The sequence below is a fragment of the Orcinus orca genome, chromosome 16 (genome assembly GCF_937001465.1).
Source record: "Orcinus orca chromosome 16, mOrcOrc1.1, whole genome shotgun sequence".
NCBI classification, from domain to species: Eukaryota; Metazoa; Chordata; class Mammalia; order Artiodactyla; family Delphinidae; genus Orcinus; species Orcinus orca.
In genome coordinates, this window is record NC_064574.1 from 24,401,597 (window position 1) to 24,606,760 (window position 205,164).

Genomic DNA, 205,164 nt, shown 5'->3' on the forward strand with positions numbered 1-205,164 from the left:
GCATAAATTATCAATGCACTTTCATTCACCTGCCTCTCTTCTCCACTCAGTGGGTCTAAAGTTTTAGTTGGGATTTTAAAAAAAGCAAAACTGGAGAACTTCTTAAAGTGCAGACTCTCGGATTCCCCCACTAGAGAGTCTGTAAACCAGGCGTGGAGCCCGGGACTCTGCATTCAAGCAAATACCTTGGGTGATTCCCGATGCGTTGGGAACATATTTTGAGAAACACTGTATAAGATTGTGTATCTCTAGCACCCAGCACAAGGCTTAGTACAAAATAGGAGCTAAGTAAGTGCTGAGTGAATAGATGGATGTATGAATGGATAGCAGGAGTGAACCAGGCAATTCACAGCCAAAGGAAACCTGAGAAAAGAACACTTTGATAAGAGTATCTTTGTATTTTTCTCCTATAAGAACAAAACAAGTTCTTAATAGTTACTGAGAAAAAGAGAAAGTAAGTGAGGGGTGGGGGGAGGACAGTGATTCTTAAAGGCAAACTATGCTGAGAGGGAAGAAGAAACATCCCAGACATTGGACAGACAAAAGGATGCAAAGACTCAGTTGTGTGGGAGTCTACACCAGGGAAATATTCTCCCAACAGGTTGTGTGCAAGAATGTTCACTACAGTATTTGGAATGTTACACCAACCTCAGGGCATTTGCAACCTCAGGGAGATGGCATACTTCGCCATCTCCTAAACCAGTTTACCCCAAACTCTTGGATTACCTGACAACTTCCCCTCCTTCACGTCTCAACTTAAATGGTACTTCCTCAGCTAGGTCTTCCCTGATCATGTTATGTAAAGTAATACCCTATCATTTTCTATTGCAGTACTCTTTTCATAGTACTTTTTTTTTTTTTTTTGCGGTACGCAGGCCTCTCACTGTTGTGGCCTCTCCCGTTGCAGAGCACAGGCTCCGGACGCGCAGGCTCAGAGGCCATGGCTCACAGGCCCATCTGCTCCGCGGCATGTGGGATCTTCCCGGACCGGGGCACGAACCTGTGTCTCCTGCATCGGCAGGCGGACTCTCAACCACTGCGCCACCAGGGAAGCCCTCATAGTACTTTTTACTTATTTTGGTTTACCTATTATCTTTCTCCCCCTTGAAAATTTAAGCTTCATGAGAATAGGAGGCTATCTCTGACTTATTCTTAGCATTTAACACAGAGCCTGACACTGGGTAGGTGCTAAATAAGCATCCATGAAATGAATGAATGGAGCCAGCCTCAGTGTTACAAAGGTTAATGACATAAAATCTATCAACAAACTACATAATACACTTTAAGACCATGAAGAATAAGCAAAGAGGATTAAAACAAACAGTAATCTTTGATTTTTGTAAAAGGGAATTCATTCATTCATTCCCTTATTGATTTACTCATTCATCCAACAAACATTTATGGAATATTTGTTATGTGCTAGTATTGGATAATAATACAATGTATTAACAGCAAGTTGGAAATTGTATTAAAACATAATAAAGTAGTACAACTGGGTATTTTGTCTGGGCCAGAGAAGAAAGTGGAGTTAGCTGATGTGTGAGAGTGGGTAGCATTCCCCCCTAGAGATTCTGTAGGCTTTGAGAGTACATCAGCCTTCAGACATCCTATGAAGTGCCAGGAATGTTTGGGACAAAAAAAAAAAAAGGTGTTCATGTACAGCACTTGAATTGCTTGGGACCCAAGAGCCCTGTAGGGAAAGACTTAATCCAGCCACAGTTAGAGTCTGGCCATGTTCAAACCTGTCTGATGAACTAGAGTGGGGAGAAGGCCTCAAAGGAGGCTGGATTGGAGGGAGAGACAACGAATCAGTTGAAAGAAAACCAACCCTAGTCCCCTCCAAGTGAACTGGAGCTCTTTCTTTATGCCCTAAATTCCATCTCTGGGAACATGCTTTTTATCTCAACCCTTTTTCAGGACTGTAAAGTGGATCCCGCACCCCAGGCTTGCTCATTATTTATGGATATTCCCCTTGCCCCATACCAAGAGGCTGCCTGGACTGACTGACTTTCTTTCTTTTTAAACTTACATATGTGAAATTTCAAAGTGATGGGCTAAAAACCCATATATATATCTCTCTCTCTATATTTTTTTCTAATAGCTTAAAATCTGTTTTAACGTTCTTAAATCCTTTATGGTGTCAAGAGAATGGAGGATAGAAAATTTGTGTGGAGATATTTCTGGCTGTGAGTCCCCACCCTTCTCAGGGAAGATGTAACTGCTTGAGCCAAGTGATCGGAAGAGGGGCGTTCCAGGAGGGTTGGAGGTACCACATCCAACCCCATTGCAGTTGGGGAGCATAATGACCGGATCTACCTCCTGCCCAGGAAATCTATCAACAAGAGACAAGCCTGCTAACTGATTTGGTGGCAGACCCAGGAGAGTGCTGCTGTGTTGGGGTTGTCCTGCTCTCCCAGAATTTGTCAGGGAATGTTTTCTGTAGGCTGGATGGGGACTAAGTAAAAGAAGGAGAGCTGCATAGGCCTATCCTGTGTCCTGTTTGGTAGGGCCTCCTAGAGGGGTAAAGGGCCTCCAGAAGTGAGAAGACAAATGACCATTGGCAATAGAGATGCCTTTGCTAAGAGGAGTGCAGGAGAGGGCTCCAGCAGGGAATCCCTGAAGAGCCCATAAAAGCCCTCCATGATGTTTTGTTGATGGACAGAAACAGCTAAAAGCATCTGCCAAACCCAGAAAACACAAAGCCAGCTACGACACGAATTCAGAGAAGACTTTTCCGACCCCTTTCTCCATCTTCCTCTCCATGTCAGCACTCCGAGTGACCAAGGTGAGCTGAGGATGACGGGAAAAATTGAGGAAAAAAAAATAACCCTCAATCATTCCCCTCTTTCTCACTGCAAGCTAACTGCCAGAAGCAGAGCTCGAGGCACCAAAAGAATATAGCATCTTGTAATAGATTGTGAACCACTCGCTGCTTTCCATCAGAGTCCATTTATTTATCATTAAACAAATATTGATTAAGAACCTACTATGTGTCAAATCCTGTGCTAGACACTGGGAGAGACCCAAAGAACAATAACACATGGACCCTGCCTAGAGCCTCAGTCCACAGACTTAAGTAGAGGCAGGTGAGTAATGTATATTTCACACATTTACAGGGTGGTAAATTCTGTAAAGAGGGAGTGGCTGGCTTCATAGAGGTGGTGACAATATAACCTAATTACGAAGGATTAATCTGCTGAGCAGACAAAGGCAGGAAGGGCATTCCAAGCAGTGTTCATGGAACAGTGATGTGCAAAAGCATGGATGTTTGGGGATTGCCGGGGATTTCCTCTGGGCGTTCCTCTGGCTGATTCTGCCACTTGGTTGTATCGTATGAGTCTCCTTGGATTTATAATTAGATAATAACACAATCCCCTCCATCAGCTGGGTATTCCCCCCTGTGGCGCTGACCCTGTCTCAGTGGGCAGGTCTCTTTCCAGTCCTTGCCCCTTCCCACTGACCAAGTCAAGCTCTAAATACCCACTCACCCAAGCTTGACATTTCTTTGAAGTGGGTGCCATTTGCTCACCACCATTCAGGGCTTGGGCAGTAAAAAGATGTATAGGGACAGCTCCCATAGGACTGGGTCCTCTCTTTCCTCAAAAAATGAGCCCTTAGACTTCCCTGGTGGTCCAGTGGTTAAGACTCCAGGCTTCCACTACAGGGGGCACAGGTTTGGTCCCTGGTGGGGGAACTGAGATCCTGCATACCATGAGGTGTGGCCAAAAAAAATTAAAAAAAAAGATGAGCCCTTAATTATATTCTAACCTGAGACTCTATCTGCTGCCTCAGGTGACACAGAAACTAAACTCTAAGAATCTGGACAGGAACCAGGTGGAGAAACATGGCAGGAAGAACGTCGGGCTTGGAGGCAGACACACTCACCTGAGTTTGAACTCCTGGCTCTGCCTTGTGTTTTGAGCAACCCGCCTCGCCTCCCCTCTCTGAGCCTCAAATTCCTCCGCTGCAAATGGGGATAATAATACTTACCTCTTAGAGTTTTTACGTGCAAAGTGGGAGATAAAGTAGATGAATGGAGGGAGGAGTGGAAGGAGTCCAGCAAGAATCTGAGGTTTCTGAGCTCAAGAATGACAATAAGGTTTCCAGGTCCCTAACTATTAACAGCGGTTACCTCTAGGCGGAGAGATTGGGGAGTGGCTTCTTTTAATTTAACACCCTTTGGTATTGTTTCACTTCTATTTTTTTTTACAATGAAAATTATTTAAGTTTGTAATTTAAATATATTCAGTATAGAAATCATACTTCAATAAAAAGGTTTTTTTCAAAGCTTATATTGCATAGAAAGTCATCCAGGAGACGGATAGAAATGGTTGTTTCTGAGAAGGTCTGGAAAACTGGGGGTCTGGAGTGGGAGGGGGACTTCCTGTGTATTCTCTTGTACTGTCTGAACTTTTTTTCATCATGAATTTGTATTACCTTTCTTTCTAATACACATTACTTTTTAAATTTTTAAAAAACATTTTTTAAATATTAAGAAGTTTTAAAATAAAAATACTTTAAGTAAAGAATAAAAGTGAAAATGTGTGGTTGCTTTGTTTGTGCACCACACCTGCAACGGGCAAAAACACACATACACCCACATGCAGTTTCCAGATTATAGTATCTGCAGGGAGTGGGATGGACCGACCTCACTGGAGCGCCCACATGCTCTGACAAGGTGCAGTTCCCGAGGAGCTCAGCTGGGGGAACCATTGAGAGCTTGGTGGAGAATATCCCAGAAGAGTGGCAGCTCCTGGGACGTTTAAAACAACACAAACCGGAATGATGATGGGGATGTGGGGGAGGATTAGGCAGCTCTGCTCCTGCTGGGGTGCTCTGGGCTCCCTGTATGGGGATGGCCCATGCCCCACAGATTATAAAAAGCACAGATGGAGGTCCAGGGGCTGCAGGCCCTCCTCCCAGGCAATCCCTTTCATATAAGGTGATGCCAGGAAAGATCAATCCTTCCTTGCTGTGGGGAAGAGCACTGGATTCAGAGTCATGAGTTTGGGTTGAGTCCTACCGTGATCATTTCTGGTTGCGTGGCCTAGTGTCAATCACTTAACTCCTCTGAGACTCAATTTCCTCATTTGTGAACAAGGACAATATTAACAATTGACTTTTTTTTTAACCATAATTTATGGAGTACCTACTATATGATAGTTACTGAAAGAAAGGTGCTCTACATATGTAAATACATTTAGTTCTTATAAGCAGTCTGTGAAGCAGATATTTTTATTCTAATTTTACAGGTAAAGAAACAGGTTCAGAGAAATGATTTTTTTTAAAGATATCAATAATAGGTAACATTTATGTAGCGCTTACTTTGCATAAGACACTGTTTTAAGAACTTACAACAAAAATTTGTAACAACCTTGAGGCAGGTATATTATTATTAACCTCACTTTGTATATGAGGAAACTGAGGCACAGAAAGTTGAAGTAATTGTCCTGAGATTACACAGCTGGTAAATTAGGGAGCCAGGACTTAAAGGCAGGTAGTCCAGCTCTTAGTCATTATGTTAGACAAATCTCCTGCTTAAAATTCTCACTGCACTAAACATAAAATCCAACTTCCTTTCTCTGGTTTCCAAGGCCATTCTCAATGTGGTCCTGGCATGATCTGACCTCATCTATCACCTCCCCCATGCTCACTCTGTTTCAATCACACCAGCTTCTCCCGGTTCCTCAGATATGCCAAGCACATTCATGCCACAGGGCCTTTGCATTTGCTGTTCCCTCCACCAGGAATGATCTTCTCCCAGACCTTTGTACAGTTCATTCCCTCACTACATCTAGATCTCTGCTCAAACATCACCCCCTCAAAGAGACATTCCTATCTAAAATAGACATCCCTTTGACCCTGCTTAATTTTTCTTCACACACTTAGAATTCTCTGAAATTATACATTTGTTTGCTTGTTTGTCTGTCTTTTTCACCAGAATGTGAGCACAGACTTGGTAGTCCACTGTTAGATACAGTGCTTAGGCCCAGGATGTAACACACGGTAGACACCCAGTGTATAGTTGACGGATAATTAAGTACATAAATGAATGAATACCCAAGGTCACCCAATTGGTTAGTGGCAGAGCCAGGACACAAACCAAGTTGTTTGATCCTGGAACCCATACTCTTAGCCAGCTCTCACCCATGCTGAACTGACTCCGAGGATTAGGAGATTCAGATAGCATAAAGAATGTGAAGCCACTTTGAAAATTGCTAAGTGCTTAAAAAATGATGTTGCTGCTGCTGCTGCTGCTGCTGATTCAGTTAATTGCTCATCTGTGAAATGGGTGTAAAAAATACTCTGGCCTGCCAACTTTAAGAGGATGTTTTGTGGAGTGCCTGTGAGATGGATAGGGAAACATGTAAAAAAGTTAAAGGCTCTGCACGGTAGAAAGGACTGTAAAGGTTGTTTCCATGCCAGTGGCTTCCCAAGACTCCCATCTTCTACCTCGAGTTTGACATTAATATTGCTGACAGGAGAGGGGGAGGTAGGGGGACATGGGGGGGGGGGCGGTGGGCAAGGGACTCTCCGTCCCAGTAATTAAACATGTTGGGACTGAAGTGCTGCCAGCGGCAGCATCTGGTTGCAATTACCAGAGGGGACCGAAGTGATTAGTCACCTTTATAGTGAGAGCCAGGCCAGTCCCCTGGGCTCCTCCCTGGAGAGGGCCTTCTAAGCAGGCCCAGAGTCCCCTTCCCCGACTCCCACCCCATTTCTGGAGTTCCCTGGTCCTCAAATAATAGCCCTGCTCAGAGACTCCTCCATGTTCCCAAAGTCCCAGCCCATTGGATGAGACCTTGACTAAAAGCCAAGAATACCATAATTGCCCCCTACCACCCTTTCACTTTTCGTGTTTCTAGAAGCTAGGTTAGGATTCTTTGGTATAAAATGTGTCACAGAGGGAATTAGGCTTAAAAAGTAATTTAGCCTTTCTGAACTTCAGTTTCTTCATCTGCAAAATCAGGGTACTGAGAGTATCTTCATCATAGGGTTCTTGTGAAGATAAATAAGATAAAAATGCAGTGCGATACAAAGGCCAGAGTCTAGTTTACTCCAGTATATGCTCAATAAATAGCAGCTATTATTATTTGCTGGGTACCAGGCTAATCACTTATTTTTTTAATGAATTTATTTATTTTATTTATTTATTTTTGGCTGCATTGGGTCTTCGTTGCTGTGTGCAGGCTTTCTCTAGTTGCAGCAAGAGGGGGCTACTCTTCGCTGCGGTGCGCGGGCTTCTCATTGTGATGGCTTCTCTTGTTGCAGAGCACAGGCTCTAGGTGCGCAGGCTTCAGTAGTGGTAGAATGCGGGCTCAGTAGTTGCAGCATGCAGGCTCAGTAGTTGCGGCACACGGGCTTAGTTGTTCTGTGGCACGTGGGATCTTCCCGGACCACAACTCGAACCCATGTCCCCTGCATTGGTAGGCGGATTCTTAACCATTGTGCCACCAGGGAAGCCCAGGCTAATCACTTTTTATAATTTATTTAATTGAATCCCCACAAACACCCTGTGAGGTAGGTACTGTCATGATTCCTGTTCAGAGTTACAAAAAGGTTTAGAGGCTTCCAAAGATAATATAATATACTAAACCATATAGCAGAACTAGAATTCAAAACCAAGCCTGTTTGTCTCCAAGAGCCCTTACTCTTTATAAAACCATGTTCAAGGGCATCTTGATTGTTTGATTTATTTTTGTTCATTTGTTTGTTTGTTTATTTTGGCCACGTGGCTTGTGGGATTTTAGTTCCCCTGACCAGGGATTGAACCCGGGCCCCTGGCAGTGAGAGCGTGGAGTCTTAACCACTGGACCGCCAGAGAATTCCCGATGTTTTTGATTTATTCATCCCTTCATTTATTCACTCACTCAGGCTTACAAAATACCTAATTCGTGGCAAGACAAGAATCCCTTCCTTTCAGGAACTCAGAGTCCAGCAGGGAAGGCACGATATGTCTGTAAGTAACTATACCTTAAAGTAGAAAATGATGGCTTTTGTATATGAGGGCCGGTTAGAGATTCATTCATCCATACGACACACTGAGAACCTGCTATGTGCTGGGCCCTGTGCCCAGCCCTGGGAATAATTGAAAGATAAATATGGTGCCGTCTAGTCATAATCTCATGGGGGAGACAGGTATGTAAATAAATTATTACTGCTATAAGGAATTACGTTATGATTTTTTAAATATGAAAAAAGTACACAGAGTAGAAGAAATGAACTGTGTCGGAGACAGGGGGGCAGAGGCAGAACTGGATAATCTTGGAGCTGCCAAAATGGAAAGGGGCACAGAAAATGTGTGATGGCAAATCAGGAGTGTGTATTTTCTGGTGAATGAGGGAAGGCTTCATGGAGGAGAGGGCACATGAGTTGGCACTTTTCAATGGGCAGGTTTTAGAGAGAGGGAGGATTGGAACAGAGAGATCCGGGAGGCTTAGAAGCCAGTTATAAGGGAATTATATTAGGACAGGCCGTGAGGAGGACTGAGACAGTGAGGCAGTGGGGATGGAGAGGATGAAGGAGCCCCAGAGATGACTGCTTAAGTGGACAAGTCAAAAGGGAAGCCAAGTGTTGTGAATCTGGGCAACCGGAGGGATAGTTAGGAATTCAGTTCTTCCTTAAAGCTCCCCCTGAACAGTGTCTGGTAGTGTATTGATCCTTTGAGATGGGAAGGTGGAGCTCTCCTGGGGTTTCTGACCTAGGGGCACCAGATGAAGCTTGAAATGGCCAAGTTATGCAGCTGTGCTCTGAAGATCAGCAAGAATCTGGACGTATCACCATGAAAAGGCTGGTCGAGCACCTGGACAACCGGGCTGTGAGTTTCGTCTTCTTTCATTCATCAAATGCTTACTGAGCTTCTACTCTGTGCCAGGTTGTGCTGGGAAACCAATCTGGTGACCTTAGAGTAGGAACGGATCTCTATCAGGCAGGCTCAAAGAATCTCGGATTAAGAAGGAAGCCTACCTGACTGCTTCTGCTGCTGCTATACCTCTCACAGTGTGACAAGTGTTGTAGCAAAACGTTCAAGAAGGGGTAATTGGCTCTGTGTGGGGATCTGGGAAGGCTTCCTGGAGGAGGTGAAACTTTTTTTTTTTGACTGCTTTGGGACTTCGTTGCTGCATGTGGGCTTTCTCAAGTTGCGGCGAGCGGGGCTACTCTCCGTTGCGGTGCGCGGGCTTCTCCTTGCGGTGGCTTCTCTTGTTGCAGAGCACGGGCTCTAGGCGTGTGGGCTTCAGTAGTTGTGGCTCGCGGGCTCTAGAGCGCAGTCTCAGTAGCTGTGGCGCACAGGCTTAGTTACTCCGCGGCATGTGGGATCTTCCCGGACCAGGGCTCTAACCCCTGCCCCCTGGATTGGCAGGCGGATTCTTAACCAGGGAAGGAGGAGGTAAATTTTCAGCTGAAGCTCTCAGGATGAGGAGGACTACCTCCCATTGTGGGAGTGAAAGGAGGGTATTCCAGGTAAAGGGAACAGTTTTCCCCCACGAGTCCAGCTGGAATTGAGACTTCTTCCAGAACTACCAGAAAAGCACTGTGTGGGAAATCATTTTTCCAGCCTCCTGAAGGGGCCGCTGCTGCCCCAGGCAGGGGCTGCCACCTCTGGACTCAGCCAGTCCCTCCCAACAAAACTGAGTTTGTCTTTGCTGGGGTGGCAGTGAGGTACACTCTGGATCTGCCTCCATCTAAGGAGTAGGCTCAGGGTGGCAGCGCCCCCAAAGCCTGAAGTAACAATCTGAGCTCAGTCAACGGCATCTGGGGGGAGGGGTGTAGTGGGTACTGATACTTTTCTGTCTCTGGGTCACCACAAGTTTAATAAAGTAAAAGAAACTGTGGGTAAATGCTGCCATCTGTACTGCCCACCCCCCAACAACAAATCAGGTCCCAGACTAGACGCAAAGGTTGCTTTAAAAACACCCCAAGGACTTAACTGAAAACCCACACTCCTCATGTTTCTGGGGCTTAAGATCCTTGAGTTCACTCCTCAGCATCTCTCCTCAGGAAGGTGGGGTGGGCTGCCCCGTGACGTGGAGGTAAAGACCCGAGAGTTTGCTCCGTGGGACTGAGAGGCCCCCCCCAAGCCTAGAAGCCCCCCTCGGGGCTGTGTGCCAAGAGTCCCCGTGAGCCATGGCCTCAGAGGGCAGCGGTGATTTTTTTCACATAAATATATCGCACTTAAATGAGTTTAGACAGCATGACATCAGAGAGTAATTAAATTGGTTTGGGTTGGAATTCCGTTTCCAATTCCTGAGTTCAGGTTTGTAAAAGATTTTTCTGAGCACCTGCAGGCATGTGTGTGTGTGTGTGTGTGTGTGTGTGTGTGTGTGTGTGTAAGTATTTTCACTGGAAAGGATTCAAAACTTAAAAAAAAAAAAAAAAGAACTGGAGCACACAGGCAGCATTACGCCATTCTTCCTTCTTGGAAAAATCCCTCAGCCTTATACAAGCCTCCTTCAAGCCCTCAGTCAGTTGTGCAGGAGAAAGGGGGCGGTCGGCTTTCTCCTTTCAAGAACGAGTTATTTTCAGCTGCTGACTGGAGACGGTGCACGTCTGGATACGAGAGCATTTCCACTATGGGACTGGATACAGACACACACCCGGCAGACTTCAAGAGCCTCAGACTGAGGAGAAAGCCTTTCCTTCTGCTGCTACTGCTGCTGCCGCTGCTTTTGAGGGTCCACTCTTTTCATGGTTTTTCCTGCCAAACCAGAGGCACCTCCGCTGCTGCCACTGTTCTCTTTGGTGTCATTCAGCGGCTGTCCAGAGGATGAGACTCCCCAAAGTCCTCACTTTCTTGCTTTGGCACCTGGCTTGGCTGGACCTGGAATTCATCTGCACTGTGTTGGGTGCCCCTGACTTGGGCCAGAGACCCCAGGGGGCCAGGCCAGGATTGGCCAAAGCAGAAGCCAAGGAGAGGCCCCCTCTGGCCCAGAACATCTTCAGGCCGGGGGGTCACAGCTACGGTGGGGGGGCCACCAATGCCAGGGCAAAGGGGGGCACTGGGCAGACAGGAGCCCTGACACAGCCCAAGAAGGATGAACCCAAAAACCTGCCCCCCAGATCGGGTGGCCCTGAACCCAAGCCAGGACACCCTCCCCAGACAAGGCAGGCTGCAACGCGGACTGTGACCCCAAAAGGACAGCTTCTTGGGGGTAAGGCACCACCAAAGACAGGATCTGTCCCCAGCCCCTTCCTGCTGAAGAAGGCCAGGGAGCCTGGGTCCCCTCGAGAGCCCAAGGAGCCATTCCGCCCGCCCCCAATCACGCCCCACGAATACATGCTCTCGCTGTACAGGAGGCTGTCCGAGGCTGACAGAAAGGGAGGCAACAGCAGCGTGAAGTTGGAGGCTGGCCTGGCCAACACCATCACCAGCTTTATTGACAAAGGGCAAGGTGAGGGGGCGGGGGGGGGGCAGGGGCACGGCTCAGAGGGAGGGGCATCTGCATGCATGGAGGGGGCTCTTAGAGCCCCGCCACTGCACTGGTGGGAGACGGTGTGTGCATCTGGCCTGGGTGGTATCTGGGACTTACCTCACACACTCCAGGTCCCAGGCTGTTGGCATGTCAGAGCTGGAGGGCACCTGGGGATCACCAAGCGCCATTCCTGCAAGGTGCAGAGGGGGTTACTGAAGCCTGGGAAGGAGATAAGACCTGCCTGTTGGTGGCAGAGTTGGGGACCAGCCTCTAAGACTCTTGATTACCAGGCCATGCTCTGTGCTTATGTGAATTGGCCAGACTTTCCAGGCTGCAGAGGGTTGTAGGTTTTCTCAGATGGCAGAGAGAGAAATTAATCTCAGATACCCATGGTTCTCCCACTTTGCCTTTGGCCTGGGGGGCAGAGGGGACAAGATAGGTGACGACAGTAAATGAGGCATAGTGGAGTTCTGGAACAACCTCTAGATATACGAGGTGGGGCAGGGTGGACAACAGACCTAGGGTCTAACTCACCGTGTGACCTTGGGAAAGCCCCTTCTCCCTTTGGGGTCTCAGTTTCCCCATCAGTACAACCCTATGGAGGTTGGATTGGGTGATTTCTGAGAGCCCTTCAAATATGAAAACTTTTTGTCCTGTCCTAAACACACATCATTTTTATCATGAACCCAGGAGACGATGTGCTCCCTTCACTTCTCCCTCTGCCCACCCCACATCACTGTCTTGGCTTTTCCTCTCAACTTGCTGTGTGATCTCAGCAAGTCCCTTCCCCTCTTAGGGCCTCAGTTTCTCCATAAGTGTGAAGAGGGAGGTGGACCTGATTGCTAGAGTTGCTGGCAGCTCATACGTTCTGGTTCTGGGAGTCTTGGGACTTTGGCTGGCAGGGTGGGGGAAGGGTCAGAGAGAGGAAGAGGCTCCTCATTAGAGCTGGCCAGTGGGGGAATGACAGAGGTGGGGGGAGGCACAGAGGCAGCAGGTCTGGCTGAGGTTGGGGGAGGTGGCCTGGCTGCCTGCCCAGCCAGAGCAAGCTGTGACCCCTTGGGGAAATCATAAAATAAGTCCCTGTGCCCCCCAGCTCTAAGGGAGCTTGGAGGGGGGAGATGGGGAGTTTAAAGGCCTAATCAGCTTCTAGAGCAATATTATGAATGTTTCCCAATGGCAAATTGGTATTTAGGAAGGAAGGCATGCTGATTCGGACATACTACTGAGCTTCTTATACACACACACAGCCTTATATTTATACGTACATGCTGAATCACACACACATGTACACACGTGCACACACACCTTACATATATACAAGGAATCTTCTTACATATATATAGAAACATATACATACATACCCTTCAAATATTCACACAAGCACAATCATACATGCATATAACATGTCACTCACATATGCATTACTTTTCATACTCACATGTGAACTGAACCATACATACACACACACACCAACTGTCATTCACACACACACACACACATTCACATACCCAGCAGGGTAAGAAACATACACAACAAAATCATTATACTGGGAAGCCAGGAAAATTGGCTTATAGACAGGTTTTTTTGTTAACTTGCTGTGTGACTTTAGGCAAGTCACTCCCCCTCTCTGTCCCTCATCCGTAAAACAAGAACACTAAGATCTTCTTTAAGGCAGGGTATAGTAGAAGCAGCTCAGGATCCGGTGTAAAAAGTTCTAGGCTGGAGTTCCAGCTCTGCTTTTTCCCAGACGGGTGACCATGAGCAAGTCACTAACTTCTCTGAGCCTCAGGTTCCTCCCCTGGAAAAACAGGGGTCATTATAATGCCCATTCCACCTATCTTACCAAAGAGAAATCATATTGGATAACAGATGGGAGAGGGGCAGGGAGAAGGCAGTTCTAAGGCTCATGGACCTCTGCTATGCATCTCATTGACACAAACACCCAGAATCACTCCAATCAGCTACAGCCACATCTACAGATCAACAATCCTACTTGGTTGACTGTATAGGAAGCTCCCTTATTTTGAAAAAGGCTCCCAGTGGTTTGGGTCTTGCCCTCTGTCAGAGTGGGGAAGAGGTTAAAGAACGTTCTCTCGAGGGGAGAAGAGCTGTGGTCCTCCCCTGAGGCCTTAAGGTGACCAGCTCCCTTGGTGAGGTTGTAGGGAATGACTTATGGGTGTTCTCTCTAGATGACCGAGGTCCTGCGATCAGGAAGCAGAGGTACATGTTTGACATTAGCGCCCTGGAGAAGGATGGGCTACTAGGGGCCGAGCTGCGGATCTTGCGGAAGAAGCCCTCGGACACAGCTAAGCCAGTGGCCCCCGGCAGTGGGCGAGCTGCCCAGCTGAAGCTGTCCAGCTGCCCCAGCGGCCGACAGCCGGCGGCCTTGCTGGATGTGCGTTCCATGCCAGGCCTGGATGGATCTGGCTGGGAGGTGTTCGACATCTGGAAGCTCTTCCGAAACTTTAAGAACTCGGCCCAGCTGTGCCTGGAGCTGGAGGCCTGGGAACGGGGCCGGGCTGTGGACCTCCGTGGCCTGGGCTTTGACCGGGCTGCCCGGCAGGTCCATGAGAAGGCCCTGTTCCTGGTGTTTGGCCGCACCAAGAAACGGGACCTGTTCTTTAATGAGATTAAGGCCCGCTCTGGCCAAGATGATAAGACCGTCTACGAGTACCTGTTCAGCCAGCGGCGAAAGCGGCGGGCCCCACTGGCCACACGTCAGGGCAAGCGGCCCAGCAAGAACCCCAAGGCCCGTTGCAGTCGGAAGGCGCTGCATGTCAACTTCAAGGACATGGGCTGGGACGACTGGATTATCGCGCCCCTGGAGTACGAGGCCTTCCACTGCGAGGGGCTATGCGAGTTTCCCCTGCGCTCCCACCTGGAGCCCACGAACCATGCAGTCATCCAGACCCTGATGAACTCCATGGACCCTGAGTCCACGCCACCCACCTGCTGTGTGCCCACGCGGCTGAGTCCCATCAGCATCCTCTTCATTGACTCCGCCAACAACGTGGTCTATAAGCAGTATGAGGACATGGTCGTGGAGTCTTGTGGCTGCAGGTAGCAGCACTGGCCTCTGTCTTCCTGGGTGATACATCCCAGGATGCTGGTCACAAGAGCCCCTCCACGCACTCCTGGAATCACAGAGGGGTCGGGAAGCTACAGCCAGGAGCACCTACACAGCCTGCGTGAAAGGGGATTTCAACAGCCTTGTTCACTCTCAGAGTGGGAACTGGGCTGAAGGTCTCTTTCTATCCACAAGTCCCCCTGTCTGAGGAGCTCTGCCCTTCTGCTGCTCTGACTGGCGGGGACAGGCCCAGGGAGACAGACTCTGAATGGGACTGAGACCCAGGAGGCCTTGTCTTCCAATGAAACTCAGCCCACCACCTCTCCTTACCGGGACCTTCTCGATCTCTGGACTCTCCAGGGAGGGCTCGCCTTGGGAGAGGCACAGGTGCCACCTCCTCCTTGAATTACCATTGTGCTTGATGACTTTCTGCCCCTGGGGCAGATGGATGCTGGTTGGGCAGGGGTGGGAAAGAGGGGGAGCGGGTTTGGGCATGGGTGTGAGGCTCTTAGACTGTTAGATTAAAATGTACATTGATTAGATAAAAAACAAAACCATGCCTAAAACTGTGGCAGATTTCTTATTTACCCCAGGGGACCCAGTGACCCTTCAAAGAATGACTGTCCCAGAGAGGGGAGGCGGGCTGCCCAGAGCAGAATGGGACAGAGAGCACAGGCTGAGCAGGGCCAGTGCTACCTCTAACCCCATTCCTGGTTTTCTTCCAGAGCTCCATCTATTCCACTGAGGCATAGCAACAGAGTTAGGTTTCCTTTTTGACATTCCTTAGTCAAGTTTGTTGCCTCCAAAATGGATCCCTTAAATGGGAGGGAAACTGGGGATTTCATTTCCTCTAAAGTCATCCCCACTTCATTCACCAGTGTCTGCTCTGTCCCCTCTCATCCCCACATCATACTCACAGAATCAACTGGTCACCATTTAAAGGGCCCTCCACCTCTCACTGGGGAACGTGGGCTGCCACGATCTCCTCTTCCCCTATGGGGGCATCTCTTTTCTATCACTGACCACTGTTCCTCACGTAATCTTACCTGTGATCTTATCTTACCTGCTACCCTCCAGTTCGGCACACATTCCACGCCTTCACCCCAGCTCTAGAAACAACTGGAGCTCCTCCCCTTTATATTATACCGTATATAATTACATAATTATACATTAGTAACCTCCCCACTGACCTTACTGACCTTAGACGGACCAATGCCAGACACATTCCTGCTTGGGGCTTGGCCCAGACTAAATGCCCACTTCCCTTTTCCACTAGAACCTATGGGGAAGAGCGAGGCATGAGCTCTTGGGAGGGGAATACAGCCTTCTGGTAGGGAAATTTGGGCACCTGAGTCCTTGTTCCAAGGGCTCAGGACCAGGTTCTGCCTGGCTGAAGAAAGGGAGGACCAGCAGAAGAAAGCCTAGGCCTCAGCTTCCCACCCAGGGGGCCTCAAAATTTCCCCCATCTCTCTCCAGCTGGGTCTTCGATTCCCAGGGCTCCTAGCCAAAGCTGTTTCAACAGTAAGAATTCTTGCCCAGCTCTGGGCAGATCCTGTGTTTCTTCCCTCTAGGCCTGAAACCTGGGTTGTCAGGACCTGAAGCAAAAGCCCAGGGTGGGGGGCAGCATACCTTCGAGCTACCTCCCTGGCTTGGAGGCCATTCCCTGTCCCTGAGGGGCCAGCCTGAGCCTGGAGCCTAGCCCTCGCTGGCCGAGTTTCGTTGTGTTTGGCTGGGGGCAGGCCCACAAGCTCTGGAAGTAAACAAAGGAGCTGCACGGCAGACAGAGTTCTGGTGTATGTGAGAGGAGAGTGAGCCTGGAAGGGAGGTGCCCGGGGAGGCCAAGCAGTGGACTGTGGACACAGGGAGAGCAGTGTAGAAGCAGGGTGGCTGGAGACCCAAGGGCAGAGAGGCAGGGGACCAAGGGGTCACAGGTGGGGCAGGCTCCTACATGCACTGATTTCCTGGGCTGTACGTCCCTGGTTTCTTGGAAAGTCTGACAGATTGGAGCTCTCCCTGCCTTATCCCTATCAGAGAGCTTCAAGGACTCTCAGCCACGGTGCTCTTCCTGCTGAGGCCCAGGCATTGAATTGAATGTTGTGGCTCCAGCTTGATACCCTAGGAGCTTCCTCTCCCTCCTCCACCTGTCCTAGAACACTTTTTCGCAAGAGAACCACTCAGACTCTCTACCTGACCCCCTTTCCCACCCAGACTATGGGGAACCAATCAGATTGTTGTGGGTGGGAACAGCCCTTCCATCCTAACCATCTGATCTGTTCAACTGCCTCCTTGGAAAATTATCCCCACCAGGCACCCACCTCCAGTCCCAATCATAACAGGCTGCATACTTGTACAGGGCATTCTCACACCAAAAGGTTCAAGGCTTATATCGTTCTTTAGAGTTCACAAACACTGTCTCAGCTGTGGTCTCACAGCTCTGCTGGCCACAAAAGGCAGCCCAGTTTCAAATTTCAAGATTTGTCACTTAGAGTTAGAGGCCTTGGGCAAGTCGTCTAATTCCATGAACCTTGATTTCCTCATTTGTGAAAATAAAAGGGGGGGTGGAAGGGTAAACGATGTACCTATTTCATAAGGCTAACTGTGAGGATACGAAAAACACTCAGCACAGTAGCTGGCACAGAGGTGGCACTCAACAAATATTAGTTGTTATCATTATTGTGCCTCAAACAGTCTTGTGAAGCAGGCAGGGCAAGGAATGTTACCCTCTGCTCCCCTATTTTTACAGATGAGAAGTTAACAATCCAGAGAGGTAACTGCAGGTCTCCTGCAGGTCTCTGTATTCTTTGTACCATTCTTGCCACTTTTCTGGATCCCCAATTCCACTGACCCCAGTCTTGGCAAGTAGTAGAATTATCTTCCTGGGGCTTGGCGCCCTGGTCTTAAAGTATCTCCTTGGGGACACAGAATATTGTTAGTTCTCAGGGAGAAATAGCTAAGCATATAGTTTAGGGCAGGGAAAATGGGAGGTCCATAGCAGAGGAAAGAAGTGAGGCCCCCAAAGCTCTGATGCCATCTCTTGACCTCTTCCACATCCCCGTGTCCCAGGGCCACAAGCTGGAGAATCAGCTGTTCTAGGGCTTGGAACACACAACCTTGGGAAGCCTCTGGCTTCACAATTAGTTCTTTTGATCTGAATATAATGTGAGGAAGCAGAGTTAAGCAGAATAGTCATATATGCTTAGGAGTCAAGCAGATCTGGGTTCCAGTTCTAGTTCCACGACTTTCCAGCTGAGTGACTTCGAGCAAGTTACTTAACCTCTCTAGTTTCTCTAACTGTAAAAGAGGGATAATAATATCAAATTTAATGGACCTGGGATGCAGGAAAGGGGATATTCATTCATTCCATCCATCTTTGATCCATCTATTCATTTATTAACCAGTAAATATTTATTGAGGGTCTTCTATGGCTCAATACTGTTCTGAATGTTGGGGTAATAATAAAAACTACAATGTTTATTGAGGGCTTATTATGTGCCAGGTACTGTGCTTAGCACTTTACATGAAGTCTCTTATCTTGCAATGATCATGCCTTCAAGTTCCATGCATGAATGAAAGAGAAAATAAAGATCCCAAAGGGGGCTTCCCTGGTGGCGCAGTGGTTGAGAGTCCACCTGCCAATGCAGGGGACACGGGTTCGTGCCCCAGTCCGGGAAGATCCCACATGCCGCGGAGTGGCTGGGTCTGTGAGCCATGGCCACTGAGCCTGCGCGTCCAGAGCCTGTGCTGTGCAGCGGGAGAGGCCACAGCAGTGAGAGGCCTGCGTACTGCAAAAAAAAAAAAAAAAAAAAGATCCCAAAGGATACTAAGATGGTAAGGTAATAGACTGAATCAAAGGAAATGAAATAAAACAGGGGGGAAAGTCATCAGAATGCATGAAACCAACCATACAAGTACAAGATATGAAGTGTGATTTCACAACTTCAGATGGGAAAGAGATAGTGTTGTAGGTAACTGTGAACTTAGTAGAATCAACTGAATATAATGTGGGTGCCTAAGTGCAAATACAAGTGTGGGCTTTATTAATAGACATGTACTGTACAAACCCAAAGAGACTGTGGTTCTGCTCTCTTAGCAGGACTTGGGGAGTGTTGAGATGGAGAGAATAAGGGAGAAGCAGAGTCAAGGGTGAATCCTGTGGCTTTTTTGCTTGAGCAACCGGGCGGATGGTGTGCCATTCAACAACAATGAAAAGAGAAAACACAGAAGGAGGACAGATTTTTAGAGGAAGATGATGAGGTCAGTTTTGGACACGTCAAGTCTGAAGAACTCTTACAAGATTAGCTTTAACTAAGAAAAATGGCAATTCTTCCATTGAAATGATATAAAGAAGAAAGGATACATGCATGCTATACAAGTAGGTTTGTTTGGTGGTGGGAAGTTGAGTTTCCTTCTGATGGCTTCTAATTTATTTTTTCTCTGTGAAGCAGGAGGTGAGGCTATCTGTTCAGAGACAGTAAGAAGGGGTCAGAGTCAAGGAACGTGGAACAGGTTCCTGTTATGGGTTGAATTGTGTCCCTCAAAAGGAATATGTTAAAGTCCAACACCCCTGCCCCTAACCTATGAATATAACCTTATCTGGAAAAAGGATCTTCACAGATGTAATCAAGTTAAGATAAGGTCATCAGGGTGGACCCTAATCCAGTATGAGTGGAGTCCTTATAAGATGAGAAGAGACACAGAGACAGGTACAAAAGAAGTCCATGTGCTGACAGAGGCAGAGACTGGAGTTAAAAAAATCAAGAAACAGCAAGGATTCCTGGCAATGACCAGAAGCTAGGAAGAGACAAGGAAAGATCCTCCTCCCCTAGAGCCTTCAGATAGAGCGTGATCCTTGTCAACACCTTGATTTTGATCAGAATTTTTTTTTTTTTTTTTTTTTGTGGTACGCGGGCCTCTCACTGCTGTGGCCTCTCCCGTTGCGGAGCACAGGCTCCGGACGCGCAGGCTCAACGGCCATGGCTCATGGGCCCAGCCGCTCCGTGGCATGTGGGATCTTCCCGGACCGGGGCACAAACCTGTGTCCCCTGCATCGGTAGGCGGACTCTCAACCACTGTGCCACCAGGGAAGCCCAACACCTTGATTTTGGACTTCTTACCTCCAGAACTGTGAGACAATACATTTCCATTGTTTTATGCCACCTGGCTTGTTTTTTTTGTTGTTGTTGTTATGGAAGTCCTAGGAATCTAATACAGTTATAAATGGTAGTTTTGGAAAAGGGGGGCAGAGTTGAGCGTAATAAAGGTTGGTATCCATATTTGATGGTACCAATATGTTCCTTGCATGATTTTCTCCAATAGTACTCAATAACCTAGATGCAGGCATGGTGTCTCTCTAGGTGGGGGGGCAGGGACAGAAAGACATTTGAGCAAGGGAGTTATATTGCAAGAGATATGCAATTACAGTGACAGACTGTATGATCTGAGTTAGATAGAAGGAGAGAGATGAGAGGGTTGACAGACTACTGTGTAAAGAGAAGAGATAAAAAGCCTGGAGGTCTCAATGAGGTAGAAATGACAAGTGTCCTAGGAATGAATGGACACTTAAAGAGTAGGATGGTGAGGGAATTCCCTGGCTGTCCAGTGGTTAGGGCTCCATGCTTCCACTGCAGGGGGCACAGGTTTGATCTCTGGTCGGGGAAATAAGATCCTGCAAGCCGCATGGTGTGGCCAAAAAAAAAAAAAAAAGGACGGTGAGAACCCAGAATGGCATAAATTAAAATTTTCATAATTAAAACAATTCTGGTGATGAGGTTCAGGAATTGGCCATGGGAATGGGTGGCTGGACACTTCACAGAAATGGAATCATACTCATAGTGTATGTAGCCTTTTGCGATTGACTTCTTTCACTTAGCATAATGTTTTAAAGGGTCAGCCATATTGGAGTGTATCAGTAGTTCATTCCTTGTTATTGCTGAGAAATATTCTATTTTCTGGATATATCACATTTTATTTATCCATTTCATCAGTTGAAGGATATTTAGGTTGTTTTTGGCTATTATGAATAATGTTGTGATGAACAACCATATACAATTTTTTGTGTGGGCATATGTTTTAATTTCTCTTAAATATATACCTAGGAATGGAATCACTGGGCCATATGGTAACTTTATGTTTATCATTTTTAGGAACAACCAGACTGTTTTCCAAACATCACATACATCAATGTATGAGGGATCCAGTTTTTCCACATCCTTGTCAGCACTTTGTATTACATGTCTGCTTGATTATAGCCATCTAGTGGGCATGTGAAGTGGTATCTCATTGTGTGTATGTGTGTGTGTGTGTGTGTGTGTGTTTCCCTAATGACTAATAATGTTGATCATCTTTTCATTAGCTTCTTGACCATTTGTATATCTTCTTTGAGAGACGTCTATTCAAATCTTTTGCCCATTTTTTTTTTTTTTTTGCAGTACGCGGGCCTCTCACTGTTGTGGCCTCTCCCGCTGCGGAGCAACAGGCTCCGGATGCGCAGGCTCAGCGGCCATGGCTCACGGGCACAGCCGCTTCACCGCATGTGGGATCTTCCGGGCACGAAGATCCGGACCGGGGCACGAACCCGTGTCCCCTGCATCGGCAGGTGGACTCTCAACCACTGCGCCACCAGGGGAGCCCTCCTTTGCCCATTTTTGACTGGGTGTTTTTTTTTTAATTACTGAGTTGTAGACTTCTTTGGATATTCTGCATACAAGTCCCTTATCAGATATGTGATTTACAAATATTTTCTCCCATTCTATACCTTTTCGCTTTCTTGATGGTATCTTTTGCAACATAAAAGTTTAAATTTTTATGTAGTCCAATTTATCTATTTTTTTCTTTTGTTATTTGTACTTTTGATGTTTTATCTAAGAAGGCTTTGCCTAAAACAAGGTCACAAAGATTTACTCTTATGTTTTCTTCTAAGAGCTTTATAGTTTAGCTCTTATATTTGGACCTGTGATCCATTTTGAGTTAATTGTCAATATGGTGTGAAATAGGAGTCCAACTTCATTCTTTTGCATTGTCTTTTAAAATTTTTGTGAATATGTATTATACCTCCACAGCTGTAATATGCCTGAGGGCAAGGACCAAGTTCTACTTCTTTGTATTTTCCATAAAACCAATGAGTAAACTTTTTTTTTTCAGAATAAGGTTTTGAGAGTGATATGGATATTTTTCTTTCAATTTTATTTTATTTTATTATTATTATTTTTTCAGCCGCACTGCGCTGCTTGGAAGATCTTAGTTCACTGACCAGGGATCAAACCCGGGCCCCTGGCAGTGGAAGCTCAGAGTCCTAACCATTGGACTATCAGGGAATTCCCTTTTCTTTCAATTTTAAAGGTAATTATATAGATGCAGTACAAACTCCAAACAACGCAAAAGGATATATAGTGAAAAAAATATGTCTCCTTTCCAGACCTAACCTCCTAGTCTCCCAGCCCTCTTCTTCAGAATCAACCATCATAACCACTATTACCAGTTTCTTGTGTTTCCTTCCAGTGATTTTCTACAGCTACACTAGCACATACTTAGAATAGGATCCAAAGTCTTTACCATGGCCAACAAGCTCCCCCATGATCTGGCCTCTAGGGCCAGGTTGTCAACCTCATCTCTTACCATACTCTTCCTTATTCATTTGGCTCTAGGCCGTGATAACCTCCTTTCTCTTCCTTGGAAACACCAAGCATTCTCTCATGTTGGGACCTTTGCACTTGTGTTCTCTCTGCCCAGCATGCTCTTTTCCAAGATATTTACATGGGTCACTCTCTCATTTCATTCACATTTCTTTTTTTTTTTTTTTTGGCTGCACCACACGGCTTGCAGGATCTTAGTTCCCCAACCAGGGATTGAACCCAGACCCCTGGCAGTGAAAGCACCGAGTCCTAACCACTGGACTGCCAGGGAATGCCCTTGAAACTTTTTCTTGACAATATCATCACCATCTTTGCACTGATGACATCTATTCCATGGCCTGGAAAAACAATCCTTTATTGACTCCAACCATCAGCTCTCTCCTCTGCTAATCCCAAGTTAGCTAATGATTTTGAAGAAAAATCACACAGAAATAGATGGATGCCATTAAAATTTTTGCTCTTGGAGGCTTCCCTGGTGGCGCAGTGGTTGCGAGTCCGCCTGCCGATGCAGGGGACACGGGTTCGTGCCCCGGTCTGGGAGGATCCCACATGCCGTGGAGCGGCTGGGCCCGTGAGCCATGGCTGCTGAGCCTGGGCGTCCGGAGCCTGTGCTCCACAACGGGAGAGGCCACAACAGTGAGAGGCCCGCATACCGCAAAAAAAAAAAAAAAAAAAAAAAAAAAAAAAAAATTTTTGCTCTTAAGTGTATAAGAATATTCATGGAAACATTGGTCATAAGAACAACAACAAAAAGAAACAAACTATATGCCATATATATCATATGATAGAACAGCTGTTAAAAGGAAATGAACTGGATCTACGTAGAGCAACATATATAGAATTTTAAAAAGAAACTAGTAAAAAGAAGGAAGCAGCAAAATAAAACAAAACTATGCTGTCAATTAAGTTAAAAATAAAAGGAAAAAAACGAAAACCCACACCAACCAGAAAGACATATTTCTAAGGGAACATGTATATGTATATGAAAGCATTAAGAAAGATCTGAAAGGAAATTCAATTTTAGAGAGGGTGGAAGGTTGGGATTCAAGGTGATGGTAAAAAGGGACTTTAGCTTTATCTGTAACATGCTAATTTTTAGAAAATACAGTGTAATCATAAATCACTTTTTAATTTAAAATTAATTAATAAATTAAAATTTATAAAGTGGAGAGTTACCAGCTTCAACTAGATTCTCCATATTTCACTGGCCCCTTTTTCTTTCATTCTCTGTTAAACTTTAAACTTTCTCCTTCTTCTAAACTATAATCTCATACCATCTGCCTTCCTCTGAGTAGAAAAACTTTCCTGCCAAGTTAACAGAGAAAATAGAAGCCATCAGAAAGGAAATTAAATATCAGTCTTTTCTCTTGTCCCCATCTTAGTTCATCATCTCTTGTGTGAATTATTTACTTGGTCTTAAATTTGCACAGTTTTTGTATCACATTTGCTTCTTGAATCTGATTAACAAGAACATTGCTCTTATCCCCCCCTTTTTTTTATAGATAGGTAGTTTTTTTTAAAATAAATTTATTTATTTATTTATTTTTGGCTGCATTGGGTCTTCATTGCTGCCCCGCGGGCTTTCTCCTGTTGCAGCGAGCGGGGTCTACTCTTCATTGTGATGCGCGGGCTTCTTGTTGCGGTGGCTTGTCTTGTTGCGGAGCACGGGCTCTAGGCGCACGGGCTTCAGTAGTTGCGGCACGCAGGCTCAGTAGTTGTGGCTTGCGGGCTCTAGAGCACAGGCTCAGTAGCTGTAGGAAGGGAAGTGCCCCCCCCTTTTAAAATAAATTAATTTATTTATTTATATTTGGCTGCATTGGGTCTTTGTTGCTGTGCACGGGCTTTCTCTAGTTGGCGGCGAGCGGGGACTACTCTTCGTTGTGGTGCGCGGGTTTCTCATTGCAGTGGCTTCTCTTGTTGCAGAGCATGGTCTCTAGGCGTGCAGGCTTCAGTAGTTGTGGTTCACAGGCTCTAGAGCGCAGGCTCAGTAGTTGTGGCGCACGGGCTTAGTTGCTCCGCGGCATGTGGGATCTTCCCGGACCAGGGATCGAACCCCTGTCCCCTGCATTGGCAGGCGGATTCTTAACCACTGCGCCACCAGGGAAGCCGGGAAACCCCCCTTTTTAATATGTGATGCAACTTGTCCTAACTTATGTGTGGGAGCGCTACACCACTGTTTCCAATACCAAACACATAAGCTGTCCACTTGAGTGCAAAGCATCTAAAGGGTAGTTTCTAAAGCGTAGTTTCCTTCCCATGTTGTTATTATTATTATTTTTAATTTGGTTGCGCTGGGTCTTAGTTGATGCAGGCGGGCTCCTTAGTTGTGGCATGTGAACTCTTAGTTGCGGCATGCATGTGGGATCTAGTTCCCTGACCAGGGATCGAACCTGGGCCCCCTGCATTGGGAGGGCAGGGTCCTATCCACTGTGCCACCAGGGAAGTCCCCGCATGTTATTCTCTAATTTAGCTCTTTGTTGTTCCCTTCATAGCACTTACCACAATTTTTAACTATTTTATTTTTTTCATCGGCTTACTAGACTTTTGTGACACAGCACCTCCAGCCTCTACCCCCCCACCCCCAGGTCTATGAGCTCCAGGAAGCCAGTATACACACCTGTCTTGTGTCCAGCACATAGTGACCATTCAGTGGGTCTATGTTGACTGAATGAAAGAGAAGGGAGTCCTTCAGCACCCTGCCCTTCTGCTCCCAGTCACCCCAGGAGCACTGACACCTTCTCTCCTCTACTGTTCTTGGGATACAATGAATGCAAGAGGTGTTCTAGCCAAGGCCATTCTCTCCCAACCTCCTGTGGAAACTCTTTGCGTCCTTGATTCTTTCTTCTGTATCTTCATCTTTGTAATAATTTCCTATCAGTACTCAAAGATGCTCCCAATCACAACCAACCAACCAGAAGCCCCTAAAGTTCCTTCTTCGGGTCTCAGGTCAGCAGGTGACCACCCTCTTCCCCTGAATTTCAGGACTCAGCCATGCCCTTTGTTCTTCCTCCTACTCTTTCTCAGGCTCGTTTTAGAGAATCTTTTTTTTTTTTCTTTCAGTAATTGGCTGGGTTGGGTCTTCATTGCTGCGCGCGGACTTTCTCTAGTTGCGGCGAGCAGGGTCTGCTCTTCATTGCGGTGCATGGGCTTTGCATTGCAGTGGATTCTCTTGTTGCGGAGCACGGGCTCTAGGAGCGTGGGCTCAGTAGTTACGGCTTGCAGGCTCAGTAGTTGTGGCGCACGGGCTTAGTTGCTCCGTGGCATGTGGGATCTTCCAGGACCAGGACTCGAAATTGCGTCCCCTGCATTCGCAGGCGGGTTCCTAACCACTGCACCACCAGGGAAGTCCCTTAGGGAGTTCTGAAGTGCTAGGATTCTCCCAGGATTCTGTTCTTTTCAACCATCGGTGAAAAGGGGGGAATCCTTGTGGGGACAGAGTCTGGGAAAGAGGGACTCCGACAAGGTGGTGCTGAAGACTGAGGCTGGGTGAGGTGGGTTAATGAAAGAGCTATGAAAAGCCCGAGGCAGAGGTCAAAGAGGACAGGTGTTGTGATGACTTGAGCCTCTGTGACGTGTCTGGCGGAGACTAGGGAGAGCGGGAGGCGCGCGCCCTTCCCGACCTTCCGGCCGCGCCCCAGGCCCTGCCTCCTCGCGCACAGCAGTGAAAGCGCGCGCTCGTGTGCGCAGCGACCTCTGTGCGCCTGCGCCGCCGTTGCCGGGCATCCGCCGGCGAAAAGACGACCTAGGGGAGGGGTGGTGGCAGCGGGGACTCCGGAAGCCCACCTTTCACCCGGAAATGGTTGTCGAGAAACATGGCGTTGCTGGTGCGAGTCCTTGTGAGTGAAGGAGTAATTTTGTGGTGTCGCCCACCGGGCCTTCGGGTTGGAGTCGGAGAGGGAGGGGCGGGAGCAACTGGACGGAAGTGCAGGAGCGGAGCCTGTGCGGTAGCGAGGCTGCGCGGCCGCATCTCTTCGGGGAAACTGAGGCAGTTTCCCACCTCCCCCGATCCTCGGTTTGGCCGTGGCTTCCCCCTCTTTGGAGAAGGCGTGAGACTGACGTCAGATATAAATTTGACTAAGCTTGCTTTTCCTTGGTCACCACCTGTGACTCCTTCCCCTCAGGGAGAGAGGCAGCGCGTGGGGCACTGATTGTAGTTTCGGGAGACCCGGGTTCTAGTTCCTGTTCTGTCACTAACGCTCAGGGTGACTTTGGGCAAGTCACTTTTGGGCTTCAGAGTTCCCATGGTCAAAGCGAGGACGTAAATCTGCAAGTGTTTGGGATTCTGAGGTTCTTTGGGTTTGTTTCAGAGATCAGTAGATCAATTATTAACTCTATAGTTAAGTGGAATACTCTTATATGCTATTAGAGTGAAAGCTGCACGAGAACTGGGGTCATATCTGTCGTTTTCACCCTGCCTAGCACAGTGTCTGGCACATCATAGGTGTTCAGTAAAGATTTGTTGAAGGAATGAAATAAGTGATGAAGAACTACTAGACTAATTAACACCCATATGGGAAGCTGCTGCACCTCTTGTGATTCAGTCCTGAACTTCTAGCCGACTCTGACTTATAGAAATTAAAGAGAACAAGAGTTAGGAGGATACAGAGCTTGGGTCCTAATCATGGAGGGATAGTAGAATTTATAATTTTATCAAGTCTTTAAAAAAACTGGGTCAAGGAGATTGTTTTTCATAGCAGACACTGTGTATTCCTGCCTCTAGCTTTCTTTTGAGTTCTGATATTAGAAATATTTGTGTCTAATCTTTTTATATGTGGCATACACGGCTTGTGATTTTCCTTCTTGTATTCCTTGTCAGCCTAGCAAAGTGCAGTGCCCTCTGTTGTTGCGTAGTAAAAGTTTTTTTGAAGAGTAGCTCCTGTAACCTACAGAAAGTAACTTGGTGAAGTAATTGTTGATGCCAGGGCAGGAACTGATTCAGATCTGACGACTGCTGAGGAAATGGCAACTAGGATGTCCTAAGTGGTTTTTTTTGGCCATGGTGCTCGGCTTGTGAGATCTTAGTTCCCTGACCAGGAATCGAACCCAGGCCCCTGGCAGTGGAAGCGCAGAATCCTAACCACTGGACCACCAGGGAATTCCCTACTAAGTGTTTTGTTTTTTAAAAAAATATTTATTTATTATTATTATTATTTTTTTGGCTGTGTTGGGGTCTTAGTTGCGGTGCGCAGGCTTCTCTCTAGTTGTGGCTCGCATACTCAGTAGCTGCGGTGCATGGGCTTAGTTGCCCTGCTGCGTGTGGGATCTTAGTTCCTTGACCAGGAATTGAACCTGTGTCCCCTGCATTGGAAGGTGAATTCTTAACCACTGGACCACCAGGGAAGTCCCCCTCCTAGATGTATTTTTTTTTAATTAATTAATTAATTTTTGGCTGCGTTGGGTCTTTGTTGCTGCGTGCGGGCTTTCTCTAGTTGTGAGCAGGGGCTACTCTTCGTTGTGATACACAGGCTTGTCACTACAGTGGCTTCTCTTGTTGCTGAGCACAGGCTCTAGGCGCTCGCGCTTCAGTAGTTGTGGCATGTGGGCTCAGTAGTTGTGGCTCATGGGCTCTAGAGCACAGGCTCTGTAGTTGTGGTGCACAGGCTTAGTTGCTCTGCGGCCTGTGGGATCTTCCCAGACCAGGGATCGAACCCATGGCAGATTCTTAACCACTGTGCTACCAGGGAAGTCCCATCCTAGGTGTTTTTAAGATAGATACTTTGGGGGGGAAAGATGAGAATTTTATTGGGCTGTAGATCTGAAATGAATACCTTGACTTGTCTTGGAAGTTAGTGACTTCCTCAGCTGAGCATGCTGCTGAGCATGTGGATGGTTACAGGATCTTTTCTTCTTGGTTGGTAGCATCCAGTGAAACCACCTTTCTAACTGCCTTCTATTAGTTGAATCTTTTTCTACCCCCCATTTATCCCTTTCTATTCATCTTTTTAGGTGGAAAGCAAGATTAGGTAAGGAAAGTCACTTTCACTTTATACGGTATACTGTAATTCTTTGAAGTCTTCTTATCATATGTTGTAATGTGTGACAAAGCAACAGAAACTCCCTTAGGACTAGAGAGTTACAGTAAACATGAAAGTAGCAGATATTTATTGATCACCTATGCTGAAGAGGCATTAGGGTTAGGCACTGTGAGGAATTCACAAATACAGGAAAATGCACCTGTCTAGGTGTCGGAAGAGCCTTGTTTGAAAGCTTGGCCCCATTACTTACTATGGGTATAGCCTTGAGCAAATCACCTAACTTCTCTGAGCCTCAGATTTTCTTAAGGGTAAGTTTGATAGGGTTGATCAGAGAATCAGTTGATACAAATGACATTTTAAATGCTTGTTTTCCCTTCCTTTTAATTCAGTGACTATTTTGAGTGTTCACTGCATTCTAGCAACTCTCCAAGGGACTGAGGATGAAAAACATAGAACTTATTCTCATGTTTATAATCTAATAGCAGAGACAGAAAACTACTGATAACAGTTCTTGAAATGCTGTGATAGAAGTCTTAACTAGGTGCTGTGGTAGCAGAGTAGAAAGGCACCTAACCCAGCCTGAGGACAAGCATTTAGATGCTTAAACTAAATGAGGGAGCATTAGATGGGGAATAGGGGAAAGGAAATAGAGGAGAAGCATTAGCTTATGCTACTATGCTAGACAACAAAGGCGCTCTAAGTAAATCTCTCTGGCTGGACTCGGGGGCACTTGTGGGGAAATGGCAGTAGAGGAGACATTGCCTTGCATGTCATAGTTAGGGGTTGGAGATTTATCTTGAGGCAGAGGGCAGCCACTGAAGTATTTTAAACGAAGGGAAGATTTATTTTTAAAGGGTTTTTTGATGCATTTACTCTTGTTTTTTTTCTTATTTAAATTTTTAAGATTGAGGAATAATTGACGTACAGTAAATCACACTTATTTAGTTGTATAATTTGATAAGTTTTGACACAGGTATACACCCGAAAAGTCATAATCATAATAAAAATAACGAACATATCCGTCACTCCCCAAAATTTCTTTGCGCCCTTTTGCAATCCTTATATTGCTCTCCCTGCTTCCAGCCACCATTGATCAGGGGAACACTTTGTTCCTTCTCTCATTTTTAAATTGAAATTAAAAATTTTTAATTTGAAAGTATAAAAAAGTAAAAAAAAAAGTCCAATCCACATAGTAAACAAAAAACATAGATTTTTGTTTTAATAGATCCCTGTAACAAGGGTGGATGTAACAGATGGGTCAGTCAGAGAGGGCTGAGATTAGAGTCCCCAAGGCCAGTCAGAAACTAAAGTAATCCTGGAAGAAGTGATGAAGCCTGTACTAAGTGGGAGATGGACAGTGTGGTTAAAGAAGAAGGGATGGTTGCAAGAGGTATTGAGGAAATTGTCTACAGAGCTTGATGAGAGATTAGATGTTAAGGATGAGGAAGAGGCAAGAGTCTAACAGCTTGTCCCAGGTCAGCCTAGGATGACTGAGTTAATAGCAGTGTTCTTCACTGAGAAAATCTAGCTGGAGTTTTTGGGGGTTTTCTGTTTGTTGGTGTTTTTTTGTTGTTGTTGGTTTTTGTTTTTGCAGCTGGATATTTGGTGTTCAGGAGAGGGAGCTGAAATGTAAGTTGTAGTTGAAACAAAAATGTTGAGATTTCTCGAGCAATAATATTGATAGGGAACATTTATAGGGCGTTTACCATGTGGTAAGCACTCTTTAATACTTTATATGTGTGAACTTGCTAAATCCTTATGACAGCCCTTTGAAAAGGTAGGCACTATTATTCCCCCATTTTGCAGACAAGAAAATTGAACCACCGAGAAGTAGTATTCCTGAAATATTCTCATTAATCTCCCCTTACTTTTTCCTCTTTCTGTCTTTTTGACCAGTTTTTACCCTTCTCCAAGGATGGGTTTGGGAAGGAGGAGTAAACTGAAACACTGCTATTGCTGAGTAGATCTAGCAGAGGAACTGGACATTTGAGCAGTGCGCTGGGGCTTTTTTATGGTTTTATGAGCTGTTTTGACATTGGTAATAATTTTTACTTTTCTTTGATAGTAGTATAAATTGCAGAAAGCCACACTGGATTTAAAAAAAATTGTAGTAGAATACGCATAACATAATTTACCATTTCAACCAATTTTAAGTGTACAGTTCAGTGGTATTAAGTACATTCACATTGTTGTGCTGCCATCACCACCATCATCCAAAGAACTCTTTTCATCTTCGAAAATTGAAACTCTGTACCTATTAAAAGATAAATCCCTATGCCCCACTCTACCCAGCCCTGGGCAACCACCATTCTTTCTGTCTTTATGATTTTGACTACTCTAGGTACCTCATATAAGTGGAATCATACAGTGTTTGTTCTTTTGTGTCTGGCTTATTTCACTTAACATAATGTCCTGAAAGTTCATCCATGTTGTAGCATGACAGAATTTCCTTTTTTTAAGGCTGAATAATATTCTGTTGTATGCATATACTACATTTCATTTATCCGTTAATCTGTTGATGGGCACTTTGGTTGCTTCCACCTTTTGGCTATTGCCAAATAGTGCTGCCATGAACATGGGTGTACAAATATTTGTTCTAGTCCCTGTTGTTACATCTTTTGGGTATGTGCTCAGAAGTAGAATTGTTGGATCATATTGTAATTCTATGTTTAATTTTTTGAGCAATCACCATTCTGTTTTCCATAGCAGCTGCACCATTTTACATTTCTACCAGCCAAGCACAAGGGTTTCAATTTCTCCACATCTTCTCCAACACTTATTTTCTTTCTTTCTTTTTTTTGTTTTTATAGTGGCCATCCGAATGGGTGTGAGAGGATAATCTCATTGTAGTTTTTTTTTTTCAGATTTTTTTTGATTTGGACTATTTTTAAAGTCTTTTTAAAAATTTAATTAATTTATTTATTTTTGGCTGCACTGGGTCTACTTTGCTGCGCACAGACTTTTCTCTAGTTGCAGTGAGCAGGGGCTACTCTTTGTTGCGGTGTGCGGGCTTCTCATTGTGGTGGTTTCTCTTGTTGCAGAGCATGGGCTCTAGACATGTGGGCTTCAGTAGTTGTGGCATGTGGGCTCAGTAGTTGTGGCACATGGGCTTAGTTGCTCTGTGGCATGTGGGATGTGGGAGCTTCCCAGACCAGGGATCGAACCCATGTCCCCTGCATTGGCAGGCGGATTCTCAACCACTGCGCCCCCAGGGAAGTCCCATCTGCAAGTATTTTTTCACATATTTTTTCTGTTCCTTATTTCTCTCTTCTCTGTCTGAGACTTCCATTATACATATGTTGGTATGTTTGATGGTGTAGGTACGTTTGCTGGTAGGTCTCTGAGACTCCATTAAATTTTCTTCATTTTTTTTTTTTCTTTTCGTTGGGCTGGATAATCTCAATTGATCTATCTTCAAGGTCACTGATTCTTTCTTTTGCTCAAATCTGCTGTTAAACTTCTCTAGTGAAATGTTAATTTTATTTATTGTTCTTTTCTTTTTAAAAAATTTTTTTAAAAAAATATTTATTTATTTATTTGCTTGCACCAGGTCTTAGTTGTGGCAGATGGGCTCCTTAGTTGCAGCTCGCAGGCTCCTTAGTTGTGGCTTGCCTGCTCCTTAGTTGCGGCCTGCGGGCTCCTCATTTGTGGCATGTGTACTCTTACTTGCAGCATGCATGTGGGATCTAGTTCTCTGACCAAGGATCAAACCCAGGCGCCCTGCATTGGGAGTGCAGAGTCCTATCCACTGCACCACCAGAGAAGTCCCTTATTGTTCTTTTCAACTCCAGAATTTTTGTTTGGCTTTTTGTAAAATTTCTTTCTTTATTGATATTGTTTATTTGGTGAGATATCATTCTCATACTTTGCTTTTGTTCTTTAGTCATGGTTTCCTTTAGATCTTAAAATTTTTAAATAGCTGGTTCAAAGTCTTTGTCTGGTTTGTCTAATGTCTGGGCTTCCTCAGGGACAGTTTCTACTGATTTTTAAATTTTCCCTTGTATTGACCATGCTTTTCTTGTTGTTTTACATGTTTCACAAGTTTTTGTTGAAAACTAAACATTTTAAATAATATAATGTGGCACCTCTGGAAATCAGGACTTTGTTTTCCCAGAGTTTGTTGTTATTTTTCTGTTTAGTGACTTTTATGAATTAATTCTGTAAAGTCTGTATTCTTTGTCATGTGGTCTCTGCCCAGTTAGCTTAGTGGTCAAGTAATGATTGGATGGAGATTTCCTTAAATGCCTGGAACCAATGAGTCTCTTAGTATTTGTTGAGGGGCTCTGTGTGCATTTTGGAGCATGCCTTCATCCTTCTGCCAGTCATTTGACAGTTCTGCCTTAACCTTCACTTCCTGCTTGCGAAGCACCTCAAGGTCAACCAGAGATGAGAGCTTAGAGCAGTCTCGGGTCTTTCCTGTTCTGGGCATGTGCACAAACCTGTGCATCTGCTTGGCCTTCAAATTCCCGGGAATATGTCAGAGCTTTTCAAGGTCCCTATGCATATCTCATTCCTCTGATTTTCCTTTTAAACTTTTTGATTAGCCTATTGTTTTCCCCAAGTATTATCCACTGCCTCAGGCAGCCACAAAGTTAAACAATTGCCTCTATTTGTTTTCCACTAATGCTCCTGGGGAAAATGGTTATCATACTGGAGGAGTTTCAAGACGGATGGAGTCTTCCAAGGAACTGCTAGACAGATCAAATAATTCCAGACCTTTGTGAATAAGGTTTGAGGAGCTTCAACCCCATTCAGGAGTCAACTTTTCTCCAGAGAAGACTAGTTCCTTTCAGTGAATACTACTATTTAGAAACCAAGTTTGGATGCTACATGTTGTCATTGCAACTGAGGTGTCATTGCTTCCAGGCCCTATCAGTACAGGAGTAGGAAGTATATGTATGTGTATACATATACATAAACACACATATGTTGATTTCTTTACCTCTGTATATTAAAAACTTACACCAGTTACTCTAAATCCATCCCAATAGCACAGGGTTTATTCTGTCCTTTTGCCTTTTCATATTTGTTAACTCCTTTCTCTGATAGAAACCTGATCCCTCATCCTTAATATATTTACTGATTTGCTCAAATCCTTCCTGTATTTGTGAATTCACATACTTGCTAAAATTTATTTGTAACCCGAATCAATACTTGTGGTGCTTTTGCAGTCATTTGTGGACATGTGCAGGGGGTGAAAAATTTGAACTGCAACATGCATATTCCTGGCTGAGGTGATACTCTGACTTCTTGTTTTAGCTATTATGCTGTAAACAAGTATCCTTCTCATGGTCAATTTAGTGTCATGTTTTTTGCATTTTTGTGCTTTTGTTGGTGATTTCCCTGTTTAAAATCGCCCCCAGGTGTAGTGCTGAAGTGCTGTCTAGTGCTGCTAAGTGCAAAAAGGCTGTGATGTTTCTTGTGGAGAAGATTTGTGTGTTATAGATGAGTTTTGTTCAGGAGAGAGTTAGTGCTGTTGGCTCTGAGTTCAGTGTTAATGAATCAACAACATATTAAATAAGGTGTCTTTAAACAGAAACACACAAAACAAGTTCATGTATTGTTTGGTTGATGAAAATGTTGTGACCAGAGGCTTGCAGGAACCTAACCCTGTATTTTTCCCCTAGGAGCAATGGTTCAGTGTTTGCTAACTTAGTGTTTGTGGTCACTTTGTAAAACATAACTGTGGGGAGTAGGAGAATTGACTACCTGTAAAGCCTTTTCCAGCTCATGGGTGAGCAAAGGAAAATACTATGTATCTTAAAAACCACATGAAGAAAGAGTCTGGTCAGTGGACTAATTAAAGTGTAGTCACAAAAAGAGCTGATCTGTGAGAATATTTTCAAATACGATGTAAAATCACCTGCAAATCACAATATGCACAGGAAATACAAACATAAAACGTATCTTTAAAATTTTGGTTGAAGTGTTGATGAGGCAAAAGGATAATAAAACCAGTTCCCGCTGAGTAATGGTGTTTATACTATCCTAAGTTAAAGCAATGTGTTTTGTTTTTTGTTTTTTTTTTGCCGTACGCGGGCCTCTCACTGTGTGGCCTCTCCCATTGCAGAGCACAGGCTCCCGATGCGCAGGCTCAGCGGCCATGGCTCACGGGCCCAGCCGCTCCGCGGCATGTGGGATCTTCCCAGACCGGGGCATGAACCCATGTCCCCTGCATCGGCAGTCAGATTCTCAACCATTGCGCCACCAGGGAAGCCCTAAAGCAATGATTTTAACCACTGGAATTTTTTTCTGAACTTGGGAGAACTGAGGTTTGCTAATTGTTATAGACCTAATGTATTAGTATCTATAAGAGGATGATAAGTACTTCCACAGATTTACTGATACATATTTATAAATGAAGTATTGGGAGAGGTGGAAAGGAAAAAGGACTTAGTAGAATCAGTAGAACCAGAACCTGGAGTCTAGGTTGAAGCAAATGAGCTCATGCTTTGGGTATGAGAGAAGAAGAGAGTCCCAGAGGAACTCCAAGGGGATTAGCTTGTGTGGAGAGGAGCAGTAATTCTCAAACCAGAGAGTATGAGTCAGGTTTTGGAACTGCTGAGTGGAGAATGCAAGGCAGAGTATGTAAGTATATTGATGGGTTGGAGTCCAGTTGGTAAAGATCAGGTGTTTAAGTTTGACTACAGAGACACTTGGAGGCACTGCAAGCTTTTGAGAAAGGGAATTCCAGGTTCAAAGCAATATTTTAAGAAAATGGTTCTTGCTGCTGTGACAGTTTGCTGGGGAAAGAGGAGTTTACTTAACATAATTCAGTGACAGTTGTTAATAGCAATAGTGAAGCCTTTGTGTGTGTGTTTTACTGTTATTGAAGTGCTTTTACAGGTGGTCCTTGGGACGCTCCTGTGAGGTAGCTTTTATTATTCCCACTTTTAAGTAAGGGAAAATGGAGGTCCAGAGTTTTGAGTAACTAGTTCAGGGTCACACAGCTATTTAATGGTAGGCTTGTGATTCAGATACCCTTTCTGCTACACCTCAGTTTCAATTAAGGATTTCGACAAAGAATTGTTGTTGTAGGATTGGAGAAGGAAAGAAAACAGCAGCTGATTAGTACTTTCTTCTAATAAGATGTGATTTAAAGTATTGGCATGAAACCAAGTAGAGTCAAATGTTACAGAGAAAATTTTTATTGACATTGGAAAAAATATGATGAAATTCTTCAGAAAATCTTCCAAAAGTTTGCATTGTTCCTACTTGTAATTTCCTCTTACCTTACCCCCACCCCCCACCCCCACTCCGCTTTGGGCCTGAATCTGCTGAAGTTTCATCTTAGCACGTATTTACATTTTTAGGAAAGGAACATCTGACATGGAATGATCTGGTAAATGTGTCAGCTGTTAGTAAACAAGAAGCCAGTAATTGTATCTCATTTGAAAACAATCCCAACAGGTCAAACCTCAGCTGAAATAAAATCCTATTTTTAAGCTTTACTTTTAATTTGAAACATAAGTTGCTGTGAGTAGCCTATTAGAAACAGTTACACAACTTTAGAAAGCATCTCTAGGTTTAAAATTCTAATACCTTTCTCCCCCTTACCCCTGGCCCTTCCTGCCTAGTCATGAGGAAATGGAGATTCAGATTCAACTTAATATTTATTGAGTTGGACATACTGCAAAGGACATTTTTTTCCTTAAAATCCTGAGAGGTAGGGATTTTTATTTATTTTATGGAAGAGGCAACAAAGGCTCATAGCTCACTGACAGGGGAGCCAAGAGTCAAATCAGTGCTTTCTGATTCCAAGTACAGGACTCTTCCCATAGTATTATGCTGTATTTTAATTGGTTCAAGACTAGGTCATAGAGTGGTAGAGCTAGAAGGGACTTTGGGGATATTTCCTCTACCCTTTCATCCCATAAATGAGCATGGATCCAGGAGCTGGGCTTTCTGGATTCAAATCTTAACCCTGCTATTTATTAACCATGTGACCTTGGGAAGTTACTTATCCATACTTCCATTTCTTTATCCATATACGTGGAATAATAGCAATATACCTAAGTCATTGGGTGGTGATTATGAGGTTTAAATGAGTTCATATATGTAAAGTACCTGAAAAATACCTGGCACATAGTAAGTGTTTATAAGTATTACTAATATTTGTTAAGAGGAAACTGAGTATCATAAAGGTGTAATTACTTCTAAAGATTATATTAAAGTAGCTGAGTTTAAACTAGGATCCGGATCTTTGACTCCTACTATTGTAGTTGATGGTTGGCAAAGTGTTTTCAGATAGTTTGGTATATCCAGTCCTCATTATGGCTCTATAAAGTCTACAGGCCAAGTGAAAGAAACCCTTCGATCTCCCAAAGTTGGTTTCTAGGACAGAGATTTCCAGTGCTGTGTACGTGGATGCCATTTATACAGTGGGTTGTATTTCAGCTTCATAAAGTAAAGCAGGCTTCTCATTTAGCAAGGTAGAGCTTCTCCTTTCTCCAGCCTAACCTTTCACTTTAGTCCAGAGACCTTTTTGAGGTCAATTAATGCCAGAGGGAAAAATTGGACCTCAGTCATAGCTCTAACAGCCACTTAATCTCCCTTTGTCTTGGAAATCAAATTGCCCAAGTGTGTTTTCCCACCCTAAAAATTTCAGCCCATGGGGCTTCCCTGGTGGCACAGTGGTTGAGAGTCTGCCTGCCGATTCAGGGAACACGGGTTCGTGCCCCGCTCCGGGAAGATCCCACATGCCGCGGAGTGGCTGGGCCCGTGAGCCATGGCCGCTGAGCCTGCGCGTCCGGAGCCTGTGCTCCGCAATGGGAGAGGCCACAACAGTGAGAGGCCCGCATACCGCAAAAAAATAAAAAATAAAAATTTCAGCCTTAGTTTCTTCATCCTTTTGGGGTTAATGGTAATCCTGGCACTGTTCACTGTAAAGGGATTTTATGAAGAGCTTATAAATCAGTGTTTATGAAAAGGAATTGCAAACTCTGATTTAAATGATAAGCTAACTGTAAAATGCCTGAAGTAGGTTTATTTTGTTACTTTCCTGAGAGGGAGCTCATGTCCTCCAGTTTGGGTCAGCTATTACCAGAATTCGTCTAGTCCGTGGTAGGCAGGGGTACATTTTATCCTTGGAGAGGTGAGCATGGGGAGGCTTGGTCCTAGTCCTGTTTTGGAAATTCTCCTTTCATGTGCCCTGTTCTGGCAGAATTTCTAGACTTAGGTATGCTCTTTGCCTTCTACACATGGAGTCTGATATAGATTCCTGACAAACTATTTTTTTCTTTCTCTAGAGGAACCGGATTAGCATCTCCCAGTGGGTTCCAGTATGCAGCCGATTGCTACTTGTGTCTCATACACAGGGACAGTGGGGCAGGGCTCTGTCTGGTACTTCCCAGGTAAGATTTGTTATTCCTTTGCTTGGTATGAAAAAACCTTAGTGTTTATGTGCAAATGTCATGTATTTATAGATTAACCAACCAAATTGTGTGATGGAAAAACCTCATGAGACCACTTCTGGGTCTCTGTGGTGCCAGCTCAGGACTGATTCCTACTGTATGGTGTCTAGGGCGTTGCTTCTAAATACCCCAGCAGTGGAACTTAGCCTAGGATACCATGCTACAGTCTGATGATTTTTACTGTTGGGAGTGTTTCCAGATATTCATCTCAGAGTTAACTTTTCTTCAGTTTTCTTTTTGTAGCCACTTTATGCCGCTTTTATTTGGGGTAAGAAATGTTTCTTCATTTTTTTCCTTTTTATGAACATAAAAATCCAAGGAACAATTATTTCAGGCCTTAGTTTACCACTGATCACATGATTCTTTATAAAGTAGTTTACTTTGGACCCTCCTTGAGAGTTTTTTCTCCTGATTTTTGTTGATTGTACAAATAATTTAGTAATAAAGGAAATAAAAATCACCCATGACTTCAAACCTGAAAACATCTGCTGGTTCTTTTCCAGTCCTTAAGTATGTATGTGTGTACTAATTTTTTCCCTCGGTACCTTAACAAATATCCACAGAATTTTATGTTCTGGTGCTTTTTCACTTATTAGAGCAGACATTATTCATGTTGTTAGATAGATTTCATAATTAATTTTTTAAATGGCTACATGTTATTTATTTAACCTTTGTTTATATTAAAATTATCTACAGATTTTTTGTAGACTTTAATGTGGTTACCATTTTATTGTTATATAGTATTTCTCATTTTTAATTATTTATTAAAGATGAACTTCTAGGAGGGTGTACCCTAGGTCAAAGGGTATAAGCAGTTTTCCTCTCCAAAAAGTTGTTTTAATTTATACTGCCACCAGCAAGTTTATATAACTAGTTTTTCATCATTACCTCCCCTAAATTGGGTGTTTTAAAAAAATTTAAACTAATTGGGTAGAAAATGTTACCTTGTTTTGCTTTGCATTTCTTTATCAGGGTTAAACATTTTTCTGTTTATCAGTTATATTCTGGTTTGTAAAAATTACATATTTACATCATTTCTCTGTTTATCTACTGGGAATTTATTTTCATTACCAATTTATGTAAATTCCTTTTATAGCCATTCACTTTCTTTTTCATATTTAATGCAATGAAAAATTATTTTTGATGTATATAATTATATATTATATAATTTAAATAAATAAATAAAATATATTAAAATACTTAAAATATAGAGTAATTCCCTCCAGCTAGTGTATAAGCCTTGCCCTTCTGAGGACATGTCTTATTTTTACCTGTATTTCCTGGGCTTCTCACTAAGTCTGGCACAGAGAAGGCACTAAATGTATGTTGAATGAATGAAGAATATGCTTGTGCAAAAGAGGCATCTACTTTGGGTAGTCATGTAGCTGTTTCTTTTCACAGTTGGGCTAGGTTCTATTTTTATTTCTGTGCACTGGAAAATTTTAGTAGAATTTATCCTATAGTTCTAAATCATTTGTAAATAATGTGTGCAGAGATGGTGGAAGGAGGAACTCATTATATCAGTCTCTGAGTTGTGCCTCATTCTTTGAATCAATAAACATTTATTGGGTACCTAATATATACCAGATACTATATTAGGCTCTGGGATGGCATTATAGAGAAACATCCATGTAAATAACTTAAAATTGTTTATCTCATGCTGACAAGATTATAAATAAACTGGACATTTTGTCATATTGACGTTACCTCACTGGTACATCTTCCCATCTTTGAGTTCTCCTGGTTGGAAAACTCTGCTTCAGAATGACATCCTTAGGTACATATCTGAAAGGGAGGCAGATTTGGCTTAGAATGAGGAAGAACTTTGTGTTAACTAGAATTGTGGTGTAATGGGATGTGTTGGCTGTATTTTAACAAAGTAAATTTACTTTTACTGGAAGTATTCAAGCAATGATTGGAAGGCTATGTTAGGGGCTTGACATAAAAGTATCCTCCATTGGATGAGTGGTAGTATCAGATGATCTCTAAGGTAATGTCCAATGCTATAATCCTATTATCATTTTCAAAAGGCTAGGGACATTGGACTCTAATCTGTCTTTTCTAAGTAACCTCTTGAAGTTCTGTCATACTTTGATGAGTCTACTTAAAAAGTTTTTTTTAGGGCTTCCCTGGTGGCTCAGTGGTTGAGAGTCCGCCTGCCGATGCAGGGGACACACCTTCGTGCCCCGGTCTAGGAAGATCCCACGTGCGGCGGAGCAGCTGGGCCCGTGAGCCATGGCCGCTGAGCCTGCGCATCTGGAGCCTGTGCTCTGCAATGGGAGAGGCCACAACAGTGAGAGGCCCACATACCGCAAAAAAAAAAAAAAAGTTTTTTTTAATTTTTGAAATAATTTAAACTTCCAGAAAAGTTATAAAAATGGTAGTGTTCCCTTATACCCTTCATCTAGCTTCCTCTAATGTTAGCATCTTATAGCAATTATTGAAACCAGGAAGTGAACATTGATGTGATACTATTAACTAATCTATACACCTTATTCCCATTTTACTTTTTTTCCCCATTAATGTCCTTTTTTTGGTCTCTCAATTGGGGTTCATCTAATATTTTCTTAAAATTAGATTGAGGCTATGCGTTTTTGGCAAAAGTGATATTGTTTCCTTCTCAGTGGGTCACATCAGGGGATACATGATGCCAGTTATTACTGGTGATGTTAACTTTGATGACTTGGTTATTAAATTGGTGTCCGTCAGCTTCCTCTACTATAAAGTACTATTTTCCCCTTTGTAATTAGTAGGTGTCTTGTGAGAAGATACTTTGAGATTATGCAAATATCCTGTTTCTCATCATACTTTCTTTTTTTGAAGTTTTTAAAATAATTTTTATTGAAATATAGTTGATTTACAATGTTGTGGGGTTTTTTTGGGTTTTTTTGGCTGCCTTGGGTCTTTGTGGTGCACGGGCTTCTCATTTTGGTGGCTTCTCTCGTTGTGGCTCGCAGGCTCTAGAGCCCAGGCTCAGTAGTTGCGGCTCACAGGCTTAGTTGCTCCGCAGCATGTGGGATCTTCCCGGACCAGGGGTCGAACCCGTGTCCCCTGCATTGGCAGGCGGATTCTTAACCACTGTGCCACTAGGGAAGCCCCAGGAGGTGGAGTTTTGATAAAAACTTTTATTTCAACTATTTTGTTCCTTTTTTTGCATAAATATAAAAATGTTCCAAAATTTCCAAGATCTTAGAAGATAGTGACTGAAAGGATCAATCAGTGATGTTCATTTTAAAGGATTAAGAAAAGGCCCCAAAACTACAAAAGATGAAGCAGCCTAAGCTGAATAATTTATTACAACAACTTGTAAATGTTTGTGTAAAATGTCTTATAAGGGTTTATTGTTGGGTCTGTGGGCACCCAGGGGTGAGGGGTGGGAGCAGGATTTCTTTCTTTTTTAAGGCTGTATAATATTCCATTGTATCTATCTATCTATCTATATCTATATCTGTATATCTATGCCACAGTTTCTTTATCCATTCTTCTGTCAGTGGGCATTTGGGTTACTGCCATATCTTGGCTATTGTGAATAATGCTGCAGTGAACATAAGTGTGCAAGCATCTCTCCAAGATCCTGCTTTGAATTTTTTTGGATATATACCCAGAAGTGGGATTGTGGTATCATGTGGTAATTCTATTTATGGTTCTTGACTGCGACAGTCATTACTATGGTGTTTGCTTGATGGTCATTTTTGAATTCCATCATTTCCTACTACATTTCTTGATTGGAATTCTACTGTAAGGAAGAGCTGTCACTTTCTCTCCATTTATTTATTTATTCGATTGTTTTGTTTGTATCAGTATGAGCTAATGGATATTTATTCTGTGAGTTATAATACATTATTCTCATTATTTTGTTGATCAAATTGTTCCACGTTTGGCTGTTGAGAACTCCTTCAAGTTCCTTTCTATGTGCCTTCATTTTTTGAACACTTCCTTGTTTCTTGGCACCACAAGATGTTTCAGGTTCATGTTGTATTTTCTTTGCTCTAGCCCTAGAGTTAACAGTTTCCCCCCGGGAGCCCTGGTTCCTTTTATTGGAGAATGATATTTGGAATATTCAGAAATTAAGATCTGGGTGCTAAGTGTACATGAGCCAGTGTTGTTGAACTCTACGCAGGTTTTTGAAATCAGTTAGATATAGGGCAAAGAAGATAGCTCTGAATACATGTTTTACCCCTTAATGAACTTTACTTCTTTGAGCCTTAGTGTTCTTATTTCTAAAATGGGAAAAAATAGTATCAACTTTTCGAGGTTGTTGTGAGATAACATAAGTAAAACAGCAAGTGTACAGGTGCTGGGCATATGGGAGATCTTCAGTAACTTGTAACTGCTATTTTTGTTGCTATTTATGTTCATGCTACTTGGGTAAATGTTCTCCTCACCTTGTAAATTGAAACTTAAAAAAAAATTTTTTTTTTAATCCTAAAACTACCTTAAGCAAGTTGCACCCTCTCCCTGTGTCTTAGTTTCCTCATCTGTGAAAGGAAAAGGTTGGACTTAGAAGATCTCTGAGATTCCTTCCAGAAGATCTCTGAGATTCCTTCCAGCTCAAGTGTTGTTATTCTAAGTTACTCCTTAGTTCTTCAGTTGCTTTTTCTCCAAGCTAAACAGCTTCAATTTATTTTAACCTTTCCACTAGGACCTTTTATTCATCTCTTTGATCATTCCTGTGGTTCTTTTCTGGACCTTCTCCAGATTGTCCTTCTATTTGGAAAAAAAAAAAACTCCACCTAGTTTTTATTGAGTGCCTACTCCATGCCCAGAATGGTGTTGAGCAATGGGACAGAAAATAAAAGAAGTATAAGATAGACTGTCTCCTGGTGGAGCTTATAGCTTTGCTGAAAGGACAAGATACATATAGTGTTGAAGAATTGCTTGAGTCCTGCCCTCCTTTTTCCTTTCCTTTCCTTTCTTTTTTCCTTTCCCTTTTTCTTTCTTTCTTTTTTCTTTCCCTTTCTTTCTTTCTTCCTTCCTTCCTTTCTTTTCTTTGTCTTTTTCTTTCTTTCTTTCTTTTCTTTTCTTTTCTTTCCTTCCTTCCTTCCTTCTTTCCTTCCTTCCTTCCTTCCTTCTCTCTCTCTCTCTCTCTCTCTCTCTCTCTCTCTCTTTCTGTCTCTTTCCCTCTCTCTCTCTCCCCCTCTCTCCCTCCCTCTATCAGGGAGGTCTTTTCATTTTTAGAACCTTTTAGGAAGCAAAAAATAAAAGCAAAATCTTAATATGTCTTTTTTCTTAAAAAAATAAATTTATTTATTTATTTTCGGCTGTGTTGGGTCTTCATTGCTGCGCACGGGCTTTTCTCTAGTTGTGGCGAGCGGGGGCTACTCTTTGTTGCGGCACGCAGGCTTCTCATTGCAGTGGCTTCTCGTTGCGGAGCATGGGCTCTAGGAGCACAGGCTTCAGTAGTTATGGCATGTGGGCTCAGTGGTTGTGGCTTGTGGACTCTAGAGTGCAGGCTCACTAGTTGTGGCACATGGGCTTAGTTGCTCCGTGGCATTCAGGATCTTCCCGGACCAGGGCTTGAACCCATGTCACCTGCATTGGCAGGCGGATTCTTAACCACTGCACCACCAGGGAAGCCCAAGGGAACCTTCTTGTACTGTTGGTGGGAATGTAAATTGATACAGCCACTATGGAGAACAGTATGGAGGTTCCTTAAAAAACTAAAAATAGAACTACTGTATGACCCAGCAATCCCACTACTGGGCATATACCCAGAGAAAACCATAATTCAAAAAGACACATGTACCCCAATGTTCATTGCAGCACTATTTACAATAGCCAAGATATGGAAGCAACCTAAATGTCCATCAACAGAGGAATGCATAAAGAAGATGTGGTATATATATACAACGGCATATTAGCCATAAAAAGGAACAAATTTGGGTCATTTGTAGAGACGTGGGTGAACCTAGAGACTGTCATACAGAGTGAAGTAAGAAAGAGAAAAGCAAACATCATATATTAACGCATATATGTGGAATCTAGAAAAATGGTGTAGATGATCTTATTTGCAAAACAAATAGAGACACAGATGTAGAGAACAAACGTATGGACACCAAGGGGGAAGGGGGGTGGGGTGAATTGGGAGATTGGGACTGACATATATACACTATTGATACTATGTATAAAATAGATAACTAATGAGAACCTACTGTGTAGCTCAGGGAACTCTACTTAGTGCTCTGTGGTGACCTAAATGGGAAGGAAATCCCAAAATGAGGGGATATATGTACATGTATAGCTGATTCACTTTGCCATATAGTAGAAACTTGGTGTCCATACGTTTGTTCTCTACGTCTGTCTCTATTTCTGTTTTGCAGATAAGATCATCTATACCAGTTTTCTAGATTCCACATATATGCATTAATATATGATATTTGTTTTTCTCTTTATGACCTGCTTCACTCTATATGACATTTATTTATTGATGGATATTTAGATTGCTTCCAGTTGGGCTTTTATTGATAGTGCTTTTATGAACATTCTTGTACATGTTTTTTTGTGAATATATGTACACATTTCTGTTGGGATATACACTTAGGAATGAAATTGTTGAATCTTACAGAATGTATACATTCAGCTTCATAGATACTGCCAAATAATTTTCCAAAGTGACTGTACCATTTTACACTACCATCGGCAGAGTATGAGAGTTCTAGTTGCTCTGTATCCTTTCTAGCACTTTGTGTGTGTGTGTGTGTGTGTGTGTGTGTGTGTGTGTGTGTGTGTTTGGTGGGTGGTCTTTAAACATTTTTAAATGTGATATTCAGTTCTCTTTCTTGTGTAGTGAGTTTTCTTTCTCTTCTCCACAACATTATGAGCTCCATAGGATAGTAATTGTTTTATCTTAAAAACTGGCACAAGGGCTGGCATATTGTGGGTATTTAATAAAGGTTTGATAAATGAAACATGTATGCATGGCATGTGTGTGGATAAGAACAAGAAGGATATAATAAGAAATAACCATACAGGTGGTTGGGTTTGTTCATTCAACAAATGTTTGAGGGTTTCCTGTGTATAATACACTGTACTTGATTCTGGTACTACACCTAGTTCCTACCTTCATGGATATTTTTGGTGGTGGTGATAGAAAATAAGAGTGTGTAATAAATATATAATTGTACATTGTAATGAGTACTATGAGTAAAGTGAACAGGGTACTGCTATGATAGAGAATAATGGGATGATAAGAAACTATTTTAGATAAAGTGGTCAGAAAAGGCTTCTTTGAAAAAGTGACATTTGAGTATTTTGGGGTATTTTTTCTCTTTCACAGAAAGTTACTTGATATCTTTTTGGTTTAAACAGAGGAAAAATTAATGTTTTTAAAGGTCAAGGGAATCTTTTCGGGGGGCAAGGGCAAGAATGGGTAATACAAAAAGTAAGGAGCTATAGGGGAAGAAAAAGATCATGACATACACCTTGCCCCAAAGCACAGCTTGTTGAAACTGCTGTTAGTTGTGTTCTTTGAGCCTGTTTAAGTGCTTCATGTTCTAGTGGACCATTACACTGATATATGTGATGTAATGGGAGGTGTTCTGTGTTTAGTCTCTGTGTTACAAAGCCTGCTTGATACCTGTGAATTAAAGCATAAGTGTTCTTGGGACTGACCAGAAGAATCCTGACTAATCTTTTAATATCCTTGTTTGGAAAGAAAAGTAAATAGTAACTCTCCACATTTAGAAATTCTATTTTTTTCCTTCATTAGGATTAAAGAAAAAATCATTTTCATTTCATGTGTCCCATCTCTTGGAATAAGCCAGAATTGAACCCTCCTGCTGCTCCTTTCCCACCCCTTTATATTGTAAAGGAAATAAAACATTACTGAGAGTTTGGAAACTAGATTCTTAAACACTTCTGTAATTCTACCAGCATAGCAAAATAACTCTTTCATTTCTGTGTGTTCCTTTTTAGACTTGCCCCTATGCATTCATGTGTTTACCTATAATTTTATACATATTATAAGTGTTTTCATGTTGCTAAAAATAATAATCTCTAATGTAAACTGTGGACTTTAGGTGATAATGTGTCAGTGTAGGTTCATCCATTGTAACAAATGTACCACTCTGTTGGGGGATGTTGATAGTGGAGGATGTTGTGGCTGTGTGGGAGGGGGTATATGGGAGCAGTCTGTACTTTCTGCTCATTTTTGGTGTGAACCTAAAACTGCTTTTAAAAATAAAGCCTATTAAAAATCTGATTATCTGATTTCCCATTGGGTGACTGTACCTTAATTTAATTAACCACCTCCTTTCTTATTGGACTTATTCCCCAGTTTTCACTCTTGTGAACAATGCTACAATGAGGATCTCTTGCATATTGTTTTTTTCCTTAGGAATTTATTTTCAAAACTATGTTTACTCGTCTTGATTATAATAATACCAACCTGGTAGGATTGTGGTGAGGATTACATAAGGTAATATATGTAAGGCAAATACACAGTGCCTGGCATATAATTTTAACTAATGTCTATTATATTGCCAAAGTGCTTTCAAATGCAGTGTGAACATTGGAGGAAGACAGTTCTGATCTGAACGACAATGATGTTGATAATGATGGTGATGATGAAGACTTTTACTGTTTATTGAGTACCTATTTTGTGAAAGGTACTTTACGTTCTTTTACTTATTCAGATATTCAGCAGATGTTTATTGAGCATGTAGTAGGCAACATTAGGAATTGAGTTAAACAAGGCTAGAAAGATTCTGTATTTTTTACTTTGAAACAACTCTGATCACACTAACCCTCTAAGTGAATGCTCAGTGTTGCTTACCTCTGTTTTTTTTTTTTTTTTTTTAAATCCCCCAGTGGCCCCAGATGAGCCAGGCCCTAGCATGTGGTGGATCAGTAGTAGACATTCAGCTAAGTAGGAAGTATCATACCACAAATAAGGTGAGACTTACAAGTTCTTTCTATGTCTATAGCGTGCTTTCACACAAGTGTTCTTACTTGAAATTCAGCAAAATTGTTAGCTGGATGAGGCAAGAAATTTTATCAGATGTAGAAGGTGAGGCTCAGGGAAGTAAAGTGACTTGCCCGAGGTCACAAGGATGGGAAGAGACAGACCAACTGAATATTGGAACCTAAGGTGTCTGATCCCGTGTCCTATATTTCTTCCATTGTACTCTCTTGCTTAGAAAACACTTTAGAGAAAAAGTGTCGTAGATTTTTTTATATGTTAAAAATAAAGTAATATTTAACTGATGGAGAATTTCTTATTGGATGTATAGCCTGCCTTCATTTAGAGAGGATTAGCATTAGAATAGGTTTTCCTTTGAATTTATTTGCAAACTACAAAACTATATCTCCTATAGTCATTAATCAAAAATAAAAGAGTTTAAAAACATTTATTCAGTGCATGCTTTGATTGATTATGACTTTGAATGACTTTTGACTGCTTTCAGACAGTATTTTTCTTTCCTTTTCCCATAATGTCAATAAACATAGAACATGTTTCTCAGAATTGTTCTTTGGGAGGTTGGGGTCAAGATTTCTTTTTTAAAGTACTCTTTTCCATAGAACTTTTATTCTGATACCCCAAATCTATCATTTCCTAGACATGGGTTCATAGACATATGGTCAGTGAGGTGGGTATGTCTGCTCTGGAATTTAGAGGACACCTATTAGGGTTCCAGATGTGTTTGTACTGAGTGATAAGGTACCCAGAAAAATGAGAATGAAAAATTCTAGGTTAAAAAAAAAAAAAAATCTAAGCAATAAAAAATGCCCTTAGACCCTAGTGAGAAATAAAAGCATTCTTTTAAAAAAACTTTTTTGCAACTAATTTTGGTTTCCTTCTTTTTGAATAAATAGCTTTCTTCTACCAAGGATTCCCCACAGCCTGTTGAGGAGAAGGTTGGTGCCTTCACAAAGATAATAGAAGCCATGGGATTCACAGGACCTTTGAAATACAGTAAATGGGTAAAGTCTTTTAAGTTGTTTTCATTTTTCTTCTTGAGCTTTGTGCTTTCTGCTCTTCACAGAAGAATTTTTTAAAGCTTCTGCTTTGCTTTTTGTGAAATACTTATATTATTTTGAGAGCTTCAAAATATGTTGTTGTCCCCTTGCCCCCCGTTCCAGGTCAGGTCTATACAGCATGTGGGGCTGAAATAGTCCCTCTACTCCCTTAACCTGATTCCTTAGAAGTATCTCAGTAGCAGGCAATCCAATAACACTGGTCTTTCCAGGTCTTTGCTACATGTTATGCCATATAGATGAGTTCTCAGAAGTTAGATGGGCCAAATGTTTTGATGGGCACTGCTCTTAAGGAAACACTCTCTGTGATTCATAAGTGATTTTCCCTAGGTCATTGTAATGACTTCCTTTAAAATTTTCCTAATAAGCATTTTTAAAATTAATCAATTCTATGATTTATTGTAATTCATATTTTATTATGAGGGCTGTTTGCTAACTGTGTCATTCCTAATCAGGTCTTGGCCTAGCATGTTATCTGTTTTATGGTACTTGCTATAAATGAATGAATGTCCTCTCTACATCAGGTGCTACTGCCCCTGGACTTTTATAGCAATGCCTCTAACCAATTAAAATAATAAAACACAAGTCATTGGGTTTTTCTCAGCCCAGTTATCTCCTAGTACTACTGTTTCTTTCTACAGTTATGGCAAAAGTACCTTTTAATACTTTTCAAGGTTGCTAGAATGTTGGATAAGCCTAATCAGTCATAAGTTATATATTAAAGCAAACCAACAAAAAGCAGTAGGGAAGACTTTTCTAGAAAACATTATAACTTTGCCCAAAATGACTAAATTATTCCAGTTACACCATTTTAACAAGTTGGAGTTAAATTAGAATTTCAATTTTATTGTGAACTTTACTTTTAGTTTCTTCTTATAATATCTGGCTCTCTTCCTAACAATTCTCACTGTAGCAAATATAGGCTTCTCTCTATAATCTCCGTTTTACATAAATTGAACAGTGATTCCACAAGCATTTTGTTTGTAAGGGGCTTTGAAAAGTATAGAAGATAGCACACACATAACTAGGTTATAATGATGTCCTTGAGACCCTAAGGTTATGAAGTGTCTTCTTAATCATTAATGAAATATTAGTTATGCTCATTAAAGTTATCTTTTTTTACATCATAATTCTTGACAAATGATAATCACTGGTATATTTGGTAATATTATTAACCAGGATCTTTTCCTTTATTAAAAAAATATTTGCGATAGTACATTTGGATTGAAAAACTTAAAATGTGTGTTTTGTTTGAAAGGAAGAAATTAAAAGGTAAATGAGAGCAGAAAGAAAGAAAGAAAAGAGAAAAAGTTTACTGTTTTATTCATTTCTTGATGGTTGAGTTCCACTTGGTTGCTTCCATATGCTTTGTCTCGTCCGTATTTTTATGATTCCAGGGGCAAAGTTGGCTACCATTTGGAGGATTACTAACTCATCAGGAAAATTTCTTCACTGTTTAAGTTAGTCTCTGATTTTTCTTGGTTCCCTTGTGACCTCAACTAAGTCCCTAATATTTGCATTTAAAAACTCTTTTGTGATGTGGCAGTGTCTACTTCCTGTAACCTTCATTTTTTAAATTTGTAACATCAAAACATCAAAGTATGACATTCTAGTATATTTTGGGTGGGAAGATGTAGGTATAATTTTCCATATTGAAAGATTGAGAGCCCTTTTCAGCAAATGTTGACTCAGAAATCTGTGGCAGACACGTGTATTGGGTTGCACTGGCAAGAATCTTTGAATTTTGTGTTTTCTCATGTCTTTCATTAGGGAGTAAAATGTCTGCTTGTCTCTGCATCAGCAGTATCAGCCAGCTTTCCTCCATCTTTTTATGTAATGTTTTCATGTGTAGTTCCATTTTTCTTCTAGATCCATATTTAGGAATTTAAATGTGGCTTTCCCTTACCTATTTGATTATCCTGAAATAACCATTCTTTTTCATTATCTTTATGGAGCAATATCAGATAAGATAAGGATAACATTTAACAGATTGAGCCACATGTCATTGAATAGGCGGTTTTCAGATTAGCATTAAGCCAAAAAGTTATTCCTGTTCTGAAGGACACTGACAAACTGGAATGCATTCAGAAGTGGGCAGTGAGCCTTGTGAAGGCTTCAGAAACTGTTGAATGCAGAGTGGTTGAAGGAAATAGGGATACTTTGCCTGGAAAAGAGAAGACATAATGGTTCTTCTCAGGTGTTTGAGGGGCAAATGTAAAAAAAATGGAGACTTAATCTGAGGTATTCCAGTGTGCAGATAATGTTTACTGAATGTTACATGAAGCAGATTTATGTTCAATATAACAAAACTTTAGCAAGAGTTGTCCTCCAGTGGGATAGGTAGCCTCACAAGGTCATTGGACTTGTTTGAACAGGGGCCCAGATAGTTGACCATGAATCAAGAATGCTGTAGAAGGAATTCCAGTACAGAATAGAAAGTTCAAATGACTTCAAAGCCCCTTCCAACTCCCACACAGTTGTTTTAGTGTAAGCCTTTTACTAGATTCGTTTTTTTATCTTGTGGGATGGTACAAAATGCATCAGTTAGTGGGAGAGCTGATTTTCATTTCCTAAACCTGTCTTAGGTGCTTGTGTTTTAGTCAAGTAGACTGATGAAGTCTTCCAAAGTTAGAATGAAGTCATCTGAGGACCAGAACAATTTGTATTGACTGGATGGAAATTTAGTCCACCTACTTCTTTAACTTATATTAATGCATGAATCTTGAAGAGGTTCTTTCCCTGAGTTGTTATTTCCAGTCCCTGTGTGATGGTCTTAAGGGACTTGCTTTAGAGATTTGTCCAGGAAAATGGCTCACCCAAGTATAAAGGTTTGGCCTCGCTGCAGGAAAAGTGAGGAACTCTAAAATGCTCCTGATTGCTGCAGTATGAGCACTGTATACATACACTGACCAATCTGGTGAAGTCTTCATTATTTGTAATGAATGCTTGCTTCATGAACATGTTGTGGGGAAAAACCTCTTTCTCATGGAACGATTTGGGCCTTGGCGGCAAGTGTGCTTTTCCTTAGGCAGAGTGATTAATTATGAACCAGAATCAGAAGGAAACTGCCGAGTTAAAAAAAAAAATCAAGACACAGGCCATTAGGAATTTTACTTAAAATTATAAATGTATTGATAGTTGAACTAGGCCTTAAGTTCCATGAAAAGAGTTTTTAACTGCTTTGTTTACTGCTGTATTCCTAGTGTCCAAATCGGTTTTAGGCACTGAGTTCGGTGCTCAATAAATTACTTGTTGACTGGAACAAAAGCTTATAGATGTCCTAAACTCTCTGTTTCAAGGATAGGAATAGGCCTGTCAAGGCCAAAGCATTAGGATAACGATATCATTAGGATATCATTAGTTTGGTGATGGTACAAACCAGTGCTTCCCCAAATGTGTTCTATGTCACATACTTCCAAGAACCTCAGGTGTTAAAAAGTTAAACATGCTTCTTTTGTAGACTGCTGATACGGTGAATTACACTTATTGATTTGTGAATGTTGAATCAACTTGGCATTCCTGGGATAAATCCCAGTTGATCATGATATGATCTCCTTTTAAAATATTGATGTTAGTATTTTGTTAAGGAGTTTTGGATCTATGCTTATGAAGTCTATGGTTTTGTAGTTTTGTTTTCTTCTGATGACTGGTTTTGACACCAGGGTAATGTTGGCTCATAGAATGAGCTGGGAAGTGTTCTTTCCTCTTTTTTTCTGGAAGAGTTTGTGTAGATTTGGTATCATTTCTTTAGATATTCAATAGAATTCTCTAGTGATGCCATCAAGCCTGGAGTTTTCTTTGGGGAAAGGTTTTTAGCCACAAATCCAATTTTTAAAATAGAGATAGGACTATTCATGTTATTTATTTATTCTAGTGAGCTTTGGTAGTTTGTATCTTTCAATGAATTTGTCCATTTCATCTGAGTAGTCACATTTATTGGCCTAAAGTTGTTCAAAATATTCCCTTATTATCCTATTAATATCTTTAGGATATGTAGTGATGTTCCTCTCCTCTCTGATTCCTGATGTTGGTAATTTGTATCTTCTCTGTTTTTCCTTTTTTTCCCCCCTAGATCAGTTCTACTAAATTTTTGTCAATTTTATTGATATTTTCAGAGAACCAGCTCTGGCCTCTCTTGATTTTCTGTGTTATTTTTCTGTCTTCAATTTCACTGATTTCTGCTCTTATCTTTATATATCATTCTTTCTGCTTGCTTTTAGGTTTAATTTGCTCTTTCTTTTTAGTGTCTCACCATTTGTTTAAATGTGGACTTCCAATGCTGATTTACTGCTCATATAAGTATATCTGATTTCCATTTGTTATATGTTCTGTTCTGTTTTCCCCCATATGAACTTTAGACTAAAATCATTGAAAACTTAACATTAGCAAATGAAAAAATCTTAATTGCAATCAAAGACATAATACTTTAATTTATTATAGGTATTTCTGCCCATCAGAAACTGAAATATAAATATTATGTAGTATTGGATATAGTATATCCTTGGTGACTTTGAACCTTAATAACCAAACAGCTCTGCTAAAATTCTAGGTTGGTTTTTCTTCAGTTGCTATGCCATTCTCTTTGCATATACATATTTTTTTAGTCTGTGTATATTTGAGTAATTTTCTCTGTCATTTTAAGGAAAAATAAGCTTCTACGAGCCTTTTGTTGATGGACTAATTTAATTGTATCCTGAAGGAAATATTTTGAAAGCCCTTAGAAATTCTTCTTCTTTTAGCACTGAGTTGGTCTTCAGACCTACAGTCAACCCTTACAAGAATTTATTTTTCATTTTTAGGTTTTTGTGAAGGCATAATGTACATACAGTAAAATATACAAATCTTAAGTATACAGCTCAGTGAATAAATTAAAACCACCACCCAGATCAAGATTCTAAGAGAATTCTTAGTGCTTTGGGGAATAGTAAAAGGTTGATCCTTTTACTATATTTTACATTCATTAGAAACTCTTATTTATAAACATAGTATTCTGTTAATCAGCAAACTATAAAACTAGGGAAAACATAAAAAAAAGTGACCCCCTCCCTTCAGGGAAAAAAAAGACAGAATAGTTAATAGGGCTTCTGAGGAAAGATCAAAGGATGGAGGGTTTTGTTTGTTTGATTTTGGTAAGGAGAATGGGTAATTTTTTTAATATAAAGGGTTTCAGATTATAAAGAATTAATGTGGATGGTTCTGAATGGTGGTTTAGAGGCTGAAACGTGGTGAAATGGGTTTGAATTAAAGGAGAGAGTTCGTCTAAATATTGGAAAAACCTTTTTGACATTTTGATGCCAAAATCGTAAAATTGTGTGAAGTCTGTGAATGGCTAGAGACAGGTTTGGACCCATCCTTCTAGTTGAAAAGCATATAAGATTCTGTGACCTACATCTAATGGCAGTAGAACATTCACTTGGTCATGTCTTGAGTTTGGTTTTATTTTCTTTGTCTAGAAGATTAAGATTGCGGCCCTGCGCATGTATACTAGCTGTGTGGAGAAAACTGACTTCGAGGAATTCTTTCGAAGTAAGTTACTTTTTTTTTTTTTTTTTTTTTGGTAAGTTACTATTTTTGATAGTTGTGAAAAGGAAAATAAATCTACTTTTCATTTCTATGATTGTGTCTTGGTAGGATCGGGTTTCTTTTTAAGTTACCAGTAAAACAGTTTTTCCTGAACAAAATGTATAATAAAAGCTGCTTATTTTTCTCTTTTAATAGAATAAACAAAGGCCAAAAGAACCCTATAAATAAGACGTTTTAACAAGTTTGAAAAAAGACCTAAAAATTTGTCAAGTACTTTGACATCATCATTCCCCCTTGTCCACACATGCATCTTTTTACGTAAGAGTGTACTCAGAGTAAACACATCCTGTTTTACGTTCTGGGTGTTTTACTCAGTATTTTTGACATGAACTTCTGCCCAATCATTCCTCTTTTATTTCTAGTTTATAATTGTTTTAGTTAACCCTGGAATATGCCTCATGATTTTTCTTCTTTCTGTAGAAGGACTGTTGAGTCAAAAGGCACATATAATTTTATTTTTATCCCATTGATAAATTGCTTTCCAAAAGTGTTTTACTGGTTTATATCATCATCACTAGCAGTTGATTATATCAATACAGTATTCATTTTGTTAATGTAAACTGTTGTAGTTATAAACATGTCATTTAAAGCAGATACTTATAAAGTCATTGGGAAAGGTTAAGCTGTTTCCAGTTCCACAGATTTTGGAAGGAAATGCGTTCTGTTCACATCTGTGGTAACAGTCATTATCCTCAAAGCAACAAACACTTAACTAAATATACTTGATATTTTTCATGGACAGCCAATAATTATATATAATTATGTTAACAACAATGAAGAAAGAGATGAAGTTTTGATTATTTAATAACTATTTTGTTTTTTTAAATTAAATGCAAGTTGTGTCATTTTTACTATTTCAGCAGATTGGTACAATATTTCATTGGAAACTTAAAATACTGTGCTGAGTTGTAATCCTAATTTAGTATCCACCTTCCATTTCTTATTTACTCATAGTCAGGAAGGAAAACTTTCCTCCTTTTTTAATCTCTAACAATTTCTTACTTTAGGAGAAATTAGTGTGAAAGGAGAAAATAATCTTTCTCTACCTGATGAAGAGACTATTAATATTAGAAGCTGGATTTTTCTCAAGTGGTTTCTTGAATCCATGTACTCAAGTATTTTTCATCAGATCTTTTTAAAACCTCATCCTACACATCTATTTAATATTAAATAACTCATAAACTTTTTATAATTATTTTGAAAGGATGTTTACTAGCTATCTTTGTTTAGCTAATCCTCATTATTGAAGATTCTTGAATAATGAGACTATTATTACATATTTAAATTAATATATCATGCTTCAATTTATAATCTGTTGTAAACTACTTATAAAAATAAAAGTTTATTAAAATTATTAACTATTATATTTTAATAATTCACACTTACATGGTATGCTTTTACTTTTGTCTCATTTAGGAATTACAAAACATGTGAGACCGGAAGGGCTTGTATTCTTATTTTCATTTTTCTTTTGTTTTCATAAACAATTGAAATTTATAAAAAGGCTAAGTGATTTGCCCAAGGTTGCTTAGTCAAGCCTTGATCCTGTGTCATCTGGCTTAAAATCCAGGAATTTTTCTACTATAACATATTGCCTGTGAATGAAAATAACTGCAAAATAGAAATTGTAATCCATTTTAATATTTTTGTGTTTTATAATTTTTTGTATTTTACAGTTTTTTTTTTTTACTTTTTAAAATTTTTATTTATTATTATTTTTGGCTGCGTTGGGTCTTCGTTGCTGCACACGGGCTTTCTCTAGCTGCGGCGAGTGGGGGCTACTCTTCGTTGCGGCACGCAGGCTTCTCATTGTGGTGGCTTCTCTTGTTGTGGAGCACGGGCTCTAGGCGCGCGGGCTTCAGTAGTTGTGGCACGCAGGCTCAGTAGTTGTGGCACGCGAGCTCTAGAGCGCAGGCTCAGTAGTTACGGTGCACGGGCTTAGTTGCTCCGTGGCGTGTGGGATCTTCCTGGACCAGGGCTCGAACCTGTGTCCCCTGCATTGGCAGGCAGATTCTTAACCACTGCGCCACCAGGGAAGCCCTATTTTATAGTTTTTAAATGAGACCTACCTCTGTGAGATGTTCTGTTAGTATTGTGAGCTGATGTTTATGTATATTAGAGTGTGTACATCTCAGTGAGCTTTGTCCTAGTCTTGCCCTTTGAAGTAGTTATCTGATGTCACATTTTTCAGTGACACCACTCTTACTTCAGGTTTTCTAAGACTCACTTTGAGAATTACCTTTTAGACCTATATCATGTTCCTTTGTATTATGCTCCATTGTGGTCCATCTTTGTCATTTGTGGTTAGATTAAATTTCAGAATCAAACCAAAGTGGTTCCAAACTGTGGCCAGTGAATAAAAAAGGGAGCAAGTGTGAAAAGTACCATTTAGAGGCAGATAAAGAATATCTATAAAATAATGAGACTGACTTTCTTGCACCTTGGATTCTAAAGAGTAGGCCAGACAGGTTTGGGGTAAAAGAAGAGAATGTGTATAGATATATTGCTTTCTAAGATTACATCTTTAAAGTGGCTATTACTCCCTTGGATTTTTTGGTCTTTTAGGGCTTGACTTTTAGAGTCCTGAGAATTCAGTAGCTTTTTAAAAGGAGAGAGAGTCCCAGGTAGCTGGTCAGTGTCATTCTCACTCTTCCAACAAAAGTGAGACCAGTTATATTTCATGAAGATTGAGTTTCTTTACTCAGTAAACAATATGCCTATCAGCCTCTTGGACAGGCCCTCACAAAATGCCAAAGTTATAGATACTCTGTCATCTCAGAGCCAAAGTGTTCAGACGTCTTGATCCAGAGACCTAGATATTGGGGATTCTGACTGGTGAGATAGCTTAAGAGCCAACTCTTGTTTCCAGGATGTTCTGATGATGTCATTGTGGCATAAATGAGTGTACCCTCTGTGAGCACACAGTGTTTGCTAACTGGTCTTTTGGAGGTCATTTCTGTTATAAAGAGCACTTAGGGGCAGAGGCGTCCAGCCAATCAGTAAAGCTTGTGTTTAATACCACACTGTTGTCTGCAGACTGCTTTGTTTTTAGCCCTTAAGAGTTCATACTTTGGAGAGGAACTCCTTAGTGAATAAATTTTGAGTTAATAAAATTGAGGTTCTACCTTTCTTTCTGCTACTAATACTCAGCTATCAAATATATCAATTTTGTGTAAGTATATGATAAATATATTTTTTAAAACTTGAAGAAAAAAAAGATTGAGGTTCATCATTTTATTGATGCAGTCTTAAATAGTGAGTTTTTTCAAAGATAATTTAAACCCTAGTGTTTAAACAATTCACTAAAAATCAATAGTGAATATTTATTGAGTACCTATTAAATACTAACTACTTTGTTAAATGTTCTACAGGCCTTATCTCATTTAATCCTCACAAGAATCCTGTAAGGTAGGTTCTCTTGTTTTCCCATTTTTACAGAGAAGAAAACTGAGGCACTGAGAGGTAAAGTAACTTTACCCAGAGTCATATACCAAGTAAGAGGTAGAGTTAAGGTTTTTTGTTTGTTTTTTTTGTTTTTGCGGTACGCAGGCCTCTCACTGTTGTGGCCTCTCCTGTTGCGGAGCACAGGCTCCGGATGCGCAGGCTCAGCGGCCATGGCTCACGGGCCCAGCCGCTCCGCGGCATGTGGGATTTTCCCAGACCGGGGCACGAACCCGTGTCCCCTGCATCAGCAGGCGGATTCCCAACCACTGCGCCACCAGGGAAGCCCTAGAGTTAAGGTTTTGAATCAGGATATCTGACCCTGGTGTCTGCGTTAAACAAACAACTATGTTAATACTGCTGCCCCATAATAGTAATGAATTATTTAATTTTATCCAACTTGATGTTGAGGAGGAAAGTACCTAGCCTCAGAAAATAGTGCACTGAGTGTGTACTGGAGCAAGAGTGTGATCATGGCAAGACCCTATAGCAGGTTTTAACTTTGAAGTGTTTAAAGACATTTCATGAAGCTAAAGAGTTTGCTGTGTTGTTGAGCTGCTCACAGTCAAACTTTCAGCGGTCTTGTTTTTTAGGGCTTTACCCTGTGGGTTTCTGTTCTGACCCCAGTGGGTACAGGGAGTCAATCATATGCCAGCTCTTTTCCCATCCTCAGCCCTGAGCTGACCCCCAGAGGGAAAATTGTGACCCAAGTCCAGTTGCTGGCCTGTCTGTCTGTCTATGCTTTCCAGCCGAAGAACTGATTCCCTCTTTGAGAAAATTGGAAAGGCTCCTGGAGGCTGCTGGGAAGCTTTGATGTAGAGGTAGCAACTGAACAGATTGTCCTTTAGAAGCAGCCAAATTTCATTTTCCAGATTGAAAGACAGACTTCCAAGAAAACTTTTCTTTTTAATGTTTTGTTCTAGCATCCAAAAAAGACCCAACTTTAGATCCGGGCTTGAGAGTTTCTCATGGCTATTCTTGTTCTAGGTGGAGGGTGGTTGGCCCACTCTCAGATGGCATGTGTCTTAATAGCTGAATGGCTAGCCAGGCTAGCCTTCACCTCCCTCCTGCTGGGCTCCAAGAGGAAGTCCACTTGACAGCTGCTGGGCACCTCCCAGTAAGCTCACCAGCGTATTTTGGTGTCAGTTTGTGACAGACCTGGACTGAAATCCCAGCCCAGCCACTAGCTTGTTAATATTGTGGCTGCCTGCAAGTTACTTAGACTTTTCGAGCCCTGTTTCTTTATCTCTAGAATGAGGCTTATAATGCCTTCCTTCAGGGTTAAAGTGAGGATTAAGTGAGATAATATATTGACATGACTAACGGTGGACCTGACAGGAAGTATGGACCCTTAGTGAATGTTAGTTTCTGATACTAGTATTAGAGAGGCAGTTAGCGATTAAGCCAACAGTGTATGGAATCAAGCAGATCTGAATTTGATTCCAGATGTCTCATTTCATAGCTGTGTGACCTTGGGCAATTGTCATGATCTCTCTAAGTCAGTTTTCTCACCTGTCAAATGCGGATAATATCAATACCCACCTCTTAGGAATGTTAGGAGGAGTCATTGAACTAATGCTTGTAAGGTACCTATTATTTCTGACACATAGTAAGCACACAGTGAATTACAGCTCTTTATTATTATTGGCATTGTTAGTGTACCTCACAGGGGTCCTGCTCTGTGTTTTCTATCTTAGTGGCCCCTATTTGTTATCATTTAGTACATTGTATACTTCGTTTGCTGAAAGGCAGAAGATACTACTTCCTTCTTGAGTCATTACTCCAAAGGACAGATTCTACTCTAAGGGCCCAAGTTTCCCACTGATTCTCTTATTTATTGATATAAATTGATTTGTTTTTATTTATTTTTGGGTGCGTTGGGTTTTCATTGCTGCACGCGGGCTTTTTCTAGTTGCGGCGAGCGGGGGCTACTCTTCATTGTGGTGCGCGGGCTTCTCATTGTGGTGGCTTCTCTTGTTGTGGAGCACGGGCTCTAGGCTCGCAGGCTTCAGTAGTTGCGGCACGCAGGCTCAGTAGTTGTGGCTCGCGGGCTCTAGAGTGCAGGCTCAGTAGTTGTGGTGCACGGGCTTAGTTGCTCCGTGGCATGTGGGATCTTCCCGGACCAGGGCTCGAACCCATGTCCCCTGCATTGGCAGGCAGGTTCCTAACCACTGCACCACCAGGGAAGCCCTCTCTTTTTTCTTTATCCTCTTGCTCCAGCTTTTCTCCCTGCCGTGTAATAAGGAGGGCATATTCTGTGGGGGACCCCTCATCCAGCCAGAGGCATTTCTTAGAGATCTGAGAATTGAGACGCTTGGATGTCTAAGCCCTGAGCTGATTTTTGGTTTCTTAAACCAAGGAGAAACCCTACCAGGTTTGTCATTCCTGGGGGTGATGAACAACCTTTCATTAGATATTATCTGCTTTCTTATTCAACTGTAGCTCCCTAGAGTCCTGCTTCTTTCTTCTGATCATTTATTTTGATTGAATCATTTAGCATACCCACTGGGTCACCTTAGAGAAAGAAAACAGGAAAGGGAGATGGACAAGAAGAACTTAGATTTCTCAGCAGGGCTCAAGTGAAAAAAAGCCTCTAGTTAAGTGGGGTAGGTAAGGTGGTGTCTGCCTAGCTTTCCAGAAGAATTGGAGACCAGGAGGGGAAAATAACATTGAATCAGAGTTGGAAGGAATTATAAAGATTGTTCAGGCCACATTATACAAAGTGAGAAAACTGAGGCTCAGAGAAGAGAAGTGACTTTCCCAAGTCCACACAGCAAGGTGGTAACAGGGCTGTAACTAGAAGCCTGTTTGTCTGACTGCATTCAGTGCTTTATCAACCCATGGGCTTGCCTTGTGGTTCCATTGGCCTCCTCTATGATAGCATAATCAGAGAGCACTGTGATTACCATATATTTTAGTTGAACAAATTCCTACCGATATTTCAAATATAGTCCATATGCCTCTTCTAAACCTTCACATATTTATACTTTATTGTTATTTTCTAGGGTGTCAGATGCCTGATACATTCAATTCATGGTTTCTTATAACTCTACTTCATGTCTGGTAAGTGAGCAATTTAAGTGAAGTCACCAAATGTATTTTTTTTTTTTTTAAAACACTGCTGACTTGTTAAGGTATAGCCTTCAGCAGGGCTGATTATATGAAATCGCAGTTGTTCAGGCATTAAAAGCTGTTCCCTTCATTTTAATAACTGGTGTCTTGTAGCACATTTTTTTATTAAAGGTCAAAGCATAGTCCCAGAAAGAAACTAATATTTGTAGGATTTTCTCAAAGAACACCTAACCCAGTGAACAATGCTATCAGTATCTGTAAGAGACCCTATGAGCTTGGGTGGAAAGTTCTTTCCCTTCGCTGTTTTAGGAAAGTTCACATTTACGTAAAAGTGGTTTGAATTGTGAGCATCCGTGGTCATTTTCATTGCTGGTCATCAGAAACCTATAACAAATTATAGCACTGACATTTACGCCTGTACCTCTAAAATGTGCATACAGGTTAGATTCATGCCAGTTTTGTTGCATGTAAAAATATTTAACACCTTAAACAGTATATTTTTTCTTCAGCTGCAAATTAAGTAGCCAAAAAAATCAATTTTTCATCTAATGTTACACAGTATTAAAGGTCAGAAGGATATAGGAGAGACGTCGAAGTGGGGGCTGGGGACTATTTATTGAACTGCCAGATCTTGGGAAAGTAAATTCTGGAGAACTAAGTTTACTACTTTGACCGTAGTATCTGAGGAACGTGGGGAATGGTTGCCCTGTCAAAAGGACCCTTGTTTGAGACTGCCTTCAGCTGAGCTTTGCATCACAGGACTGACTACTATATAAAGACTTCTTGGTTTTGATCACCTCTGAAATATTTCTTCTGAACTCACATAGTCAGTGAGATTGGCTAAGGGGCCTAAGGTGGCAGTTCATGTTGTTTTTTCCTAAGCCGGTAGTTTGTTGAGTGTACACTGTGTCCTGGGCAGTTAGTAAGCTATGTCAGGAGGCTCACAGTCTAGTGAGGGAGATAAGACATATATAATAGTCAGTTATAAATTGGACTGGCTAAGTTCTATAATAAATCTGAGTAAGTAGTGCCTGTAGGATCACAGAGGAAGCTGCAACTATCAAAACCCTTGAAATGTGCCATGTCTTTTAGTCAGGCCGCTAAGAAGGCCAACCACCTTCTGTCTGAATGGTGAAGGTTGGGAAAAGGTTCAGGGAGGGCAGCTGGATGTACTGAGAGGAAAACTACTTTTTCAAGAGGAGAGGATTGCAGAGGTGGCCCTGTGGAATTACTCACTGGAAAGGTGGGAGGGATGAGAGGAGGCTAGGCTGTTCCCAGAGGAGCTCAAAGATAATATTCAGAGTCAGAATGAAAGACTCTTTATTGCCCAATAGCCAGAGGTATCAGAGTGTTAGAGGGAGTGGATGGCAAAATAAAAAATATAATCCTTGTGACCACATCCCAACGTCAATACCTGACTACTAGCAGCTGGGAGAACCTTGAAACTACTTGTAGTTCTTTCCAGTTAGCCACCATTTCCAAATGTGCCTGCTGAGCCTTCCTTGCTGAGGTTGGTTTAATTTCTCAGAGGAGTGGGGAGTACCACCACCAGTTAAGTAGGGGGAGGGAGGCCTGTCTATGCTTGGTGTCCCCTCCATCCTTCCTCCTTGGTTCTCATGATCTGCGGGCTTCATGGGATGAATCAGCAAACTCTTATTGTGTTAAGGACTGGGGGGCACTGGAGAGTAGGATATGACATGGTGTGCACCTTCAAGAAAATTAGTCGAGTGGAAAACAGGCACAGTACAATTGCCTGTAATGGATGACAATGAAAAAAGTGCTGTGCCCAAGGCATAAGCAGATACTATGGAAGGATAAGGAGGTGTGACTAAATCCAAATTTGGCGGATGAGGGAGTATGTATTGGATAAACAGTTGCTCTGTGGTAGAGGTGACATTTGAGATGTACCATGAAGGGTGAGTAGAATTTCTGTCAGAGAAAAGGGCATTTGAGTTGAGGGAATTATTAGGAGCAAAACATAGAACATGTACAAGAACATGGAGTATTTGAGGGCAGCCAAGTTGTCTGAAGCACTCAGGGCTGGTTTGTGGAGAAATGTAGTGGAAAGGGTCACCAGGAAGTTACTTTAGTGTCTAATTGTGCTATGATCCTCCAAGAAGAATTGGGGAAACTCTCTTCCAGGGGATAGGATTCTTAGAGGGAATAAGGGATCCACCCCGAGTCTGCAGAAAAGCTATGCTCTTCTAAGTCCTGTTTTCTTAGCCCGAAGCTCCAGGAGGGTAACTGAGGGATCACCAAATCCAGTATTACAGGGCTCAGTGGACTTGCTAGGGATGTGCAGGGTTGAAATACCTCCTGTGGGTGGTAGTGTGAGGGAGAGGTGGGGAGGCTTAGAAAGCAGTCATAAAAATAGAATCCGCCCCCCCCACCAGAATCCGCCCCCCCCCACCATGAAAAAAAAAACACCCCATAAAACTAGAATACCCTGGCAGTGGACTTTACAGAAAGCTTGCTTAGGTTCCCAAGGGTGATGACTCCCTGTTGGCTCTCAGAATAGAGACAGGATTTCTCATATCCTGTTAGTTCCCTGGAAGAGGTGTTGATGTTTCCCTTATCCTGTCTGCTTTCTCTGGTTCCCAAGTTTTTATGTGTATTGGGATTTAGGACTGGGACCCCTCCAGTTCCTAGAAGGCCCTTATCAGTTGTGTATTCTTGTGAGCTTGCAGCTTCGGTGACTATGTGTCCTTTGTCTTTGCTGAACAAGATTAGTATTCACCATGGCTACTGAAAAAATGCTGAGAGAGGTTGCTGTGAGGGGTTTCCAGCATTCCCATGTGGACTTGATAAAAGCCAGCCTCCTCCTTTGTTCCCTGTCTGGGACAGTGGCATTGTGATCCATTCAGGTACCCACACCAGAAACCTGTGAAGCCTCCTTGACTTTTCCCTCACTCCCTTCATCTGGTCAGGCACCAGTTTCACCATCTGAAACTTTTTTGACCATGACCCATAGTAACAAATGCATTTTACCTTGCAATCCAGAACACACACATGCATCTGACACAAAAGTTTTATAAAACTTATCCTTACAATGTCAGATGATCTCTGATATTTTCTACTCCATTTGAATTCATTTAAAACAGAAATTCAAGATGTCACCCACTAAATTGATTTCACTGGGTTACAAGTAACAGTACCTGAAAACTGGTGTTTGGCCTCCAACTTCCCTCTTCCTGTGCCATTGGTCTTCTCAATACAAATTGGATTAGTATACACACACACACACTCTCTCCTTAATATTCTCCATTGTTCTCAGGATAAAGTATGTTTCCTAGCATGGCATTCATATCCCACCAAATATGCTACCTTTACCACTCTCGTCTGGTGCCGTTCTAGGTACCACTACCACCATCACTCCCTCCCCTGCAAGAAAAAGTTAAACTATGTAATAGCAATTTCAGGTCTTCTGCACAAAGCTTTCTTCTGCCTAGAAAGTCCTTCTCCTTCCTCTCCACCTGACAAACACCTATTTTTTGTTCAATATCCAACTCAGATATCTCTGCTTTGAAGCCTTCCCTTCCCTCTGAAGGCAGAGTTAGTTCCTCTTCTGAGTTCCTTTAATATTTTGAATACCTTTCTTACAGCACTCGTCACATAACATTTTTATATTTTATCATATATGTATCAGTCTTCCTTGTGGATGGTGAATTTATTGAGGCCAAGAATTATATTTATTTTCCTTTTGGAGAGATATGAAAATGAGGTATTTCTTCAGCTCAATAAATGTTGATTAAATAATTTATGGCCTCAGATCTGACTTGGCTCCTATGGCAATTGGAAGGTTCGGGGCCACTGCCTGTTAGTGGCAAAAGCTCTGCACCTACTTAAGTTTCCCTGGGGGGTGAGGTATATGTAGGTAGAATTTATGTTGGTGTTCTAAGTATTAATAGATTTGCAGAGACCCCCATTTTAAAATTTGTCATGGAACACTAGTACGTTATAGATACAGAAATTAATTTTAGAAAATGGAATAGAACAAATAAAATTAGAATATGCCTATGATGGAGGTAGAGTGGAGAGGAAAATGCAGTTTGTATTTTTTAAATTTATTTTAAAGTCAGGTATATCATAAATATAATAACTACTGGGCCCCTTACAGTACTATTTTAAAAATTATTTACTTATATTATCTCACACGTTCTTATAACTGCTTTATTCCTGTTTACATGAGAGATCAAAGACTGAGAGCCATCAGAGAGCTTGGCCGCAGAGCTAGTTAGTGCATGGTAGAGAGGAAATTCCAGTATGGGTCTGGCTAACTTCGAGTTGCTTTAAGTTGCTTTCCTCATTGGTAACTAAAACTACTGACGTATCTAATTAAATAATTATTTATTAATATGAATAATATTTAATATTACTAATACTATTTATTACTTAGTTAAGTACCTGCTTATTCTTAAACATAAATCCATAAAATTACAGCATTTGTTTTCTAATTGAACCTACGGTATGCAGCAGATTTGTTCCCTGCCCTCATAGGGCTGAGGGTGTGGGAGAAAAACCTGGAAGAAATCATTAATAAAATACAACTGGGATGGGTGCTGTGAGAGTAAGTGACAGGGCTCTGTGGGGGAAGAGGGATACATAACTTAGTTGAGGGGGTGTGGCTCACTCAGGGAGGGCTTCACTGAAGAGGTGACATTTAAACTGACCCCTGAATAATGAGTAGAAGTTAGCAAGTCAAAGAGTGGATGAAAAAGCATTGCAGGCAGTGGGACCTCATGGTTTTCCATCTTTTTACCAGCAGAGCCCTTTTTACAGATGAGCTTTTATGCTCAGCCACAGTGTATGAATAGATAAAAGGATTGCTAATTGGGTTGAAGAAGTGGGAATGACCTCACTTCAGGTCTTCCCAACACGCCCACTGGTAAGGGACCCTTACGTAGCTCCCTGGAAACTCAGAGCACAGTTTAAAAACCGCAGATCTAGTCCAGTTCCCTCATTTTACAAATGGGGAGATGACCTTGGCAATTTTAAAGGATTTTTCACAGGTCTCTTTATCAGTAATGGAGGATCCGAGACCCAAATCCAAAACTGACTCTGCGAACTGCTCCTTCTGCAACACTTTGCTTCCTGTGTGCTTGTCCCCTTTCGGTGGTTGTGGGATGGGAGTCTGTGGCCCTGAATTTGAACTGCATACTACCGACCAGCAACTATATGAAACTGTGTTTCTTAGCACTCACTGTCTGTGTCCTGGGAGAGGCAACAAGTAAACCTGAAAATAGTACAGGGTGCCAAGGGCCGTTTGATAAGCAGACATACAGATCTTATGGAGCACAGGGAAGGCAGGCAGCCTGGGGATAGTCAAAGAAAGCAGTTGCATTGGCCCTCTGGGGTCTAGAACTAGGGGACATGGGGTCTTGAGGAGTTATTAGGAGAGGAAGAATTAATTGTAAACTACTTTTTAAGGTGTCCCAAGTGAGAAAGAAAGATGAGAGGATGATTACTAGAGGAAGAAACAGGATGGAGTAGGGAAGCATTTTGTTATTTGTTTTTTGTTTTAAGATGGGGAAACACTAGAACATTTTTATAAGCCTAAGGGAAGAAGCCTCTGGGAACGAAGAGAAAGAAGTAAAGTGTGGAGACGGAAGGGGTTGGAAAACAGACTGGGTCCAGTCTCAGTCCAGCCAGAGAACTGCCCTGGCAGACACTCCTGGCCTTTTCAAGAGGGCTCTTTAACACCACCACAGCAGTTCTGATGTAGCTGTAGGGCTTTCGAGCTCATGCTGGATTCCAGCAGCTCCAGACCTGCTGTATATGGTGAGCCCGGGCCATGTGCACATCCTCTCTCTGCCTCCCCCAGCCAGAGTCACTCTCTTTAAACCACACACACACACGTAGCTTTTTTCCCAAACCAAAGGCCTATGCAGCATCATTTTACCAACATTGCACAACCTAAGAGCACTGGTACCTGCTCCCCAGGAGCTTGTTCGTTATATTGGATCTGACAGGCAGGCCACAGGCCAGGTGTAGCTCTTGGAGGAGGCCCTCTGTCAGGTGAGATGGCTTAGGGAAGTGCCTTGCCCCACTTGTCTGTTGGCCCACAGACTGTCCTGTGGCCCCCATGCTCCCCACATAAAGGGTAGGCTTGGTGGGGAGGGAGTTTAGGAAACCAGGTGGAGATAGCCATGCACACAGCCCCAGGAAAGGGTCAGCGTGCCAGCTCACAAATAAATAAACTCATTCATTAGCACACTGCTGAGACTTGAGTGTGGCCATGTCAGCTCTGCTTTCTTGGCCCCAGCCGGTGGCGGAGTAAGGGAAACAAGCTACGTGAGTGTCCCTTTGGGATTCCTTCATAGCAGCCAGAGTGACAAACCTGCCCAAGCGCCCACTAGTCTTCACTGAATTCAAAATCAGATCCTCTCTGAGCGGCTTATAAACTACCATGAGGGAGAAACAAGGCCAAAACACAACTGGCATTGTCAGAAGGCCCAAGCAGAGCAAGTGAGACAGGATGCTGAGAGCTGCCAGGACATGGCAGGAGGTCAGAGTCAGGAATAACAAGAATTCTTCCTTCCCAGATTTAGGCAGAGAGGAGGAAAGCGTGGCTAGGAAACTCTCCTTCCTTTGAACTCTGCAGGCAGTGTTGTTGTCTTCCTCCGAGTCTGACCTAGCAGGAAGAGGCCCTTGGAGCTGTGCTGTCACAGGATGGGGGAGCAGTCAATACTGACACTGCCCTGGGAGGCACTGTGGCTTGAGGGAGAGAGGGGGAGCCCAGGCTTCACTCCAGCTCCACTCTCCTTCACTGAGCAACCTTTAGGTACTTAACGTCCTCAGAGTGTCAGTTTTCTTTCCTGTGAAATGGGGACAGTTATACTTAGATGGTGATTTACGTTGAAAGAGATGGTGAATGAAAATGCATCTTACAGTGACAAGTCTCATATTAGAGGACTTAATAGACGGTAATAATCATTATTACTATTTGCCATAAGGCAAAATTGAAATCTTAGCCCTTTATATTTTGAGACTCCTAGTGAATGAGTCTTTCTTCCCTTTCCCCCTGTATTTTAGATATTAGAGAACCATCAGACTAGGGTTTGAACACTCCTTTTTTTCTTTACTTTGCTAACTGGGTTATTTGCTTTCCTTATATGTAAAAGAGATCAGTATTATTTATGAGGCACTGGAATCACTGAGAGACAAGGATAGTACTGTGAAGCTCAAAACCTCAATAATAAATTGTGGGTTAAGAACATCATCAGACTCGGGAGGGGCAACTGGAATTGCTCCTAAACAGAGGGTAGTTGATGTATAGATTAAGTCTATACTCGGAGTAGGTACTAAGTAGATACTTGTTAATGAATGATTAAATTAATTATTTATTACAAGAATTTAAAAATTACTAGATTGTCTCTTTCTAAAAAGACTAAAAACTAGACTTTATTTTTTAGAGCAGTTTTAGGTTTGAGTGGAATATTGTCTCTTTTTAAAGTTTCTTTTGCATTCTTAAGGGCAATTTTTTTTTTTTTTTTTTTTTTTACGCGGACCTCTCACTGTTGTGGCCTCTCCCGTTGCGGAGCACAGGCTCCAGACGCGCAGGCTCAGCGGCCATGGCTCACGGGCCCAGCCACTCTGCGGCACGTGGGATCCTCCCGGACCGGGGCACGAACCCGTGTCCCCTGCATCGGCAGGCGGACTCTCAACCACTGCGCCACCAGGGAAGCCCAAGGGCAATTTTTATTATGTTTTAGCATTGAAGTCTCCCCTCTTCCCCTTCCTCTTCCCCCCCGGAACAGCTCTGAAATTATGAAGTTTAATCAGTAGCAAAATGTAATTTGACCCCTCAACATTTAATTTAAGCATTTATTATGAGGAATGCATCCGTGATGTAAATTGAAGTAAAGCTGTCCTGATCTTTTATTTAAACCTAGTATTCTCAATTGTGGAATAGTTTACTTAATGGCTCAAATATTATTGTATGGTCAGAGCCTGTGACACGTGTTGGCTTTGTTTTGTAGGGGGTACCAGGACCATCAAATCTTTTTTGTTTACCATTTTGAACTTGTTTTACTCATTTTCTTTTCACCTTCCAACATACTTTAACCTATTCTGGATCATTCAGGAGGTCCTGATAACTCTTTTTCTAAAAAAAAAAAAAAAAAATTTTATTTATTTTTTTGGCTGTGCTGGGTCTTAGTTCCTGCATGCCGGATCTAGTTCCCTGACCAGGGATCGAACCCGGGCCCCATGCATTCGGAGCACAGAGTCTTAACCACTGGACCACCAGGGAAGTCCCGGTTCTGATAACTCTCAACTGTATTTTGCCAGGCTGCCTTCTTTGAGTTGTACTCGCTATAGCCTCCATGTTGAACTGCTGTTGTGTTTATTTTAAATACATTTTTAGGTTCTTTCCTTTTAGTCTGCCAGCAGTTACTTTTTGCTGTTGTAGGTGTGTTTGCCTCAGGTTAGCCAGTCTTTTCCCTTCTGGTATTTTATTTCTAATATGATGTTAGTTTTGAAACTTAAATTATTGCCCTTGTGAGGATTAAATGAAAAAGCAAATGGATTCTGGAAGGTTCGTTCTAGTCATTAAAAGAGGCAGAAAAACAGTCTAACTCTGGGATCAGATTATCAGGGTTCAGATCCCAGCTTTGACACTTAACAAGTTTTGTAACTCTGGGCACGTTACTTCTGTAAGACTCAGTTTCCTCAACTGTAAGGTGGGGACAGGAAGAATACCAACCTCTGATAGTTGTTGTAAGGATTAAATGAAATAATGTATCTGAATCACTTAGCACAGTGCCTGGCACATAGTTGTGTTAGCTGTTAATTACAGCACTTGTCCATTTTTGCTATTAAAGGGTTTTTTTTCCTATTTCTTAGTCTTATTAGAATAGGAAAAAATTGCCAGATAAGCTGAATTCAGCCTGGATCAGATGTTACCCTAACAACTGCTAAATAAATTACTACAACTCTATTATCCTAAAAAGGGTTTCACTGGGGTGACTGTAGTATCTGTGGATGAAGCACAGAGTTGGAGTTGAGATTTCTTCACCACCATCCTTCTGTAACAGATTGTTTTTTCAACGTAAGAAAAGTGTGTGTAGAATGCTACCATTGTGGAAAATGGGGAGAAAAGGGAAGCTACTATTTATGTAAAGAGAGTACATATACACTAAGTTGGTATATATATAGATTACATGTGGAAGGTTTCCTAAGAAGCTGCTAACTGTGGTTGCCTTAGGGAGAGGAACCTGGTGATTGGGAGATGTGGGTAGGAAGGGGACTTAACGTTTTTTTTAACATGTGCATGTATTATCTATTCAAAACATTTACTAAACAAAGAAAGGAGTAGACTGAACTTGTAGGCTTCAAGGTTAGGTACCCTAAGAATTGACCTTCAGCTTGATCTGGACATTCCAGGCAGCTGACTGTCTAAGATGTGGGCCCCAGCCTTCAGCTGTGCTTTTTCCTTGAAGAGGACAAACACAAAAGTTCTTCACAACAAGATGACTTTTCTGTCCTTGACTACCTAGAGAATTTGATTCACAAATTCAGGACAAAAATAAGTTGAGCCTTTAGTTAGCTGAGTTTGGTGATGGTGGATGAACGGGCAGCCCTGTGGATCAGAATCTTATTTTCCCAGTAGAACTCATGGTTATCTTCACTACACTTCCTGTTAATGAGAAGACTGATTGTTTTGATTTTATAACTTTAACTGTGTGAGATGAAATTTACTGTAGAACTTTATATTTGATAGTGTTTTCAAATTGTCATCAATTGTCTACAGAACTAATTAGGTACGGTGTTTTAGGAATAATTAGAATTTGCCCTTCTTTCATTTATCAGCCTTGAATCTATATTTTTTAAACTCTTAGTATCAGCAAAATTAGGTGCAGGTTGCAGCAAACTTTGCTGTTGCATTTCTCTCAAAAGGTAGATGCACACTTAATTTAAATTTCTGGATCAGACAATTGTAAATACCATAGTTCTACTGAAGTAAATATTCACCAAATTTGTCATTTTTCAGCCTTGGAAAGAAAGGGTTTCCAGCTGGGAAGAAAGAAAGGGTTAACTTCTGAGAGACTTATCTGTTCTTAAAGCCAAGGTCTTATTACACCCCTAATCTTATTACACCCCTTCTTCCTGAAAAACATTCAGTGGCTCTCCTTTGTCTGCTGAGTGAAGTCCAGACTTTTCAGCATGACATTTAAAAGCCCTTCATGACCTTTCTGGCATATTTTTCTGTTTCCTATACTTCCCTTCCACAAAATCTAGGTATTGTCCCTGTCCATGTGCTGAGCTTTCCATGGCCCTGTCTTTGCTCATAATGTTCCATCTTCTGGAAATTCTCTTTACCTTTATCTGTCCACCTGCAGCTCACCTTTCCAAGCCCCAGGTACAATGTTTCATTTTCCGTGAAGCTTTCCCTGATCCCACTCAGCCAAGAGTAATCCTCTCAAACTCCATTGCACTTTGTGTTCCTCTTGGGACACTTACTGCATTCTCTCTTAGGGCTCTTGTCTCCCCTAAGGAGACTAACTGCTCCTTGGAAGCTGGGCTCTTGTTAACCATCACTCTAATCTCCACACAGTAGGAAGTAAATTTATGTCCATTGAGTGAATTAAGTGTCAGTCAGCATCTTGAAAGTATCTTCAATTTGCTTTACCTTTTCAACCCAGATAACCATTTGACTGTAAGGGCTATAAAACAAACTGCTCTGAAACAAAAAACACTTCACTCCATGTTGATATAGTTAGTAAGTTTATGGTCTGAGAAAATCTGTGCCTTTTAAACCTCAGAGGGCAGGTGTATTAACAAACTAGAGAATTTTTATATAAATGAAGAATTCCATTACCTCACTATTGCTGTTGATGAATTGGCCTCTGACGACACTTAAGCATCAAAACACACAGCGTCTTTTCAGGTGGAGAGGCTAACTTTGGTTAACTTTAAGAAAAATGTTATGAAAAAGGACTGTTGAACTTTCCCCAGTTTGTTTCTGCCTTGGAATATGCTCTATATCATATAAAGTGGCCAAGTCTTTTTCCATGACCTGTTTTTATTGTCACAAAGTGTTATTTCTTAGGCACTAACCGGGTTCAGAGGTTACAAATTTAGAATCACAGCATCAGCAAATCCCGAGGTTGGAAGGGACTTTAGAGATCGCGTAGTCAGCCTTCCATCAGATAGATAGCCAAGTTGCAAATTCTCTGCTTTTTGAGGTCATCCATTACATTATTCAAATCTTCAGAAACTCCCCTATTAGAAAGTTTTTACTTTCAGCATTCAATGTTGAGTAGTTTTTCTCCCTCTGTGACCCACCCATTCGTTCTGATTCTACCTTTTGGATAAACAGTCTAATCACTTTTCTGCAATATTTAAGGCAACTGTCCTGTTTTTCTCCAGGTTAAATATCTTCTGATCTTACAACTCTTCCTCTTGTCTCTTAAAATATAATGTTCAAAACTGTCGACAGTATTCCAAGTAGAGTCTGACGTGTGCTGAATAGAACAAAAATCTCGCTTTGTACATGAAGATACTATATTTGCATTACTGTTTCTAAAATCACATTAATTTGGGGGGCAACCATATCATCTTCTTGACTCCCCTTCAGTGTATACTGTCAACGTAGCCAGTAAGGCTTTTTCACACATAGGTGGGCATGACTCACCAATCCTGTACCTCTACAGCTGTTCTTTTAGACCCAAGTGCAGGGTCTAGATTTATCCCTGTTAGATTTAGCCCATTGAAACAGTCTGTTGAAGTATTTTTGGTTCATGGTTGGGTCATCCAACATATTTGTCTTCCTGCCCAGCTTCTTGCAATCTACATATTTGATAAGTATGTTTTCTTTTCTCCATCTTAGTCATTAACAGAGATGTTGAGGCAGGCCAGGCTGGAATCATTCCATTGGACCTTACTATTGCTAGGATATTTAAATGGGCAGGATTAATTGTGTATAGAGATAGAATTGTCGGTTTAGACTAAATACTCCATAATTACAGTAGGAGTTGTCGTTTAGGTGAGTAGTCCTATTGTAGCTGCTTAATAACTATTTAACAAGAGATAATAGAAATACGTGTGGTCATAAGAATGAGATTAGGAGCTATCTTGGAAAGTTGGTGACCCTGTTTATATTCTTATATTCTTATGTAAGGTCTTAAGCAGAGAGCATTCTGGACTGATTAGAGGCAATGTGGTTTAGGGGAAAGAGCCCTAAACTTGGCCCTGAGATGTTTTATTCATTTATTTATTCAGAAAATATATATTGAGTGCATACTATACTTAAGCCCTAGATATACAATGATTTAAAAAAACCCCAAAAAACCCAGACTTGATGTCTGCCTTCAATGGAACTTACATTCTAATGGGGGAAACAATTTGATAATTATACAGATGAAATCATAATACTTTCTGTCATCTATATTCTGGACGGGTACTATCCAACAGAAATATAATGCAAGTCACATATTTAAAAGTTGCTAGTAGCTCCATTTAAAAAAGTGAAAAGAAAAAAAATGAAACTAATTTTAATAATAGGTTTTCTTTAACTCAATATACCTGATAATATTTCAACATGTAAGCAGTGTAAAAAATTTGAGATATTTATATTCTTTTTTCATGAACTAGATCTTTGACATCTTAAACTTATACCACATCTCAGTTTGAACTAGCCATATTTAAGATGTTCAGTAGCCACATGTAGCTAGTGGCATCCATATGGGAGAGCTCAGTACTATACCCACCTTTATAGACTGCTCTGTGGTGTTGGGCACATCATTTTCCTTCTTTAGAACTCCTGTTTTCATCAGTAAAATGAAGGATTCAGACTTATCTTTAAACAACTAAAAGTGGTCCCTTTCATGTATGAGGGAGCCTTCTGAGGTGCTCTAAATAATCTATGTCTTGATGTGAGTGGTACTTACATGGGTGTATATTATATGTAAAAATTCATCAAGCTGTACACTTAAGATTTATGTACTTTTCAGTATCTATGTTATAGCTCAATAAAAGATTTTTTTAATCACTTCTAGTTTTTTGATTCTGTGCCCTTTGATAAAATGACTTAGATGAGCTGACCTTCCATGGAAATGAGTGATGTGAAAAATGCAAACAGCCAGTGACTCTTTTTGTCTTCTTCCCATCCAGGATGTGTCTAGTCCGAATGAAGCAGGAAGGCCGGAGTGGGAAATACATGTGTCGTATCATAGTTCATTTTATGTGGGAGGATGTTGAGCAGCGTGGCAGAATCATGGGGGTAAGTGAGTGCTATCAGATTCTGGTCCTGGAAAACTCCAATGAGGGGTTGCCTGACTGGAGTTGAAGTTTTATCTGTTCTAGAATGGCCTGATGTCAAGTGGTAATTCACCTAGAGTCACTTCTGCCTCTATGAAGACTGGCATGCTACTGACGCTTTATTTATGTATTTGCCCACATTACCATGGTTTGTCAGTGTGAGTACATCCTATGTACGGAGATGGGATTATTAAGTCCAAATCATGGTGATAGGAGGGATGGATTTGGTGAACAGATAAAATCAAATAATAATAATCCAGTTTTAGGACACTTTGCCTTTGATACCAGTTCAGTGTGTCAGTTCACAATTAGTTTGGATGGAAAGATCCTGGCATGGGGCCTGCACTGTGCTCAAGAACTTAAAAACAAGCTTCTTGATCACTGACAACCTAGAATACTTTGGCAAGGTATCTACTGAAAAGGTACATTAGTATATTTAATAACCTGAGAAAGGAGAATATGTAGTATGTATATAACAGAATATGATGACAATAGAAAACCAAAACCAAAACATTAGGATACAATTGGTTATATAAATAGTAATCTCTTCCTTTGTGTATATTGTGTATTTTGTGTATCTAGACCGTGTTTTAGTAGATTGTAGTTCCTTGTTTTTTTCCCATATCATTGCCTCCTAGCTTGGGAGCGTCTAAAGCCAAACCATCAGACAGGGTCACAAAATGGGTTAATTTGGTTTCTTTCATTACAGCACAAAGTTCTGTGGTTTTGCGTGTATATATTTTATCATATATGATATCATCCTCTATGCACTTAAATGCAACTTTTTTTTTTACTCAACAATATATCTTAGAGACCTTTCCATGCTGCATGGGAATTAAGTGGGAGATCTCCCATGTCTTACTTTTATCTACTATAATTATTTTCACACACTTCCTATGTTATTGTCTGATGGTATCATGTGCTCACTCTATGTGTGAAATTATAGTCTTTGAGACTAAGTCATGGAAATGATGGTTGCCTACTGAGAATCTGGATTGAGGGTATTTTCAGATTCTCATGACTTTGGAGGAAATGCGTGTATAGAAAGCACAGTAGACATGGGTTCATCTTTTTATTTATTTTTTTAAATTGCTTAGTAATTTATTTATTATTATTATATTTTTTTACATCTTTATTGGAGTATAATTGCTTTACAATGGTGTGTTAGTTTCTGCTTTATAACAAAGTGAATCAGTTATACATATGTTCCCATATCTCTTCCCTCTTGCGTCTCCCTCCCTCCCACCCTCCCTATCCCACCCCTCCAGGCGGTCACAAAGCACCGAGCTGATCTCCCTGTGCTATGGGGCTGCTTCCCACTAGCTATCTACCTTACGTTTGGTAGTGTATATATGTCCATGCCTCTCTCTCGCTTTGTCACAGCTTACCCTTCCCCCTCCCCATATCCTCAAGTCCATTCTCTAGTAGGTCTGTGTCTTTATTCCTGTCTTACCCCTAGGTTCTTCATGACATTTTTTTTCTTAAATTCCTTATATATGTGTTAGCATACGGTATTTATCTTTCTCTTTCTGACTTCACTCTGTATGACAGACTCTAGGTCTATCCACCTCATTACAAATAGCTCAATTTCGTTTCGGGTTCATCTTTAGATAGCTTCACTGACATTTACATGCCTTTCTCTGGGACAGCAGACCATTAGCATTTCTGTTCATTCTAAGAAGATGATAGCATATTTCAAAGTTTTAGCTGCTGTCATCATCATCTTCGTCATCATAATCATTATAATCATCTGTTTTGGAGTCAGTGTGTGTTTGTAATTACACTCTTTGCTTCCTTCTTCATTTTTCTCACTGTCATACCTTACTGCTGTTTAGCTGCCCAGAGTGGGATCAGCAGTCTTTAAGGTCTTCAACCAGCTGAGTGTTCCACATGCCCTCAAGTACTTACTGCTCAACTCTGTGGCAGCTCACAGTGGATATACAGTAGTGCTGGCAGTCTCAAATCATCCCATTTAATGATGACCAGTGATACCCCCTGGCCAGCCAAAGCCTCGGCTTACTGCCATGCAGTTACACAGTAGTTCTTCTATGAGTTAGTCTGTTTTCTTATCACTGTTGATTAAACTCTGCTGGAAGTGGGACCACTAGAGCCATGTGGACCACAGCTGTCCCCAACTGAATAGCTTAATGAGTCATAGGTTGCCAATTCCTGGACCACAGGAACCTTTTACTCTACCCCACCTCCACCCCCAAATGGATTTCCTTTGGGACCTACATATATATATCTCCATCACAAGGTTCAGCAATTTGAACCTTCTCCCATGTTACTTTATAATGTCCCTTCTGCTTGACTGTATGCTATATAAAGGCGCGAAACCTGTCTTATCCAGTTTTTTGTTTACACGGTAAACATTGGATAAATAAATACTTGTTGAATGAATGAATAAATTGAACTTCAGCCTCTGATATTCTGTTTTAAAGCCAAGTTATTTGTCAGATAGATCATACTCGGTTTATTAGTCTCTGGTCCAGGTGTACGTCAATGCAGTCCTGCAGAAATTAGCCTTTCTTTTTTTTTTTCTCCCATTTTATCCAACCATTTTTTTCTATCTCAATTGTTCTACATATGATGCTGTCCTATAGAGAAGTGTGTTAGACCACCATTTCTCAAACTTTAATGAGCCTACAGTTCACCTGGGGATCTTGTTAAAATACAAATTCTGATTCAGTAGGTTTTCGGTGAGGCCAGAGAGTCTACATTTCTAAAAAGCTTTGGGTGATGCCAGTTCCACTGGTGGGGCTGGGTGGGGGAGGGGCAACCACACGTTGAATAGCAGGGTTTCAGATGATCCATAATGCTCCCCAAGTATAGACTCTTAAATTTGTCTTCATGAACAGAAATGCCAAGCTCAAGTTTAGTTACAAAGACTATAAATAAAAGATGATTTAAAAATAATAGAGGGACTTCCCTGGTGGCGCAGTGGTTAAGAATCTGCCTGCCGACTTCCGGGAAGATGGTGGAAGAGTAAGACGCGGAGATCACCTTCCTCCCCACAGATACACCAGAAATACATCTACGCGTGGAACAACTCCTACGGAGCACCTACTGAACGCTGGCAGAAGACCTCAGACCTCCCAAAAGGCAAGGAACCCCCCACGTACCTGGTTAGGGCAAAAGAAAAAACTAAACAGAGACAAAAGGATAGGGACGGGTCCTGCACCAGCGGGAGAGAGCTGTGAAGGAGGAAAAGTGTCCACACACTAGGAAGCCCCTTCGCGGGTGGAGACTTCGGGAGGCGGAGTGGGGGAGCTTGGGAGCCGCGGAGGAGAGCACAGCAACAGGGGTGCGGAGGGCAAAGCGGACAGATTCCAGCGCAGAGGATCGGGCCGACCGGAACTCACCAGCCGAGAGGCTTTTCTGCTCGCCCGCCGGGGCGGGCGGGACTGGGAGCTGAGGCTCCGGCTTTTGTTGGAGCGCCGGGAGAGGACTGAGGTTGGCGGCGTGAACACAGCCTGCAGGGCGTTAGTGCACCGCGGCTAGCCGGGAGAGAGTCCGGGGAAAAGTCTGGACCTGCCGAAGAGGCAAGAGACTTTTACGTCCCTCTTTGTTTCCTGGTGCACGAGGAGAGGGGATTAAGAACGCTGCTTGAGAGAGCTCCAGGGACGGGCGCGAGCCGCGGCTAAAAGTGCGGAGCCCAGAGACAGACATGAGACGCTAAGGCCGCTGCTGCCGCCACCAGGAGGCCTGTGTGCGAACACAGGTCACTAGCCACACGCCCTTCCGGGGAGCCTGTGCAGCCCGCCACTGCCAGGGTCCCGGGATCCAGGGACAACTCGCCCGGGAGATCGCACGGCGCGCCTCAGGCTGCAACGTCACGCCGGCCTCTGCCGCTGCAGGCCCGCCCCACACTCCGTGACCCTCCCTACCCCCCCGGCCTGAGTGAGCCAGAGCCTCCGAATCAGCGGCTCATTTAACCCCGTCCTGTCTGAGCAAAGAACAGACGCCCTCCGGCGACCTACACGCACAGGCGGGGCCAAATCCAAAGCTGAGCCCCTGGGAGCTGTGAGAACAAAGAAGAGAAAGGGAAATCTCTCCCAGCAGCCTCAGAAGCAGCGGATTAAAGCTCCACAATCAACTTGATATACCCTGCATCTGTGGAATACCTGAATAGTCAACGAATCATCCCAAATTAAGGAGCCCTGTGGATGAAAGGCTCTTGGTGCTGCAGCCAGGAGTCAGTGCTGTGCCTCTGAGGTGGGAGAGCCAACTTCAGGACACTGGTCCACAAGAGGCCTCCCAGCTGCACATAATATCAAACAGCAAAAATCTCCGAGAGATCTCCATCTCAACGCCAGCACCCAGCTTCACTCAACGACCAGCAAGCTACAGTGCTGGACATCCTATGCCAAACAACTAGCAAGACAGGAACACAACCCCACCCATTAGCAGAGAGGCTGCCCAAAATCATAATAAGTCTACAGACACCCCAAAACACACCACCAGACGTGGACCTGCCCACCAGAAAGACAAGATCCAGCCTCATCCACCAGAACACAGGCACTAGTACCCTCCACCAGGAAGCCGACACAACCCACTGAACCAACCTTAGCCACTGGGGACAGACACAAAAAACAACAGGAACTACGAACCTTCAGCCTGCAAAAAAGGAGACCACAAACACAGTAAGATAAGCAAAATGAAAAGACAGTAAAACACACAGCAGATGAAGGTGCAAGATAAAAACCCACCAGACCTAACAAATGAAGAGGAAATAGGCAGTCTACTGGAAAAAGAATTCAGAATAATGATAGTAAGGTTGATCCGAAATCTTGGAGATAGAATGGACAATAGAATGGACAAAATGCAAGAATCAGTTAACAAGGACCTAGAAGAACTAAAGATGAAACAAGCAACGATGAACAACACAATAAATGAAATTAAAAGTACTCTAGATGGGATCAATAGCAGAATAACTGAGGCAGAAGAACGGATAAGTGACCTGGAAGATAAAATAGTGGAAATAACTACTGCAGAGCAGAATAAAGAAAAAAGAATGAAAAGAACTGAGGACAGTCTCAGAGACCTCTGGGACAACATTAAACGCACCAACATTCGAATTATAGGGGTTCCAGAAGAAGAAGAGAAAAAGAAAGGGACTGAGAAAATATTTGAAGAGATTATAGTTGAAAACTTCCCTAATATGGGAAAGGAAATAGTTAATCAAGTCCAGGAAGCACAGAGAGTCCCATACAGGATAAATCCAAGGAGAAATACGCCAAGACACATATTAATCAAACTGTCAAAAATTAAATACAAAGAAAACATATTAAAAGCAGCAAGGGAAAAACAACAAATAACACACAAGGGAATCCCCATAAGGTTAACAGCTGATCTTTTAGCAGAAACTCTGCAAGCCAGAAGGGAGTGGCAGGACATATTGAAAGTGTTGAAGGAGAAAAACCTGCAACCAAGATTACTCTACCCAGCAAGGATCTCATTCAGATTTGATGGAGAAATTAAAACCTTTACAGACAATCAAAAGCTGAGAGAGTTCAGCACCACCAAACCAGCTCTACAACAACTGCTAAAGGAACTTCTCTAGGCAAGAAACACAAAAGAAGGAAAAGACCTACAATAACAAACCCCAAACAATTAAGAAAATGGGAATGGGAACACACATATCGAAAATTACCTTAAATGTAAATGGACTAAATGCTCCCACCAAAAGACACAGATTGGCTGAATGGATACAAAAACAAGACCCATATATTTGCTGTCTACAAGAGACCCACTTCAGACCTAGAGACACATACAGACTGAAAGTAAGGGGATGGAAAAAGGTATTTCATGCAAATGGAAACCAAAAGAAAGCTGGAGTAGCAATTCTCATATAAGTTATATATATATATATATATATATATATATATATATGTAGTTTGCTTGAGTGCAGTGTTTTTTGTTTTCTGTACTGAATTCATTAGCATGGGTCGGTATAAAATTTAGCATAGGTCAATATGTAATTTGTAAACTAATAAGGTCTTAAAAGTGAGGAATTAAGTCTTTTAAATTTAATTATTTATTGTAAAGAGCAGAATAGCATACATAAACAGGTGCCTAAGGAAAACTTGTATTCTAATATGGAACTCTCATGAACACCTTTTTTTTTTCTTCTAACGGTATGATAGTAGGCCATTTGATTATTTTTATGGCTTTAACTTTACAACAATGAAATATTCGTAAATTTTAAAAAGTATTTTTCTTTATTTGATGCGGGTGGGATACTGGAGAAATGAAAGGTCAAACATCTATTGAGGAATCCATACTTGTCTATATATTGTGTACTTTTATTTCAAGAACTGATTTAAAATTCCTAAAAGGATGCTATAATAAGTTATTATGCCATTTTACAGACTGAATTAAGTGAATTTCAGGGAGGTATGAAACTTGCCTAAGGCTATCCAACTACCAAGCGGTAGAAGTGAGAATTAAATCCAGGTATACCTATAAAAAAAAATAAAAAAAATAAAAAAAAAAAAAGAAGGCGAGGGCAGCACCAGGGTATGGGGTTGTTAGTTTTATAGGGGTGAGTAATTTCATACGCTGATGAGTGGGAGGAGTATTCCAGCTATTTTGGGGAAGGGGTGGGGATTTCTAGGAATTGAGCCACCGCCCACTTTTTGACCTTTATGGTCATCCTTGGAACTGTCGTGGCACCTGTGGGTGTGTCGCTTAGCTTGCTGATGTGTTACAATGAGTGTATACTGAGGCTCAAGGTCTAGTGGAAGTAGACTCGTCCGCCATCTTGGACCTATTTTGTTCTAATCAGTTTATGTTGTGTCCTCGGGCTATGTAATTCTTTTAAAGGTTGTGCCCTGCCCCCTTTCCTCCTGTTTCATATTGAATATATAATATTTACCAGAGTATGTTTTAATAATTAATACATGATATATTGTATAATTAATTTATATATCATATATATAATGATATCTATAGGTATTTGTTCTAATAAGTCATTAAAAATAAATGAATATTCTTTTTCTTTCATAAAAAAAAAAGAAAGATGAGGCAAGAATAAGAGTAAATCCTCAGGAAAAAAAAAAAAGCTATAATAAAGTTTACTGAATTAGAAAAGGAAAAAAAAAAAAAAAAAAAAAGAGTCATGTACCAAAATGTTCATTGCAGCTGTATTTACAATAGCCAGGACATGGAAGCAACCGAAGTGTCCATCAACAGATGAATGGATAAAGAAGATGTGGCACATATATACAATGGAATATTACTCAGCCATAAAAAGGAACGAAACTGAGTTATTTGTAGTAAGGTGGATGGACCTAGAGACTGTCATACAGAGTGAAGTAAGTCAGAAAGAGAAAAACAAATACCGTATGCTAACACATATATATGGAATCTACAAAAAAAAATGGTCATGAAGAACCTAGGGGCAAGACGGGAATAAAGATGCAGACCTACTGGAGAGTGGACTTGAGGACACAGGGAGGGGGAAGGGTAAGCTGCGACAAAGTGAGAGAGTGGCATGGACATATATACACTACCAAACGTAAAATCGATAGCTAATGGGAAGCAGCCGCATAGCACAGGGAGATCAGCTCGGTGCTTTGTGACCACCTAGAGGGGTGGGATAGGGAGGGTGGGAGGGAGGGAGATGCAAGAGGGTAGAGGTATGGGGACCAATGTATATGTATAACTGATTCACTTTGTTATAAAGCAGAAGGTAACACACCATTGTAAAGCAATTATACTCCAATAAAGATGTTAAAAAAAAAAGAATCTGCCTGCCAATGCAGGGGACACGGGTTTGATCCCTGATCTGGGAAGATCCCACATGCCGTGGAGCAACTAAGCTGGTGCACCACAACTTCTGAGCCCGCGCTCCTAGAGCCCGTGCTCTGCGAGCAACAAGAGAAGCCACCACAGTGAGAAGCCCACGCACCGCAACAAAGAGTAGCCTCCGCTCACCGCAACTAGAGAAACCCCGCACGCAGCAATGAAGACCCAACCCAGCCAATAAATAAATAAATAAATTTATAAAAAATAATAGAGATTTCAAAGAGTTGGGGAATTAATATTATTACGTTTCTGTTATAACTGATTTGCTCCTCCCTTTCCAACCTCATGCTATAAACAGACACCCTTTTTACAGGCAAGAAAATTATACATTAGCCACTTCTCAGTTGTTAGCGTGACTGTGTGTGTGTAGAGGGGACCTCAGTCTTTGGCGTTTGTACAACCTAAAGAAATGAGAAGGTTAGGCTGGAGAAGAATGGCATGTGGCTGGAGAAAAGTAGCAGCCAGAGGGAGCCAGTCTGGCCTGGTTCTGACCCTGGCTGGCAAGTCTTTTCTCTTCTCCATGCTTCAGTTTCTTGGTTAAAAAAAAAAAACTTGGGGGGGTGGGTGACTACATGATTTCCAAGTTTCTTTTCAGCTTTGAAAACCTATGATGTGAAGGTGGTAATTTGCAAATCTATTTCTGTGTTACTTGGCATCTTTAAGAAAACTCATATAAAAAGTAGAATTTATAAGACTGATCAATGTAGTGGTGATTTTTCTTATGCCAAAGAATTCTTAGAGGCCATTACTTTACTTGAGTAGATTTGTGTGGGGAAGATTGAGAATGCGAATTAATGACACATTAGAAATTTGGATCAAGAAATCCTTTGAAATTAGAGTTCCAGTCTCATTTGGTGAGAAAATTTTCACTTTCCAAAAATTTGCTTTTTACCAGCTTTTTAGGAGCCCAACTATTGTGAAAAATATGGCAGCGTCATATATCATCAGTGAACCTGGTTATAAAAAGTAAGTGTTAAATTTGAGGTTACAAAAATCACATCAATAATTTAGAGTGTTCTGACTTTAAAAAAAAACATTATTTGGGATTTAAACATATAAATTAGCTGTGGAAATAAAGTTCATTATATCACCTCATCTGGTCTTGTTTTATTTCATTAACTGGTTCTTAAAAACCTTTGTGAGCTGAGTTGCAGCTGAAGAGGTTGGAGACCATTTTTCCTTGGGCCCTTGCCTCACTCCTGAGTGTTGGTAAGAGTAGAGAACTAAGACTTGACACAGCTGTAAAAACAGACAGCGCCTTTGGCCTCAGCACTTTCTCCTGGTGCAGGCAGATTTCAGATGTAAATTTCACTTTCTACCTCTCCTACTAATGAAGTAAGTTTTCTTTTGCTGGGTTTGCAGCCAGGTGTGTCCAGTCTTGTGGCTAACTGGAGCGCTTTACTTAATTTTTCCATTTGTGACATTTCAACCAAACTTAAAAAACAAACATAAAAATTAGCTCAAGGCAGTGGCTCAAAGTGTTAATGGTAACTTTAGGCTGGCTAAACGACTTCCTTTCAGTTCTGCCCTGCCAGACATCTCCACCTTGTGGCTTACAATAAGCAGGTTTAAGCTTTCCAAACTGTGGAGACAAGGTAGGAGTGGGTGGGGATGGGCTTTAGTTAAGAAATTGCAAGTTTATCTCTGTCAGTGGTCCCTGGCATGACAGTTGGCTTCAGCAGGATGTCAGGTGACTTCTTGCTCGCTGCTTTTCTGAATAAGGATGAACCTCCGGTCAGCTCATGGTCTCCTGCTCTCTCTGTAGCAGAGCTGCTTGATGGAATGGTGCAGAGGGCCTGGAAAGAGGTGGAGGAGCTGTGGGCTGAATTGGACTCCTTTGTAAAATTCTACTTTGCTTTTCAAAACTAGCATTTTGCTTTGTAAAGTCCTCTGATCATACTCCAGACTACCTTTCCAAACTCATTTCCCCAACTCTTCTTGAACCTTAAATATGAGAAACTTCTACACATGTGTCTGGTACATAGGAAGCACTCGGTGAACATCACATTCCATCTTTGCCTCACATACTTTTATTTATTTATTTATTATTTTGCGGTACGTGGGCCTCTTACCGCGTGGCCTCTCCCGTTGCAGAGCACAGGTTCCAGACACGCAGGCTCAGCGGCCATGGCCCACGGGTCCAACCGCTCCGCGGCATGTGGGATCTTCCTGGACTGGGGCATGAACCCGCATCCCCTGCATTGGCAGGTGGACTCTCAACCACTGCGCCACCAGGGAAGCCCGCCTCACGTACTTTTCACTGCAGCCAAGCTGAATGTTTTGCTCTTCCTGTCTTGTGTCTTTTCTCATGTGGTGCATATACCTAGATTGCCCTAACATGCCAGCCGCAATTCCTTCATGTCCCTCCACTTCAAATTGGAAGCCAATCCCGGTTTCCCCTAGCTGTTAGTACCTTAATAATTTATCTTTACCCTTCTTCTGGCTTTTACTGTTTCTCTTTTGCATCAGTGTCGTTCATGTATTGACTGCCTTCTGGGTGGATTCCTGGGGGGCGAGATCACATGCATCCCTCTTTGTATTCTCCAAAGTGCCAGTCATTGCTCCTTGGCAGAACGTATGCCTGGTAAATATCTGATGAAAGGAGATGGTTCTGGAAGCCCACTATAAGTGTTGGGAAAAGTAGGGTGAGGAGGTATCCTTTTTATTCTGAGGATATTTGTTTGCTCATTAGTCTTAAATATTGGAAGAAAAAGAAATGAGAAGTTGTCTCCACTCTCAATTTTTCTTTTTCTTTGTCCATGATTTCTCATCTTCTAGTGGGATTATTTGATTAAAAAGAAACAATTTGTAAATAAGGTACATTATATTTCTAAACCAGAAAAGCCTTAAATCTATAAAAGGTAGTAGAAATAAGAATTACATGTACTTTAGATTTCTGGAAATTTCCTTCCAGACCTCTAATTCCATTCCCATCTCTTCCTTCCCCCCACAAAAATCTTCAATCAAACTCCTTTGTTTTACCATGAGGTAAAAATTTTGCTATACTTTGCATCTCTAGGTCAGAATTAAAACTCACTGCCAAAGGTATTGTTTTAAAAGGCAAGGACCACTTTAAAGATATAGTTTTTGTGGCCAGTAATATGAATGGTGGAGTGTAAATACAGAGCAATCCCATGGGCTCGAAGCTTGTAAAGTAAGAATACATGTTTGTTTTCCAATAGCAATCGTTCTTTTGAACATTTTTAAAATGTCCTAAGATGTTGGAGTGGATACTTATTTATTAGGGGAGAGAAGACTAAATTCTTAGAAGGTAGAGCAATTCCATTTTGGAATTGGCCCATGAATTTGAGCCAGCTGAAGATGTACCTCTAATAGATGCGTTCCTTTCTGTACGCAAGTTTCTTATCCTCAGGCCTTAAGAGGTAGCAAGAGTGCATAGAGTGTATGCTTTAGGTGGTTTTCTAACTGACTGGATGCCTGGGTGCATACAAACAGAATGCCAGTCTGATGGCTCAGGTCATTTGACCTTCTGAGTGGCGTACTGGATTCACTCCACTTCAGGGAGTGTCCCTAAAAGAGAAGTTATAAACGTTTCTGTATTTGAAATTAAATAAAGCGTGAAACTGCTGTCTATGCACATGGTCATTTATCTCTCTCATGGCCATTTTTATGTTCAGCTGTAGATTGTGAGTTTCCTGAGGTCTAATTCTTACTTGTTTGTCTTTGTATTCCTGTGGTGCCTCAGTGGAGCTTTGTGTTTAGTAGGCATTCAGTAAATGTTTCTTGACTGAATAAATAAGTGAATTTCATCCACTTTTTTATCTTCAGTTTGCCTCCTGGAATTTCTGTAGGAGAAACAGTGACCTAAATCCATTTTACAAAGCCCTGGCTGACTCAGTGCATGTGTAGTCCTGCCTTCCCCTAATACCTTCTTAAGTACCCCTCATGCTAAGTACTCCCAGTTCAGCTCATCACTGCAGAACTGTTTACCTCTCCAATGCATCACATTTCTTTTGCCTCCAATCTCTCTGGGTGCCCGGTTGCATTTGGTATCTTTTGTACCATAGTCAGAATACTGCTTAGAGCTGTGTGCATCGGGCACAGCTAAAGCCATTTTCCACACCTCTCTTTCAGGGGTCACTAGTGCTACTCCTAAATAAATCTCACTCAGGAGATGGGATAAAGAGCTCCATGAACCTGTTCTTCCTGTGTTTTCCTGTCTCACATCTAAGGTCATCACCACCAGTCCAGCCCCCCAAGCTAGAATTCTTAGAATGTCCTCAACTCCTGCCTCATCCTCTGCATCGAGTTGTCTTGTCACTTTTCTGCCCAAAATATCTCAGGATTTTATCCTCTCCTCTGTTCCATTGCTTCATGTCAGTTCCTCATCATCTGTCCTTTATTGGACATGGCCTCCTAACTAGTTCCTGGACTTTCCCCCTCTAGTGAACCTGCCACCATTTAAGCTGCCAGAGGTATTCTTTTTAAATCCCACATCTGATCATATCCCTTCTGTCTAGAAATCTCTGAGGGACAAAATTCAAACTTTTTAGCAATGGCATAAAGAACCCTTCACAGTTATATCGGAGAACCTTCTTGGTTGTAATACAACAACCTTTTGCTGTATTAATCTTACACCTTAAAAAAAATAATAAGTTTGAAGCTTTACAAAGTGAAAAATTGGGGGAGAGGCCTTCACATTCTGGCCCCAACCCACCTTTCTAGTATAATTTCCAGCAAACTTCTCCTACATGCAAATGTTCATACTTGAGCGTGTGCACACACACACTCTAACACATGTTCCACTCATGCCTCGTTTTCACTGGTGCTATAATATTCCATGTTCCTTTATGCTTCTGAGCCTTCGTGCATGCAGTTCCCTCTGTCTGAAGTGGTCTTAACCCTGTCTCCTCTGCTCATGGCACTGTAAGACACAACTGGATAGTACCTCTTCCAAGGAGCTTTTCCCAGCACCCCCCAGTAATATTAGTATATTTGGACACTCCCTTGTCTGTATTCCTCCAGCACTTCGCACAAACTTCTGAGATAGGACTTACCATGCTGTACTGTAATTACGGGTTTGTGTAGGTCATGCCCATTAGATGGGATAAGGATCCTAGGATCCCTAGTGCTTAACACAGAGTGCCTAATGTAGTCACCCCTCAGATACTTGTTGGGTGTATGTATATTCTTCTATTATTAATGTCTGGCCAGCACTATCTCCCAAATACTGAATTAATGATCTCTTATGGCACCTGGATTCAATTTCTCTGACCCATCCCCCCACCCCCCCAAAAAAAGTTCATTTTTCTCTCTGTGACCTGCCTCATGGATTCCCTGGCTCTCTCATCATTTATACTTTTAATCCACTTTATAGGATAGATGAACCTTAGAACATTAGACTGGGAGCCTCAGAGATTCTCTGGGTCTGAAGGTGCTGAGGTGTGTGTATTTTGAAAAACTTCCCCAGAAGATTTCTGATGCCCATCTCAGGTTAAGGACTATAGATTTGTTCCCACCCTCTCACTTCTGTGGTGAGGAAATGGAGTCCCAGAGAAGTTAATTGATTTGCCCAAGGTCGTGCAGCTAGAAAACAGCAAAATGAGGACCAAAAACTAGGGTATGCTGATTCCCAGTCCAGTGTCTGCTTTACTGTACGATGATACGTCTGGGGGTGAGGGGGAAGTGGAAATCAACTTCATGGCAGGTTCCTTCTCCCCTGTCTTGTTACCAAAGACTTCCAAAGACCAAGAGGACAGCTTTTCTTGAATCCAGAGCTGTTCCATTTCTTCAGTGCAGTCCCAAGCCTGAGTCCCCTTTATTCAGAATTTCTAACCCAATACGGCAGAGGTTTCCTACTCAACAGGACAGATAGAGATTAAGGGGGGAAAAAAAGACAGATGAGAATGCTAACAATGTTCTGAATTTGTTTCTTTTTCCAGCATTTAGAGCCTGAATATCTCCACATCGTCTGAATTCGCCTTAGTTGATTTTACAATTATTTTTCAGAGACTCCTTGGTCGTGTTTTTTTAGGAGTAGAGGAACACCGAGACTGAACACTGTGCTTGGAGAGGCTGGGCTGGGAGACTAACAAAGGTGGTATTATACTGTGCAAAGCCAATAAATGTATTCAGGAGACACCTAGATGTGTTTCTAGAGGAGGGCATTAGGGGGAGGGGTCTGGTGAAAAGGAAGAAGGGTGGGATTAAGATAAATTAAAATGGGGCCAGCACGTTGGATAAGGGGACAGCCTCTTCCTGTTCCCACCATTGCTTAAGATTTTTCATTCTGCTTCGTTCAAAAATTAAAAGCAGTCTTTACCATATAACCTCATACCCTCCTGTCCCCCACGGGGAAAAGAACTTAGTTTAAAGGCTATTTCAGCCTGATACAGCTGTGTTTATTACTGGAGTGCTACATCTATGGGATGTTCCTGGAGAATCTCAGACTTAAAACTGGAAAAGAACCTTGAAATAATCTAATCCAGAGATTCTCAAAGTGGTCCCCACACCAGCAGCTTCAACATCACTTAGGAACTTGCTGAATGAGAAACTCTGGAGGTGAGGCCCAGCAATCTGTATTTTAGCAAAGCCTCCAGTTTGAGGGCCACTGCTCTAGTCTGATCCTGTCATTTAAGTGATGGAGAAACTGGCTCTGGGAGAGCTGAGTAAGCTTATGTTAGAAACCAACCAAAGAACGGAACTCAGGTTTCCTGATGGCCAGCTCTTACTGCTCCCCTTGCTAAGAGGAGCAGGGTCTGGGATGGACTAGTGACATGTGAAAGTTGAGAATTTCAGCATAATACAGAAACAGAGGTCAGCAATAGTAATAGCTAACAATTATTGAGCACTTTCTCTTTGCTGTGCACTTTATAAGCACCATTTCAGTTTTATGTTTTACAGCAATCTTACCCATGAAATCCTATCCTCATTTTACAGATGGAGAAACTAAGGATCAGAGAAGTTAGTATATTAGTTTCCTATAGCTGCTGTAACAACTTAGCACAAACTTGGTGACTTAAAACAATAGAACTTTATTCTCGTACTTCTGGAGGCTAGAAATCATTTTCTCTAGGCTGAAATCAAGATGTTAACAGGGCCGAGCTCTAGGGAAGAACCTGTTCTTTGCCCCTTTCTCGCTTTAGGTGGCTGCTGGCATTCCTTGGCTTGTGGCCACATCACTCCAATCTCTGCCTCTGTGGGCACATTGCATTCTCCTCTTCTATCTGGGTCTAAGCACCCTCTTCCACCCTCTTATAAGGGTGCATGTGATTACAATTAGGGCCCACCTGGAAATCCAGGATAATCTTCCCATCTGAAGATCCTTAACCTAATCACAGCTGTAAAGTCCTTTTTTGCTATATAAGGTAACATTCACAGGTTCCAGGAATTAGGATGTAGATATCTTTTGGGAGACCATTATTTAGCCTACCAGTTAGGTAACTGAACAGACTTACACAGTAAATATGAGAGCCTGGATTGGAACCCAAACTTGCCAGATTCTAGAGCCCATGCTCTTAATCACTACTGTGTACTGCCTGAAAAGTTCGTTGCTAAAAACTGTGGTTCTAGCATTAGCATTAAGATTTTAAAAGTGTTTACTTCTTCCCCAAACTTGCATTATATTACTGTCATATAACTCAGAACCTGTGAGTGCTTAAGCATCTCTGGTCCTGACTCCTTCAGTTAAATTACTAGAAGGAAGAGATTGTATTTTTTTTCCATTAAAAAAAATGGTGATGTAATTCATATACCATAAAATTCAGCATTTTTAATGTGCTTTTCTAGTAAATGCACAATGTTATGCAACCATTTCCACTATCTAATTCTGGGACATTTTCATCACCTCAGAAAGAAGGCCCATGGTCGTTAGCAGTCATTGCCCATTCCCCTTTCCCCCAGCCCTTGGTAACCACTACTCTACTTTCTGTCTCTGTGGATTTACCTATTCTGGGCATTCCATATAAATGGAATCATATAATATGTGGTCTTTCGTGTCTGGTTTCTTTTACTTAGCATAATGTTTTCAAGGTTCATCCATGTTGTAGCATGTTTCAGTACTTCATACTTTTTATGGATAATCTATTGTATGGATATACCCCATATTATTATCCATTCATCAGTTGATTGACATTTGGGCTGTTTCCATTTTTGGTTTTTTTGAATAATGCTGCTGTGAACATTCATGTACAGGTTTTTATCTGAACATATGTTTTCAGTTCTCTTGGGTATATACCTAAGAGTGGAATTGCTGGGTCATATGGTATGCTATGTTTAGCTTTTTAAGCAACTCAGATATTGTAATTTATATAAAGTTATTTGAATTCCTACTGTGACATCCATTGTTCATTTGTTTATAATGAAATAACATTCTCATAATTTGTAGTCTTAATCATATTTCTCATCTTATTGCCAAATAAATATTTATACCTGCAATTTTTGACAGTAAAGAGAAAGGATGGTGTGGTATAATGGAAGGAGTTCTGGCCAGCCTGGCCACTCTCTGGGTGAGCTTGAGTAAGTCAAATCACCTCACCTCTCTGGGGAGGAGAGCTTGATGATTTCTAAATTCTCTTCCAGACTTAACATTTGCAACTCTGTGAAAGTCTGAAAAGCTAGCCTTGTGTTAAATCCCAGAGCTTGTGTTCTATTTTTTTAGCAGTTAATCATTCTCTGTCTGATTTCTGTTCCCAGACACAAACAAGGTTTTACCCATCTATCCAACCATTTTATTGTGGTCTGCTAGTTTCCAGGTACTCTGCTACAGATACAAAGATGACAAAGATATTGTCCCTGACTCCCCAGTCTAGTAGGAGAAGACAAACATATAAACAGGTAATTATAATATTAAGAGATTATGATATTTAAAAATTGCTCTGCCCAGAGGAGAAAAGCTTGGGGTAGATGACATTTGGTTTGTATCTTTTCGGATGAGTGTTTGCTAGACAGGAACATTCTGGGCAGAGGAATGGCGTGGGTAAAGGCAGTGTTCTGTGAGAGAACAAGAGCATGTTTGCCTTTGTTTGGTGGCTTTTTTCCTCTTTCTCCTGCAGTGGTGAAAACACTGTCCAGACTAGCTCCATTTTGAGATCCTTCTGTGTGTCCAGTATTCACAGGCTCATCGACTCAAAAGTCTGCAAAATAACACATTTTGTCAAAGTCCTGGCCACCTATAGGTCTTCTTCCCTGTTTTTTAAGGGCACTTCAGACTCAGTTTCTGAGTCAGGAGATTTCACTGAATGGCTAAGGAGCCATGATCAAGATTTGGGTTTTCTCCATAGTAGCAGCTTAGTTCGGGCTCTTGAAAATGCCCTTTTGTCCCCCTAAGGGTTTTAGTTACATAAAAATACTAGGAACGTGAAATTCTACAATATGATCAGCACAGCACAAACTAAATTTCTAACCTTTGACTAGAAACATATATGGAAGGCTTTGTGTTTTAAACTGCCCCCTTCCCAGCCTCCTAGGCTTCATGAGAGGTCATTGTACAGCTCTTTCCATGGTCCCTGTTCTCTTCCTTTTTACTGGAGGGCAAAACTAGGGCAGAGAAATAATTTTTATTCACTTCTGAAAGGTTACAGTAATAAAGAAACTCTTGTTAACATCAGAGAACGTTGCAGCCAAGAGTTTTCACAGTCTGGCATTGTTTATTTTACATGTAATTTGGAACCTTCTGCACTCTTAAAATATTGGCACAAAAATGTTTTAACTGTTGAAGTGCTTCATTGCATGCAGTGGTAGTGTGGTGTGAGAGAGGCAGCAGGGCTCTGGAGAGCGGCTTGCCCTGTTCCTTGGAAAGAGAAATGGGGTAAGTGTATGTGTATGTGTGCAGGTACACATTCGCTTGTGTATATATGAGTCTCTCTGCACTGAGAATTAAGAACTTTCTCTGCCCTGATGAACTTCTATGCTTCCCTTGATTTAACAATGAGAATGATGTAACAATCCTGCTTTCCTATTGCCATGGCTGCCAGAAAGTATAGAGCTTCCCTTATTTGGGTATTTTGATATAATTATTCATTATCCCCTTTCTCTCACACACACTTTGTTAACACTTTTCTTTTACTTTTATCCATCAAAGGATTTTTGTTGTTGTTAGGTCGAAATTAAGATTTGAAAACAATTGCAGAAGGATCACACGTGTTAAATGGGAAGACTGCTAGGCTGGCGACTGGGCTTCCTTAGTTCCAGGCCCAACTTTCCTTCCAGAGTTTGGAGGACCTGCTCCTTCCGCCATCTCTTTCTTGTCCTGGAGCCTTAATATAGAGCTATATATTAACCTGACCCTTGCTAAGACCCAGGGATTCCCCAGGGCTGACTATGCACTCTAACCTGTCTGGTCTGGGGACAGTAGCCTGGTGCCGCATAAGCTCTTCTTCCTCCAAATCTGACACTTTGTTCCTTAGCCTCCAAAATGGAACCTTAGCAAACGAGGCAGAGGTTACCCCCACCAGGTGAGCTCTGCAGAGCTATCTCCAGGCCAGGCCCTTCTCTAGGGACCTCCAGCAGGGGGCTCCTTCCCCTGCAGGAGTTCCACTCCAGCTCTGAGAAAAGGATGCTCTGCTGGTATGTATACCATGACCACCATGCCCTGCTCGCACAGGCTGTAGACTTTCTGTCACAGCCAGCCAGGGGATCCCACACCCTCTGGCCTGGATCCACTTTCAGTGCCCACCAACAGAAGATGAAGTGCTCAGGACCTTGCAGTCTTTCTTTGCTCAGAGAGATCTCTGTTCCCTTTTGGAAGACCCTTGCCTTTGGCTTCTTGATCCACGAGAGCAGTCCCTGTGGTGGAGGATCCGGATGAGTACATGCATATGCAATTTGGGGCTGAGGAGACAGGCCTTTCCCCAACAACCTAGTGAGAGCCCATGTGTCCTGCTCTTCACCTCTAAGGTATGGGTACTTTGTGCTAAACTCCCCAAAGACCGTTTTCCCAAGCAGTTACCTCCCATCACATGGGCTTTGGAGCCAGAGAGACCTGGGTGCTAATCCCTGCTTTGCCATAGTGCGGCCTTGAGACTCTGGGCAAGTCTCTTTACCTCGCATTTCTTTCTCTATAAGCCACACATAGTCTGACTTAAACAATATGATGGTAGTGAAGACTTAGCACAGTACTTGGCACATTTTAGTGCCACTTGGTAAAATAAGGCACTGTATTTGGACCTTTTCTACAGCACCTAGCATAGGCTGCCTTATTTCAAAAGGATTTGTGTACACATCCGTCATGCCCCACTGGATTCTGCCTCGCTGGAGGATGGAGATCATATCTTTCGTCTTTGTATCACCCGTTTGCCTGGCATGGGTCATGTGCATAGCAGGCCCTCAGTGGATGTTAGCTGAACCTGTTAGGATGACTTGGACAGATAGGGCAGGCATGAATGTTTTAGTTTCTCCATCTGAACCTGGGGAAATAGTAACCCCTTATTTTGGAGCCTTTGAGGACAATTTAAAACGATATGTGTGAAGTGTTTGGAGTCCTTTGAAAGGAAGGTACTGGGGAAATCAATGGTGTTTTTGCTGTTCTTAGGAAAGTCTTTGTGGTTCCCAGCGAATAAATTACTTGTAGTGAGTTTTCTAACACCTCCTACTCTGCTCTGTTCACTGAGGCTTTTAAATAAATAAATAAATAAAATAACTGCTGTAATGCTTCTTTGCTCTGACTTATAAAGAGATATAATTTTGGTTTTGGACTTTTGACCCCTTTCTGTTCCCAGGAGAGAAATTTCTATCAGAATAATAAAAGGTGTAAACTGTGTGTGTTGCCCCTTTTCTGGGCCTCGGGTAGTTCAGCTGCTGGGGTTAAGAATCAACGGGCTTGTGGTTTGTACCTGGTTATGGGGCAAGTAGGAGACGAATCCCATTAAGCACTCCATGGCATTCTCAGTGTCTCCCACACTACTTCTTTTCATCCCTGTCCTATGCCCTTTTGCTAAAATTCTTCAAATTTCACATGAACTCTATTTTCTTTGGTATTTTGAGCATACTTGTTTATGGCTATACCTCTTCTCTTTCAAAGACAGAAGATGTTTATCATCTGCTGTGCTTTAGGTCCCCAGCTGAGTTGCCTGGCAAAGAGGATCCTCCCTCTAGAGGAAACAGGATGGGAAAGTTGAAAAACCACTCACTAGTCTTAGAGCTGGAAGATCAGGGAATTAAAACTTGGTCCTACCATTAATCAGCAGGTTCAGATGAAGAACCTGGACCAGGTTATTCCTAAGGGCCCCTTCCAGCTCAGACAAAAATCTGTGAGATAAGAATTTTCCAACCCTGGGGAGAATTTACAAGAGTGAACAGTAGTTTGCCACACTTCCCACTTGTTCTCCAAGCCTCTCTTGCCTTGTAGCCCTGGATGACTATCCCTGTCCCTAATATCCTTAGCTCAAAGGCCCATGAGAGACTAGAGTGATTTGGGGACAGATGTGGGTTCAAACATGCTAGAGTAGTCTGGTTTGAAGCAGTGGGTAGATGTGGATGTCAGAAGAATCCCACTTGGTGATGACCCCCAGGGACTGTGTATAGGAAGTCCAGACTGCTCTGGCTGGTAGCGGGAAGCCCCAGTCAGGGCTAGCCCTAGCTGATCAGATTTGCAAAGCAGTCAGTGTTTATATTTTGTGCTGCTTCAGTGGCTGGCAATCCCTTAGAAGCTTGACAGACACAAGGATGATCCTAATTCAGCCTTTTCCAATTGAGGACACTAAATCCTGGCAAGGAAAGTGGCTTGTTCAGTGTCACATATTAGTAGCAGGGCAGAGATTAAAACTCACTGCTGGTTCATTTTGTTGCTCTTTTCATTACATCATCCTATCACCTTTGCCATCATCCTGCCACCTTTGCCATTCCCTAGAGCTACCATATACACCTTCCATTTTGTCTTCCTGTCTTAAAGACCTCTTTTGGTCCTTTTAAGGTCAGTGTTCCTGTGTCTAGTGCAGTGCTTCGTACATAATAGGCCTTTATCAGATGTTAGTGAATGAGTGAGTGAACTCAGAGTCTTTTCCTGACTCCTTAGAATCAGCTCCCTATTGCTGCCTTTCCTGATAAACTGACGCTAAATTGTTGATGGATGTTAATAGGTTAATGTTTTAATGGTCCCTGATAACACTTGCATTTGAATGGGGGGCTTCTTGTAACTAGTGTCTTTGGAAGGAGGAGTGATTGCAGTAGCACTGGGGAGCCTCTTGGGGTCAGGGAGGATTGATGATGCCCCCCACTCCATGTCCTACCACAGAGTAGGCAGCTGTCTGCTCTTTTCCCCTGTGGGTTTAACCTGGCACTGGGCACTACCAGAGGGCGATGGTTCTCCTAAGATCAGGATACCTATGTGAAAAAAAGTTCTGGAAGCCAAGATGTCAGACCCAGGATACATTAGAGCTATACATTGATTGCAGCTGCCCTGGATGTGCTGTGAGTATTTCTGGATCCATTGGTGAGACAGCTGCAACACTCCTTTTCCCGATCATTTCCCTAAATGCTGGCTGAATGATGCTGTGGGGTTGGTTAGAGCTGAAAGGGCCTAGCTGGAAGGCAAGCACTTCTTTTTCCATGTCGATTGCCATCTATTTAGCTGATCTTTTCTGAGTGTCAGCCATATGTGCCGTAAACATGACACCTCTGATGCTCAAAGGAGCGGGAAGAGCTACAAGGAGCCCTTCATTAAAACAACCACTATCAGGACTTCAGTTGTCTTACACTCAGAACAGGTCCTGACCTCTCACCTGAACTCACTGTAGGCTACTTCACTGGTCCCCCTGCCTCTTGACTCTTCATCTCAGTTCCATCCTGCAAATCATTTAACAGCCTGGCTCATCTTCCTGAACACTACTCATGTCAAATACTCATCACACAGAAACCCACAGCGGCTGCCCGGTGCTGGCTAGGTGTGTGCCATCCCCCTTAACCTGTCCTCGAGGCTCCTTGTGGTTCACCATCATTTTCTTTTCTGCCTGCCCCACTTTTCTTCCAGTCTCTGCCTGTCCATAGTCTACTGTCTCCTCTTGAAATCTTCCCTAACTCATCCAGATTTACATTTGTGTGTTATTCTACCAGTGTGATTATAAATTTCTCAAGTGCAAGAATCATGGGGCGTCCTTGAGTTAACCTCCTTAGGGCCCAGCACAAAGCAAGGCACATTGTAAGTACACAGGAAATGCTTCTTGATTTGATTTAAGAAGTAATTTTGTTGCATTGCAAGGGACTCCAAGGGGAATGAAGCCCTTGAAGTAAATGAAGTAAAGATAATCCTTTCAAAAATTGACACAGGTATTGAGACATCTGTGCTGGATAAAGTGTATTCTGAATAATATTTTTTCTTGATTAATTTTCGTCAACTATTGCCTTGACCCTTTCTCATCTGGCATGGTGGTGCAGAGCATATAGAGGCATGGGGCTTCCCATTTTCCCTTCCTGCAGTCCCCAGATGCCCTGTACCATCATGAAGTGTTCACTCAGTGCCTGCCATGTGCTGGGGACACAGATGGGACCATGTGGCTGTGTCCTTCAGGAATTTGTAGTAAAGCTTCCATCAAACATCCCTGGTTCTGTTCTTGAGTCATTTCCCTACCTTCACGTCGGTGCTTGCCAACTGTTAGCAGCAGTAGGCTCCCACCCTATCCCCACATCTGTACACCAGACACAGGCCCTTCCAATCTTAGGGACCTTGAATGATAGGGTTAGGGTAATAACACTAAATTACTATCTAGCATCCTATATATTTTATTTTGCTTATTGTGACCCTTCCTCCCTCCCTAGAATGTAAGCTCTAGGAGTTCAGGAATTACCTCTCGTTTATTGCTGTAGCCTCAACTCCCAGAGCAGTGCTTGGTGCATGGTTAGCACGCATATACATTTGTTGAATGATGACGGCATTACTGAATTCTTTTTTCCTCGAAGTCCAGCAGCATTATTAATTTGTATGGCGCTATTAAGAATTGTTTTCACTCATGTATTTATTCAAGGAACATTTTGATCTCTCACCACGTGCTAATCCCTAAATGCTGCTGGTAGAGCGTATGCCATAGAGAAATGATCTTACAGGGTTTACAATCTAGTCTTTGCCAAGAAGAGAAATGAGGTTGAATCTTTAATAGATTAAGTTCCAAACTAAATAGATGAACAAGTAAGATAGAGTTCACCTGGTTTTTGTTTCATTTTGTTTTGTTTTAGGTGCAGACTTCCTAGAGAAGCTGGCCCAGAGCAGGGTTGAGAGTGGTGGCAGGATGGCACAGGGAACTAGGCAGCCCCCAGGTGCTGAAGGGAGGGACGGAGACTGCCAGGCCCTCGTCTCAGGTGAAGGAGTGGGTCTGGTTTCTCACTTCCCTTCCAAGGCAGTGTCACGGTGTTTGAGAGCACGTGGGCACTGAAGCCAGACTGTTTGGGCTCAGGTCCCACCCCAGCTGTGTGACCCTGGGCAAAGTCTTAATCTCTGTGCCTCAGCTTTCTGTCTGTAAAATAGGGATAGCTATGTTACCTACCTCACCTTACAGCTTTGTGGAGAATAAATGACCTATCATGTGTGAGACTCTCTGAATAGTACCTGGGACCGAGATAGGTGTTTGCTGTATAAACTTTACTACTTATTGTTAAGCGTTTTTATCTCATGTGATAATGTAAAAAGAAAAAAGAAAGGCAGGGGTTTCCCTGGTGGCGCAGTGGTTGAGAGTCCGCCTGCCAATGCAGGGGACACGGGTTCGAGCCCTGGTCTGGGAGGATCCCACATGCCGCGGAGCAACTGGGCCTGTGAGCCACAACTACTGAGCCTGCGCATCTGGAGCTTGTGCTCCACAACAAGAGAGGGCACGATAGTGAGAGGCCCGCACACCGCGATGAAGAGCGGCCCCCGCTTGCCACAACTGGAGAGGGCCCTCGCACAGAAACAAAGACCCAACACAGCCAAAAATAAAAATAATTAATTAATTTTCTTTTTAAAAAAAGGCAATTTTGCATAGTTTGAATGGAAAAACTGAGACTCAGAGATTTGTCTTCTAGAGTCACAAGGTGGGGAAATGGAGCTGCTTGGGCCCAGAATTTGCTTAGATTTCAGAGTATTTCTTAGGCTGGAGTGGGACTTGAATACAGATCACTAGAGAGAGCATCTCTTTAACAGATAGAGCATTCCAGCAGCAGTTTTCTTTTTCCTTTATAAAATGCTTACCCTTTGGGCTTCACTGGTGGTGCAGTGGTTAAGAATCCACCTTCCAATACAAGGGACATGGGTTCGAGCCCTGATCCGGGAAGAACCCACATGCCACACAGCAACTAAGCCTGTGTGCCACAACTACTGAGCCTGCACTCTAGAGCCCACGAGACACAACTACTGAATCCTGTGTGCCTAGAGCCCGTACTCTGCAACAAGAGAAGCCACCACAGTGAGAAGCCCACGCACTGCAATGAAGAGTAGCCCCCGCTCGCTGCAACCAGAGAAAGCCCGTGTGCAGCAGTGAAGACCCAACACAGCCAAAAATAAATAAATAAATTTATGTTTTTTGAAAAATGCTTACCCTTTTAAGAACATTGTACAGAAAAAAGAGGACAAAAAAGGATTACCCTATAGAGTAATAGTATAGGGGTCACTCTCAGAGCTCAAGGGCAAGTGTCCATTCCGTTTTTCAGGGGGTATTCGGACGTTACTCCTTGGCTTCCTCATGACTTGAGCAGGAGTGATCATATCACTCCTACCCAGAATCCAGGCTCAGCCATTCCCAGGATACTGCTGCAAGATTCTATAAGCTATCAGCTGAATGGCAGTTCTGTTTGAGTCGTAAAAGAATGTTGGACTGCGAGTCAGAATACCTTGTTTCTGTAAACATCTAGAACATTTATGAGCTGAGTGATAATTAGGCAATTCATCTGACCTTTCTGAGCCTTTGTTTCCTCATCTCTACAGCAGGGAACAGCTTCTTTCTCAGATTACCACAGGGTCAGTATTTTGGAAATTGTATGGTGCTGAACAGTAAGCAGTAAGGAAACAGCAGTAAAAGACAAGCATTCTGTGATCCATACAGAACAATGGAAATAGCCACTTTATTGTTCGGAGCTATAGGTTTTTGTCTGACCTCCTCTGCCCAGCTGGGGTCACCAGTTAACATGTGTGATTCAGTTAATTAGGGTTTTCCATCTCTTTTGCTCCCTATTACTGCAGAGAAGGAGAATTCAGGTCTGTTTGATAAAAGGGCTTCCAATCTCAAGATCGGGAAGGGGCTAGATTTTGGATCGTCTGAGAAAATGTTGCTGTCCAGGTAACATGATGTCTGTCTTAAAATCGCTGAGTGGGAAAGGACTCTGGCTGGGGCCTGTGAGCTCAGTGTTGCCTCTAGATCCTCTAGGTTGTTTAGATCCTCAGCACCCAGGAAAAATGACAGTGCCCAGGCTCCATTCACAAAGGACTCTCAAACTTGTTAATTATCCATTTTCAGCTGTTTGGTTATATGTCTGTGCATCTGAGATAGCCAGCATTGATGGGGAGCAAGCATCCTCTAGTTCTCCACTGTCTGCAGTCTGCCTAAATTTAATAGAAAATCATTAAAAAAGCAAAGTTGTGCCTGCAGCTTTTCTGCACTTATAAATACAGTCATGAGGTCCAGGGTGCAATTGGGAGCCTGCAAGTGTCTCTGGAAACCTAGGTGTGTCAGCATCTTCTTGCTGACAGAAATCAGACCTCATGGCTGCAGGTAGAATGCAGAGGACCCAGAGGAATGACAGCCACTGACACGTGGTGAACAAATTACTAGGAAAGGGGCTCAGGCTCCTAGGCCCTGGTGTGCTATACTGCTGCTCTGCTGGAGACGCCTGCGGGCTCAAGCTAAATACACATCTTGCTCATATTACATCTTGTCCAAGTAAGATTTTCCATTACCACAACATAGGAGACGTTGAGGGCACCGTGACTGCTAAAACCCTACAAGACTGGTTGTCTACACTTAGCGCTGCCAGGGTCAGAAAGTCATCAGCCTATGATTGCGTATAACTGTTGGCATTCTTTTTTTCAGCTTTCTTTCAGGCATTCAGTGAAGTCTGATTAGGTGTGAGTCATGGCCTCACCTTCTGCTCCACATTCACTTCATAATCAAATCCTGTTGATCTTGCTGGACTTTTTCCTCTTTATTCCTTTCGCCACTTACATTAATTCAGTTTCTTACCAACTCTCACCTGAGCCATTGCAGCAGCCTCCTCTGGGATTCCTGCCTCCAATCCTTCCCCCAGCTTTGTGGTTTGTACTTGCTGGGTTACTTTTCTTTTTTTTCCCTTATTTATTTATTTGCTGCGCTGGGTCTTCATTGCTGCGTGCGGGCTTTCTCTAGTTGTGGCAAGCAGGGACTACTCTTCGTTGTGCTGTGCAGGCTTCTCATTGCGGTGGCTTCTCTTGTTGCGGAACATGGGCTCTAGGCGCGCGGGCTTCAGTAGTTGCAGCACGAGGGCTCAGTAGTTGCAGTGCATGGGCTCTAGAGCACGCGGGCTTCAGTAGTTGCAGTGCGTGGACTCAGTAGTTGCGGCTCACAGGCTCCAGAGCACAGGCTCAGTAGTTGTGGCGCACGGGCTTAGTTGCTCCGCGGCATGTGGGATACTCCCGGACCAGGAATCGAACCTGTGTCCCCTGCATTGGCAGGCAGATTCTTAACCACTGGACCACCAGGGAAGTCCCGGGTTACTTTTCAAAAACAAATCTATCCAATAGCACAGGGAACTATATTCAATATCTTGTAATAATATATAATGGAAAAGAATCTGAAAAAGAATATATATATTGTTAATTATCCATATATATATATATTCAGTAATATATATATTACTGAATCACTTTTGCTGTACACCTGAAACTAACACAGCTTCGTAAATCAACTATACTTCAGTGAAATAACAGTAACAACAAATCTATCCGTGTAGCTTCCCTGTGCTAAGAGCTCTTCTTTGTCTTTCCTTCATGTGGCATTCAGGGCCATTTACAGTCAAACGTAAACTGCCTTTCCAGCTCTACCTTCTGCTTCGTCCCATCATGAGCTCTTCGTTACAGATTTTCCTCTGAGGATGCTGTAGTTGTTCCCCTCTCTGTGGCTTTACACATACTATTTTTTCTGTCTAAAAGGTACAAATCCCCGTCATCCTTTAATAGCCAGTATAATAAATGTTACCTCATCTCTGAAACCTTTGAGCCCCCAGACTCACCACTGCCATTTTTTACATACAGTATGTTGTTACAATCATTTGTATGTCATTTCATATGAGATTACAAACTTCTTGAGAACAGGTTCTGTGTTTTATTCATCTTTTATGCCCAGCATGTACCATGATGCCTAGAATATGGTAGGCACTCAATATATACTTATCAAATGCATGCAAGGCAATGTAGAATTCTGCACCCAGACAGCTTTATGGTCTAGCAAGGAACGTAAATTACTTCATGACACTACTGCTCAAAATCGAGAAGTATCATGAGAGGCTTTAATATATACATACATATGGTTAAGTCGCAGACTGAAATACTTGTGTGGGAAGAACCATTTGTAATTGAAATTATCTTTTATTGTGGTGAAATATATATAACATAATATTTATCAATTTAGCCATTGTAAGTATACAATTCAGTGGCATTAGATACAGTCACAATGTTGTGTAACCGTCACCACTGTCTATCATAGGATTTTTTTTTTTTTTGGCCACACCCCGTGGCATTTGGGATCTTAGTTCCCCAACCAGGGATCGAACCTGCACCCCCTGCATTGGAAGTGTGGAGTTTTAACCACTGGACCGCCAGGGAAGTCCCACCACTGTCTATCGCCCAGATTTCTTCATCATTCCCAGTAAAAACTTTATACCCATTAAATAACTCCCCCATTTCCACTCCCCCCAGACCCTGGTAACCTCTATTCTACTTTATGTCTCTATGAATTTGCCTATCTTAGGTACCTACTATAGGAGGAATCATACAATATTTGTCCTTCTGTGTCTGACTTATTTCATTAGGCATAATGTTTTCAAGGCTCATCCATGTTGTAACATGTATCAAAATTTCATTCCTGGGGCTTCCCTGGTGGCGCAGTGGTAGAGAGTCCGCCTGCCGATGCAGGGGACACGTGTTCTTGCCCCGGTCCGGGAAGATCCCACATGCCACGGAGCGGCTAGGCCCGTGAGCCATGGCCGCTGAGCCTGCGCGTCCAGAGCCTGTGCTCCACAACGGGAGAGGCCACAACAGTGAGAGGCCCGCATACCACACACACACACAAAAATTCATTCCTTTTTATGGCTGAATAATATTCCATTGTATGTATATACCACATTTTGTTTATCCATTCATCTGTTGGTAAACACTTTGTTTCCATCTTTTGGCTAGTGTAAATAATGCTGATAGGAACATTCAAATGTCTGTTCCAGTCTCAGCTTTCAATTCTTTTGGATATATACTTAGGAGTGGAATTACTGGGTCATAAGGTAGTTCTATGTTTAACCTTTTGAGAAATCACCAAACTGTTTTCCCTAGTGGCTGTACCATTTTCCATTCCCACCAGCAGTGCATGAAGGTTCCAGTTTTTCTACATTCTCATCAGTGCTTGTTATTTTTCTTTTCTTTTCTTTTTTTTGCGATACACGGGCCTCTCACTGTTGTGGGCTCTCCCGTTGCGGAGCACAGGCTCCGGACACGCAGGCTCAGCGTCCATGGCCCACGGGCCCAGTCGCTCCACGGCATGTGGGATCTTCCCAGACCGGGGCATGAACCCGTGTCCCCTGCATCAGCAGGCAGACTCTCAACCACTGCACCATCAGGGAAGACCTCTTTTTTCTTTTTAAAATTTTAGCCATCCTAGTGGATGTGAATGGAATTATCCTTTGCTTATGCTTCAGATAATTGTCTTGCTAATTGGGTTCTAATTTGCTTATTGACCATTGGTGACCATTAATAAGTTAGACTGTTTTCACTTTCCAAATCTTGTATTTAACGACAGAAAACCAAATCCTGATCAAAACTTTCATGCATTGGCACTTGTTTGCAGGGCATAAGTCCTTTCTTAAACTTGGAAATATAAGCAGAAAAGCACTTCTTAGTTTCCTAATTATTCTTCCATAGTACTTGTTATAGAGCAGGCAGGGATCAAAGGTCTGTTAATGTTTGATCTGTTCACATCAGAGAGTTAAGTGGCTATTACCTTGTTAGAGTGACTAATGAGAGAGGAAAAGTCAATTGCCCACTTTGTGTTTTCTTACCCTGGCAATCATGAAGTTCCTTCTCTCTTCAGTCATAAAGTCTCCTTTTTACTTGAAACTGCTTGTGTATGTATTTTGGGTTCTTGTTTGTTTGTTTTTTAATTTTTTTTTTTTTTTTTTGGGCTGCACCATGCGGCTTGTGGGATCTTAGTTCCCTGACCAGGGATTGAACCTGGGCCCTCCGCAGTGAGAGCATAGAGTCCTAACCTCTGGACCACCAGGGAATTCCCATGTGTATGTATTTTGCCTCCAAATCTAGAACTCTATTAGATGGTAGTAGTGGAACTAGAAGTGGTCTTGAAACTTTTTTCAGTGGAAGAGATTGCTTTGAGAGAGGTGTGGAGTTTCAGAGGCCATGTGAAAACATACTGAAAGGACAGGAGTTGAACCTCTTCTGGCTAGAGCAGAGTTGTGTTTGAAAACCATGAAAACAGTAGCAGCATGTATACAAAGTTGCTCAACCCCTTACCAAATTCTTGTATTCAGGGAGCTTTCTTAAAATTTGTAAAAAGTACGTGGGCATCAATACAAGAGGTAATTATGACAGGGAATATTATATCGATTCATTCTACAGACATGTGCTGAGCAGTGTGCCATCTTTGCCCTCAAGGAGCTCACGCTGTAATACAGTGAGGGGGGGAACCTGTAAACAGATTATTAAAATAATACAGTGCATCTTCCTGGTGGAAATATTAAAAACCATGTGAAGGAGAAAGCAGTAAGCTTTGGGAGCTTGAAAGACTTCACAGAAAACGGAGTGATTCCTTTTCTATAAAATGACAGTAACACCCCCTTTTTAGGATTATTGTGAAAATTAAAGAGATAACACATATAAAGTTTTTAATATAGTTTCTGGCACATGGTAGGCATTCAACAAATGTTAATTGTTAGCTAATGTTATTATTATGGAGAGGTTTTATTGAGTTGATGAATGACAGTATATCCATTGATTGCAAGCAACAGAGACTGCAGCTAATTTAAGCAAACAAAGGAGTTCATTGGGGGCTAGCTAAAGCTCACAGAATGGAAAGGAGAGTTTAACAGCAGGCCTCAGGAAGGAAAGATACAAGGAAGCTCAGGGATCCTAGTGTTAGTAATAGGAATTTAGTAATCTCTTTGGGATGATCCAATTTTAGCTGTCTTTTATCTTTGGATGTTTCTAGTCAGGAACAAGTCTCATTAGATTAGCTTGGACTCTGGGCCCCTCTCTGTGATGAAGGGACATGGTTCTAGGATCAGCAGCCTACTAACTCATATGGAGTTGGAGAGGAGTAGGAAGGCTCTATAAGGAGGGGATGCTGAGAGAGTGAGTGATTTTCACCTTAGACAGTATCAGAATACTTGCAAGATCTACTGATCCATTGAGGCTGATGATGTAAGCAAACAGGCCAACCCATGGAACGGCCTCTGGGTGTTTCTGTTGGCCATAGAGTCGACTGTCCTGGCTTGTGACCAGTGCCAACCCAATGTGATCATTCCAGTCTGACATTCTTCATTGAAATTCTTCTGGTTTCTTCATGTTTATTAAGTACTGTAGCTAAAACAAAGACTCTTGACTATTACAATAATAGAGGAAGGAAAACTTTCTGAGCTTTGTATATTGCATTTCTTTTGATGTATTCAATTATGATTACCTTTTCACATTTCTCATTTATCAGCTCATGATCAGGGATTTGCTCTAGGTCTTAATTATGACCACATAGTCAGACCCTTCCTTCATCCTGTTACTTATTTATTTATTTTGGCCTAGACATGCTACTGTGCTTCTGACCTTGTTGAATCTCATCTCAGTTTCTAGGATGATTTTTCAACACTTCAGGGTCATTTCCATTTTACTTTTGTTTTCCATCATACTGAAATTAGCAATTTTTGCTTATGTGATTCTCCATTTCTGATACGACTTATCAGAAGCAGAAAGGTGTGACAGTGTAGAGAAGACACTAGATTTAGGTACCAGCGGAGATAAAAATTCCAACACTGCTAGCACACAAGCAGGGTGTGACTTTGGGGCAAATAACTTAGCATTTTCGAGCTTCTGTTTCCTTGTTTATAGAATTGGGACAACAGCGCATGAGACTTGTCCTGTGGGATACAATCAAAAACTTCGGAAATCAGAGTAGATTAGAGCTATCTCCCTCTTAGGTGTATGTCTTGGCATGGAAGAAAATGAACTTGGCATGATAGTTTGATTTTCTCAGGACCTTAATGTACCTCATCAGCTTCTTTTCAAGGTGATTACAGGCTTACTGATATGTTTGAATGCCTTATTAAGAGGGTAAATGACTGTAATTTCCAAGGACAGCCATCTCTTGTTTTGCTATTTTCCAAGCCTGAGGAAAAGGCTCCTGTGCTTTGTAACCATTTAGAAATTAAGGTTGAGAAAGTAACAACCATGTACCTTGTTTTTCAGGACCTTATCAAGCTATGCAGATCTTGAATATTCAGATCCCAAGCAATAAAACTGGGACTTTCAAAACACATAAATAAATAAATAACTAATAAGGAAGAGTATTTTTAAAGGCATTTCAATGTAGCAAGCCTCTCTGGTGCATTAAAAGTTTGAAGTGATTTATTAAAATGAGATGTAAGGATTATCTCATGCCTTGTTTAGGTTGGCTTTTCATCACAGCTGGAACATGCTATACTCATATGTTCACATCATTTTCTAAAAAAAGGAAAAGAAATTGTCCATCTTTTCATATTTTATTATTTTTCCTTTTCTTTCTTCTTGGTACTAACACAGTTTTCTCTGGACCTACCAAATGCACACACATGCACACACAGAGTTTTATTTCTTGTATTTTGTGATCATTGCTGAGAGAGCCTCAGTAGATCTTTTAGTCATAATGCGAGTGAGTTACATGCACACGTGTATTTGGTCTCTCCATGTGCCCTTCTCTCTTTCTGTCTACTTCCACCCGTTTCTGTGTATTTCATATAATATTGCACAGTGAGCTCATTTCTAACATTAAACTTAAATAGACTGGCTGGGGCTTCCCTGGTGGCGCAGTGGTTGAGAGTTCGCCTGCCGATGCAGGGGACACGGGTTCATGCCCCAGTCCAGGAAGATCCCACATGCCGCGGAGCGGCTAGGCCCGTGAGCCATGGCCGCTGAGCCTGCGCGTCCGGAGCCTGTGGTCCGCAACGGGAGAGGCCACAACAGTGACAGGCCCGCGTACCGCAAAAAAAAAAAAATAGACTGGCTGATGTTCAGTGCACACTAGTTTATTGCCATGCAGTGACTGTGTAGCCCATGGTGTTGACATTGCAGAGTGTTGCTGATGTCATTACTAACCCCTAGAAAGACAACTAAAACCTGACCTGCCATCTTTTGTGCTGCATTGTAGCCTTATGGTGAATTTGATACATTCCTTATGCTTCAGTCAGCAACTCTAGGCACGCTTTATCATTCACTCATTGCAACAAATCCTTATTAGCCCTGTTAGCAGCTTTGCCTCAGTAGCCTTAAAGTTTATTCTTATCTTCATTCTCATCAGTTCTTGTGTTACCCATACCAACCTTCTTCCATTCTCCCCTCCTACACCATAATTATACTTTTTTCCCTCCAGTTTACCCAGGAGTGGGGCTTAGCTTATGCTAGAAATGTATGACGTATTAGTAATTGGCCACTGATCACCCATCTCGTAGCCCATCTCTAGCGACCATTGTGATCAGGAGTATCTGCATTGTGTTTACCCAAGACCGTAGTAGCATTCGCCCAGCCTCTACAGGTAACCTGAGGTATAGGGCATATGAAAGGGCAGCCACATTATTTATGGTGTTTGTTCCAACATAGATAAGCAATGGAATTGAACTGCTCTGTATTCTAATCTTGACCCACTATTTCCTAGCTGTATAACCTTAACCTTCCCAAACACCACTTTCCTCTTCTCTAAAGTGGGGACAGTAATAGCACCTATCTCAGAGAGTCACTGGGAAGGATTAAGTGAGCTCATATGTATAAAGCTCTTAGCATAGTTCTTGGCACATGGTAAACAGTGAATTATGGGAACTGTTTCTGAGACACTTTTGTAGACTGGGGAGAGAGGAGGCTTTTCAGAAGATATAATTTGTAAGTTATGTCTTAGAGGTTAAGAAGGAGTTAGCATCCCAGTGGATAAAGAAGGGAGAGGGATTCCTGGCAGCAGTGTGCTTGAGAGCTATAAGAGCGCATGACATGTTTGTGGAAATTGCACATAGTTTACTCTGACTGAGGGTGAGATAAAAGTGGGGAGGTGGGAGGAGGTGAGGCAGGAAAGATGACCAAGAACAGATCACGAAAAACCTCACGGAGCTCACAGAGGAGTTTAAACTTGATCCTCCGTCAGACCCTCCGTCCACATAATCTGGTTCCTCTGTTAAGCAGTCACGTAAATGTTTTTAAGAGCAGCAACAGGGAAAAGGGGAAAGAGGGCAGCGGATTGGCCTCAAATGAACTGGCATCTCTTTAAAGCAAATATTCCTCCTTGAGAATACTACATTAGTTAAACATGTGCCTTGCAAGATTCATTATTGCTTTACTTGTGTTCCCCGTTGGTTGTCTCATTCATTAATCTGCTGATTAGTAACCCTGAACTCTTGTGTGCCCCACTCCCTGACCATTTTTGCATTCCCTTTTCAATATACTGTGCTGGTCCCCCTGGGATGTAAACTCCAGGACCTGTCCCTGGCCTGCTCATGTTTGTTTCCTTTGCCCCTGGTGCCTGCTTCTGCTATAACATCTGTAGTATGTGTTAAGTAATCCTTAAGGTAACATTTTTATTATGTCATAAAAAGTGCATGGCAAATATATTATAACTTGTGGACTTTGTTTAAAAATGAATGGATAATTTATTGAGTGTGCCACATGAGCCTTGCTCCCCTCCCCATTTCGGCCGAGACTTGCTGCTCGTTTAGCCTCGCCTCCTATTGAGTGCTCCCACCCTGTGACATGCTAGGAAAGCAGACCCATGGTTGGCTAGAAATGACATCATAGTTTATGTACTCAATAAAAATTTAATTAAGTCATTACAGGAATTGCAGTCATCATTTAACCCTCTGATTTCTTCTGTTTAGTTTATTATTAAACATTCAGTAATACCAGTCACTAAATCCTGATGGCTTATAAATATCTGCATGAATTTTAATAGCTTAAATAAATGGGAAAATATGAGTAACTGATATACAAGGAAACTTTTCCTTGTGGTGGTGCTATATGTATGGGTTTTGTTTTGTTTTGAATAGATTTTTTAAATTAATTAATTTATGGCTGCGTTGGGTCTTTGTTGCTGTGCATGGGCTTTCTCTAGTTGGCGGTGAGTGGGGGCTACTCTTCGTTGCGGTGCGAGGGCTTCTCATTGTGATGGCTTCTCTTGTTGCGGAGCACAGGCTCTAGGTACGCAGGCTTTGGTAGTTGTGGCACACGGGCTCGGTAGTTGTGGCACACGGGCTCAGTAGTTATGGCTTGCGGGCTCTAGAGCACAGGCTCAGTAGTTGTGGCACATGGGCTTAGTTGCTGTGCGGCATGTGGGATCTTCCTGGACCAGGGCTCAAACCCGTGTCCCCTGCGTTGGCAGGCAGACCCTTAACCACTGCGCCACCAGGGAAGCCCCTTATATATGGTTTTTTAATAAAAAGAAAAGCATTATGGAAAGGATAAGAATTTAATAAGAGAACAACCCAATGCTAACCGGGGAGAGTTTCTCATCCGGTTTGTCCATCTATGTATTCATGGGCAGGGTGCTCCATATGGAATTATCTGGCAGTGAGGACACAGAACCTGCGCACCAGCAAACAAAAGCTTAAGTGAGGGAATAAGATCCCAACAGAGGTTCACCAGAGGGAATATCCAGCTCCCCTTGGCTGCTGGGCTGGCTAGAAGGGCCCTTCAGGGCGAGTCCAGTAGTTCAGGAAGCTGCTTTCACTTACCCTCACCTGTTGCCCACAGATCATGTGTCTGCACTGATGGAGCTTCCACCCTCTTCCAGGAAGGGCCCTTTTCATGATCTAATCCAGCCTGGGTGATGATATCTGAAAACCATTTCTAGCTGTGGCAGCTTGCCATCTCTTAGCTAGAGGTGAGGGGGAGAGGTAGCTTATAGGTCAGTGGAGTTAGAATATAGGACCAGGAGGCAGAGGATCCTTGCTAATAAGGAATTCTACTCCTGCTCTCCATTCTTTCTGGGCAGTAGCCAGCCAGAATGCAGGTGCATCCCAAGAGGAGAAAGTATGTTTGTATGTAAACGAGCTTTGTTGGAAAGCTGGAATTGAAATTTGCAGATTAATGTGTTGGTGATCTCTGGAAATGCCCTGCAGATGGTGAAATAGGGAAAGCGTTCGTCCAGAAACCAGGTTCTTGTGACCTGCAGAACAAGTCCCTTCCCGTTTTGGGTCTCAGTTTACCATTTCCTCAAAGGGATGAGCTAGGTGATATCTGAGGGCCTTTCCAGCTCTAAAGCTTACTGGCTTGATGCAACACATAAGCCAGCTCTGCTGAGCAGGTTCAGTGAACGCTTACCTCTGAGAGATGCTGCCTTTGTGCTTGACTTCTCTGACATTGTCCTTTTGTGGCTCTGGTTCTTCTTGCACAGTTAGGGGAACGACTAGTATGGGAGTAGGGAGAGCCTCAAGATGGGCATCAACAGATCTGGGTTGTAGCCCCATCCTCTCATTACAGAAGGAATTAAGTCTGGCTCTGGCTTGTTCCTTGATTCTTCTTTTACCTTAGCCCATTCTGAAAGATGGTGCAGTAAGAAGTTTGGCAGTTCTGAAATTTCAGAAACATGGAAGGTACTCAGCAGTAAAAAAGAGGAAACAAACAAAAGGATATTGTTGGATAGAACACACTATGTGTGGTACTCAGGCCTTGTGAGGATTCAGTTATCAGCATGCCAGTCTTAAACCCTGCTCTGGCCAGGCCCTGGCCTAGGTGTCAGGCGTGCTGAGATTCATCAGACAGAGTTTCTTAGAGGACCTTTGAGCAGCTCACAAACTAGTGGGAGAGGCAGGTACAAAAACAACTCTAAAGTGTGTTGTGCCCCCAGGAGAAGTGTAGACAGAAAGCTCTGCGAACACAGAGGATGGATGGCTATTTTGGCCTAGGGTGAAGGTGGGGTGGGAAAGGTCATGGATTTCATAAACAGCTGCATCCAATCTCACATTTTCCAGTCTTGAGCTTCACAGTTCTCTTTCCCTTTTTGAAAATTGTCCATGACTATAAAGTATTGGAGCTGGTTTTAGTTTTATATAAACAAACCAGAAGGTATTACTCATAATTCCTTGCATTTGCAGAGCACTTTGCAGCTTACCAAGGCTTTCAGTGTACATTGTGGAGTGAATGAATGAATGAGTGAATGAAGTACATGCTAATTCATTTGCTCTACAAACCAGCTCTCTGTATAGGGCATTTAAAAGACGAGGACAGGGCTTTCCTAGTGGCGCAGTGGTTGAGGGTCCGCCTGCCGATGCAGGGGACACGGGTTCGTGCCCCCGGTCCGGGAAGATCCCACATGCCGTGGAGCGGCTGGGCCCATGAGCCATGGCCGCTGAGCCTGCGCGGCCGGAGCCTGTGGTCCGCAACAGGAGAGGCCACAACAGTGACAGGCCCGCGTACCACAAAAAAAAAAAAAAAAAAAAAAAGACAAGGACATAGACTCAGAGTGGTTACTTGACTTGCCCAAGATCACGTCCTATGTATACAGCAGAATTATGACTTGAACCCAGTTTTCTGACTAAATCCAGATCCTTTCACTACTCCTTTCTGCCCTCCTTCAGAGACCAGTTATGAACCACAGGATGAAATCATTCAGTATTTGATTTATTATCCAAAGTAAAATTATCTTCCTGCAGGCAGGAACCTGATGGAATGTCAGGCACATGGACTTTGAATTCAGACTGACCTGGAGGATTTATCACTAATTTTCTGTGGGATCTAGAGCAAGTCACTTCACCTGTTTGAGTCTCAGTTTTCTGTGTCTTTAAAAGCATGACTATAGCATATCTGCCTCTCTGAGCCCCGGTGACAGAGGAGATGATGTCCATAATTTCCCATTTCCAGTGTTCCTGTGCATTCCCCCTCCCTGGCACTCCCCATTTTCTTTCCTGCCCCTGCACTTTGTACAGCTTATTCCCTGTGTCTAGAATGTCCTCTTTCCTCCCCGCAACCCTCTCTTGTCAGATTCCTCCTCCTCTGAGGTCTACTTAAACATTACCTCCTAGAGAATTCTTCCCAGCCCCACCAAGTGGAGACCATTATACTAAAATGTATTTATCACTCACCACCTTTGGGATAGAATTTGAGGCAGTACGTTGCAGTGTGATTATTTTCTACATGTCTGTGTTTACTAGACTGTGTGCTCCTCCAGTCAAGAAACGTTTCTTTTAATTTGTGTTCATAGTATCTAGCACAAAGCCCGACGCGTAGTTGGGGCTCAGTTCATAAAACTGAGTTACTGCTTTGTATAATTTGGGACCAGCATCTAAAAGAAGCTGTCAAATTGGGGAGAATCCTGACAGATCAGGGAAATGAGGATGGACTGGCAGTTTGACCTGTTAGGGGCCCTCTTTCTCTGTTCTGCTAAGTTAAGAGCCAAAAATCATACTTTTTGGGTTTTTCCTTTCTTTCATACTTTTGTTTTTGCCATTTTGTTTCTGTAGGTTAATTCCTATATCCTGAAGAAGAACATGATGCTTATGACAAATAATTTCTATGTGGCAATCTTGGGATATGATGAGGTAAGCTTATTTACCAAGCCTTAGGCAGAACAGTGGCCTCCCCCAACAAAGGCATTTGATGAGAGCCTCTGAGAGAAGCTTCAGGGGCCACCATCACTGCCTGCCATTATGGCTTAGTATTTTACTGTTTCCTCACCTTCACTGACTCAGCAACTAGAATGAGTGTGCCCAGCAGTTTGCCTAGCACTTGAGAAAGAAAGCACTAGGTAATATGGTCAGATCATTCAACTAGTTGGCATTTATTGAGTGCCTGTGGAGTGCTGGATGGCGGGACAAAGGCAAATCAGTCACAGTCTCAGCCCCAGATGCGTTCAGAGAGAGGAAGACATGCACACATCAACATCATGGTCAAATCACACACTTCTTTTTTGGTTTAATTATAAAAGCAATACATACTCATTTAAAAAATACATAAAACTGTGCATAAATGGTTGAAATAAAAAATAAAGGGGCCCTTTCCTCTCCTGCCCAATTCTCTGTCCCAGAGGAAAACTTTCTTAATAGTTTATTGGGTGTCCTTACAAGTGTTACCTGTGCGCACACGAGCACCTATGTATTTATTTTCTTCATGCAAATGTAAGTTACACTGCATATACTACTATTCTGCAACTTGCTTTTTTCACTGAGCAGTACATCTTGGGTATCCTTCTGCATGAGAACATTTAGATCTATCTCATTTTTTATTGTAAAATTTACATAACATAAAATTTACCATTTTTAAGTGTACATTTTAGTGGCATTAAGTACATTCACATTGTTGAGCAGCCATCACCACCATCCATCTCCAGGACTTTTCCTGATCTTCCCAAATTGAAACTCTGTACCCGTTAAATACTATTCTCCTATTCTCTCCCCTGCACCAGCCCCTAGGAACCACTCTTATGCTTTCTGTCTCTATGGTTTTGACTACTCTAAGTACCTCATGTAAATGGAGTCGTACAGTTTTTGTTCTTTTCTGATCGGCTTATTTCACTTAGCATAATGTCTTCAAGATTCATCCATGTTGTAGCATCTCTCTCATCTTTTTCTCCTCAACTGTTATAGAAATTTCAGACACATGGAAAAGGCAAAAGAATGGTGTAATGAACCTGTATGCATACCACCAGGATTCATCATACCTCATCTTTTTAACAAACCATGTGCTTTTCTATTCATTTTGTGGTTACCTTCAGATTTAATGCAAGCATCACCCCTTCTGGGACACAGGCCCAAGAACTTCCCCCCCAGGCCCAAGGCCTTCTGCCCTTCCTGGGCTCCACAGCACTTGCTGCATTAGCATTAACTGTCACCCCACTGGGTGAGGATTTCTCCTGTGTAGTTACAGACAGTGTCTACTCTGTATTTCTGTTGCCTGGCATGGGGCTTGGCACATGGCAGGTGAAGAGTGAAGAAGGGAAGAAATGCATAAAGGATGAAAGTAAGAAACTAGAGTTCAGGCTGGAGGAAATGTTATCAGCCTGTAGATAATAATTAAAGCCAGGACATGAGCTTACAAAAAAATTAAGTTAAATGATTTGCTTAGGGTCATAGGACTAGTTAAAATTGAGGTTTCCCAATTCCCAGTCTACTAAATATCCTCAGTTATAAGAGAGCAATTAAGACTGCATACTGCATACATCATTAATTCAATATGAGCTTTGTGGGGTGGGAATTGAGAAACACTGCTTAAATCTATGCATCAGTTGTTAAATTAGATACATTCTGATTTCAGAAACCTTACAGTATATAAAAGAATGAGGCTTAGAATTGAAGAAATATAATTTTCTTTCTCTTAACATTTGTTTGTGGTCTTTATTGCAGATGGCTCAGTTGTTTCCTTTTACCCACATTAATAAAGATGTTCTGTCCCCCCATGCCAAATCCATCTTGGAGAGCCATCTTAGAAACATGCTTGAGTGCAAGAGTCACCTGGGGTGCTTTTAAAATCTAATTATTGAGAACTGCACTAAATATTCCAATTCAGGGCTTCCCTGGTGGCGCAGTGGTTGAGAGTCCGCCTGCCGATGCAGGGGACACGGGTTCGTGCCCCGGTCCGGGAAGATCCCACATGCCGTGGAGCGGCTAGGCCCGTGAGCCGTGGCCGCTGGGCCTGCGCGTCCGGAGCCTGTGCTCCGCAACGGGAGAGGCCACAACAGTGAGAGGCCCGCGTACCGCAAAAAAAAAAAAAAAAAAAAAAAAAAAAAAAATATATATATATATATATATATATATTCCAGTTCAGTGGGAGTGGGGCCTGGTGTTTCAACAAGCACGCCAGGTGACTTTTCAGAGTGGGAAAGTTTGGGAAATAGACTAATTACCTGGGACACTTTAGAAATACCATTATTTGGGCCCTGTCCCTCAGAAGTTCTGGATTTAACTGTAGGTGGGCATCTATAGTTTTAGAAGTTCCCCAGGTAATTTAAAGGCATAATTCTGGAACAGCTTTTCTTATATTTTAGTGCGCATGCCGATCATCTGGAGTCCTAGGTAAAATTCAGATTCTGACCCAGCAGGTCTGAGGTGAGGCCTGCGATTCTGCGTGGCCCACGAGCTGTAGGGCACGTGCAGCCATTCTGCAGCCCACACTGGGAGTCACAACGTTCTAGAGCTGTGCTTTCCAGTACTAGCCACATGTGGCTGTTTTGATTTAAATTCATTAAAATTGAAAATGCAGTTCTTCAGTCACACGGGTTACGTTTCAGGTGCTCAGTACTTGTTTGGGGCTAGTAGTGGCTACTGTGTTGGGCAGTGCAGCTGTAGCTTGTTTCCATCATCACAGGAAGTTCGATTGGACAAGTGCTGCTCTACAGCACCCTGTTCCTAGAATCTTGCTTGGATTGTGCCCCAACGCTGAACACTTCTGGAACCTTCCTGTTTTCTACTACATTAGGTCCAAATTCCTCCATGGAACTTGCAGGCCTTCTGTGAACTGTCCCCATTTGTGACATGTCCTGTCCACCTTTATCTCCCATGGCCCTCCAGTGTGTAGCCTTCTTTCTGAGTGAGACCATTTGCCTCACTGCTCCACAGATATGCCGTGTCTGATTGAGGCTGTCCTGGACAACCAGGTGTGGGGGGCAGTAGCTGAGGCTGTCAGCTTTGAACCTGAGGATTTCAGGGTCTCACACTTGGTAGGCATTCTCTCTGTAAATGTTCAGTGAACTAATATTATTCTCTCTTGCTTAGAATGTCCTGTAGCTCTCCACATAGTCTCCATTCTTAAGGCCCCCTTCTCCACAGAGCTTTCCCTGACCTCTCTAGGTCTGTGTTTTTTCACCCTGAATTTCAATATCCATCCATCCATTTAACAGGTATTTATTAAGTGCCTACCATGTGTGATGCACTGGGGATATGCTGGTAAATAAAACAAACATGGTCTGATTCTTTCCTACCAGAGCTTATCTCTTAATGGAGAGACAGGCGGTAAATAAGTAAACAAGCAAATAAATATCTAATTACAAATAGAGCACAGTGATAGAGAATAATGGGGTGGGTGTACCTAGTGTGGACTGGGAAGGTCTCTGAGGAGTTTTCATAGACGCTAAGACTGAAGATTGAGGAACCAACCATGTCTTGACTATTCCTCAGAGTCTCCTGTACAGATTAGCATTTGTTCATTCTCCAGGATTTAATTCTGTGCTGCTGTTTGATGTGCTCTAGCTTTGTCCCTTCAACTAGATGGCAAGCTGCTTGTGAGCTGTGACCGTATCACTGTGACTCTGTGTTCTTACCATCGTGCTAAGCACGTAGTGGTGTCAGTTCAGCCCTCACTGAGTGAGGCGCCACCACTTTAAACTCTTAACTATAACCAGGGTCCTCCGGGGCCAGGACAGTCCCTTTGGCTGCCTCTTAGTTACTGTAGATCTAGGTGTCTCAATTTCCTGAAGGATGCTTTTTTTGTATCGTGAGGGAAAACAAGTAGGCATCCCAGTAGATTGTGGGAAAATTGCTATGCAAACTAATTTTTGCCTCCTAGGCACCCCTTTTTCTTTCCCACTTCCTCTCTCAGACCAGTTTGTTTTCACTGACTTACTAGAAGTGTGGTGGAAAGAAGGCAGAAGTTGGGTTCGTTGATTTATTCAGCCATTTGTGTTGCACTCCCACTCTGTGCCAGGTACCGCATCCTGACTAGAGCCAGTCAGCATCATCCCTTGACCTCACCAGTGCATTCTGGTTCCAAATCTACCACCAATTAGCTAGAGAAGCTCTAAGCCTCAGTGTACTTACCTTTCCAACGAGGGTAATAGCATCTGTTCTTCCTGGCATACCTCGCCATCAGAGCCAGGTGTGTGAAGGAGCCCTGACAGTCTGGAACAGTCAGGTTGCTATCATTGTTAATCTGAGTTCTGAGTCATCCTTTTCCTTCTGACTGATTATGGACTTGGCCCTTCCCAGCCATCTCACCCATCGCCAAGGCTGCCTGTTTGCGGCAGGCCGTGGCTCCCAGGGCTTTTGCTGTCCTGTGCTCTGGGCTCATTTTCTAAGTCCTTATAACACTCACTCCCACTCGTGTTCCCTCTCGTGTAGCGTATGTGAGTCGCTGCCAGCAGCACTGCGGCATGTGCCCAGGGCACTTCAGACACAGGCAGGCTGTTGTGTTAGCAAATAGCTTGGAGAACAGTGATGTGCCTGAGCTTGTCCTTGGCTCCTGTCCCCATCTGCCAGAAGAAGCTGGTTTTCCCGACTCAGCCATTGTGCCAGGACAGTCTCTTGGAATTGTAGGGGTGTTTAGCAGGGGGCATTTGGGACAGGTGGATGGTTTTTCCACCAAACTGTCAGTACCCCATACTGGACATGGCCCTTCCTGGCAGCAGGCCTAAAGCCAGACCTCATGTATTGCAGTGCCTCGGGGGCCAGACCACAGCATGACATCGAATAAGTGATCCTGGCTCTTTGTGTAATGATTTATCACTTACAGAGCCTTTCATGGCCATTGTCTCTTCTCACAACTCTGTGGGATAGGTTTTAGTTTGCTTGTTTAGGTTGTGAGAAACTGAGGCTCAGGAAGGGCTAGTGGCTTTCCAAAGGCCACATAGCTATCAAGTGACCGAGCTGCCATTTGAACTCAGGTGGTCCGATCCCCAGATCTCACTGTTGTTTCAACTGTATTCACAGCTGCATGCCAAAACAAGCTCCTAATCTTTGTACCTAGCATAGTGCACTTAGCAAAACACCTGTGTGTTATCTCTTATCATTCAAAGGTGCTGTAAGTAGGGCAGGCATTTTAGTCTCTGTTTAATAGATGAGAAGGTCAAGACTCAGCTTTATTAAATTGCCCACCGTCTCTGAGCTTGGTTCTGGCAGGGCCAGGACTTGATCCCGTCTTCTAACTGACTTCCAAGCCCCAGTCAGCACTTTGTCTGGTTCCGTACGCTACCTTGGCACCTGGACAGAGCAACTTCTCAGGGCCTTTCCCTTTAGTCACCCTTGCCCAGGAAGCAAGACCCTCCTCTCTCCCTCCTCAGAGCTCCAAGTTAGAAAATGGCCCTAGTCCAGGATGAAGGTCTCTGTGATATTTGGGCTTCCCAACAGAGCTCTCTCTCCTCTGTGCCAGGACAGCCGACGTTAGGCACACACAGGCTCTGAGCATTCCCCTGGGGCCTGTGGCTATCCTGCCAAGCAGCCTGTTCCTCTGCTTAGGGAGAGGCTGGGCCAGCCATAGCCAGCCCAGAGCTGGGTGACAGTGAGGCCAAGGTACCTGGCTCTCATTGCTAAAGAGCTAGCTGCCTTGCAGATGTGTGTCCTTGGACCAGGGGAGAAGGTGCAACCTACACTCACCTCTGTTCTTGGGAAGAAATATATACTCACAGTACTCCACACCCATTCCTTGTGGACGGCAGTGGAACCACTGCTGCTCCCATCTCTCTTCTCTGCCTCTCAGGTGTTGCCTGGGCCTAGGCAGGCTGTAGAGGGAGTTGTGGCCTAGGAGGGTCCATCAGACATGTGCCCCATCTTTGTGTCAACCTTATTAGCCAGTCACTTGGCCCCCCTGGGTCCCATGTTCTTCCCCTGTATAAAATGAAGGGGTCAGACCAGATGCTCTCTGAAGACCCCTTCCAAGCTCTACCAAGTAGCTGCCCCATTCCTCTCTCATGGTATCTGTAAGGTCCCTCTGAGCTGATTTTGTGTTGCTAGCGTGTTCACAGTATCCCCAGCTTTTGTATCCTGGCTCTGCCGTATGCCCCAGAAGAACAGTTGTGCTGTGTATTCTAGGGGGTCCTTTCAGATGATCGTGGGCTGGCTGCTGCCCTCTGGAGAACCTTCTTTAACCAGAAATGTGAAGACCCTCGACAACTTGAATTGTTGGTGGAGTATGTGAGGAAACAGGTGAGCAGTCCTTCCCCTCCCCTCCAGAGCCTCCTGGACAACAGGTCCTTCCTGAGGTCTGTGGATGTTGGACTTTCAGAGGATCATGAGAGGTTGAGTTCCCAGAGTCCAGTCTGAGGGAATTCTGACCAGATCATGTCAGCAGTGGGCACCGATCAAGAACACCTTCTGTGGATCCAGCCATGAGCCAGGTCAGGGGTCAGGGAGTAGGAATAGAAGAATAAAGGGCACCGAGAAGTCTGCTGCTTTTATAAACCTGTTGCCTCTCATTCACTGCACGTTCGACTGTCTGCTGTGTGCACAGTGCCGTACTGATCCTGGGCACACACAGTCCTCCTGTAAGATAGCAGCATGGGGTGCAGTAAAGCTCCCCTTAGGTACCCACTCTGAGCCCCAGGATTCATGTTTCCAGCTCCTGGCTTCCAACAGGATTGGGCTCCAGGCAGCATTCCACAACATCCTGTAAGCCTCTTCCCACTGGGTGCTATCTGTCATCAAGCAGAGTTCCCCTGCTTCATTCCTCACCCCTCTGGCTGCCCAGGGCTCCCTGACACGAAAGCTTCTAAGAGAAAGCTCCAGGGTGAGGACTGCTTAACTACATAGTTTTCCTCGAGCCCAGGAAGAATTCACTCCTGTGCTCTCTGCCCCCGGATCCTGTACTGATGGGAAATCCATACATTATAGATGAGGGAGAGCTGAGTGGCAGGGAAGAGGCACATGTAGGCTTTCCCAGGGTCTCCCAGTGAGTCAGGCTGTGCAGCTGGTCTAGAGCCCCCAGCTGGGTGATTCATGCAGCCACTAGAGGCCTCAGCTGCTCCAGACCGCTCATCAGCTCAGGCTGTCCCATGAGTCACACCTTTGCTTCACGGGCCTGGCCCCTGGAGCCAAAGGGGCCTCACCTCACAGTTATTCTCTTATTCACCTGTGTCACGGCCTTCAAGCCTCCAACGGCCAGGAGAGGGAAGACCAGGCTCTGGCTCCAAGGAGAAGACAGGGCCAGCAGGCCCAGCTGGTTGATTACTGGAAAACTACATACTAAGGCTCTTCAGAGGGTAGAGAACCCCAGAAGCCAGGACTGCTGTTTGACCGTTCTTCAAATCTGCCAGATCCGGGAAGAAGGCACTGTGGCCAGAGGACCCCACCCACAGAGAATTCTGAGACTCACACTGTTGACTCGACTCGCCCTCAGACAGGAGTAGCAACTGGCAGAGCAAATGCTGTGTTTTCTGAGAGACCAGCCCAACTTTTCCATCTGCCGCGGTGGGCTTGTGCCAGGGGCCACAACAAGGGCACAGCTGGGACCTCTCTGAAGGCCCTGAAGGAAGGGGCTGCCACACCAATAAGAAGGCCCAGATTGCCCCAGTGAGAGGCAGGCACTAGGAAAACAGTGATGGAGCTCTTAGGGAAGCAGCGAGCTCTGATGGGGACCCAGTTCTGTCAGCAAACCTTTTGAGCACCTATTCTACCAGCCTCTCTGTTGAGAAAGCAGAAATTAGTAAGACCCAGTCCTGCCCTCAAGGATCCAGCTCATGATTTGGCAAGGAAGCCAGTCAGGCACAAGGCTAACCCTGGAGTAAGTCAGTCTGCAATGTATACAGGCAGGAGCAGAGTCTATGAAAGGCTAAAGAAAGGAGGGACTAAGTCTGAGCGAGTGGATCGGGGAAGGCCAGGAGGCTAGTCCTGGGCCATGATGCCAGTTGGTCTGGTAGATGGCCTGAGGCCCAGTCAGAGATCATGCTGAGATTTTCAACCCAGGAGATGGGCATAGTGGTGGCATTAAGGACAGAAATGGAGTAATTGGAAAGAGGAGTGGCTTTTAGATGAGATAACAGGTCAGTTGACCTCCTTGCACTGGAGACATGTGGAAATCCAGACCTGAGGTGTGTGTAAGAGACTGGGGGTGAGTGTGAGGGTCTGCAGCCTAAAAACAAAGCAGCGGAAGTGAAGGAATTCTTGGAAGAGGGAGTCGATGCAAGGCCTAAGATGAGGACTTTGGACTCCTGCCACCTCTCCTTTCCCCCCAGTTGCCTTCTTACCCTCAAATGGAGCCTCATCTTTCTGAATCCAGTGCTGACTCCTGCTCTGATCCAGCTCTCACCCTAGAGTTTGCCTGTGCACTTGAAAGCATTTGTCCTTATTCATCTCCTTACCAGCAGGAGCCTGGGAATCCTCCCAGAGGTGGCCTTTATCGCCTAAGACTTGCCACTTGTTAGAGCACCTGCCTCTTGCAAAACTGCCCGACCACACCTCCCTGCGCTGCTCCTGTTCTCCATCACAGGTGTCCCCTCTCCGCATTGTTCAGGGGGATAAACTCCCTCAGTCATCCTAGAGGGGTGAAGCTGGGGCCCACTAACCATGGGGTCAGGGCCCACTAGAGGACAGTAGAAGCCTACACATTTTTTTTTTAAGTTCCAGTGACTAGCAGTGTCCTTCATCCTGTGAGGTACACGTTACTATTATGGGCCCCTTTCTCAGACAAGGGAACTTAAATCTCAGAGAAGGGAATTGGCTCACCTTGGGTAACATCGCTACCCTGAATGGGCAATCAGACACACAGTTCTGGTCCACAAAGTCAGGGCTTGTGTGTCAGACATTTGTCCATTCAGAGGCACAATGGGGAATTCCCTAAAGCCTGAGAAAGCTTCCTTAGTGACTTGTTTCTTCGAACCCCCTTAAATGAAATAATCCGGGAGATCAGAGACCACTACCCGTGCCCCCCCGCCCCCACCCGCCTCAGGCTTGGGAGCTGGGATGGTCAGTAGCCCCTCGTGCCCCCGCCCCGTTCTCTCCTTTGGGAGGCTGGTTCCTTGTGCCATCTCACGTCCATCCTGCCCTTGTCCCTTTCCTGTTTCCTGTTCTTCTGATTGCAGATACAGTACCTGGACTCCATGAACGGTGAGGATCTGCTTCTGACAGGGGAGGTGAGCTGGCGCCCTCTAGTGGAGAAGAATCCTCAGAGCATCCTGAAGCCCCATTCCCCAACTTACAACGACGAGGGTCTTTGATGGGCTGGTCCCTCCAAACAGCTGGCCAACTAGCTCTGAGGAACTGCCAGAAGAGAGGTGGCTGTTTGGCCCAGGAAGTGGCCTGAACTGACCTTTGAAAAGCATCTGTCAAATACCTGGCCCCATTTGTGTTGATTTTCCTCTTAGTACGCCCAGGAGTCTGATTGGGTGGGGTACGGTGCTGGGAGAACCCTTAGCCCTTCTAAGGTGTCCTCTCCCTCAAGAGAAGCCCTGAGAAAGAGCTCCCCTGCCCACACTCCCCAGGTCCCCTCTAGGAAACATGCGATTGACAGCTTTTCCCAAAGGCCACAGAAGGGAATGGGGGTAGGTTAGAAAGGGGACACCCCCTCCCCCCCCAAGGGCCCACTGTGGCCTAGGAGCAGTTTGTAATGCTTCTGAGTCGAGACGGGTAACCACGCTCTGTCCTCCGGCGTTGAGCTGTGGGGTTGAGTTGGCCATTAAAAGAAACAGAGACTTCTCTCTGCCATGGCTCTTTATTCCTGGGTCTTTTAGAAACTTACCTGGGATGGTGGATGCCACGAGCTGAGGAGCACTGCCCAGCTCAGTTAGAGACAGGGAGGCGGAGAGGCTCAGGGGGGTCTCTGCTGCTGCTTCTGCTTCCAGCTCATGGAGATGTCACTGTTCTGGCCAAGGTACAGCCTTCCAGGCCACGACCTTGGGGACCCAGGAGGCCTCTATGGCCAGGGGGCTTGTCACATCCTGAGTCATTTGGAAAGAGGCCTCAAGAGGAAGGTCCCTTTGTCACACACACTCCCATTGAACTGGGTGAGGAACATGCTGCCTTTTCCTCTCTTGGCTCCCCCTTATACGAGGTACTGGGGAGAAGGGGAGAAGAGGAGAACACACTCTTCCTGGCTTCGTTGCTCCGCCCGAGGACCCAGCCCCGTGCCCAGCCTTCCACCCCCTTCCCAACTCGAGGAGCATGTGCTGCAGAGCCACCTTGGTCTGGGCACTTGAGGACCAGTCCCCTCCTCCCTCTGAGTGTGGGTCATCTCTGGGGGAATTTTCTTTAAATTGAAGAAAGGGGGCGGAGAACCATATTGCCCCTCCCCCCATCAAACTTCCTTCATTTAACTTGCTATAAAATGAGTCATATAAAGAAACTCTATAAGGGTGAGGTATATCTCACTTCTGTGAAAACATTACAAATCAAACCACCTTCTCTGAGTTTATTTAAGATGCTTTTGTTGCACAAGGAGCTCTAGAGTGAAGCCTCCTGTGTGTGTGAGATAATAACACCTTGTAACTCATTACAGCTGGGCACTATTTACATAAACCAGAGCTGGGCCAGGCAGGAATTTGCTGATTAATTTATTTTTAATGGAGTGAAGTATACCATGCACCAAAATAAACTTTACAGTGTGTACCTAACTGCTCCTGGAATGGATGGAAAAATTAATGGAACAGATTTGGCTCTCAACTCTACACATTAATTTATATATAAAAGTTATTTGAGCCTTAACCCATTTGCTGCCCAGGGCAGCTCCCCAGCCACAGATCCCAGCCTGCAGCACCAGTTCAGCTACCGGGCTTGCTTTAGAATCATGGCATCTCAGATTGGAAGGACCGTTAGCGGTCATTTAGTCCAGCCCTGGTCCAGAACTTGACGCCGTTTCTCAACATCCCAGTTGCCTATGTTCATACGGGCCCTATATGAATACCTCCAGCAGCAGACAGCCCCCACCTGCAGAGCCAAGTCCTGTCTCCATAAGAAGAGTAATCACCAAACACTGCAACTTATGACACGCAGCCATGTTTCAAAGAGCCAGTCGATCTGTCATGTCTGTGATGTCCCGAAGCCCTCACTTCCTGCCCGTAGGCATCTTTCACTGACTACACCCGCCCCCCCAAAATAAAATCCAGGCTCCTTGGAAGCTGCAAGGCTTTTCTTAGTTTGATCCTTGTTTGTCTTTTTGAGTCTCTAACCCATTTCTTTTCTGAGCAACTGAACCACTTGGGGTTACCTGAGGAGACTACCCTGTATGTTTTCTCTGCCTGGAATCCTGTCCGCTCTTCTGACTAAAGAAATTACACACGTCCCCTAATACCACCCTCTCCTGTTCACCCCAGGCAGTGTTCTCCAGAGGAACTATTTTTTACATACCCACTCTCCATCCTGCACTGTGAGCACCTTCAGAGTGGGCATTGGTGTTTGGATCAGTCGCCTTTGTTTCTCCAGCGTCCAGCAGCATGGCTGGACCTTAGTAGGCATCAGTGTAAGCTTTGATCAATGAAAGAAGGAATGAATGACTAAATCACCAATCATTATCTATACAAGCCCAACAAAAAGCCCCTTTCTGGACCATTCTCTCAGTCTGTACTACAGTTCAGCTTATTTTAATAATTCAGTACGAAGTACCTCCTTTGGCCTTCGAATAGGAAGGAAAGCCAGATGTTCTTGCTCTAGCTAAACGTTTTTCTATTGCAAATTGTTATTATACAGAACAAGTGAAAGACATGTTTTCTTTGCTCTCAGGGAGATTGCTCTCTAGGAATAATTTTGTACTTTATTTGTACTCTGTATATGTCCAGAAAGGATCACAGCAAATTAAGAGACACAGGTGTAAAAACTGCAAAACAATTGAAACACAGTTTAAGAGATAAGGGCTTCCCTGGTGGCGCAGTGGTTGAGAGTCTGCCTGCTGATGCAGGGGACGCGGGTTCACGCCCCAGTCCGGGAGGATCCCACATGCCGCGGAGTAGCTGGGCCCGTGAGCCATGGCTGCTGAGCCTGCGCGTCGGGAGCCTGTGCTCCGCAACGGGAGAGGCCACAACAGTGAGAGGCCCGCGTACCGCAAAAAAAAAAAAAAAAAAGGAGATAAGATGCAAGTATTGGTAGGTTAGAAAACCTAGCCCGCTAATAACCAACTTTCACGTGACTTTTTCAGCAATTTATAAAGTGTGATCTCAGGTGTGCATTGTCTCGCAGCAGTTTTGTAAAACAGGTATTGTTCTTCTGATTCTTATCCCCTTTACACAAGAGACGAGACGGGACTACAGCTCAGAGAGGCCTGGAAGATGAACCAGGGTAAGAAGGGGCCTAGAGTGCCCAGCCCTCATCTTCATCCCTGGAGCCCTTGCTCTCTCCCCACCCCACACTGCTTCCCACAGGTCAGTGAGGAAATCTGCAACTGAGTATAAAACCTTGCTCTGAGCTCCCTGGAAGCCAAAGGCAGAAATGAGACAGGCTGAAGGTTATGTACTTCCCATTGTCACATGAAAGGAATTATACTTATTCATCAGAAGAAACAAATGTTTTCCTTATAGGGTCTTAAAATGAGAAACACTGAACAATGTTGTGAACAGTACCCCTAAGATTTCAGATTTGCCTAAAATTTTAAAAATTGCAAGTATTGCTTTCTTACATCAAGCTGAGATTAAAGCCCAGGCTACACTTCAGCCAGTGTTTTTTGTGTTTCTGTTCTGCGCCAGATGCTGCTTGGCGTTTTCAGTTAGTATCTCATTTAATCCTCAGTGACAGTTCTGTGAGGTAAGTGTTATTAATAAGTTCTTGTTACTGCTGAGGGGGACTGAAGCTCAGGGAAGCCCAGATTTACCTTGCATGCGGACTCAGGCGGTTCTGACACCCAAGTCCAATGCTTTTAGTTCTAGAAAAGGAGTACTAGATGGGGAAAGGGTCAGTTGTGCTACATTAAAAAGTAAAAGGAGGGGCTTCCCTGGTGGCACAATGGTTGAGAGTCCGCCTGCCGATGCAGGGGACACGGGTTCGTGCCCCGGTCCGGGAAGATCCCACATGCCACGGAGCGGCTGGGCCCGTGAGCCGTGGCCGCTGAGCCTGCGCGTCCGGAGCCTGTGCTCTGCAACGGGAGAGGCCACAACAGTGAGAGGCCCGCGTACCACACACACACAAAAAAAGTAAAAGGAAAACTAAAGCAGTATTCCAGCCATGTGGGCTTCTGTGGGTGCATACACATACTAACAGGAAAAGTCAGAACAAGGGAGTTCAGGTTCAAGGTTCAGAAAAGCCTTCGAGGAGTTGGAACATAAAGGATGGGCAAGGTTTAGGTAGGTGGAAAGAAAAATAGGAAGTGAGGATCCGCGGCACGGAGCAGGAAACTTCAGACTCGAGTGGAGCAGCTGAGTCGGTTGCCAGGGAAGAAAAGGTTGCCGAGATCCAGATGGGGCCACGGCTCAGGGAAGCCTGGGTAACGCTGCATGTGGCAGGGACTGTGACCTGATGGGAGTGCAGGTGCACAGCGGCGTGCAGGGTGGATGGGTGCAGTCAGGAAGGATTCTAGCCATCTAGGCTTGAAGGCCTGGGAGCGATTGTAGAAATTCAGAGGAAGTTCAAACCCCAGAGGCATTGCAGGGGATAAAATCGTCAGGACTGGATGCCTCACTGAACCTGAAGCCTGAAGAAAGCTGTTCAGGGCTCTCCTGGAAGCAGGGAGATGGTGATGTCTAGCAGAAGACAGGAGCGTGAAAAGAAGAATCTTCTTTGCATTGTGGTTTTTTTCGGGTGCTAATTACATTATCCTATGAGATGGGGCAGGGATTATTGCCCCCATGATGCACTAGGGAAGCAGGTCCACTGAGGAGAAACCACTTACCGGTGCAAGAAACCACTTACATAGCGAAGCTGACCAGTCTCATGTCTTCAAGCCCCACCCCACCTCTTTGGTGCATGTTGGTTGTGTCTATGGGGAGCTGGTCTGACGGAAGATGAATCAGGGAGGGCAAGGGTATAGGGCAGGCCTGGACCTTGGGGGATGATGATGACCTCGGGGCCAAGGACTTTGGCCCTGTCTTGGGTATAGAAGGGACACCTGAAGTCATGAAACTGGATGAGTTCCCAGAGACGAAATGTGGAGGGTAGAAAAGGGAGTGGGGTGGGCGTGGGAGAAAGCATCCACCGGGGGAGGGTGGGGACGGGGTAGGAAGAGATTAGGAACCAGCGTAGGAGGCAGAATCAAAAAGTCAGGCGTGGGCGGTGGGTGGAGCCTTCCAGGAGGAGGAGGCTCTTAAGGCTGTGTGCTGCAGAGCATAGGACCGGGGTAAGTGGGTGGAGCTTAAGGGCTTTAGATTCTTCCAAGAACAAGAGGTTTTGTTTTTTTTTTTTTTTTTGCGGTACGTGGGCCTCTCACTGTTGTGCCTCTCCCGTTGCGGAGCACAGGCTCCGGACGCGCAGGCTCAGCCGCCATGGCTCACGGGCCCAGCCGCTCCGCGGCAAGTGGGATCCTCCCGGACCGGTCCACGAACCCGTGTACCCTGCATCGGCCGGCGGACTCTCAACCACTGCGCCACCAGGGAAGCCCCAAGAACAAGACTTTTGAGAGCAGGTTATGGCAACAGTTGTGGTATCTTGGGAGGTGCCTAGATGAGAAGAAACGGAGAAGAATCGGGCAGGAGATAGGAGAGCAGGTGTTTTCAGCACAGGAAAGAACTGAAGATGTGCATGGGGGTGCGGAGGAGTCTGATTAAGTGTAAAACAATGAGTGGAGTAGGAAGCGTCTCTCAATCGTGAGGAATTAGGGTTAGATCCCTCTGGAAGTGGAAGCCTGGTCTGGAGAACAAGGGCCTGGCTTTGGAGGGGAGGAGGGAAGCCTTTCCTGAGACCAGAGATTGGAGGACAGGTTGGGGGCAAGTGATTTCTGAGGTGAGGGCCCAGAGGGAAGGGAGCTCACACTGGTCTCCATGCCCGGGGAACCTAGAGTTTATCAGCGCTTGGGGTGAGGTGGGGAAGGAAGGGGAGTGGGCAGTTTGTGGGCCAAGAACCCGACAGTCCCAAAGTGAACTCTTCCCTTGGGAGCAGCCCTTTACTTGCTACCCTGGTTCTGCCCCCTTCAGCCTTCTCCCACTGCATCCCACTGTGCCCTGACCACTGACACCATGGACTTGGCCTTAGGGAGGATAGGCCAGACCTCAGGCCCCTGACCATGATCTTCTACCCCCCACTCCGCCCTGGTGATAACCACCCCTCACAAGTTTTCTGTGGCTTCCAGGGGACTTCCCTCAAGCCACGCTGCTGAGCCCAAGGGCCCAGACCCTGCCCAGGTCAAGGGCCTCCATCCCTCTGATGAGGCGAGAAAAGGTCCTGGAGATCCTGGCCGGGGATTTCCGGGAAGGGAATCTTCAAGCACTGACCCGTAACGTCAAAAAGTGATAGAACACAATGTGAGCACTAGAAGGGACTTGGAGACCTCCAGCCTCTTGCTCTACAGATGGGAGGCCGAAGCCTTGAGAGGCTCACTCAAGTCTTCACAGTCGGGAACCAGAATCACTGGCCTGTGCTGGCTTGCTTCTCCCCTCTTTTTCTCTCTCCCCGTGGCCAGAAACAGTTCCTTCACCTCCCAGTCACCATCTGAGAAAGAGCCTACAACAGGGCTGTACTCTAATTGGGGGTGGAGGGTGGAACATGGTTCCTCTAAGCTTCCAGAATGACTCATGAGCTCTAAACCCCAAGCAACTGGTTTATACCTCAGCTTATTCTGTGGCTTATAATTATTTCTGAGTCTGCCTTCCCCACTAAACTGAGTTCCTCCAGGGCACAGACTAAGTCTTACTCATCTTTGGGACCACAGTGCTGGCCTACAGTAAGCATTAGATATATGTTGGGTGGACTGAATGTGCAGAGGGAGAGGGGATGGGGAGGGAGACGTGGCTGGATCAATAATGTTGGGGGCTTAAGAGATCAATGGCTAATATGTCTTCTTCCCCTCCCAAGTCCAGAATGAACTGAAAAATAAGAGACAGACACATGGACATCAAAATGGGGGCTTTACCAGTATTTGTGATAAAGCGGATTGGAGAATGTAGCCAAGCCATTCCCTTCCTCTGGGGAGGATGAAGCCTGTGAGGATTTAGGGAGTGGTCCTCTCACCCTTCCCCTCCAGGAGAGTGGAGTGGGAATTCTCTCCCCTTATGGAAACATGGGGAGTGGGGACAGGTCTCCCACTGTGGGATGGAATACGGTGGACGGATGGGTAGAGGGGGTGGAGGGAAGGAGGTGGGGGAAAGGGTGAGACCCCATCATTACCGTGTAGACCCAGACACAGTCACCGTTCCAAAGCAGAATGCCAAAATCCTTATTCCTTGTGATCGTACTTGCCCAGTGCTCGTCTGTGTATGCAGAGTGGAGAGAGGACCTTGACTCCTGTGAGCTGGGATGAGAGGCCAAGTCTCAGAGCCACACTCCACTGACATGGCCCAGGGCCATGTTCCCCTTCAGGGCTGGCCTTTGGTCTGGAAGAGGCCGGAGACGGACCCGAAGGAGCTTCCGTGGTGCTGCTTCGTTTGCTGTCAGGCCTTCACCGAGCCCCCGCCCCTTCATGGCTGGAGAAGCTCTAAATTCAGCATGTACTGAGCTCCTCGTCCTCTCAGTCAGGCACTTGACACAGAGTAGTCCACTCGTTCCTCACAACCACCTGGTGAAGGAGATGGTGTTGGTCCCATTTTACAGATTACGCCACCGTGACTCAGGGTTGTGATTGTTTGGCTCACCCATTAAGTTCCAGAGCCAGTGTGGCCTCCTGAAGGCCTGTGTGGCGCTCAAGAACAGCCAACCACACCATCTGGGCTGTTTCTGGGACTCCTGCTTTGGGCCACCCTGCCCCCGGGGGCCTGCTTCCTAAGTTATCCTAAAATACCGCTCGACGGTCTTGCCAACCTCTGGGCCTCAGCAAGGCCCTCTTCAGGGTGTGGCTCCAGATGGCCTTTCCGGCAGCCCTTTCCCTGCACTGCTGCTTGCAACACCTTCAGGAGGCAGGCCCCCGCCCCTCTAGTCCTCCAGCCTGGAACGCCCAGCCCTCCACCCTGCACGTCTCAAAATCTGTCTCATCCTTTAATACCCAGCTCGAGCCAGTCTCTGGGAATCCTCACGACTTGTGCCTGTGTCAGGCTCTTAGGTCACTTTGCCTTCATTCAAGGGATTTAGGCACACTCTGGCGCCCCTACTAGCCCTGGCTGCTCCTCCCAGGAATCCTGTCTCCCCTGACCCAGAGGTGCCACAGTAAAGGTGTGTGGCAGTGTTGGCATCAGAGCAGCCTGCAACTGAAGGGCTGCAGCCCAGCCTCTGCTCCCACCAGCCCCACACGTCATTCACCTGCCCAGGTGCCACTCAGCTTCTAAGAAAGAACAGACAAGGCTAAATGGCCCCTAGGATAGCAGAATGATGCCAGGCAGGCGCCTGACACACCCCCTGGACAGGAAAATAATTTTCTTCCTCTTAATAACAGTTATTAAGGGGGCTGTGCCCGACCCACTGCATCCAGGGTCTGGGCTTAGCTATCTGTATGGCTCTCGTTACCCTGGGTCCCCACCCCTAGACTCAGCCCCAAGGCTAGGATATACTTGTCTGCCCTCCCATTGCCCTTTACCCACTCAGCCCATAGGACGGGTGGACAGTCCTGCAGCCCTGGGGGATTTCATTTGATTTATACGCTTTTATTATCAGGGTATCCGGGATCCCTTGGAGCCCTTTTCAACTCAGTCTTCCCATCCTTGCCCCTCTCAGCTGAGCTCCCTTGTACAGACACTTAGTACCACAGTCCAATGTTAGGGTCAAAGACCACCCCTGCCGCGCAGACATTCATGCACACAGATATGCACCCAGACACATACACGAGAACATACACAGATGCACATGCAGGTAAATATACACTGATGTGCAGCTAGATACTTGAAGACAGCCAAGCAGACACACAAACGTCACAAATAGACAGTATGTAATGTACACACGTGCCCAGGTATATAGTAATGCATAGGTATAGTGTACAGGCATACCTCATTTTATTGTACTTCACTATACAGTGCTTTGCAGATACTGCATTTTTTTTTTTTTTTTTTTTTTTTACCAACTGAAGGTTTGTAGCAACCCTGAGTTCTCAGATGATGGCTAGCATTTTTTAGCAATAAAGTATTTTTTCATTATGGTATGTACATTGTTTTTTTAGACATAGTTCTATTGCACACTTAATAGACTATAGTATAGTGTAAACGTAACTTCTGTATGCACTGGGAAACCAAAAAAATTGTGTGATTCACTTTACTGAGATATCAATATTTGCTTTATTGCGGTGGTCTGGAACTGAACCCGTAATATCTCTGAGGTGTTCCTGTCTATGCTGAGTTGAGCCACGTGAAATTGTCAATATTCAGTGTTTTTTTTACTTAAAAAAATGGAATCTAATACAAATGTGGGCATGGACGGAAATATTAAAAAATACAGAGCCAACTTTGTACACCCATGTTCAGGCAGTATTATTCACAATAGCCAAAAGGTGGAAACAATCCAGGTGACTATCAGTGAGTGAATGGATAAACAATGTGGTATGTACACACAATGGAATATTATTCAGCCTTAAAAAGGAGGGAAATCCTGTCACATGCTTCAACATGAGTGAACCTGTATGCTAGGTGAAATATGCCAGTCACAAAAAAGACAAAGACTGTATGATTCCACTTACATGAGGTACCCAGAGTAGTCAAATTCACACCCAGAAAGTACAGTGGTGGCTATCAGGGGGTGAGGAGGGTACTTAGCCTTTCATAGGTACAGAGTTTCAGTTGGGAAAGATGAAAAAGTTCTGGGGATGGATGGTGGTGACGGTTGCACAGCAATATGAGTGTACTTAATACCACTGAACTGCACAGTTAAAAATGGTTAAGATGGTAAACTTTATGTTAATTAAAAATAATTTTTTAAAAGATCCAAAAATATGTACTGTCAGGTAGACATATACACACTGAGGGATAAACACAGGAACTCAGCAACACAGAAACATGACTCCTCCCCTCCCAGGAGTGCTTCTCTGACCCAGATATGGCTCTGTTCTCCCCCTAAACAAATCCAGAGATAAGGCCCTGACACCTCGGCTACCCCCGTGGCTTGTTACCCTCCCACAGACTGGCTCCACTTACTCCTCCCCCTGCCCCTCACGCAGCCTCCCCACGCCCAGGGAAGGGCCTCCTTAGAGTACCCGGGGCTCTGATCTCTGCCCCTGCCCCTCCTTGGCCCCTCTAGGATCCTCAGAGACAAAGCCCCATTCGTCTTTAGTCCCAGGGCCCAGCTTGACGCAGGGAGCCCCTAAATCCCCTCGCCAGCACCAGCCCCGCTGTGCATGCATTGGGCCCCAAGTGAAGCTTTGTGGGCATAGAGGAACCTGTGTCTGATCTGGACATGATCACAGATCAGTTAAAGCAAGTGCAGCCAGTACTAAACAGGGTCGTTGAGACATGGCATTAGGTCTTCTGCTGTCCCGGCCACCCTCATGGGACCTCGTCCCTCCACAGAAAGGTGGGGCTGGCACCCTTGTGACCACTTCTGCCCGGCCTGCCTTCCCAGCTAGCTGCCATCTGCTGAGCCCCCTTCTCCAGCGCAAAGCCTCACCCTGCTCCTGAGGACTCCGGGACTAAGGCCCTTGATGGGGGCAGAGAACGGAAACTGGCCTGCTGTTTGCCTCCGGACCATGCAGTGTGTCCCCCGATCCTCTCAACCAACTTTCTCACTAACCATTTAATACTCAGCCCCCGAGGAGGGGAGAAAGGCTGGGGTCTGGCGCCACCAGGTCAAGAGCTTCCCCAGAGCTGAGGGTGGTGGAAACGCAGACATCCGGAACAGAATTTTTCAGGGGTGGGACAGCATTTTTCACTGGGACTCCGGAAGGGCAGGGTTTGGAGGAAACTTGCTGGGAGCCTGGTGGGGATGCAGCAGGTGACGCTGCGGTGGCGGAGGGAGTGTGTGCTGAGTAAGGACCTTCCCTTTCCCCAGGCGGCGGGCGGGCGAGTCCCAACAGCAGGCGGACATGTGAGGCTGACCCAACAGGTTCCCGAGGCGGCCGGGGGCAACGGGGTGGAGCGTGGCTCTGACAAAGGGCAGGCGGGTGGGAGGCAGTTTCTGCTGGTATCTTCCTCCTGCTGCGGCCAGCCCGGGGTGCAGGCCATGGAGCCTGCTGGAGGGTGAGGGTAGCCGGTGGGCAGGCGTGTTCGGAGGCGCTGGGAGCTCAGGGCATGGCGGGGCCCCTGCGGTGCCGGGTGGAGGAGCTGAAGCAGCAGCGGTGGCGGGAGAGCTCATCGCGGGTGCTCCAGCACAGCGAGGCAGCCCGGCTGGCGGCCGATGCCCTCCTGGAGCGGGGAGAGGCTGCCTACCTGCGGGTCCTCTCCGAGGAGCGGGAGCTGCCCTTCCTGAGCCCTCTGGATGTGGACTACATGACCAGCCATGCGCGCGGGGGCTCTGAGCTAGGCGAGGCCGTGGGGCCAGGGGCTGCCGGGCCTGACCCCCTCAGCCTGCTCTCCGAAGTCACCTCCGGCACTTACTTCCCCCTGGCCTCCGACATAGACCCCCCGGACCTGGACTTGGGCTGGCCCGAGGTGCCACGGGCCACGGGCTTCAGGCCCACGCAGGCTGTGATCCACTTCCAGCGGAACAAAGCCAAGAGCATCAAGGACCTTCTGCATTTCCTCTTCAGCCAGGCCCGCACGGTAAGGGCCTCGTCTCTTCAGACATTCATTTCACAGATGTGGAAACTGAGGCCCAGGGAGGGGAAGTGTGGCCACACAGCAGCTTGGGGGCAGCACTGGGATGAGAACCTCTGCCCCCTATCACATCACAAGCTCCTAGAGTGTGGGCGTGTTTTATTTACCTTGGTAACCTCTTGGCACTCGAGGACATTATGAACACGCTTAGAACAGGGGATGGGTCTCAGGGACTCCACAAACACCCTGAAAACGCGTGCAAAGTGGTGTTCATTGCAGAGGGGGATCCTCTCTCTTTTGGGGGAGAGGGCCTATGGCCTTCATCAGATTCTCGAAAAGGTCTGTGATCCCCAAACTAAGAACCCCAACCTTGGTGAGCATCTGAGCCACCCCCTTGAGTTACAGAGGAGGAAACTGAGGCCAGAAAGGGACTGGGACTTACTCAGGAGTTCCAGTCAGTTGGTGAAATGGAACCCGGGGCTCAGGGAGAGGGAAAGGGCTCTAGACTCAGGCCCCGGGCCCCAGGCACAGCCCTGCCTCCTGACAAATGGTCCCAACCGCACCTCACTTTGTGCACTGTATCTCCACTGGCCTGAAGCAGGGGAAGGGGCACTGGTGCCTGGGCCTCAGCATGGCCTTGAGGGCTGGGCTTTTAGCTCTGCACCCAAAGGAAAGAGGAGCGGAAGCTGCTGGGCTCAAGGATGGGGAGCAGGGCTCAGGAGAAAGGGAAGCGGCAGAGCAGGTGGGGTGTTGGTACCTGGGAAGCCTTCAGCTACAGACTAGCACAGCCTCACTCCTGGAGGCCTGGCCTCTGACTCAGGAGGCAGGGAGATGGATCAGATGACCCTAGGCAGAGTTTGGGGTGGCTTAGACTCAGTGCTCTTGCTAGGGGAGCAGCCCTGAGGGTACCTGCTGCAGATGTTAGGAGCCAGGATGCTGGCATCCTGCTGGTACCTCCAGAGCCTCCCTGGCAAGTCTACCTATGTCCCAGGCAGGGGAGGGCCAGTCCCGACTGGCACAGGGAATGGGGTTATTAGTGAGATGGCTGCTGTCATCACCCCTGCCCTTTGATCTTTCTTGCTTGTCCTGTTCCCCTCACCTGTGGCCAGGCCTGTGCCATGGACTAGGGCATCCCTCAATGCTTTGGTTTCTCATCCTCCCGTCTAGACCCTCCACCTCTGGGTCAGGAGCCAAGCTTCCACTCTGGGCTGTCACTGACTCTCAGAGTGATCTTGGGAAGTGCTTCCTCCCCCTGTGGCCCAATGGCTTTGTTTGTTAAGGAGGCAGCAGGAGAGGAACATTTACTGAGCTTCTGTTGTGTGTTGAGTATTTTCACATTAAATTCCCCATAACTCTTGAGAGGTAGCTATCACTATCTCCATTTAGCAGATGAGGAAGTTGAGGCTCCCAGGGGTGAAGGAATTCGTCTAAGGTCATAGCACTAGGAAGTAGCAGAGTGCAGGTTCGAACCCAGCTCTGTCTGGCTCCAGAGCTGGAGTGCTTTGCTCCGCACCTCCTGCCTCTCAGCCTGGACTGGGAGAGGAGGTTCTCTTGGCAGATATTGCAAGCCCCGCCTCTCCACCGAGCAGAAAACTTGGTCCCAGTTGTAAGAGGTCACAGCAGATCTCTGCAGCTTCTCAGGGAAACAGGTGGGTCTAGCAAAGGGCACTGAAGACCCCAGTAACTGGCCTGCAGCTCTGATCCGTGAGAAGGGAGCCTCAGACAGCCAGCCAGAGCTACAGCTTGAGCTAGTGGGGGGAGTGTGAGGTGCTAGCCTGGGAAGTGGGGTCTGGGTTTTGCTTCTGACTCTTTCCCCCTCTGGGCCTCAGTCTTCCCATCTGTAGAGTAGACCTTTAGACTGGTACAGCTGATCCACAGACCTCTTTGAGAATCAGATGACAGATAAACAAACCGTCCTTAGAAAAATGCACACAAAAACTTTCAAACAGCCTTCTGGGCTTCAAGACAGTGAAACCCCCCAGCTTCCAAGTCAGGAACCCCCAGGCTGGGTCACCACTAAAAGCCCTCCCAGTTCAGGTGTTCTCATGGGCTCTGGCCTCCTGCTTTTCAGTCCAGTGCTGTCTCCGGGGATCTAGCCTCTATCCCTGGCCTCGGCAGTGCCCCGGGCAGGGCTGAGCTCCCCCCCCCCAACCCCCACCAGGTGGTGGCTGTGGTAATGGACATCTTCACCGACATGGAGCTTCTGTGTGACCTCATGGAGGCCTCGGGCTGGCGTGGTGTCCCCGTCTACCTGCTTCTGGCCGAGGAACACCTGAGGCACTTCCTGGAGATGTGCTACAAGATGGACCTCAATGGAGGGCACCTACGGGTCAGCAAGGGACGGGGGCAGGGACTGGGGTGTGGAGTCAGGGAGGGCAGGAGAGTCAGTCGGGTGGTTCGTGAGCATGGGGGGTCAATGGGAGTGGGAGGCCGGGCTCTCCTATAGCTATTTTGGGTCAGAGACCCCAGGGGATTTAGACATGGCTTGAGCCCTGTCCTCTAAAGGTGATTCCCAACCTCCCTCCCTCCTTGGCCCAGAACATGCGTGTGCGGAGCATGTGTGGGAACACATACTGCAGCAAGGCAGGCCGCCGCTTCACGGGGCAGGCCCTGGAGAAGTTCGCCATCATTGACGGTGAGCAGGTGGTGGCAGGCAGCTACAGGTGAGCAAGTGGATGGCGGGGAGGGTGCCTGGGGCTGAGCCACCGGCTTGCGAGGGTGCCTGGGACCTGGCAGCTTTGAACTTTCCTTTCTTCATCCATCGCTTCCACCATGAACTGAGCAGCCGCCATGTGGCAGGCATGGTGCAGGGCCCAGGGGCCAGTGTGGGGAGCAAGACAGCCCTGGGCTGGGCCCTGGAGGAGCTCACTCTGTGGAAGGACTACTTTAATGCCCTTGGCATAGAAAATAACTCTTGCACCTCGGAATTGGAGGGACTTCAGGGAACCTGGCCCTTGGTCCATTTTACAGATGGGGAAGTTGAGGCTGAGATGTGAAACCACATGCCGAAGTCCACTAAGCTGAGCCAGGGCTAGAACAGACTCTGGAGTCAGAGCTCTGCCCCTCACTTGGGCCCTAGGGGTGCTGGTGGTTTTATCTTGCTCCCCTGTTTGTGACTCCTGCCTGGCCCCAAGGTCCTGCACTTTGCCTCCTGACCCTGACCCTCTGCCCCCAGCTTCACCTGGCTTTGCAGCCAGGCCCACACGAGCATGGTGCTGCAGCTGAGGGGCCGCATCGTGGAAGACTTTGACCGGGAGTTCCGCTGTCTTTATGCCGAGTCCCGGCCCGTGGAGGGCTTCTGCGGAGGTGAAGATCCCCTGTCTCCCAGGGTGCCGTGCCCTCCCCCAGTGGCCCGGTCCTTCGGGCCCAGCATCCCCAGCACCACGTCCTTGTCGTGCTCCAGCACCAGCCTCAGCAGCATCAAGTGCTCACCTCGCATGGGTCACTCCTCCTACCCAGCTCAGCCAAGAGGCGGCGGCTGCAGTGACATGGCTATGGGGTCCTCCTCCCCGGGCCCTGCCCGCTGTGAGGCCGATGGCCAGCCCTCCCTGCAGTGCCAGCTCTCAGACCCTAACCACGGCCCCCTGTTTGGGCCCTACAGGGCCAACCTGAGCAAGCTGGGGGCGTCCCCCTGGTCCCAGTCCTCCCCTGCCCTCAACCCCAATAGCACCAGCCCTGTGACCCTGGGAGGGGGGTCACCTCTGCTTGCTCACCCTCGCCCCCTCCTCTCCTTTCCCCGGGGCGTCTCAGCTCTGTCCCGGCTCCCAGAGAATGGGGTCACAGGAAGCCAGGAGCCTAGCCCCCCACGAGGCCGCTGGGTACCCGGCACAGCCCTGGAGGCAGTGGAGGAGAATAAGGTGTCTCTGAGTCAGAGCCATGGCCAGCTGGATCTCCTCGTCCCCTTCCCCAGGGCACGAGAAGCAGGGGGCCCTGATTCTGGGGTGACCCCCATCTCAGGCTCCCTTTGGCCTAGTGAGCAGGCCCCAGAGGACAGGAGGTTGGCCTCAAATCAGAGATACAACCAGCTGGATCTCCTGCCCCAGGCCCAGGATGCCAGGGGTCCCCCTGAGTCAGGTTCCCCCAGGCCTGGCAATCGGACCCCAGAGGACAAGAGGCTGTCCCCAAACCACAGCCATGGCCAACTGGACCTCCAGGTACAGTCCCCCAAGGCTGGGGGCTCCAGAGTGCCCCCTGAAGCCAACTCCTTGGCCAGGCCTGGCAAGCAGGGTAAAGAAGAACAACGGCAGACCCTGGGACACAGCCAGCTGGACCTCATCATGAAGTTTGGCCCATTCCGGGGTGAGGGGCCTGGGTCTAATGATCTCCCCAGACCGAGCCCTGGAAGAAAGCCTGGAGTGGACTCTGGGGATGAGAAGCGGCTGACTCTGGGCCACAGCCAGCTGGACCTCATCACCAAGTATCATCAGTTACAGGGCACCAGGCAGGGACCTGAGCCTGGCCTCCCCAGGGGCCCCACAGGTGGCCAGCGCAATGGCAGTAGCAGTGGCCTGTCTGGGGATGAGAAATGGCTGACCCTGGGCCACAGCAAACTGGACCTCATTATTCAGTACAACAAGTCCAAGTCCAAGCTGCTCCAAAGCCGCTTTCAGTTGTAGTCCTGCTCCCAGAAAGGACATGTCCGTCCTCCATCCACTGTGACTCTAGATTGGCTCAGGTCCCAGACTCTGGGGTGGGAGCTCGAGCAGGGGCCTTATAGGGAGGAGAGGGAGTCTAGAGGCCCAGGTTAGACACTCCTTGGGCTTGGGATTCTTGCTCACACACGTACATGCACACATGTGGGGAAATGGAACCCACGGTTACTGGGCACCTGCCGTTTGTCACTGTGCTGAGCCCTTCTCACCAGTTACTTCTCATCCTTCATCCTCACAATACCCTACGAGATAGAGCTCTAGTAGGTGTACAGTTCTAGGATCATAGATATTATCTTCCCTATAATATAAATTTAGAAGCTGGGACCCAGCGAGTTTGATGACTTGCTTGGAATCAGGTCCGAGTAAGTGACAGGGGCTCAAATCTGTGTCTCTGACTCTTAATTTCTTAAGATCGTGTTTTTGCACAGACAGGACACAAAATATCAACAGTTCCCATGTCCCCATGCACACAAAATCCACATAATAACAGAGATGCTCCAAATGCCTGCACAATATACACTGCACACTGACAGGTTTCACACCCACAAACTACACCCACAGATGCAGTCCATGTGATAAACCAAAACACTCAGGATTCTAGTTATAGGTACTCAATAAATGTCATTTGGGTAAATGAATGGTTACATTCGGTGCACACCGTAGACCCCTTAGGATCCACAGACCATAAATATGCACACAACCACACACACACACACACACACACACACACACACACACACACAGAGGCATGCATGCACCAACCAGTATCTTTTTGTACCTAAGCTGTGTACCCAGTCCTGTGCTGGACACGCCATAGGGTTGAGAAATGAATCAGACTCAGTCCCTGGGAGACAAGGATTCAATGCATAAACGACTGGTGTATCTAATTAAAGGCTAACCAGTGACAGAAGGTGGTAGAGAATGAAGGCCAGCAAATGGTGGTGATGATGGAGTGGTGAGAAAAGTTTCTTAGAGGAGGCAGCCTTTGAGCCAAGCCTTGAAGGGTGGGAAGGACTTGGATAGATGGAGGCGAGGGTTAGAGGAATTCCTGGTAGAGGGAACCAGCTGAAGAGAGACCATGGAGAGGACTGAATGAGTGGGTCTGAGATGAATCTGGGAGGATGGAGAGGACGTGGATACACACACACACACATACCAGCCTCATTTTGCTGAGTGTCCCTAGAAGTATAGGCTCTGTCAGATGTAGGTCCTTTTCCTGAGCTTGCGACCTGCCTGGGACAGTATACGTGATACAAATCAATAAAAGCAGACATGCTATGACCCAGCAGCAGCCTGGTGTATCCTGGAGAAGGCAGAGTTATGAAACTGCAGGTTGGGGATAGGGGAAGGGCACCATTCAGGCAAACTATGGAGAGGTCCTTGAAGGAGAGTGGACGGCTGCAGGAGGGCTGGGGGGTGGGGAGGAAAGGGGCTCCAAGCTTCCCTCTGTCCTCGCTGAGAGTGACATTCTGCGAGACCCTGGGGCTTTTGTACAAAATGGGGGCCAAGTTCATCCGTCCACCAGAGCAGGTCTCTTGACTGCCACCATCTGCGGGCGGGGCGGGGTCGGGGGTGGGGGAGGGAGGCAGAAAGTGGTTGCCCATCAGCCCCTACACCCTTGCCCACTCTGGACCCTCCCTGACACCCGGCTTCGTCCATCCTCTCCTCTCCAATACCTTCTTCAGCATGGTTTCCTTTCATCCTCTGGCCGCGCCTCCTTCTCCAGCCTCTGTCGTGGTCTTACTTCTCCGTGATGGACACCTTCTCCGTGGGTGACTTCATCCACCCCAGGCTTCAGCTCCACATCTCAGCCCTTCAGTCTCCCCTGGGCTCCAGATCCGGCCTGGGCATCTGTCCGACACCTCACTCTGTCCCTCACCTCTCCCACACCTGCTCTTCCTCCTCGGGCTTTACTTCAAGGTATAACTCCGTCTGGGACTTCCCTGACGGTCCAGTGGTTAAGACTTCCCGCTTCCAATGCAGGAGGCGCGGGTTCGATGCCTGGTGGGGGAACTAAGATATAACTCCATCATCAACCCATCTTCTGCGAAACATCCCTGGCTCCTCCATTCTGATGCCTCACATCCAACCAGCACAGGTCTGGGTCGATATTATCTCCTACAAAGCTCCTGACTGAATGAATAAATGAATGAATGCGAGCCTGCTGGAGGCGGGGCCAGGCGGGGTAGAGACAGGACCACTTGCAGCCATAGAGTGCTCCCAGAGGCTGGCGCTAGAGTGGTCGCGTGGCAGCGTGCGCCGCGTTCTCTCGGAAGTCTCCCAGGGAGGAGGCGGAAACGGAAACCTACCGAGGGCCGAGGAGGCCTCTTGCGCGTGCGGAGGTTTCGTTTACGTGGTGAGCGGTTGTGGCGAGACACCGGCAGGGTTAGCTCCGGACGCCCTGGGTCGTGAGGGTTGGCGGCCGAAGGATTCGGGGCTGTCGTGTTTGGAGGGGCTAGGTGGGCGGGCCCCGAGGGCTGGGGGCCGAGAGGGGCGGGGTCGCGGCGGGGCCTGAGGCGCGGAGGCCGCGGGACCCGGACCCGGACCCAGGGTCGAAGCCGCAGCACCCTGTCCCGGGAGAGGATCCGCTGGCCCTGAGCTCCCTGTCCCGCAGCCCCTAGGCCTCATGGCGGTCCGAGCGTCGTTCGAGAACAACTGTGAGATCGGCTGCTTTGCTAAACTTACCAACACCTACTGCCTGGTGGCCATCGGAGGGTCGGAGAACTTCTACAGGTGCGGCGGGAGCCCGGGGCCCGTGGGCAGTGTGTGGGTGGGTGGCTGGGAGGAGTACTTGGGAGTCTGGGGCTCGGGCAGAGGGAGGGTTCAGGCCCCCCAGCCCCGTGACCACCGAGTCCTTGTCCCTACAGTGTGTTCGAGGGTGAGCTTGCTGATACCATCCCTGTGGTGCACGCCTCCATCGCCGGCTGCCGCATCATCGGGCGCATGTGTGTGGGTAAGCACGCTGGAAGTCGCCGAGGGAGGAAATGGAGCCTCCCAGCGCCTTTAATTATACCCCTAGAAGGGACCCCGGGTGACCCAGCGATTCCTGGGCTTTCATCCATTATTTCCAGGGACTACAGAATCTCTCAGGCCTGTGCTGGACCCTAAGTGTCAACAGATCAGGGACAACCTCTGGCAAAGGCTTCTGGATCATTGTAATCACAAATAACATTAAGGGCTTTCACTTTTACCCTTGTTTCAGTCCTTGTTCACGAAGACCCTGGGAGGTCGGAATTATTGGCCTAATTTGACTGATGAGGAAGCTGAGACTCAAAGAACCCAAGTGACTCGCCCAGTTCCACACCTGGTGTGAGGGAAGATTGGATTGTCATCTCTCCCCGGCCACTGACTCTGGGCAAATTGCTTCCACTTTCGGAGCGTCTGTTTCTGCCTCTAAAAAATGACAAGCTGGGCTTCCCTGGTGGCGCAGTGGTTGAGAGTCCGCCTGCCGATGCAGGGGACACGGGTTCGTACCCCGGCCCGGGAAGATCCCACATGCCGCGGAGCGGCTGGGCCCGTGAGCCATGGCCGCTGAGCCTGTGCGTCCAGAGCCTGTGCTCCGCAACGGGAGAGGCCACAACAGTGAGAGGCCTGTGTACCACCAAAAAAAAAAAAAAATAATAATAATGACAAGCTAAGATTCTGGGGTGTACTGTTCAGTTACCCATTTTAATCTTCAGTTCCCTTTACCATGTGCCCCTATAGCCCTCAGCACGGTTGACTCTGGCCATTTGTCTTTTCTTTGAGCTGGATCTGTCTGCCTTTACTGCCTCCCCTTCTTTCTAGTTTTGCTCAAATAGGAGTTTGTTCCTTTATTTTTATTCATAAGCCTGATGATTTTGGACTCTTGAGTATTTTCTTATTCAGGCCAAACATTCTTATCCCTAACCATGACCTTTGGACTTGAAGCTAGTTCTTAGGTAACAAGGGAGATCTTAACCTGATCTTTGGTGGGTTTTTTTTTTATGATGGGAGAAACTTATAGTTGAGAAGTTCAGAGTTGTGATCTTGCAGAGTTAGGCAGAGGTTTAGTCGTTGTCACAAGATAATTGTGGTTCATTCATGTTGCCGTGTACTGTGTTTTGTGTAGGTATACCACGGTGTATTCATTCATTCTCTTGATAGTGGGTATTTGGGTAGTTTTCAGTTTGGTCTGTTATGAGTATTGCTGCTATGTTTCTTAGTGAACAAATGTATGTATTTCTATTGGATATATAATACCTAGGAGAGGAATGGCTGGGTATTCAATGTAGTAGATGATGCCACATAATTATCTGAAGTGGTTGCCCAGTTTATACTCCTATTGGTTGCTCCATATATCTTTGCCAACACTTGGTATTGACATTCTTTTAAAAAATTTAGCCATTCTGGTAGGTGTGGAGTGTTACTTCAGTTTCTTAAAATACAACTAATGCCCAAGAGCGCTTCCTGTTAGTCCTGGTTCCTCCTGGCTGATGATGGCGAATTGGGCAGGATGTGTTGGGACAAACTCCTAGGTCATCTCTGGGCTGCCCAGTGGGACTCCTGGTCCCCCGGGTGTTGTATGGATCAGTGGTTTGGAGGACTGGGGTCTGGGTCTAAAGCTTTGCTGGGGAAGCTAATTGGGCTGGATTGTATCCCCAGCCCCCAGGGCTCAGCAGGCATCTTGTGTATTCATGGTCCATCCTTGTCCCACCTTCCCTAATTTGGGTCTCCCCAGGGAACAGGCATGGTCTCCTGGTGCCCAGCAACACCACCGACCAGGAGCTGCAACACATTCGCAACTGCCTCCCAGACTCAGTGCAGATCCGGCGGGTGGAGGAGCGGCTCTCGGCCCTGGGCAATGTCACCACCTGCAATGACTACGTGGCCTTAGTCCACCCAGACCTGGACAGGGTGAGGCGGCCCAGGAGTCACAGGATATTAGCCGAGTCAGCGGTTAGCCACCATTCTTGCCCATCAGACAGGAATTAGGGGTATCTCTTGTGGTTTCTCTTTATACCTGGGCTCCTGCAGTTCAGACATTGGTTGGAATAGTGAAGAGAGGCCTTCCATGGTGTGATCAGTGTCAGAAAGAAGCTAGGGAGTGTATTAGTCCTTCAGAATCAGGGAGATTGACCCATCTGGTCTTGAAGCCAGGGCTAGGAGAGAAGATTGACAGGTGAACTCTTGCCTGTGGGTTAGAGGAAAGGAGGGTAATGTGGAGACCAGCCTCTGGCTTTTCAGGGCATGCATGGATATTAGGGGCTCCATAGCTGGTCTAGACTCTGCTCCAAGCTGTATTCCCTCCTTTTTCTGGGTGAAGCTTCCATATGCAGCTACATAGCAGAGGAGTGAGCTTAGGGAGTCGTGCCCTGGGTGGGTCTGGTGTGGAGGCCCTGGGTTCTTTGATCTGCTTGTTCTGGGCGCTGAGCACAGTACCTTTGGCTGACAGGAAACAGAAGAAATCCTGGCTGATGTGCTAAAGGTGGAAGTCTTCAGACAGACAATAGCTGACCAGGTGCTGGTAGGAAGCTACTGTGTCTTCAGCAATCAGGGAGGGCTGGTGCATCCCAAGACTTCAATTGAAGACCAGGATGAGCTGTCCTCTCTCCTTCAGGTCCCCCTTGTGGTAAGCAGTCTATTCTCTGAGCTCTGTCTCCTGCTGGAGCAGATCCCTTTGCCCAGTATTCGGGAATCTAGATTATTACCTGTCACAGTTTGGGTTTGGGCTGAGGGTCAGGGAGAAGGGTTTGGGGAGAGTCCTCATGACTTTGGCTGTTGGTGCCATGATCCACACTGAGCCGTCCCTTGGCAGGCGGGCACTGTGAACCGAGGCAGCGAGGTGGTCGCCGCTGGGATGGTAGTGAACGACTGGTGTGCCTTCTGTGGCCTGGACACGACCAGCACAGAGCTGTCAGTGGTGGAGAGTGTTTTCAAGCTGAATGAAGCCCAGCCTAGCACCATTGCTACCAGCATGCGGGATTCCCTCATTGACAGGTATCTGGGCCTCTCTTCTTTGGAGGGGAGGGGAGGGGAGGGGAGGGGAGGGAGATGCCACCTGTAATGGGAGCCACGCTGTATTCATACTGGTAGGTTCTCCTTGCGTGTGAGGCCACATCTGCACACTGCTGAGCAAGCACAGTACAGTCCACAAGCCTTTCCTGAGTATCTGCCCACTGCCGTCTTTGAAGACGCTGGCTCAGTATATCCCTTCTGTAGTCTGTCTTTTATTTTATCACTGACCACATTCTTTTGCAGTTTGTATTTGCCTGTGTGTCAGTGTCCCCAGCCAGTAGCCTGAGACAGGAAAGAGCTTTTTAATTGAAGGAAGGAGGGAAGGCTGCTTTTAGGAACTGAGGAGACCCAGGTGCCTAAGGGACTCGGGGGTATGGGGAATGCATCAGAATCACCATCATCTGAACTTTGTGGGTTTAAAACAAGAGTGGGTTCTTGGGCCCTAACCCTGGAAGGTTCTGGGGTGTTAGGCTCTAGAATCTCTTCCTTTGGAAGAGCAGCAGGTGCTGGATATTTAGTGCCTCCCCCCCACCCCCCCATTTAGGATCCTTCTCAAGGCACACCATACCCAGCTAGCACAGGAGTCTTTATGAGGATAGAAACCCCAAAGTAGAGCAGGTGTCCAGTAGCAGACTCCCTACTTAGCAGGGGCAGAATTTCCCTTCATTTTCCCTCCTTCATTCATTCAATTGCTTGATGTTCATTGAACCCTATGGACAAGACCCCATGTGGGATAGTCCGGCAGCTTAGTGCTACATCCTGCCTCTGAGAGGGACTTAGATTGTAGCAGGGGAGAGAAGATGTAGTGGCCATAGATAAGTTAGCTACCTTCAAAGAAGAAGTAAAAGGTGCCTTCTGTGGTTTTGGAAGCTCCTGTGATATACTTTCTGGAATCCAGGAAGGTTTTGGGGAGCACAGATCATTTAGTCTGGGCTTCAGGGAAATGAGTAGGTAATTGAAAATGCGAAGATAGGGTGGGGAAGCACTTCAGACAGAACCAGGGATGGGGAAGTGTGGAAGGTGTGAAGGGGAAAGGTTTTATTCCCAGTGTTGAGGACTCTGAATGCCCATGTCAAGAAGTTTTAACTGTAGGTGTTTTGACCTTTGGTTTATGTTCGGATACTTGTTAACGTAGTTTCTTGCCTTCACCCCTCAGATACTGATTCGCTCAGTTTGGCGTGGGACCCAACCATGTGTGGTGGTTTTAATAATCTTTCCTAGGTGATTCTGATGAGGGCAGTTTGGAGACCACACTGACAAACTCTGCTGTCAGCACTGGAGAGCAGTTGAAAGGGTCTGAATAGGAAAGTGGTACCAGTGGTTTTGTTATTTGTTCAACAACTTTTTTTGGAGCACCTACTATGTGCCAGACAGTAGTGATGGGGTGATGAATAGAATATACCCTTCCTCCCCTTTTGGAACATTGAACCTCATAAAGAAAACAGTACTTCCACAATTAACCATTTAATTAAAGAACAAAACACAAAAAACTTCTTAGCAACCTAAGAACAGAAAGAAATTTCTGTAACCTGATAATTGTTACCTACTAAACTACAGCAAATGTTGTATTTAATGGTGAAACTTCATAAACTGCCAGGTAGAGCTGCCTGCAGTCAGCAGCCCTGGTCAGCATTGCAGTTAAGATAAAGACATGGGTGTTGGAAAAGAAGAGACAAAACTCATTAGCCTCCTTTGGTTTTGAACCTGTTTGAGTTTGAGGTGCCCATGAGACCTCACAAGGAAGGTGTCAGGTCGGGGATTAGAAATATGTACCTCAACTTCCCCAAAGTTCTTTCATTTCTTCTACTTAAGATTTTATGAGGAAAAGCCAATCCTAGGAAAACTAAGATAGAATCCAACTTTTTTAGTACTTTAAAGAGAAATAAAAACTTCAGATAACAAAAGAAAAACAAAGAAGAAATATGTACTTAAGGGAATTTCCCTGGTGGTCCGGTGGTTAGGACTTGGTGCTTTCACTGCCAAGGGCCTGTGTTCAGTCCCTGTTTGGGGAGCTAAGATCCCACAAGCCGTGAGGGGCAGCCGTAAAAAAGAAATACATACTTCATGTTTATAATCGTGCACATGATTATCACCTCCAGGAAGAATGTTCTGGCCGCAGCCCTGCCACTAGAGGATTTGGGGCCTGGACGTGTCCCTTACCCTCTCTGAGCCACCTTGTTCCCTTGTCTAATGTCTGTTGGGCTTGACCTGTGAGGCTCTGATTTATGATCAACAACGATTTGAATAAGTTATTGAGTTCACCCACCCGAGTGGAGGAGTTACTTTTAGTTTTTAAGCACTGAGAGTGCTAGACTGGATTTGTGACTTGTGGGAGCAGTGGAATCTGGAGGGGCCTCTGTGTGTGGCTCTTCGGGGCTGAGCTGGAACAGAGGTCCTGGGGTAAGGGTGGAGGCAAGCACTTTGAGAGTGGAGGGTGAGCTGTGCTCTGTTGAAGCACCTACTGACAATGCTCCTTCTCTCTCTAGCCTCACCTGAGTCGCCTTCCATACTCTTCATGGGCTCCTGGCTCTGGACTTTGGCTCCGTCTCCACGCCCCACCCAGTCTGTCCTGGATGCTGGCAGGGCCGTGGCAGAGAGCTCACCTGGACTCAGTGGCTGGACGCCCAGCCCTTCACCTGTGCCCATCTCCTGAATCTATAGTTACTGCAAAAACCTGCCACAGGTCCTATGGCTTCTGGCTGAGAGCTCTGTTGTCTGTGCCAACCCATTAAAGGGCAGCTTCTTCCGGCCATTCTGAATGTGTTATTTGGGGACCTCAGCCTGCACTCAGCCCCCCACCATTGTTCCAGGGGGAGGTGGGGTAGGATGCACACACACCCCTTAGTTCTACAGTCTCCCACTCCTCTCCCCCCATCACCAGATGGGCGGTTTCATCCCAGGACAAGAGGAAGCAGCACTCTCCACTGTACTTCTCCCATTTTCCACACAACTTCAGCCTCATACTTTTGGCTTCAAAGATGAGTCTGTTTCAACTCTCTCCTAGGCCAGTGTGAGGATCCTGAAGGGCTCTGGGGCACCTGGCTACAGGGCAGTCTTGTCCTCTTTCACCCAGGGTGGATGGAGGTTTGCTGGCCTGGCTGCTAGGTGGCCAGGACCGCCTCAGACCAATCTCGGTAGGCCCTTTCCTTTAGGGCCTTGGGTGGGTGCGGAGCCGGGCTGGAGAGGGAGGGTAGCTGGGGCGGCTCCAAGCGTCTCCGAGTTGCTCGCGGGGCGGAGCCCCGGGGCTTCGGGCGGGTGTGGCCGGTTGCTGGTGGGTGGGTCGGGTTTGCTGGGCCCCGCCCCTGTGCCCTGAAACCTTCCTCGCTGGCGGTTAGAGGGCGGGGTTCGTGCGCCGTGGCGTCACAACGCCAGTCCTTGCTGACGGTGCTGCGCAGGCGAGCCGGAAGCGGAGGCCGGCTCTGGGATTCTCCTGACCGGCGGCTCGGGCGGTGCGAGGTGAGGGTCGGGCCCTGACGGGGCGGGGGTGGCGTGCGGCCCGTCCCGTACCTGACGGGCCTCTCGTCCTGCAGAACATGGGAGCTCAGCTGAGCGGTGGCCAGGGCGCCGCGCAGCCGGTGCAGCCCGCGCAGCCGGTGCAGCCCGCGCAGCCGGTTCAGCCCGCGCAGCCCCAGCCGCAGCCCCAACCTCAGACCCACCCCCAACCCCAGCCCGCGGCGCCTGAGGGCCCTGTGCGGCCCTGGCCAGAGCCCGGACCCTGGGGGCCGCTGGACGACGTGCGCTTCCTTATCGTCTGCACCTCCTGGTACTGACTCGTCGCTCTCCGCCCTTACCGCCCGCCGCCTCCCGTCATCCTGTACGCCTCTCCTGCTCGGGTCCTTGTCGTCTCTCCCCACCTTCCGCCACCCTGGAGACGCGCGGAGAGTCGGGGAGCTCGCTGGGGACTGGAAGGAAGCCTCCTCCGCAGCCTCGCCTTGGGACACCGTCTTGCCTCTGGCCCCTCCCGCTACCCCAGATTCGTTGGCTTCTCAGCCTGCACCCAGCCCAGCTCAGACCTTCGTGTTCATCCCCACCCCACAGTTTCTCCAGCCGTCTGGGTGCTGGGGCAGCCTTTCCTGTCACTGGCTTCCAGAACCAGGCCAGGGCTCTTGGTAAGACGACCCCAAGGCTGCTGACCTAATCTCACCTCATTTTTCCCTGTTGCCAAGAACTGGGCTCTTGCTTTTGTCCTTGGTCATGGCACCATGTGCCTTGACTTGAGAAAAGACCTTGCCACAGTGAACCTGCTCATACCTCTCCTGGGAGGGGTTGCTCTGCCATCCTGGGTGCCACCCTGGCATTATCTGGCTGTTTTCCTGAGACGCCAGTAACAGAGGGCCTCCAGGGCCAGCCTTTTGGAGAGAGGGGGCATCTGATTTTTGGGCCGGCAGATGAGATGCATGGGGCACCTCCCAGACACCGCAAAGCACCCTGTCTCCCAGAAGCTTCTTAAGGCCACCCAGAACCTGATCCTTGTTCCCACATCCCAGGGAAATGACACACTCTGTATTTTTGTTTTATTTAGAAATGATTTAAAAAACATTATACAAAGGCTGATCAGTTTAAAATGTGACTGACACTGAAATGCTGTGATGTTCCCCAGACTGAGGGGAAGCTGGGCTCTGGGGCCTCCAGTGCTTTGCCCCTCTGTCTGCCCTGTCCTGGGATGATGGACAAACGGATGACCACAAGGCAGGAGAATCCATGATTGGAAGGCTCCAGGCTGAGCCCTCTCTGGGCCTGGCCCTGCATCCCTCACATCTGCAGCCTGGGCTGCCTGCCTCCATCTCCTGCTCTTTCTCAGCTGACCTCGGTAGTACCAGGAGCCAGTGGGGAGCCTGGGGGGCCTAGAGCTTTCAAGAAGTGAGAGCACCAACCTGAGGAGTGGAGAGGGACCCGGAAGGGGAGAAGGGAGGCCAAGAAAAGATGGATAAAAGAGACACTTTTGATCTCATCTTGGACCCTAGAGGGGTCTAGCAGGCCCACTGGGTGGCCTGGGCAAGTAACAGCCTCTCTGTGCTTCATTTGCGGGCACAGTGAGAGTTACCCTTGGCCTCCCAGGGACTGCATGAGTTACATGTGAGCGGACAGGGATGAGCTAATAAAGTGCTTTGCAAAGTATAAAACACTGTACAAACCTATGAATCACTAATATCTCTGCAGTTGTTCCCCACCCGCCCCAGGGAGCCCGCCCTTGGCCAAAATGAGAAAAAACAGGATGATGACAGGGAACACAGTGGACCCATATAGGTGTCTCTGGGATGAGAGATTTTGCTCAAGACAGCTCCCAGAGTCCCTGTCTGCTACAGGTTAAGCAGACTCAAAGCCCAGAGGCCACGGGGTGGGGGCAAGGCCCATGCAGGCTCAGAGGCCCTGCCAGCACCCTGGAGACTGACACCTCTGCTTGGATTTGGCAGGGAGCCAGTGGACATAGTTGAACCCATTGGTTTTGCCTCCGGCTCTGTAGTGACAAGCAGGGCTGCCTCTTACTGGGTTGGAGTGAGGCAAGCTGAGCCCTAGGAATTCCTGCCAGAGACAGTGAGGGGCGGGCCCCTAGGCTTGGGGTTGTTACCAGTTGTGGCTGCCCTTTTCCGAAGAGCAATGCAGGGTGATGGGCCCAGAGAGCTGGGTTAGCAGGGGCCAAGCTCATGGTATAAACACTGCTTCTGGGCTGAGAGATTGAAGTGGTCTCAGGGTAGCTAGGGGTGTGGGCTCTGAGCACTTCAGAAGGCTGCCCTGGGCCCCTTAACCCAAGGCCGTGAGAATGTTGGCCCAGAGCTATTTCCGTCTCACCTCACTAGTCAGGCTGAGTCCTCAGGCCACAAGCGACAGGCTGGAGCAGGGCCAGGGACTTGGGGGATGGGGAGAGGAACGGGAGAGTGGAGGACAGCTACAAACTCAGATCAGCCTCCGAGATGGGGTCAGCTCCTGCTCCAGCCCTTTAGCCTCATTAGCGGGGCCCAGCTCCTGGCGTGTCTGGGCACTAGAGTGGCCTTAACAGCACCTTGGTCCTTATCGCTGGGGGGAGGGCTGGCCTCATCACCAAGACAGTCACCTCTAATTCACCTAAAGCCTCAAGCAGCCTTTGCAGAATGGGACTTTAAACAATAGTGACAGGACATTGAAATATTCACGACATGACAGCTGGGTCCTTGTCAGACCCAGCTGGGCCACAGCCCTGCCTGCAGCATGTGACCCTAAATCCTGGGTCTCAGGAGACCCTGACGTGTGGAGCAGGTTTCCTGAGGGATCTGCTGTTGCCAGCAGAGGAAACCCAGGCTTGTTGCCCACTGTGTCGGCAGCAGGGGTCCTGTAGCCTTGGAGGACGGTGGGGTAGGGGTGGGGGGACATCTGACCAGCAGGTGTTGGCAATGGGGGACCAGGACTGGTGGCATCTCCCAGATGGGGCTGAGACCGCTAGCGCTGGCTTCCCACAGAAGGTGCTGGGTCCAGCCAGGTACAGATGGCGCTGTGGTGCCTCGTGGACGCCACAGGGCGCAGTGACCACGGGCCTCCTCCTGGCATGGTCCCTGCCTCCTGATGGGGCCTGGCCTGTTCCCTTGAGTAGGGAGCAGTTTACCCAGGACAGAAGGCTGGCAGCTGGGTGCCAGACACCCACCCTGGGGCACAGCTGCCATCACTCCCTGCCCCATGCTCAGCCTAGGCCAATGCACCACCACTTCGGCTACATGACCCCTGGCCTAGGGCCATGCTGGCCCCGGTGGGCAGTGGCCAGAGCTGCCCCTCAGACCCTGGTGAGGAAGGGCCTGGCTGGCCAGACCGAGTGGACAGAGAGGGCTCTGGGCTGCTCACACCCACTCCTGGACTGGCCGCTTATAGTAGGTGACAGGCTGAGGGCCTGCCTTGTTCTTGAACTGGAAGATGGTGTAGACCAGCACCAGGATGCAGAGGGACAGGATGCAGGGGATGACCACGGCCACTGCATTCACAGAGCCTGGCACGTCGTTGATGGTCACCATGATGTCCACATCGTCCTGGGGCAGCCGCCGCTCCTTGCGCCTCTCCACCTCCTTCTGGTTGCAGCCCATCCAGTCACGCAGGATGTTGCGCGGGTAGCCTGGCTCCACGCTTAGTTTCTGGTTGTCGAATTTCCAGTAGTCCCGGCCCTTGTAGAAGTAGGTGTAATCTGCAGAAACACGGCCCATCATCACCATCCCAGACACTTCCCTGCACCTGTTCTGCACCAGCGTGAGGGCCCAGGGTGCTGTGGCAGCGTGGAGGAGGGGCGCCTCTCGCACCTGGGAGGAGCCCAAGAGGAGCTCTGAAAGGCGGGTGGGCACGTGACGTGGTGGGGGCGTGTTGGAACTCCTGGAGGTAGGCATGCGGTGCCTTGCACACCCTGCAAGTGGTGTGGCTGGTCGTGGAGGATGACCTGCCCAGCTGCAGAGAGGCACCTGGGACCTGGAGCAGCCCACCCTGTCATCTCAAAGGTGCTGGGAAGCCACTGAGGGGCTGGAAGTAGCATTGGTAAGCTCATTTTGTGCTTCCCAGACAGGACTCTTCTCAGCCCTGGGTCTCAGCTCTGCCATCCTGTGCCCATAGCCTCGCCCTTCCCCCATGTGAGTCAGATCAAGCCCCCAACTTAAGGCTTGGATGGCACTGTCTCCGTAGCTCTAGGGCTGAGCCAGCTCCTGCCTGAGCCAAGGGAGGCAGGGAGAAAGATTTCTCCCGTTGACGGAGGGCACCACCTCTTCGCAGTTATCATGGACTTTTTTTGGCTTGGCACACGTGACTGTGCAACACAGATTGCAGGGTCGCTGGGACCCTGCTGGGGGAGGGGCTGGAAGGAAAAGAGGCAGCAGGGCTTGGCAACCACCACAAGGCTTCCTGCAGCAGCCTTATCGCCCCGCCAGTCCACAGACACAGAGCAACTCACACTCTCCTATTGGCCGGCTCCCCACCTTGGCTGGGATTTTCATTGGCTGAAGTTCTTGATGTCACCTGTCTCTGAGGCTCCCCAGAAAGTGAGACCATGTGTGTAAAGCATCAGGTACACAGGAGAGCCACCAAATAGCAGCTCTGCCCCTGTGGCTGCTGGCTTTCTTACCGGTGACGTCTCCTTGGAGAGCCCTTCCTGACGACCCTCTCTCACATGGCCCTCTCCCTAGATGCTCTCTGGCAAATGCTTTCCCTTATTGCATTTGTTCCCACTTTGTTTTTTGCCTCTAGACTGGGAGCCAGGGATGCAAGGCAAGTCTTGTTCTAAGCTCCATCCCCAGCCCTCCCACACAACCTGGCTCTCAGCAATTATTGTGGAGTAAATGAATGACACCTGACATTCCATAAAAACTAAAACACCCCAACAAGATGATAATGATGATAACAGCTAAAACTTAGTAAGCAGTGGAGGTGGGATATGAAACCAGCCAGGCTGGCTCCAGGGTCTGTGCTTTTGACCAGATGAGCAGAGATGGATTCAACAAATAGCCATGGATAGCCACTCTGCACCTGGCAAGTCCCAGCCCCTCTTCTTGAGAAGCTTCTAGTCCGGAGCAGGGAGAGGCTGTGAGTCAGCCTGGCCTCCAGGAGGAGCTTAGGAAATGTTTCATAATTAGAAAATGCTTCTCTTTTATCTTTAAGCCCTGTGAAAAAGCACCTTTGAACCACCACATCCATCATTTCAGATCTGCTACCTTGAGGGACTCCTAGAGTACACCTGAGGACCACTGTTTGAAAAATGCTATCTGAGGGAATGAAGTCAGTCTATGAAAACATCTCTCAATTGCGAATGATCCCTACAGATGAGAAATTGTGACTTGGCCGCTGGTAAGAGAGGATTAATTTACTGTGTAGACATGGGTCGATATGAGGCACTTGTCTTTACCACCAGGCGGTGTTTCTCAAACCTGGATACCTTGAGAGTATGCCCGTGGGCCCCGGTGAGACCCACGTAAAATCAGACTCCCCCTCACAAAACCCGGCCGGTTTCTTACGTACATCCTTCCTTGCTGATGAAGGCCCCTTGGGGAGCCTGGGGGATGCCCTTCCACACGGTGATGGGCTTGGGATAGCCAGGGTCCGTGGCCCGCCGCTCCTCGCTGTAGCGCCAGTACCGCTCGCCTTTGAAAAAGTAGGTCTTGCCCACAGGTTCCCAGCGCAGAGCTGTGTCAATGCCTTCTCGGGGCAGACAGCTGCCCAGCTCCCCCAGGCTGTGGGGGTACCCAGGCTCCACCGTCACCTCCTTAAACACCCAGTACTTGTCACCTGTGGCCAAGAGGAACCCAGGATTAGCCTTCCTCGGTCATTCACGCTGGAGGTTGTGGATAGAGCCACTTGCCCATCATCCACTGGGACCAAAGTCACTCATAGAGCCAGTGTCAGGGGGAGACGGCCCTGGTCCTGCTTGATCCCTGTGGCGGAGGAGGCTGAGGCCTCTTGGCTCAGGCAGAGCTTAGGGGGCAAGAAGCCAGAATCCAGTCTCAGATCCTGGGCAACTCGCCCCACGCTGCCCAGGCTCCGTGCCCCACCCTCTTTTCCTTTCGTGTGACTTGCTCCTTTTTCCTTTCCGGGTGACCTCAGCCTCTCACGGCTTCACACACACACTAGTACTCCCCCAGCCTTCTACCAGTGACACCCAACTCTGAGGCTGCCGCTCTCCCAGTGGACCTGGGCACCAGGCCCAGGACCCTGATTGCCCACCGTCCTCTGGGCATTTCCAGGTCGGCTTCCGGAGTTCCTCCTCTCCACCCCAGGGGCTCCCTCCCTCACCACCTGTCTGCCTCCCAGTGTCCCCAAGAAGGTGGCATCACCCCCTCTTTCCTTCTCCTCTCAGCACTTAGCCTCTCACAAGGCCTTGTCAGCCTCCTAGCCTCACTGCTCCTCCCTGGTACAGGCCTTACAGACATCGCTCTCCTCAACTCCAGCAGCCGTCTCAGAAACGGCCTCCTGCCTCTGCCTGGATTGCCGCCTGCCCTCTGGCTCTCTGCTGCTCAGAAACAAACAGTGAACTTCCAGCATTGCCCTGATGGGTTAAGACCACAGTCCGGCTGGGCAGCCAGGGCTCCTCAGGACTCTCCCCTAAACTACCTTTCCAGGCCACTTCTCACAGCTCTCCGGTGGGGCTCCAGGGCTGTCTGGTGGGTCTTCTAAAGCCCTTTGAACTACTCCTTTGCCCATGCTGTTCCTTCCCCTTGGAATGCTTTTCTCACTCCTCACTATCTGAATCTTACTCTTCTGAGGCCTGGCCCAAGTCAAGATAATCGAAGTAAAACAACCTAGCACAGGGTGGGCCTGCCATACAGCTAGTTCCCCTCCACCCCCGGCCTCTGCAGCCTGCGCGGCCTCCCCCTCCAGGCTCTCACAGAACTCACAGGGCGGCCTTCCACGGAGCACTGGATGGTCTTCAGTTGTCTGCACCTCCCTCTACTTTGTGGGGGTGAGGCTTGTCACCCCACCAACTTCGGCACATACAGACCCTCAGCAGTCACTCCCTGACTTAATTTCTCTGCCTGCAGGGATCTGTCCTGTCAGATGGCAGTGTTTCTGTTAGGGCTAGAAGGACCCTTGCAGCTCATCTGCCTCCCACCCTGCCTCTTCCAGTTTACAGGTGGAAAAACGGGGTCCCGAGAAGGGCAGGAAAGCGTGCCAGGTCCTTCTGCACAGGCCACGTTACCTTTGAAGAAGACAAATCTTCCATCAGCCCTTTCATAGGCTGCGTCTATGCGGGCGGGCAGGCCTTTCCAGAACTGCTCGATCTGCATGGGGTAGCCCTCCTGTACCCGGTTATTGCGCAGGCGCCAGAACCAGCGATCCTGGGGGTTAAGGCAAGGAAAGAAAGAGGCATAGCCTTTGAACCCAGTGATCTCGGCCCTGGGGCTCAGGCCCCAACAACCCAACACGTTCCCCTGGGCCCAGCCTTGCAACCCTCCCTGATGTCTGCTTCTATCTTTCAAAGCCCAATGAGGAAGATAAAATGCCCATCAACTCTCTTCACATAAGGGTCCTGATGGCTCTTGCTGCCCAAGGGGCCATGAGACAGAGCTAGCAGACAGGCCTGGTGGGCAGAGGAGGCGTCGTGGGGGGGCGGGGGGGAGCTGGAAGGGATGATGCAGGGTCCGGGATGACCACATGAGGGCAGCAGAGAGTCACCGACGTCAGCAGGGCCCCTCCCCAGGCTGGTGGGAAGCAGGGGTTGGTCACTGAGCCCGGGCAGAGCGCCCTCCTCACGGCTGGCTCCAGCCAGCAGGGTAAGGTCTGTGGGAAGCAAGCCGTGGAAATTCCCCCAAGCCCCGGGTGTGAATTCAGTTTCCTCCTCTTACAGTTGCGTGACCTGGGGCTCAGTACTTGAAGAGCCTCACCTGCAAAGGGGGGTAATAGTGGGGGTCAGATGAGAGATTATAGGTGAAGTGCCTAGAACAGTACAGGGCACATAGTCAACGTTAAGTAAATGGCAGCTCAATAGGCCAAGAATGTGAAAAAAGCCCCCCTCCTCAAATTGGTGCCTGGTCCCACTGCAGCCCTGGTTGGTAGGCAGTCTGGGCGAGGCCTGTAACCTCCTAGGACCTCGGTTTTCTTACGTGTGAATGGGAATGATAAAACCCAGACTTGCTTAGGAACCGTTCAGTTGGAGGATCCAAGGGTGCAGAAGAATGAACATGATACATAAAAATGGTACAGGGGCTTCCCTGGTGGCACAGTGGTTAAGAATCCGCCTGCCAATGCAGGGAACACGGGTTCAAGCCCTGGTCCGGGAAGATCCCACAGGCCGCGGAGCAACTAAGCCTGTGCACCACAACTACTGAGCCTACGCTCTAGAGCCCACGAGCCACAACTACTGAGCCCGCATGCCACAACTAGTGAAGCCCACATGCCTAGAGCCCGTGCTCTGCAACAAGAGAAGCCACCACAATGAGAAGCCCGCGCATCACAACGAAGAGTAGCCCCCGCTCACCGCAACTAGAGAAAGCTCGCGCGCAGCAACGAAGACCCAACGCAGCCAAAAAAAAAAAGGTACAAAAGCTAGAAAAGTTTTTTTTTTTTAGGTGTTTTACGAAGCACTTTCACATCCAGTTTTTTAAACCTTATTTTGACTTTCACAACTCCTGTTAAGTAGATCTGAGATACACAGAGTCTTAGGGAAGGCCAAGTGACTCTCCTTGAGCCACGCAGTGAGAGCAGGACTGGGGCTGACCCCTGTCGCCTGATTCTTGGTCAGAGCTCAAAGCTTGCTGGCGAGAATTCCACAAGGTGAGTGGGGCAGCTCTCCACAACCAGCCAGTGTGACAGAGACACGCTGTCAGCGGAGGGCCTCTTGTGCTGGTGGCCGGGAGTGTGGTCAGCAGGCAGTTTTCAACTGTCAACCTCGCTGGGGATGGCCTAGCTCCAGAGAGCTCCCTCAAGGTCATGCCCCCCCTCACCCATTGACTGAATAGTTTCAGCCATTTGGGGCCCAACACGGGACAACTCTGACGGGCCATTCTAGCTCCGGAACTCGCTGTGGGCGTGGCCGGGTCTGCAGTGGGTCTAGTTGCTGCTTATCTTCTCCTGCCCCATCGTGCTTCCCTCCCCTCCTTCCCACAGATGTGGATCCCAGAGGTGCTCCCTGGTCAAAATCTTGCATCCCAAATACTGTCCCAGAGCCTGCTTCCCTGAGAACCCAACTGCAACACACTGAGCAGGCTGCCACCCTGCAACCCATGGCTAGAGGGACAGGAACAGACCAGGGGACAAGATGTAGCCTGGCCAGCTTCCTGTCAGGCGGTCCTCTGAACCAGCCCTGGCGGAATCTGGAGACAGATGCAGCCACTGCTCTGCCAGCCCCTACTCCAAGCCAACGTCTTCACAGCCATGACTCCTTTGATCTGCACGCACCCTTCATTAGAGAAATGACCCTCCCAGCCCTCAGATGGAGAAACTGAGGTCCAGACAAGGGAGGTGACTTGCTCAGAGTCACAGAGTGGAGGCCGGTCTCCAGCACTTTTCCCCCACTGTTAACCCTCAGGAAGGGGCAGGGTCACCGCTTCCCACCTCCCTCTTGGAAACAAGTCCATTCACCCAGCAGCACCAGGAAGAGACCTCATGGCCTGGCTGCTGGGCTAGCTCCCCTCCAGGCCCCACAGCAGGCCTAATCCCAGAGCAGCAGCTCTCTCCCGCCCCAGGTGGGGGAAGGAGTGGAAGGGGAGCCCCGAGGTCCTACCTTGAACACAAACATCTCGCCCCGGAAGAGGGCCACCGTGTTGAAGTTGCCGTCACAGATGTTAGGTTTGGCGCCTGGTGTGGCTGGCCGGTCCCCCAGGGGTGGCCGAGGGGGCCTGGGCTGGCGCTCATGCTTCCTCTCAGACGGTGAGTGGATCCTGCGGACGGGGAGTGTGGGGAGGGGCCTTGTGGGCTCCAGGGGCTCTGCGGGGGGTCCTGGAGAGAGGGGCTGCATCTTAGAGAAGGGCCAGGCGTGCCCTGCCCCCCGCTGCCATTGCCTCATCCTCACCCGGGCAGCTCTGAGACAAGCCTGTCACACTCCAGCCTCCTGTCCCCCCCTCCCATTGTTTACTCCCCCAGTCTTTGAGAAAATCCATGAAAAGAGCCATTAAATGGGAACTCCCATCTTTCCACCCCCAAATCTGGTATCTTCTCTTTCTTCTCTCCTGTTATGAGAGAGGACATGTCCCTTCTTAGGCTCAGTGTCCCCTACGCTCTCTGTCTGCTCCCCCCATTCTTTATCCTGCTCCAGCATGGCCTCTGCCTCGTCACCCATTGAAACTGCTGTCAAGATCACCAATGACCTCCATGTTGCCAAATTCAACATTACTTGACCCAAACTTTGACGTCCATATGAATCATTCAGGGATCTTGATAAAATGCAGATTGTGACTCAGAGGGTCTGGGGTGGGGCCTTAGATTCTGTGTTTCTTCAAGCTCTCAGGTGATGCCAGAGTTACTGGTCTGAGGCCCACACTTTGAGTAGCAAGATCATACAAACACTTTCCTTGAAACACTCTTCTCTCTTTTCCAGAACCCTGCACTCTCTTGGTTTTCCTCCTACCTCGTGTACTGTTCCTTCTCAGCCTGCTTTGCTGGCGGCCTTTCCTCATCCACCCGGCTCTAAAGGTCGGCATGACCCTGGGTCCTCTCCTCTCCCCTCCCGTCCCCTTCTCTGTCTGTCTGTCTGTCTCTGTCTCTCTCTCTGTCTTTCTCTCTCTATTTTGGTCCTAGGTCAGTGCGTCTCAACTTGGGTTGCATATTAGGATCACCTGGGGAACTTTTAAAACCCCCTACCCCGATGTTCAGAAGTCACCCCAGACCAATTAAAACCAAATTTCTGGGGGTGAAGGCTGGGTATCAGTATTTTTTTTTTTTTTTTTTTTTTTGTGGTACGCGGGCCTCTCACTGTTGTGGCCTCTCCCGTTGCGGAGCACAGGCTCCGGACGCGCAGGCTCAGCGGCCATGGCTCACGGGCCCAGCCGCTCTGCGGCATGTGGGATCCTCCCGGACCGGGGCACGAACCTGTGTCCCCTGCATCGGCAGGTGGACTCTCAACCACTGCGCCACCAGGGAAGCCCCAGTATTTTTTAAAATTGAAATCCCAAGGTGATTCCAATGCACTGCCAAGTTGAGAATCACTACCCGAAGGGATCTCTTCCAGGTTCATGGCTTTAAAGACCTCCGTTCAAGCCGTCCCACAGAACGTTCTATGATGATATACATGTCCTATGTATCTGCACTGTCCAATACAGGAGTCTCTAGCCACGTGTGGCTATTGAGCACTTGAAATGAGCGACTAGTTATTAGTGCGGCAGAAGAACTGAAGTTTTAATTTTATTTAATTCTAATTAATATAAATTTAAATAGCCACATGTGGCTAGTGGCTACCGTATTGAACACCAGAGATCTCAGATCAATATTCCAGCCCACATCTCTGAGCTACAGAGGTCAATCTATTGCTCCACAGTTACAAAAGCCAGAAACCTCACCCCTGTGTCTAATCTATCAGCAAATAGCGTCCATTTTATTTTCAAAAGACCTCCTAGTCCCCACTACCTGTCCAGTCCTCTGCTGCCTCACCTGTGGAGATCCTGCCCATCCTCCAGGCTTTGGGTGGGGCGACCTCCTCTGTGAGGTCCTCAGGGCCTCCAAGAAGAGCCCTCCTCCCGTACTGCACAGCCTGGGGGCTGTAGGGGCCGTGCCATGTGGACATGCGTTTGCCGTAATAAACTGGTCTTCCCATCTCCACCGACTTGACGAGAACAAGAACTTCCCACACCAGTGTGAACAGAGAATGGGGTGGCATGGTAGCAGGCCCCTCAAATCTTATCAAGATATCAGCCTAGTTTGTCTTTTTCTTGTTTAAGAAAAAAGCTCTGGTAATAATACTTATCCTATTGTATCACCATTACTTGGGCAGATGGGTGACTCTCTTGGCTAGAGGTGGGACCCCTTGAGAGGAAACCACAGGAGGTGAGAGGGAGGTGTGTGGAGGGGGGAGGCGGGTAGAGTAGGGGGAGTGGGAGGCTCTCTGTTCACTTTTGTCCCTCCCAGTTGCAGCTCAGACCCTCCCCTGGGTTTCCCAAGTGTGCAGGGAAGGAGGGGGGTGGGGGAGGAGCCTTGCAGACAGCAGTCAGAGGCCCAGGTCCCCAGCCGCCCCCCAACCCTCCGCCCCGACAGGCAGGCAATCATGGCCCAGCCCAAGGAAGGAACGGTGGCCCCTCCCCCCTGCCACACACCGTAGATCTTCTGGATGCCCTGGAGATCATCCTGAGGCAGCTTGAAGTTGTGTGTCTCCATGTACTGGTAGAAGGGTGCCATGATGGCGCTGGGGTCGTTGGAGTGCTCCAGTCCCAGCGCGTGGCCCAGCTCATGCACGGCCACCAGGAAGAGGTCGTTCCCTGTGGAGGGGGAGATGGGGAGGTGCCCAGGGCACCCGCTCAGGTGTCAGTCAGTCCATCCATTACTTCAGCAAACACCTAGCATAAGCTTTGTGCCAGGCCCTGTCCCGGACACTGGGACATACACACCCCTACCTTCTAGAACTCTCCGTATAGTGGTGGATAGGGACAGAGAAACAAAATAAGTGAAATTAGTGTTCCAGGTGCTTCTACAGCTGTCTATAAGGGTCGAGTGAGGATTCCGAGGAAGGAGGAGTCATTTACGCTTGAAGGAAGATGTTCAGGGAAAGCTTCATGAAGGTGAAGCTTAAGGTGAGTCTAGAAAGATAAGAAGTTGGTCAGCAGAAAGGATTCAGTGGGAAGGAGAGGGAGAGGGGCGGAGGTGGCATTGCTGGCTGAGAGAATGCTATGAACAACGTCCAGGGACAAGCAGTTTCATTCCACTTGGCTCCGGAACAAAGCAGGGGGGGAGGGCCAGAGGGAGATGAGGTCAGCCAGGCTGGCACGCAGGGCTTGTGATGCCATGCAAAGGAATTTGGATTGGCTTCTTGGCCAGTGGGGGGTTTAAGCAGGTTGGTGTCGGGGACGGGGGTGCTGGTGGTGACATGATGAAATCACTCTGGCTGCAGTTGGAGGAAGGATTAGGGGGTGATGAGACCAGAGGCAGGGGGATCAGTGGGGTTGGTCTGGAAGCCAGTATGAGGGTCCCAGTGAGAGATGAAAAGAGCCTGAGCTAAGGCAGAGGGGGTGTGACGGGCAGAGGGGAGTCCTGGGGGCGGCAGGCTGGTGGTCATCTTCAGAGACCCGGGGGCAGGCGGAGCCCTGGTCGTGCAGCAGTTCTCGGTCCTGAAAGGACTGAGCTATGGCCAAGATCAACGCAGGGATTCAAATGCGAGTGAAAACGAAAGGTCCAGGTACTGAAAGTGGGACACGGGATCCCGAGGGTGAAGCTGAGGCAGCAACACAGCAGAGTGGTCGTGAGCCTGGGCCCCTGAATAGGACAGGTCTCGTTCATTTCCAGCTCTACCCCAGTGAGCTTTGTGAATTCGGTCAGAAGGTCTACCCTCTGAGCCCCAATTTCCTTATTTGTACAATGCGGAGGTCGTACCTACTTCAGAGGGTTGTGTGAGGACCGGATAGGATAAGATGTGTGAAGGGCATGATGCTGCATGGCACCTGTTGTCACCATGCATAAGACAGGAGCTTGGTCCCTGGAACAAGCCTGTTGACCAGAAAGGAAGCACGAGGCACTTGGGGTCCCAGCAACCAGATCCTCTTAAAGCCAACTCCCCTGAGCTTCTGGGTCAGGCCTGGGACAGGGCAAGGCCTGACTTCGAGGGGATTAGGCAGCCCTGGCTCTGGGGAAGAAATGCAAGGGGCAGGGAGTTGAGCAGGCCGTCGAATCAACAGTCCTGACTCATATTACGTCCAGTTATAGACTCCTGCTTGCCTTGACCTGTGGCATTTGAATGTCCCTTGAGCCCTGCCTCTGTTGCCCAGCGCTAATGCATGTCACAGTCCAGTCCTGCCGCCTTGAAGTGCAGGGGAGGCTGCCAAGAGCCCAGGAGGTGGTCAGGGTCCTAGTGCTCACTCTGGCCCCAGTGGCACTGGCCAAGCTGCCGTACCCCAGCCCGGCTGAGGGCCCCACGAGGGTCAGATGAGCCTGGGGATTGTGTCTGGCCTTCCTGGCTAAGGTCTTGGGAAGAGAGAATAGCCCTATGGGGCAGACTCACACACATGCATGCCGGCCGCTCCGCGGACACCACCAGTACCTCCAGCGAAGGGTGGATGGGCAAGATCAGGGGAAGTTTGGCCAAGAGCCTGGGGCTGGCCTTCTGCTGGGGCAGGGCAGGCTGGCATGAGGAGGCCAGGCCTCCCCCAGTTCCTTCCTCAGGTCCTGGCCCCTCTGGCAGCGGGGAAGGGTGAGCTCATCTCTGAGCTCCATCCCAAACAAAGTGGCTGCTCGCGCCAATGGAAGGCAGCCCTGCTTCCTGGGGTCCGGTCCTGGCTCTGCTCCTGGCCCTTTCTGTGACCCGGGACAAGCTGTTTGGACCTCTGTCTCCTGACTAGGCTCTTCCTCAGGGAGCATCCGCAGGGATTTCAGCTGAGAACCAGGGAGCAGGGCTCTGCGCGCCTGGCTAGACTCTAAACCTTTGTCCTCAGCCTGTGTCTGTTACTCTGTAAGCCTCTGTGCTGGGTCTCTGCAGAGAACAGGAGTAAGCCCTTGAAGGAAAGGGGTCTGTGGGTTTGTTCCAGGGGCCAAAAGGCAGAGGAGAGCTGGGGAGCTGGCATCCTACTGCACAGAAACCCAAGAGACCTGTTAAGTGGGGGCTGCTCTGGGGAGATGGAAGGAGAGTGTGGAGGGGCAGGAGAACTCCAGAAATAGCAGAGGGATGGAGAAGACCCACATGCTTAATGGGCAGGAGGCTGGTAAGGGCTTCACCACCCAAGAGGATGAAAGGCAGAGAAGCAGAGTGGTCAGAAGTGTAGTCCCTGGGGGTCTGACTGCCGTGACTCCCGGTTCTGCCATGTCCTAGCAGTGTGACATTTTAAATCTCTTCCTCTGTAAAATAAAAGGATTAATGGTACCTTCGTCATAAGAATGGGGTGAAGATTAATGAGGCAAGGTACAGAAAGCACTCACACCACCTCCAGGCACAGAGCTATCATGGTTAATTAGCAAGTTCACGTTAAGCTATGTATGAAGGACCAGCATCCTCAACAGGGAGAGTTCCCTTGAGCTGGGAGCTCAAGTCCTTGGGCTTCCTAGCAAGCACCCAACAGTCTACTTGGCTACTCCAGTGTATCTTGTCTCTGCTTCATTTCCTTCTCTTGGGACCTCCATCTTTGGTGAGTCCCATCTCATTGACTCCTGAAACCCTCCCAAAGGTTACAACATTTCCTTTTGCCTCTATTCTTTTGCCAATGCTGTCCCCTCTACCTGGAATAACCTTACTCCTTCAAAGTTCAGCTGAATGCCACATCCTCCAGGGAGCCTTCCTTGATTTCCCTAACCAGCAATGACTGCTTCCTCCTATACACTTTCCCAGCAGTGTATCTGTATCATCTTTATGGCTCTGACCACTTTCCACCCTACATCATAGCCAGGAGCACACACTGTCTTCTGCTCCAGGACTATGAGCTCCTTGAGGGAAAGCTCTGTGCTGGACAAGCCAGGATGGAACAGTGCCAAATGTTCAGTATTTTTTCCAGGTGTTGTCTTTGGACCATCTGCAGCAGAACCAACTGGGGTGATTGTTAAAAATTCAGAGTCCTGGGTTTGACACAAGTAATATCTTCTTTGGATGAGAGTCAGGACTTTGCTCTGGAAAACCAAGCATGAACTATCCAGACGCAGTTCATAACCCCAGCAATAGATTGCTAGGAACTGGGACGCAGCCATTGCCCTAGGATGGTTTTTGGAAGGACAGCAAAGGAACCAAGATTGATTGAGCACCTGTACATTATCTCGTTTAATTTCCACATAAACTCAGCGAGGGCGTGATGCAGCCTCCCGGGAATTTTTGTTTGTTGGCTTTCTTCTCTGTTCTTCTGCCGCTTACTGTGTGAACGTCTCAACCACTCAGAACTTTCCTTTCCTCACCACCCTGCCCAGTCTAGCTCCCAGGGTGGGGAGGAACCACTGTAGTAACTGTGGAAGGACTGTCCCCTGTGAAGGGCTGGTCCCCATGACGCTTCCCATCTTGTCACCTTCCCCAGGGCTGGGCTCCCTCCCCAGCAGAGCTTAGTGAATTCTGCTGACTTCACTGCTTGACCCATTGGAAATGGATGAGGACACAGGGTGCCTGGGAGACTCCCCGAAATCAGCTTAAAGGTGTGGTGGGCCAGATCGCCCTTCGCACAGACTCCAAAGAAGTGGAGAATCAGAATCCCCTTTACATTCTAGTGGTTCTCCAGGAGAGCCTTTTCAACACACAGGTGGAGGGGATTCTGATTCAGCAGTTTGCGGTTAGGGCTTAGGCAACCTTTTTAAAATAAAGTCCCCCGAGGGAATTTTATAGTGTTGGGTCAGGCTGACACACCTGAAGCAACTGCTCAAACTTCACGTCGTTAAGAGGGGGACGGCCTGTGTCACACGTGCTTCCTAACGTGATGCAACAGGGGGGACCAGCACCACCTGGGAAGCATCCTCGCCAAAAAAGTCAATCCAGTCAGGCCTGTAGATCTACTCAGGCTACATGCAGAAGAGAGACATGGTAAAAGTGAACCTAAGTCAGACAGAGAAAGACAAATATCATATGATATTGCTTATATGTGGAATCTAAAAAAAAGGGTACAAATGAACTTATCTACAAAACAGACATAGTTATAGATGTAGAAAATAAACTTATGGTTACCATGCGGTAAGAAAGGGCGAGGGATAAATTGGAAGATTGGGATCGACATATACACACTGCTATATATAAAATAGATAACTAATTTCTTCAACAGATATAGGGAGAGAAGAGAAGCAAGGTGACTGCTGTAAATGAAAAGGGCCTTAAGAGATGAATGATGTGTGGATGCTCTTTGGATCCTGTTGCAAGCAAACAACCGTTAAAGGCATTTTTGAGGTAATTTGGGAAAATGAACACTGGGTATTGGATTTTAAGAAATTATTGCTAATTTTGTCGGGTTGGTCATGATTTTGTGGTTGTGTTAAAGATAATCTGTTAGAGGTATGTAATAGAGTATTTAGAGGTGAGACCTGAGATTTTCCTTAAAATACATCACCAAAAAACAAAGGGGGTCGGGGAGGGTAGATGAAACAGCACTGACGTAATGTTGATAACTGCTGAAGCAGGGTGATGGGTGCCTGGGGGCGTTCACATTCTCATTCTCCCTACTTGGTAAGTTTAAAATTTTCTGTAATGGAAATTTAGAATAGAGAAGAAAGCTAATAAACAAAAAATTCCCAGGAGGCTGCGCTCACGCCCTCGCTGAGTTTATGTGGAAATTAAACGAGATAACATATAGGTGCTCAATCAATCTTGGTTCCTTTCCTCTCCTTCCAAAGGCCGTCCTATGGCAATGGCTGCCTTCCGGTTCCTAGCAGTCTATTGCTGGGGTTATGAGCTGCAACTGGATAGTTCTGCTTGGTTTTCCAGAGCAAAGTCCTGACTCTTTTTTTTCTTTTTCTTTTTTCTAAAGTCCTGACTCTTGTCCAAAGAAGACATTAGCTATCTTGGAATTTCTATCTGAATTCTTGGTCATTCGTCGGGATGGGGTGGGACAGATGAGAGGGTGCTGGGATGGAGCCCATCCACAGGTCCCAGCTCCTTCCCACACACACCACCAGAAGTTCTCAGGATTTTGAGACTGGTCCAAGGTCTCCACCAGCAAGGAGCAGTTGTGGGAAGTGCACACCCAGGGCTGGGAAAGGCAGGGTAGAGGAGGAATGTCCTTAATAATTCATATATCTCTATCAGGGCTATGACTGTTATCAGCTAACAGTGCCTGGCACATAACAGTGGCTCAAAAATGTTAGTTCTCCTCTCGTCACACTTTATCAGTTAGCACAGACAACCATTGGTTGACACTGATCCAAGAATAAGAACAAGATAAAGAATAGGTGTTCAGAAAACCAGGAAACACATCCAGGACATAAGGGAGAGGATTCCTGGGCTGAGGAAATGGAGCTAGATAGGAAAGAAGCCCAAAGAAGAGGGTGGGGGACAAAGAGAAATGGAGCAGTTTCATAACTTTGCCTAGGCTGAGCCTTCGCCACATCACCTCCTGAACCACCCTTTGACAGACAGGACAAGAGTCGTGATCCCTGATCCATGCAATGATATGAAATGCTTTTAAGGAGGCAGTCCCCACCTACAGACAGCAGACACAGCCTCAGAGGAAATGGGCCTTTAAAGGCTGCTCTCAGCCTGAAGCATCTCCAAGGAAAAAGAAGGCCTAGTGTTTCCCCAACTTGCCTAAGCTTAAGAATTGGAATTTCCAGGGGAAGGGCCTGGGAATCCATGTTTATAACAAGAACCTGGTTGATTCTTATGATCAGGCAAGTCAGGGAAACTCTGGGGATTAAGACAGTGTTTCTCAAGGTAATGGACACCTGCCTCAGAAGCACTTGGGGAATTTATGAGACCATGTGCAGATTCCCAGGCCTGAACCCAGAACCAGAGAATCAGAATAGCAAGAGGTTAGGGGCCTGGAGCCTGGAATCTGAATTCTTAAAAAAGGTTTCTAGGTGATTCTGATGTGCCCTGCAGTTGGAGAGCCATGGAAACAGCATGGTAGCAAAGAATATGGGCTCTGGAATCATCATGTCTGGGTTTGAAAACGTATTTCCCCATTCACCAACTGTGGGACATTAGTAGGTTACTTACTGTTTCTCTACACCTCAGTTTACCTATCTGTAAAATGGGGATGATAATAACATATACATATTATACAGTATGTGGAAAACACTTGACATGGGCCTTAGAATATTAACATACTAATTCTAATCTATTATAATCTAAAATAGAATTGAATCGAATCCTCTGTCCCTCTTTCCTCCAGAGTCCTACTGCATTTTCTTGGTACTTCTGCTGTGTCCTTCAGTACAGTCTGCCTTGCGACAGGGTGACTTATGTATACATCTGTCTCCCCGACTCGACTCTGGACTTCCAAAGGGCAGAGACTGTGTCTTTTTTAAATGTTCAAACACGTGCATCATGTTCCATTAGAGTCGGAAGGGACTTTAGAAGTCACCTAATCCAGCCCCTCATCTGACAGATGAGGAGACTGAGGGTGAATGATGCGCCCCTCATCACATGGCCAGTGGTTGAACCACAGTCTGAGCCCTGGCACTGCTGCCTACCAGCTATGCCATCTGAGCCTCAAACTCTTCATCTTAAAAAAGGGCATAATGATGTGCAGTTGCCTACTTACTAAGCAGTTGCCTTGCAAGTAAGTACTGATGAAGAGCTCTTGCAACCTGAGGAGTATTGTTACGATTACTGCAGACAGGATGCTAGAGTAATTACGGGGCCTATTATTCACTTGTGAGGTTGACATAAGGGAGAGAGTCTGTCATGTTTTCCCACAGCATGGCCTTTGAAGCCCTCATCAGTCAGGCCAGAGCCTACCACTTTCAGCTTTAAGCCTTTTAACCTTTTCCTCCAGCCTCTGATCCATTACTTTACCGTCTTATTCATGGCCTAGACTTTCCTCCTAACTCAGTCCAATTAGACCATTTACTAAGTGATCTGACCCATCTCCCTGGCCCTGGCACTGATGGATCAACTGTTGAATATTATCAGAGACCACAGTTCCCACCCTCTTAGGGTCTTAGTTCTTGGACAAGAAGCTCTAGAAACCAGGAAACTCAACTGTGGTATCCTCCAAGCTCTTCCTCAGGGCTTCTTTCCCTGACAGCCAAGTAACCCCCTGTCCCCTCATGACCTTACCATCGTGGTTGGCATTTCCTAACGTCCATGGCTCGTCTGAATCAAAGTGAGTGTCTCCACCAATCCCTGGGCCAGGGAAGTAGGCATGAGCCAGGAATCCCCCTTCGCCATCAAACGGGGAGCTGTCTCCATGGAAGCCAGAAGCAAAGAAGATCATGATGTCGGCCTCCTTCCGGTCACTTTTGATTTCATGGTAGGGCACCTCTTCAAAGGTCAGCGGGGTCACCTTCTGCCACACATCGAAAGCCTGGCGAATAGCTTTCCGCGTGTCTAACTCACCCACCTTTGGGGTGTAGTTGTGAATGCTGGTGAGAGAGGGGAGGATTGATAGGGAGGAACAGACCAAGAATCAGAGACCAGCAGAGCTAAAAGGAACACCAGAGGCCATGTGGGCCTAGAATTCTGCTGAGGTACTTCAGGGGTTGATGAAGAGGTTGCGTGGGCAGGGCTCTGGGTCCCCACCCCTGCCTTTTTACTTAGTGTTTTTATATTTGATCTCTGAAAAAGCTTGTGTTGAATTTGTAGAAAAAAGATTAAGTTGTGCATGGCATTTCCTAAATTTTAAGTTTTTCTCCCAATACATAAAAATGTACATTTATAAAATTTATAAAAACACTTAAACAGGGACTTTCCTGGTGGTGCAGTGGTTAAGACTCCATGCTTCCAATGCAGGGTGCCCGGGTTTGATCCTTGGTCAGGGAACTAGATCTCACGTGTCGCAACTAAGAGTTCACATGCCACAACTAAGGAGTCTGCCTGCCGCAATTAAGGAGCCCGTGAGCTGCAGCTAAGACCCAGCACAACCAAATAAATAAATTAAATAAATAAATATTTTTTAAAAACCCACTTAAACAGTGGAGAGTTTAAGTCAAATATCCTGTAAAAAAATCTTTGGCACCAACTACTACTGTTTGTGTACATAGAAGCTGGCATAGGGTGGCGTGTGATTAAATCAGTTACAGGTTTAACTATGTAAGGTTACTGTATCCATATTGCATGGTTCTCCACGATGGCGCAGCACTACTTCTGGCTGCTCTGCCCCAAGAACACCTGGGGCAAAGACTGTTCACCCATTCTACAGGCAAGGAAACTGAAGCCCAGAGAGGTTGCGTGGTAGAAGTTCAGGTTAGAATTGGGTTAGAAGCCACTTCTAACTCTACGCTTGAGGAGACTCTAAGTCTATGCAGTTACTAACCCAGATTCTTCTTAAGTTTCCTCCTCTTGTCAGATTTCTGAAAACATCCTGTTCTGGTCTCTACAGCTTGTGAGCAGGAGAGTCCTTAGCTCAACCCAAAGGATCTTTGTCTCAGATCATACTCCTGAACCCAGGGATCCACCTGAGATGGAATCAGAGACTTGAGAGGTGCCAAACAGGGCCCAGCTGAGCCTGCCCTATGCCTGGCCCCGACCCCACCCCCTCTGAATCCTGATGTCTGCGTCTGCTGTGATGGGTTCCTTCATCCCTGCCCTTGGTCACTGGGCTGACTTGGAGGCTGATCCTGCTTTGCCCAGACAGTCAAGGGATGACAACTGTTGCAGTTCAGTTCCCAGCTCTTTATGCTCCTTAAGAAACAACTGGAACTCTGTGCTGGGAATCTCGGCTGAAGTCCATCAATCAGGCTAAGTGGGGAAGGGATCCAGGTCAGAGGGAGTGGGGTTTGGCAAGCAGCGGTAGGGAGGATGGCTTCAGCCATGGTTCTTTATCCCGGGTGAAAGTTACCGAACATACCCCACTTCCCGTAACTAAAAACTCTAGGAATCTGAACAGAGCATAACTCATGAGCCCCTAAAGGACCAAAGAAACCTGAAGCTGGAGACATAGCATCCTCTGGACACGACAAGGAGAACAAAGTCATGGGGTCTCAGAGCCTGGCCCTGATCACAGACCCACCTACAGTGTGAGCCTCAGAAACTCAGGCCGGGAAAAATCAGAGTGAGGGTGGAGCAAAGCCAAGGAGAAGGAGAGGGAGTTGAGGCACCTGTAGGTGATGTGCTTCTGCCGCCACTTCTGTCCTGTCAGGGCATAGCGCTTGTTTCTCCGCCTGCGGCTCAAGTGCGGGTGATCAGGGACGCCACATCGGGGTTTCTTCATCCACCTGGGCAGAGAGAGGACACACACACACACACACCCCCCAACACTGTGGTCCCTGGACACTCTAGGAAGGCACTGCAGCTCCCCGGTCCCAGGCTGAATGGCGACATGCACACTCAACCCAGACTCTGGGCCCGGGCTCTGATGGGGTCCCCGAAAGGAACACGATCGACTGCTCGATTCATCACTTCATTCACTCCTAACTGCTGCATGAGAGACTGGGAGTCAGAAGACACGGGCTTGCTAGTTCCAGCTCCGTCACTAATCATAGGAGCCCGGGCAAGCGACTGAGTCAATGTGAGCCTCAGTTTCCTCATCGGCAACGTGAGAATTCTAGTACTCGCTGGTCTTAGCTTGTGGGGAGCCTCCAAGGAGGGAATGCACGCGGAAATGCTCTGTAAATGAAATTAGATCACATCACTCCCTGCTTTAAAACCTCCCAATGATCTCCCCAATCACCTAGAATAAAACTCAAACTCCTCACATTGGCCCACAGCCCCTGCGTGATCCGCGATCTAACCCCCACCTACGCGTGATGACACCGGCACCCCCTGCTTCCCCACAGGCACTCTGCTCCAGCTCCAGTGGCCTCCCTGCTGTGCCTTGAACATGCTAAGATCATTCAGCTCAGGGTTTTGCATTTGCTGTGTCCTCCGCTTGCCATGCCCTTCTTCTTCACATGGTTTGTTCCCTTACTTCATGAAGGTCTCTGCTCAAATGTCACCCTTTCCAAGAGGACTTCCCCGCCACCCTCTCTACAATAATTTCCCCCTCCCCCTCCCACCTCTATCTGTTTATCCCGCTTAATTTTTCTTGATATCCTTTATCATTGCCTGAAATTACATCATATCTTAGCTTTTTGTTTATTCTTTGTCTCTCTTACCAGGTTCTAACTCCATAAGGACAGGAACCTTGCCTGTATCCCCAGTGCCAGCACAGTGCCTGACTCAGAAGGTGTTCAAGAATGATTTGTTGAATGAATGAATGAGAACTTTCCCATGGTAGAAAGGAATAGCTTGGAAGACAGTAAAGTCTCTTTCACTCCAGGTGTTCAAAAAGTGGCTGAACAGGACTTCCCTGGTGGCGCACTGGTTAAGGGTCCGCCTGCCAACGCAGGGGACACGGGTTCGAGCCCTAGTCTGGGAAGATCCCACATGCCGCGGAGCAACTGAGCCCATGTGACACAACTACTGAAGCCCGTGCTCCTCAACAAGAGAAACCACCACAATGAGAAGCCCGCGCACCACAATAAAGAGCAGCCTCTGCTCACCGCAACTAGAGAAGGCCCGCGTGCAGCAACAAAGACCCAACACAGCCAAAAATATAAATAAATAAATAAAAAAGTGGCTGAACAACTGTAGGACTTGGAGTGTAATTATCCGCAGCACTTAACTACACTGTATTGTGATTTGAAACCTATTAGTCTGTTGTCTCTAGTAAATAGTAAATTCTTTGAGGACAGGAACTGTTTTGTATTCATCGTGTCCTTAGAAGCTAGCCCTGTGCTTGGAACTAAGTAAATCCTGATAACTGTTTGTTGTCAGGTTAGGTTGCATTAGGGAACAGTGAGCCTGGGACTTCATTGGGGATATAAAATAGGGGCCAGGATAGGAGATTTAAAAGATCACGGCTGATTGGAAGGGCCATCCTTGCATTTCATGTCTCTGTGCTGCCCTAATGACCAGCTCACTGAACTATAGATTGAGATCGCTGGGGGAAAAACAGTCTGGCCTTATTTGCAGTTGTTGAAAGCAGTTGCCTTTGGCAATAGAGAGAAAAGGAGACAGAGACTATTTTAACCAAATATTAAGGGACTTGAGGGACTTAACCAGGTCTTACACATTTTGTATGCTTTACATCACCTAGAATGTGCACACTCGGAAATCAATAACAAAAGACAAAATAATAACAATAACATGCATGGGTATAAATGTTTATCATTTTCACAGTGCTCACTTACTTTTTAAAAAAAAAATAAATTTGATTCTCAAAACAGCTCTGTGAGGTAATCAGAAATGATTGATCCCAATTTTACAGACGAGGGAAAAGGTACAGAGATAAATCGAGTAACTTGCAAACTATAGCAAACTGTGAGGCAGGACTGGGACTTCGTTGAATGAATGAATGAACTATTAATTAATGCAATTTGAGAAACAAAAGTTGGGGCTTTTCTTCTTTATTTTTCTTTTCTGTGCTTAGCACAAGTTTGGGTTAGAGGAACTATGTTTGTTGAATGAATGAAGGAGTGAATAATGTGTGACATTTCCCAAGGTAGGCACTCAAAAATAATATTTTAAAGCGCTAATCTAGCTTCCTTTCACTGACAGTCCCTGGGAAGAGACCCGGGAGGCACCTCCAGGAGGCTGAACTAGACCTGGAAGGGCCCCCAGGGAGGAAACAGGCCCAGAGAGAGGCAGCGATTGCCCAAGGTCACAGAGCTGGAGCCAAAACTAAGGTCTACAAGTTCTACCCGCAAACACCCTCCGCATCAGGTCTGGGATTAAGTGCGAGCACCTTCCTCCTTCCCAAGCCTCCAAAACAGCGTTCCCCGCCTTCCTACGAAGAGCTGGGGGCAGAGCGGCAAGTGGGAAATGCCATCTTCCTCCCTCAGATCTTTCCCTCTGCCTCCTTCTCTTGCTGCCACCTGCCACTCTCTGAAGCCTGTCCAACAGGCCTGCGGCTTCTGGAACAGAGCGAAACCCAAGGCCAGGTGGTGCCTCAGCAGACACACCAGTGCTCCTGCCCCGGGATGCGCTGCCATGAGCCCTGCACAAAGCCCTCAAAATAACCTCCGCTTTGAAAGGCGGTCAGGCTCTCTTTGACCAGCTGGCTCGTGAGGCCACAGGGCCAAGGAGTCCACTGTACTCACAGCATCATAGGAGCGGTCAAATGTATTATCTCAGAATTTCACAATCTCACAATCAGAGAATTTGAGGAATAGAAAATGTTCATACAGAATTTTAGTATCATAAAACCCCAGACTCGGACTTCCCTGGTGGCCCAGTGGTTAAGAATCTGCCTGCCAATGCAGGGGACACGGATTCGAGCCCTGGTCTGGGAAGATCCCACATGCCGTGGAGCAACTAAGCCCGTGAGCCACAACTACTGAGCCTGCGCTCTAGAGCCTGCGAGCCACAGCTACTGAGCCTGTGTTCCACAACTACCAAAGCCCGCGTGCCTAGACCCTGTGCTCCACAACAAGAGAAGCCACCACAATGAGAAGCCCACACACCGCAACGAAGAGTAACCCCCGCTCGCCACAACTAGAGAGAGCCCGCACACAGCTACAACGAAGACCCAATGCAGCCAAAAAATAAATTAAAAAAAAAAAGAATCCGCCTTCCAATGCAGGGGATGCGGGTTCGATCCCTGGTCAGGGAACTAAGACCCCAAATGTCGTGAGGCAACTAAGCCCACGCACCACAACTACTGTGCCCGCGCACCACAACGAAAAATCCCGTATGCTGCAACTAAGACCCGACACAGCCAAAAAACAAAACAAAACAAAAAACCCCCAGACTCACTAAATTTTAAAAGCTTAGAATAATGGAATCTAGAATTTAAGAGTCAAAAATCCAACACTTCCCCCACCCACCCCCGTGTAAATGAACAAGATGAGGCCCAGAGAGATGCTTATCTCAAGGAGTGACTCACCCAAGGGATGGATTGATCCTGGATCCACAATTGGCTAGATTTCCTATTCTCCACCCACTGACTTCCCTGCATCCTCCCCCAGCCCCACTCCTTCTTTCCACCTGAGCTCGGGCTCTTGCCCCTCCCCCACTGCTTGGGAAACTCACTCCAGCTCTTGGTCGTGCCTTCGTGGCAGCTATGGCTTTTCTTAAACAGCTTTAATAACTTTCATGGCTATTCCTTAAAAATATATATAATATACTCAACTCTCTCCCATCTTAAACAAACAAAACTTCATCCCTCTCTAGCTCCAACCAGGGATTGAACCCCGGTCATGGCAGTGGATGCCCAGAATCCTAACCACTGGGCCATCAGGAAACTCCCACTGATCAGCTTCTTGAAAGTTGTCCCTACCTTTGTCATCTCCACTCCTCACCTCCCCTTCTCCCCACCGCAATCTGACTTTCCTGCCACCACTCCAGGGAGGTTTCAATGGCCAACCTCTTTGTTACTAAACTCAGCAGACACCTTTCAGTCTCCTGTTTGACCACCATGGCAGCCGACCCTGCTGACCATCCCTCTTCACGGCCATGGCATCCCCGCCCTGGGCTTCCTTCACCTCTCAGGCTGCTCCTTCTCGGCTTTTTTTTTTTTTTTTTGCGGTACGCGGGCCTCTCACTGCTGAGGCCTCTCCCGTTGCGGAGCACAGGCTCCGGACGTGCAGGCTCAGCGGCCATGGCTCACGGGCCCAGCCGCTCCGCGGCATGGGGGATCTTCCCGGACTGGGGCATGAACCCGTGCCCCCGTGCCCCCTGCATCGGCAGGCGGACTCTCAACCACTGCGCCACCAGGGAAGCCCTCTCGGCTTATTTTGTGAGTTCCATCCCCAGCACTCTTCTCTCCCTCCTCTTTATCCTCTCCCTGAGTATAAAAACCATCCCTGTAGCTTGGCTTACTTGTCATTACCTCCTAAGTATCTCCCTGAACCTCAGTGTTTCCTTCTGAGTTCTAGACCAGTGTAGCTAGATGGTGTTTTTCACTAAATGGGGAGCCTCTGGAGGGCAGGGATCAAAGGACCAAACCCAGTGCCTGGCACACGCAGACATTCAGCAAATACTTGATAAATGGGAATAGTGGAATAAGACTTGCCAATTATTCTAGAGTCTCTGTATCAAGTGAGATGTGGGCATCTCAGGAATGCCAGAGGGGTGACTCACAGACCCACAAGTTATTAGTGTCAGAGGAGATTTAAGACCATCTATAACCAAACCCTTTATTGTGCTGATAAGGAAACTGAGACCCAGAAGGGTTAAGAGTCTTGTCCAAGGTCACACAGCAAGTTTACTGCAGAGCACATCCCCAGCTCACATAGGAAAGGGCACCTCGGGGTACTCCCTCCCAGGATGACACTGCAGGGGTAAAAGATAGGAAGGTAGGATGGGCATGGTATACAGATGAGGCCATGACAAATGTGAACCCAAATGTAAGTCTGGTAAGTTCAAAGGCACAATGCCCTATGCAAATCTTACTCGATTGTTGTCTGATCCAACACACCGGTGACTGGGATCCCGTAAAACTGCTGCATAGTGGCGACTGCTGACTGTAAGGCCTTCCCTGAGTGCAACGCAGATGCCCGTGAGTCATAGGGCAGCAGATAGCCGTATGACTTTAACCAGTTCTGAAAGACATGTGAAAAGAAAAGGATGCATTACGCGAGAGAAGGCTCTGTTCTACCTGGGCAGAGATTTGCCCTTGAAACCAGGGATCGTTTTACCTGAGGGACTTATGGACTCAGCCTCTGATTCCTGCCTCCTTCATTCCCTCCTGCAGACACTGTCAAATTAACCTCCAGAAAACCCAGCTCTTGTTGGCTGACTCTTCTGCTATAAAACTTTCACTGGATCTCTACTGACTGCAGAATAAAGATTAAATTGCATTCCAGGCTTTCCAATACCCTGCCTCTTTACCATGTAGGTGTTTTCCACTGATATATGACTACACATGCAAGAGCACCAGAACAGTTCATTCTCGGAAGCAGTTGGCCTGATAAAACGCTGTGCCACCCAGAAACCCACTGTGTCCAAAGGCACAGTCTACTGAAGAATCATGTTGTAGAATATTAATAGGCATGAGATTATCTGTGGTCTTTATTGCTAATCCCTCCAAATGAGCAAGCCATTATAAATAAATATAAACAAAATAAGCAAAACAATGTATTATTTAATTTAAATATGAGTACACAGATATATGCACAGAAAAAAGCCTAGAAGGGCGCACATAACATAATAATAGTGTGGTTATGTAAGAGAATTCTTTGTTTTTAGGGAATACATGCTGAAGTATTTCAGCTTACATAACGGTGCACAGTGTCTGCAACTTTTTCTTCAACAGAATCAGGGGAAAAATAGAGAGAAAGAGGGAGAGGAGAGAGAGGGAGAAAAAAACCCACAAATATAGTTAAATGTTAGGAGTTGGGGAATGTGGGTGAAACGTATTCAGGAATTCTTTGTCCTATTCTTGAAAACTTTTCTGGAAGTCTAAAATAATGTCAAAATTTTTTTCAGTAAAAAAAGAATTAATTTGAATATCCTTTGTTATAATATCTTGGGGGACTTTTTTCTGTGCTTTTCTAAGTTTTATGCATGGAGTCATTTTTTTTTAAAGAAGGAGAAAAACTTTAAAAGGGCAAAAGAGTCTGAAAGTAGCTTGGATGAAGAAGCTCAAACAAACAATGAATCTGAAGGACAGCAAAGTAAAGATGATTATTTCCACCAACAAGCACGAGGGATGGAAACGGAAGAAATCACAGCATCAGGAAATATCTGTGGCACCAATTGGAAAATGGGGGAAATATCCACATATCTATGGAATCCGCAAGCATGTCCTATAAGGAGCACACCTACACGCTGGTCTCTAAACCACACAGGACCTGCTGCTCTTCCTCAGAGGATTATCTTGAACATCAAGTAAGCTAATGAAGCAGACAGATCTTAGGAAGCTGGCTTATATCCTTCCCATCTATAGTTTTGTTTCTTGTTTCTATATGAACAGTCTTATTGTGGACGCATCTGTTACAAGTCAAATCAAACCATTTTGGGAAGGAGGCAGACCAGAAACTATAAACAAGTTGTTATTTATTTCATCCCAGGTGGCTATCACGTCTTTACTGCCTTGTGATGAAATCCATCTGACTGAGTAAAAACAGAAGAGTCATGGGACTTCCCTGGTGGTACAGTGGTTAAGACTCCACGCTCCCAATGCAGGGGGCCTGGGTTCAATCCCTGGCCTGGGAAATAGATCCCACATGCATGTCACAACTAAGAGTTTGCATGCCACAACTAAGGAGCCTGCCTGCTGCAGCTAAGGAGCCCATGAGCCGCAACTAAGAAGCTTGCCTGCCACAACTAAGACTCAACCAACCAAATACATAAATAAATAAATATTTTTTAAAAACCCCAAAACAAAAGTCAGAATAATAAAGTCTTAAAACTTCCACAAGAGAGTGACAACCTTACCTCTTTCATGTTTGAGATCCAAAACCTGTTTTTCATTCTAAATTTTGGCACAGGATTTCAATACTTCTTGCACTTTCCCAAACTTTGAATCTCTTTCATGCCTTTGTATGTTTCCCCCATCTGCCTGGCATATTTCTTTTTTTTTTTTTCCTAAAATTGACCATTGTAACCATTTTATTTAGTTTTTAGAAATGCTTTATTTATTTATTTATGGCTGTGTTGGGTCTTCGTTGCTGCACGCAGGCTTTCTCTAGTTGCGGCGAGCAGGGGCTACTCTTCATTGCAGTGCGCATGCTTCTCATTGCAGTGGCTTCTCTTGTGGAGCACGGGCTCTAGGCACGCGGGCTTCAGTAGTTGTGGCATGTGGGCTCAGTAGTTGTGTCTCTCAGGCTCTAGAGCACGGGCTCAGTAGTTGTGGCGCACATGCTTAGTTGCTCCGCGGCATGTGGGATCTTCCCGGACCAGGGCTTGCACCCTTGTCCCCTGCATTGGCAGGCGGATTCTTAACCACTGTGCCATCAGGGAAGTCCCTATGCCTGGCATATTTCTAAGTTTGGCAAAAATCTTTCATTATTTTAAGGTTCAGCCCATAAATTACTCCCTCTGAAAGACTTGTCTCACTCCTCAGCCTGTTATTTTCTTCCTCTTCTGTGCTCCCTAAATCCCCTGTTACAGATGGTATAGCTCTTATAATATTGGGCTCTAATCATTACTTTATGTATCAGACTCTGAGCTCTGAGTTCCTCCAGGGAAGGGTCTGTGTTTTAATCATCTATTTCCGGTGCCCAGGAAGTGCCTGACAAAGTAGCTGATCATTGTCTCCATTCAACAAACATTACTGGGCACTGACTACCTGCTGGGCACTGTGCATGGCTCTGGGGATACAACGATGAATAAGGAGCTCACAGACCAACAAGTAAACCCACCATGAAACTACAGCACTAACAATCAGGTGTGTAGAGGGTTCCATGGGAGAACGAAGGTGGGGGGCCTTATCCACATGGAGGGGTGGAGATCGGGAGCAAGGGGGAACTCAGGGGAGGCTTCCAGGTGGAGCTAAGTCTTGAAGGATTGCACAGCATGTGCAATTGCCTGGAGGTGTTGGGATGCATAGCACATTCTGAGCGGTATTTAAAATGGCTGGAACTTGCGGGAGAGGAGTGTGGTGATGAGTGGAGAGGATTGGAAAGGAGGGGAGTGGGGAGAGATGATTTGCCATTAATTATCTGTTCACAAAGTGGGCAACTTACAGAGAATCACTTGTGACTTGACTGTGGTCTCGGATCAGCCAAAAAGCTCATTTAAAGCATCTGGAAATGGACATGATAGGGCAACAGACAAGGTACCTGTCTATTCATCCAGCTCCAGTTTCTATTCCCAGGTCAGTTATGTCATCAAAGCATTAAGTTCCTGCACAGTATTCCTCAGCCCCTCCCAGCCAGCATGCCACATTCCATTCTTTCTTTACAGAAACTTCAATGAAGAATTGTTGGGTTGAATAAACAGAGCGGTATAGTGGGAAAGAGGCACACAGTCCTGAGATGGAATCCTGACTTCACCACTTGCCAGCTGTGTGACTTTGGACAACCTGAGCTTCAGTTTCCTTCTTTGTAAAACGTAAACAATGACCTTCCTCCACAGGATTGCCGTTAAGGTGAAATGATCAAATGTACCTGACGTATAATTACTCAAAAGTGATTCGTTTGTTATCCCTTTGGACGGTGTCTCTGTTACCTTTTGTAAAATCAACGTGGAAAACATGGTCTTTGACTCCTTCCCTGCCTTTTGACATCTAGTCATCCTGCCCTCCCCCTGGACCAAGAGCCAGTCCTCGTGGGTCCTATGGAGGGTAGTGCATCTGTCACAGTCAAGTCTACCTGCTCTCGGGTGACCTCTGGGCATGAACATCTCTCACACGGCACTGGGAACACTGCATTCAGAGAGATGACAGCTGACTTGAATTGTTCCCTTCGCCCTGTCGCTCAGCTTTATTGGGACCAAACACAATCACTTTCTATCAAGCTTTAGCTTGAGGAAAATGGTTTCCCTACAGGAGATTCTGCATACTTTCTGGTTTCAGAAAATGCACACTGGGTAACCCAGTGGTTTTCCATTTTTGGCCTTTCTGCCAGAAATCTTTCAGTCAAATTTATAGCATAAGTGTTGAACACGGTGATGCTTGGAAGTAGCTATTACTTTTTTCATCTTTCCAACCATCAAGTTATGTTTCATCCTTAAAAAATCTTACTTAAAAACATTGCTTCACTCTGTAAACTGCCTCAAACCCTTCCAAAAAGAGGTGTGGTACAAACTAAAATCCAATACCTCCCTATCTGTGGACTCAGTTCTCTTGAAATCCAATTAGGATGAATTACAGCATTTGGGAAATGGCTGGGGAACTTTCGACAGATAATTCTGACAAACCAGTCAACCGACCGAGTATTTTTTGAGCACCTACCTCCAAGCTAGTATGGAATTTAAGGATCTTCTTCCCTCCTGCCCTCATTACTACGTATGGTAGGAGATAGGGAACAGGGAATTTTTGGCATAAACTCTCTTCAGCCTTCTAAAACTTCAGGGAATTGAAAGTAGCTCTTCCTCTGTAAAGGGCAACCTGGTTTACCCAGCTCCTTTTTTTGGATACTCAAGCAAGGAGCATCTCAAAGCCAATCAGGATCCATTACGAAGTTCTCAGCAGTGTCAGGAGTTAGGATGTAAGGACTCAGGTCTTAGGCAAATGTCTAGTTCAGGGCCAAACACTGGAATGCATCAGCCTTCTCTGGGTTCTGCTTCCCTCCCAAGTTCACTGGGAGCTCAGGGGCAGACCCTTAAGAGGGGACATGGGAGGGGGAGGAACTGGTCAAAGGACAGCTCTAAGCCAGGGAACAGGGCATTGAGACTGGACCTGGGCTGTGCGTGAGTGCGTGTGTGTGTGCGTGCGTGTGTGTGTGTGTGTGTGTGTGTGTGTGTGCGTTACAGGGTGGGAGGCTAAGGACTATGCATTAGGGAGCAGACAGTTCCAACTTCTGCTGTTTAACCCTGTCTCTGCCATTCACCTGCTCTGTGACCCGGGCAATCCTCTGACTTCTCTGAGCAGAAGCTCCTAATGTTGAAGGAAGTCTTCTACACTCCAGTAGTCCCAAGTCCAGAGCATTCCCTGCCCTTTCACACTTCCAGGCTGTTCCTGCTGCCAACAGAGCCCATTCTCTTTATGCATGTTAGCAAACGTATCCTTCAAAATCTAGCTGAAATGTCACCTCCTTTGGAAAACCTTCCTTAACTCTCCCTGGCAGAGCTAGGGGGCACCCTCTTTACTCCTGCAGTGCTTACTTCTCTAAACGTTGCTCTAAACGCAACTACCATGGTGTATCACACCTGTTGGTTGATACGTTTTCCCCACTAGATTGAGTTCCCAAGGAGCAGAGACTGTCATATTTATTTTTATATCTGCTACAGTACTTAGCACAGTGCCTGGCATAATAAATAATCACTGAATGAATGAGTGAGTGAAGGAAGGAATGAATGAGTGAACAAACAGTTGGTCTAGGAGGTACTGTCTGGGTACCAACGAAGGGATTTCATCTTGGGAAGGTTTAAAGAGTCATACACATGAAAGTACCAAACACAATCCTTGGTATCTATTAGGGACTGAAAAAACCGTTTTTGCTGAAATTCAATCTTTTGTGGTTTGACTTCTTTGCCTGATGAGGCAAGAGGCTCCATTGTCCCATTTGAAAAAAGATAAAATCCACTAAAGGAAAAAAAAAAGCCCCATTCAGTTTTAAACAGAATGACCTACCTTTCGTCTTTTTACACCTGGATCCATTAATCAATCACCAGCCGTGTCAGAATTCTAACCTTTACAGATCAGTTAACCAACTCTAAGATGTCTGTCACCCTTTAAATGCTGAAAAAGGTGTAAACCCAGAGGAAAGTGAGAAAGATCTCAGAGTGCGAGCAGGGACCAAAATAGCTGGGCTGAACCGAAGATGGAGAGACTACCAACAACACCGCGTGATTGGTCCGCTGGCCAGAAGGCGGGATTTTGGTTCCCGAGAAGCCGAAGCTGAGATGTTTAGCTGCAGTGGCAGGCAAAGGAGAGAGCGGAGAATAACAAGGAGAAAAAAAGTGGCCCGAAGAGGGAAGAGAGCGGCAGACAGCAGAGGCGGTGGTGAGATTAGAAGTGTCAATGGAGGCGGCAAGTAGCAGATCAACTGGTGTGCTGCCGTTTGCTCTTGGAAAACAGATATGGCCATGGGGGAGGAGAGAGATGGATCGGTCAAAACAGCGTCTCCTGGGGCTGTTCAGGAGCATTGCATCTGGTTGGATGTGAACCCAAACCATACTGTAGAGGCCTGGAGAAGGAGCAGGGGAATGATTAGGATCTGGTGTTTGGTCAGGAATCCAGTGGGTCTGAAGGTAATGTCAGAAAGGCCAGAGGCAAGTCTACAAAGAAGGGACAGGCAGGAAGGTGTTAAATTTGGAAGCATGGGCTGGCATGAGAAAGAAAGAATCAAAGATCTTGATCAAAGAGTGGGCAGCTGAGGTCATAATCTAGGGTGACAATGTGAGTAACGGGAACAAGGCATCGACCTCAACATGCATGGGAAGTCCAAGTCCAGTGCTAGAGGGTCAGCGACAAGCTAGAGCATGACTAAGGGAGAGTGGCCAGGAGAGTGAGGGAGTCATTCATAGGAACCATAGCCCACAAGGAAAGATGAGGGATGTTTAGGCTGGAGAAGGGAGGACTGCAGGGGACGTGACTGTCTTCAGAAAGCCAAATGGCTGTGGATGAAGGAGACTGGCAGACGGCCAAGCTAAGACCAGCACAGGAGATCACAGGACATAGATCTTGACTCACTCAAATAAACAGCTTTTTAACAGAGATGTTCTAATTATAGTAACAAGGATATAGCTACTATTATTAGAACTCCTACTATATACCTGGCACTGTGCCAGGCAGTCTAGACTTCAACGACCCCACAAGGTAGGAATTATGATCCCCAGTTTGCAGTTGAAGAAACTGAGGTTCAGAAAGTTTAAATAATCATCCAGAGCCACAAAGCTAGTAAGTAGCAGGATTCAAACCCAGTTGTCTCTGAAACCAGGCATTTCACACTGTCAGACCACTGGACAGGCATCCCTTTCCCCTCGCAGGACTTTCTATAGCTCACACTCCTTTCTGTACCTTATCTCAGATCACCGTGAGCTCAATACCCTTCTGCTGTGATTCCTACGCCAGGCTTCGGCACCAGCCCCCACCCAGTTATCCAACCAGAAGCTTCATGTGACACACGTCTCCCCACTCTCCTTGGTCCACATTGTCTTTTACCAAAGAACTATAGGCTCTACCTCCTAAACATCGAATCTGTTTCTGTCTATTCATTCAATAAGTATTTATTGAGGACCTACTACAATGTCCAGGCACTGTGGGCTAGGCTCTGGGATAGAACATCGAACAAAAACACTCTCCTTACTTTCTAGTTACAGTCTAATGGACAAGCCATTTTGCAATAAGTGCTATGAAAAATAAAGTAGGGTAAGGAGATGGAGAGTGATGGGACAACTTTTTTACTGAGAATGGTCAGGGGATGTCTCTGAGGAAGTCATATCTGAGCAAGAGACCTGAAGGAGGCGAGAGAGTTCCAGGAAGAGGGAACAGAAAGTGTAAATACCCTGAGGCAGCTTCAAAGTCTTCCCATCAAGAGCATTTGAGGGAGGGGGAAACCGGAGGTATTAGTCAAAGGGTACAAAATTTCAGTTACACGAGATTAATAAGTCTGGAGAGCTACTGTATGGCATAGTGCCCATAGTCAACAATACTGTATTATACACTTAAAACATTTGCTAAAAGGGCAGACATTAAGTTCTTAGCACAAGGTGACGATGATGGTGGTGGTGATGATGATGATGATAGAAATAAAGAGGGCAGGAGGAAACTTTTGGAGGGGATGGATTTGTTTATGGCATAGATTGTGGTGATGGTTTCACAGGTGTAGACTTAGCTCCAAACTCATTACGTTGTACGCAGTAAATATGTGCAGCTTTTTGTATGTCAATTATACGTCAATAAAGTGGTTTTAAAAAAACCAAGAGGCTTTATGACATGGTCCCTGACTACCTCTGCAGCCTCCTTTACCACTCCCCACCTAGCACTCTGTGTTCTAATTCTTCCAGACCCTGACATACATAGTTCCTTCTGTCTAGATCACGCTCCTCTCTCTTTCTCTGGGGAAGCCTTCCTTGACCCCTTAACTCAGGAGTTCCTTCTACATCCCTGGTCAGTACCCATCCTTCTCCTTATCACAATTCTTATCACACAGCGTTGCAATGGAATTGCTTGTCTCCTCTGCTTGACTACACAATGCCCGAGGGCGGGGCCCATAGTCTTGTCTTCTTCACTATTGTATCCCCACACCTAGCACAGGGCCAGCATAGATACCTCTTTATTGAATAAAACAAGTTGAAGTGCTCAGGGAGAGGATGAGTCATTGCTGGTCAAAATTTGCTATAGAACAGAGTTTCTCAATCCCGGCACTACTGGTATTTTGGGCCAGGTAATTCTGTTGTACAGGGCTGTCCGGTGCATCGTAGGACATTTAGCAGCATCCCTGGCTTCTACAACAAGATGCCAACAGCACCACCCCCTCAGCTGTGACAACCAGAAATGTCTCCATTGTCCAAAGAGTTCCCTCGACGGTGGGCAAAATTATCCTATGTTGAGAACCACTATTATAAAGGGATTCCCATATAGGGCTGCCTTGAATATTCTCTAAGGGTCCTTTCAACCCTAAATTCTGCACTAGGCATTTAGGGAAAGCACTAGGCATTCAGTCGATAGCCTCCTAGGATGGGGCTCAGAGAGAGAGCTGGTTTCCTTATCTGAGCAGGTGGACATGAATGGTAGTGAGGTGTGGAGAGCAGTGAGGAGCGAGGCAGCTTGAGAGGACATTTAGGGTATGGATAAGAGTACACGCTCTGGAGACACACCGTGCTGGGCTCAAATCCTAACTCTCCCGTTTACTTGTTACACAACCCTCAGCAAATTATTCAGCCTGGCTACTGCTCACATCAAGCTCCATCTGCATGATGTCCTTAGCATGTGCCCCGTGGAGTGGTTGTAAAGATTAAATAACATAATACGTGGTATTGAGGGCTCAGTAAAAGATAGCAATAATAATGGCTGTTATTTTCCTGATAGGTGACAAACAACTCTAAAGCCCTCACTGCACTGCAGCCCCAGACACTGAGGCTGTGTTTCTCACTGGGCAGTCCTTGTGCATCATGGGCTGTCAGCATCACCTCATCCAATGAACTTGTTAAAAGTACGTATTCCCAAACGTGAATTTAGACCTATAAAATCAGACCCTCTGAGGTTGGGAACTGGGAATCTGCATTTTGGGGGGATTTTTTTTTTTTTTTTTTTTTTTTTTTTTTTTGCGGTACACGGGCCTCTCACTGTTGTGGCCTCTCCCGTTGCGGAGCACAGGCTCCGGATGCGCAGGCTCAGCGGCCATGGCTCACGGGCCAGCCGCTCCGCGGCATGTGGGATCTTCCTGAACAGGGCCACGAACCAGTGTCCCCTGCTTCGGCAGGCGGACTCTCAATCACTGCGCCACCAGGGAAGCCTGGAATCTGCGTTTTTAAAAAGAGAGCACCTAAAGTGATTCTGTTGCCTACTAAAGTTTGAGAACCACCGCAGTAAGGACAGCTGGGAGTTGATGACCCTGTGCCACGAAGAATGGGCATGTTGTGTTCAGTATCACCTCTGATTTGCTAGGCCAGGAAGCATGTTGCCATTTAGGAAAGCCTTCTATTAAAGTTGGCTCAAAAGCCAGCCCCTGCCCTCTGTGCCTCGGCTCTGCTCTCATCCCTGGGTCCTTCACCTGCCTGTCTCCTCAGCCAGCCCTTACAAGTGGGTTTTGGCCTCAGTTTCCCTGGCTGGCACTCAGGTCCTAAACTGAGATTGTAAGGACACTAATCTGTTTCTCAGGACCTCAGGTTCCCTGCCTGGTTCTCAGTGTCCTCCGGAGAGTGAGACTCTAGTCCCTACACACCTGGGAGCTGAGTGAGGTTGTATCTGAAAAGACAGGTCACTTGGGACCCAGATGCCACCACATGCCAAATATTACTTAACTCTGCTCCTTCCAGCTGAGTGTCCTTGGGCAAATGACCTAACTTCTTTAAGCCATCATTTTTATTCATCCGTTACATAGAGGATATTAAAAGAAGGGTTGTTAGGAGGATTCAGTAAGATGATGATTCAGTAAGATTCAGTACTAGCTGAAATTATGGCCCTTCAAAGATGTCCACATCCTAATTCCTGAAACCTGCTATGTTGCCTTACATGGCAAAGGAGACTTTACAGGTATGATTAAGTTAAGGATCTTCAGGTGGGGAGATTAGCCTGGCTCATCCAGGTGGTCTCAGTGTAATCACAACGGTCCTTATAAGAGGGAGGCAGGACATCAGAGTCAGAGATGGAGACGTCAAGACAGAAGCAGATGTCAGAGTAATGCCATTGTCGAAAGGGGGCCACAAGCCAAGGAATGCGGGCGGCCTCTAGAAGCTGGAAAAGGCAAGGTACGAATTCTCCCCTGCAGCCTCAAGAAATAATGCAGCCCTGCTGACACCTTGATTTTAGTCCCTTTAGTCCCATTTCAAACTTCAGACTGTAAGATAATATTAAATAAGAACTAATAAATTTCAGAACTGTAAGAAAATAAATTTGTATTGTTATAGGCCCCAAAGCTTGTGGTAATTTGTTTCAGTAGCAGTAAGAAGCTAACAGATGAATGTAAAGCATTTAGCAGATCCTGGCACATACTAAGCATTCTCACAATGTTATTGTCTGTATTTTTCTCCCACACTCTTCAGCAGTACATGGACCACCACCTTTGGTCATTACTGCTGGACCAAATCACTGTGTCCTTTGGTGACTCCTCAGAAATCAGCCTTATCACTGTGGCAGTTCCCTCCAACTCCTGTCCCACCAACACCCCACTTCCTCCTCCACCCACCGAACTGAGGTCTCAGCCTTGCTGCTGAACCCACCTGAGTTATAACTAATTTTTTAAAACTTCAAACGTGAAGGCCTAACCATGGAGGTATCTAGAAAATGCACTCATCAACAAATACTTAGGGATCATCTAATTTAACACGCTTATTTTGCGGAAGAGAAAAATAAAACTCAGGGAGAAATGACTTATCCAAAGTCACAGAGCAAGTTAGTGGAGGAGCTGAAAATGGAGGCTAGTGTCCCTGCCTCCCAGGGAGGGTTCTCTCTGCCGTGCTACACCCTCCACGCTAGCTCTGGTTTGCCTCCAAAGGCTGTGTCTTTTTAAATTTTTCGTCTTTTCCCACTCACAGCCAGTCTAAAAAGGGCCCTCAGGATCGCCCACAAATCCCAACTTAGCTTCTTGACAAACACCTTAATGGCACGGCATTGCCTCTTGGCTGCCACCATCTCTCGAGTGGGTGGAAAGTGCACCAGCGGGAATTCCCTGGCGCTCTGCACAGTGTCCTTGGCCCACTCCCAGGAGGCCACCACAAGCCAGACAATCACCATGCCCAGGGAGGTGGTACATTTGGGGTTTTGGATCAGCCAGACACTGGGATGTCTGAGTTTCCCAATTCTGGGGAGGCTTCCTCCCATGGCCAGGAGGGTAGCCATGCGCACATTCACTCTCTGAGAAGCGAGGCGCCTTAGTCTTCCTTGCCCTTTCCAGTGCCTTCCTGCAAATCTGCCATCATTTTCTGTCCGATGGGGCTTAATTTATTGATGAGTTTTAGAAGAGGGAAGAAGGAAGACAGAGACCGTGGTCAGGCCTTAGTTTCTCAACTGAAATAGGCAGATGGCTGAAGTAGATAACCTCTCAGTAATTATATAAAGTTCTATTACTTTAGCTTAATTGGATTGAGCGTGGAGCTGATCCTCACGGCCAGTCTTAAAGTCTAAGCTCCTCAGCACGGCGCTCGGCAAGCCTCACGGTCTGACGCCAATGCACCTTTCTAGCCTTTCCCTCCGACGTGTATGTCCCACCCTTCTATTCCCTCCCCAAGTGCCCCCTCCTCTAGCTACTGATCTACTTCTGTTGCCTGAAAACAGCCTGCAAGGTCCTTCCTCTCTGCCTTTTTTCATTCCCTCTCCCTAGAAGGCCTTTCCCACGTGGATACTGGCCTCTCCCTGATGAACTAATACATAAATTTCCTCTGAAATGCAACTTGAATGTCACCTCACCTGGGAGGACTATCTCAAGGTTAAATGGACTTCCTCTGTGCTCCCATATGCACCCCTTACTTACAGCATCTTTCATAGTACATTATCAGTAGTGGTTTCCATCCCTGTCTCTCCTACTGAGCTCTTCCTCATGGAGCTTACAGCCTGGAGGGGGAGGGAAACATGGAAAGACAAAATGTTTCATTCTAACGGTGATAAGCAAAGGAAAAGGAGAAGGTGCTGGGAAAGAAAGTGTGTGACAGGAGATCTAGGCTGTGACGTCAGGGATGGCCTCCCAGAGGATGTGACATCTCAGCTGAGACCTGTGTATGAGCAGAAAAGGTGAAGGTGAAGGTCAGATAATGAGTGTCCCAGGGAAAGAATAGCTTATTTGAATTCCTGAGATGGGAAGGAGCCTACTTATTAAGAAAAGAGAAAGAAGGCCAGGGCAGCTGGAGTTGACTGAGAAGCTGGTATAAAAGGGAGCAGAGAGGTGGAGAGGACTCGGTGATGCAGGGGTTCAGAGGCCTGATTAAGCAGCCTGGGGGGTTGCTGGGTACGAGGGGCTTGTGACACTATTTGTTCTACTTTTGTGTGTGCTTGAAATTTTTCCATAATAAAAATTGAGAAGTGGCCATAGTATTGTAATATTAGTTTAACCTTTACCTTAAAAGCCATTTTAAGCAAGGTGAGAGTAGGAGTCACATACCAGATTTTTTTGTTTAAAAATTTTAAAAAATTAAATATTATAAGCATTCAGAAAGGCATGAAAATAATTTTTAAAAAACCCTTGGATAGGGGCTTCCCTGGTGGTGCAGTGGTTGAGAATCTGCCTGCCAATGCAGGGGACATGGGTTCGAGCCCTTGTCTGGGAAGATCCCACATGCCGTGGAGCAACTAAGCCCGTGAGCCACAACTACTGAGCCTGCGCATCTGGAGCCTGTGCTCCACAACAAGAGAGGCCGTGATAGAGGCCCACGCACCGCGATGAAGAGTGGTCCCCGCTTGCCACAAGAGAAAGCCCTTGCACAGAAACGAAGACCCAACGGAGCCAAAAATAAAAACAACAACAACAACAACAAAAAAAACCTTGGATAATCACCAACCGGCTTTGTTAAATCTTGACTTTTGCCATATTTGCTTCAGATATAACTGGCCCCTGCGTAGATTTATTTACTTATTTAAATTTATTTATTTATTTATTTTTTACTGGAGTAAAATTGCCTTACAGTGTTGTGTTAGTTTCTGCCACACAGTGAAGTGAATCAGCCATACGCATACACACATCCCCTCCCTCTTGGACCTCCCTCCCACCCACGCCCTCCACCCCACCCATCTAGGTCGTCACAGAGCACCTAGATTTATTTTTAAAAGGTCACTCTGGCTGCCGTGGGAAGAAGGATTAGAGGCAGGCAAGAGAGGCAGATCAGGTGGGAAGTTTCTGGAATCCAGGTGAGACAGGATGGAAGTTTAGACTAAAGTAGAGGCAACAGTGGTGAAGAGAAGCGGCCACAGGGAAGATCTGTTCAGGAGGTGGAAGTGCTGGGCTGGAGGCTGATTCTACTGAGGCAGGTGAGAGGAAGACCAGCTGAAGGATGGCTCTTTCTGGCCCAGTGCTTTTGGGGCACAGAGAATGGTATGCATGTGAGCGTTTGTGGTACAGAAGGGAGTTTTAAAATTATTATTGCTGGGACTTCCCTGGTGGTCCAGTGGGTAAGACTGCGCTCCCAGTGCAGGGGGTCCAGGTTCGATCCCTCATTGGGGAACTAATTCCTGCATGCATGCCGCAACCGAGAGTCTGCGTGCTGCAACAAACATCCCACGTGCCACAACTAAAGATCCCACGTGCTGCAACTAAGACCCGGCGTAGCAAAATAAATAAATAAATGTAAAAAATTATTGCTAACAGAGTTGCTAATAATTATGCCTTGCTTTTCTCTACCTACTTTGCTATAAGAACGTGTCTGATTTTTGAGAAAATATTATCTTTTATAAATGTGGCTTTGCTGTTATCCTATAGATCATCAAAGCCTAGTTCCAAGTTGCCCTTGAAAATGAATGCATGGAGTAATGATGAAGAAAAACCAGGGAAGGACTTGAACGAAATTGATCCTGAGGGCCAGTGAAACCAAATGATTTGTTCCAGAATTGCTCAGCTGGGGAGGGCCAGAGCTGGGGTGCACAACTTTTATCCACACACTAGAACAGGTATACAGACCTGAGTTGTGTGAAGAAAGCTAAAAGCGCCCAGGGCATCAGCCAGCTCCCAGAACAACTCAGAACAGGCCTCGGTGCCTCCGTCCCCTCAACACGGCTCTGAGAATCTGAACAGGTCCCTTCTTTGCTCAGAAACCTTTCATGATTCCTCTCAGTCTTTGGACAAAAGCCAATTTCACAGTCTGCTCTCAGCCTCCCTTTCCAGCCTCTTCTCAAACACTCTTACTGGAAATAGCAATAACTCAAGGCCTCAGGCACATCAAATCCTCTACCATTTCCTAAATACGCCCTGCACGTGTGTGGATCCTTGGTTCATGTTTTCCTTCCCTCTGGGCTGCCCCACTCACCGTTCTTTGTCCGTTTCCTCCCTCAAAGGTTCATCTTCGATACCAACCTTCTTCCTAGAACATTCCCTAACTTCCCCAACCCCACCTCCTCCCCCTTTGGTGCTTCCCCAGACCTTTAAACCTCTAGCATACATTGATTTTTCTTCAAAACAGGTACGGACTTTTGCGTGCCAAGCACTATGAAGGAAGTTGGTGGGGGACACAGATAATACAATCGATTTTAAAATATTTATCAAGTATCTAGAATGTGCCAGGCACTGTGCTAGGTCCTGAGGAGTCATTGGCTGCAGTCTATTAAGAATTGCTTCCTCTGATTTTGAGTCTAAACTATACCATATCATAAGGCTAGGTTTAATCTCTAAGATTAATCTCTCTGGTACAACTATAATTTACATTTATTTGCTCTAAAACTACCTCTTTCAATGACTGGCGTGGGATATACCTGAAAGTGGAGGAGATTAGCTAAAAGGCTATTACAATAATCCAGAATAGGACAGTTTCATATATAGGGAAAACCTCAGATCTAGGACAGAAAACCCAGCTTCTGGTCCTTGCTTTACTGTTTATTAGCTCCATATGGGTCTCTGGACAATGTGTGGACAAGCCACATCATCTCTCTGAGTCTCCGTTTCCTCCTCTATAAAATGAGGACAATATCTTCCTAGTCCACCTCATGGTGTTGTTGCTAGGATCAAGTGGGGCCAGGCACATGAAAGCATCTGGAAAATGCAAAGTGCTTTACAGATATGAGGCTATTAATGTGATAGGAAAAACCATAGTAGTAATAAGAGAAAATGATTTAAAAATGCAGCAGAGTAGACTCAGGTTAGGTAAAAGGAAGAACTTCCTAAGAGTGAGAATTTTTTTTCAGACAAGAATGAAGACATATTGGAGGCCATGATCACATTGAAATACAGTTTTGGCTTGGGAGTCTGTTAGTGCTTCTTAATAGGCCTACCCCACCCCTAAACTCATTTAGGGCTCTAACTTTCCTTGACTACAGGTGCAAACTGAGGAACTTTCTCCATCTGCCCAGAGCAGACCCCTCAAAACCAGTCTACAGAGCAGGAATCCATTAAGCCCTGGGTCCTGGAGTCACACTCTGTCACTCACGTGGCCTGTGCTGATTGGCTTGTCTCTTTCTGCCTATACTGACCTTCCTCAGAATCAAATTGGAAGTTAGGAGGGCCAAAAATCTACTTATGGGGCATTCTACTCAGCTAATAATAAGAGAAAGAGATGCTTTAAATAAACCAAACACAGGAAGCCAATTAGAGAATCAGTGGGACCCCTCAATGTGCAAAATACAAAAGAAAGACTCAAGAAAGCAAAGGAGAAAATAGATTGAACAAATTTTGGGGGGGCTTTGTCTTTTGGTAATAAAAGATCAGAAATATGAAATCAAAGCCAAAGACAGTGAAAACGCTTTCAACCAAGAAGTCAGGAAACCAGGGGAAAGTTCTAGTTCTGAATCACCTACTGTCAGGCTTAGTGACCTTGGGCAACTCATTTATGGCAATTTACAAAGTATCTGTTAAGTATCTGTTAAGTGCGCTTACTTAGGGATCTCTAAGGTCACCCGTACCCTAATTCTAACCCATACATTAACACTAACCCGTACCCTAACACGTACCCTAACCCTAACCCGTTGTCGTACCCTAACCTGTACCCTAAACCGTACCTCTCAATTCCTCTCTATTGTATATCACTACCACTTGATGACAGCCTATATGAAAGGACTCAAGGGTGTCATTGTGGAACCACTGACAAGCGGAATATCCTCTATTTTCATTGAAGGAAGGACAGGCAGGCAATGAGTTTTATCCCTAAGAAGGGTTTTAGAAGGCACCTTGAGACCACATGCCCATGAGTGTCTATTTCAGATGCATGTAACTTTTTGGCCTAAAGGATGAAGAGAAGAATCATTGGATGCTTTCTGTGTAATTAACAACGAACATTGAGAGTTGAGGACTGTGCTGGATCTAAAACCATAAAGCACTTTGGTTGGGGAAGGCCCTGCCTAAGAACCACAACCCTTTTCCTGAAAATAATGTTTAAGTATTAAAAAAAAAAATTAAATGACAAGCTGGCTGGAGCTGCCTCAAAGTGCTCTTCTGAGAAGAGAGAAATAAATGCCTAGAGAAGTCAGGGAGAGTTTCCTAGAGAGGCAGGGCTTGAGCTGGAACTTTAAGAAAGGAGGCAGATGGATGGGGGGAGGTACAGCATGTGTAAATGTCCAGGGAAACATGGGGAGCTTATCTTAGGATAAAGGAGAGACAAGCTTGTCTGGAGTAAGGATGTGTATGGATGAGCAGGGGGAAAGGCAGCTTCTAGTGAGGCGGTAGGGTGGAGTCAGACTGCAGAGGCCTTAAAAGACAGAGAGAGGACTAAGCAACGTTATCTTCTCGCTGAAAAGCATCAATATTTCTATAAGGTTTCAATCACGTGATCCATTAGGATTCAATGAGGGGATAATAGTGTGCAAATTGTCCACAGAAGGAGTGGATATAATTATCTTTCAGAAAGTTTTGGACAATATATTAGAAATGGAAAATGGAGATACCATGGAACTGAGGGTGATGAGGGCCTGAGAACTCAGAGAGAAAATGGTAGAAGGAAATAAACAATAGAAGGCAATAAATTAATAGGTGGAAATAAATAAATAGATGGAGCTGGTCACGTCTCTAAATGAAAGGAGATTAAGAATGCAGGGGTCCCCAAGAGACCATGCTGGGATCCGTCTGATTTAAATTTTTTATCAGTGATCCAGAAGACGTAGAGCAAAGTGAAAATTTCAGGACCGCAGATCATACTAAGCCCTTTCAGGTAGGGACATGCTCTGCCAAAGGAGAGAGAGAGAGAGAGGGAGGGGGAGAGAGAGAGAGAGAGCTGAAGGAAGGTACTGAGTGGGACACAAAATGGAAGCTAAATGTCAACGTGGGAAATGTAAGGTAACAATGTACTCCGGTAAGGATAATACACAGATAGGGTGCTGTGTTCCAGGCTATCAGTTTTGACCCAGGAAAGGGATCGGGGAGCTACTGCGGATTGTTTCCTAAAGGCAGTGTCCTAATGTGTTGGGATCAGGAAGGCTGACAAAAAGAAAGGCAGAAGCAGGAAGGGACCTAAAAATCAAAGAGGAAATCATCCTCCTTTGTGTAAGATGACAAGGTCCCATATCTGGGGAGGATGGTCAGGTTGACATCCATTGAAAGGAGCCAAGGATATCTAGAAAAGGATAATTAAAATGATTCACGAGGATGAATGTGACTATTCTAGAGGTGGCCTATTATAAGGGGGAAACACGTATGAAAAGACAAAGGCTGAGAGAGGTGGAATAATCAAAGCCTATAAAACTGATAAAGATAAGGGTAGCATTACCTTCTCTCCCAATCCTAACATATTCAACCAAAAAGCCTCCTCTTAATGCTTGAAATATCATAGGAATACAAGGGTTTCAGAGTTGAGATCATTTAGCCCTATCTCTTTGTATCAGAGATGGTAAAATTCAGGCTTAGAGAGGGCAAGGAAATGGCTCAAGGTCACAGAAGCCACCAGGAGACAAGGTAGGATTAGAAGCCCAGGCCTCCTAAATCCCAGGCTAGGGTCTTTCAGCCTCACCCTGTGCATTCAGGAAGACTAAAGGAATCCTACTTTTTATAGGGTATAAACTCATGAAATGCATTACTCTGAGAGGAAATAAAGCTGAAAACACAAACAAGCTAGGGAAAGTTTTCACTAAAAGTCAACAGCAATTATAAGGCATTTGGAAGAAAACTACCAGCAGGACTAGAGACTTTCTACACACCCTAATTTGGGGGGGATCATGTACCCCTCTGAGAGTCTGAAGAAATCTAGGGATCCTCTCCAAGAAAAACCCATTTGCACATACAAACACAATTTTACACAAGATTTCAGACTCCCTGAGTCCCATGCCCAATTAAGAATTCCTGCTCTGACAGATTCTTCTGAACAAATAGATTGCTTCAACAAACACACTCCATCTCTTACAATAAGTGAGGCAATCACTCTGATATTCCTCAGCAAAAAAAACACTGTCTCAACGTCACTTATCAGAATTGCAGACCTGTGGGTTGCAAGAGACCAGAGATATTACCTAGTCTAACTGCCCCCCGCCCCCCTTGTGTGACATAGGATAATATCATGGTTAAATATGCGGAGACTACAGTCAGCCTGCCTAGGTTAGAATCCCAACTCCATTACTCACTAGCTGTGTGATCTTGGGCAAGTTACTTAGTTCTGTGAGTCTGTATCCTCATCTGTAAAATGAGGAAAATAATTACAAATATCTCGTAGCGTAGTTACGAGGATTAAACGCGATAATCCACATAAAACTCAGCACCAGGCCTGGCACATAGTGAGTGCTCAGTCGATGCTAGCTAGCATTATTGTTATTATTATGCTTGTATCCAGGCAGGTATTATGCATGCATGCATCCAGTCCCCTCCTGGAGCTTTTGCTTGCACATGTCTGCGATGAGCAGCTCCGATTGTTACAAACTTCTTCTCATGTTGAGCGAAATTCGCCTTCTTGCGACCCTTACCCCCACCCCCGTTGGCCCTAGTTCTGTCCTGCGGGGCCACGCAGAGCAAGGCCGTCCTTCCTCCACGTGACAGCCCTTCAGATACGAAGACAGTGATCGAGTCCTTCCCCCGTCCCCTGCCGCCCTCCCTGCCCCCCGCTCCCCCCCGCCCTGTCCTCTCGTCTCCAGCTTGAACATCCTCGGGTCCTTCTCCCAAACCACAACAGACTGGCTGCGCTTACTATTTACTCCCAGGCGTTGTACGGCTTCCCTCACACATAGTCAGGCAGGCCACACGCCACACCGCCACAGTTCCGACCCTCCCGCTCCGCCCCCGCCCGCTGCCCCTGTCCGCGGTGCTGAAGCGGCTCCGGGCCCCCGCGGGCCTGGCGAGGCCCTTCCCAGCCCCCGCCCTGGGCCGCTAGCCCGGACTCCCGGCGCGGACCCCCGGCACTCCACCTCTGCGCCCCGGGCGGCCGGCGCGGCCCGGCCCAGGCCCGGCCCCGGCGCCGCCCCCCGCCCTGCCCGGAGGTCCCGAGCCCCCGCCCCGGCCCGGCGCGCCAGCCCCACCTGCCCGGCGAAGGGCGCCTCCGCCTCGGCCGCCCGCGCCGCCCGGTCCCCGGCCCCCGCCGCCGCCGCCGCCGCCGCCGCCCGCGCGGCGCCCGGGAGGCAGCAGAGCGCGGGCAGCAGCAGCAGCAGCCGCTCCGGGGCCCGCCAGAGGCTCCAGCGCGGGGCCAGGCCTGGCGGCGGCGGCGACAGCCCCGGCGCGGCGCGGCCGCCCCGGCTCTTCGGCATCCCGGCGGCGGGGCCCGGCCGCCCGGCTGCGATGGCGGCGGCGGCGGCGGCGGCGGCGGCGGCTCCGGCCGGGTCCTCCCGCTGCAGCCGCTGCGGAGCCGCCGAGTCACCGCGCCGCGGACACGCGCCCGGCCCGCCTGTCTTCGCCGCCGCCGCCGCCGCCGCCGCCGCCTCGGCAGCCAGCGCGCCCCCGCCTCCGCGCGCCGCGCCCTGGCGGGGGACGGCCAGGGGCGCGGGGGCAGCACCCAGGCGGGACCCGCGGAGCCGGCGGCTCCGGCCCAGCCCGGAGACACTGGCCGAGGAACGACCCTGGGGTGGGAGTCGCAGAGGCCAAAAGACCCGCTCTGGAGGCAGGGTCCAAAGGGGTGGAACTGGAGGAGGGGGGCCTGAGTGGGAGCCCAGGGGGAGGGGGAAGAAGCTAAATAAATAATCCTAGAAATAGAACCACGCCGCGGCTCTGGGAGAGGATATCCGGGGTTGGGGGTCCGAAGCCAAAGGCATAGTCCTGGGGTAGAGGGTCTGAGGCGGGACACTGCAGGAGGGGGTCTGGGCCTGGGGGAGGGGAATGAGGACCTGCCCTGGGGTAATGGTGAGGTTGGAGGGAATGAGCTGAAGAAATAGTCCTGGAGGAGAGAGTCTGAGAGGGTGGCAGTGGAGAAGGGAGGGCAGGGAGGGTGAGAAACTAAAGAATAAACCCAAGGAGCATTCCAGGGGGGTAGCCCTGGAGACAACAGGTAAAATTAAGGTGAAGCTCGTTCTCTTACCCCCAGAGGGAGAGACATCAACCAGTTGGGAAGATCATCTTTCATCCAAAACAACCCATATTTATTGAACACTTTCTATATATATGTAGGGCTCTGGGCTACTTGGGATACAAAAAAAGAAAAAAAAGAAAAAAAAAAAGAGGCTGATTCCCTGAAGTGTAGATGTTTACAGCTTGGTGAGAAAACATAAGTACAAAGAAACACCAAGTGTCAAAAAGCATACAGGCAGGTGCTCCAGGGATCAGAGGAGGCTTGATGGGGGACTGGAGAAGTCAGGACAGGCAGTAGGGGTTGGGTGGCGGCAACTCTAGCTAAGCCTTGAAGGAAAGGCCAGATTTAGACAAGGGAAGGGGAATGGAGAGGGCATGATGTCAGGTAGGAAGATGAGGGTGTATATGTGTACAAGACATGGCTGGGGCAGTAGATCTGTTTCTCTGAAGCACAGTGTTCCCATAGGAAAGTGCTGGGATGTAGGGAAATAGTCTAAGACTGTAAACCCTAGGAAAATGAATTTGGGTTATGTTCTGAAGGGAAATGGGAGTGGTTGTGATTGAAGGTTTTTTTGAGCAAGATGGTGTGTGGAAAATGATGTTTTATGGTTACCTGGTAATTTGGAGGTGTGGAAAGGGAACAGGCTTTAGAGTCAGATCTATGTTCAAATCTCTTGGCTCTGTTCATTTTTATAAAATGATGCTGATATTACTGCATAAGGTTGCTGTAAGGTTGAAGTGCTTAGCACTTAATAGATGTTCCATATTAGTTCCCCTCCCAGTATATAGAATAATGACCAGAGGAGGCAAAGAGATTAGTTGGGAGATTACTGCAACCTTCTGCATACAAGGAAATGATGATAACAAACATAATTAGCATTTATTGAATGTCTACTATGTATCGAGCACTGGGTTAAGCCCTTTACTGTATTATATCTCATTTAGCCACGACTCATAAGTGGCAGAACTGAAGCAATCTGACCTCAGAACCCAATTTTGGTTTTTAAGGGTGGGAGGGAAAAAAAAGAGCCAAATTTAAGACACATTGGGCAAAGAAGAAGAGGGAAAGGAGTTTGGAGTAATGGCAAGTCCAGAAGGATGGGTGGTGGTGTCTTCACAGAAATGGCGTTGTCATAAGGAGGAACCAGCTTGAGGGAATTGACAAAGGCTTTGCTTTTAGGCTTGCTGAGCTTGAGGTGACCACAAGATCCCTGAGATGGGTACAGCAATGAGTTCAGAGGAGGATGGAGAATAGGTATTTTGGAAACATTCAGGTCAATATGATAGCTGAAACTGAAAGATAGGAGTAGGAAAGAGCAAAAGCCTGAGGGCCCCCTGTTGAGACATGTTCAGTTTAAAGAGTGGTCAAAACGATTGAGGAATCAGGGTTATGGAGTATACAGGAAGGGGGAGAAACGTTTCAAGGAGAGGGAGAGGGGTTGGCAGTGTCAGGGAAATCAGAGATGGAAGAGTGCATCCACACCATTGAATTGAACAGCTCACAGTCTAGGAGGGAGACAGACATAAGCAAATCATTTTGGTTACGTGATAAATTATGGCAGTGATGAGAACCAAGTGTTATGGAAACATTGAGGAAAGAGCAATAAACTGCTCAAAGTTAGAAGATTTGAGAGAGGGTATATTCCAGAAGGAGGAAATAGTACATTCAAAGAGTGAAAGGAAGCAGACTGGACTGAGCATCTAAGAATAAGATCTGTCTTATTCATATCCTTACTCCTAATGCCAAATGCTCATTGAACTGCTAATGAGAATGTAAGGCTCAAGTGGTAGTGGCCATGAGCCAGCTACCAAAGGTGGTAGATGTGAGTGGCTGTAGGTAATTGATGATAAAGAAGGAAGAGGTTGGATGCTTATAAAATGTAACCCTAAGGTAGGTCCCTAGTAGGAAAAATCTAGAGAGCATTGTAAAGCCAGCCGAAGAGGAGGTTTAGCAGGCTTCAGAGTAACAGCCTAAGATGGAATCACTAGGGCGCTGACTTCTCTTTTCTCCTCTTCCAGGGAAAAAGCACTGGACTTAGAGTCAGAAACCTGGATTCAACGTTGGCTGTCACTAATTTGTAGTGCATCTTTGGGCAAGTCGTTTCATCTCTTTGAGCCTTGGTTTCCTCATTTGTAAAGTAAAACTAATGACTCTGCCCTCTCCACTTCATGGGGAGGACCATGTGAATGCTTGGGATTCACTTTGTAAACTATATAGTTAACTGAGCCGATGTTAGGGAAAAGTTAGGTATTGATAATCTTATCAAGAATCATTATTTATATCAGTGCCAGAGCTCCCTGTAGGGAAACTGGAACCCGCTCTTCCCTTTACCTCCTCTCTTATTTCTTTATTCAACAAATATTTATGAAATATCTTTTGGGTGTTAGCTGGGCTGGGGGATATAAAGGAGATTAAGTTATAGTTGCTTCCTTTAGAAAGATAGTCATTTGGGGAGATAGACACTTAAATAGACACCAAGAAGATAACGTAGTATGTGCTATAAGAGAGAAGAGAAAACTATTATGGCAGTAGAGAGGAGGGAACAACTGTCTAGAGCTGTCAGGAGGTGAGATGGGCCTTGAATGACCAGCGGGGATTTGCTGGGTAGAGTGAGAAGGGAACTATATACACAAAGGTGTGGATATATATGAATGCCACACTAAGGAGTTTGGACTTCATGTTCTAAGCCAGCAGTTCTCAAAGTGTGGTCCTGACCCTTTTAGTGGGTCTGTGAGACCAAAACTATTTTCCTAATAATACTAAGACATTATTTTTTTAACTCTCATTTTCTTATGAGTAGACTGTGTGATTGTCCAGAGGTTTTATGACATGTCACGACAGATTGACTGCAGAAGTAGACATAAGAAGACATCTATCTTCTATTTTTTTTTTTTTTTTTTGCGGTACGCGGGCCTCTCACTGTTGTGACCTCTCGCGCTGTGGAGCACAGGCTCCGGACGTGCAGGCTCAGTGACCATGGCTCACGGGCCCAGCCACTCCGCGGCATGTGGGATCTTCCTGGACCGGAGCACGAACCCGTGTCCCCTGCATCGGCAGGCAGACTCTCAACCACTGCGCCACCAGGGAAGCCCTATTTTTTTTCTTTTTTTTGAGATTTGTGGGAGTTTTCTTTTTAAAAAAATTTAATTAATTAATTTATTTTTGCCTGCATTGGGTCTTTGTTGCTGCACATGGGCTTTCTCTAGTTGTGGTGAGCGGGGGCTACTCTTTGTTGTGGTGCGCGGGCTTCTCACTGCAGTGGTTTCTCTTGTTGCAGAGCGTGGTCTCTAGGTGTGTGGGCTTCAGTAGCTGTAGCACACGGGCTCAGTAGTTGTGGCTCACCAGCTCTAGAGCGCAGGCTCAGTGGTTGTGGTGCACGGGCTTAGTTTCTCCGTGGCATGTGGGATCTTCCCGGACCAGGGCTCGAACCCATGTCTCCTGCATTGGCAGGCGGATTCTTAACCATTGCGCCACCAGTGAAGCCCTATCTTCTATTAAGTCAGACTTTAAACAGGTTTTCAAGACTGTAAAACAATACCACTCTTCTCACTAAATTTTTTGTTTTGTTTTGGAAAATATAGTTATTTTTCATAAAAATGTTATTTATGTTGATGCATTTATCATTTTAAATGAATTAATATGTAAATATTTTTAAATGTCCTAGCTTTGATTTTTAGTGTGGTAATTGTCAATAGATATAATCTACATATTCTAGGTGCTGGGATAGAGCAGTCAACAAATCAAATCAAACGCCCCACTTTCATGGAACTTATACTAGGTGTGACAGAAAACAAGCAAAATAATTAATATATATAGTATGTTAAATAGTAACAGCTGTTGAGAAAAGCAGGGAACTAGGATATGAAAGCTGAAAGCTGTGTGTGTGTGTGTGTGTGTGTGTGTGTGTGTGTGTGTGTGTAATTTTGGATCGAATAACCAGGGAAAACCTCAGTAAGAAGGCGTGTTTTCAGTAAAGAACTGAAGGAACAAGAAGGGAGTGGATCATGCAGCCATCTGAGAGAAATGAATTCAGAAGAGGGAACAGCAAGTGAAAACGTTCTGGGACAAGAGCATGCCCGGGAGGTTTGAGGAGCATCTTGGAGACCAGTGTTGTTGGAGTGGAAGAAGGTTGAGGGTATTAGAAGATGAGGGTTATGGAGGGAAGGGGTGCTCTCCCTGAGAGAGAAAGACAATAGAAGCTTTTGAGAACTGAAGAGACATCTTCTGACTTACCTTTAACAGAAGCACTTTGGTTGCTGCTGAGAACAAGTGAAAAGTCATAAGCAGAAAGGCCAGCTAGGAGGCTATTGCAGTAATCCATCAGGTGCAAGATGATGGTGGCTTGGACCCAAGTCCAAGTGGGGATAGTGAGATGTAGTTGGATTCTTAATAGATTTTGAAAGTAGTGTTAACCAAACATACAATGTATGGGATATGAGGTACTAGAAAAAGAAGGGACTTCCCTGGTGACACAGTGGTTGAGAATCCGCCTGCCAATGCAGGGGACACAGGTTCAAGCCCTGGTTCTGGGAGGATCCCACATGCGGTAGAGCAACTAAGCCCATGCACCACAATTACTGAAGCCCGCACACTCTAGGGCCCGTGTGCCGCAACTACTGAGCCTGAGTGCTGCAACTACTGAAGCCCGCACGCCTAGAGCCCGTGCTCCGCAACAAGAGAAGCCACTGCAATGAGAAGCCCGCGCACCGCAACGAAGAGTAGCCCCCACTAGCCGCAACTAGAGAAAGCCCGCACAGCCAAAAATAAAAATAAATAAAATAAGTAAATTTTTATAAAAGAGAGAAAACGTGAATAGAGGAGAGTGAAGTTCTGATTTGGGGTCTGAAAGGAAGTATAGATGGGAGGCTGGAGAGCACGATCCAGTTCAGGAAGACTTCTTGATTTCTCTCCTTCCTCTGAATTCCTATTACAGCAGCTGACATTTAATGAGGGCTTATTATGTGCAAAGCAATTTATCTTTGTTACATCACTTAATCTTCACAGTTATCCTATGAGACAGATTCCAAAGAAAGGGTGAGAGGAGAAGCTATTTACCCAATGATACACCTAGAAAACGGCAAAAGTGGGAATAAAGCCCAAGTGTCTGACACTAAAGTTTATGTCCTTATCTGCTTGTTCTTTTGTTCATTCATTAATCACCTCAAAAATTCTATAAACATTATTAAGCAGCCATTCTGGAAGGTACTGTGGCAAGTGAGACTGTCTTCAGGGAAAAGAGCTAAGACCTGAGCACACATAAGATGTGACAAATAACCACAACACATTACAACATCCTATAGGATTTCAGAGGGAGTGAAGTCACTCTGGCTGGGGAAAATCAGAGATCAAGGAAGGCTTCCAAAAGGAATAGCATTTGAGATGAGCCTATCTAACCAAGTAATATGTTTAAAACTAATTGTTTTATATGCAATATACACTGAACATTACCACACATGTGTTTAAAAGTTATAAGCAATGGAAGACTGTGAAGTTTTAATTGGCAGAAAATAGGGGTGAAGGCATGGAGGAAGGAAAGGGTCTGATTGTTCAGGATGTAGAGAAGCCCCAGTTCAATCCCCTGCCTCTGTGTCAGAATCCAGCCTCAAATGACTCCAAGGTATTTTCCACTTAGATTTTTTTTCCTTTAAGAACATCCTCAAAGTGATGTGCATTCAATAAAACACACTCAGTCATTTAAGAAAATGACAAAGTATTTTATGAACTGTTAGGAAATTATTTCCAAAATGTGATGTTAAATGAAAAAAAGGAAGGTGCAGAATACTGGTTATGGTATGCTACTATTTACGCAATAATGGGAAGAAAAGTGTGTGTGTGTGTGTGTGTGTGTGTGTGTGCGCGCGCGTGTGTGTGCATTTACTTGTTTACATGTCAAATATGGAAGGATACCCAGGGCACCCGGAGAGGAACTATGTGGCTTGAGGACAGGGTGAGAGCTCCCTGTATACCTCTATGACTTTTTAACCATGTGAATATATTATCTATTAAAAAAATACATAAATATAAGTTGAACTTTTGAAAAAGTAAGTGTATTAGTCTCTAAAGGAAATTCCCTGAAAAGAGGGCATTTATTACGGTATGATATAAGCAAAAGCAGTTCACTTAGGTGGGCAGTTTCAAAAATTCAGGCCTTCATTTGTTTGGCAAAAAAAAATACCAGAAATAAAGTAAAAAAAAAAAAAAAACCAGTAAAATATTTATTATTAATTTTCTTAACGTAAGACAGCTGTTTAGAAACCATGAAGCAAAGGACCTATTACCCAGTTCAAAAATGACAAAGGATAAAATGGGCTTCATGTAAAAGGAAATATGGACTTATATTCTTTGTTCTAAAGTCCGACCTTATTTGTAATCAAAGAAAGGCAAATTGGAACAATGAGCTATTGCTTTCTCACCCACAAGACTGCAAATATCAAAAAGTTGAATATTACAGAGTGTTAAAGAGGGCACGATTAAACTACTTTGAGAAGGGATATAAACTGGTAGACTTGCTTTGGAGCACAAATTAGCCACGCCTTTCAACCTTGAAAATGAGCGTAACTTTGACTCATCAATTCTAATTTTGAGAATTTATCCTAGACAGATAATCTTTGCATATGTACACAGACAGATGTACAAAATAATTCACTGCAGCATTCTTTGTAATTACAAAAGATCAAAATCGACCTAAATATTTTCCAACTGGGGAAACTGCTACATCTAAACAGAGAAACACTAGGTAGGTGTTGAAAAGAACAGTGTGCATCTATATTACTGTTATGACAAGATTAATTTATCCCCCTCATTATCTCCTATTTGGGCTACAGTGTCCTGACAGGTTTCCCTGCCTTTATCTTGCCCCCTCGCAGGACCTGCTATGTAATTTGCAGGCCCAGTGCAAAATGAAATTTCAGGGCCCCTTGTTTAAAAAATATTACGAATTCCAAGATGGTGACAGCAGAGCATTAAAACAAGTGCGGGGACCCTTCTAAGTGCAAGGCCCTGTGTGACTGCCGAGGTCACATGCCCGTGAAGCTGGCTTTGTTCTTGGAGTGCCAACTTAGACACTGGCTGCCGAAGTGGCATGCTGCTTCCTCCGCCTCCCACATCCTTCCCCCACCATCTGATGTACTACATGCCTGTCAAGAAATAACTCAAATGCTTTGGGAAGTTTTCTTTGACCCTCTCACCCAAGACACTCTTTCTTCAGTGCTCCCCTAGATCTTGCCCATCGTTTTATTAACTCTTTATTACAGTGTATTATGATGATTTGTTTAAAAATCTGTCCCTGTAAGCTTCTCAAAGTCTTGGCCTATGGGTTATGCTTGTTTGCTTATTCGAGTAACCCTAGAACCTCCTACATTGCTGAGGACCTGGGAGTTGAGAGAATGAATGAATTGGAGTGGATCTGTTTGGGTGGGTGTGTTAAATAATCAGTTATTTTGCTTCATGGTTACACCTCACCTTTATGTTGCTAAATTGGATTGGACTCTAATTTCACTGAGGCCAGCAAGCCCTGATGGCTAGCTCTTGATTCTAAGAGCCGTGATATAGTTTCAGATGGTCCCCTGGAGCGGTAGGAGATGCCTGAACCTGAAAGCCTTTGGAGTATCCCCCAAGCCACCTATCCCTATCTCTGCATCTCCTTATACCCTTCAGGCATTTAAAAACGGGGGTTTGATTTCATCAGGTCCAGCTGACCCCATCAGTCAGTTCCAGATTCCAGGAACCTGGCAGTAGTTTCAGATTGCCTCTAATCCTTTGCAACACTGGCTTTCAAATGGAGGTATGCGATACCCCTATGGTATAGGAAGACTTTCTATGGGGTTCTCATGTACTGATCATTTTAAGGGCATTAATTTCCAGGTCCTCAACTTCCATATGCATTCTACCTGAGAAAGTTCCTGGAGTTGAGGCTCCAAGCTGGCTTTTCTTTCATAATTGTAATTCTTCTAATCTTCATAAGAAAGTCATATCCTGGGTCAACATGAATCTTACTACGGTAATCTATTGCCTGAGGCAATTAAAAATACATTTATTGCATGGGGCAATAGAAAATACTGGAAGTGAATTCAAAAAGATACATGCACCCCATGTTCATTGCAGCACTATTTACAATAGCCAAGACATGGAAGCAACCTAAATGTCCATTGACAGAGGAATGGATAAAGAAGATGTGGTACAGATATAAAATGGAATATCACTCAGCCATAAAAAAGAACGAAATAATGCCATTTGCAGCAACATGGATGGACCTAGAGATTATCATACCAAGTGAAGCCAGTCAGACAAAGACAAATATCTTATGATACCACTTATATGTGGAATCTAATAAAAAATGATACAAATGAACTTATTTACAAAACAGAAAGACTCACAGATCTCAAAATCAAATTTATGGTTACCAAAGGGGAAACATGGGGGAAGTAATTAATTAGGAGATTGGGATTAACATATATACACTACTATATGTAAAATAGATGGCTAATAAGGACCTGCTGTAAAGCACAGGGAACTCTACTCAATATTCTGTAATAATCTGTATGGGAAAAGAATCTGAAAAAGAGTGGAGATATGTATATAAAACTGATTCACTTGGCTGTACACCTGAAACTAACACATTATAAGTCAACTGTACTGCAATAAAAATTTTAAAATAAAATAAAATAGTCTGAGAAAGAAAAAATAATACTGGAAGTGACAAAGAAACAATTAAAAATACCAGTTTCAGGGAAACATCCTTTTTTAATTGAAGCATAATGACCTACAACACTATGCTAGTTTCAGGGGCACAGCATAGTAATTTGATATTTCTATATATTACAAAATGGTCACCACAATAAGTCTAGTTACCATCTGTCACCATACAAGGTTATTACAATATTATTGACTATATTCCCTATGTGGTACATTTCATCTCTGTGAATCATTTATTTTGTAACTGGAAGTTTGTACTTCTTAATTTTCCTCACCTATTTCACTCATCCCCACACCCCCCTCCCTTCTAGCAACCACCTGTTTGTTCTCTGTATCTCTGAGTCTGTTTCTGTTTTGTTATGTTTGTTCATTTGTTTTGTTTTTAGATTCCACATATAACTGAAATCATACGGTATTTGTCTTTCTCTGTCCGACATTTCACTTAGCATAATACCCTGTAGGTCCGTCCATCCATGTTGTCACAAATGGCAAGATTTCATTCTTTTTATGGCTGAGTAATATCCCATTGTATATATACACATCTTCTTTATCCATTCATCTATCGATGGACACTTAGGTTGCTTCCTTATCTTGGCTATTGCAAATAATCCTGCTATGTATATATCTTTTCGAATTAGTGTCTTTGTTTTCTTCAGAAAAATACTCAGAAGTGGAATTCCTGGATCACATGGTTGTTCTATTTTTAACTTTTTGAGAACTTCCACACTGTTTTCCACAGTGGCTGTACCAATTTACATTCCCACCAACAGTTCATGAAGATTCTCTTTTCTCCACACCCTCACCAACACTTGTTATTTGTTGTCTTTTTGAGGATGGCCATTCGGGCAGGTGTGAGGTGATATCTCATTGTGGTTTTGATTTGCATTTCCTGATCATTAGTGATGTTGAGCATCTTTTCATGTGTCTGCTGGCCATCTGTATGTCTTCTTTGGGAAAATGTGTATTCAGGTCTTCTGCCCATTTTTAAATTGAGTTGTTTGTTTTCTCTGATATTGAGTTGCAGGAGTTCTTGGTATATTTTAACCCCTAATCAGATATATCATTTGCAAATATCTTCTCTCATTCAGTAGACTGCCTTTTCATTTTGTTGATAGTTTTCAGGGAAATATCTTTTAATTTTGGGGTTACATCATCTATGAAAATTTTTTGGGTCGTATGTGAAAAAAATAGTATGAAGACCACTGGTCCAAGACAACACACTATGGTAGCCTCTGGAGGTTTCTCTAGGAGATCCTGCGCTTCTCAAGCACTAGGCCTCTACAACTGGACTTCAATTTTACTAGGAGAGTCAGGTAAATAATTTTTACTTGATTTTTTAAAAAGTGTATTTATTTATTTGTTTAATTTGTACTTGATTACTTTATAACTTCCATTACAGTTGACAGTCTCCCTCTTATTATTTTTTTATATTTTTATTTATTTTATTTATTTTTATTTTTGGCTGTGTTGGGTCTTTGTTGCTGCGCACGGGCTTTTCTCTAGTTGCGGCGAGCGGGGGCTACTCTTTGTTATGGTGTGCGGGCTTCTCATTGCGGTGGCTTCTCTTGTTGCGGAGCATGGGCTCTAGGTGCACAGGCTTCAGTAGTTGTGGCACATGGGCTTAGTTGCTCTGTGGCATGTCGGATTTTCCTGGACCAGGGATTGAACCTGTGTCCCCTGCACTGGCAGGCGGATTCTTAAACACTGCGCCACCAGGGAAGTCCCGACAGTCTCCCTCTTAAAACACACTCTTCCCTTGGCTTTTATCACACTCTTATTTTCCTTTCAACCTCTCTGGCCCCTCATTCTAACTTTCCTTTTCTAGTCCCATCTCTTCCAATTGACCTTTTAAATTCAAGAGCTTCTCATGGCAGTTATAAGCCCTCTTCTCTTTCTGTGTTTTTTTTTTTTTCTGCCTTTGGTTATTTTTATTTCTAGCAATTTACGTTAACAAACAAGTCTTTCTTCATTGTTTTTCCTTGAAAGTAATACTTTAAACGAATGCCAATGGGCATTGAGTGGTTTTCTCCAGACTCATAATCCAGCCACTAGGAACACTTTTCCTTCCTCTTCTTTTCTGACAAAGAGATTTCATCCATTCACCACAATTTTATTTTAAAAAAATTTTTAATTAAAAAAAATTGGGGGGGCTTCCCTGGTGGCGCAGTGGTTGAGAGTCCGCCTGCCCATGCAGGGGACACGGGTTCGTGCCCCGGTCCGGGAGGATCCCACATGCCGTGGAGCGGCTGGGCCCGTGAGCCATGGCCGCTGAGCCTGTGCGTCCAGAGCCTGTGCTCCACAACGGGAGAGGCCACAACAGTGAGAGGCCCGCATACCGCAAGAAAAAAAAAAAATTTTTTTTTGGCTGCATCAGGTCTTAGTTGTGCACGTGGGATCTTCGTTGTGGTGTGGGCTTCTCTCTAGTTGTGGCGCACAGGCTCCAGGGCATGTGGGCCCTGTAGTTGTGGCACGCTGGTTCCAGAGCACGTGAGCTCAGTAGTTGTGGTGCACGGGCTTAGTGGGATCCTAGTTCCGCGACCAGGGATCGAACCCACATCCCCTGCATTGTAAGGTGGATTCTTTACCACTGGGCCACCAGGGAAGTCCCCATTAATCACAATTTTAAATACCACCTGCATCCCAACAACTCCCAAACTTCTATCTCTAGCCTAGGACCTTGCTCCCAAACTCCTAAATCCAATTACTTATTCCATATCTATACCTAAAGGTCCCACAGAATTTACAAACTGAAAAAAACCAAAGCCAAGCTCATGTTCTTCCCAGTCAGAGTCTCGTCTTCTGCTAGGCTTCCCCAGCTGAGTCACAGTATTCCTTCTGCCCAGTTCATGCCAGAGGCCTGGGAGGCATCTCTGATACCTCCTTAACCTGCTCCATAGCCAATAAATAATCTATTCCTATAGATTACACTTCATGCAAAATTCCCCTAAGCCTGCAGACTAGACTACATATACCCCTATTCTATACCCTCATATAGCACCTTGTACTTCTAGTACTCATCCAAATTGTAATTATGTAATTATTTATGTAATTATCTCTCCCCCCTCTACATCACAAGCTCCATAAGCACAAGAACCATGCTTGTCTTTTTTCTGGCACATAGTAGGATCTCAATAAATATTTGTTAAATTAACAAATATAAACCCTCAGATTGTATTGATAGAAACTGTGTGTTGTGTCTGCAGTTTAGTGCCTA

At 45.7% G+C, this 205,164-nt stretch overlaps 5 protein-coding genes, 3 long non-coding RNA genes and 1 other non-coding gene across 14 annotated transcripts; 6 read left to right on the forward strand and 3 right to left on the reverse strand.

The window, feature by feature from the left end:
• Nucleotides 1-10,465: 10,465 nt before the first annotated feature.
• GDF5 (growth differentiation factor 5) lies at nucleotides 10,466-15,044 on the forward strand. Its single transcript, XM_004272773.4, has 2 exons — nucleotides 10,466-11,390; nucleotides 13,601-15,044. Exons 1-2 carry the CDS (start codon nucleotides 10,766-10,768, stop codon nucleotides 14,473-14,475), a joined length of 1,500 nt encoding a protein of 499 aa, XP_004272821.2. The 5' UTR covers nucleotides 10,466-10,765; the 3' UTR covers nucleotides 14,476-15,044.
• Nucleotides 15,045-25,793: 10,749 nt separating this feature from the next.
• Nucleotides 25,794-121,738, forward strand: LOC101284834 (ubiquinol-cytochrome-c reductase complex assembly factor 1). Of its 3 annotated transcripts, XM_004272769.3 has the most exons (10): nucleotides 25,794-25,945; nucleotides 37,333-37,437; nucleotides 46,306-46,389; nucleotides 47,311-47,418; nucleotides 52,926-52,998; nucleotides 59,502-59,559; nucleotides 72,682-72,790; nucleotides 110,428-110,505; nucleotides 116,701-116,814; nucleotides 119,685-121,738. In XM_004272769.3, exons 1-10 carry the CDS (start codon nucleotides 25,922-25,924, stop codon nucleotides 119,817-119,819), a joined length of 888 nt encoding a protein of 295 aa, XP_004272817.1. In that variant the 5' UTR covers nucleotides 25,794-25,921; the 3' UTR covers nucleotides 119,820-121,738. The 3 variants fall into 3 exon arrangements, with proteins under 3 accessions (XP_004272817.1, XP_004272818.1, XP_049554870.1); XM_004272770.3 differs by lacking the exon at nucleotides 110,428-110,505; XM_049698913.1 differs by lacking the exon at nucleotides 46,306-46,389.
• On the reverse strand, nucleotides 67,747-67,819 carry TRNAR-CCG (transfer RNA arginine (anticodon CCG)). Its single transcript has one exon. It is a non-coding gene; the product is annotated as a tRNA-Arg (tRNA).
• LOC125961370 (uncharacterized) lies at nucleotides 89,364-96,224 on the forward strand. The gene is made up of 2 exons (XR_007472012.1): nucleotides 89,364-89,433; nucleotides 95,764-96,224. It is a non-coding gene; the product is annotated as an uncharacterized LOC125961370 (long non-coding RNA).
• A 4,823-nt stretch (nucleotides 121,739-126,561) lies between the features above and the next one.
• On the reverse strand, nucleotides 126,562-130,513 carry LOC117202461 (uncharacterized). The gene is made up of 2 exons (XR_004484813.2): nucleotides 130,189-130,513; nucleotides 126,562-127,225 (listed from the first exon to the last, which is right to left on the reverse strand). It is a non-coding gene; the product is annotated as an uncharacterized LOC117202461 (long non-coding RNA).
• Nucleotides 130,514-130,662: 149 nt separating this feature from the next.
• FAM83C (family with sequence similarity 83 member C) lies at nucleotides 130,663-137,211 on the forward strand. The gene is made up of 4 exons (XM_049698895.1): nucleotides 130,663-131,279; nucleotides 133,435-133,602; nucleotides 133,812-133,936; nucleotides 134,449-137,211. The coding sequence occupies exons 1-4, from the start codon at nucleotides 130,809-130,811 to the stop codon at nucleotides 135,887-135,889; spliced, it is 2,205 nt and encodes a 734-aa protein (XP_049554852.1). The 5' UTR covers nucleotides 130,663-130,808; the 3' UTR covers nucleotides 135,890-137,211.
• Nucleotides 137,212-137,554: 343 nt separating this feature from the next.
• EIF6 (eukaryotic translation initiation factor 6) lies at nucleotides 137,555-144,651 on the forward strand. 4 transcript variants are annotated; one of them, XM_049698911.1, is made up of 7 exons: nucleotides 137,555-138,023; nucleotides 138,540-138,658; nucleotides 138,793-138,878; nucleotides 140,625-140,800; nucleotides 141,339-141,515; nucleotides 141,702-141,883; nucleotides 144,388-144,651. In XM_049698911.1, exons 1-7 carry the CDS (start codon nucleotides 138,000-138,002, stop codon nucleotides 144,395-144,397), a joined length of 774 nt encoding a protein of 257 aa, XP_049554868.1. In that variant the 5' UTR covers nucleotides 137,555-137,999; the 3' UTR covers nucleotides 144,398-144,651. The 4 variants fall into 4 exon arrangements, with proteins under 4 accessions (XP_049554868.1, XP_033289480.1, XP_012389568.2 ...); XM_012534114.3 differs by lacking the exon at nucleotides 137,555-138,023 and adding an exon at nucleotides 138,055-138,281; XM_049698912.1 differs by lacking the exon at nucleotides 137,555-138,023 and adding an exon at nucleotides 138,152-138,310.
• A 1,750-nt stretch (nucleotides 144,652-146,401) lies between these two features.
• Nucleotides 146,402-192,504, reverse strand: MMP24 (matrix metallopeptidase 24). The gene is made up of 9 exons (XM_049698896.1): nucleotides 192,277-192,504; nucleotides 172,395-172,543; nucleotides 167,120-167,236; nucleotides 165,141-165,445; nucleotides 157,576-157,737; nucleotides 155,055-155,269; nucleotides 152,532-152,670; nucleotides 150,857-151,123; nucleotides 146,402-149,045 (listed from the first exon to the last, which is right to left on the reverse strand). Exons 1-9 carry the CDS (start codon nucleotides 192,499-192,501, stop codon nucleotides 148,708-148,710), a joined length of 1,917 nt encoding a protein of 638 aa, XP_049554853.1. The 5' UTR covers nucleotides 192,502-192,504; the 3' UTR covers nucleotides 146,402-148,707.
• LOC117202460 (uncharacterized) lies at nucleotides 161,915-164,601 on the forward strand. The gene is made up of 3 exons (XR_007472011.1): nucleotides 161,915-161,954; nucleotides 162,190-162,311; nucleotides 164,251-164,601. It is a non-coding gene; the product is annotated as an uncharacterized LOC117202460 (long non-coding RNA).
• Nucleotides 192,505-205,164: the final 12,660 nt, after the last annotated feature.

Coding starts and splice junctions, on each gene's coding strand:
- LOC101284834 (XM_004272769.3), top strand. CDS start 25,922: ATGGCGTTGCTGGTGCGAGTCCTT. Junction 72,791..110,427: donor AGCGTGGCAGAATCATGGGG/GTAAGTGAGTGC, acceptor TTGTTTCTGTAG/GTTAATTCCTATATCCTGAA. Junction 116,815..119,684: donor TGGAGTATGTGAGGAAACAG/GTGAGCAGTCCT, acceptor TTCTGATTGCAG/ATACAGTACCTGGACTCCAT.
- MMP24 (XM_049698896.1), bottom strand. CDS start 192,501: ATGCCGAAGAGCCGGGGCGGCCGCGCCGCGCCGGGGCTGTCGCCGCCG. Junction 151,124..152,531: donor AAGATTTGTCTTCTTCAAAG/GTAACGTGGCCT, acceptor TCTTGGCCACAG/GTGACAAGTACTGGGTGTTT. Junction 149,046..150,856: donor CTTCATCAGCAAGGAAGGAT/GTACGTAAGAAA, acceptor GTGTTTCTGCAG/ATTACACCTACTTCTACAAG.
- FAM83C (XM_049698895.1), top strand. CDS start 130,809: ATGGCGGGGCCCCTGCGGTGCCGGGTGGAGGAGCTGAAGCAGCAGCGG. Junction 133,603..133,811: donor TCAATGGAGGGCACCTACGG/GTCAGCAAGGGA, acceptor TCCTTGGCCCAG/AACATGCGTGTGCGGAGCAT. Junction 133,937..134,448: donor GTGGTGGCAGGCAGCTACAG/GTGAGCAAGTGG, acceptor CTCTGCCCCCAG/CTTCACCTGGCTTTGCAGCC.
- GDF5 (XM_004272773.4), top strand. CDS start 10,766: ATGAGACTCCCCAAAGTCCTCACTTTCTTGCTTTGGCACCTGGCTTGG. Junction 11,391..13,600: donor CTTTATTGACAAAGGGCAAG/GTGAGGGGGCGG, acceptor TGTTCTCTCTAG/ATGACCGAGGTCCTGCGATC.
- EIF6 (XM_012534114.3), top strand. CDS start 138,075: ATGAATGCGAGCCTGCTGGAGGCGGGGCCAGGCGGGGTAGAGACAGGA. Junction 138,282..138,539: donor GCGGAGGTTTCGTTTACGTG/GTGAGCGGTTGT, acceptor CCTGTCCCGCAG/CCCCTAGGCCTCATGGCGGT. Junction 140,801..141,338: donor TCCACCCAGACCTGGACAGG/GTGAGGCGGCCC, acceptor TTTGGCTGACAG/GAAACAGAAGAAATCCTGGC.